We start from the raw sequence: 216,171 nt of genomic DNA, 5'->3' as shown, positions 1-216,171 counted from the left end.
ACTTGTACGTGAAACACAGTTTATTCTTGTATTATTACTTATTTATTAATTATTATATTTGAAAGTGGATACAACTGCAAATTAATTTTGCTCACCCTGTATATTTACTCAACAACTCTTTAACGAAACCTGTATGAACCAGACAGACGCTGTTATGCTGGGACAGATTTAATAATGAGTTAAGACAAAGTCCCTACCTTCACACAGGCTAGTGTGTGATGACCATACTGTCACTATTCCACGTATGATAATGAGCTCCAAGGCAAACAGACTGACTCAACGGGAGCCAGAAAAGGTGGAAATAATACATTACGTGTGCTAAGGTGTGTGTCTTCAAGTAGATGAAAGATATACAAAGGAAACAAGGAATTCAGCGTTGGCATTCTTCCTACGTTATCCTCCAAACACCACTGGTATTTGCAATCATGAGGGTGTAAAAAACCCGGAACTAGAGGAAGCCGAGGAGGGGTAATGGAAATACAGAGAAGCTAGTGACTGAGACCTGCCAGTACGTCATTCTCCTAAAGCATTAGCTTGATAGTTTCCCAAGATAAATATTTGTCCTAGCATTCTCACTAATGAGAGAATCTCTTTACGCTATGGCAAAGACATTGTGTCTTGTGGATTTTCTAGGTATTTAATTCAGGCAAAGCAAAGCGCAAGTCCACTAATTTATGACTGAGCTGATAAGCGGAGTGAGCAGGAAAGAGAAGGCGAGAGACCAGACGTCTAAGCACATAGCTGTCTCTTCCAAGTCTCTCACCTCCCCGGTCCCACCCTCTCTTGTGTTGGCCTCTTGTTCCCCACTGAACCTTAATTCTTCAGTAAATCTCACTCATAATCCTGTCATCTGCCACTCCCTTGGCTGACAGTAACAGCACTCCCTTAGTCCTTCCCTTTCGAATCTTCTAACCCTCTTGCCAGGCGTTTCTCTACCTAATCATTCATTTAATGACGTTTTTAAGGCTTCCTGTGTGTGAATTGCTATGGTGGGTTCTTTGAAAGTGAAGGCACAACAAGGTGACTATGGCACAGTCCCTGACATCAACTTTGAAGTGATACAAGGAAGGAAATGGCATGCACACGCTGAAGTGTGCTAAGTGCTAAACAGGAAATAGAGACAAAACTCTGTGGAAGGAATGTTCAGGGGGAAATGTTTACTCTCAAACTAGGAGGTGAGGGAGGAGAGCTAGGGAACTCTCTGTTCCCTGGGCCTAAAGTGATGGACACGACTCGGCCGCGGTCAAATTGGGGGAAAGAGCACTTTAGACAGAGGTGAGAATGGGACAAATCATGGAAGTGAGAACAGATACCCAGAAAAGGAATCCAGGAGCCTATCTGCAAGAACCTTGAATGCCAACCTGAGGGCTGGGGACTTTATTCATGAAAAAGTGTGGAACCTCTGTGCGTTCCAGAGCTGGGTGCTGCCATTATCAGAGGTGAAGTTCACAATTATCGAGCAGCTGTGTGTTAAAGCGATGCCTGCTTCCAGACCTGCCTTGCTTCCTTCAGTGTCCCCTGCCTTCTATCCTTTGTCCACTGGTTCCTCTCTTTCTGAGTAAGACATGGGTCTGACAGCCCAAGGGCGACAACCTTTACACACAGACTGAACAACGGTGGTTTGAGGTAACCACCTGCCTGTAGATAACACCGGACACTAGAATTCCAAGCTATAAACTGTAAAAAAAGCAGCCAACAGAAGAAGCTAATCTGGCTCCTTGGAAGACGATGGAATTTGCTGGAAAAACTAGAAATGGAGACATTATTGTTGATAGTCATGATCAATGAGATTGTTGTGTAATTTAAACTTTTTTCAAGCACAGTCCACTAATGCATTCATTTGGAGGACATTGTTTACATGCTCATCTTTTAAGTGTTTCTTTCATGAAAAAGCCTAATCTGAGTAGATTTTTAAACTAAAATTCTTTAGCTGGTTCTGGGCCCAGAGTTAAATTGTATTTTAAAATATCTGGTGGGGTGGGGATGGGGATCAGAGAGCTGAAGTGGAAAATGAAAGGCTATTTTAGTATTAAAGTGATAAACTGCTAAGCAAATGGAGGTGTCTTTTATTCCTTTAAAAAAAGACAAATACAATTTATGCACATTAATGGATATTTATGGAAAGGAATTAGAAAAGCAACTTTGGTTTAAAATATTTCAAGCCTCATTCCAATCATTCTTTTTAAGGACTGACTCAGAATGAATATGTATTAAGAAATATTTATTGACTAGATACCATCTCATTCCAGAATGATCTAAAGCTACTTACAAAGAGAGACACAATACAGAAAGAACCCATTAGTCAGAGCAAGTGAGAATAAGAGAGAAAAAGAGAAGGAAAGAGAGGATACAGCTAATACAAAACTGCATGTACATGAACATGTGTACCTGAGTTACACGTTCATAGGACACGTGTATTTCCTTGTACCTGATGCATGGCCAGATACTTGATTATTCTGACTATATTGTTTATAGTGAAAAAAAATCCCACAAACTCTGAATATTCATGCAATCCATCTTTTTTCCTGTTATTCATACCCAACTCCCTTCTGAAGAATCACCCTCATTCACATGTGAGGTCTTTGAGCTTCCAAGTAGAATTGACTCCTGCAATATGTAAATCTCAGGCCTGACCTATCAGAGCATAGCATTCCACGCACCAAAATAATTGGTCCAGGGGAAACAATCAGAGCCAATGAGACTTTGCTGGACTTACACAGGAAAGAATCTCAATTCTTCTCTACTGGGCTGGAGCCTGTGAAGCTCTATCATCTATCTTACCATAACAAAGCATATCATTTAAGAATGAAGTTGTACACAAGTGAAGCAAAGAAACAAAATAGGCCTTGGAATCATCATTTGAACCCTGATCTAGACACATCTGTAGCCATCTCTTCATCTGGACCTTTCAGTTTTGGTAACCATTAAATGCTGTTTTTACTTAAGCTTTTTTGAGGTGGGTATTTGATTACTTGCAAAAGATGTTATCCTACCTAAGATTTTTTAACTTTTTATTATTTATTTTTAGAGAGAGGGGGAAGGGAGGAAGAAAAACGGGGAGAGAAACATTGATGCCCAAGAGAAACATCGATTGATAGCCTCTGGCACGCGCCTCAGCCAGGGACCAGGCCCACAGCCCAGGCATGTGCCCTGACCAGGAATCAAACCAGTGACCTTTCACTTTGTGGGACATTGCCCAACCCACTGAGCCACACTGGTCAGGGCTCTCCTGCCTTATGTTAACAGAAACACCCTTTAGCAGAGCACACTAAACACTTCGGGATCTAGCCTCTGTTTACTTTTATGGTCCTATCTCCAAAAGCCACCCCCATGCAACCTATAATCCAAGCAAACACAGATAACTGCTTTTCTAGGACCCCTTGCTCTCCTGTGCCTCAGACCCTTCAAACGTGCTGTTTCACCTGTTCGTAACGCCATCGCGGTCCTTGTCTGCCTGACTAGCTCATCTTCTAAGGATCGACTTAAAAGCTACTTTCTGTTTGCCTGCCCTGTGCCTGATGGGAATCACAGGTGACCTTGTGCGTGCGTCTTCCTTCCTATCTGGGCTTTGGTGTATAGTCCCAGTAGTAATAGTGAACACTTACTGAGTGCTCTTCCAAGTGCCTCACGGGTAGTAGCTCACTTTGATCTTCTATTTATTCCCATTTTGCAGATGAGAAAACTGAGAGACAGAGTGTTAAGTAAACAATAAGTGTCAAAGAAGACCTATGGAGTATGGCTTCAGAGCCCACCATACTGGGGCCTTATCCTATTCCACGCTTATGTCACAGTAGTGCCATCATTGTATTGCTCAGATTTCTACATGTGTCCACCTGATGGGGGTTTTGTTCTATGTATCTTTAAATTCCAGGACTGTACACAATGCCTGCTATGATATATGTTCAATAAAAATGTGATGAATTAATCAGTCACAAGTTCTTTTCAGTCACAATTTTTACATTTGGAAGAAGAAAGAGAGACCACAATAGAAAAGCCCTGTGCATTCAAGAATTTTTAGATGACAACAGCCAGAATACAACTCCAGCTGTCTCAAGAAAGAGGGCATTCACTGAAATAACATAAAATTCTAGAGCCAGGTCTGGGTGCTCATCCATGGTCACCAGGATTTTAAGTAAAACCAAATAATCTAAATATAGATAAATTATCCCAACCCTCCCTTGAATAGGGAAGGAAATAAGTCTTGCGTTGACATCATTTTATTGAATGTTTATTAGTCCAGAACTCTCAACCCAATGAGTTAGCCACAGGATGAAGTCATTCAGAGCCAACCCATTTGTGGGATGGCAGAGGCGTTTATGAGCACGTGATGCAGAAGACGGACTCCCAGGCTTTGCTCCAGTGTCATCGCAGAGGTGGCAGGATTTATTAAAGTAAAGGCTTGCCCCGTCTGGTCAGAATTCCAAGAAATGATCTGAAAGCACTGGCAGGAGAAAAATCATAAATGCTGAGGCATTGCATAGACGCTCTTACATCACAAAAGTGCCAACTTTTACAAGACCGCTTATAAGATGCCGCCTGGATGGAAATAAACCACAAGAAAGAGCCAAATCTCTGTGATCCACCCCTTTGCAGGCTTCAGATAACATTCTATGCACTGCAGAGCATCCTCGTTGTTATTGAAATTACTCTGCAACAAGAACAGGCAGTTGCAAGGATTGTCTACAGAAACATCCAGGCCTTACTGTTGCCGTTCGTGTTTAGCTAGATATTGAGGAGACCAAAAGAGAATTAGACATTGAGCTTTATAAACTGGGGAGCGTGAGCCCACTTGCTCAGCCAGGAAGCTGCAGCTTCACACTCCAGGGGATCACAGCATTGCCCCACTAAGGGGATGGACATTCCTCCGTTTCTCCTCTAGTAGCGGATTGTTGATTGTTGGATCGGGGGGTGGGGGGTGGGGGGCTCTGGGGGAGGTGTTTGACCGTAGAGGCCTATCAGTGTAACTAAGGGTAGACCTGACAGAGGTCCACAAAAGCTTGGGAGGTTATAACGCCAGGGGGAACAAAGAAACTCGGTAACCCACCCTTGCCCCGTTCATTCACGCGTTCTCTCTCTCACCTGAGAACACTTGCAACCACGTGGGTCTAGCAGCCACGTGGGCCCACAGCAGACCACGTGGGATACAGAGGATTAAGCTTTAATATGAAACAGAGACTCTAGAAACTGGTCTCTGTTTTGGCCTTGCTGAAGACACAGTTGGATTTTTTCCGTGGCGGGATGGATGGAGATGGGGAATTGAAAACCCAGGGGTAGGCTTCCACCCAAATAAGCCTTTTGTTGTTGTTGTTGTTTTATGTATATTTTATTGATTTTGCTGTTACAGCTGTCCCAATATTCCCCCTTGGCTCCCCTCTGCCCAGTACCCCCTTCCCTCCAGCAATCCCACCCCCCTTAGTTCATGTCCATGGATCATGAATACAAGTTCTTTGGCTTCACCCTTTCCTGTATTATCTTAACTTCCCCTTGTCTATTTTGTTCCTACCAGTAATGCTTCTTAATCCCTGCACATTTTCTCCCTTCTCCCCGTTCTCCCTCCCAGCTGATAACCCTCCAAATTATCTCTATACCTATGACTCTGTTCCTGTTCTGGTTGTCTGCTTAGTTGTTTTTTTAGATTCAGTTGTTGATAGTTGTGAGTTTGTAGTCATTTTAATGTTCATCATTTTATCTTCTTCTTTTTCTTAAATGTGTCCCTTTAACATTTCATATAAGAATGGCTTGGTGATGATGAACTCCTTTAGCTTCACCTTGTCTGGGAAGCACTTCATCTGCCCTTCCATTCTAAATGATAGCTCTGCTGGATAGAGTAATCTAGGTTGCAGTTCCTTGCTTTTCATCACTTGAATACTCCTTGCCAGTCCCTTCTTGCCTGCAAAGTTTCTTTTGAGAAATCAGCTAAAACTCTTATGGGAACTCCTTTGTAGGTAACTCTGCTTTTCTCTTGCTGCTTTTAAGATTCTCTTTATCTTTAACCTCCAGCATTTTAATTATGATGTGTCTTGGTGTGGTCCTCTTTGGGTCCAACCTTTTTGGGACTCTCTGTGCTTCCTGGACTTGTATTTCTATTTTCTTCACCAAGTTAGGGAAGTTTTCCTTCCTTATTTTTTCACACAAGTTTTCAATTTTTTGCTCTTCCTTTTCTCCTTCTGGCACCACTATGATTTGAATGTTGATACATTTAAAGTTTTCCCAGAGATTCCTAAGCCTCTCCTCATTTTTTTTCATTCTTGTTTCTTGTTTTTTTTTCTGGTTGAATGTTTATTTCTTCCTCTTGTTCCAAAGTATTGATTTGAATCCTGGCCTCCTTCCCATTACTTTTGGTTCCCTGTATATTGTTATTTATTTCACTTTGTATAACCTTCAGTTCTTCCTTTATTTTGTGGCCATACTCAATCACTTCTCTGAGCATCCTTATCAGTGTTTTGAACTCTGCATCTGATAGATGGTTATCTCCATTTTATTTAAGTATTTTTTCTGGGGGTTTCTTTTGTTCTTTCATTTGGGCCACATTTCTTGCCTCCTCACTTTGGCAGCCTCCCTGCATTTGTTTCTGTATTAGGTAGAGCTGCTTTGACTTCCTGTCTTTGTAGCGTGGCCTATGCAGCAAAGGCACCTGTAAATTGTGTGGGGCAGAGACTTACGTAATTGCCAGGGCAGGACCACCCTCTTCACCACTTTGTGGCTCTGTGTGTGGTGGGGGCTTGGAGAGAGGACAACGTTGCTGCCTGGCTTCTGTCAATTTGCCTGGCTCTTGTCCCATTTCCAGTCACTTCGCCCACTTCCTGTATGTGATTGGTGCCCTTCCAGCTGCTGCCCTGCTGTTTTCGTTCATTCTAAGACCAGGCAGCCCTTTAAGCAGCAAAAATCTGGCAGTTTCTTCTGGTTCCCCAACCCCCCACTTGTTTATACAGCCAGAGGTAATGGAGGCTTATCTTCCTGGTGCCGAAACCCTGGACTGTGCAGTCTGGCCTGGGGCCACTCGATCCCAGTTTATCCCTCCAGATTTTTATCTACCACGTGTGAATGTGGGACTATCTGTTCTGTCGCCAGCACCACCAGTTGTTTGAGCCTCACCACCCCTCTGCCCTGTCTCCATGACTCTGCCTCTCCTACCTGTCTGGATGAATGTGACTTATTTAAATCCTTGCTTGTTGAACATCCATGTAGCTCAACTTTCTGACATTTCCGATTGTTATTTGTTTTTGAGATCTCGTTGAAATTCTTTTTATGGATGCACAAGGAGACAAAGTGTGTCTATCTATGCCTCCATCTAGACCGGAAGTCTCTGCCCGAATAAACCTTGCCACGTCACAGTCTCCTCTGCATGGGTCCATGAAATGCTTTTCTCACGATCCTATGGATAAGCTTGATTTCTACCAGCAACACTACTACATTCAGAAATCAAATGAAAGCACAGCTACCAGAGGTATTGTTCCAGATAATCGGACTATTAGCAAAATAACTCAGTGGATGGTAGGTGAGATGTTCAGGGCCCAGGATATGCATACATTGGTATATCAAGATGTGCACACAAGAATTCCTTACCCACTTGACTCCCCTTAGGCATAAAATTCAGATTAAGTCCAGGACATTGAATCAAATTTGAATTTCAGTAGCACAAGAAATCATTTTTTAGTATAAGGATGTTCCAAGTATTTAACCAAGTGCCTTATGTTCTTATTTGCTAACTGTGGCAACTCTACTCCCCAAGAATTCACCTGCAAAGTCATAATATGAATTCAAGTGACCTTCGTAAGGGCTGCCTGTGTAATGCCCTGTGGGAGGAGAAGGAGCTTTTGTTATGAGAATGCATTCTTAGCTTCCTGAAACAGCTTCAAAGAGGCACATTTAACTGAATCAGAATGACATAAGAAAACCTGAGTGGAAAGTCGGAGACTTAAAGTCTAATCCCAGGAATTCCAGTTACCAGCCGTGTGTGACTTTGGGACGAGACACTTAAGTCCTGTAAGTCTGTTTCCACATTACATTTGTGGTGGAAAGTACAGGGCTGTCTTTCTCTCTCAGCACTCAAGGCAGACGTTGCTAATGGATCTGGCATTTCCTCCCCGCTCTGCCCAGGGGCAGCCCTGGGATTCTCCCCAACAAAGGTTCCAGGCCCCGGACAAAGCCCCACCCTTGAGATGAAATCGCCCCTGAATTAAGTGAGCCTGACATTTCCCTTCCAACGCTGATGGAAGTTTGAAATCCTTTGTGTTCCATTTCAACTCTAACAGGCAAGACCTTACCTAGCTTCACACCCTTCATTAAAGCAAAATAGCACAACTTTTTAAAATGTACATAAGATCATCCTATTTTGTAAAAGATATAAACAAATGTTCACAAAACCCCTGGCTGGTCCCACCTGCTGTGGCCCTTCACACGCCAGCCTCTCCCAAGAGTGACACAAAGGCTGGAGTTTCTAGATTTGCCATCTCACCAGTAAGAGAAATTAATGCCCCTCTCACTCCATTGGAAGCAGTCATTGAAAGATCGAGATAAGTCACTGACAATTTAGAGCCAAAAACACAGTGGTTCTTATTTTTCAGGATGGCTGGAGCTCAGGGACACACAAAAATGATGCCTTCCCTTCCCACATGCATGAGAGACAGCTGATCTGAAAACCTATTTCCCCCTTTAATTCTCAGTAGCTGCGTGGGAGCAAACCCACCACTCGCTCTGCTGACGGGCCTGCTCCACCAAATCCTTTTCAATTTCCCCTCCGTCTGGCCACGCAGACATCAATACGGTCAGGTCTGTTCAACGCGATGGGGGCTGTATGTTTTGTTCCTTCTGTCTCACACTGCGATTGTTAGTAAACTCTGCACTGAGTGTTTAGTAAAAGGAGTTTGGGGATGTCAAGACCGAGGCTCTAATATGTCAAAAGGAAAACTGTTTCCCTGGGAACGTTTCTTCCTTCACACAACAAGGTAAGAAAATGCTAATTTCGCTTTTGCTTCGGGAGTCACTGTGATGGCAGAAGGGCAGGCGGCCAGCTTCCCTTTAAGGTACTGACCTCTAGCGGCCAAAAGCAATAACTACTCTGCTAGAGAACAAATTTTCTAACAAAATTCTCCTGTGAGCCTGGAGAAGCTTTTCACCTTTCTCCGCCCACTTCATGTTTCAGGAGAGGAAAGAGAGTCACACAAAATGAGGAACTTCTCAGTGGTCGTGAAGATAGAACTTGAGCCTGAGACTGGTTTGTTCCTTCGATCATTCAATACAAATTTATTGAGTGTTTACTATGTATGAGGGGTTTCTCTGAGTAATGAGAGCCCGCTGGGAAAGTCAAAATGATGCGTCAGTGCTCATGATAAACGCTGGGAGGACAAAAGAAGGAGGGAGTCTTGCAAGTGATTATGGATCCTTCTCTAGTGTTCGTGGAGATGTGAATCAGGAGACAGCCCTGGAGGTGCCCAGCGTATTTCTCTGTCTCAGAGAACAGGTGAGTGAGCACACCTCCGAATCCCTTGGTAAAGGAACCCAGGTTGGTTGTGAAAGGGAAGGGTCTTCACACGGCAAGTGGCAAAACTCGCTCCACTATTGTTTCTGGAATTCACTTGCCTTTTGAGGATATAATAATCTCCGCTAATACCATCACTCTGCCCCCTGAAATTCTTCTTCTTCTTCCCTTTCTGCCCCAGGCACGGGTATAAACCTTTCTGGTAATTCCACACAGCACAGATGAGACTATGTGGGAACATTTATAAGATTGTATTGGCGTCCCAGAAGAAAGACAGAGGAATGATATTCGCTACTGAAAACTGACAACTAGATACAATGGCACTGGGGACCCAAAGGCTCCAGTGCCCTCTTGTGAGGGTGGCCAGGCTCCTGGAGGATTGATCCTGTCCAGCCCTGGGTAGGCAGCAGATGGCCCCGTGAAACTCAAGTACGTCAAAGCCCCTCAGAGTCCAAGCCCAGGACAGCAGCGTGGTGCATAGTGACAAGTGTCCCTGCATCCTCCGGTCTAAATTCCATCCTTCAAATAACAAGAACACAAGCTGCTACCAAGTCACAGATGGCTTTTACTCCAGAAATCTATCTGCTAGACAGTTCTCTGGATTCTGTCATGCATCCTCCCCCACCCCCCTCAAAAAAATAAATACATAAAAACGCAACAACAAAAACAACAAAAATCAACAGTGATTGAAATCAGAGGCAAATCCAAAAAAGTTCTATTTATCCCCTGGTTCCCCTGAGAATGTTAGAAATCTAGCTCCGCAATTTAACAGAAATCAGGAAGCGACTGTAGATGTTCTTGGGTACTCTCTAAACCAGTTTATCACCTGTAACAGGATAAGGGCCTAAATACACCCCCACGGGTCCCCAAGAATTCTGCATCAAGAACAAAGCACAGTTGCCCTACAAGGAGCTGGGTCTGCAGCCAGCAAAGACAGGGGCATTCTTAACCTGGAATCAGCAGGCAGATCATTTCTAAATCAAGTCTAGCAAACTGTCTGTGTTTCCTAAGTATCTTTAGCACTGGAAGGAAATGCAGTATACAATTCATGGCATCACAAGACACAGGAAAAGAACAGATGTTATTTTCAGAGTGCCCAGTGAACCTTTTTTGTGGTTGTTATCAAGAGATGCTGTTGGCTGCAGCTGTGTCCAGTAAACCCAGCAGGTCTTCTTGGATAAGATCTTGTTTTGGTGAAGGGTCACCTGAGCAACTCTTCTTGATGATGCAAATGAAAGACTAGGGGACACCCACTGCCCTGGGCAATGGGGGTGTGACAGGATTTTCTGTGACATGACCAGTGCTACCCTTTCCAGTGTCTCTTGTAGCCTGTGACACCTCTGAATAAACTGGCACAATGGAACTTCCTGGGGAAAAAAGGAATTCAGACACTGGCCTCTTTTCTGCTGAACCTGAATAGCATTAGCACCTCGCTGATGAACTTGGACGGTCCTAACTGAGTTGGTCAGCCAGGAGGGATACTGGACATCGTGCAGGGGAATACAAGGTGGGTTCGGGGCGCGGGGTTGTGTGGACCCGTGACTGTGATAGAAATCAGAACTTAGATGGCTTGGGGAGGTGGGAGGGGGGCGTGTAGTGACTGGTTTAGGTGTAGCTTGTGATTGAAGTCGGAAACCTTCCCCGATGCCAACAACAGTGACGGGTCATATTGGTGTAACCCATGTTGGAGACACCGGGGTTTCTCAACCCCCACACTGCTGACATTCTAGGCCAGATAATTTTTTTCATTAGGGGGTGAAGTGCATGAGGCCCTGCCCTGTGCATTGTAGGAGGTTTCGCGGCCTCCCTCATCTCTGACCACCGCATGCCAGTCGCATGTCCTTCCAAATTGTCACAACCAATTATGTCACCAAACTTTGCTAAATGTCCCCCAAGAGGGCGAAATGGACACTGGCTTAGAAGGACAGGAATAAGCTGAAGAGGGTAACCCTAGAATCTCAAATGCAAGGAGTCTGGTGTGAGTATTGGGACTCTCAGACCCATCATGGCACCCAAGGCAAAAATGCTCAGCTTTCTTGGGAGACTTTTCTGCTGTGACCAGCTGGACACCTGTCCCTCTCCAGTGGCATTTGGATGCAGAACAACCTTTGGAACTTACTAAACCTCTCAAGATTCATGAATAACTGTACATGAAAATGAGCCTTCAAGGAAGAGGCACTAGGCGGCCTGCCCATAAAAGCAAGCACATTTTCAAGCAAGTAGTAGCAAAATGGAAGTACTGTGGTGCTATCGGTACCCTAAGCAGGTGAAGCGGGTCACACCGCTGTGACGCTCCGAAGGAAAGTAGCTGGAGGGAAGAGAATGTCCAGTTTGAGGAAGAATAACCATTTTAGCAAGAAAAATACGAGAATCCAATACTCATCCTAGAGCACTACTTTTTTCTACGTAAGAGAATCTCCAGTTATTTCAAATGATGGCAGGAGTCTCTAAATTAAATGACTCTTACGGCATTTTATTTCCAATAGCTCAGACAGCTCTCCTCGGAAGAGAAAATGCTGTGAAATGAGGCAAATGCGAACACGGTTGTTGCAAATGAAAACAGGTTGAAAATTACAGCCCTGGAGGAAGAAACGTAAATGCCTTAATATCTATAAAAATAGGCTACATGACCAATATATCTGAGTCAATAAGTGTTTCTCTCCATTTACTATAGAAACAAGAGGTTCACATTTGCTGGAGTTCCAATTGCATTTCAGGGGAAGATGTATCTAATTCAGTAAATTAGAAAATATAAATCAAATATCGAAGAGCGTGGTTTTATAAAATTTATAATTCAAAGGTGATTGTTCTGCTTCCAAGTAAAGCCTTATTTTAGTGATGTGTTTTTCCTTTGATAGGTTTTTCTTTCACGGAGAATGAATCAGCTACAATCAAAACTATTATAAAATCCAAAGAACCAAATAAGGACCATTCATCTAATGCTGAAATTGTGCGCCACGTGGTCAGGTGTGAAAAGCATATTTTTACCCTTTATTGACCTAAATAATATACCATTGCAGCTTTCCTCTGAAGAGAATATAGCCTCAAAGTCTCATCTCAGGTCCTAGGATTTTTCCATGTTTATTCCAGTGTCTTAATCTATGAAAGAGGCTTCAAATGCATCATGCTTTCATGTCATTACCCTTGAAGGCATCACATGCATTAGCCTATTTTTTTTTAGGTATACATGCAAAAATTATAGGCATCAAAGTCCTGTGTAAAAAACATCATGACTATATTTTATTCATTCATTCATTCATTCATTCATATATTTATTACTTTACTTAAAATGTGACTCTTACAGTTACTGTTGGCTGTATAATGCAAATGACCTCAAAATGCAGGGGCTTAAAACAATCTTATTATTATGCACGAGGACTACGTGAGTCAGGAATTTGAACAGAGCGTGCACAGCTGGCTGACTGATCTCTTCTGGGCACGATCTGTGGCCTCAGCCAATAAAACTTGAACCCTGGGTGGTGCTCCAGTGTTTAGGGGCTGGAATAATCCAAAAGTTTGTTTGCGCACATGCCTAGAGCCATGGCCGGGACTGACCGGAAGACCAGGACCGCCTAGCAGAGCGTGTACCCCTGGCCTTCCTGTGTGGCCTGGCTCCTTCACAGTGTAGCGGACTCAGGGTAGTTGAACTTCTTAAATGGCGGCTTAAGACCCTACGAACAAACAGTTTTGAAAACAGCATAGAAGCCACATCATCTGTGGTGACAGCCTCAGAAATCAGCAGCAGGTCAGCATTGCTTTCACCAGACTCTGTTGGTCAATGTCGTTATAGGTCCCCACCTGCAGGTGGGAGGGATGTCAGAAAATGCGGAGGTTTTGTTATAAAAACCACCGCAGGGGCATGCCAAGACCAAGAGTTAAAGCACGGGGCTTTTCTTATTGGGAATAATAAAAAGCTATAACTACAGGTATGTCAGAGTTTAAAAATAATAAGGAATATTTTGAAAACCCTTATATCAATCAATTCAGAAACAAAGAAGAAGGACAATTTTCTAAACATATATAATACGCTAAAACAGAAGTGAGAAATTTAAAACCCAAAGAGGCATATCAGCGTTAAAGAGATCGAGTCATTGGTCAAACATCGGGGACACACACACGACACACCATTCTCCAAAGAAGGTCTGCAGCGGGCTGCCCAGCGCCGTGAATTAGGGTGCTCACTGCCCACAGGGATATGCAAATGAAAACCACAGTGCTGGGCCACTTCCTACCTACTAGGATGACTATCATCAAAAACGGCAGTAACGCGTGTTGGCAAAAATGGGCAGAAATTAGAAGAGTTGTACTGGATTGTTGGGATGTAAAATGGCTTAGTTGCTGCGGAAGACAGTTTGACAGTTTCTCGGAAAGGCGAACCTAGCATTACCCTGCCACCCAACAATCCCACTCCTAGGTGCATACCTAAAAGAATTGAAAACAGGGACTTAAACCAGACGCTTGTACGGGACTGTTTACTAAAGCGTTAGTCACAAGAGCCAAAAGGTGGAAATGACCTAAGTGGCCTTGAAGAGGTCAGCGGATAAGCAAAGGTGGCCTATGCGTACAGGGGAATATTATTCAGCCTTCAAAATAAACATTGGACAGACATGGGATACAAAATGGATAAACAGGAAAAGCTTTATGCTAAGTGAATTAAGGCAAACACAGAAGGACAAGTATTGTATGATTCCCCTTACAGGAAATAACTCGAATAAGCGAATTTATAGAGACAGGAAGTGGATGGGAGGCTACCCGCAGCTGGGCTGGGGTCCCAGAGGGCGGCCTGCAGAGTTCTTGTTTAATGGGTGCAGAGTTTTTGTCTGCGGTGACGACAAAGTTATGGAACCAGGCAGTGCTGCTGGCCGTACAACATTGTGAATGCAACTCATGTCACTGACTTGTACCCTGGAAATGCTTTACATTTGAAAGTTGCTAAGAGAGTAGATATTAAATGTTGTCAGCACAAAAACAAAATTGTAACTGTGTGAGGTGACAGATGTTAACTAAACTTATTGTGGTGATCGTTTTGCAATATATACACATATCAAATCATTACGTTGTGCACGTAAAACTAGCACAAGGTTATGTGTCAATTCTATCTGAAAACCTGGATAAAATGGCTAAAAACAGCAAATTTTTTGTTATATATGTTTCACCACAATGAAAAAAAATCTCACCAGATCCAAACAGTTTTACTTTTTTCCTTTCTATTAAGTTTATTGGGGTGACACTGCTTAACAAAATTACACAGGTTTCAGGGGCACAGTTCTACCACACCTCACCTGGACACTGTATTGTGTGTTCACCACCCCAGGTCTCCTTCCATCACCATTTATCTCTCCCCCCAGCAATCACCACGCTCTTGTCCATGTTCGTCCATGAGTTTTTTCTTTCTTTTCTGTTTTGCTCAGTCCCTTCACTCCCCACCAGAAACATCCCTGACAGCTGTCAGCCTGCTCCCTATCTTTGAGTCTGTCCCTATTTTGCTTGTTAGTTCATTAGATTCCACACGTGAGTGAAATCACATGGTACTTGGCTTTCTCTGACTGGCTTATTTTAGTTAGCATGATGTTCTCCAGGTCCATCCCTACTGTCACAAAGGGTAAGATTTCCTTCTTTTTTTATGGCCAGGTAGTATTCCACAAACGGTTATATAGACAAGTTCACAGAACAGATAATGTGTGTGTGCGCGCACATGTGTGTGTGTGTGTGTGTGACAGAGACAGAGATAGAGGGAAAGAGACAGAGAGGAAAAGAAAGAGAGATTAGTCTGCTTTTTTTGAGATTAGAAATATCCTTTATACTAAAATAAAACAAGAGCAATTAAAAAGGAAAAGGCAATAGTACAATCTCCATTATGAACATAAAAGCAAAAAATCTAGATACTAATAACTAAGGCTAGTAATTATTTTTAAAAACTTTGACCAGAAATGCAAGAAAAGTTTGACATCAAAAAACCTGTTGCTCTGGCTGGTGTGGCTCAGTGGATTGAATGCCAATCTGAGAACCAAAGGGTCACCGGTTCAATTCCCAGTCAAGGCACATGCCTGAGTTGTGGGCCAGGTCCCCAGTTGAGAGCATGGAAGAGGCAACCCTCTCTCTAAAAATAAATAAATAATATCCTTTAAAAAAGCCTGTTAATGTAATTCACATTAAAATATTTTTTAAATACTATTTGATTATCTCAAAAGATGCAAGAGGGGAAAAAACCTTGTGATATGCAATTCAACTCTTGTTCTAGATTAAAAACTCTTTGACCAGCTAGGAACACTTAACTTATAAGAATTTTGCATTTTGATTTAAAACAAATCTGCTAGATTTATTTATTTTGCTTGCATAAGAATTTTTGCAAGAAATGATGGTTTTGAATTATGTTTTTTAATAATTTGAGGATATTATGAGACGTATAATTTTTATGAACTTGTTTAGTTAAATATTAAAAGATGAGGGAAGTTATAATCAGAAGTTTAATTAGCACAAGAGTGGTATACCAATTTTACCTCTATGACAGCTGATCACTTCAAATGAATGATCTCTTACAATAAATATCTGCTATAGACTGAACTGTGTGCCCCCAAAACTCACAGGTTGCTGCCCTGACCCTCGATGTCACTATATTTGGAGATAGAAATTTTAGGAGGTACTTGCTGTTAAATGAGGTCCTAAGAGTGGAGTGCTAATCCCAACTGAGGATGTCCATTAGGAAGACAGAGTTGTCTCTCCATCCAAATGCATCAAGGAAAGGCCCTGTGAGGACCCAGCAAGACAGTGGCCATCTGCAAGTCCTCACCAAAAATTGAATCAACTGGCAGCTTGACCTTGGATTTCCCAGCTTCCCGAACTGTGAGAAAATCAATCCATATGGTTTAAGCCACCCAGTCAATGGTATTTTATTAAAACTATCTGAGCTAAGACAACATTCACCTTTTTTTTTTCCATTTAATAAACTTTCCAGCATTTGCTGCCTGTAGGACTTGATAAACATTAACTTAATAAACCTCGTAGCAACCCTCTTCGTAGTTACTATTATGCTCATTTTACAGATGAAGAAATTGGAATCTAAGGAAGTCAAGGAAGTGGACCAAGAGCCCTCAAATTTAAGATCCGTCATTCAACTTCTCCCTCTCCGCGCCCCTCCTGGGACTCCACAGATCTCCTCGATTTCTTCCCCATGACTCGCACCCGCTCTTTCCCATTTCCAATCTCTCTGTGCCACATTTTCAATTTTTACAATCTCTTCTTTACATCATTGGTTCTCTTTCCGGCTCTCTCATCAGAAATTTAACCCATGCTTTGCTTCAAAAAAAAAAAATTCTAACTTTATTATTCATTTCTAAAAGTTCTAGCTGGTTCTTTTTCACAGTTGCCTGATCTTTCTGATGGTATCTCACTCTTCTTATATTTCAAAGCCTGCTTTTAAGTTCTTTTATGGTCATTGCCTTTTTTACATTCTCCCTCTGATCATTGTATCATCAGACGTTCTTGGGTATCTAAGCGCCCCCCAGTTGTCTGCAGACTCTTTTATTTCCTCCTGTGCAGTCTGATTGTGGCCCGTGAGCTCATCTCCCGCAAGTCTCTCTGCGGCCACCCTGAACTGGCCACTTGAGGGTGTGTCTCTCCAGAAAAGTTCTGTGTCTGCTCTTGCCCGGCACCCCACAAGGATATAGTAACCCAAGTCTACTTTTTAAAAGAGAGTGCGTACTCAGCACTCTCCTCTATGGCAGCGAGACGTGGACCACCTACGCAAGGCACGAAAGGAAACTCAACAGCTTCCACATGAGGTGCCTGCGACGCGTCCTGCATGTCGCCTGGCAGGATAAGGTCCCCAACACCGAGGTGCTGAAGCGAGCCAACATGAGCAGTTTGCATGCAGTTCTTAGTGAGAGACGCCTCAGGTGGCTCGGCCATGTCAAAAGAATGGATGCAGGCCGTATCCCCAAAGACCTCCTCTACGGCGAGCTAGCAGAAGGCAAGAGGATGACAGGGCGCCCAAAACTGTGGTTCAAAGACATCTGCAAAAAGGACATGACACAATGCTCCATCAATCTCAACACATGGGAAGTTCAAGCAGATGACCGCCTAGCCTGGAGGCTCGCGGTCAGGCAAGGTACGTCAATGCGCAGAGGCTGCGCGCAACGAGGAGGCGGCCCAGAAAAGATCGAGGCGGAAGCAGCGTCAGCAGCAGCAACAACGGCCATCTGCCTTCACCTGTACCAAGTGCGGCAGGGATTGTCACTCCCGAATCGGACTGCACAGCCATTCTCGGCGGTGCAGATAGACTCTCAAGAAGCTACGCCATCGTCTCTCGAGACGGACGGCTGCCGATGATGATGATGACTTTTTAAAATGTGTCACATGGGGAGTTTCTAAAGGATATAAATAGCATACGTAAGGCAGGTGAACAGCATAGTGCAAGCCAATGGTTGTGAATTCCCTGGAGAATATTTTTCTCACCACCCATGGAGCACAAACGGAGAAGGACGGGTGTTCCTGCTGCCTCCTTGTGCCAGCTTTCAATCTAAAGACTTACTCTTTCACTTCTGGGAGTTTTTCTTATATTACCCCTTTGATAAATTCTGCCTTTTTCTTTTTGTTCTTGGTTCTCTCTATAATTACAAGTGTGGGACTTCTTAACCTGGGATCCTCTCATTTGCTCTGGAACGCTTTTTTGTAAGGGTGATGTGCTAGTTTCTTTCACTGGAGGATCCAGACATGGCAGTTTCAGGGACCTGCTCTTTATGGCGTTCGGTTTCTCCAGGTAAACTTTTGGCTGCCTCGGTTCTGTGAGAAGGAAAGCAGCCTGTCCACGCCTCCACCTGGTATTCAGCTTTCAGCCCCAAAACGCACCCGCCCTCTGCCGTATCCTCAGAACTCGAGACCAGAGTGTTCATGGCTCCACTTCCCTGGAAGCCTCCAATGTCCTCTGAGGGGCAGAAGAACAGCGGGTGAGGAGGACTGGCGTTATTGCTCAGGTGCCGGGAGTGAGGGGGCGTCCTGAGGATCTAGCCCCTCTCCATGCAGACCTTCAGACCTTCTTGCATGTCAGCCCCATTGCCCTCCCACTCCCCTTGGTGTCCGACTGTATTAGTTTCCTGAGGCTGCTGTAACAAAGTACATACACCGAGCAGCTTAAAACCACAGAAATGCAGTGACTCACAATCCCGGCGATTAGAAGTAAGAAATCAAGGCATTGGCAGGTTGGTCCTGTCCCAGGGCAGGGTCGCTCCCGTGCTTGTCCCCAGCTCCCAGTAACCGCAGGCGCGCCTTGACCTGTGGGTGCCGTCCTCCCATGTGTGTACACCGTCTTCCCTTCACGTGCGTCTCTGTGCACAGATTCCCCTTTGGGTTATGAGAACACAGTTGTATTGGATTAGGGCCCAGCCCAGTGACCTCGTCTTAAACTGGCTCCCTTGTCAAGACCCTGTCTCTAAAGAAGGTCACTCTTTGAGGTGCTGAGGGTCAGGACTCTGATATGTCTGTTTTAGAAGGACAGGTTCAGCCCCTCACACCACTGAGGCAAATCGTGGGCCTCTCTGAAGTTCTGCAGAGTGAGCAGCTCATTTCCTTATTCTCGTGCCTACCTGTCTGCCCTCCACACACACACAGAGACACATGTGTATACATGGACACAGAGAGATAAACACACATGCGGAAATACACACAGATACACAGAAGCAGAGAGGCATGCACAGACAGACAACACACACAGACACAGAGACACACGCACCCCAGCAGACTGGGCGTGTGACTTGCTTTGGTCCGTCCATCCCGTCCTCTCCCATCAGCCCTGCCTCCGCTCCCACTCTCTCTGCTCTTTTGAGCCATAACATTTCTATCCACGTTCAGTCATTTCAGGGGATTCAGAGATAAACAGAGATCAGTTGTGTACATTTGCTCGCCCACATTCAACTGGGAAACACTCCAGAACAACACTCACTGGCGCCCGGAGCACCTCCAGGGTGCCTTTGCTACAGAGAAGACATCCTCGCCCTGAAATGATGGCCTGTAGGATTCAAAACCGCCCGCCTCTGAGCGTGGCCTGTCTTTACCAGAACCGCCCAGTGACCCCATGACATGGCAGCTCTTAAAGCTTGACCTAATTTCTGCCCAGCTCCTCCCCCAAGCTAATTTCCCTTTGTCCTTGTCCTGCAGGTTGGGTTCCGCTGCTCAGCGCATTTGTGTTCCCGGCTAGAAGTAAGGTGTCACTTTAAAAGAAAAAAAAGCTACCAAGTGACCTTCCTTAGGAACGGGTTGCTAAGTGGGTGTTTTGCCGGAGACTTGGCTGCAGCTTCCCAGAGAGCTGCCCTGGGACCGCCCCCAGCGTTCAGCCTTTTCCTTTGAGCTCAGAGAAGATTCCACAGTAAGACGGGTCTCTCTCCACTTCCCCTTCATCCCAGAAAGCGGAATCTGCCACGTACCTTTGTAAAGTCTCTTAAGGTAAATCAGTTCCTCCTCCTGGAGCAGGGCTGATGGGGTCCTGCGCTCAGTCCCCCGCCTTGGAGTTCAGCCCCTCCCCTCGGGCCCTGAGCAGACTGAACAAATTGTCAAGTTAGGGGTTCTCATCATTTTTATCCTTGTGCTAGTTTCTGGCATTGAAACCTACAGCATTATTCAGGCTGGGCTGATTGGAGCTGCCGCCTGGAGTCGTTAGGTCAGCTCATCGCAGCCCCTGGGTGAGTTCCTCCTGGACAGTCGCTCTGCTTCCTGGGACGTCCAGGGCAGCCTGTTGCCTTCCAGTGTCCCACGAACGTGGGCTGCATGGGGCACTTCTGGGCCTTTCAGCCCAAGTGAGTTCAAAGGGCTAAGTAGGGGTGATTGCAACCCTCCTTTTCCTCGGCACTGGAGCAGGGCCTGTGACAGAGGGTGAGGATCACCGTGAAAAGCTAATGAAGCCTAATGGGAAATACATGTACGATATGTTATTAATTTCTAATATAACTTCTGCAGATCAACTCAGCACCAGAATGCGGTGCCTCTGTATCTGTCTCCGAGACCTCATTCACAGAGTCATCCATTCAGACATTTATTGAATATTAACCAGGCAATGTGCTGGAATTTAAAGTGCACGAAAAAGAATCAGACCAGGTCAGAAGCTCCGAGTTGACTAGGCCTGTAAACAGATAATAGTGCAATGAGCTAAGTGTCTTGAGAGATTTATAAAGAAGACTAAAGAGCTGAGAGCCCAGTGGGAGCATCCGGGGAGGGCCTGGGGGCCCTCGTTCACCCTGTCAGTGCACAGGGCCTGTATCTCATAGCGGCGCTCAGATATTTATCTGCGCTCTCTGAAGGTGACAGATGTGACACCACGCTGATTAAATGACTCTCTAACGCTGTTTGGGCGGAATACCTTGTAGAATTGGGGAGTGGATTCCAAAGGATGCGTGTGGCCCCTGCCCGGGGCCCCAGGACCCAGCTCTGAGGGGATGAAACAGGAAAGCTAAGCGCCGTGCTCAGGGAGAAACGGTTCGCGTGTGTGAGGGTGAGGAAGGCTTCAGAAGCCCTGTCAACGGAGACAGAAAGGGGACTGCCTGGCGTTCGCTCGCGTTTTACCGCCCACATTCCACTCAGTAACACTTCTGAAATAATCGCCCCCCGCGGTGGGAACCACGGCCACGTGTCTGCAGACAGAGAGGTGAAGGCGTCGCTCCAAGAGTGCGCGGCTGATGCACAGAGCTGGAGTTTGAGCCCGGGTCCATGTCATTTTTTGCAAAGCCCTCACTCTGCTGAGCGCACGCTTTCACTGTCCTGGAGAAGGACGCGCGTATGGCATTCATTGTCTGAGCAGCCGAGGCTGAGATGCAGGCAGCGCTGCCCTTTCCGTATTAACTTCATTCCTTCGTCCCTACAGCCTGTCGGATGTATGACTTTGGTCCTTGGAGGATGGTCCATTTGTCTAGATGAAGGTATCAGTCCTTTCCTTCAAAAGGTGTGTTTGTTTTCTGTAGGGAGTTAAATAATTCATTAACCTAACGTAGCCAAAGCCCTTCCTGGGGCAACGCTCCTCAGTTTTCAGTTATATTTCCAGAAACATGAGCTCTCGGAAGAGTTACTGATGTCACTGAAAAAATAAGGATAAATGGGGAGGCAGACAGAGAGGGAGAGGAGCGCGAGGGAGGACTCCGGAGGAGTCTTGTAGTCCAATTCCGAATGGGACGTTTCACAACCGTGATCTTGCGCAAATCGTGGAACCTGTCAAAGGTGACCCTCGGAGGAAACCTCGCTGTCCTTACATGTAAACTGAGGCAGGTACTGCTCAGCTCGGCGTGTTGTCGTGAGACCCAGGGATAACAGGTATCTAGAGAGAGCGCAGAACATGTCTGCAGTAAATCACGGCTCTTGTCTTGGTGTTGCCAACAGAAATGTATTAAGAAGCCCTCAGTGCCTATGCTGACAAGCTGCAGATTAAAGTTGGGCAATATTGATTTATCTTTTCTTAGCAAGAGCGTTCATAAAAATAAATAAATAAACTTTGATGTCATTTGATTTCCGTAGAAACTCATTCAAAGGTAATGATCAGGAAAGAATGAGAAGACAAAATCAACCCCATTACATTGTTCATTTTCCATTTCTTTCTTTCATCCATGGCGTTTTTTCATTTATTGAAAAATCTCTTTTTTAGTCCCTAAACTATTTCACAGTTCCTTTGTTCTAGTTGGTAATGTTCAGAGCTGTTTATCAGAGCGCCGTTGTGTCCTTCGGAATTTTATTTTTATCATCCGCGCCCCTGTGCTCTCTGGATTACCTCCTCCCCCGTTTATTTTCTTAGCTGCTTTCATTATTCTCCTTCCCGGGTTTTCTGCAGCCTGTGAGGAGGTCTGGACGGGAGGCAGTAGAAATCCAGCTGCTTTATTTCTGCTTAACATGCTAGTTCCCCGTTAGGGCCAATGAAACCTGGAACACCTTAGATGAGCGGCTCGAATGACCAGGTCCCGGGTAAGATTCGACTTCCAGGGGTATCGGAGAGGACCTATGAACTGTCCGCCCTCATAGTTCTCCCCGTGTGCTCATGTGTTCCTCATAGCGGCCCACAGAGGCCAAGGGAGCTTTGACGGGCTCCAGAGAGTGGCCGCGGAGACGCAGCCAATAGAGATTGAGTCATTCATTTGATAAATATTTAATGAGTGTCTACTGTGAGCCATAGTCCTGGGCTCTGGGGATGTTCCTGTCCTCCCATAGCTGATATTCTAACAGGGAATGGGCAATCGCAGATAAAGATGTACGTCTACTGGTGATAAATGCTATGGGAAAATTGATCATTGTAAGGTAGTGAGTTCCAGGAGGAGGACAGTGGGAGGTTGTCATTGTATTGGGAGTGTTCATGGAAGACCTCTCTGATAAAATGAAATTTGAACAGAGTCCTGGAGGAACTGAACAAGGGAGAGAGCCACACAGATGTCTCGGGAAAGAGAACCCTAGGCAGAGAGAACAGCTAGTACGAAGACCTGAGGGCCAGAGGATCTGAGCACAGATCAGGTCAGGCTGAACAGGCTATTGAAAACGTTTTGGATTTTAGCCTGTAGAGAAAGGTAAGCTTTTGGAAACTTTTGTGTGGAGGAATGACATACTCTCACTTAAATTTTTAAAAAGTCACTCTGATTTCAACGTAGAAAATAGACTGTAGGTACATCAGGTGGGAATCGGAGAAGTTAGGGGGTCCCAGCGTGAGGCCATGTGAAAGATATCAGGGGTCCACCGAAGTGGTAACAGTGGAGGTAGGAGTGAGAGGTGGTTGTATTCTCAGTATAATTGGAAGGCAAAGCTGGCCGGATTTCTGATGAGATGGACGTGGTGTGTCCTGTGAGAGTCGGGGCAGAATCAAGAATGACTCCAAGGATTCAGCTTGAGCAAAATGGAGTTCTGTTTATTGCTGCAAGGAAGGTCGCAGAACCAGCCAGTTGGGGGTCAGGACCAGGAGCTTCATTTAGGGCCCGTTGAGCCAATATCCATCTAGCACTTGGATATTTGAGTCTGGAGTTCTGGGGACACGTGTGGGCGCAGGACGTAAACTTGGAGAATATCAGTAGGTAGATGGTATTTAAAACCAAGCAACAGGATGAGACACCCCCCCCCCCCCGCCCCCGGGGAATGAGTAGAGACAAGGCTAAGGGCACTCGCACGGGGTGGCCGGGAAACAAGGAGAGACTAGCCCAGGAGTTTGAGAATCAGCAGCCTGCGCGGAGGGGGAAAACCAGGAAAGAACATGCCCCGCGAGCCATGTGAAGGCACTATTTCAAGGAAAAGGAAGTGATGGGTCCCTTGAATTACTACATGCCTCTCTGTCGGGTCAAATAAGGTGAGGATGGAGGACATCATTAGAGGAGGTGGCACAGAGGTCACAGGCAAGAGCAGTTTCAGGAGATGCTGAGCTCCAAACGCTGATTGAAAAGAGAGGGTGTGAGTTTTTCTGCAGAGGATTGAAAAGTTGAGCGATAACTAGGAAGAAATAGGAAGTCCAGGGAGGTTTTTTAAAGAAAGGGGTCAGTTACAGCCCCTTGTACGCTGGTAGCAATGAGCCAAGAGAGCAGGAAGAAATGATTGTCCAGGTGAAAAGGAGGAACTGTCCTGATCAAGGACCTGGAGGAGGGGAGGCGATGGGCCCAGGTGAGAGCCAGGACAGGTCACAGGGGCAAGTGGAAGCAGAGGAGGTGACCTGATTCAGTGGGAAGGGCGAGGAGATGCGGAAACCCTCTTTGGTCTCATCTCTTTGCTTAATGAAATGAGAACCAAGGTCAAGGGTAGATAGGAGAAGCGGGAAGGCGGAGGTTTGAGGAGAGAGAAGAGGCTGTGAAATATCCTCCCAGAGCTGGATTGTCTGACTCCAAAGGCAGGACTCTTTCCTGGCTCCCACCTCCTCCACAGTAAAGCCGGGCTCATAGGCAGGCTGATGGGAGCAAAGGGTCCGGCATCCCTCCTATTTCCCAAGAGTTCATTCCCACCAGTCCTGGATCTGCAAGAACGTATTCCGTGTGAATGGGACGTCCACTCAGTCAAGGCACTTCGCTACCCGTGGGGGTCAGCTTCGCATTTATCCACAGTAAGAAAGGGGTGCCACTGATGTCAGAAGGCCTGACTTCTTTGTTCTTCGTCTGTCAGGGAGGAGCCATTGCAGCCAGAACGGACGCCAAGGAAGAAAAAGTGAAAATAATCTCAGAGGTGAGCGGTTGCTTGGATACCCTCTAAGGCTGTGTCTGCGTGGGCAATGCACTCACATCACACGTGTCTGTGCATGAGAAAGCCAGGCTGGCAGCACGCATGAATTGCACGGCCACTGCACGCTGAGGGCGCTGCACGCAGAGGGCACTGTGTCAGGCACTGCAGGGGTTTGCCTCGACCTGTCACCTCGTGGTGAATGCTGACACACAGCAGCTCAAAGGCACCTCCTGCTACGGGGGCCAGCTCTGCGCAAGCCCACAGGTTTCTAAGGAAATTCAGAAGGAAGGCAGCAATCCGATTATAACCACCGATCCGACCCTCTGTCTCGTGGAGCCCTGTAGTCTCTAACGCGTTGTGCACAGACGTCATTAAACACTGTCTAGAACAGAGAAGGAACGCTGTCTCCAGTTTGGAGACCGCAGACCTCCAAATAGAAGGCATTATGCTGCTCAATCCTTGCTTCTGTCTTGGCTCCAGCGCTCACTGGCTGGAGACCACAGGGACAGACATGCAGGCAATACGCTCTGTTCAATAGCATTTCAAAAATGTAAAGAAATACATTACCTAGAGAGAACCACATCGCTTTACATTTGCTTATTCCTTCGCGCAGCAAATATTTATAGTTCCTCAGGCCCCTGGGGGCACAGCAGAAATTAAAACCCTGTGCCCTCATGGAGTTTACGTGCTATCTAATTTGAAGTTTTACTGGACAGCTTTTCATTGATGAAGGATCAAATCATGATTGGAAAGCAGAAAAAGAACCTGGGTGTCTCCTGAGCCCATTCTAAGCCAATAGGAACTTAGACTTGCCTTAGGAACCCTACTTGCCTCCCTCGGTCATATCGACCTTGTGTATCTGATCTCAGTGGGTGAGTTGGTGAGCTTAGGGCACTGCCTCCCTGGTGGGCCCCTGAAGGACAAGGTGCAAGTGAGCTTGCACACCGAGGCTGGGCCGGAGAGAAGAGTCCTGTGGACTGAGGAAAAGCCCACACCACGCCCGTTCCCCGGATGGCCTCCTCTGTAACGGAAGCGCATGTCTTCTCTAACCCAGACAGTCAAAGGCATGAGGTATAATTGGAGCCTAGCCCAGCAACCAACATTACATTTTCTTGAACTCTTATATCATTAAAATCCATGCTTTGTGCTCCAAGTTTGTTTCTGTATACAAATTTTAAAATTCCCAACTTTAGAGAAAAACTAATAAATCTGGTGTACCAGAGAGAGGTTCTGGCTTTATCTTGCAATAGTTTTACACCCAGAGGTGCTTGCTCCCCAGTCTGAAGAACTTTAGCACTAGACAAGTTGAAAGCTTGAAATTTGAGAGCATTTGGCTTTAACATTTTATGAATGAAACTTTCGAAAATGCAATATGGAACAAGAAAACAAAGTTTTCCCTGTTGAAGGATTTCTCACTTTTCAAAAAGATCTGCTAAGGGTTTCTTTAAATCAAAACTTCCGTGATGATTTAACACGTATGGCCATTATTTTCTCCCTGACAGTATGACCTGGGGGGCAGAGAGGCCCGACCCTGACCCTCGAGTCCTTTCGCCTGGTTCTGAGGTCACCCTGTGTTAGGGCCCTTCATCTGGGCCAGCCCACTGGTCCTGGCAGGTTCACTTGTTAGTTGCTTTATTAGATTGTGACTTTTGAGGACAGGGAGTATCTCTGTGCCCCCCAGGCCTGGTACACACTAAGCACTTAATAAATGCTCTGAGCCCCACCATCTCATTCACAAGGTTTCCATGTGGAAGCGACTTTTCAAGGACTCATCTATTTTGAGAAGAACAGATGAGATGGCTGTTTTGATCAAGCCCACTCACACTCCGCTTCAGCGCCTGGAAGCCCCAGGACAGGACGGTGATTTTAATTTCAATGCCTATAAGTCACACCCGTGTTTCTCTCTTAAAAACTCTCCCATTGCATTTTTAACAAAGGAGGTCATTGAAAACGATGAGGCTGCAGATGCGGGCAGGAAGAAGACTTCCAAGGCTCAGAGACAAAGGAGAAAGAAACAGGTAGGGCCTACTGGGCTGTTGCTGTTAACAACCCGCCTGCACGTACAGGGGCCACACGTCCTTCCCGGGGAGAGGCACCTTATGTGCAACTGACGACCCTCACAGTGAGACCCTGGTCAGTATCGGGACCTTTTCCCTCTGCGGTTTCCCCTTCCCCTGGGAGAGAAGTTCTAGAAACGATGGAGAGAGCCGGGTCTTGGGCTGTCCTCAAAGCCCATCATTAACCAAGAGCAACGGTAGATGGCAGTGCAGGGTTACAAATCTTGGGGGCACTCCCTCCTCCCCTCTCCAACTCCCTGCCCGAATTCTGCTCCAGTCTGAGCGGGGGGCCCACTCCCGCCTCCCAGGGCTGCTGGCGGTCCCTCCCCCAGCTCTCCTCCTGGCAGGAGTGGCCCTCCTTAAGTGGAGCGTCCGTCTGTGCAAGTACAAGGTCATCTTCTCAAGGTAAACAAAAACCCCTTGGTGAGAGTCCTTGCCCTCCGTGGAAGGATGATTTGTTTGGAATACTCGAGATGCCAGCTGGGGAAGGAGGGGAGGGAAGCGCCATTTTGAGCCAGCAGCCATGAGATGGGGCCTGTGGAAGGGTGGCAGGGAAAGTGGGGAGCTGGGGAGGGCACCCGAGAACCCAAGGCGGGGAAGAAGCCCCTTCCCAGCTCCTCCTCCCCAGCACACTGCAGTTGTAACCAGCACAGCTGTGGAGCAGACTTCTGCTCCTGCAGCTGAGACGGAGCCACCCAGAGGAGGGCCCGGGGCTGCGAGGTGCCGCCCAGCCACGTGGCCAGTCTGACCACTCAGGGAGCTTTAACCCCTTCCTGCAGGGTGAGGGGTGGCTCTGCAGCCAGGGGCAGGGGGACCCGAGGAGGCGGCAGTGGCCCAGGGCAGACAAAAGAAGCTCAAGTCCTTAGCGGAAGGGCCACAGGCAGGGTGAGCAGCTGCCACCGGGGCGAGGGGGCGTGGAGTGGAGGATGGAATCCAGTATCAGGCATCGCATCATCTCAATCTCAGCAATTTAAGGAGCACGAGAGCCCTGATCACTAACAACACAGCGGCCTTTGGGGCTTTGAGGGAAATCCACAGTGATGATCCTTAACTCCAGTGACACTTCAGAATCACGTGGGGACTTCTTTGTTTAAGGAGATGCCTCAGAGTCCCCCCCAGGCCATTGAGTTCAGCCAGAACTTCTGTGCTTTGCACAGCGCCTGATACACAGCAGCCTCTCAGTGAGTGGCCTTTGTAATTTCCCTTCCTTTACAGACGAGGAAGAAGGGAAGTTAGCAGTCAAATAGCCTGCCCAGCGTCCCACAGTCCTGAGTTCAAGCCTCTGTGTGACCTTAAAGGCCGTCACCCAGCCTTGGCCTCTACTGCTGCTTTCGCTCACCTGCCCGCCCTTCTCTGCCAATTGGGGGAAGAAACCTGGGGCTCCTCTGCCCTGGGTGAGCCAGGGATGCTGAAGGGCTGCTTCCCAATGAGTTGGAGCTGGGATCCAACCATTGGGTTGTGCATTTCCTGCTTCCCTTTCCCTCCCTGTGTCTGCAGAGCTCTAGACATTATACCGAGAAGTGAAAACATGCCCTTCACTTTGGGATGCTTTGGGATTTCATGAGAAACCTCTTAGAGAAACTCAGAGGTGGCATTGCTCCCCTGGGAGCGGGGCAGGGGGAGGGGACCACAGTGGCAGAGATAGCAGGGATCACAGTTATTATGTAGATCAGAATAGTAGTAAGCTCTATTCCCTGTTCAAGTGACCCACCTCATGCTGAGACAGGGTCAGAGCCAACTGAAAGCCTGGGAGTCACAACCTCTGACCCCCGCCCACAGCTGCGCACTGCTGGCCCCGCGGACATGGTGTCTGGCAAAGCCCCTCTGGGCAGCCAGCGGGAGCCGGTGCAAGAGGATCCCAACCCGGACAGTCACCTCCTGGGCATGACCGCCCGCCGAGGCCCCCGGAGTAAGTGTCTCTCGGTTCAGTTCTCTAATAATCAGTGACGCTGAGCATTTTTCTTTCATCTGCTTGTTGACCGTTTGTATATGATGTTTGGAGAAATGTGTGTTCTCTGCCCACTTTCTAATCAAGTTATTTGTTTTGCTGTTAATGTTGTCGAGTTGTAGGGGTTCTTTCTGTGTTCTGGAGAGTGAACCCCCGTCAGACACATGCTCTGTACTGTTTTCTCCCGTTTCATAGTTGGCCTTTTCACTCGACTGACTGTGTCCTTTGACCACCAAACTTCTTAAGTTTGAAATAGCCCCTTTCGTCCGTTTTTGCTTCTGTTGCCTGTGCTTCTGGCATCATGGTCAAGAAATCATTGCCCAACTTGGTGTGATGAAGATCTGCTCTGTGCTTTCTTCTGGGAGTGTTATAACTTTAGGTCTTACGCTTAGGTTCGTACTCCATTTTGAGTTTATTTTTCTGTCTGGTGTCCGGTAAGGGACCAGCTTTATTCTTTTGCGTGTGGATAATGAGCTTCCCAATACCACGTGTCGAAGAGACTGTCCTTTTCCCACGGAGTGGTCTTGGGAGCCTTGTTGAATGAAGATCGTTCACTATGAGGGTTTATTTCATGACTCTTGGTCATGGGGGCGTGAGCAATAACCAGAGTTACCTAAGCCACGGGAGCCTCATTTATAAAATGGGAGTAATAAAAGCCTGGCTTCATGACATACCGAAAGCAGCCCTCAGAGGGTCTGGCGCCTACCCAGTAGCCTCCTCCAGCTGGAAGAAAAACTCGATGCTAAATACTAACAAAAATAATTACCTTTCTTGAGGCTGAGATGTGGCTGGCACCATGCTCAGGTCTTCACAGGCATCACATTATTCTAGTCCCAGAAGAGCCCCCACATCAGGCATTGGTGTAGAAATTAGGAATCCATGGTTCAGAGACAACCAAGAGCTATAGGTGGTGGAACTGAACGCAAACTCCAGTCTGCGGACACTGTACTATAGAAAGTCTCGTCCGACACCCACAAATCTTAACCCCGGTGAGTCTTTGAAGCTAATGATTCACAGCTGCCCACAGAAGGAACAAAGGCAATGCTACAACCAGCACTGCCCACAGTGGCTCCCAGGGTCCTCATGGGACTCTTCCTATGGGACAGAGAGGCCAGCTTCACCTTCACAAGATTGTCAGCTGGCTGTGCCTCATTTGTCCCCCGAAGAGTATCATGCAGGTGAATCACACACCTGATTTTCCCGACCTATTTGGGTTTTTGTTTGTGTATCATAGCTCCTTACCTTTCAAAAACCAGCATATGTTTCACCTCCTGTAGGAAGTTTCCCCATTGCCCCCCCACGTGGGCTAAGTAGACCTGCTCTGTGCTTTGTGGCCCCTGTGTTCATGTGAGTGTATGAAGTCTCCTTTTCATTGGTACACAGCCTCCCCTCCCTGCTGGACTAGAAGTCTTTGAGGGCAGAGACTGACTTTCGGGTCCGCTCAGCACAGCGTGGATACACGGACGGCATTCAGCAGTGCTTTCTGGGTGTACGGGTGTCTGTCTCAAGCTGGCCTTCCTGCGTTTGACTGGAGGCTGTGCTCTGGCTCAGATAGGCTCCCTCCCCACCCCACCGCTACCCCACCATCCCCTTCCAACCACGTCTGCCCACCTGGGTCCAGAACTTTGACTTCCAGACCTCTCGTGGGTCTGGCATGCCCCTCGGAGCTACCACCCAGCTCCCCACCTTGAACCTGTAACCCTCTCCACACTGTAGCATTCCTACAGGGCTGCGAGCATTGTCAAGGTCAGACAGTGTCCAGACACTCAGACACACAGCACCCCTGGTTATAATGCCTGCCCCCCTGCACCAGCCACATGCCCACAGGTACCACCTCCCTGAGTAACAGCAGCACAAATCTCTGCAGGAAACACTTTGGCTTCTAATTTTCTATTCAAACATATACATAGTCAGGACATTCCAAACAAAGAAATCACTTCATTGACCAGGCACTAGTTCCAAATCAAATAAACATGTAGACCAAAAGTACACACATTCCCCCGTGGTTCCAACTCACACCCCCTCTTCAGGGAGTAACTATCAAATGTTAAGTGGTTTCTTATGAGCATGAATTTCTTCATTACTGACATCTGTTTTCCGTTCATCTGTGTTAGTTAGTGTCTCTGATTAAAGCACCTCAGAGGCAATTTCTCAGTATTGATTGAAAAGGAAACTCCAAACCTGGTGAAATTTGATGCAAATGAAAGGAAATAGATCATTTAGCTTAGGCATACTTTCTAAAAGCCTTCGGGACCTGGAGAGACTGATCCAGGAAACAACTGTCAAAGGGACAGGGTAAGACAGATAGGAGAACTGCCTGGGGGAGCAGGGTCTGGGGTGTTCTCAGAACCCTGTGGCTGCAGAAGAGAAAGAACATTCTAGTCAGAGGACACATCGTAGAGAACGCAGGAATGCCAGAAAGTTCCCCTACGGTGGAGATACTAGTTCACATGGTGCTAGGAGACAGGTATTAGTAAATAGTACACTCTATTCTATAATATTTTTTATTTTCTGAATATTATGATGCTTGACATCTTAAGGAAAATAAAAAACCTTTCTAGTTGGGGCGAGAGTAGCTCATTCTTAGAGATGGCGAAGGGCCCTGACTGGAGCTTGTCTGATATGCAAACTAACCCATCCAGACCCCAGGATCCTGACCTGGCCCGAGCTCCTCAGCAAGCAATAGTCCTCTGTCTGAATCATCCCGGGGCCAGGTACCAGGAGACTGGAGACCACCCCGTAGATCAGAGTCCACCCAACTATTCAAACTGGCCAGCCCTAGACTGTCCTCTCTGCCCTGCCCTGTCTTCCCTCAGCAACCCCAACAGAGGCCGGGGCCTAAGCTCTGTGCTCCCTGACCTTCTGCTTCCTGTCCACCTGCGTGTTCCCATGTGGCCCTGTGTGGTCCGCCCTGTGGGAGGATCTAGGACCTGGGAGGATAATGAACTTCGTGTCCCAGGGCTCTCCTCTGGGGCTGCACCTGACTGAGCACCCCATAAAAGAACACGAGAATACACAGCACACACATTTTTATTAATGATAAGGAAAGGCATTTTCCAAAAAGAACTCCTTCACAGCAAAACTCCCCCGAAGTCATCTGTCCCCATTTTTGTCTACAATCTTGAAGGTACTGCAATCTGACGCACATCCCCGCTCCCCATCAAAATTGTTCTTGTCGAGGTCACCCGTCAATGCACGTCTGCTCAACTCAGTAATCAGTTCTCATTACCGTACGCTCAGCAGCACCTGCTGAGCTCCCCACTCCCAGCCTCCCCTGCACTCTTCTTCTGGACTCGACTCTCCTGGTTTGACGTCTCCCCTCACTGCTGTACCTCACGTCCTGGCTGGTCTGTGATCAATTTTGAGACACATGTTACTCAGCTGAAACCAAGCTTCCGATCTCCTTCTCCCGACCGCAACCTGTTCTTCCTGTAATTGTCCCCATCTCACTAAATGGCCATGTTAGTTTTCCTATTGCTTGGGTCAAAAACTTGGAGTCATTTTTAATTTCTGCCTTTTTACCTGCCCACATCTATCCATGAGTCCTGTTTGCTCTATCTTTAGGATAGACCTAAAATGGGACCATTTCTCACTACCTCCACCACATCCTGATCCAAGCCACCTTGACCTCACCTAGAGTATTGCAATACTCAGGTGTCCTTGCTTCCATTGTTGACCTCCATTCTCAGCCCGAAAGCCAAGTGCTCTTATGAAAACAAAGTCAGGTCACTCTGTCCAAATCCTCTAGGGGCTCTCAGCTGACTTGGAGTTAAAGCCAGATTCTATAGGGTGACCTACACCTACACGGCACGTCTCCTCCTTATCTCTGAGACCGAATAACCTAGCATTCCAACCCCCAGCCTCTGTGTTCCCCCGTTCTGCTCTGGTCTCACGTCTGTCTCGGTCTTGGCATCTGTAGCTAAAATGCTTGTCCCCAAGTCCTCCATGTGTCTCATTTTCTGCACTTGTTCCGATGTCACCCGGAAGCCCTTGCCCTTGCTCAGCCACTCAACTTTAAACTACAACACACCCTCCCTCCCGGCCCTCCTTATGCTCGATCCTGCTTTATTGGTCTTCATACTGCCTCCTACCATCTGACATGCTAAATATACTACTTGTTTATGGTCCATCCTCCGCACAAGCAAGTACAGTCCATGAAGGTGAGGACATTTGCTTGCTTTGTTCACTGTTCTCTCTCTCAGGCCACGTACACATAACAGGTGCTTAGTAAATATTTGTTGGTTGAATTCTTGAAAAGGGGAGAAGAGATTCTCTAATCTAGCACTTCCAAAGTCGGGTTGTGTAGAATATTGATATTCTGTCAGAGATGAACTCTTACTAGAATATTCCAACTTCAAGAGTTTTACGTATCATTTCCCCTCTTGGAAATTTATGAAGTTTGTTCTGAGGTCACTTGCTGTGACCCTGCTGTCTCACTCAGTTCAGGCCCGCCTCGTGTTTTCCTGTCGGCCCGAGGCCTCGTGCAAGCCCCAGCCCTGGCAGGACCAAGGCTGTCGCCGTCCGTCCCCAAGAAGCCAAGACCCGTACTAACTACATTAGATGGTCGGCTGTCAGCATTATTTCATGTTTGCTTATGCAAAGTTCTAAATTTGCAAAATCAAATAACATTCTCTTGTTAGTTTTTAATCTAATCCTCCCTTTGGGAAAAAAAAATGTTGGTTTAAAATCATTTTCTTGTGTTTTTTTAGGCTTACCTCCAATCCCTTCAGCTTCCAGGACAGGCTTTGCAGAATTTTCCATGAGGGAGCGCATGCGGGAGAAATTACAGGCCGCACGGGTGAGCGGACCCCGTGGCCACTTTGTTCAGCCCCGACGGCAGCTCCTGGGGCCCTGTCTCTAGCTCGCTTCATGTGTTCACAGCTGTGCGGCTCTGAGCACTCTGAAATGTCTTTCACATTCTAAGTGTGAATGTGGCATTTAACATTGGCGCAGATAAAAATTATGTTGAAGAAGCATTTAGTATCATTTCTCTAAACCACCTCCTTTGCTCTCCTGCCTTGAAGAGGTAAAGTGTGTATCTTTTACGGGCTGGTGACTGTGGTTTTCGTTGTGTTACTGGCTTGACGTAGCAGTAATTTTCTGTTTGATTTTTCAGTCCAAAGCAGAAAGTGCGTTGCTGCAGGAACTCCCCACCCCTCGGCCCAGGCGTTTACGAAGCCCCAGTGAGAAAGAACTGGAGACTGAATTTGGCACGGAGGTGAGTGGCAGGCCACCATCTCTGCTTTATGATCAAAGACGGTGAAACAGAATATATAATTTCTAGCAAAAGTCCTAGGACAGAGCTAGGCACAAAGGAGGTGTTAAATACCTATTAATAATCATAGTAGCTACTATTTATAGAGTACTACTCAGTGCCAGACACTTGGCCAAGTCTTGTCCCCTTGTAATCACACGTCATCACCCCACCATCCTTAGGGGGTAGGTGCTATTTTTTTTCATTGCATTTGACAGATGAGCAAACTGAGGTTCAGAGCAGCTGCAGACCTTTCCCCAGGTCGCAGAGCATGTAGGCAAAAGAGCCAGGATTTGATCCCTCCTGGTCTATCTCATGGGTCAGAGTTGCTGGATCCATGGATCTTGCTGAGAAACAGAGAGAGGGAGAGAAAAGCAGGGCCGGGGGGTGGGGGGGAATCGGGGGGCCTTGAATGTTACGCTAAGGAGCCTCGATTGTTTTCTACATGCTATGGAAAGCTTCTGATGATAGGATGGGGACATGGTCTGAATGCACTGGGGCGACTGTTGTTCGAATCTGAGGTGTTGGTGGGCATGGCAGTGTGCTGTCCTAGAGAGGTCTGTAGAGGAAGGGACCAGGCCTGGAGAAACGGGTTTAGGAAGCGTTTCTACTGAGGTGAGTGTGAAGGTTTGAGAATGCCTTTGTTTCCCGGGGGAAAGAAGACGGGATGAGGAGGGTCTTGGCGCTTGGAGAAAAACTTACAGTCAAGGCCTTCGAGGCGGAGAGGAAGCCAGTAAAAGAAAGACGTGTAAGGAACATGGATGAAGGACGAGCAGGTTAGAGGGTAGAAGAAGGAACGGAAGGAACAGCAGCACATGGCTCACTGAAGTGTCTGCAAGTCTGAGCCAACTGTTTGGTGCTGGTGATGACGATAGTGTCGGCTGTTTTTTGCCACTGAGACAAAGACGCACAGGCTTTGGGAGTGTTTCTGCGGTTTAACAGCTGACCTCTTAGATGAAGCTTTCCTTTTTCGATGAGGAGATGTTATAAAAATTTAATCTTTATCCATCCCAAACAAGCCAAAGATTGCATGGTCGTAAGGAAAGTTGCAGCCGTGCTCATGTGCTGTGGCCCATGGTCCTTTAGTAGAACACGCAGTGGGGCCAATAAAATGGTTTGATGACAGTTCGCTACTGCATTCTATTCAGCAGACTTTTTTTTTATTCTCTTTTATCTTCTCTTGTAAGAGCCACAGTTTTAAGATATTAGAAAATTTAGAAAAACTACCTAAAATCCCATCAGCTCAGGACAAGACACTTCAATTATTTTGGTAGGTATGTGAGTCTCAACGTCTGGTCAAGTAGGTTAAGTGATAAGAAGACCTGATCTCTTATATCTGGTCGTGTCTTTACCTTCTGATTGATAATCAGCTCTCACCTGTCCATGGGCCATGCACATGATATCCCAAATAAAGCTGGAAGTTTTAGAAGTAAAAATATACTCCCGTGGCTTACAAGGTATTTATTTCTCCTTGTGAACAAGACCCCGACTTACATGACTGTTATATTCCCTAATCCCTAAGATCCATTCCATGGATTTGAGTCAAACATCAACTAACTGCCTTGTCTTTAGAGCAGATCTCAGGTTCCTAAGAGAACATCTCACTCACAAACATGTTTCTTCACCCATACGACAAGGTCTGTCCAGAAAGTATCCAGCCATGCAATGTGAAGAATAGACATTTATTGAAGAAAATATAAGATATAAGAAACGTTGTACATAAGATAGTGATGCCTCAGTCCTCTGCAGAGTAGATACCTTGGGACCTCACGCAGTTCTCCCACTTAGCATATCAGGCCAGTGTAGACAGAAGATTTTGATTCCAGTGGGGACAGCAGGTCCCAAGGCCCAGAAGAAGGACAGGCCATGTGCCCTTAAGAGTGTATGTCAGACTTATTTACAATCAGACATCATTGATACTTTTCTTCATAGACTGTTTGGAAAGGATCCTCTGTAAAGGATAATCTACTTACCTGTAGGAGAAACACTTTTCATTTTAGAGTTCATTGAGTACAAAATTTTATATGTCTTTGGTCCTGAGAGACAGAGCTGAGTAAGACAATATTCATCAATCTTAACCTTCGAATACATTTGACTTCTGTCAGAATTTCATTTCTTAGGGATGGTGACCTGCATCAATTGAGAGTTAATGCTTATTTCATAACATCCTTAGTTTCTTGACTTAAATGGTGTATGTATCATTTTTTACTCATCTAGCCAAGTAGCAGGGTACAAAGGACTCCCCAAGAAGATGACTCCCAAAGTTACGCAAGAGTAAAGTTCCGTGATTCTGTACGAAAAATCAAGTCTAAACCCCCGGTAAGAAATCCTGTCTTTCTAAATCATGCTTGTTTTAAATCGTGCATACTTTCAATCATGCTTTTTGTTAGTTTGTTGATGTTTTTCAAAAAAAAAAAAAAAAACCAGTGAGAGATGATGATATACAAGGCCTGGCTCTTACTGCCACGGAGGATGCAAGGAAAAGTTTGAGAAATAATTCCTACATTCAAAATCCTGGACTCACGCTCTGGAGAGATTAGGATAAGGCCCGATTTGGGGTAGGAAAATTCAGGGAAAGGCAGCTCTGAAGTTGCACCAGCTTTCAATATAAAAAAAAGGGGGGGGAATACTAACTCAAGAGGAACACACACAAAAAGGGTCTTAAAACAGAAAGGTTAACAAATCTTGCATTGCTCATCACTAAAATTATTTCAGCATTGGCCTATAAAACAAGGAATTCCCTTTTTGGCATTTGAATCATCCTTTCTAAAGCTTTTATTGCTCTAAATAATATATTTATGTGCTTGTGGGAGGGTAAATAATTGCTGGTTTGTAAAAAGTAACTCATTAAAGACACTTGTTAATGGGGGCCACCAGCTGCCTGTTGCAGTTCTTACAGCTCACTACCCGCCATCTTGTTCCTTCGACAAAGGTCATAGGCTTCCGGGGCCTAGGATGTGACTGAGGCCATTAGCACCAAGCCCGCTGTCTGTCAGCGAACTGGGCAGCAGGGCTCCTTTCAGCTTCTAAAACCTGAAACCCTATTGCTCTCCACTTCTCCTTAGGCGCCGCCTGGCTTCCCTTGTGCCGAAGAAGCCTATAACTTCTTCACTTTCAGCTTTGAACCTGAACCAGAGGAATCGGGGGGGAAACCAAAAGTAAAAGGCAGAGATGGAGCTAACCAAGAGGAGGAGGAAGGAGAGGAGGAAGAGCCACCTGTTCAAGGAGTTAAGAAAATGGTATTTAATGTTGTGAAAATGGTATTTAATGTTGTGATGGTAACGCGGGGAGGGGGGATGATGTTAATGACGATGGTGATGATAATGATGATGATGATTATAATAATGATGACAGTGATGGTGATGATGGTGATGATGATGGTGATGATGGTGATGTCCTAGCCAAGAAGAAAGTGGTTGAAGGCACACCTGCCACCACCACACAGAACACCTCACCCACATCTTAATTGAAAGCAAAGGGGTGCTAGGTTCACATTACTTTCAGTAGCCTTTGCTTTCACCCCACAATTTGAGTAGTGAGGGCCTTGAAATACATCTGTCCACCTTTCTTCTGTGGAGAAAAAAACTCAGAACAATGTGGCTTGCAGATTTTTCTTGCTAAACTCCACAAAATGATTAGCATTCAATCCACATGCAAACTGTTGACCTTCCCAAGGCAAACGAAAGCTCCCTCTCTCCTCCCCACAACCTTACAGGCAAGCAGCTCCTTCTGAAATCATGACACTTCCCTCCGAAGGCCACTTCTCTTTCCTTTTGCACGTTCTCCCATGAAATCTGTATTTTGAGAACCACCCTTTGAAATCCCTGGTACTTCGAAGCCCCTTCCACATGGTCCAGGCTCGGACCTGCCCAGACCCTTTTTTAGTGTTTTCGTACTCAGCATAGAGTTAGTCTTTCTGGTGGACGTTTTAGAGCAGCGAGAGGCCCTTTCAGTAGCTTCCTTTTTCTGTCTTGGAAGATTTGCCTCCATCTCTGAGCCTCGGCTCATCGCAAAGCAGAGATGGGGCAGGAGCAAGAAAAACCACACGCTGATATTAGGGGGATTTTTCTCTTTTTCCTCTCTTGAGGTGTTTGGCTTTCTCTGTCCTCAAGCTTGGCTCCCACGTCGATCTACATTTCCACTCTTACCGTTTTGTCCATTTGGGGAGGCGGGTCACTGGGCGGCCACCAGTATCTCAGTACCCGCAAGTCTCCGCAGGATTTTAGGGGGTGTTGCTCAGAAAGGACACCAGGCTTACATTTGAAAAAGAAGGAGGTGGACGTAAGAGGGACAAGAAGAAGAAAGAGAAAGAGAAGACATCAAAGGAGAAAATGTTCGGAAAATCCTCAATTAAACAAAATTAACACGCTTCGGCTAATATTTAGCATTACAGGTCTGTGCTTAAAATGTTTACATGTGTTATTTAATTCTGTCCTCGCAAAACCTGAAGAGGTCATCTCTGTTAATGGTCCCATTTTGCAGCTGAGACACTGATGATCAGAGGCGTAGATAAGCCCCCTGAAGTCACCAGGCCGCACGGGTGGAGCTGGGGTTCCAGCCTGAGCAGAGCGCGGACCCTGCGCCCCGTGCCTTTGCCTGGGGTGCGTGTTGTGTAGAAGCAGAAACTGCCACACGACTTCTGAACTCCCGTGCTTTAAATAAATGTCAATAAATAAACACCCTCCAAAGGAGGCCAGAGGTGCTGAGGTTAGCACATCCCTTCTGAATTCAGCCCATTCTGATTTTGACATTTTCCAAGTACAGGGAATCATGAAAAACAAAGAAAATTTTCTTGGTATATAGGAAAGGCCATGTAGTCTTAGGCTTTAGTTTAGAAAAGGATAAAGGGAAAGAGAAGGTAATTTTACTGTAGGATATGTTGTTTGATGAATTTCATACTGATTTTTTTTTTTTTTCTGTGTAAACTAATTGTCTTAGCGTGATTTTTTCATTGCCATTTTTTAACGTAACACAGGATGAGGAGGAGCTGCTTCACGGCAGAGATGCTGAGGATTTCCTGCTGGGCGTGGGTCCTGCCACTGAAGAGCTCGTGGCTGTCAGACCTGCAGACTATGAAGGCGCCCGTGTTCGGCTGCAGAAGGAGAGACAACTCCTGTTCGTACCCAGCAGGCTGACAGGTGCGGGCTCCTTCCCTCCTCCTGCTCACCGTCACGTCCCTTCCAGGGAAGTAGGGCTGGTGTCTGCGGACACCCAGTGTCCATCACTGATCCCAATTTCTCATCTGATTTAATAATCAAAAAGCATCTTCACACACACACGCACACACACAAATGTAGAACATGGAAAAATGTCCACTGAACAATCCCTTACTGACAGAAGAGCAGAAGGAACCCCAGGATGCTGTGGGAGCCCCTCCAGCCCATCAGTGAGCCGCTCTCGGAGCTCTGAAGTGCAGGCTGTGAAAAGGAGCAGCTCTGCTTCAGCCTCTGCTCACACTCAGGGCGCCTAGACCACGTCCACAGCCGGACGTGTGGGTTTGTATTTTACCTGCACTGACCGACGCTCCAACGCCAGCTAGGTGTGCTACAGTTAGATCCTGACCGACCTCCCGGGGACGAGCGCAGACCCCACAGTTAGGGGTGCCGTGCCATGCAGCGTGCCCCCAGGTTACACACGCTCATCCTCAACTTGGCTACCGATCAGGGGTCCCCATGACCCCCTCCCTCATCGGGTTTGATGATTTGACATAACAGTGCCTGGAACTCAGAGAAATACTGACTTTTACTGGCTTATTATATAGTAGAGGGTATGATAGAGTACGCAGGTGAAGAGATGCTCAGGGGCAGGGTGTGTGGGAAGGTCACGGAGCTTCCATGTCCACCCCGGGCACCCCACCCTCCCAGCACCGCCAGCCGCTCACCAACCCGGAAGCTCTCCAAACCCCTGCAGTTAGAATTTTTGTGCAGATTTCATGCTGTACACATGCTTGATTAGATCCATGCCGTTGGTGATTAATTCATTCCGTCTCTAGTCCCTCTGTCCCTCTTTTTTCCCAGAGGCGGGAGTGGCCACAGAAGGTGGTCAAAGTACCAACCCTCTCCTCACCTGGCTGGTTCCTCTGCCACCAGCACTTCCTGAGACTGTTCAGGAGTCATCTCCTTCGCATCTAAAAGGATGGACAGTTATCACTTTGGAGGTTCCGAGGGCTGAGCGGCTGTGTGCTGGGAAGCAGGCTGTGTAGGTTCCCTGAGGCGGGGACTGGGCCGGGGGACTGGAGCAGACCGTTGGATAAACGCCTCATCACTGCTCCTGGCTTGCTTTCTGCCCTGGGTCTCCCCTTGCTCTTGTCTACACTGGAATTTTCTTTCCTCCCGATGCACCTGGGGGATGTCCCCAGTTCTAGCAGCTCACACTTGAAATGGTAGGCCAGCCTGAGTCCCTTCGGAATCCCCGTCGGTCCGGGAAGGGGCGCTTACCTCACTTGAAAATTGAATTTCTTTCCATTTTTCATGTTCTGTCTGAGTTCCAGTTAAATGCTGAGCCAAGAAAAAATTATCGTGGTGTTTCGATAGGTAGTTTTGAGTCACCTGTGTTCCAAGTATGGGAATTTGTTGGACATCTGAAGTTTCCTTTTAAAGAGCAAAGCAGATTTCTTCCAATTGGAAGAAAGTTCCTTTTACTGAGCATGCCCTTTGACCCACATGCCCTGGGAGGCCATTGGCAGCCTGGAGGTCTATTGTAATAGGATTTTGGTGCCCTTTGTTTAGGCTAAAATCTTCCTTTCATTTTTTTAACATCAGTCATGAAGCCCATTTGTTAATTTTTAAATTTCTTCACCTTTTAATTACAGTTGAAATTCAAGATTATATTAGTTTCAGCTGTATTTCAATTTTTTTTAAAGATTTTATTTATTTATTTTTAGAAAGAAGGGAAGGGAGGGAGAAAAAGAGGAAGAGAAGCATCAATATGTGGTTGTCTCTCGTGCACCCCAAACTGGGAACCAAGCCCACACCCCAGGCCTGTGCCCTGGCTGGGAATCAAACCAGTGACCCTCTGGTTTGCAGGCCGGCATTCAGTCCACTGAGCCCCACCAGCCAGAGCCAGGTGTCTTTTTAAAATGAAAAATCTGCTGGGGACACTCCCAGCCAAGGATTCCTGGTGACCCCGCTCATTGCTCCTTCTGCTGATGGGCAGCGGAGCTGGTGTTTTGGTTTGAATGCCAGGCTCCTCGGTCTGCACACTGGTGACTTGGGTATCAGATTATTTCATCACTCTGCAACGTGATGATGCGAATGGACACATTCATCTTGCCCTTAGTTCTGCTTCTAGAAATTCATTTGGAAAAAACGTGCATTTTCCAAGAACAGAAATGTGATCTCTGGGGACTGCTGCAGGTCCCCAGATCGCAGTTGGAAGCGTGAGGGCGGCACTGACATCGCTGTGTCTGTGAACCGTCTAGTGCCCACGTACAAGAAGCTCCCTGAGAACGTGCAGCCCAGGTTCCCGGAGGACGAAGGCCTGTACATCGGTGCCAGGCCGGAGGTGCCGCGCGCCTCGCAGAACACCGTGGAGAACAGACTCCTCACGCAGGACCCTGTAAGCACGCGCCCCTGCCCCAGCGCGCCAGGTGTCGCCTGCTTGAGTGACACAGAGCTTCTGTCTCCTGTTGGCGTAGTCACCACACCATGGACCTCACTTCTCCTTGAGGGCGTCCACACACAGCCGTCCTCCTTTGTTTAAAGTTGCCTCCCAGCGACGTGTTTAGTGATCCCCAAAAACAGTGCAGACTCTTGGGGCTCAAACCCATCTTCTGCCAGCAGATTTGGACTTCCACTAAATGAGGTGTTGGTGGCTTCTCCCAAGTCGCAGAAATGTTTAATGGTCCAAAGATAAAATGTTCTCAATTGTTTTTCTTCCGTGCTTTTTTTCCCTGAAGTTTTTAAATGAATAGAACATAAAAATTTCCACAGCAATCATGTAAGCTTTTTCTTAAGCTTTTTTTTTCCTGCCAGGGAGGAGGTTGAGGACTAACTCTTAATTTAATTATCGGTGGCATTAGTGAAGACTCAATTTCTAATGGAAACAGAGTCTTTAGAAGATCGATTGGGGATGGGGGAGCTGCGTGAGATGTGTGTGCTCACATAGAGTTTCCCTGCACACCTTGTATATGTTGTAAGCCATCTCTGTCCAGTTAGAAGAACACGGCCTTTCCTCTGCTTGGTCCCCAGGACAGAAAGTGGTTCGGAGATGACGGCAGGATCCTAGCCCTGCCGAACCCCGTCAAGCCGTTTTTTTCAAGGCCACCAACGTTGACACAGGAGCAGGACGTGAAGGCAGAACTTGAAACGCTGTATAAAAAGGTAAACCCTCCTCCCCGTTTGTCATACTTTGCTTGAGAGTGCTTTTCTTCTTCAGTCGCTTGGAGTGCTGAATTTGTAACATTCGACTTTGATTTATTCTTTAAATAATTCACTATCTTACACATAAAGAACACACAGCAGGCATGTTGACAAGCCATCCACTATGTTCCCCTAACCCTTCTTAAACAAGGAGAGAGTGTACCAGGTAAGGATGGCTGAGTCAGCATCTTTATTTGCATAGCCAGGTTAGTTGCCCTTGTTTTTCTGCTGTTCTTTCTGTCATCTTACGTACGCTGCAGGATTACTACCCACTTGTTGTCTCTTTATCATAGAGCCGGAGGTCTTCTGTCCTTGCAAATCTTTTTTATTGTATTTTCCCTAAGCTGTGGTACCTTGCCACCTGACTTGAGTCCCAGCACTAAACTCCTCTGGAGGGTGAACTTGGCCCTGGATTTCTCTGTCACAGTTTCCTCATCAGTAAAGTCAGCAGAATAATAGCATCCATCTCCTAGAACTGCTGTGCAGATTGGTTGAGGTAATTCACATAAGTGCTAAGAACCGAGTTCAGTAAGTGCTGCCCAGTGTTGAATAGACAGTTACCTGTCCTCATGTGTCAGTATATTGCTCTTGCACTCCTGAAGCGCTGAGCGAGTCTCCCCTCCTTCAGAAACCTGTGTTATTATAGATCCGTAACATTTCAGCACTGATGAAGTAGGACAGAAGGAGGGGATACAATGGTCATTCTCCAAAGCGGTGATGAGCAGAGAAGACAGAGGCTCACGTCAGAGAATCTGCACGGAGCTGCTGTTCTGTTAACAAGCTTGTGGCTTTGGGCGGGTCCCTGAGCTTCTCGGGACCTGTTTCCCTTGTTGAAAACTGATAATAATCCTCCCTCACTCGTAGGATTATTCTGAGTATTGAGATACTGTATATGTATACCCCTTTTTTAAGTTGTGAATTTTTATAAAATACTGTTAATTATAGACAAGTGTCGATGAGTCGCCACTTTGTGCAGAAGTGAGGTCCTGGGGGTAGATTACAAAACAGGCATAAATCTGAGTCCCCGTCCGTGAGGGGGTTTATCATCGATTTGCTCGCATGACAAAGACACATGATATAATTAGTGATCAGGATATATCAACTGATACATCTATCTAATAATCCATCAGTCTGTCTGTCTCTTCATCTATGCATCCATTCCAACATACGACACAGATATAATGAAGCACTAAGTTACGGGTTAAAATTATGAAATAGAAGGACAATTCCTGTGAAGAGTGAAGTATTGGAGCCAATTAATCTCATCCGTCCCCTTAAGAAGTTCTGAACTAATTGGAAATGCACAGGATTCCGAGAGGGATGCAGACAGGAGTGCACTCAGGGAACACAGGATGGTTGAATGCCACTCGGAATCAAGGCCAGGTAGTCTTCCTGCCCCATCTGCCAGGAGCTATGTTCCCCATCTGGACGCAAGCTGAGCAGCTAGAGAGCTGCCCCGTGGGCTCAGACGTGGAGTGCCGAGAACACGGGGCCAGTGAGCAGGCTCCCCAGCAGAGACCTAAGAGGGGTCAGCCAGAGGCCGCTAGTTACTTTGGGCATCTTGGGATCCCCCTGACTTGCCAGTCGGACACATTCTTCTTCCTCTCTAGCCCATAGAGAGGACAGAGCGGGAGAGAAGCCCAGAGGGTTCCCTCCCAATACTTTAGAGAGGGGACATCTTCCTCTATTGTGGGCAGAAATAAGAAAGTGGAGGGAGAAAACAGTCCCTCTAAGAGGGCTGGTCGTCCAGCATCACAGAGCAGAGGACGCTAGGGAAGTGAGAAATGCAAAGGGGCTGGCGTCTTCCAAGGCCCCTCTTTAGAGAGCAGGCCTTGAACAGAACGGAGTGCGAAAGACGCGTTAGAGTGTATAAGAAGGAAGTACAGGGGTTAAGCTTGAGGGAGGCAGTCTTGCATCTCTCTCCAGGTTTCTCCCGAACAAGTTACCTATTACGTTTACTCTGGACTTGTATATCTCAGTCCCTTTTTAAAATGTGGTTACGAAATATTCCAGTGAGTCCAAATGCAATGCATTTCTTTTAGAATTAATATTTTATGATTTTATTTATTTACTAAATTTTACCTTTTGCTACATTTATCCAGGTCTGTCTGATGTCAAAAACTCATGGTTTTTTTTTGGAGTTTTGATGTGATACAGAAGCAGAGAATAAATAGGCAGAGATTGTTCCATTCACAATCTTTAATCCATCTTCTCTCTCCCTCCTTTGCACCCCTGAGAGGGACTCAAGGTCAAAGACTGGGTCTTATTGTTCTTCTAACCCCCGCACTCAGCAGGAAGCCTGACACTGCAGTCGAAGTGTGAACCGCGTATCAGGAAATAGATTTCACCGAGCTGACCATACCCAGGAGAAATTCCTTCTTATCTATTACTCTTCTCAGCCATCTCTCCTGCAAATCGTTATCTTCCCAGCAGGGCCTGGCTTAGTCCCAGCATCCACGTGACGGCAAACCAGTGTGCTAGGTCAGGAGTTGGGAACTCCTTGGGCACTTAGCAGAGCCTTGGTGAATTTATACCTCAGAGCTCTCAGGTCTAATGCTCACCAAACCCAGCAGGATCGACGGAAGCCCCGCCCCTATCAGAGTCAAGCCTGGTTGTTCTTTGGTTAAAAATACTAGACTGCCAATTCTAATGATAGATTGTATGCTCTCCCGTTAGATCACTTCAGGGTTTTATTTGGAAGGGAGCTGGTATTCAGCCCTGCTTCTTTGAACATTTTTCTAAATTTCAGAGGGACAAAAAGCAGTTTTTTTTTCCTGCTGTTCCTAAATTGAGGTCCCTTTTTAGAGACCATTAAAGATAAAGAAATGCAGAAAGAAATTACATATTGTGCAAAGGACAAAAACTGCGAACGAGAAAGGATGAAATGTAATACTTCCTTAGAAGGAACTAATTCCGAAATAAGAAAATAAAAACGGGACGCGGCAGGTAAAAGACAAACAACAGAAAATTCAGTTTGTCTAATCATGACAGCACAGTGAGGTTAGGGTTGTTGAAAGCGGTCCGAACAGCCTCTCTCCCTCTTCCTTCCATTCCTTCCATCTGGCTCGCTCTCCTTCCCATTGTGTCCTCTCCGTGTTTCACTTAAAGTCCGCTCAGCACAACCGTGTTCTAAATTGCACTGAACTCTGGGAATACAGTGGCAGGAACATCCCAACTTGGCCATAGAGAGACTCTGTCATGTGGGGAGACGAAAATATCAAGTCTTAAAGTTGCTGTGATTAGAGGTCACCATGCCGTTTCTGGGGGGGGTGTAGGGGCCTCCTCTTTCTGAAACTGCTTACAGATTTGGGGATCTGGAGGTAAATCATTAAATCGAAGGAGGGCCTTTAGGAGCAAGGGCCTCCGGGGCTGGGACCAGGGACTCAGCACTAGCAGGTCCCTATCACTCTCTCTTCTCTCTGGTTCTCCTTGAAGTTGACTGGTTTCATTCCCTCCGATTGCAGGGAGGCCACAATTCTCCATGTGGTAGGGAGCATGAGCCTTCATAAGCTCAGCTTAGCAACTCCAGAGGAAAAGCGTCTTATTTTCCCCCAAGGTTCACGTTACTAATACCAATGACAAACGGGTCAGTTGTAAGTCAGACATATGCCCTGGAGACATGGCCAGGAGATGGCGGATGAGAAAGAGTCCCAGGAAAAACCAGAACAACGGCTGTAGAATCTACTGCAGGCTCTGGGCTGGGCTCAGACTCTGCTGCTACTATTTTCCCAGGGCAAATATGAAAACTTGTATTTTAATCACACCAATGATTATTCTTTTTCTGCACAACTTGAATATTCTTCTCCATTGACATGCATCTCTGCACGTGCTGAGAACGTCAGAAGATGATTCATATGTACCATCTCTGATAGCTTGGGTTTTCAGTTTTCAATTAAAGACTGAGGAATTGAATCGATTTCAAAATTAAAATAATATGCCCTAGAAATGGTAGTTATTCTTGGGAGAAATCATAGCTCTGTTTTCATGATAGTTCTCAATACATGTGTACAGATAGAACAAAAAGACCAGGGGGTCTTTCTCCTTATTGGAAGAGAGTTGGGGTCTTTGGAGCAGTCTTACCCAATGACTACCAAGAGTCCTGGGAGCTATTTTTCCTTGGTTGAGCTGAGCTTAAGGCAGAGACCACCAGTAATTGTGCGAACATGGACTAATGCAGATTTGGGGAAGGAGAGACAGGACAGCTGCCCCGTGTAACATTCCAAGTAAGTGAAGCCACGCTGCCAACGTTACTTACTCACCAAGGAGAGCACAAGATGGAACCTGAGCGCCCCACCCGAAGTGACCTCATTACCCCACGGGGACAGGAAAGGCAAGGCAAGCCCCAGCAAGCGCAAAGCCACGAGGAAGGGATGATGTGTAGCTGTACCTGTCTTCGTGAGGTGGGAGTTTTTTAAGGGCTCCAGGTAGTCTGGGTGATCATAGAGCACGTAGCGACCACATGTAGATTAAAAATTTCTAACATGAATGCAGGTTATAACCGAATGCTTTTACCAGAATAAAAGAGAAAAAATGGCCCTTCGTGTTGCCATCTAAAGTGTAAGGATTTTAATGACCAGAAATATAACTTTCATAAAATACAAGATATTGGTAGAATATTATCCATGTCGGGTGGTCTTTCTGTCCCATAAATCTAAATGGAGATTCTATTCAGCGTATTTCGGAAGGGACTGGACACGGTCGGTCCTTTCCTGTCCCAGTCTGGCATGTTTGTAAACACATCCCAGTTTACAAGGACATTCTTTTAAACAAAAAATCTCTGCTGGTCTTCTCATTAAAGACAGACTCAATGCTATTTTACAGGATAAAACTTGTTGTTTACTTAAAATAAATGCAGTTGAAGTCTTGCAGAAAATCCAAAGTCCTAAATATACATTAATAGCCTACTAATCTGGGGGGAAGGAAAAAGTATGAAATTAAATAGCTAAAAAAATATAAACTCATATATTCTTACTAGTACATAGCAGCCAACGACACAAATCAGGACACATTTACTGATAAATAAGGACTCACCTGTATATGCTTTGCTGTAAATGCAAATACCAGTGCTGTTTTGATGACTGATAGTAACTGGAAAGCAGATCGCACTGTATAACCAATGTGAGTACACTTCTGTACATATTTACATGTATATACATACATATATGCATATATGCACATACACACACATAATCTGGATCTCCCTTCTCAGTTCTTAGTCTGATAGGGGAGAATGTTGGAATCTTATGATTATAGGATTCTGGGGTCCCCTCTTCCATGTTTCCCAGCCTCCCTCTACCCATCCCAGGTCTTACCCTTCTGGCCTCGTGGGACAAAGACCAGATCTCGGTCCTTAAGGCTGTCCTGCCTCCAACGCCCTGGCGCGGTTGGAAACTCTGTCCCGCAGACGTTTGGTGACCATGGTGAAGAAACAGATTTATCCAGGACACTGTGTTTTGTCTGAGGGGGATGGGAGGTGGCTAACCTCTCTAGTGGAGAAAAGCAGAGAACTTCTGTCTCCCGTGCCTTTTACTGAGGAAGGGATTCAGGAGATACAAGGTCAAGACTTAGGAATCATCAATAAGCTTTCAGATGCTTGGATTACAGTTGACAGTTACTAATTACAGATGTCAATATAGAGAATACAGTGACCAGTCTGTGTCAGGGTCTAGTAAACACCCCAATGCCATGCTGACATCAGGTGTTAGGCTTTATACATTTTTAGCTATAGCCTGTTTATAGTTAACTAAGGTATAAGAAAAGTGGAGCAAGCTCTAAAGCATAATATGCATTTTTAAAATCCAATTCCCCATGGGAACCCTCTGAGTGGCCTTCAGTCCTGTCTGCCTCACAGACTTCCAATTTTCCGCTGAGACTCAGAGGCCTTCCTGGGGTGGGGGGCCTGGCTCATGGCTTGGGCTACAATTCCCAAAACCCCAAGGAGCGGTCCCCTACAAGTCCTCCCTATGACTTGGCTGCGTGAAGACAGGCCCATGACACTGAAGACAGCCATCCATTTCTGTGGAATAAATGAGACGCTATGTGGAATAAATGAGTGCTATATCTCAAGTGAGTGCTATGACGCCTAGTAATCTACAAAGTGCTAGCTGAATCTTTGCCCTCAGCCTCCCATTTCTGCAGAGGAAGAAACTGACTCAGGGCTGCTTAGAGACCTCACTGAGGCTCCAGAGCAAGTTCAAGTTGGAGCCAGAGCTAGAATTCAAAGCTTCTGGCCTCTCTTAAGCCTCTTTCCAATGCCATGAAGAGGGATTAAATGAAGAGATTAGTAAACATTACCCACAATTTATGAAGGATAGATGCTTCAATTCTCACTAGAGTTTGTACAACTTTCATTTAACCTCATAACTTATAAATAATACATTTGCATCACATAATCTTATATTATCATTTTCCAGATAACATCAGTAGCTTCCAAAAGCTCCATTCTGCAAAATGGGATGATCAAGTGATGTGTCTCAAAGCCCACAATCCTGATCAATTGATATCCACATAAAAATGAAGGCACAAAACCAGAAAGGTCTCTCCACCTTGGACTTCCCAACCTCAAAACCTAGATTCCCACAAAAGCAGTAGTGATCAAGGTGGCATATCTCGAAGATTTTATGAAATAAAAAATACCAGATTTATCTGACACACTATACACCAAGCCATCCAGGAAAGTCCCAGGGGAAATTTCCATTCCTGTTTTTCACACACTTAGCTGTTCCACCTCTCTCTTCCACATGAAGAGTATAACTATGATCCCAGGAATGATCAGTTTGGACCAGAATCTGTGCTTCTCTCATTAAAAGAACATCAAGGTCACCAGCTACAAAAGAAACAGGATAGTCTGCAGGACAAAGATTAGCTTCTCACTCTTATCTTTCCTTTTACCTCGTGAGTATTTAGAAAAGAAGAGGCCCCCAAAACCTCCAGGGAACAGGGGACAGAGCATCATTCTCCTGGCTTGACCTGGGAGGAGGTATTTTGCATCTGACTGGCTTCCCACTGCTTATTATAGTATGTAATTACCTAGTAAGCGCTGTCACCAACTGCATTCCCCATACCCTCTGCTCTCTTTGGCAGGCGGTCAGTTACGTGCACAGAAGTCAACATGTGATCGGATCTGGAGACCCTCCTGGAAATTTCCAACTGGACATTGATATTTCAGGGTTAATCTTCACTCATCATCCCTGTTTTAGCCGAGAGCATGTTTTGGCAGCCAAGCTGGCTCAGTTATATGACCAATATCTTGCAAGACGCCAGAGAAGCAAAGCGACATTTCTTACTGATAAGGTACCCTCTTCCACACCTGTTATTGGAGGGGCTGGTTCTTCTGATGAACCCCCAACAGCAGAAATGCTGCCGGCAGCAAACGCTCCTGTGCCTCTTTCACATGGGCCCTCTTTCTAGGACGTGGGATATGTTGGCACACCCTAGAGGCACAAAAGAGGATATGATGGATGTACTTGAACGTGTGCAGATTCAGTGGCGCACACTGGGCTTAAAGAAAAAGATTTGTGCAAACCGTGCAAGCAGCCTCACCTACCAGGAGTGGGTCTTGGATGGAAGACACTTGGCTGTGTCTTGTTTACGTGATCTCAGATGCTGAGACTATTCAAGGCTTGAGACTCTCTCTGTCCCCACAGACATTCTCATTTTTGTATGTACTCTCCCATCATGTGGTTCCTAAACACAAGTCAGTTGTTTCAGCTGATGCTCAGACACATGACTGTCTGTTTCAGATTGGTTTCCAACGTCAAACTACCCCGTGGAATTTCATGGATAATTTTGACCATAGGCAGTGTTAGTCTTATACCCTGCCATTACAACTTACTGCCCCCAAAAGGAGATGACTCCATGATACCTCCTTTTATGAGTCTACTATTTTATGACCACTTCACATCACAAGAATATCACTATATGTCCAGCACCCAGAAAGGTCCACTGTTAGCCTTGAAAGAAACCTTGCTCCTGAGACATGCGCATAAAAGTAACTTTTCTCACGAGCAGCTTGGTTATCTGGGCCCCAGAACAAGGATGGACATGCAGTGTTCTTTAGTATTCCTTTTTTCTTTTAGAATAGAAGGAATAGCTCTTTGTCAAAGTTCATTCTGGTGAAAGCCTGGGGACAGTTGGAGGCTTGGACATCCACTCCCATAATGGGTCCCCTGGGTCATTTTGCGGCTGGGTCATCTTATCGGTGGGTCCAGGCACTTAACTTGCAATAGGGAGGACAGTGTCTAACTCAAGGCTTGTATCCATGTCTTTTTAAGCTCCAAGCTCTACGAAATGCTGTTCAGACAGGCCTTGACCCAGCAAAAACTCCGAAGTCTGTTGATATAAGCCAAAAAGCTATCAATGAGTATAAATCTGAAATTCGGTGAGTGAAGTCTCTAATTGTCACGTCTGTTTGTTTGTTTTTTCCTGTTTGATGTAAACTGGTTGGGAGTTTATTTTTTCAGAGTTTTTCTGAATACACTGAGCACATATGAAATTAAGTCAAAAGAAGCAGTGAGAGATATCCATCATGTTAACACCAAATCTGAAGGCCAGTAGAAAGGATGAGGGTATAGGATGTTGTAACCCCCACACCCCGCTGGTGTAAACAAATGTTGCTACAACCGCCACTTAAGGAAACAGCCTGGCCGCAGACAAGCAAGATGCTGAAATGCCCATCAGCTAGACCCAGCACTTCCGCTTCGGACGTGTGCGCTTAGAGGGGCCCCGTGCACCATTTACAAAATAATAAACTAGAAATAACATCATAGCAATGAACACATCTCATTGAGTCTTACACTGAACATCTATAGCACAGTTGAAATCGCTGGGTTAGATCTGCATGTGTTGATATGGATCAAATAAAGTTGAATTTAAAATCCAGTGTAAGAGCATGGTTGCTGTGTGATACCAAAACCTACGGAAGAGCTGAAACAGTACTCATTTGTCCTAGGCACACACGTGCAACACATATGGACAGAAGAGACACCTGCTAGCTAGTAAATGATAGAACCAGGACTTAAAACCTGGGCAGGCTGGTTCCAACAAGTGCGTCCCTAGCCGTGTGCTTTACTGCTCCTCAAGAGGATGCTTCTTATTCTAGTTCATAGCTTTCCTGCTTTTTCAAGGTCTTCAGAGAGGCCTGAATCTGGGCCACCCAACTACTAACTTGCTATCATCTTCAACTTTCTCCCTTTTCCACAGCCACCAGTTGAGAGATTAGACACCTAGTCCTCTGCGCTTTTCTGTGCCATCCCACAGACTCAGTCATCGCAAGTACAACCTCCAGACTCGGGCCTTCCTCCTGCAGTTCAGGAGGGGCTCATTCGTGAAACACTGCCTCCAGCTGCTCAAGACACTCTCTTAGACAAACCTCACATTGTACGTCATAGTCATTTATCTCTGTGTGTGTCTCCCGAGCTGAATCCCTGAGGACAGAGACATCTTCTGTCTCCCAGACACTTTCAAATCCCCTGGCATGATATCTGGTACTTGCCCAAGAAAATAATAAACTGTCTCATTTATCAATGAATGACATAATAGAGTACATTGGGGTTCTGGATTAGGCTATCATTCACAGAGAGGGCTTAAATTAAGGCGTTAGATCATCACCAAGCACTTTAAATAATGGAAATGGAAATGGAAGGCTTTCCCAGCAATGCATCTTCAAATGAGGCCAAAAATACTGTTGCTACAGCTAGCTCTGAAAACGCGCCAGGGTATGCGGTAACATTACTTCATCTCCGAGAGGGAAAACTGTGACTTGTGTTAACGCGGACTTGAGTATATTTGTTGTTAACTGGACAGCAACATACCCCACTATGTTCACAATAATTTCGTCCGTGAGAACTGTGTTCACCGGGCCCTTTGTTTTTATAGCGTCCATGGTGGCCATTTGTTCAAGGACACTTGGAATTAGTAATAATTCTAAAAGGTAATGTAGTTAAGCTGAAGTCAAACTCACCTAGCGAAAACAAAATCATGTAACCTCTCAGAACAAGTCCACATCCTATTGCCTTCAAATTTGCATTGGTATTTTTGGTTTCCTAGTGTTTAAGAAAGATTGTAGCTCTTACATTAAATATGTAAATCATTATAGCGGTATTAGTATTTTTTTTTTTAATTTGCAAGCACACCTAAATAACTTTTTAGTATTTGTATATACCCACATATTATATCTTGCAGGCAAACAAGAAAACTCCGTGATGCTGAGCAAGAAAAAGATCGAACGTTGCTTAAGGCCATCATAAAAGTTTGGAAAGAAATGAAGTCCCTTCGAGAGTTCCAGAAGTTTACAAATACGCCCTTGAAACTTGTTTTGAGAAAGTAGGCTTTTTTCAGAAATTGTTTTATTGGGTTATATCATGCATAGAGAAAAATGTATAAAGCATAGATACAGTTTTCAAATAATTACAAAAAAATACTTAAAAATGAATAAGCATGTAACCACTCCCCAGGTTAAAAAATAGAACATTACCAGTACCCCATGTTTCAACCCCCACTCTATCCCCCTCACCCCAGAAATAACCATTTTTCTGGACTTTCGTGATCAGTGTTTTCTTGCTTTTATTTATAGGTTTGCTATCTATGTACAATCCCCAGAAACATACATTCTTTGACTTTTCCATGAATGAAAGTATATTGTGTGTATTCTTCAGGAAATACACATTATTGTTTTTTTCCTTAATATTATGTGAGATTCATCTACTTTATGGCACATAGCTGTAGTTTATTTGCTTTATAATTCTTCATTATATGAATATTACAAAATTCATCCATTTTACTGTTGGTAGACATGTGAGTTGATTCCATTTTTCAACTGTTATAAATAGCACTTCCGTAGGCATTTTTGTGTCCCTGTCTTTTAGGGTATATGTGTCTAACTTTTCCTGAGGTTTACCCGGCAGTGAAATTGTTGAGTCTTAAGGAGGCACTTGGCCAAGTATCTGCATGCTGCATCAGACATTTTTCCAGAGTGACTGAGCTGGTCTACACTCTGACCGATGATCTGAAGGCCCATACCACCCACGTCACCTGTATCGCCTGGTCTTTCAAACAGGAACATTGTGCCAGTCTGAAGACGGCATGTTCTAATTCTTACTTCCCATACATGAACTTGCCATCTTGATTTCCTCTTCGATGAAGTGTTTGTTCAAGGCTTGTGTCGATTTTTGAACTGGATTGTTTGTCTTTATATCTTTTTCATAATTTGTAGGAGTTCAGAACATACCCAGTTCACAAGACCTGTGCAGATGGTGTGGGCTGCATGCAGGTGGCCTCTCCCATCGGAACTTGTCTTTTTAACTCTCTTTTTGCTGCTTTTTGATGAATAGAAATTCTTAATTAAAAAAAAGAAATTACTCTTTTATGACTGGTGCTTTTTGCATCTGCTGAAGAAACCCTCCCCCGTGTCATTTAGATAGTCTACATGGTCTATATATTGTCTCCTGCAATCCTTCCCATCCATCTCTAACCCACTTGGAATTAACCTGGGCAGGGTGTGAAGAAAGTGTACTTTCATAGCATTTATGCTGATTACGCCTCAGTCACTAGGCCTGGCTACATGATTAAGAGCTCAGCAAACACAGCAAAACCATGTTCTGATATGAATTCAGGAGCATCTCTGTTGGTGTCGGTCCCTTCCTGACTGTTTCTTCTGAATATGGTGGTGTGCCTGCCCACCAACATGAAAAGTGACAAGTGTGGGCAATGAGCTGATGCTTTGCTTTGAAAACAGCCGTGTGTTAGCCAAAGAGAGCTGTAAATCGTGGTTTGGGGGCATTGTAATCATCATAATACTGAGAAAACGTCCCACAGTTTCCAGGACAAATGTAAGTCTCAGCTCTATGAGGTCAGGGACCTTGTCACCATTAGATATGTGGTCCCCAACAGAGCACCTGCCACTTAATGTCTGCTCATGTAATATTAGTTAATAGAAAACAAGTTCAAATCCGTTCTCCCACAGAAACCATGGATGTTGCCCAGAAACTCACGTGTTTCCACTTCTAAATTCCATGTCCCCGGCTACCCTCCAACCTTAAAGCAAAACATAAATATGTACAAGATTGTCTTTTTCTTCCTTTTTTTCCTTCTTTCCTTCCATTCTTCCTTACCTCCTTCCAAGTTTAGGATAAACTAAAATTTATAGGGAATTTACTCTGCGGGTAAACTCCAGGTTGCAAATCTTCTTTCTGTGACACTGAAGACCCCTTCCTCTATTCATTGCTGATTCCTAAATTCTTTTGGAGGGCCCTTGTCCTCATTCTTGGTTCATATAGCCACCTCGGGATGCGGCATAATTTTTTTTTCCTGCACAAGTATTCTAATTCCCACCAGCATGCTCATGTTTCTGAATAACAAGGAACAAAGCGAATGCTTTCTTGTATAACAGAAATGGAACTAAATGTTTGAGCCAGATTTCTCCAGTGTTCATAAATATCAGATGCCACTATGCTCCCAAAGTGGTTTCTGAGGTAGAATCCTAGACATCTGTATGCATCTGTGCTAATGGTTAAACTACCGGGCCACGCAGGTACATAGCCCACATTTGTCCGCTCTAGGCACTTGACTGAGTTTATTTAAAAGAGATGAGAGACCTGCAGAGGCCAGACCACATTGACCTGACCTGACCACACCAGGAGATAAGCACAGGCCATGCGTTGCCACAGCTCCAAGGGCTGGGGGAATGTGCTGGGTGCCATGTGCTGGGTGTGATGGTATGTTGGCCATCCTCCTCCTAAGGAGTCATGTTGCCCATTAACATATAAAGGGTTCTGCAAAGATGAGCGAGGGACCTCTCACCTTCGTTTAACTTCAGGTTGATTTGGCCCCAGAACCTTTCATAGGGCATCTCACAGAATTATTGTTCTACAGAACACATCTTGGGAAACTCTGCTTTGGGTTGAGCTGAACTCCTGAGAGAGTGTCAGCAGAATCATGAAAGAAAAACTCAAATCATCAATCCAGAGTCAAAAAGTAGTTTCAGGGACTCAGTGGTGACATGATGAAGTGGGTCCTCAGAGCCCTGAAGAGTAAAAGAACTACAGTGAAATTTCTTCTGCTGTAGGTTGAGAATTTATGGCCACTGTGTCAATATGGCACCTGGGTCATTTAACTCAGAGTGGCACTGTTGCTTATTGATAGATAAATTGGACTCATATTCCAGCTCTTCCACCACCAACTGTGTGTTCTTGGGCAAGTTGCTTAACCTCTCTGTGCCTCGGTCTCCCCCTGTATAAAATGCAGATGAGTATCTGCATCACGAGGTGGTGAGCTAACATGTACTGAGCTTTTTAGAAGAATACCTGCCACAAACCAAGCCCAAGACCGATATTTGCTCTTAGTATTACTCTATTGCCTAATTTCAAGAAATAACCAAGGTACTATAAATTATTTTAAAGGGAAAAAGTGGACCAGAAAGCAGATGAGGAAGCATATGAAGCAGAAATTCAAGCCGAAGTAAGTGAATTGTTGGAAGAACACTCGGAAGAGTACGAACAGAAGATGGAGGAATACAGAACCGCGTATCAGCAGTGGAAAGCTTGGAAGAAAGCCCAGGTTTGTACACAGCAGCTCAGCCTTGAACTGGGCTGACCTTGGGGAGGGTTAGGATCTGGAGGGTACCCAGTGAGACAGAAGGAGGGACACTGGGCAAGCAGACTGGTGTCCCCTGCTGGCTCTGCTCTGTCTCCCTGTCCTCTTGCTAAGGGACAAAAGAATGAGTGAATAAGATGGCCAATGAATGCATGTCTGTAAGAAGCCATGGAGCTAGCTGAAACCGGAGCCAGTTTTTTTTCCATAGATGGCTCTCTGTTATCACTCTAGTTATTTGAGTGAAGAAACAAGTAATAACAGTAATTGCTCAAGCATCTTACATGCATTATCCCCTTGAATGTAGGGCACTGATGCTTCCAGGTCTCCATTAGAGACCTACATAACTTTGTACACATGACCTGCAAAATAGAATCCAAGGGCAATAAGGCATATGAGCGTGACCTGCAATGCCAGTTCTGCTCACAGCCTTACTTTGAATTCAAGATGTGCCCTTGGCCTTGAGAACTTTTATTAATGATCAAATGAGTAGCTCATGTTTTTTAAGGGCCACGCACTGTGATAAGTGCTTTGCAGGCATTACCTCATTTCATCAGCCCTGGAAGGAGTTTCCTATGATTGTCCTCATCTTGTAGCTGAGGTGACGGAGGCACGGAGGGGTCAGGTGACTTTAGTAAGCCGCCTGAGTGCACACAGCTGGTTGGGGTGGAGCTGGGTTTGTATCCAGGCCTGTCTGGTGCTGAAGGCTGTGCTCTTGCAGGAAATTCCAGCAGCTCTGTTTGACACAAGGTTGCCTCTTACCCAACAGAGGGCCAAGAAAAAGAAAAAGAAGCAAGCAGTCAAAGAACATCCTGATGAGGACATGGAGGAGCCTCTTCCTGGGGAGGGTCCTGTGAGACCCGTCCCTCCAGAGCCTGCCAGTCGGGAGGTGCTGGAGCAGCAGGTACGGGAGAGAGCAGCCCGGAGCAGGAGGAGGCCTGGGGAGCCAACGCTGGTCCCAGAGCTGAGCCTGGCGGGGAGCGTGACACCCAACGACCAGTGTCCCAGGTGAGGCTGACATGTGACACCCAGCCTTACTCAGGCACATGCATACACATACTCACGCACCGTGTGGGGTTTGCATCTCCTGTGCCGCTCCCGAGCAGCACCATACAATCAGGAGCATCATTTACTCTCTGTAAGTGTATATTTGGTTAAAACAAGTGAAATTCCTGATGTTTGTCCATATATTGGTGATTCCATGTGGTTACCTATCTAATTAATTAAGGCACCCATGCTGGCTGCAGAGGAGGCCAGTATGTGAAGCTGCCTGTAGGGAGTACATGTCACGATTGCTGCATGCAAGGCTTTTGATTTGGAGCCTTTATCTTGAAGTTCAGTCTGTGTTTTCTTTCCAGGGGTAGCACACACACACCCCCACACACACTGCTGAGGCACAGACACCCAGGTCTTTCCTCAGCCTTTGACTTCAGCTTGTAGACCTTCCCAAAGGAACTGTGCATAGTCAAGTTGAGCCATCTGAAGCCTACCCTCCCAAGCTGGTAGAATACATTTCTGGTCGTTGGTATGTGACACCTAAAACAGAAATAATCAGAGGCTTCACTTTGAGGACTTCCGGCCAAGACAGAGGCATAGGTAGACATGCTCTTTATCTCCTCAGGCAAGCATAGAAAGAATTACACCTAGATCGCAAAACAAATAACACCCAGAACTGTCATAAAATTGAGCTGTGTGGAAGTCCAACAACTGAGGTTTTAAAGAAGCTACATTCGTCTAGATGGGTAGGAGGGGCAGAGTCATGGAGACAGGCAAAAAGGCCTGGAGATGCGGTGTGAGGGGGAAAGGCAGCAGTGAATGGACAGTCCCATATTCACATGTGGTAGATAAAAATCTAGAAGGATACCTTGGGAGCAAGTGATCCCAGACACAGGCCAGTCACACAGCCCAGGATTCCAGCGCCAGGAAGATAAATCCCCATAACTTCTGGCTGTAAAAATCAGTGAGGATTGGGGCAGCGGAAGAAACTGCCAGATTTTCACTGCTTAAAGGGCCTGCATGTTCTTAGAATGCACGCAAACCCAAGGGCAGCAGCTGGAAGGGCACCAATCACATACAGGAAGTGGGTGAAGTGACTGGAAATGGTGTGAGTGCCAGGCAAACCTCCAGAAGTCAGGCAGCAGCATTGTCTCCTCTCGGAGCCACAAAGTGGTGAAGAAGGTTGCCCCACCCTGGTGATTACCTAAGACTTCACCCCGCATAATGTACAGGTGCTTTTTCTACAGTAGGCCATGCTACTAAGATAGGGAATCAAAGCAGCTCTACCTAATACATAGAAACAAACACAGGGAGGCTACTAAATTGAGGAGACAAAGAAATATGACCCAAATGAAAGACCAGAACAAAACCCAGAAAAAGAACGAAACTAAATGGAGATAGCCAACCTATCAGATGCTGAGTTCAAAGTTCCGGTGATCAGGATGCTCAAAGAACTCACTGAGTTTGGCAACAACATAAAAGAAGAAACAAAGTTTACACTAAGTGAAATAAAGAAAAATCTACAGGGAACCATCACTTGCAAGGAGGAAGCTGGGATTCATATAAACAATTCGGAACATGAAGAAATACACGTTCAACCGGAACATCAAGAAGGAAAAAGAATTCAAAAAAACAAGAATAGTATAAGGATCCTCTGGGACATCTCCAAACATACCAACAACTGAATCATAAGGATGCCAGAAGAAGAAGAGGAAGAGCAAGAAATCGCTCATTATTTGAAAAAGTAATGAAAGAAAACTTCTCTAATTTGGCAAACAAAATAGACATACAAGCCCAGAAAGCATAAAGAGTCCCAAACAAGTTGGACCCAAAGAGGACCACACCAAGACACATTAAAATGCCAAAGGTTAAAGATAAAGAGGGGATCTTAAAAGTAGAGTTATCTACAAAGGGGTTCCCATAAGACTGTCAGCTGATCTCTCAAAAGAAACTTTGAAGGCAAGAAGGGACTGGCAAGAAGTATTCAAGTGATGAAAAGCAAGGACCTACAACCAAGACTACTCTGTCCAGCAAAGCTATCACTTAGAATGGAAGGACAGAGAAAGTGCTTCCCAGACAAGGTAAAGCTAAAGGAGTTCATCATCACCAAGCCATTATTATATGAAATGTTAAAGGGACTTATTTAAGAAAAACAAGAAGATCAAAATGATGAACGTTAAGATGACAACAAATTCACAACCATCAACAACTGAATACAAAAACAAAAAACAAAAAAAAAACCTAAGCAAACGACCATAACAGGAACAGAATCAGAGGTATGGGGATCATTTGGAGGTTATCAGCTGGGAGGGAGAAGGGGGAGAATGGAGAAAAGGTGCAGGGATTAAGAAGCATAATCGGTAGGAACAAAATAGACAGGGGAAGTTAAAAATAGTATAGGAAAGGGTGAAGCCTAAGAACTTACATGCATGACCCAGGGACATGAACTAGGGCTGGAAGGAAGGGTGGTACTGGGTGGAGAGGAACAAAGGGGGAAAAATGGGAACAACTATAATAGCATAATCAATAAAATATATTTTAAAAAGAAGCTTGACTTTATGTATATAAATCTATGCATGTAAGAAATTCCTGAACCAAATGTATATATTCAGCCTCTTTTAAAAATTATATTTAATTTAATGTTTTTTAATTTCCTACTTATTTCTTTGCTACGTCTTGGAGAGATGGGTCTCAAAGTGTGACCCCAGGATGAGCAGCATCAGTATCACTGGAGCACTTGCTAGATATGCAAATTCTCGGGTCCTACTGAGACCTGCTAAAGCAGAAACTCTGGGTCAGGGCCCAGAAAACTATGGTTTCACAGGCTTTCTGTGGATTCTGATGCATGTCACAGCATATTGTAATCTAGTAAAGGGAACCCATTAAAATAATTGATACCACAAGATCCAAGCTAAATTCTCCAGTAATTAATGACCTATCAGGATCACAGGGAATTGCCAATGTTCCACTGTACAAAGTGAGAATTTAGTCGTCAGTCATCTTCAGAGATAATTAGGAAACAGTGGTTAATTGAGATGTCAGTTTCAGATTTCTTACAACCTCCTTCGTTTCAAACTTCTGTTACTATATTAATCATTTATTTTTACATTTTTAGCTTCTTATGCATTTTTGTGTGTTCTCTCAACTTCATAGCATCCAAATATACACAAACTGTTCCCCAATCCTGAATTAGCTATTTTGAAGCCACACATGGTACCCCATATAATTTTGCAATGAGTATTTAAAATGTATGATTACACAGCATGTACTTTCCCAGTTTCATTGAAAAATAATTGGCATATGTCACTGTGTCAGTTTAAGGTGCACAGCATAATGAGTTGTCTTATATATATTCTGAAATGATGGCCACAAGAGGTGCAGCTAACATCCATCATCTCATACAGATACAATAAAAAGGAAAAAAAGGAAAAAAAATTCTCCTTGTGATAAGACCTCTTGGGGTTGACTCTCCAACCAACATTGCTATATCTCATAGAGCCGTACACCACGTGCTTTCTAATGGGAACCTTTGGGATTGATTTGACAACCCTTTATGCTGAGTCCCCTTTTGACTGAGAATGTATTCCTCCTTCCTAAGTTTCTGAGTTTTTCATTGGGACTTGGGACAATAACCCAGGGTACCCCAAGCCAGTGATTATAATGAACCCTATTCATCAGGACATCAGGTAAGGAAGGAAGCCATGCAGAAGAAGTGGGGAGGGGGCTGGGTTAGGTCTGTTTGTAGCGTGAAGTTACTGGGACTTAAAACAACTCTCTGAATGGAGTCTTTGGTGTCTTGGATACTTCTTGAAATTTGGTCTTAAGTGTCCTTTATAGAAAAAAATGCTCAAGTCATTTGAATAATTTCATGACTGGGATGAGCTTAAATTACAGAGATGTAAAAAGTTAGAACTACCACCCAATTTCTATCTGGGGTGATGAAATGTTCTGCAGGTGGTAGAGATGGTTACATAAAATTGTGAAGGTGCCAAATGCCACTGAGCTGCACACTTAAAATAGTGAAAATGCTGAGTGTTATGTGTATGTCACCAAAATATTAAGAAGCAAAACTACTACCCCAAAAACTTGAGTGTGCTTTGAGTTTTTATACTCTAAACTTTTTCTTTCTTTAGCAAGCTCGAGTTGCTAATGACTGGACCAATAACTGGAGTTTTTGATGTGCATCTCTGCACCTACACGCAATAAAACTAAAGGCCGCTCCTGGAGGTTTTGGATTTTGTTTTTTAACTTCCTTGTTTTTAGAATAACACATTTTACGGGATACCTTTTCTTGGGATTCAAATGACCTTTAAAAATAAGAGGCATTTTTCAGTCCCCTGCATCCAGAGAGCAGTTGTTCACCATCGGAAAGCAGTTTAAAAAAGAAAAAAAAAAAAAGCTTGAATCATAGAGAAGCATACTTGACCTAATTGCTACATTATACTATTATATTTTTAGGATAAAACGTCCTACCCAAATATAAATTGCTGTTACCCCTTATGGTTTGAATTCTCTGCATTTAACAAGTCGTATGTTTCTGTGTACTTAAAACTTTGGGGTGCAAAGGTCAGGCATGTTTGAAAATAATTAAGGAAACTTGTGCAGCGAAGCTTGGACCACAGTTCTTAAACCCCTGTGGCCTTTTCAGGGCCTCCTACCCTGTATCAGAATACTTTATTGTATTCCGCTCTGAAAGAATGAGTGATTTTGCTTTGGCGGCGGCTAACGTGACTGGCAGAGCCACCTCCAGCGTATCTGGTTCTGTCCACCGCCCACGTGTCAGGCGTCTAACACAAGCCTCGTCTGCCGACGGTCTCATTCTGCAGGGCGGAGGTCTTACGAAGGGAAGATGTCAAGAGGCGCTCAGTGTATTTAAAGGTGATCTTCAATGACAAGGAGGTGTCCAGGACTGAAGGTCGGCCGCTCGGGGCAGACTTCCGAGTTCACTTTGGACAAATTTTCAATTTGCAAATAGTCAACTGGCCAGAGAGTCTAACACTGCAGGTAAGCATTTTAATTACAGTCACCATCCCAAGGACATGGTGATCGTCGCAGGGAAGAGACGGTTTGAAATCTCCCACGGGCTAGGCCGGTGTCCTGATGGATTCTCTAGGGCAACAGAAAGTCAGCCTCCTCCCAGACATGTCAGTCCATGAGGTCTTGGCAGAAGGAGGTCTATTCCCCGAATTTGCCTCCTCAAAATGTTGACGGAGTAACTCTGGCCACTGTACTCAAGGGTGTGTCTTGAGAAGAGTGGGAGGCTAAGGGAGAGTGGGGATAGGGAAGATCTTGGGCCCGTTCATCGGAGTACCTCAGTCTCACCCTGTCGGAGGACTCTGGCATAATGCACCAGAGAAGTCAGTTATGCTATAATCACAGATGGTTATGACGGGGGGAGGGGGGGTGTGGGTTTTAGGAGTCCCCCCAAACAATAAATCTCCCTAATAGCTTAAATCCCACCATCAGCAATATATTTATTTCTTTTTTAGTTTCCTAGGGCTACCTTATGCAGAAACAAAAATGTGGTGGCTTAAAATAGCAGATAGTTACTCTCACGGCTCTGGAGACCCCAGAGCCTGAAATCCAGGTGTCAGGGCGGCCATCCTCCCTCCAGAAGCTCTCGAGCAGAATTCTTCCTGCCCCTTCCAGCCTCTGGTGGCCCTTGGAGTTCCTTGGCTTATGATGAAATAACTCTACTCTCTGCCTGTTTTCGCGTGGCCTTCTCTGTATCTCAGTGTGTCCTTTCTGTCCCTTACGGAGACTGTTTTGTTGGACTTCTGGTGCACCTTATTCTAATATGAGTTCCTCTTGATCCTTAACTGATCCCATCTGTAAAAACGCTATTTCTAAATAAGGTCACAGGCTGTGGTCCCAGGTGGGGAGCTATTTTTTAGAGGACACTCTTCATCCCGCAGTGCTGTCTCAGACTTGCTGCCTTCATGGTGAATCCTCTCCTACAGTGCCATCAGGATTCACTTTTGTGATACTAACAGGACTGTTCACTAGGGGCGCAGGCATGCAGTGCACATGCCTCTGCTTGCCATCCACTGCCCACACAGAATCTCTCGTCTTTATCTGCCACTGACGTAGAAGCTCCTCATTCCCGTCCTCACCAGAAACTACTGCTGGATCATGTCCTGGACGCGTCCTCAGAATCCTTCTCAACACAGTGGTCCAGGCCTGCTGATTGCAATTAACATTAAGTCTGGAGGTACAATGGCAGCTGTGAACTTATTAAAATATTTAAATACTTCTGTACCAAATGGAGATAGCTCTTGACCTGATCCCCCCCACCCCCCAAAATGCCATCCTGGCTGCATAGACCTTACCCCAAGACCCCTGGGTCTTCCCACTATGGACCAATTAGAGTCTTGTCTGAACAAGGCTTATGCCTCCAGGATCCAGTTCCCATAGGCAACTGAAATTTCTTCTTATTGGTTAGCTCTTGGCCCTGGGTATTAGTCAGCATTTTGAATACCTAACCCTGCCTAGACCTCTGGATAGTTAAAAACCTTCTAGAACTGGTAGAAGTCTAAGACAACTGAAATACGGGGTCCTTTCAACAGTGGGAGGGGAGCATAGCAGACATGCTCGGGATGCAGTAGAGGTGCCAAAAGGGTCAGTGCTGGACACCCAAGGTCAACCACCTTGCATTGGGATTGTCCCAGAAACTGTGATGATTTTGTCCTGTGCTTGGCACTCGTGACCTGGGGCTGGCAAAGGCAGGGTGGGGGATCCTCACTTACAGAGCTCTGAGCACCAAGACTCAAGCCAGATGCCTTGGCCGTACACAGCTGAAAAATCTTTTCTTTGAAATTTTAGAACTTGGCTTACTCTAGTCACTCATATAATTTCTTAAAACCCCATCTAATTTTTAAGAAAATGACTATGTATCCTGGAATTTGAAAATCAGAACTTAATCTGCTGCTAAACTTAAATTTAACAATATGAATGAGAGGAGAAAACATTTTGTTCCAGTAAAGGGTGGTATGAGAAAGGGGATTAAATCTGGAAGTTTGGTGAAAAACGGACTTTTCCTGGGGACTGAAAATTCCCTTTCTGAATATCATTTGTGGGAAGATAATCTATCCATTTCTACTTGCCCCCTCTGGGTCTACCACCCCGTATGCAGGCAGAGTGAAATGCGGTGACCATACCTGAAGGTGAGAGTGAAAGTCACCTGATTCTGCACCGGGACGGTGAGCTGGGCCACCTCTGGGCAGGTGACCGGTGGGCATACGCAGTGCCAACGCCCCCGCTCTCAGCTCTCAGGCCCCTGACTCCATCCCAGCCTCCCTGGCGCCTGGACCACCCAGGGCTCCTCCTCCTCTGTCCTCTTAGCAAAGCATGTCTGAGGGGCTGTGGGTCCTGCTGACGAACTTTGATCTCATCGCCACCCCCTTTGAGCCACTTAAACTATGACACAAATGGATCAAAAGGCACGATCCCCTTTCAGATAGGTCGACATGAGAATATCTAGTATTCCCTGTGTCATTAACATCTGATTAAGAGCGGCCCTTCTTGGCCAGGGATTCCCTGCAGGCGAGGAGCTGGGTGGCAGTGTCCTTCTGTTTGGATGGTGAGAGGCCTCTGGAACCCTTCAAATTCAAAAGCCCCAGGGGAACAATTGTACTCTGCTGGCTCTGAAGCCCCTCACCTTGACACTTCATAAATGGACCCTCTTGCCCTGGCCTTGAATACATGTGCTTAACCTTCAGTTTAAATTAAGACTGATGCAGCGCATGAAAAATTGTTTGCATGAAGGATAAAACTTGATGGAGAAAGTAAACAAACACAATCTTCAGGTGACCCTTAGCTGTCACTTGCCTTTAATAAGGAGGGGTCTCCGGAGGCCCCGATATGCGTCTCTCCCAGTTTTCATCCACAGCAGAGCAACGATCTCAGTTATTCCGAGTTGGCCCCCTGGATTCAGATCTGCCCTTAACTGGCCCTCCCCGTTGCCCCCTGCAGAGGAGAAGCTGATGGGAGAAGACCAAGAGGAACATAAGAAGACCAGACAGAGAGCTAGCATGAGGGGGGGGGGGGCACAAATAAGGCAGCAGGTAGGAAGGAGGCGTCCCACTGGACGGAGGACAAAAGGCAGGAGAGAAGGCCTCCCCTGCCGGCAGGTACCCGCCCAGCCGTGCCTCTGTTGATCAGACCACCTGGGCAGTCATTCTGGGCAGTTCTGAATCTTCTGAAAGGAAAAATTGCCTCCACCTTCCACTAGTTCACCAATATTTTATTTCATAGGTATTCTAAAATATAGGAGAATCCTCCTATACAATCTCCCATGTACTGTCTTGAATATTAGCTTGCTGTGGATGTTACAATCAAGATAATTTTTTTAAGTAGTGTGAAAGAATAATTCACTAAAATAGTATGAAATGAATTTTTTAAATAAGCAAAACTTTATTTTATAATACCAAGAATGTACTTGGAGGCAATTAGCTTAGTCCTACCCAAAGAGCTGAATTATGTAAACTTCTTTTAAAAATTACATATGAAAGGAGTCTTGGTTAAGTTCTTAAGCTATCTATAAATACGTAGTAACTGATCAAATCCCATGGCATAATGGGAGAATTTCTTATGACTGAATCACAGTTGCAGATGAAATTAATTTAGGGGATATTTTATGTCAGGTCTCTAAGAACAGCCCTATGCCATTTGAAAATTTTACATATAATTGCAACGTTTTGAATTAGGGAAGCTTCAAGAATTATTGGCAACTTTAAGAAGGTAAGAAAAATTGCCTTAAATGCATCTGCTTATGCCAATATATTCCTAACTTTAGAACCTAATTGTTTCAGAAAAAGTTCTGAGATTCTCAAAACAATAATGCATCAGCTGGCGAGCCAACAGGCAAGGCATGAATGTTTGCTCTTTGCTTGTTAAGAGCCAACCGAGTGTCCATCACCGAGCCAGGCGGGTGGGGGAGAACTGGAATCCTCGTGTGGAAAAGGAGGCCACACAGCCCTCTCTCCGGGACCTTTACACACAGCCAGGAGATAAGAGAGAGAGAAGCACAAAAATATACCACTCAGCCGTGTGCAGGCATACAGGACCCTGCAAGAGAACAGCGGGGAACGCGATGTTTGATTTCTTGTGTGTTTTGCACCATGAGGCTCGTTGCTTCCCAGCCAGGCTGAAGATAAGGATGTCAAAGCAGCCCTTCAAACCAAAGACCAGTCCAGCACGAAAAGCCAGGAGTGAGGGCAGGGGTTGGACCTGGCGGTGGAAATGGGAAGAAAGGATTAAGCAGAGCAATATTGCAGCCCGGAAAGCACTTGACGAGACTTGACACATTGACTTGAGAGTAATAAGGAAGAGAGTCAAAGTTGGCCCCGAGGGGAGGGAGAGGTTGGACCTCAGGGGGCAGGGAAGTTGGATCGAGACCTTCCAGAAAGGCCTTGAAATCTCAGCTTTGAGGACTTTCCAAAATAAATGCTTGGCCTTCTACAAAAATGAAGTTTGATTTAGAAATGAAAACGCTGTGATTACCTCCATCTCTTTGTTTACCGGTCACATCGACAACATGGTCACCCCTTATTGATCTCCCTGGCTCCCCCACATGGCAGAATCCAGCTGGGAGGCTTTCACAGCTTTGCACGTTATCATTTTTGCTTACGAATCAGTCCCATTGAGCTTTCATATTCCCGGCATACGGCCTGAGATAGGGAAAGTTTCTTTTTAATTGAGTTGGCTCCTACTTGAGTTTCCCTTCCCAGGGCCTCCCCTGATTTCTCTGGCTCGAGGGCGGTATTACACTATTGGAGAGGAGACGCGTTCTTGTTCACTCTGGCCAGCTGCCTTTTGTGGTTGCTCTTGGCCCTTTATGGACACAAAGCCAGGATACATGTTTTATTGTTTCACACACACCTTATCTATGCACATAATTGGATGAGTCAGGTTGTGGAGAGCTGTTTGTCAGAGCCAAGGGGAGTACATGCCAGGAACCCCCAGAGTGTGCAGAGCAGAGGACCCAGGTGGCCAAGAGCAGGTGTGGGGCCATGGCTGCTGTAGGGGAATGGATCGCCCAGGGCAAGGTGGGGACAGGTGCTGTCATCCAAATGGGAGAAGGGAGGGCTTGGAGTGCACAGGGCCCCGTGAGAATGGGGGAAACCTTCAGGAAATAACATTTACCAAACGTCTACTTCAGAACCACGTTCTTTGTGTATGCTATCTCATGGTACCCTGCAGAAAAGCACTGGTATTTTTATTCTCCCAAATTTAAAGATGAGAAAACCGAGCTTTTGAGATATTGAGTAACTTAACATGAAGAAAGTCAATGGCAGGGCGGAATTCAAACCCTGTCCTGTTTGACTCTAAATCTCAGGATCATTTCACCATGGTGATTAGATATAATGGTAAAGAGCAAAGACCATAATTTGACATATCTCTGCACTCTGAGAACTGATTACTGTGGCGAAAGTCCTGGAAATGAGCTTAGGCACCACTCTGCACTGTGCGGTGTTGGTATTTAATAATATTTACTATAAGATAATAGTTGCTGGACGATTACACTATGCTAGGCACTAGGTTTCATATATGAACTCATTGAATCTTCACGACATCCCATGTAGCTGCATTATTGTCCCCATTACACTGCCATGTGGAGAAGTTAAGGAACGAGCTGAGGTCACACAGGCAAACCATGGCCGAGCCTGGGCGCAGACCCCAGAGCCTGTTCTCTTACCCACCTCCCTGTGTTGCAACCACCTGTAGTTCGTACATTCAGCCCCCAAAGTGTTTTTTACTGAGCAAACGCACTGTGCAAAACACTGTGAGAAACAGGAAGACGAATCAGATGTGAGATGTGGTCCCTGGCACGGCCATTCGACTACAGTGGGGACATGGCAAGAGGACCTGGGAATGCCTGTTCAGGTCGTTTGATTGTTTGTTTCTATGGTGTTAAGTTGTATGCGTTTCTTCTATATGTTGGCTATCAACCCCTTATAGGATATAACATTTGTTAATACAGTGATCCCTCACTTATCGCAGGTATTACGTTCTAGACCCCCCTCCGTGATAGGTGAGAATCCGCGAAATAGGAACCTTACATTTATTTTAGTATTTACTGTACAGTACCGCAAAATTCTGCGATATAGCAAAAAATCCATGATAAATAATTAAATACAATATTTTTTTTAATCCCTCAATACAGTGAGGCCGCAATAAGTGAACTGCGGTATAGAGAGGGGCCACTGTATCTTCCCACCTGGTAGGTGTTCTATTGCTGTTTTTGTGTGGCTGTTTCTCTTCCTTGATTTCAGGTGTACGAAACAGTTGGGCACAGTGGGACCACCTTGCTCGCAGAAGTGTTCCTGCCTATTCCTGAAAGTACCGTCGTCAGTGGCAGGGCTCCCATCGAAGAGGCGGAGTTTAGCAGTAACCAGCATGTGACCCTGGACCATGAGGGGGTCGGAAGTGGTATGGGCAGACAATTATCCTCGATGGCTCAGTCTCACTGTCAGACTGGAACATAGCTTTCAGTCAACCAGATAATGCTCAGATTGCTCTCAGAGATTCAGATAGAAACAATAATGATACCCAGTTTTTTTGCAAAGTTATTTTTACTGGTGGTCAGTAAATTCATATAATTATGCAAGTACAAAGCAGGGGGAATTAAGGACCACTAGAATGCCTTTGATACTTTAATCCTACTTCTAGGAATCTTTCCTCCAAAAATAACCCAAAATGAGGACAAAGTTTTGTACATTAAAAAAGTGTACATCATGGTATTATTTTAAGGCTGAAAAGTTCGAAATAACTTAAATAATTATAATAAGGAGATTATTGATTAATATTCTCTCTTATCTTCTTCTACAATTTTGGTTAGAGAAATGATGGGTCATCTCACTCTTTCCACTATGTTTCTTGTACTTGATATCTTTTTCTTTCACTGCTACATTCTGTGTAATTTCTTTACATCCCTCTTCCAAGTCATGAATTTACTCTTTGGCTGGGCCTAATCAATGCAACTTGTGTTTCTTATTTCAATTATTGTATTTTTTCACCTCTAGATTTCTATTTAGTTCTTTTCCAATCAGTCCAGTCAGTTGTGATCATTTTTTGACCTTTTCTTAGACTCCGTCATTTTTTTAATTCATAAAACATATTAAACCCTTTTTTTTTTTTAAATTGAAACATTCTGTATGTGATCATTCTAACACTTACCTGCTTTTTGGTCTGATGCTGTTGCCTTTGGTTCATGGTGGCTGTTTCCTAAGGTGTCTGGTGATTTTTTATTGTTAGGTCTCATCTGGAGATCTGCAAGAATTCTTTGAGGCCCAAATTTAGTCACTAGTCTAGAAGTCTGAAGACCTAGGCTTCCGTTCCAGCTCTGACACTGACAAGCTGTGTGACCCTAATTGTCATGCAGCCGCTTTGAACATCATCTTCCTCATTCATAAAATACATCTAATATCATACTACCTCCTTTAGAGCCCTGTAGGGTAATTTTGAAGGTCAAGATGGGATGTTTAACATTTAGGAAAAATCTTTGAGAAACACAGAGATGCTGTTACAGTGTAATAGGGGAATGGTTTTTTGTTACTAATATCAACTGGACATCCAGAGTGTGATGTTGCTATATTTAGTGCTTGGCAGTCTCTCCTTCCTTTGGCTAATTAAACATACTACCGGGAGAGTTTTTATCATTCATTTTCATTCAGTGAGGGTCACATCATTGAGGCCACACAGCTTAGCAATAGCAAACATTTACTGAGTGGTCACTGTTTGCCAGGCACTGAGTGCTTGGCCGGCAGGACCTCACTGAACCAACTGTTCTTCCCTCCAGGAGCACACCCCCCTCAGGGCTCTTACACTGTTGCTTCTGCCAAGCAACGCTCTGTCCCAAGATTTCAACATGTCTCCTTGGCCCACATTCTTCGAGTCTTTATTTGAAAGTCCCACCCTGACCAGTGTGGCTCAGTGGGTTGGACATTGTCCCTCAAAGGAAAGGGTCACCAATTGGATCTCCAGTCAGGGCATATGACTGGCTTGCAGGGTCAGTCCTGTCGGGGCACGTACAAGAGGCGACCGATGGATGTTTCTGTCTCACATCGACGTTTCTCTCCCTCTCTTTCTCCCTCCATTCCCCTCTCTCTAAAAGTAAATAAATAAAATCTTAAAAAAAAATAAAGTCCCCTTTCTGGAGTCTCCCCTAGCCACCCCATCTGAAAGTTCAACCTCTTCCCACACTCCAAAACACATACTTTCTGTATACTTTCCCTAATTGATGTTTCTCTTTTGTACCTATCACTCTGTAACATTCTATGCATTGCATTGAACTTACGAATCTTATTTATTGCCCATCTTTCCTACTCAAATATATAAACTCCATGATATCAAGGATTCTTATCAGTTTGGTTTCTTTACTGCTATCATCAGTGCCTAGCGTAGTGCCTGGCATGCGATAGGAGCTCACATAAGGATCTACTGAGTGAATGAATAAATGAATGTCTCCACACTAATCCTTTGAATGAGATACTGTTATTATCCTTATATTACACATTAAGGAACTAAGGCTCAGAGCAGCTGAGTGATGTGTCTGTGGTCACACAGCTGTGCAGTGTCAGACCCAGCATATGCACACAGATGGGTCCCACTCCGTGGGCGTCATCCATCATAATGGCCACACTCTGTTGTCAAGAGACAGAGCCAGGTGGTGATTCTGAGCATCACCACCTGCAGAGGCTGCATTATGTGACCCCCACCCCCGCCACCCCCATCCACATGTTCCATTGTCTACTGTCGGCTTTCCCACCGGCACCGGGCTCACTCCCTCTGTCTAAACAGCTTCCTGTTGGACGTGGTGTTTCCCCAGGTGTGCCCTTCTCATTTGAAGCCGATGGGAGCAATCAGCTGATTCTGATGACCTCGGGGAAAGTGTCCAACAGTGTGGCATGGGCCGTTGGAGAAAACGGGATACCTTTAATCCCTCCATTGTCACAGCACAGCGTTGGATTCAGGAGGTAATGCGTGGCTGGAAGAAACCAATGCACAGTGTCAGCCGTAGCGTCACTAATATCCAATGGGGAGAAAAAGTTTGCAAATCCCGTTCTTTCTTTTGACTGTCCTGTGCCGATACTTTCAGGGGGGTTTGTTGTTCTTAAGGTAAAAATTAAAATATTAATGGCCTAACGAATATTTGGGGTTTGCCTGTGTCAGGAACAGCTAAAAGCGCTCTCATTTAATCTTGACAAGAACTCTGTGAAGTATTCCCCCTGTCTTACAGATGGGGGAGTAAGCAGCACGTGGCTGTAAAGGCTCATGGCTAATGATGATTGGGGTGGAACCTTCTGGTTATATGAATGTCCCTGTGCTCATTCCCTTCTTTGATTGCTAGATTCTTAGCTTTCTCCTCACGATGGAAGGCAGAGACCCTTAGGCAGGCCCCTTCTTTGTGGGTGATGCCTGTCCAGGCAGCCTGGACGGTGGGAGCCATAGGTCATGGGTTCCAGTCTTGCCTGTCATTCTTCAATAGATTTGTCTTGAATTGATTATTTTACCATCCTAGGCCTCAGCTGCCTCATCTATAAAATAAGAGGACATAGTCTGATTATCACTAAGACACTTTCCAAGTTACAGTCATTTTCAACACACAGAAAAATAGAACAGGCTTGTTTTTCCCCCTGTATGCCCCCTGCACCCCAACACCAACCAGCATTCATGTGATAGAAACAACCAGGACATGAAGCTCTTCACTTTCTCAGTGAGGAGGCTGACAGCCATTTCTAGTGGAGGCTTGCTTGTGCCTTTAGCACAAGCATTTTGCATTTATTTCATTGGGTTTCACTCCAGGGAAATTCTTGGGGATTAAAGCTCCCACTCAAGAGAGTTAGCGAGAAATGCCGCACTGTTATCAGTGACGCCACGGCTCAGCTGTGCTGACGACCCCTGGCCTCCCCAGAATGCCGTGTGTCCACGGTCGGTGCTTATGTTAGTTGCATGTGGGGGGGTCAGCTACAAGTGGTTCCCCAGGTGCTGGAATGTGAGCCTTCGGGGCACCTGCACCAGCTTCGGAGGCTCCTTTTCACTGGCCTGGACCCTGCGACTCGGGGACCATACACTGGGCAGTCGAAAGAACAGTCACGTTTCCACCCCTCCCCCTTCTGTTCTTCTTCCAGTCTCACTGAGATATAATGGAACTATAACACTGTATGAGTTTAAAATGTATAACACAACGATTTGATACATGTATATACTGTCAAATGATTACCACAGTAACTAGTTAACAGCCTACCACCACACACAGTTACAAGTATTTTTCCTTGTGCTGAGAATTTGTAAGATTTACTCTCTTAGCAACTTTCAAATATACGATAGGGTATTGTTCATTATTGTCACCATGCTGTTTATTCTATCCCCAGGACTTACTTAAAACTGGAAATGTGTAATTCTTGACTACCTTTGGCCATTTGCCCTACTTCCTGCCTCTGGCAACTACTAGTTTGTTCTCTGCTCCTATAATTTTTTTTTTTAATACTCCACAGTACCTCTCTGTCTCTGTCTGCCTGCCTTATTGCAGTTAGCGTAATGCCCTCAGGTTTCATCCACGCTCACAGATGGCAGGATTTCCCGTTTACGGAGGAGCAGTGTTCCTTTGTATGTGTCTGCCACATTTCCTTTATCCAGTCATCTGCCAGGGGACACTTAGATCGTTGGCTATTGTAGATAATGCTGCATTGCCAACGGGGGTGCAGATACCTCTTTGGGATAGTAATTTCCTTTCCTTCATATATATTACCCAGAAGTGGGATGGCTGGATCACATGGAAATTCTACTTCTAGTTTCTTGAAGAATCTCCGTGCTGTTCCCTGCAGTGGCTGCACCAGTCTGCACTCCCGCCAGGAGTGCACGAGGGTTCTTTTTTCCCTGCATTCCTGCCAGCGCACATTATCTCTTCTTTTTTTGATAATAAGCATCCTAACGGTTGTGAGGTGATGTCTCACTGTGGGTTTGATTTGCATTTCCCTGATAATGAGTGATGTTGAGCACTTTTTCATGTGCCTGTCATCTGCTTGAATATCTTCTTTAGAAAAAATGTCTGTTTAGTTCCTTTGTCCATTTTTTAATTATTCGGGTTTTTGTTTTTTGTTCTTTTTTGTTTTTACTGTTGAGTTGTATGAGTTGCTTATATATTTTAGATATTTACCCCTTATCAGATGTGTAGTATGCAAATATTTTCTCCTATCACTCATACTTACTTACTGTCCTTATAACATATTTAATAGCAATCTTCAGGTAAAGGAAAATAGCAGAACTCCATCCTTATTATCCGATTTCCTGTCATGGAGAATAATCGTTTCATTAAACAAGATGTCCCTGGGGTTTTGTGGCCCTGGTGCAAACCGCTCTGTGGTAACGTCCATCTCATGGAATGAACTTCTTTTCAGCGCTCTGAAAAGAGCAGATGCCATCTCATCTATTGGCACCTCAGGACTGACGGACATGAAAAAGTTGGCCCAGTGGGCAGCAGAATCCAAGCTCGATCCGAACGACCCCAACAACGCCCCTCTGATGCAGCTGATCTCGGTAATGCGGCGGGGGAACCGAGCACACACGCGCTTTGTTGACGGGGGTGCTGACGACAGGAACGCCTCGGCCGTTTCTCTCGTTCTGTGTCTGTCGTAGTGCTGACAGCATGACTGCTGAGTGCACGACAGGTGTAAGTTCCAGCCCCGCCCCTTCCTGCCTGTGCGATCCAGGTGGGCACTCCCGCGCCTGAGCCCTGAGATGCCCTCACAGTGCTGCTGCTGCCGCCGGGGGAAATGCGTTTTTGTGGAGTTGCAAGAAAGGAATTTCAAAGGGCACATATGTGGGAGAAGTTTTAGTGTCGTGGAAACATTTATTGGGATGAAGAGAAATAGTTACACACGCACGCACGCACACCACACACACCACCCAAGGATGTAGGGGGTGGGCAGGCTCCAGCAGCATCGGCTCTGAGATTCTTAAAAACCCTCCCTGTATTTTCTTGGTGTTCAGGAGTGAGCAGGCTTTCTTTCCAACTATCGAACCTACTTCCTGTCTTATTATCTACCCTAACCAATCCCTTTCCTGGACCTTCCATGTTTCTATCCATGCCCTTATGCAAACCCAGTCTTTTCCCAGACTAGACTCTGCCCTTTATGTCGCTGTCTTGGCTTCTACTGCGCATGCCTCAGTAGAGGAAACTCCTTGGCTGTTCTTATCCCTCCCTTAGTAATCCCAGCTAATGACCAGTGACTGATTCTTTCCGCCCACTTTGGGGATTAGGTCTCCTCAGAGGATGCAGCTGCCCCTGGGGAGCCTGTGAATGCTGTGGCTTCCTAGTGAATCAGGTTTATTGTCTGGTTGAGCTCCCTAATTTATTCGGCTTAATGTTTGATTCCCTTTGCTCCCTTCCTTAACTAACTAGCTTCCTACACTAACACTATCACAACAAATGAGCAGCTGTGTATCAATACTTCGCTGGGCACGTAATTGGCGTGCAAAAAATATTAGCTGTTGTCATTGTAATTCTTACCTCAAACTTCTGTAAAACCCTAAAGAAAGGTTTAATGTCCCCTTCTAGAGAGAGGAAATAGAGTTGAGACTTCCACAAGGTTACACAGTGAATAAGGACTCAGATCCAAGTTCATCCGACTTCAGAGTATGTGTCCTTTTCATCACATCCTGAAGGCTTGATGGGGCATTTTAAGAAATGGTGGTTTCGTTTGTATTCTTATTTAATGATTACTTTGATTATTATTTAGGTTTCATTTAAGTATTTATGAGATAAGTTGCTTGTATCTATCATAACATTTAAAATTCTTCAATGAATTTATAAATAAAATGGGTCATTAGTCAGTAAATGATTTTTTTGGTATCAAATACAAATGTTTTTACTCCCAAGATCATAATTCCCACAAAAACATCATAAACAAGTATATGATACAGAAAGTGACTCTGGCAACACATCCTATGATCGTGTTTATCAGTATAAGTTCATCAGCAGAATGACTATAACTAGGATGAAAATTTTTATTTCTCCCCCAATATTTCTAAGACAAGTCCTGAAACAAGCTTCTGGCTTTTGTTTTTATAAACTCTCCTGCAACATGATACTTTCAGTGTGGATACAACAAACATTAAAAGGAACAGATCTTTTTACCTCCCTAAAGGGTAGTCTATTCCATGTAAAGTTTTCAAGTCATGACTTGATTCCAGTCTTTAAATCAGAAGTAATACAGTATACGTGCCACCTTTATAACGGTCTGTCTTCCCGCGGAAGGCCAGCACGCGAGGATGCCTTTCTGACGGGGCCAGGCCCTTCACGGCAGGATTGCCTTTGCTTCACAAAACGGCAGCACAGCTCTGCTGCCTGGCTTTCCTCCTTCCCCGGAGGGGGTCACAGCTGGAGAAGCACCCAGCAGAGGAGCTGGCTGACACCTGGGCAGAGTGAAACCTACACCTGCTCAGCCTTCATAGTGCTGAAACCATCCTTCCTGTGCCACTGTGCAGACGCATGGGAGGGGGGCCACCAGACCTGTCTCTGGCTCCCTCTTCTCAATGACCAAGGCCGTGAAGTGCTGTTCAGAAACAGGAGGGCGTGGCCATGGAGCGAGGTGACGGTGATCAGCCGACCCTGGTGTGTTTATCTTCATATGTGCATAAGAATAGGAACATGTTATGTTGTAAAATAAATTTAAGACATGACGAGGGTAAAGGGGGTCAAATATAGGGTGAGGGAGGAGGACCAGCCTTTGGGTAGTGAGCACACAAAGCAATATGCAGATGATGTATTGTGGAATTGTACCCCTGAAACTTATGGAATGTCACCCAATAAGTTTAATTTAAAAATATATATTTAAAACACATATATTAGATTTTATATACACTGTGCTGATGAGTAATCTTATTTGCAGTAGGCGTCTAATAGTGCACTAATATAAATCTCTCATTTTTCAGCCTGTGTATTTTCATAACACCCAGTAGGGGAGCACGCAAACCGAAAGGAACCTTGTAATTTTTATTTCTTTGGAAAAATGATTTGTGGTACTTTTTATAGCTACTGAATGAATATATTAGCATGTTCCTTGTTACTATTCCATTTTAATATACTTTGTCTTTCAGTGAAATGCAGGCCGTTTCAAGGCTCTCAATCTAAAGCAGTTACGCTTCCGTTCCCGAAAGCTCGGGGCCGGGTTTCTCTAGATGGAATCCGCCCGTTGTCCAGAGGTTTGTATTTTCTGTTTTGTGCAGGTTGCCGCCAGTGGTGAATCTTACGTCCCTGATTTCTTTCGACTGGAACAACTGCAGCAGGAATTTAATTTTGTGTCAGATGAGGAATTAAATAGATCCAAACGATTCAAGCTTTTGCATCTTAGAAGCCAAGAGGTGCCAGAATTCCGAAATTATAAGCAAATTCCAGCATATGACCGAGAAATTATGGAAAAGGTGTTCCAGGTGAGAAATGGCTGTAATAAATGCCACGGTGCTACTTGGTCAGCTTTTCTGCGTGAAGTTTGTTGTTGATGATATATTCTCAGTAGCAATACTAGTTTCTCTTTTACAGCACTTTAAGTGAGCTTTTCATTATTTTTCTTGAATTCAATGTTTAAATTGCCTCGTATCTCAATATAGTGAACGACATAAACTAAGAAAAATTAGAATTGTATGGTTGAGAAATATCTCAGGTGTTAATATGGCAAATTATCCTGCCTTGGTCAAGAGTTCAACACCATTTTAATCCAATAAGCTAAGCACAAAGTTAGTGGTGAGCGCTGTGAGAAAACTGATGGGTAGGATTTGAGTAGCCTTGGGGTGGGAGGGGCAGAAAGAAAGTGGGGAACAGGCTGGTACCCTGGGCAAGGGCAGCAGGATGCAGAGTCTGCGTGGGCCAGCAGCCGTCGGAGGGCTGTGGGGGTGGGACCTTTGAGGGCTTACAGGTTAACAGGCCTGGGTCGGTGGGGCAGGCCAATGAATCCAGACAGGTGAGTTTGTATTTGATGAGGTAAATGAAGAGCCATTAGAAATTAGTACCAGTATGACTTTTCATGCAGAAGCTGTTCTTGGAGAATAGTTTGGGTTACTTGGTTCTTGTTTGTATTGTTCGGACTTGTGATTGTGATAAAAACCCAGTTTGAACTAGCTCAGGCACCAAGGGGAGTCTATTGAATAGCTAAAGATGTGTGAATGTCAGGAAGTCCACCTGCGCCTCAGTGACACCTGGATGCAGGGCCTGAATGACCTTCCCATCCTGTCTGGACTCCCCTTGCTATGGTGGCTTCCTTTTCCCCCATTACAGACAGATTTTCTCTACTTGGCCATTTGGTCTCCATCATCCAAGTTCACATCCTGTAGTTTCAGCCAGAAAGCCAGAAGGGAGAAGTGTGTCCTTTTTCTTTTCTTTTTTTAAATAGATGTTATAAGGAGGGCAGGAGGGAGGGAGGGAGAAAGGAAGGGAGGGAAGGGGAGAGAGAAAAGAAAGGAGACAGAGAAACAGAGCCATCAATCTGTTGTTCCACTTACTGATGTATCTATCATTGGTTGGTTCTTGTATGTGCTCTGACCAGGGATCAAACCTGCAAACTCGGCATATCAGAATGACCCTCTAACCAACTGAGCTACCCTGCCAGGGCAGAGAGGTGTGTCCTTTTGTCCCAAGTTTAAAAATCTTGAGTCACTCAGTGTGCGGTAGAGACCACCCTGAGCATTCACTGTGGCCAGGAGAAGGTGGCAGCTCCCTGGGACCCACAGGGAATTTTATTGATGGAAAAGGAGAGGAAAATGCTGTGGCCTAAGCAGACAAAGCCAAAGCACCCACGACCTTCCTCCAAGTTGGTGACCAAGCCAACTGCACCCAGATGTCATCTTCTGTTTTGTAAGTTCTTTACTTAAAGTAGGAAAAGGCAAAAAATTAAGCACAGGCTTTGGCTAAGCTGCTGGGTGAGCTTAGCGTCTTGAACTACAGGAACTGTTATACATGTGGCCTCTATTTCTTCCCTCACGAACACTGCAAAGTATAATTACAGATTTCTCTTCCACTTATGAGGCGTCCACCAACTGACTCCGAATCCTGGATACCAAATCAAAGACGAATTCTGAACCAAACATTCACAGAAAGTTGGAAGAAACACTTAGAACCATAATTTATGAACTTAAACCACATGTGATAAATCCCCTAATCTCAAGAAGGGCGTGAGACTGTATTAAGACTTTAAAATCATAAAATTATTCCCTTTTAACTTTTAGGACTATGAGAAACGGTTGCGAGACCGACATGTAATTGAGACCAAGGACCACGTGGACAGGCATAGGGCCGTAGTAGCCAAGTACCTCCAGCAGGTAAGGAAACTCGTTTTCAATGAGTCCTTACAGGGGAGAACGGCTCACATCCTGAGGGAGGAGAGGGGGGAAGTCTGTTCTTTTAAAGAACCATGTGACAGTTAACCCCTGAAGGCATATCTTCTCAAAATTACAGATATCAAACGAGCAGTTCTCTTTGTCCTTTGAACCAATGAAAACATTAGGATGTATCTCAGTTTACTGTCAGCGGTTCTCGTAAGTGGGGTATGGTTACAGAGACTCGGTGTTTGAGCGTCTGCATCATGCTCTCTTTGTAATAAAACAGAAGTTGGTAAATGACATGCCGACTGCCCTATTCACTAGCAAGTTAAAATGCCTTTCTGTCTTCCCTCTCCCCCTCCCTCCTTCCCTTCCTTCCTTCCTTTAGTACATTTAACTTATAAGAAATGCCACAGTGGCTATGGTAAATTTTTCCCATCCAGTTGATTTGCCCTGTGGCACATGTATAAGAAACCAATTTAGGACATTTAAGAGGTCCTCTGTGTAGAGGAGAATTACGAGATAAACCAGTCTGAACTGGGAAGAACGTAAGAAGCACTTGTGAATAGCATGCGCTTCGAGACTGGTCCTGTCTCTCATTCGTTCTCTCCTTCAGCGAGCGTTTACTCTGGGGGTCGAGAGCTCTCCCGGGCCCTGAGCATGAAGCAGTGAGCAGAGCAGAAACGCCTCTGCCTCGGGAGCTTTCCCTAGTGAGCAAAGCTCGATGATTGACAGTAGGAAGAGGTCAGTGCTGCAGAGACGCAGGCAGGTAGCCGGTGGGGGCTGCATCGGGGCGAAGACCCGGAGAAGTTTAGGGAGTGAACGACGGAGCTCATGAAACAGGAACATGTTACCTAAAACGTCTTTCTTTCCCCAGGTTAGAGAATCAGTGTTAAACCGTTTCCTAATTGCAAAACACCATTTTCTTCTTACGGATTTGGTTGTCGAAGAAGAAATTCCTAATATCAGGTAAAACAAACCTGCTACTTCTAAAAATTATTTTTATTGCCTTAGATTAAAACCTTCATGTAAATACAAGGTATCTGTCACCGCATGGTGCGCACTTGGGCCACGAGTACTGCTGGGAAGCAGTAAGACTTGATGAAGGCCTCGTGACTACGTCAGGAGCAGGGTCTCTGTTAGAACAGCTTACGTGATGTCATCACACACCAGCCACCTCTCACCCCTCCCTTCTGCCCTGTCAGCTTTGCCAGCCTTTGCCATTTCCTCATTGCGATCAAAGTTTGACAGCATTTCCCTCTGCATCTCCCTCCTGCTCTCCTCCTCTCCCAGTGCTGGACTTGGGACTTGCCCTTCCTCTCCCATTGCAGGCACTGGGGGTGGCTGAGAACTACCAGCCCACGAAGGTCTGGGTGGCAGGGGAGGCCTGGTCCCAGACCCGCAGCTGGGAGGACAGAGCTGCTGTGTTTGGTGAGGCGCAGGGGCCGCCGGGGGAAACGGGCATTGACATAGACGTTGGAAATTGACCGTATCTGTTTGATTGTCTTCCTATTGCTTAGAACAATCTTCCAATTGTCTCAGCTCGGGGTGAATGCAGGAGGGTGGAGGATAAAGTTCCCCATTGGTGGTCTCGTGCAGTCTGTTAATCTCATGATCTTTCTGCAATTGAATCTCCTGGTCTACCCTAAAAAGGTTATTTCTTATGTGTGTACTTCCTCTCCGCCATCTAGTTGGAAGGAGACAAAACATTGTGCTGTCTTCAGCAGCCCCTGACCTTGACTTTGTCTCCATCCACGTACGGAAGAGAGGCTGTGCCCATGTAAATTCACACACACCCCTTCTCCCTGCTCCAGGCCCAGAGTCTAGTCATTGAATGTTTTATGCAGTCATGAAAATTACACTTAGAATAGATGGTGATTTTTCATGCTGTTTTCCCTTTTTTTTTTTCTTTCTTTTTCTTTTTTTTTATGCTTTACTTTCTGCATTAAGTTCTGAAGGCTCGGGGTATGTTCTTTCTTCTTTTAATTTCGATTTGTTCTTGGCTTTAAACTAATATGTTTCTGTATTTAATGGTCCCAGGAGCAGCCTCCTCTGGGGGAGGGAGGCGGCGTTACCAAAGATGGGGATGGGTCAGGTTAGGACCCCCTGGCAAAGGTATCTCTCTCGGGTCCCAAGTCTGGGTTGGGTAGGTGCCCTGGTAGAGTGCTGGAGACGATGGGCTGTAATTTGTGACAACGTGGTTGGACACAGAGGGCATCATGCTAAGTGAAATAAGATGGGGAAAGAGGAATACCACGTGGAATCTAAAAAGCCAAGCTCACAAGAACAGGAAGTGGAATGGTAGTTACCAGAGGCTGTCAGGTAAGGGGACTGGGGAGGGGTAATTTAAGGGTACAGATTTGTAACTAGTAGGTAAAGAAACCCTAGAGATCAAATGCAAGCATGGCAATTATGGTCATCAATACTGTATTATAAACTTTAAAGGTACTAAGAGACTAGATGTTAAATTTGTCACCACAAAAAAAAAAAAAAAAATGATAATCATTTGACATGCCGGAAGTGTCAGCTAATGTCACGGTGGTGATCATACTATAGGAATACGTCAAACAAGCATATTGACCACCTTAAATTTATACAATGTCATATTCAGTTATGTCTCAATAAAAATTAATTTAAAATAATACAGTGTAGATAATCACACACACAAAAAGAGATTTGCAAAAATGTAAAATAGTGTCGCTCTTCACACATTTTGTTTTGGAGAGGAGAATTAGCCTTCCTAGTTTTACGTTACGTTAACATGCAATGGACTTACTCTTGTTTTAAGTGAGTTGATAAATAAATATATGTAAATAACAAAAAAGAAGAAGTTAGAGTGACCTGAGTCAAACCTCAGTTCCTCCTCCCCTATTTAGGACCCTTCAGCAAATCACATCACCGCTCAGGGCCTCCAGTTTCTTCATCTGAAAAAATGGGGTAAACACTATACCTGCGAGAATTAGAAATATTATATGTAAGGCACCCAGCACTCTGCTTGATCCACGGAAGTGCTGATGAATGCTCGCTCTTCTGTGCTCTGTGGGACGGCAGACCCTGGGAAGGAATGGGAACAGCAGCTCCCAGAAGCCCCGGGGAGCCGCCACCTCCCCAGCCGGCAGGTTGGCAGGTGCCTCTTGGACAGAGGTCTCCAAGGGAGCCTGAGGCCAGCTCTGCTCAGCTGGCTTTGTTCTGTGCTGTTTGGCCTGGCCAGTCATGTCAGCTTCCAGGTACAAAGTCACATCTGTGTTTCTGTTTAGTCTCTGGGCCAGAATTTAATTATTTGCTCCAAGGTCCTCTCTCATTTTCTCCCATGAGTCACTGACCGTGTTGCGATCATCTTCCAGGAAGTGTTTATTGGACATGATCTCGGGGAGAGATAGGAAGACATGAAATCCTCCTGCTTCTCCTCGCCCTCACTTCCTGATTTCACCTCCTTCTCTTCCTCTAGCATAATCACTAACATAGTCATCATCGTCATCACCCCAATGTGTGCCATTTCATTTCTACTAAGTATTAGCCCAGTGCCAGGATGCTTGGATGCACCTCCTCACTTAATCCTCTTAACAACCCAAGGGGTAGCTATGAGCCCCATTTTACAGATGACAAAACAGAGGCTTAAAACAGTGAAGTCATTTGCTCAAGGTCAAAGGGCAGAGCCAGGATTCACACCCAGTCTTGTCGAATGCCAGAGAGCGAGGTATCCCAGGCAGTGCCTAGAAAGGCAGTGAACATCAACTGCAGGAGAATGGGGCAGGAGAAAAAGGGCTAGGGGGCTCGCGAGAGGGTCCCTCTTCTAGCTGATGAGCCTGGGCCTCGGGCAGGGGAGGTCCTGCCCAGAGGGCAGGTAAACCTGCAACCGAATGGGCAGATGAGGAGGGAGGTAGTGGGAGGCACTGCAGGTGCAGGGGTGGGCAAAGGCAGCAAGTAGAAGAGACAGGGCCCGTTGGAAGGGCTTCGGGGTAAGCAAGGCAGAAAGCAAGGTGGGAAATGCTGGGAGGGGCCAGAACACCCTTTTCTTTCTCTGCTCAGCAGCAGCTAAAATAAATGCTAATAAGTCATACAGGAGGATTGCTCCCATCTTAGGAGAATTTCTTGTCGATTTCCACCCTCTTTAAAAAGACAGAGATTTTTAAGGGGCCTGTAAGGCACCTTGGGGCAGAGCTTGAGAAGTTATCTCGTGACTTTCCAGATCTTTCTTTTCCTCGGAGTCCTAATCCTGTTCTGTAATCGTTAGTATTTTGGGCCTAAGCCTGTTCAAGCTGGCAGAACAAAAGCGACCGCTGAGGCCAAGAAGAAAAGGTCGGAAGAAGGTGACAGCCCAAAACCTGTCCGACGGAGACATAAAGCTGCTGGTGAACATTATCCGAGCTTATGACATTCCAGTGAGGAAGCCAACGGCAAGGTGAGAGCCCTCCGGACAGCCCTGGGACGGGCTGCGCAGGATCTCGGCCACGTCCTTCACTTCTTTATAGCATGTCCACTCCAGTTTTTAACATAGTGCTATTCTGTGGGGGCGGGGTGTTCTTGCCGAAGCCAAGGTCCCACTGGTTGCGAGTCATAGAACCAACTCAGTCAGCTTGGGCCACAGAAGGGATTACTGGGACTCTCTCATGGAACTCAGGACAGGAGGTATAGCGGAGCTACATGATGGACTGTAAAGATTAAGGTAGTTCTTCTGAGGCCCCATCCTCTGTCTTGCATGCTTCCCTCTGTGGATTTGCTTCCTTCTTCTATGTGATGGAAGTGGTTCATCCAGCCAGGGTACCACCCACCAAGCATCAGCTTCTCAAGGGAGAATCTGAGGGTCTTAACGTGGGTCAGGTGTTGATCCATGGTCCAGTCACCCACAGCCAGAGCGACAGGGTCTCCAAGATCAGCCCAGAAGATGGGAAGCAGTTCTCAGAGAATGGGGGTGAGCTCAGCAGAAACCCAAGAGGTGTCTGCCCTAGATTCTGAGACACACATGCTACAAGCATAAAAATGTGACTTCCTTCCTATCTGCTCAGAGAAATGTTACACTGACCACGTTTCACTACACGGTGGGCAGTGTGGATCCTCAGCCACAGGTGAGGGAGCCTCAGTTACTTATCCCCTTAGAGAACAGAGATGGAAGAACGAAGAATGAGAACTTCCTTCCGCTAGTGTCCTTGCCAGTATAACAAGAGAAGCTATCATTTATTGTGCGTTCACCATATTCTAGGCACTACGCTAGGCACTTTCATATTTATCATTTCATCAGCTTCTCCCTGCCATCACCAACTCCATTTCACAAAAGGGGAAACGGAAGTAAAGGGAGTGTAAGTGGCTTGTCCAAGGTCACGCAGCCCTGGATGAGTGCCATTCTAGCTGTGGCATCTTCTTTCCTCTCCAAGTTCTTTTCTGTAAATTTACTATCCCCTCCTCCCACCCATTATTTTTCCTTATTTTTTTAACGAATTCTTTGACCCAGTACAGAACACCTGATCATCACCAGCTGTTCCCAATTTTATTGCTTATAAGTGTCAATTCAAGCTCTTGCATCAAAGCTCACTTATAGAGTTAAAAGCTCTTTGTTTGTTTTTAATATACATATACATATATATATATGTGTGTGTGTGTGTGTGTGTGTGTGTGTGTGTGTTTGCCTTATTTTTGGTCTCTATTGATATTTTTAAGTGTTAAACAATTTAATTCAACTAATTACAAGGAAGCATAGTGGATCCTATGTTACACATTTTAGTGTAGGTTCATCAAGGCAGCTCATACATCAACCCTTGAACTAAGCCTGTCCAAATCTTATCCCCTACCCTTGCATCCAACCAACAAGACTTTTTCAACTCTCTCTCTCTGTACTCCTATGGCCCATGCTCATCCCTCTACTCTAACATGTATCCCACTATTTTGTGATGATCTGTTTACATGGCTGCCATCTATTCTAGGCGGAGCTGAAGAGTATCTTACTTGTCTTTGCAGACCCAATGTCTAACATAGGGCCCAAAGTGTAGTAGGTACTTACCAAATATTTGTATAATAATGTAATTGATGGTGTTCCAAAGAGAAGAAGGTTTTCTCTGGTAGCTGTTCTATTAAAATATTCCACTTGTCTCATTGTTTATTTGAAATGCTTACCTGTGAAAAGGCAAGACGGTCTTACACTTTGTCCAATAATAAGTGTAGAATATTTATAAAACCACAAAGTTCAGAAAAAATATCCAAGTGAGTTGCTAGAAAGAGGGGGAGATGCCTAGGAGAGGCTCTCTGGAGATGACCTTCATTTCTTCCTTTAAGAAGAGCAGCTCTTAGAAAGAGGACAAGACCCATGGATTCTTACTCAAGCTAAGCATCTCTGACCTCCCTGCCACAACCAGCAAACTTGGGAGGCCCAGAGAGATGTTTACCTGGGATTTGTAGCTCAAGGTTCCTGGAAAATGCAGGTTCAGAGAAAATACAGGAGGAGAGAAATGAAATAGAAACAAAGAAGGCTGGTCAGGAAGTTCAGGATTCCGCTCCTTGAGAGGGATTGAGGCTCATTTCTGGGAAAAAAGGCATGTTCTCACTCAGACACCCTCTGAGAGAGGAGAGAGAAGAGGACCCTTTCCCCTGTTCTTAGCCGTCTGGGGACCACCAGAGCATGCTAAAAGCCTTCTGAAGTGTCAGCGAGTTTAGAAAGAATGTCACCACAGCCACCAGAACCGTACATCTCTGAAAAAAACATCTGCTCAATATAGAATTAGACTTTCCCTGTCATTTATGTTTTCATGCGTTTTCCCTCCTAGCAAATTCCAGCAGCCGTCAAGATCTTCAAGGGCTTTGAGTGAAAAGTGTGCTCCTTCCCCGACCACACACAGCCCAACCCATAGCGCTGACTACCCCCTCGGCCAGGTGAGACACCCAGATGCTGCGTCTCTGCTTAGAGTCTCACCCCTTATGCTTTTAAGAATCGCCTAGAAACTTCCTGGTCTGTTTTCTGCTTCATTTTTGGAAGCATACTATTTAATAAACATATTCTCCCTCTGCTAAGAGCAAAATAATTCAACTCACTGTCCTAGACTCTCAGACTTTGCTTTTGATTTTAAGGTTTTGGTACGCCCTTTTGTGGAAGTTTCTTTCCAGCGCACGGTTTGTCACACAACGACAGCGGAAGGACCAAACCCCAGCTGGAATGAGGAACTGGAGCTTCCGTTTAGGTGAGTGCATGTTCCTCTTTAAAGCACTACAGGATATTTTGAAGAAATGTGAAGGGAACAGAGGCTCAGGGGGCAATGGCCCCGGTGAAAGCTTGTGCAGCTGTGCGCTGAAGCAAGGACCAGGAGTCCAGACACCAAGTCCCGTGTTTTTCCTCTCGCGCTGCACTGAGGCCAACCAAGAATGAAGTGACATGTGTCCAACTTGTGAAGCTCAGGTTCACTGTCATCGGGACCCTGTACCCCTCCCCAGCCTCTGGCTACTGAGAGCCCAAGCTTCCCGTTCCCTTCCCCCACAGCCCCTGCACTGCTTCTCCTTTCTTCCCTGTCTCCCCAACTCCGGACGCTTTAAGTAAATTTGAAACTCCCTCATGCTCATAAATTATGTTGTTCCCTTTTACCAGAAATACAGAGGCATTTAAATAAGAAGGAAAGCTTACCCTTTGTGACAGCATGGATGGACCTGGAGAGGATTATGCTGAGGGAAATAAGCCAGGCATTTGTGATTTCACTGATACGTGGCATCTGGGGAACAGCAGAAACTAACAAACGAAAGAGAAACAGACTCGCAGACACAGAGAACGGACTGACAGCTGTCAGAGGAGAGTGGGTTGGGGAGCTGGGTGGAAAGGATGAAGGGATTAAGCAAAGGAGAAAACAGACACAGACAGCAGGATGGTGCTAGCATTTTTTTTTTTTTAAGATTTTATTTCTTTCTTTTTAGAGAGGAGAAGGGAGGGAGAAAGAGAGGGAGAGAAACATCACTGTGTGGTTGCCTCTCGCACACCCCCAACTGGGGACCTGGCGTGCAACCCAGGCATGTGCCCTGACTGGGAATCGAACCAGCGACCCTTTGGTTCACAGGCCAACGTTCAATCCACTGAGCCACAATAGCCAGGGCGAAACCTGTATGATTTAATTAACCAATGTTGCCTCAATAAATTCAATTTTAAAAAAGTCAATAAATAAAATAAGACACACACATAGATATATAAAAAATTTTGATATGATTTTAGACATTTAAGACTCCTTACCTCAGAGCTTGCTACAACCTTAGAAATTATCTAGTCCAATGCTCTACTTCCGTTAAAGAAAAAAAAAAAACTGACTAAAACCCTAAGACAAAAGGTGACTTTTTCAAGGTTAACTAGTAAATGAGAGACAGAGGAAGAACTAGGACTAGTTGAGTCAGAAGGAAGAGGCAGGTACCACTACTATACATGGTACAAGCAAAAAGAATGCGGAAACTTAAAAGCACATGCTCGACAAACTCCTGCAGGAGCCCGGGCTCTAGCTCTCCCACGGAGCAGCCCGCCTGCCCTGGGCCTTGCTGGGCACAGAGCAGGTTGTCACGAGAGATGAAGCTCTTTCCTGCAGTGCGTCACTTGTCCATGGGGAAAGTGGATGGGATGCAGGCGCATTCAACCAGCCACAAGCCAATAGGGTGATGACCGGGGGAGGGCCGGCCGGAGAAGCATGTTCTGGAGCCCAGCTGCTTGGGAAGTCTGCATGCCAACACCTGGGTCTGCTGGAGACCCCACGTGCAGCCCGCCCTCTGAGCCAGCTCAGCCCTGGCCCGTGGGCTCCTCGCACAGCTCCCCAAGGGGCTGAAGGTGGGAAGTGGGGGTGCGACTCGCCAGGACAGACCAGCAGACTGAGGTCTGGTGCCCTTTCCACTTGGGTGTAGACACGATGTTATGAGGGGGATCCCTGAAAACTGGAATTTATAAAACATTGTGTATTTATTTTCACATGTTTAACTTCAGTCACCTTCAAAGTTCTCTCCATTTGATACAATACACCTATCGAAATGCTTTTCCCACTGCTCAGAGCAGTTTTTGAACTCGTCAGTTTTGATGCCTTTTAGTGCTTCTGCTGTTTTTGTTTCACCTCTTCCACATCGGCACAATGTTTCCCTTCGTGGGCTTTTTTCATCCAGGGAAATGAAAAAGTCGCTCAGGGCAAGATGGAGTGAGTTGGGTGTGGCAGGGAGGTTCATGCCGTTTTTGGTCGAAAACTGCTGAACACTCAGTGCCGTGAGGTCAGGTGCATCCATTAATCACCCATCATGAAATGGGCAAACGTGTTCAAAGAATCTTCACAAAAATTCACTGAAGCAGAACGCAGCCTCTCACAACAGCACCAGCTGGTACACTGATGCAGATGGGTTCCTAGAACACTCACCTAATGGGGGAAGCCTGTACTACAAGGAGCCCACCGCCCTCCAGAAGATAATTCCGATTTTGGGGTCCCCCCTCATATAGCATCCATCCCTGTACAAGATAAATCCCTGAACTGAAGCACTGCTTTAATCTTACATCTATACTTCTGCTTGAGTATTTTTCAGACTTGGACATTTGAATGCTCATTACTTCTAGTGTTCCCATTCTCATGGTCTCTTGGTCATGTGTGCCCACTTGCAGGGCCCCACATGGGGACTACAGCGCGACCAGTTTGCAGTCAGTGAAAGATGACGTGTTCATTAACATTTTTGACGAAGTCCAATACGACGTCTCGGAGGTGAGTTCACAGGTTTCGTAGCCTCTCTCCCCTATAGAAGACATGAACCCATTTTCCATCTTTGCTGTATTTTAAATGTCTGAGACTTGACATGTATAAAGGGGGAGAGGGAGAAGGGAAAAAGAAGTAGCTTTTTTATTTTCAATTGTGTGTCTGCTGTGTTCCAGAAATTATACCCAGTGTTTTCATACACATTTTCTTATTTAATTCTAAAATAATGCTTTGAGGTAGCTTGTTAAATATCTAATCTATTAATGACAAACGTGAGGGTCAGACTTTCCTTGGGCCACAAAACCATCAAGCATCTGAACCAGAATGTGTCTCTAGGCCCGTCTAACCTAAGCTCAAATCCTCCTGCTTTCCTAATGCAGAATTCACTCACTGAGTGTCAGGGGTTCTTAAACAATTATTACTACCCTCCCCTTCTTTAGGATGACCGGGAAAGAGGAAGTGGAATCCATACGCGTATCGAGAGACACTGGTTGGGATGTGTGAAAATTCCATTTAGCACGATCTATTTCCAAGCAAGGGTAAGCACCTTACATAGAACTCTATGGGGAGAAGGGAGCTGCTCTATCCATTTCCCGGAAGAGCTTTCTTTGTGGGTATGTATTGCCAACATGGAGCAAATCCGCATGCAAAGCCCCCCTTGGAAACATAAAAGCCACCATAAAAAACCACTGATTTTCGGTCATGTTTGCACCACTTATTAGACATCTGTCTTCCTTAGAGTTAGTTGTTCATGTGTGACCTCCAGTCTGGGAATTTTTTAAACAGTTGAATAGAAGTGAAGGAGAAGGTGGAAGCTTGTCAAAGTGACAAAGTGGAATGGACAGATGCTTGAAAGTAACTTGAAGAAAACAGGACACCGGGCAGCCCATTTAATCCAATGCATTTCATGAATGTTTCTAGCGTCCTTGTTATTTTGAACATGAAAGATGATTAGTGGAGACTCGCTCAGCTACAATACCCTTCTTCAGAATTCAGCAATTTTCCTAAAGGAATCCATTAGATTAACAGCTCCTGAGTGACCCACTGCCTCCAGCCCAGGGCAGTTAAAGATTCAGAAATGGCTGTAACACACCCGTATTCAGTCCATGGCAACAGGAGGCTTGGAACCACCAGACTGGGGCTCATGTCACACAGCTAAGGAAGGAACGGGTTAGTTCCACATGCAACGAGCACATAGAGCCACACCGCCTGGGCCACCGAGTCTCCAGCAGGGCCAAGGCCAAGGCCAAAACTCGACTCTGAGAGGCTTGGATGGGTTGGAATCTCAAAGGCCATTGGGAATGGCCATCCTCCCTGGATGAAAGGGACAGTCTGTGGGCAATGCTACAGTGACAGGCTTCCAAAATAATTCATGTTTCCCTCTTTGAATAAATTTTTAAATAAAAAAAGTTTTAAGCACATCACTTTGCAACTGGAATTGCCCATGTTATGGGCCTCTGCTGAGTTTCTCCTATGGAAGGGCACTCAGAAGAAATCACTCCAAATGCCTTCTTGATAAATGAATCTCCTCGACTCTATGCAGGAAATGGCCATGCCTCCCCAGAAGGCATAGACACGGAGAATTTAAGCTCTTTCTAGACACAAACGCCACTGAAAACTGAAATGAAAATTTCAATTCTATACCTTCAGATTCCAGCCCTGAAGAGTGTTGTAGCACTAACCAGTCTTTAATAAACAGCGTTGCTTTGACTATGCAAGACTTACGAGTTCTGTGTTTCTGAAGTTCTGTGTAAGTCGCCTGCAATCCGTTCAGCCCGCATTCATGGAGTATCTGCTGTGTATACAAAACAACACCGCTGTGTACGAGGGAAGGGTGACACAGAAGGGAGGGAAATACAAGTTCTCTTTGCTGAGCGCAATTATCCGAGAGAAGATGGTGGTTAGGGTACAGCTCTAATGTATGACAGAATGTGTCAGTGTAACAGATGAGAGAAACTATGTGAGGCTGGAGGAGCTGACGAAATAATTCACGAAGGTGAGAACAATTGACCTGAAACTTGAAAAATCATTAAAATTCTGAAAAGTGGAGACGGGAGGCTGGGGCATTCCAGAAAAGAGGCTTAGCTGCTATCCCACACCTACTGAGCAGTTAACCATGCGCCAGGCATTTTTCTTAGTGTCTTACATTTATTAATGCATTCAGTGCCCACAGCTACCCCGCGAAGCAGGTACTATTGCTGTCTCCTTTTTACAAGTGTGTGAATTGAGACACTTTCGGAGTTTAGTTTAGGACGTGGACTCAGGCTACCTAGCGCTAGTATCAACTTGCGTAAGTAGTCCACAGCCTGCCAACCGGAGAAAAGAAGGTGGCAGAAAAGAGCCCTTTCTGTGAGCGCCTCGGGAGACCGGGCGAGGAAGATGGGGCGGACCTCGGATGGCAGCCCGGGCAGCCTTTACTGAATTCGTTTGGAAAATGACCAGGATGTTGACAAGCCGTCTTTCCTTCACAGATCGATGGAACGTTTAAAATAGATATCCCCCCGGTTCTCCTGGGCTACAGTAAGGAGCGAAGCGTGACGGCGGAGCGGGGCTTTGACTCTCTCCAAAGCCTGAGCGAGGGCTCCTACATCACCCTGTTCATCACCATCGAGCCTCAGCTGGCTCCCGGGGAGCCGGTCCGAGAAAAGGTAAGTCTGTCTGCCCTTCGGAATCATGTCTGATGCTGCCGAAGCACGGGAGATGCTTGCCAGGCCACGCTTCTGTAAACCTGGACCTCACAGCGTAAGCAGGGGCGTCCTTCCTCGGGCGGCGTCCACGGAGTTCTTGTTCGGTTTGAGCAGGACGGCGGGGAGAGCGCAGCAGTGCGGGTCTGTATTTCCATTGCGCCAGTAGTTACGTCCATCAGCAACGTCAACTTTTAGGCAACGCGGGACGAATATAAACACGCTCCCCTTTCAGGAGAATTTTCTCAGTGGGAAGAGGAAATACGCCCAACTAGAAGAGCAGACGCCTCTTTCTCTTGGACATCCTTTGGCAGGCACACAGACATGCGTGTGCGTGGCGGGCCTCACACCCCTGGCCGTGGGGCGCATTGCAGCGATTCAGAGGATTGTGAGGCCAGGGGACCTTCAGGCGTCACCTCACTTCGTTTCAGTGCCTTCAGGCAGAAACGGATCTGTGCACAAGCGCTTTTAAACGGCTCTAGAAAAAAGAGCGTCCTCGCTATTTGTGAGTGACTGTCCTCCGCCCCCGCCCCTTTCTCAGTCAGGAGGCGCCCTGTTAGTGTGACACGCTTGTGCCCCACCCTCATTGGGCTGGGGAGAAAATATTGACCGTGACCTCTTATTACGAGTACAGTGATCCCTCACTTATCGCGGGTATTACGTTCTAGACACCCCCCCACCCCGCGATAGGTGAAAATCCGCGAAGTAGGAACCTTACATTTATTTAGTATTTAGTGTACAGTACCGCAAAATCCCACGATTTAGCGAAAAATCCACAATAAATAATTAAACATAATATTTTTAAAACTCCCGCGATACAGTGAGGCCACGATAAGCGAACCGCGGTATAGAGAGGGACCACGTAATAACAACCACCGCCAACACATACGGAGTTCTTCCTCTGTCCTGAGCACTACGGCTGGTTGTTGACATACATTCTCTCCTCTGACACTCCCAGCTGCCTTGTAAGGGGGTCTCCCACTCAGGGATGAGGAAATGAAGCCCAACTCATCCCGGCTCACCCTGGCTCTCCCAGGCAGTAAATGGCACAGCCAACAGTTAAACGTCTGTCTGACTCTAAATTGTATATATTCCACAGATTTTTACTGAGCAGCTTCTGTGTGACAGGTGCTTTGTAGACATTGGGGATACAACAGCCTAGAAAAGCAAATAAAAATTCTTTGGAGCTTACAGTCACGTGCACGCCCAAATTGCTGATGACTAAGCTATACTGCATAGATTGTTATGCTGAGTCTTTATCCACCGTAATTAGACTCAGAGGGAGGTTTTTCTTTTTAATGTGCACATACCTCTCTTTTTGGATTACAATTTGGTTACAGGGGACATAAAGCCTTATTGGAAAAACAAACCTACTGAGATTCCAATTAATCTTACATGCTAGCCTTTGTCACTAAAGCTGTGACAAATATGTTCTCTAGAAAGCTTGTTAGAATATATGCGTTTTGAAATATTTTAGAAAAAGAAACATTCAGAGTGTTTTTGTTCCTGTGTAAACTCGAGAGCAAGCCAACAGGCACGTTTACACAGAAGAATGCCCCCAGACAAAAGAAGTTCTCGCAGTTGCTATGTATTCTTAACAGAAGAGAAAGCAGTCAGCCAGCGCCCCATCTGCAGGTGAGCTTCCGAACCCTGTGAAAGCCGCCTGTCCGGGGCTGTGGCTGAAAGGAGGAAGTCGGAGACTCCCTGCGCCTTGCCTGGTCCAGGGGCAGTGACCTCCTATCACAGAATGTTCAAGAGGCCCCCGGGGCTCTGAAACAGAGTTCCCAGGCCTTGCAGCCTTCTCTCCTCGAAGCTGATAACTAGGCTGTCCCTGTGGCCTTTGGTAGCATTTCACTGCCCCGTTGTGGCTGTAGGAAGCATTTCTCCTAGACCTCTAAAAACAAGGCCTCAGAACCCCCTAGGAGCCCAGATTCTTGGATGCTTTTTGATAAGGAAGGCATGTCCTCATGCACAGAGGGTAGGAATGTTTCTCAGGCTCCCCCTGCACATTATTCAGGGAAGAGCCGTCGTCGTCGGCAGCCGTCCGTCTCGAGAGACGATGGTGTAGCTTCTTAAGAGTCTATCTGCACCGCCGAGAATGGCTGTGCAGTCCGACTCGGGAGTGACATGGTATCTGTCTCCTCCCATGTTGAATCGACATCTTGTGATGACGCTGAAGCTACAGAGCCTGGGCAGGGTAATATGGAGGGTCTGCTGTTGCCCATGCAGCAGACCCCCCCTCTCTTCGCAGCTGAAGGGTCCAAGGGAAAGACGGAGTCGATACAGCTTGGGTTCAGGTGCGCCGCAGGAGTTGCCGGTGTTGACTACAACGTCAAACCGCCTTAGGGACTCCGGCTCCGGATTTTCTGTCGGGGTTTACTCCCTTAGCCTTTCCCCTGAAGAGGTATGCCGCAAGGCAGCGGAGGTTTTTTGGAGTCAGAGTTTTCCTTCTCTGATGTACCCTGACTGGAAGATCGAACCAGCGACACTTAGCTCGCAGGCCTAAGTGTCTTCAGGGAAGAGCAGCTCCCCTTAAAATAATAGGCACCCAGACCTGGAACTGTTTTTCCACTTACAGCAACCTCCAGGATTAGCAGATTAGTCTCTCCACCATCATTATGGTGCCATTCCATGTGATTTTTTTTAAAGGTGTTTGTTTACTCATGGAATTTTATAAAAACTCAGTAGCAAAGCTTGAAATTATTATTCTTACATCCCCTACTGTATATACTGTATTGGTAAAAAAAAAAAAAGTTTTTGAAAATATTCTTTCTGTTAATAAAGTCTTCCTCTTGTTTCTCTTTTTTTGTTCTTGCCTCTGAGAGATGAGTGAGATGCTTAAAAAGGTACCAAGTGCTTTGACGATTCGTGTTTTGACCATTCATCAGTGAGCAGTTACTAGGCTTTCATCAGCTGCGTTTGTGCTTTGCCACCTTATGGAATGTGCTGGGCCCTGACATTTGTGTGTGTGTCCCCTTAGCAGTGAACTACAGACATCTGTAGTCCCACAAAGAATGCGCAGCTTTGTCTTTTGGCCCATTTCATTATGGCAGAAGGATTCTTGTTTAGCTTGGACTCTAGGAAGCCGTAGGTCTGAATGTCACCTGCATGCTGGGAGCTACCACCTGCGTTTTCACGTTCATAACACTCATGAGCAGCTTCTTACCAAGGCAGTGTGTCTGTGACAAATATTTCTGATCAGCTGAGCTGTCACAATGTAGGTGGTAGGTATTCAAAGGAAGGATAAACCCATTCAGCTTCCTGTAAGTGTTTACATTAACGCGGAGGTTAAGGAATCAAGCCAGTAAAGAATCTTCCGAATCTCACGTTGAATCAGATTGTGAATTTGTCAGTTCTACCTTAATTGGTTTCATGCTAAATGACCCGAATTCATTTAACATGGAGGTTTTGCTTGGCACTACTTAGATTACCAGCATAGTGTGCTACTCCTTAAATTACTGGTTCACGCCATGAAATGGCATCCCAGTGACCTAAATAAGGTATTAATGACCACTGATACTTATTAACCGTTTACCTTGTACATGCTCCATGCAGAAAAGAACCAAGAATGAGTCAAACATGGGCCCTGCTCTCAAGCAGCACTGAAATCAATACAGGACATCCAGGTCCAAGTGGCACAAAAAGTTTGACACACTTTTTTCAACTTGGAAGGCCACTAGCATGATTCGAGATTGTTATTCTTTCTGGGCAATGCCTAGAGCTGCCTCTCTTTGGTGTTCCCTCAGCACATCATAAGTATCCCCATAGAAATTCCGGTCACCTGAGTGCTTATTAACATTCTCCTCTGGACTAGAAGTTCCCTGGGGGGACTGTTTCATATGCATTTAGCTGGAGTACCTACCTGGAACCTTGTAGACGCTCAGAAACATTTTTCAAATAATTGGATGAATGAATGCATTTAAAGGAAACGGGGATGAAGTGTCACTGGGTGCTTTTTTTCGTAAAATTTTTTCTAAAATTATCATTATTTCTGGCCTGGCAGTTCTACTGTAGGAGTCTGTGATACACCCCTACCAAAGCCTTATAAGCTCACCCTTTTCATTCATTTATGTTCATCATTAACGCACTGGGTAGCTACCATGTCTTGGCACCGTGCTGAGTTGTAGGTGGTTACGATGGTGATGTTAAGATTTCAATGTCAGGGGGCCATCCCATGAGAATAATAAACTGGCTTTTGGAGATGCCTCTATCCCAAATTTCTCAGGTACAGAAGTCAAATTAGAAACAGAAGCCATGGTCTAGCTCCAAGATAAGAGAAGTCAAAAACAATTAGAGTATTTGCAATTCTAGTTGAAGTCATAAAAAGCAATGTGACATTTTTCATTCACTCAGCAATACTTGTTAAACACTTACTCTGTGCTAGGTAGTATTCTTGGTACTGGAGATAAAAACTGAGATCAAAACAAGATCCCTGACTTCAGGAAACTTACTCTGTGGAGAAGACAGAGAAAAGAAACTTATCGTATATCAGTGATTTTTAAATGCTAAAAAAAAAAACAAAAGAGAGATGAGGGATATCAGAGAATGAGGGGGAAAGCTGGGTACATTTTCCTTCTCGCAAAGAAAGCCATAAAAACAACATTAAAAAATTTTCAAGCACTGCCTAGAATAAATTCTACTTAAAAATTTATTTCTCTAATGAAATTTTACTTGTGCTTGTCTTGAAATCCCTTGAAGTATAAGCAACAATGCACATATTTTTATACAGAGCAACAAAAGTCTTATAAAAGCATTTCAAGAACTGTTTGTCTTCATGCTATTTTTAGCAATAGCTTGAGGGGGGAAGGCAATTGAAATTTGTTCTGTTTCATCTGCTTTGAGTTACTTTTAAAAGTCTGGGAACTCGTAGCTCATCTCCGATCAGAGAACCACTTCAAATAACTGTTACACATTTGACGTTCCTAGCTTGGCTTGCTTTTTCCTTGAGAGCCATTCTTATTATTTATTACATCAATTATGGATTTGAGACGTTTTAATACATCCATATACACCTGTAAATTTATTGTCCATTTAATATGAGTCGCTTAAGCCCTGCATTCGAGATTTCAGACCTCTGAGCCCTTGTTCCATCTAAAATCAACATCAAAATACACAGCCTAAAACTTGCTTGGTCTCATCCATCAGAATTAGCAGATCGTAGCTTAAGTTTCATATAGGCTATTTCATTAATCCTGTACCGCTGCTTGCCTGTTGACTACTTTCTTTCCATCCTGTTTAAATAGACTTTAAGTATTTAATGAATCCATCTAATTTTAAGGGCATAAATAGAATGAAAGCTTCGGGGACACCAGGGCAGGACGGTGTCGGAAGGGGTCCCTTAACCCTGCTTCCTGGAGCGCACATGTATCCATAGCGCACGCCGACTGGGCGACCTAAACAAGCAGTACTGCGTCTCCTGCAGCCATGTATAAACTCCGTGGGGCCTTTCTTTTTTGCAGTTTGATTCTCAGGAAGATGAGAAATTGCTTCAAGCCGCGGAGAAGTTTCAAGCTGAATGTGCCTTAAAGTTTCCAAATCGCCCGTGCCTGACGACGGTGACGGATGTGAGCGGGAAGAGCGTCTTCGTCACGCGTTACCTGAAGTCTTTGAACCCTGCCCAGGAGCTGCTGCACGCTTATCCCGGCAACGCACAGGCCACGGCAGTAAGTGCTTCACAGCCAACCAGGGTTGGCCCTAAGTGTCTTAAAATTTCAATATACTGCCGTCTGAATCATCGTATTTCCTAGCGTATACTGTAAAAAGTACAGCGACATCGTTCGCGGTTAAAGTAATGATTAACACATTGTCAGAACCACGAGGCTTACGTTCTTTAGAAAAGTTTGAAGGTACCAGAGAGGACGATAATTCTTGGTTCATTCTTTCAACAATGATTGAGTGCTTCCTCTCCCCTGACACTGTGTGGGGGTGCTGGAAAGTTAATATTTGGGTGATGCGCTGCACCTTCACGGCGTCTCGCATAAACATGTCTTCGTTACGCGTTCTCCATAACTTCGCTAGGGTTGGAACCCGGGCCTCGGACTTCAGAGCTCGCGCACACCCTACTGTACCAAGGTGACTATTCCGTATTATACTTCATGTTAGAAGAAGCACCATCATCGTCATCATCATCATCGGCAGCCGTCCGTCTCGAGAGACGATGGTGTAGCTTCTTAAGAGTCTATCTGCACTGCCGAGAATGGCTGTGCAGTCCGACTCGGGAGTGACACGGTATATGTCTCCTCCCATGTTGAATCGACATCTTGCGATGACGCTGGAGTGTCCTCTCCAGTGAAGCTGAAGCTACAGAGCCTGGGCAGGGTGATATGGAGGGTCTGCTGTTGCCCATGCAGCAGACCCCCCCTCTCTTCGCAGCTGAAGGGTCCAAGGGAAAGACGGAGTCAATACAGCTTGGCTTCAGGTGCGCCGCAGGAGTTGCCGGTGTTGACTACAACGTCAAACCGCCTTAGGGACTCCGGCTCCGGATTTTCTGTCGGGGTTTACTCCCTTAGCCTTTCCCCTGAAGAGGTGTGCCGCAAGGCAGCGGAGGTTTTTTGGAGTCAGACTTTTCCTTCTCTGATGTGCCCTGACTGGAAGATCGAACCAGCGACACTTAGCTCGCAGGCCGACGCTCAATCCACTGAGCCAAACTAGCCAGGGACAAGAAGAAGCACCACTGAACTCAAATTCAGCAAAAGGGGTTTCCAGTATTTGAGTTCTGTGGGTGGATGCCATCACCACAGAGCACATCCACGCGCGCGCGCGCACCTGTCCCCACGGGCACAGCGCCGCGCGCACGCTCGTCACGACCTTCTGCAGGAGCAGAAGCCACCGACGTGACGCCGGCTACTCCTCCGGGAGCACCTAACCCCAACCGCCTTTCGAGAGTGGCCACGTTAGGGAGCAATTGCTGCCAATAAGTTAGTAATAGAGTAATTTAGGAACAGGATAATAATATACCTATTCGCAGATATAAGTATATTAAAGAAACCATGTTCCACACCTCATTTACATTTTTTATTGATCGATTTTTATTGGAAAACCATAAAGGGACTTCTCTTGTCTCTGGTGTAGCAGAAGTGCAGAAAACTTCTCTCAGTACAGAACCTTCAAGACTGATTAACAAAATATGTAAAACATTTTAAAAATCGTGGCTGAAATAGGAGGAGACAGAAAACAGCCAGAGCAAGATTCCAGACAGGCGAGGGCTTGAAAGAGTGTCTGCCCCGAGGGCGCCCCGTGATTCCTGGCGCTGGCTTTCCCTGGCCGAGGCAGCAGAGAGCACGCGGGCTGGAGCAGGGGAAAGGCCTGACTAGAGGCTCCCCTGCCATTGGGACTCCTGAAGGGGAAATACCGGCCCTGCAGGAGAGTCCTGCCTGCCTCCGCCCTGACTCTGGATGGAAGAGAACGCAGGCATAGTCTCTCAGGGAATTCCTCATCGCAAAGCTGTATTTACTCACATTTAGTGCTGGAATTTACAGGGCCGGTATGACTCCCATCCCCACCCCCACCCCCAAAACTTCAGCCAAAAATTTAATTGGAAGTATTCCCTGTTGGTAATGGCCCTAGGTCCCAGTCAGAAACAAACAAATCCTTCTAGAAGAACACCCTTTAAGCTCAGCCTCCAAAAACTTCCACAGAAAAAAGTTCCAAGCAACACGAGCAGATAAAAGCATCGGTGAAGAAGTCAGTCACTAGGAAGAAGGTAAGAGTCCGCAGAAACAACAAACTACAGAATCTGGCCACAAAGACGACAGATATTAGAATGATCCGATTCAGAATGTAAAACAGGTAAGTTTAATAAGTTTCAGAAATCTAGGGAATTGAATATATAACAAAAGACCAATCAACTATCAGAATTGGCAGACACGTGTTAAAAGCACACTTGTAGAAATAAAAGATTGTATAGTTAAAGTTAAAAATTAAACAGGTTAAGCAAACCATTCAATACAGTTCAATACAGAGTTAAGTTACATTCAGTTAAATGCAGAGAGAATTAGTGAACTGGAATACACATACCAAGAAATTACTTGGTATATAGCACAGACATAGAAAAAATATAAAGGAACAGTTAAGAGACACAGAGAATGGAGGAAAGAGGACCAAACTGTGTATAAAAGAAGAAAAGCAATATTCAAGGAGAAAGAGCTGAGAATTTTCGAGATTTGATTATTGACAGCAATCCTCTGATTCAGGAAACCCAGCAAATCCTGAGCAAGATAAATAAAAAGAAATGAATATCTAGGAATGTCAGCGGGAACTACAAAGACAAGAATGATCTGCAAAGCAGCTCACGAGAAAACAGATTATCTACAAAAGAAAGTGGTTAGACCAGTAGACTTTTCAGCTGCACAAATGAAAGCCAGGAAAGGAAGAGTATCTTCCAAAGATTGAAAGAAAATAGCCCTCACACAAATACTTTATATCCAGTGAAACTATCTTTCCTACAAACATTGGGAGAATTTACAGCCAGAAGATCCTCACTTAAGGAATTCCTTAAAAATATACTTCAAAGAGAAGGAAGACTCTCAGAAAAATTCTAGATGCAACACATAACGTTAGGTTTTGTTTTTTTAAAGGAGATTTATGAGGAAATCTAAAAAAGCATTGTTTTCATAGCAATAACAGTAGTAACGTGGGTGGAAAATCAGGATAGAATAAAAAATCCTGGAGAAAAATGCATATGTCAGGACAGGATTAGTAAAGTTGTTTTCCAATTTATCCCCTTTGCCCTCCTGCTCCTCCCTCACCCCCCTTTCCCTCAGGCAGTCGCCATGCTATTATCTGTGTCTGTTTGGGTGTGTTTGTTCGTTTGTTTTTGCTTAATCTCTTCATCTTTTTCACTACCACCACCCCCACAGCTGCCAGTCTGCTCTCTGTATCTATGTTTGTCTCTATTTTGTTTGCTAGTTGAATTTGCTCATTAGATTCCACATATAAGTGAAATCTGACCTGCTTATTTCACTTAGCGCCCAAGCTGTTGCAAAATGTAACACCCTCATACAAGTATTTTCCAAGATGAGGACAAAGATATTTAGTCACTTTTTAATTCAAGTGAAATTTTCATGTTGAAGTTTTTACATTAACCACTTAAAAAAATAAGAAAAGTGAATACTGTAACTTCCAAACTAGCAGCAAAAGAAAGGAAGAAAGAAAGAAGGAAAGAGAGAAAGAGAGAGAGAAAGAGAGAGAAGGGAGTGGGGAGAGGGAAAATATAGAGAAAAACTGCAAGAAATAAAAAAGCACAGAACAAAGTAGTGAAAATAGTCTAAATATTTACCAATAATCACAATCAAACCTCAGGGATTAGCTTTCCAGTTAAAAGACCAAGTGTTAAAATAGATTTCCAGTTTTTAGTGGAACTTGATGAGCTGATTCTAATAATTTATGTGGCGGTGCCAAGTGCCCAAAATAGCCAAGACAATCCTGAAGAGTAAGAACTCGGTGGGAAGACTTGCCGGACCATATACACCCTGACTGCTGACGTGACCATGGTAATTACGGTACAATGGCATCTACACTCGGATAACTAAGAGGAAAATAAAAGAGAACAGACACTCCAGAACAGATCCACTCCAATATGACCTACTCAAACCTGATATATGACAAAGCTGGCAGTGGAGATTAGTAACAGAGGAATGGGCTGTTACATAAATTGTACCAGGATCATTGATTTTTCACGTGAAAAAATAAAAATAAATTCCTCCTTCACATCATTCAATTGCAGAGAGATTGAAGACTTAAATATGAAAGGCATTTCTATCTACGAGTATATGACCTGAGATAGAAAGTGTTTCTTAAACAAGACAAAAAAGCACAAACTATAAAAAGAATGATAGCCCTGGCTGGTGTGGTTCAGTGGGTTAAGCGCTGGCCTGGGAACCAGGGAGTTGCCAGTTCGATTCCCAGTCAGGCCATATGCCTGGGTTGCAGGCCAGGTCCCCAGTTGGGGGCATGTGAGAGGCAACCACACATTGATGTTTCTCTCCCTCTCTTTCTCCCTCCTTTCCCCTTCTTCTAAGAATAAATAAATGAAATATTTTTTAAAAAATGATCAATTTAATCACATTAAAACCGAGAACTTGCCCTGACTGGTGTGGAGCAGTGGGTTGGACATCATCCTGCAAAAGGAAGGGTCTCTGGTTTCGATTCCTGGTAAAGGCACAGGCCCGGGGTTTGGGCCAGACACCTCATTGGGGACATATGAAAGGCAGCCAATTGATGATGCTCTTTGCACATCAATATAAATTATCAATTTAAGAATATGCAAAATAGAAATTCACAGAAGTGGAAACATAAAAGGCCATATGAAAAGATGCTCAACCTTCTTATAAATTACATAAATCTGAGTTATAACTGTAATGGTGCCCTGACCTTGGTGTCTAAGTACTATTGGCCCCTCAAGGAAGCAGGGCTCCTTGGGGAAACGTCTGTCTTCAGGACGGAGCTAGAGGAAGCACAGGGTGATCGTGACAAGTGTCGCTATACCGGAGTGAAGAAGTGGGGAGGGAAAACGGTAGGACGTTTCAGAGACAGCGGAGCCTGTTTCTTCATCTGCAGAAAATGGGTGATGACAATGACCCGGGACCGTCTCCCCAGGGCGTTTGGCAGGGATTAACCGGGCCGATGGTAATACAATGCTTGGGAAGCCCTTGGTGAGCACTCGGTGCCTTTTGTACGCAGGAAGGTTTGTGATACATGAAGCTTTCTTGCAGGAAAGGAGGCTGAGAATCCAGCTTTCGATTTATGAGAAATTATTTTGTGACAGCTAATTTTGTCTACACAGGAGCTGGTGGCTCGGTACGTGTCACTGATTCCGTTCTTGCCCGACACGGTCTCGTTCGCCGGGCTCTGTGACCTGTGGAGCACATCGGACGTAAGTAGTTCTTCCTCGCGGACTCACTTCTCAGAATGTTAGCTAAGTGGCTTGCGTAATTTTAAATTACAACATGCATTAGTCATTATAGAAATCTACTGGGCCATCTGTTGAGTAGGCTGAGCTGAATTCTGACATTTTTTTTTATTTTCTTTCTGGATCAATCTGCCCAAAGATCAACAGTTTAAAAAAATAGTTATTTGCACAAATAAATTAAAAAACAAACGCTTTAGATGTCTTAATGCTGACTTACCCTCCTAGTATTGCCTTATTGATATCTCAGTTTTATTCATTAAAAAAAATCAAAGCTACATCCTCTATCGCATTTGGAAGTTGTATATTCCTTAATTAACTTATAGACTTTTTAAGGCATGCCACGTCATTATTCATTCACTATGAGTTCCTTGGCTGCCTGCCACAGATCAGACATGGTACTAGGTTCTGGCCGTTGGCAGAAGCCTGGCCTTGGCCCTCAAGAGCTTACAGGCCATGTGCCACATGATTTCCAGCTGGACCTCTGGTAGGATGGAACAAACCCACGTCACTGGTATTCCTTCTGTTTCTGGATCTCGTGTTGTATGTACTGGGTTTGCATAAAGTTAAAATATATGTGAGAACTCCCTTTGAAGGATGGCTCTAAACCAAAAAAATTGAAGTGCACTTTAAATTTTTTGTTCCCCAACGTATTTTGGCAACATAACGTTGACAATTTTACAGATAAAAATTTTCACCACCTGGAGGCATCTATAAGATACACAAAAAATAGTCCACGTGCTTGCTCTAGAGCCTGGCGGGCTCCACCATCCCCTGGGCATTACCGCACCCCTCTGCGCCCCCACTTCTCCTCAAAGGTTTGTTCTCGGATTAAATGCAATGTGTTTAAAACACCTTTGGGGGCAGAGTGGGGGAGATATATATGAATAGGGGGAGCACACATGACTTTTCGGGCAGGGAAAATACTCTGTAAGACACTATAATGATGGATGCATGTCATTATACATTTGTCCAAACCCACAGACTGTACACCACCAAGAGTGAAACGTGATGTGAACTTTGGGTGATTATGATGTGTCAATGCAGGTTTATCAATTGTAACAAAGGTACCTGCCTATCTGGTGGGAGGTGTTGACGGGGAGGCTGTGCATGTGTTGGGGCAGGGGTTATATGGGAAATCTCTGTACCTCCTTCCCGACTTTGCTGTGAACCTACTTGCTCTAAAAGACAGACGTTAGCCCTGACCAGGTAACTCGCTTGGTTAGAGCATCATCCTGCTACTCCAAGGTTGCAGGTTCGAGCCCCTGTCAGGGCACATACGAGAAGCAACCAATGAGTGCATGAATAACTGGAACAACAAATCGATGTTCCTCTCTCCCCCCTTCCTCCCTCTCTCTAAAATCAATGAATAAAAAATTTTAAAATTACTGATAACTTTAAAAAATATACTTTAAAAAAGTGTTTGGCACATAGTAAGCTGTCATACATAAAGTCAAAATGAAATGTAAAACTTTTTAATTTGCACCCCCCCCCACAAAGTATTAATTGATTCTAAAAATCCATGTCTTCAATGTCAGAGATTGCACCATGTCCGCTAAAAGTGCTTTAAAAAAAAATTAATTAAAACATAGTATTAAAAGTTTGGGAACGATTTTAAAGATAGGTCATATACTTTAAGGCACTAATTTTAACACCGACTTTTAAAAAATCCTGTACAGCTAACCCGGAATGAAGCCATCGGCCACTGTAACATAACATAATTCTTTTCTTTTTGTCAGAAATTTCTGGACCTCCTGGCAGGAGATGAAGAAGAACACGCAGTCTTACTCTGTAATTACTTTCTCTCCCTGGGTAAAAAGGCCTGGCTGGTGATGGGCAATGCTATTCCCGAGGTAAGACCCGTGGGTGGCCTCACAGCATTGTTATGCTCCAGATCATGAACAGGACTGATTTTAATAACTATGTTTTGAGTTGTAAGGCAGTGGCCCAGAGATTCCATAAGAGCAGGGAGAACCAGCGATAAGACAGGAAATGGTTTTCAGTGGTACCCGAGTACCGTCGTCGTCGTCGGCAGCCGTCCGTCTCGAGAGACGATGGTGTAGCTTCTTAAGAGTCTATCTGCACCGCCGAGAATGGCTGTGCAGTCCGACTCGGGAGTGACACGGTATCTGTCTCCTCCCGTGTTGAATCGACATCTTGTGATGACGCTGGAGTGTCCTCTCCAGTGAAGCTGAAGCTACAGAGCCTGGGCAGGGTGATATGGAGGGTCTGCTGTTGCCCATGCAGCAGACCCACCCAAGTACCAAACCCTGCACATTTCAGATGGTTTTTCAGCAAATCTGAACCGTTTCTCACACACAGCCCCATCTAGCTCTGTCCATTTAGTATGAGCCTTCTCCTGCCCACGGTACTAAGAACTGTGGTTCCCTCGGTGATCTGGTGTTATTCAGCGAAGGAGGGGAGGGGATCAGAAGTATGGAAAGGTCAGCGATCTCTCCTTCCTCTCCTGATTCTACAGGCCCCTGCTACTAACCCACCAGCCAAGGGAACAAGGCAGACGACCACAGGGGCAAAGAGTGTTAACAGCTCTATTGCATCATTGTTTTCTTAGAAGGAAGACTTAGCAACTATTAGAATTTGCTTCTCTGGCCCACTGCAAATATCCCTACATTTGGGGCGCCTCGTTGTAGTTCTGGGTACAAGTTTAGAAAATTCACGTGGACTGGAGCAGCTTATCCCAAAAGTGTTTTAAAAAGAGGCTCCAGGGCTCTAGGAATCCTCTAGGAATTAAATAGCACAGGCTGCTGCTAGGCAGGCAGCATCTTATCTGAATCCTAATTCATTCTCCGCCAGTGTCATCCAGATAGCCTGGTACAAGGAAAGGAACACGGGGCTAGGAAGCCAAAGAGCCTGGGTTCCAGGCCCCGCCCACTCCTCCTGAGCTCTGTGACTCTAAGCAAGTCATTTTACAACTCTGAGCGTGCAGTGAAACCACACACGAGCAAAAATGAATAAATGCTCATTGTAAAAAAGGATCCAAGACCACAGACGTATTCCAGGCAGAAAGTTAAGTCCCTCTTCAGGCTCCAGCCCCCAATCCCAGGTGTAGTCACTGTTAACAGTTTGATATGTATCTTGTCAAATTATCTTCTATGCATTGACATAATCATAGGTGTATATCAAGTATAACTGACTATGTTAGAAACAGGCAGTATTCAAACGTAATCAGCCTTCTAAATACTTGAAAGGCAGCGTTGCTCTTTTTAAAAAGGAAAATGCAGCACTTGTTTCCATAAATAACGGTTCTCCAGCCAACCCGAAGCTACTGTATGTTGGTTGCACAACACAGCTACTGCCCCCTTGGTTCACTGAACCGCGCCAGTAGCAGATGCAAGAATTCTGCAAAAGTAAACATTGATTGTATTTCTTAAATCCAGCGCAACCTAGAACTTCAAACTCATTTTTACCGTTAGCCATGGATTTTAGATTTTAGGAGTCTAGCTAAAAGGGTCAATTATTTCTACAAAGTACCCTTGACCTTAATTGCATAATTAGTTGGAAGCTCTTTTAATGGCTCTTCTCCTCCAGGGCCCCACTGCCTACGTGCTAACGCGAGAGCAAAGTCACTACTTAATATGGAATCCCTGCAGTGGACATTTTTATGGACAATTTGATACATTCTGTCCGTTAAAAAGTGTGGGCTGTTTAATAGGTCCCGATAATGTAAGTATTGACATCTCCTCTTAAATAAATATGTATCCAAAACTTTTATGTAAATATATAACCACTTAAAGTAATGTAGTGTCCAGCACAGTTACACAATTGTCCTAAATAATCAAGCTTTGGTTGAACTTGTCACCTGACTTGTAAAGAAGCAGAATGACGTTAAAGATTCACAGGATCTGAGTTTGTGTCCTGGCTCCATCCTTGGTTTTCTCTTCCAAAACAGAGTTTACAATGCCCAACTCTTAGCACTTTGAGTTATCACCTGAGAAAACTGAGTTTTGTCCTTTCTTTTTTTTAAAGAGAGATTCCCGGGTACCAGCAAGTGATTCTGGCTGCACCCAGTCTGGGGAGCCATTTAATTATGAAAGGTACTGGATAAAGCAGGGAGCTGCCTCTCCATACATAGCTGCACATGTGCACACACATATGTACTAATTGAGTCTTGTCTTTTTTAGATTTGGTTTAATGTTCAACGACATGATTCCCCACTAAGGATAAATTTTGACATCACCAAGCCCAAGCTTTGGAAATCTTTCTTTTCAAGAAGCCTTCCATACCCTGGCCTTTCCAGTGTCCAGGTACAATTCTATTAATAACAATTAAATGCAGACAAAGAAAGGAAATAATTTGAAGTCACTGTACGGGGTAGCCAGATATTTTTTGACCCTTAATTCTACTCCTAAGTATTTTGTTTAAAATAAAAATTATTTTTCAAACTTAGCTGAGCCTGATTCACAATAAGAAATAACCATCACACCAGGAACCGGTAAACACACACGTGAAAGAAAACATTTTGACATAAGAAGTTCAGGGACATAAAAGATATCACAAAATATATTCTATATAATTTTTTAAATTCTGATGTCAACTCACTAAATTAATTTCATAGCATGATCTACTCATAAAATTAATATACAGGGGACCTGGCAGTAGATTTCAAGTAGTAAGCCTAAAAATTGTTTACTACCACTGCTCTTTGAGAGCTAGATAGATAGGTATATACTGGGTGTGTAACATAAAATATATTTTTCACTGTGATCAAACTTAAAAAAAGAAAGATTAAAAAAACACTGTCCTAGAGAAATCCTCCCATGTGTACAAGGTGACATATACAAGATTTTTCATAGGAACAATGTTTGTAATAGCCTAAGAATTGGAACAGACTAGGGATAAGTTACAGGACATAACAGAGTATTCTATAGTTGCCACACAAACAAATCGATATTAATTTTAGTAGCACTCTAAAGATGTTTGCTATTATTTCTAAATATAGTGTTAAGAGCGAAAAAGCAATATTCTTCATATAAAATTATTGCATAAGTGTAGAAAACATACAGTATATTGTTTAGGAATATATGTCTGTAGTAAAGTTATAAACACATTTTATTAAGTGGCCTGTCTCCACTGACTATAATAAATACCATGGGAGCAGGGATTTTTATTCACTGCTGTATGCCCATCACATATGAAAATGTCTGTCTGACACACAGTAGGTACTTTATGCATGTTGAATGAAAGTGCTAGAAAACGAGTTCAGGTCATGGTTACTTCTGTGAGGAGAGAGAAGGGAAACTGAGGAAGAACTACAAGCATCACGTAATTTATCTGTGATGTTTTACTTAAGATGGGCCGTAGGTACATTGGCATGGATTACATCATTCCCTATATCTAATTGAATGTCTAAGATTTCATAAATTAAGAAGGTTTAGAAATGGATTTGTAGCTATTCAAATTGGGTGCAAATGATTTCTAGAATTGCTGAACTACCCTCCTCTTTTGCAGCCAGAAGAGCTGATGTACCAGGGCACAGATGAAGCGGCGGCAGCTGAGCTACAAGACAGGTCATGTGATACATTAAGTCACGTGTGCTCTGTCACTAGGAGTGTAATTCCAAACTGGACAATCCGCAGCCTGGAGCAACGTGAAATAATTTGGGCAATTAAATTTTAATTCATGTTTACAGACCCTAAGCACAGATGTGATCTCTAAATCCCATGGCTCAGAAGGAGATTTTAGCATCAGCATAGTGGGGGACAAGCAAGAACTCCAGCAGTGCCAGGCAGGTCTCCAAAAAGTCTGCCTCGGATTAGAGTTCAACATCACGTTTTTAGGCGTCTTGTTCAGACGTATAATCTTCAGCTTACACATGCCTCGTCGTCCAATTAGTGGTTTACTGAGCTTTAACTAGTGTATAAAGCTAGAACAGAGAGTCTGTACCTGTTTGCGTCCCTATAATAATCCTTAAAGCCCTGCGATACAGAACCTATTCTCCCAGTTTGACAAATGTGGAGGCTGAGGCTCAGCGCGGGCCACGCACCTGCTAAGTGTTAAGGGAGGCGCCGAGCCCCGCCAGCGCCGGCTGCAGAGCCAATGTGCCTCTTCTTCTGCATCAGGCTCTGGGAAGAGCGTCACGTCAAATTACACAAGACTAAGCATGGCCCGGGTTAAGGTATTCCTACTGGGAAACACCGATTCACTCTCAACTTCAAATTCAAATAAAGCTTTATTTGGGATTCCCACCTAGCTAAACTATTCTTTCTCTCTTCTAAGAGCTTCAGGATACTATTGATTAGACTCACATCATCTGTTTCTCCCATACTGATGAGAAGTGCCAGGCAATTCTTGCTCAGACCACCTTGAAACCCAACACAAAGATACTTATTTTGTGCCAAAAAAGAAGGGGATCGTAGAGATACTGAGCAGCAGGAGGCTGGCTGGGCCCCCACATGTGTTTGGTTAGAGATGCACACGAGGCTTTAGAAATGGCAGGGCCTCAATTAAAGTCCCAGCTCCCCTGCCCTCCCCAAGTCATTTATCCTAGCTCAAAACTGGGACAATATTCCCCGACCTCGAGGGTTATTGTTCGGGTTAAATAAAAATGCATAAAAAGCACTAGCGCAGTATCTGGTGAATAAGGGTTCAGTAAGGGGTCCCTATTTCCTTTCATTCTGTGTTTCCACTTCACATCCTTTGGACCAAATACCCATCATATTAACTGTAAAGTAAGATCATCAGAACTTAAGCTGCAACGATGATGGATATTTTAAAGCAGTTTTAGGGCAATTCAGAAAAATAATCTTCACGAATAGAAGGCACGTGGGGAAGCAATCAACGCGCGGCACTCGCAGCCTGTTTGAAGCTGTCGGCACAAACCCCACCCCGTGCGCCTGGGTCTCATTTGTCTGCATGTACGTCACGGACGCACAAAGCGAGGAAACACTTCATGATCAGACACCTTTCGCTGACTGCGCTGAATTCAGCTCTCCCCGTTATTCAGTGCTCCGTCTTGTGTGTGCGGCTTCAAGCACCTGTTCCGGCCCTTCGGCCCACCTGTCCCCTCTGCGCAGGGGTCTGTTTCCCATCCCCACCACATCCAGCTTTAAGGGCCAGGGCCACTCGTGTTCATTTCTGAAGCCTCAGGGATTAGCCCGTTATCAGGCCCCAACTGTGCCTAATGAAGGGCAATGCCACGGAGAAAAGTGTGGTCATGTACTTAAGCCCCGGAGTCCCCACTGCATGCATGCTGGGTTTCTAAGGGAAAAGTCAAATCAGCTAAATAGATAAGATAGATAGATGGATGGATGGATGGATGGATGGATAGATGGATAGATAGATAGATAGATAGATAAATAGATAGATAAAAGTTGATTTTTTTGTATTAACAGGGTTGAGAAAATACTAAAAGAAAAAATCATGGCCTGGAGGCCACGGCAGCTGACGCGGTGGAACAGGTACTGCACGTCCACGCTGCGCCACTTCCTGCCTCTGTTAGAGGCCCGGCGGGGAGAGGACGTGGAAGACGATCACAGGGCCGAGCTGCTGAAGCAGCTGGGGGACTACAGGGTAAGCACACGCGCCTCTCAAGTGAGCCTGCGGGCCGACTTCCTTGTTTCGAATGGCGAATTGCTCCAGAATGGGTTTTTGGCATAAAAATTCCTACATGGGCCCATCAGGAATGAGTGGATAAAAAAAGCTGCGGTGCATTTACATAATGAAATACTACTCAGCTGTAAGAAAAGGAAATCTCACTTCTGCAATAGCATGGATGGACCTACAGGTTATTACCCTGAGTGAAAAAAGTCAGAGAGAGACCAATACCATATGATTTCACGTAGAATCTAGTGACCTAAATAGAAAGATTCATAGACACAGAGAACAGACTGACAGCTGTCAGAGGGGAAGGGGCTTGGGGGGTTGAGTGAAAAAGGTGAAGGGATTAAGCAGTAGAAATTGGTAGTTCCAGCCCTGGCTGGGGCAGCTCAGTGGATTGAGTGTCGGCCTGAGAACCAAAGGGTCGCCAGTTCGATTCCCAGTCAGGGCACAGGCCTGGATTGAAGGCCAGGTCCCCAGTTGGGGGCCTTTGGAAGGCAACCACACATGGATATTTCTCTCCCTCTCCTTCTCCCTCCTTTCTCCTCTCTAAAAATTCGTTTAAAAGAAAAAAAGAATTGGTAGTTGCAGAATAGCCACAGGTAATGGGGGCTACAGAGTGGGGAATATGGGTAATTATATTGAGATGACGGGGTACGGGGCCAAGGTGGGTGCTTGTGGTGGCAGGGGGTGGCAGGGGGCACCAGTCTGTGAAATTCTGGCCACGTTTGCTGTGCATCTGGAGCTGGTGCAGAATGGTATAAAATGTAGACTGTAACTGAAAATTAAAAATTAAAAGAAGTCCTACATTGCTCTACAGAGTATATGGATGAAGTAACACAGAGTAAAAATTGTGATTAAAAGTTCAAATCTTGCCCTGGCTGGGTGGCTCAGTTGGTTGGAGCATTGTCCTGTAACTGAAAGGTTGAGGGTTCAATTCCAGGTCCTGGTGCATTAAGGAAGGCAACTAATTGGTGCTTCTTTCTCTCATCTCTCTCTCTCTTTCTCTCTCCCTCTCCCTCTCTCTCTCTCTCTCTCTCCCCCTCTCTCTTCTTTTATCTAAAAGCAAGGAAAAGTGTCCTTGGGTGAACATTAAAAATTTTTTTTAAGTTCAAAGCTCAGTAATTAACATATCATTAAATAGCAAAACACCTCTTTAAAATGAAAATAAAAATTAATGATCCTATGGAAAATAACATAAAATACATTGTATTAAAATGAACCCACCTAGCTAATTCATGTTAGACTCAACTGCGCATAAGGGTGAAACCAACCACTTCCAATCAGGTTTTTTTAAAGGATATGATTTTATACTAATTACTTTCATTGCTCACCCTGGCTGGTTTGGCTCAGTGGATTGAGCGTCGGCCTGCGAGCTAAGTGTCGCTGGTTCGATCTTCCAGTCAGGGCACATCAGAGAAGGAAAACTCTGACTCCAAAAAACCTCCGCTGCCTTGCGGCATACCTCTTCAGGGGAAAGGCTAAGGGAGTAAACCCCGACAGAAAATCCGGAGCCGGAGTCCCTAAGGCGGTTTGACGTTGTAGTCAACACCGGCAACTCCTGCGGCGCACCTGAAGCCAAGCTGTATTGACTCCGTCTTTCCCTTGGACCCTTCAGCTGCGAAGAGAGGGGGGGTCTGCTGCATGGGCAACAGCAGACCCTCCATATCACCCTGCCCAGGCTCTGTAGCTTCAGCTTCACTGGAGAGGACACTCCAGCGTCATCGCAAGATGTCGATTCAACACGGGAGGAGACAGATACCGTGTCACTCCCGAGTCGGACTGCACAGCCATTCTCGGCGGTGCAGATAGACTCTTGGGAAGCTACACCATCGTCTCTCCAGACGGACGGCTGCCGACGACGACGAATTCTATCCACTGACTTAAACATATCCTTTTAAGGTCAGGTTTTCAGCCAGGATGTTCTCAAGTGACAGAAAACTTAGTTCCAACAGCCTTGAGCAGTGAAAATAAGCTATTGGCTTATTCAGTAAAAGTTAGCGGTGAGCACCTCTCGCCCTCGTCCATGTGATGGCAGCCCCCGCGAGCTGGCTCTTCGCGCGATCCTGGGCAGAAGGCTGCGACAGTCCCAGGCGGGACTCTACTGCACAGGCACGCGTGCCGCCGGAGCAGGAGGGGTCTCGAGTGCTGCGTTCCTAGTTGAGTTTCCTGAAACTCACTTTGATCACATGCCCATCCCTGTCATCAATATGGCCAGGAGGGGGTAGGATGCAATTGCTAGCTTCATCCAGGCCCCCAAAGTTACATGGGTTACTGTGCAAACTAGGGGCTATCAGGAAGAGGGAAGGGAACAGCGGAGGCTGAGTAACAGGGGTCCTACGCCAAGTCACTATGCTAGCAACTGACGACGACCAAAAACAAAAACAAAAAATTTAGCCTCACTCCATTTTCTGTATTGCTAACATACAGCTGAACAGAAAAACAGAACTAAATAACTCTTGAGATCCAGAAAGACTTCGTATTAAGAATTAAAATGTCTTTTTTTTTTTTCCCCCTTCAGTTCTCCGGATTTCCCCTTCACCTGCCCTATTCAGAACTGAAGCCTCTGATTGAAGCTGTGTACAGCACTGGGGTACATAACATAGATGTCCCCAACGTAGAATTTGCTCTAGCTGTGTACATCCACCCGTACCCCAGAAATGTTTTGTCTGTTTGGATCTATGTTGCCTCCCTCATACGTAACAGGTAACTTTTCCATTGTACACTTTTTATATCATGTAGAACTATAATTAGGACATGAGAATATTTTTAAGTGATATTGCTCAATTGCATCACAAGAAAATATTTGCAAATAAAGTTTTCAAACTGGGCCAAAGAAGTGTTTTTATTTAGAAGTCTGCCTTGTCTCTGCCACTTAGACCCTACAATTCAGTCTCTCCAGTCCCCTTCCTACGTGGAAGCCCTTCTTCTCTGCCTGTACAGCAGACCATCAACCATACTTTCAAGATCCAGCAAAACTACTTTTCTGAGGGGAAGAGGAACAACTTTGCAATATAAAATTTTTAATACTGAATGTCATAGACCATATTCTACAGAAATACTAAGCAAGTACACACGTACATACACATATACAAACTCACCTACACCCGTTGACTGAAGTACTCCAGTATTTTAGGAGAAAAGGGGAAATACATTTATTCAGAAAAAGTTTAAAAAATTGAGACATTGCTACAGACTGAAAGACTGTTGACCCCACCCCCAAATTCCTATTGGGAAGTGGTCATTTCAATCAATACCTTTGTAAACCGTATTTGGAGATGAGGCCTTTGGGAGGGAAGTGGGTCATGAGAGTAGAGCCCCTAAGATGGGTAAGTGCCCCCGTAAGAGACAGGAGAGAGCTGGCTTCCTCCCTAGGCCACGTGTGGATATGACATGGAGACTGGCTCTCTGCAACCCGGAGTGAGAGCCCTCACCAGAAACCAGACTGGCCAGCATCTTGCCCCTGGATGTCCCAGCCTCCAGAACTGTGAGAAATGAATGTGTTGCCTGGGCCACTCAGTCCGTGGGTTGTCAGAGCAGCCCAAACTGACTAAGACACATAGTATCGTACCAAGCTACTGAAGAGGATCTAACCGTGTGCTGACGTGAACATACACACAACATCGGAAGGCAAAGTAGGATTTCTCAACAGGCGCCCTGACACTCTGGGCCATGGAGTATGTCCTGGGGGGCGGTGGGGGTGGGGGTCCATCCTGTGCATTGTAAGATGTTCGGCAGCATCCAGGGCCTGCCTCCTCCCACCGGACTCGTTACATCCTTCCCCTCTGCCACGTGGTGACAACCAAAGATGTTTCCAGATGTTGCCTGATGTCCTTTGTGCCATAAAGTGCCTCCAGTTGAGAACAACTGATGTACCTGGAATAGGATCTCACTTGAAAACAAAACAAGGACAGAGGGACCAAATTAGGGAAAACCTTGAACTTTCAGCCATACTCCCCTGTGCCTTTTATATGCCTCTGGTACCTCTCCTGTGAACCCTTAAAGGGACAGTTCGAGGGTTGCCCCTTAACAGTCATTATCATTGTAACGACATACAGACAGAATGGCATCGTGGTGAAGAACATGAACTCTATAGAGAAATCACAGTTCTGCCCCTTAAGAGCTGGGGATTTGTGGACGAGTTACTTAACCTGCTACTTATGTGCCCCATGTAAAGACCGTGATGAGTACATTACCTGCTTCATCACATCGCTGTCATGATTCAACAAGCCGGTCCATGTGAAGGACAGCAGGCCCTTGAACAACACACGGCACCAACGCCCCAAGAGAAGTTTGCATGTAACTTCTGACTCCCAGGAAGCTTGGTTATCCCTCAGTACCCACGGGGGGCTGCTTCCAGGAGCCCCACCCCCCAAATGCCAAAGTCCACATATGTTCAAGCCCCCATGTAAAACAGCGTAGATCAATGTATACAGTTGGCCTTCTGCATCCAGACTCCCAACTGAGAGGTACTGATTGAAAAAAAAAAACCCATGGATAAGTGAAGCCACAGGGTTGAAACCCAAGTTTCCATGGCCCACTGTACCTAGGACACTGCCCAGCACTGAACGCCGGACATCTGTCAGGAATTACAAGGCATTTGACATTAACTGTCACCCTTTATTCTAAGAATGAACAGTTTCAATAGTTAATGAAACCAATCACAGAACCAAAGATAAATTTAAACCAAGAATATAGTGTATCATTAAATAGTAACCATCTCCTTAGGTTAATAATGAAACTGCGATAATGTATAGAAGTGTAGATTATGCCCTCTCCCCAAGCAATTGGAGGGAAGGCGGGCAGTAGAAAAAGTTTCCACGTGACAAGTGCTGACGGCGAAGTCCGTTTGGGTCAAGCCTACCACGTCCTATTTAACAGTTTGCTAACACCAAGCAGCACAGGGCAGAGCAAAAGGGAGGCACCTCAATTACCTGGAACCCTGGGGAAATGAGCTGCTCAAATTAATTAATTTAAAAGGATAACATTTAGAGCCACGTCCTGAAACACCATTTAATCGTTTTTTTACACAAGTATTATCATAATTTTCCACCCAACATATTATGCTGTCTTCTGATTCTACGGGAGGTAAGAGTTGAATCTTCCCTTGATGACCCAGAGCACGGTCCTAGATGAGTCATTTTCCCACGCAGCTCACGTAACTACAGGTAAGACGAAGCACAGGACTGGATGGCACTCGCCGCAAAGTTGTTCTTGTAGCAGTTTTCCTGAAATAGCCCCTTATGTCAACTTTTCAAATAAACTTTATTAAACATTTAGATAAATAAAATTACAGTAACTACAAAAGACTCAACCTTACAAAAGACTTCAGACCCTGTAACTAACTGTTCAGGAAGCTCGGGTTCCCTTTCAAGTTCTCCTAGGGAATCGAGAAGGAGTTCTTCCCTTCACGCTTAGGCCAGACTTTCAAGGGCAAGGCAAGGCTCAGCAGACCCACAAAAGACGTAAGTGACTATTAAGTCGAAGAGCTGTAACTCAAAGAATAAGGTGGTCTGCTTACACAGTTGCCCTGCAAGCCACGAAGGGGCTGCCTTCATTTATTTTGCAAATGTTAACAGAGTGGAATCAAAATGAGAGAACCCTTAGAGAAAGGTAAGATCTCAGAGTCATTAGATACCTGTCTTTTGGAGGGGATCTTCCCTTAGAGTGTGTAATTCAAAAGTTACTGAAATAAGCATGTGTGCCTTGTCCTTACCTATGTGCCCATCAAATGATCCTTCTTCACCTTTGGACAAGTCTAAAGGTCACATGTTCTCTCTGCGTGAACTGAAACACGTCACCCTATAATTGGCATCTCTCCTACTCCTATCCTCAATAAAACAAACAAACAATACCTGGGACAAGTAACAAGGCCGCAAGACTGCTTCCTCTTCACAGCCATGCATGTATTTTGATGGCTTGCCGCCCGCTACTCTCTTCTTCATGACATAAAATTATACACAGCATTGAATAAAACTGACTCAATGTGCACCTTTCTGAATAGCAGGCCTCCACTCCCATTACCTTTTGACACAGCAACGAAGCTTACAAAGTCAGATTCTGGCTACTGCACAATTAAGTTCAAAAAGACAATTCAGCTCAACAAAGTTAGGTACCTGTCTAAAACTATTTATCAAGGTCATGACTTCACAGGAGCTAAAATATTTAGTCCTATTTCACACTAAAGTAAACCTGCATTGAGATTTATAATAAAATCAAAACACAAAAGAAATTACTTGGTAAAGTCCTCAAAGTAGATTTTATTTATACATTTCTTCAAATGACTGTGGAATTTTAAAAAATCCTTCTCAAATTTGACAATTTAGGGGCCGCGGCAGGAACTGGGGGTTCTATGAAGGAGCAAACACAAATAAACTGGTGCCTTGCCAGCCCACTGAGCTACCACCAAGAAGCCAATTTATTCTATAATTGTAAAGAATCTTATACGTGGGTATGTTTGAATTGGCCCTCTGAGAATTTTCAAATAAAGGAAACATTATGGGAAAGAGATTGGTTTCCAAAATGTGCAGTCTCTGAAAATAAAACTTCAGAAATGTATGTTTGAAAAGACCTGCAAAGCCTGGTACAGTGTTTCTATAGAAAGAGAACCAGTAACCCCCACTGACTTTAAAACTCAAAATGATCTAAAAAATACTTTAAATGGCAAGGCATTAGTGACATTATTTTCAAAGCATTCAATTAAAAAGAAAGCTGATAGAACTGCCCTTACTTTTATGAAAGGACCTACTCCGTCTCTAAAAACAAAAATATGATTTGCAAGAGAAACAGCACTGGACAACCCACTGGTAAATTAAGAGTTCTGAGGCCGAAAAGAATGGGGCCAAAACAAGTCACACTCAAAAAAGGGACGGTTAACACAAGAAATGTGCCACAAGTAAAGTGCATGAAAGGAAGCCTGCTCAGCTAAATGAAGTAGACAAAAGCCAGAGGCCAAGGGTCATTCGCCAGAGCGGCAGCAGGCTCGGAAACCACACTGCAGATTCTGGCATCCGCTGGCGGTGTCGGCATGCGGACCTGCGTGAAAACAGACACGTGTGAAAGGAGGAATGTCTCAGGGAGTCGCATTCACATAACCTTGCCTAGGAAAGAACTTAAAACACCGACTTTTTTTTTTTTTTTTACCAGTAATGCATTTATAACATAGAAGTAAAATCTCACAATGGGTGTATAAAACATTATTCAGGCACAAACACTGCCAATAGCTTGACTTTAACTAACGCATCCTTCATGGTCCAAAAGCTAAATGAAAGAAGGGAAATAATATTTTGGCAACATTCTTACAAAATAAAACTCTAAAAAGAGAAGGTGATAACCATAGGCAAGACTGCCAGGCTAACTTAACACATTTCTTATACTATGAACATCCTTCTCAGAAATATAATTAAGGCAAAAACAGCCTTATCTGTAATAGAGCAGCTAAAGAATCCAACACTGAGCAATTATATACAATAAACATTATATTTGACATTTTAAAAATTATATAGACATAGACTTAACATGTTTGTCGTATTTTTATGTAACATCTGCAGCCAAAATCAATCATATGGTAGCTTAAGTGAAATTATCTTCTAGAATTAAGTATACAGTGAGGATTAACTAAATAAACACATCTAAGACATAATAAAAAATGTGATTCAATTACAAAGAAGAGTAATAACATTTGTGAAATAGCCTGCATTTTATCCCAGTCACCTTATGCTACCCAGACACTAGATAAAAGACCATTAGGGAACATAGCTGTGAATTAAAAAATGTCAAAAAGAGAGATATCATGGCACTTATTCAAATGTTAATTTCCCTTAATGAATCAGTTTTCATAAAGGGAGATAAATGTGAAAGGGGATATTTTAACAATATTGAAGCCTTTCGGTATATCTGCAGCATGAACAAATAAAGAACAGTGTAATAGTTCTTTACTCATCAATCAGAACCAAAAAACTTGCAACTGTGATATGTAAGAATAATACAAAAAGTACATAAAATGTAATTTTATTACAGACTATGTCAAATGGGTTATAACTGAAAAATTGCAGTACTCTGGATTGACATGTAGCTTAACCAGAAACATTTTAAATTAGCTTCGCTTTGTTTTTTAAACAGCGATCCACTGCAAAAGGCCACTATGGTGATACCAGCTGAATGCTCAGGGCACACTGACTGCCCTTGCACCCCTGAAATGGCAGGTACGAAAGACAAGAGCAAATTTCTTAGGATGCTCAATGAAGCACAACGTTCATGTATTCACTACAGAGATGATCATGTATCTTAAGTACGAAAGAAACGAATGAACTTTACAAACACATGTAGAACGACAACAGCTTATCACTTCCTTCACCTCACGTCTAACTTTGGATGGACGTGGTGCCCGGGACGCGGGAGCAGGTGTGGGAATGGGCGATGGGGCACGAAAGCGGACATGGCCTTGTAACCGCTGAAGCCGGTGATGCTCAAACATTCTTTATGTCAGTCCATGTTTATATGTTTAAATTTTCCCACAATTAAAAGTCTGAAGTTATTTCAAATATAGAACCGAATTACCACAAGCCCATTTTTTTATTTAACCAAAATTAAATCTATTCTTTAAATGATTAGTTAAATGTGTCAAATATTTCAAATTCACAAAGTAGCATTTTTGTTAAGATTATTTTCCCTTAAAATGAGACACAAGGTTACTCATCTTAACCAAAATCAAAATAAAATTTCTTAGTACATATTATCAGGTATTGATTACAAATAGCCTGATAAGAAATCCTATGGTCTGAAACCCTTCCCCTACTATCAACCTCTGACCTGGTTTCCCCTTTGAATACATTTTCAACACCACCCACTCTCCGCGCTACCTGCTCTTGTCTTGCTCCACCCCCACCCCCACCCCCACTCGGGTCCCCGCTGTGCCCACCCAGCCTCCCAGGGCCTCTCCTCACGACCCACTCCCCCGCAACTGTCCTGCCCGAACACCGAGCGATGAAATGCTTGAATGGTGGTTTTTACGAAACCGTATCTGATTATTATTTTCTAAGTATGTAATTCTATTCCAAATATTTAAAAAATTATAAATAAAAGGAACAAGACGTCGAGACGTCATATGATTCTCCAAACTAAAACTCCCTAAAATCCTTCAAAATGTCTTTATCGTGACTTCAACAGTGACCTAGGAAAAAAATCATGAACAATGACTGAAAGCAATAAAAAGGAGGTCCCGGTTTTCAAGGGAGAAAATAAAAGGCAGCCTTCAACGGAGGGTTAAGGAAGCTACTCTACGGAGCTCTATCTTGCCAAATACCACACAGCTGTTCACCACCCATCCCAAAGGACAGAGGGCCCAGCATCGCTGGCCCCCTGGGACCCCCCGTGCACTCGGAGGCTAAGGGACTGGAGCAGGGGTAACGGTGAAAGGAACAGCGTGGACCCTGCATGAGCCAGACAGCGGCCCGGTGCTGCTGTCGGCTTCCCCTTATTTATCCCCAAACAAGGTTTAGCTCACAGTGATAGAAAGTGTGCCCCTCCCTCTAACACCCACTGGGAGTCTAAGTGAAGAGAGTAAACAGAGCGTGAGCGGTTTCAAGTGTGAAGGCGGAAGCCCGTGGGTACAAACAGTCACTGCAATAGTATGAGAACTGCAGTCTCCTCGGGCCCATCAGCGACAGAGCGGGTGTCTGACCCTAACAGGCCGTCAGAGCGACACCACCCATGAAGAGCCTGTGCGCCCGCTGACGGCCTGGGGCAAGGCAGACGTGAAGACAGCCCTGTCCTTGCTTGGGTTTGCCTCGGGCTGTAGGAAATGGGAGAATAACAATGTCCAAAGCCTAGAAATGACAAGCAACGTTAACAGGAGGGCCTTTACGCAGCACAGAAGGGCCGCCCAGAAAAGGGAATAGATGGACAACAGAGAAAGGGGTGCAGCACTGGGGGAAAAAAGACTAAGACATGTTATGTCAGCGTAGTTATTGACCCAAATTCTTATCATTGAATGTTTTTCCTTGATCGAGCATCTTACTCACGCTGTGCATCTGCACTTACCTTCACTTACCTTTCATTCCTCTTTAACTTAAATTAGAAACATAAGAGAGCAAATCATCTGAGTCTGTCACCTCCGCAACTATTAGCTCATCTATCTTAATTCATAAATCATACACATACTGAAATGAAAATCAATACAAAAAGTCTATTTGCTATCATCGCTCAAATGTACTTATGAGCTCCAACACTATGCAATTCCATTTAACACTCCTTAAATGACATTTTATGGCCGAGAAGCCTTCTTGTATATTTAAATCACATCTTATCAAATAACAAACTTAAATGGCACCAGGAATCATTCAGAAAAATCAAAAATGGCATTTTATTACGTCAATGTTTAGTACAGTGTCTACCTCACAGCAGATATTGTTTAAATACTGTATGGCTTACTAAGTTATCTTCTGCAAAATCTCTGCTAGTGCTCAGGAAACAATCACTCTGCGTTACCTTATCACTCACTTCCTATTTAGATAATGAATAATGTTCATCAGTACTTACTTCTTTTCGTTAGTGACCTGGTAGTTAACTATGTAAACTTTCTGACAAAATACACTTTCAGTTAAATGTTACTCTCAAATACTTAAAACATAATTTGTCACCTAAGTACGCTGCTTGTTCTCCGAAGACTACGTACAAAGCATAATCATCATTAAAGCACCCCCCCCTCAGCAGTCACCCCTCTACTGCACAAGCTGCGCGATCTGCAGTGGCATCTTGCACAACGGGGAGCAACGCAGCTTTATTCTAACACTTTCTAGCCCGTCCGTGCCTGTTTGAGGAAACGATTATATCAGAGTGACTGCTGGAACTCTGGAACACAAATTAACATGTGACCCTACAAACTTTAAAGGGCTCCCACTTCCCCCACATCATGCTTTAAGAAGCTGTAAAAGGAGACCTTAACATTGGATTATATAAGCACTGTGAATCTCCTTTCACATGTTTCAAAGTCAGGTATCTTCATTAAAATTCATTTATTAAAAATTACCTCTCACTTATCAAAAGCCCTAAAATTCAACAAAAGGAGTGTAGCAGCAGCTCCTTCGGAGCACTTTAAAATCTATATACTCAAAACCAGTTAAGATGAAAGAAACTCTAACATCCTAACAAAGTGCAAAATATTTTAAGTATTTTACTTTATCCCATTATGTAAATTATTTCAAAAAGTGAAGAAATTACACATGCAGAACAAGTAGGCAGAACACAAAAATGAACTGAGATCAATCTCCTCCACCCCATAACATCTATATACCCCAAAATAAATAAAACGAATCAGGTTGTGAGATTTATTCCCACAGCATAACCTGTGCTGAAATCACTTGGGGAAATTCAAGTGCGACATACCTGTTTTTCTTATAAAAACAGTTGCTTACTGATTACTTCTCATTATACGGCCGATAAGCCTTAGAAGTACAAACTGCACCTACAATGACACAGCTGTACATGAAAAACAAAGCCCCCTTCGCAAGCTCACTGCATCCGCACAAGGAGCAGATGCCGCACTAGAGCCATCATGCTTTTTGCACACTTAGCAGGCTGCAACTAAAATTTCAGACATTCACTTCACCGCTCCTTGATTATACGCTACTGGGAACAAAGAGCAAAGAAATGCTGCAACTTAGTGCTGCCATTTCAGGACATCGAAGCTCATCTCCTGCATCACCAATGTGGTTCCAGAAACAAGAGAGCTGCTATCCCCTGTCTCTTCATATATATTGTAAGAAAAAGCTAATCTCTGAGAAAGCACATTTGCTAACTTCTCTGCCTACTGGCATGCCATCGAAGAAGAGACCACCCCTCTAGTCTTCCTGGCTCTGTCCACTGCTCTGCCTGAGAAAAACTCAGATGATCTTCCCATCGCCTGAAGGTGAGTCAGGCTCAAAGGCAACAGAACACAGTGCAAAAAGACAGGCGCGTGGTAGAATCTGAACCATCTAAATTTTTTTTCCAGTTATAAATACAGACAGTTGACTTGCTTACTAATAACTGAGAGCAGCTTTCTGTGCTTCTGGGAATTTTAGTCACTACCAGTGATTATCAAATGTTCAAATTGGCCCTGAATATACTTTGCAAAAGCATACAGAACAGACCCACTGCAGGGCAGGGATAGGCCTAAAAATCAAAACAAAGCAAAACAAAAATCAAGAAATGTTCACCTGATGGCCGTTAAAAGTAGGTTCAGGAATCGATCTTCCAAACACTGTCAGACTTTTAGTCGTGCCTACAGCACCTCAGGCGCTCACCGCCCTCCCCAATCTTCCGTGACTTCCTGGCACCAGACCTGGGGCCCCAGAGGAGCTCACACCGCCCAAGCCCTCTTTTTTTCTGCTGCATTTTATCGAGGTCCTACTAAAACCTGAGTCTATCCTGCCTAAGAAATCAATATATCTAGCACAGCAATACATCTACGTTGTTAAGGAGTGCTATAGCATTCTACAGGAATTTCCCAAAACTTAATAAGACTTTTAGTATTTCTACAATAACTTGCCATTTTGGAATGACTGAACTATTTACATATCTCGAAAACCTGGCAGAATGAATATTTGAAATATCCATTAAAAAGTTATTTTTAGGGAATCTAATTAATATAAAAAATGTGATTTTTAAGTTTTATTAAATATAAAGGGCTAAATCTGAAAATACTTGGAAATCTAGAAAACTAAATAGAAACCCTAATACTCTGAATTGTTAAAAATTTTAAAAGTCAATTCCTTCAAAATTATCTCACTGTTGAGAGGCATTACCGTTAATGTTGTCACAGTAGTAAAAGTATTCATCATTTAGAGAAGGACAGGCTGAAACCAAATCCTGCAGGCCCGCGCCCGTGACCGTGAGACAGCCGGAGAGGTTGAGGTGCTCCAAGTACGGCAGCCCTCCGCCCAGAGTCAAAGCCCTGCAAGAGAGGCAGTTCAGCAATTAGAACATATAGATCTCTGAAATCTTATCTGTTCTAAGGGGCCATGAATAGACCTTTAAATTTGGTAGTAAGAAAATGCAACAGTTTCCATAAAGTATAATAACCTAATCTGTAGGCAATGATACATTTAACTGTGTAAGAACAGTGTTTGTATATAATTAAAATTAAGTTGGTTGACAAACTAGGGTTTTTTTAAGTTCTGTTAACTGTATCCTCAAGATAATAACTAAGAAAATAACTTAAAAATACAGAAAAGGGGGGGAAAAAGAGAATCAAATGGTACATTAGCTATAACTTTAAATGTAAATCAAACATTCATATTAAAAGGCAGAGATCAGCAGACTGGATTAAAACCCACGACGCATCTATACACTATCTGTCACGGACCTCACTCTGTGTGCAAAGACAAAAAGTGGTTAAAAGGAAAAGCATGAGAAAACATATTCCACACGACAAGTACCCAAAAGAGAGTCAGTGCAGCTACACCACTGTCAAGCAACAGACACTGAAAATTTTTAAAAAGGTTACATGAGACAAAGAAGGATATTACACACTGAAAAAAGGTTCACTCCACCAAGAGGACAGAACAATTATAAACGTACACACACCTAACAACAGAGCCCCAAATACATATGAAACAAAAATTGACAGAATTGAAGGGAAACAGTTCTACAAAAATAGTTGGAGACGTCAATACCCCACTTTCAATAACGGAGAGAACTATCCCTTATTAGGTCAACAGGGAAGCCAAAGTAGGTGTACAGTTGTGAGTATGCAAAACAGTTTATTCTCCTATTATTATTTATTAATTGTTGTAGTCTTTATTTGGTCTTTGAAAAGGCCAACAACACTGACAAACACTTTGCTACACTGCCTAAGAAAAAAAAGAAGGCTCAAATTACCGAAGTCAAAAATGAGAGTTGGGACATTACTACCTATTTTACAGAAATAGGAAGGATTATAAAATGGTACCATAAATAACTGTATGTAACAAACTACATAACCTGCAGGAAATGGACAAATTCTCTAAAGACACCAAACTGACTAAAAAATAAATAAAATTAAAACAGACCTATGTAACAAGTAAGGAGATTTAATTAGTAATTGAAAACCTCCCAACTAAGAAGCCAAAATAAGATGGCTTCATTGGTGAATACTACTAAACATTTAAAGAATTAATAATAATCTTATAGTGTCGGATGGGTACTAATTTTATTGGGGTAATCACTTTGATCACTTTGTAATAAATGTCTAATCGCTACGTTGTATACCTGAAACTAATATAAAATGCCAACTGTAATTGAAAAATTAAAATAATTTTTAAAATCTTTCTCAACTCTTCCAAAACACTAGAGGAAGAAGACTTCATACTCATTCTTTAAGGCCAGTATTACCCTGATACAAAAGCTAGACAAAGGTACAAGAAAAAGAAACTACAGGCCAAATCCCTTATAAATACAGATGCAAAAATCCTCAACAAATACTAGGAAACTGAATCCAGGAGCGTATTAAAAGGATTACACACCATGACCAAATGGGTTTTATCCCGGGAATGCAAGTGTGGTTCAATACATGAAACTCAATCAACTTAATACACCGTAATACACCAGGTTACTAGAATAACGGTAGGGAGAAACACATAATGATCTCAACTGATGCAGAAAAAGTATTTAACAAAATCAGACACCTTTTCATGATAAAAGCACTCAGTAAATTGACAGCAAAGAACTTCCTCAACATGATAAAGGCCATATATGAAAAACCCACATTTAACATCCTCAATGGTGAAAGACTAAAAGCTATTCCCCTAAGATTAAGAACAAGATAAAGACGCTCACTAAGGATGCTTCCATTTAAATAGTACTGGAAGTTCTAGCCAGAGCAGTTAGACTAGAAAAATCAATCAATCAATAGCATCAAGGTTGGAAAGGGATAAATGAAATTATCTGCATATGACAAGATCTTATATGTAGAAAAAACACTAAAGAATTCACAAGAACATTAGAGATTACAAATAAATTCAGTAAAGTAGCAGGATACAAAATCAACTTGCAAACATTTCTATGTACTAGCAATAAGCAATCTGAAAAGAAAATTATTTTTAAAAATTCTATTTACAATAGTATCAAAAAGATTTAAATACTTAAGAATGAGTTTAACCAAGAAGGCAAAAGACTTAAACACTGAAAACTACAACACATTGCTAAAAAGATTAAAGAAATAAAAACAAGGACTCAAATACCTGCATGCCAATGTTCACAGCAAGCATTATTCACAGCAGCTAAAAGGCAGAAACTAACCAAGTGTCCATCCATGATGAACAAAACATGGTAATATTTTTCAGCTATGAAAAGGACTGAAGTTCTAATACTAAGACACGCTACCGCATAGATGAACCCTGAATACACTGACGTTAAGTGAAACAAACCAGACACGACGACAAGTATTATGTGTTTCTACTTACATGATGTATCTGTGATGTGCAATGCAAAGAACATAGAGAGAAAGCAAAACCGAAGTTACCAGAGGCTGGGGGGAGAATAAGGGGTTATTGCTTGATATAGAGTTTCTGCTTTAAGTGATAAAAAAGTTGTGGAAATAGTGGTGGAAGTCCTACAACACTGTGACTGTACTTAATGCCACTCAACTGTACACTTAGAAATGGTTAAAATGGTAACCTTTGTGATAGTCATATTTTACCATGATTTTTAAAAGACGCATATAAACCCTAAAGCAAACACTAAATAAATGAGGTACTAGCAAATAGAGACAAAACAGATACTAAAAAGTACTACATTCAAAAGAAGTCAGGAAGCGATAAAACAAGAATAAAGAAGAGACGGAACAAGAGAAGAACACACAGTAAGATGGTGGGCATAAATTTAACCACAGCAATTATTCCATTAAAGGTAAAGGGCTTACAAAGATCAATTAAATAACAGAGAATGTTCAACTAGATTATCAAAAGAAAGAAAAAAAAAATTAAGACCCAACTATATATGTTGCTGCAAAAAATTAAAGAGCAGCTGCCTTGGGCTCAAGGAGAGAGAGAGCAGTTTCTACCGAAACAGCAACGGCGATGCAAGGCGGCCAGAAAAGGTCGGTCATCTACGGGAAGACGCTATTTTCACTGAACGACAGCCAAGGTTTATGTTATTTCGTTCCTATGAAAAGCTTAGAACGTTACATTAGCACTGCCCACACACCACACTATCTGTTCCTTACGGCTTCGATTTAGTTTGAAACTCTGATCTCCAACCGACCCTGTACGACACCCTTAACACGCCCCATTTAACAAACTTGCCAAAACGCGTCCTATTCCGCTCTGAGCGCACATGAGGCAGAACGCAGGCCACACTGAGCGCTCCCAACCAGCGCCTGCTCCCGTCAGCTGCGCTGAGTGCCCACGGGAACTGCACTTCTCTCTAACCTGTCGACACCAGTTGTACTTAGTGTTATAATTGGTTAATTGAAATACTTTTTAAACCAACATATAAATGCAAAAAAGTTGTTTCTGAATATTAAACTTGTATTTTCTATTTCCTTAGTTTCTTTCCACAGAAAACGCACACAAAATTCCCTCTAACTTCATTCCAATTTCTACTCATAAAATGCTTCCTTTCAAGGCCTTTCCTATCAACTACAAAGGAACGTGCTTAGTATTTTCTAGCCTGTAACCCTACTTTTCTTCAGAACATTTGGTTTGATATTATATTTATTATCTATTTCTACCAATAGATCGTAAGTGCTAGGAAAGCAGGAAATTTGTCTGGCTCCCTAGTAGTTGAAGCGGAGCGAGTCATATAGTAGGTGCTCAGTAAATATCTAAATGAGTAAGAAATAGGTTCCCTTGACATACTTGGTTAAAAGAGACCATTTGCACTCAAACTGCAGGCTTTTTTGGTTAGCTACCAGTCCAAATAATACCACCTAAGATAGATCCTGTGTTTCTCCCATCCAAGATGAATTTTGCCCTGAACTGAAACTCTGCCATAGCCTTACCTCCCACTGTTCCCCAATACTTATCTTTCAGTACAACAAACCCGGATACCGAGTCTTCTCTAAACATTCCCCACTAAATTCAACTTAATATCCTAAAGATCATACTTAAAAGAAAAAAGAGACTATTAGCCTCTATGCTGGGTGAATTCTCACTGTTTAACATGCCTGACACCCCCATTATTAAAGAGAATGAGGAAAATTCAAGTCTATTAGAAGGGAAAACAGAAAACACGTCATCAATTTCCAAAGGCTCCCATCAAAGAAAATCAAGCAATGAGTGCACATTATTAATGCCGAGAACAACCACACAAGGTAACCTCGCAGCAGGGACAGGAGCACTTTCCTGTGCGCTCCAGTGACCCCCACCCCTTGGCATTGTCTCTTCTCCCACAGTCGTCGACAAAAACCCTTCATCTTCTTCAAGATTCAGCTCAGTGTCATCTCTTCACTAAATTTTCTGATCATCGACTCCCCACAAAATCTCTTAAAGCACGTACACAAATAGGAGCCAGCAGCAGAATAAGGTGTGCGTGTTTTCTTCTTCCATTACAAGTCCTTGAGGGTAAAACTTCTCGTTCAGGTTTATATCCACTGAGGCACCACAGGAAATGTGTTGTAGGCGTTTGCTAAGTGTTTATTAAACTTCTAAATTTACGTTCTCCCACATATCACAAAGTATGCCGAAGTTATATTGTTCCAACACTTTAAAGTAGGACAGATCTTGGTTAACTCTTTAGGTTAAGTAAATCAGTTTAAAAGGCATAACGCTTAGATTCAAAATTTTATATTCCATTTGAGAATGAGAACATGCCCACTTCCTAACACTCTGCAACTGATCACTCACCTGAGACCGTGGTCTGTGACCTGGTAACACCCAGACAGACTGAGAAAGAGAAGTACACGTCCAGTCTCTTGATCCGATTTCTCACTCCCAGAGAAGATTAAGTCTCTTTCCCTAAGCAGTCGAGTCCTTGATGCTTTTCTACAGAACGCAGAAGGCTCCGGGAGCGCCGACATAGTTCTCAGAGCTGTCCCTGTACAACAGAACGCGTGACCGCAGTACGCAATGGCCGGAGAAGCGCAGTGCTGCTGCCAGCAGACGCTAGTCCTTAGTCCGACAATGTCCTTGCTGTAACAACCAGAGGAGGAACAACTCAGGTTGGACGCTGTTTCCACTACACACAGACTTTCAACATTTCTGTGTCTCCACTCTACAGCGTCTTCAATATCGGCCAGATCTTCAGCATCTAACATCCACACATAAGGAGAAGGGAAATTCTCAGAAGAAACAGGCTTAGTCCAGAGGTGTTCATTATCTAGTTCTTCTCCAATGCTCTTGCTAGTCAAGTCCTGCAAAGAAGCATACCGCTTGGTGGACTGCATGGGAATGTCCTCATTTTCCCATGCAGTCGAAGTAATTTTGCTGGGAGAAGTTTTCAAAAGGCCACTCTGATGAGATGTCAGAATTCCAAGAGCTCTAGAAATCTTCTCTAGAGCCACATCTGTGATTTTTTCACATCCAGACAGATCAAGATGCCGAAGACTCTGGCAGCACCCAAGCCACGACCAACTATAATTAGAGGTAACAACAGGATTAGTGGACATTGTTAAATTCTTCAAAAGTGTTTATTTGGCTATATGTAAGCAGATGAAAAATACAAGACAGACTTTAAATCTAATGTGACCAAACATTTACTGAATAAACATTGTCAGGTACTATTTTATATGCTAGAGATACAAAAAATTATAGGAAAGGAGAAGACTTAGTTTATTTTACTGAAAAGTAAGCAGGAGAGGAAAGGCTGTACACACATGAGGAACTACAGAACAATTCTATGGATGCGTAGTCAGAAATCATATTTAAATATGCAAACAGAACTAACCTGTCAAATGCAGAATCTGAAATGTCAGTTTGGGTAAGATCCAGATGCTCCAGATTAGGACAAAGTTCTAAAATCTGCCTAACCTAAAGGGGAAAAAAGTCACTGTGAAGATCTAGACTTTTAACTAGACAAGAGACAGATAACTTTTAGTGACAGACAGAATCCAGGGGTGTAAAAATCGCTTCTAATCTGCATTGCCAATATATATTCTGGGCTCAAACCCCAGAAAATCTGTCTTAGTAATTATAACACTAGACCCAGGAAATTTACATTTTTAAGGAATACCTAACGGATTTTTTGATGCAGGACAGCACAAGATACATTTTTATAAAACAGATTTAATCTCATCTGCCCATCTTAGTATGCCTCACATATTATAAAGAATCACATAGAACAGGACCTCATCCCTTAACATCTTTAAAACTGAATGAGCTGTTCAACCTCTCCTGGTCTTTGTATCCTTTTCTATAATGTATAGACAATTATATCTATGTACGAAGATTACTCTGAGAACTGGAATGAAAGAATATGAAAGTCAGCAGTGTATGCCCACCCATGGGAAGGAACTCTCATGGGTAAAGTCTTTTTTTTTCCTTAATTAAACTCAGGAATAAGCAAACCAAATGTAGATCATTGCTAGTTTTCGTTACTACCCACGCTGGTGCCAGCTGATACATACCATTTTGCTGGAAACTGCAGAGCTGTATGCTAATACTAGAGTCTTTACAGAAGTACCAACATATGGCAGAACATTATGAATTAAGCCGTGGAGTAAACGTTTTTCCATTTGTGCAATGCTGATAGCAATCGATTCCTCTGCAGACTCTTCTGTAAAATGAATTCAAAAGTCTAAGAACTTGATACACTGATTAGAATGGGTCTATGCAAGGAACCACCAAATCATTAAATATGAAATACTTTTCGCTGTCCTTAAACTCCCTTATATATACAAAGCAAGTTAAATGGATAAGGTCTCACTCTCCAGGATTTATTATTTAACAGGTCTGGCTTAAGCTAAAAAAAAAATAAAAAAGAAAAAAGAAGCAAAAGAAGAAAAAAAAAAGGTTTACAGTGAGAATAAAGGGAAGGTTTTGTTCATCTACTTCGAGGTTGAAGGCGATTTTCATAACAAGGTAGGCTGCAGAGGAAAAGAAAAAGTAACTCTAGTTTCCAGCACTAAAAATAGTTTTAGAACTTTGAATACTTGAAGAATATTAGTTCTTCAAGAGAACACAGAACATCAAAAGAAAACTGAACCATAATAAAAGCATCCTTCAATATCTTGCCTAAATAAAAGGGACATGGTGCTGGAAGAGATGTGAGACCACTGAGTCAGCCTGGTCATAATGAATCAAGCAAAGGGAAGTACATTAGGGTTTTTTAAGTTAAAAATGAACAAGGCTTTTGCTTTTTGCTTAATAATTTCTGTAGAGCGTAGATGTTTACAACAGGATGCACTAATGTAACAAACACAACAAAAACTACAAACTTCAATTTGATATAAGAAAAAAACACAGTACACTAAGAAGAATGAAGTAATAATTTTATCACCCTTTGCAGGGCCCTATTGTTCTTATGCTTACCTGAAAACCTAACTTAAATATAAAACAGTTTAAGTGAGTAAGGTAAGGAAGTCTTATTTAAAATAATAATAATAATAATAATGTAGCTGACAAAAGGAATATAAGTAGAAAGAACAATTTTGAATTTGTAACTAATATTCCATGTTTACAAATATTATCCTAAATTCCTCCTTTAGCCAGATATATATATATATATATATATATATGTATAAAATATAGGGATAAAAATGTCTTTTAGTTAGCCCTATTTATTCTACTATAACTTTTTTCCCAAGGGATTTTTCTTTCTGTGCCCCTCCCATCTATGTGTGTATTGTTTGCTATGAAATCTTTAAAAAATAATTAAACATCCTATGAAGAACTTCGCCATGAAACTAAGATGAAAAAGCGCCAACGAAGACAGCAGATCTGAAGCTCCGTCTCAGATCCACTCATCTGGACAGACAGATTACCTTAGAAAGGCCTTCACCTCGCGGCCTTAACTTTTTCCTTTCAATACAAAAGAAAACAATAGCCTTCACTCTGGCTATCTTCAGGGGTTGAGGCAAACAGTTTGGCAAAGCCTTTAAAACACAACATTATGAGTTAATTTTCTAACATGGGTAAATCAAGTCTTCCCTAAGACTTTTTATTTTAATCTATGCAAATTATTTTAATAGTTACTTCAAGACAGCCCATGAACAACACAAAAAGTAAGCTCACGGACTGATGGCAGGACTGCACGAAGGAGGCCCGCACAATCCTGGATGTCTTTAAAATCGCATCCTCTTTCCTTCCCGGCACTCCTGGCCTGCTTTATTTTCCTCCCCAGCACTGGACAGTATCTAACGCAGTGTGTATGCTGCCTGCCTTTGTTACCCTCTCCAAACTTCAAGCTAAACAAGGCCGGAGAGCTCCACCCCGCTTTGCTCACCACGAACCCCACGCTCGGAATGTGCCTGCGACAGGGTAAGCCCAACACGGACTCTAACTGGAAGAGACCTCTTTCTTCCTTATGCAGCTCCTTCTCAGTGTTCAAAATTGTACCAGAACGTGGCACCTTCGTTTCATAAAAATAAACTGGATGCTGAAAGAATCGTTTTTACATTTATAACTTTTACTTTCCACATGTTTAGTTCTTTTGCCAGACCAGTTTACGATTTAGGTGGGTAACTTATAAATAAAAATTTCCTACAGGTTCAGTTTTACCAAGTAGAAGAATATCTTATCTTTTAATTTTTTTCACTACTTCATCATCTTTTAGTAATTATCATCTGGTTAATATCTAAGACAAACTTTATATTCTCCTCCTTTCCTTTCTGTACCTCTATAAAAATGCATTTTTCATTATGCACTTTAAATTAAGAATCGCTTATTCTAAACTCTCACCCATGAGTACCTTAAGGGTAGAGATAAATCTTACTCAGCCATGAATTCTTCCACAGTGCTAACAGATTACTTCTCGTTTCTGGCACCTGAGGCAAGCGGTATGACTTTTCCCAAATGAATAAACAGAGTCAACAGCTTCAGGCTCTTGCCTCTGGGCCAAAGATGACTCAATAAATACTATGGAACTGATCAAATGAGCATATTTTAAAAAAGCACATCGTAAACTGCAAAGCACTATAACGAATGTACAATATTTCAGTAAGAAAAACAGATGTCATCTGATTAAGTATTTAAATATAAAAACATATGGAAAAAAATACATTTTAAATTTGCTGATTATTCCTTCAAATTTTAAAAAGTAGTATTTAGAAAACACAGCATAATAAATCTAAGCACCTACGTATTTCTTGTTTAATGTAATATTATTAAAGCACCATATAATAACTTTATTTCCAGACATAGCTTACCAGATTCATCTATATCGGCATCTTCGTCCCATTCCTGAAAAGCACGACTTTCATCTCTTCTGTTTCTCACCCATTCCTCATCAGGTTCAGTATCAAGTTCAGTTGCAGGGCCATTATACCAGTCACCTATTCAACAAATAAACAAGAGGAACAAAATAAGATTACACTAGCTACCATCACAAAAAAATAACCTATTTATAATAAAAATCTCTGCACACACAAAATAGTTGAGCCCTAAGCAATGATTAGCTATTGTTAGAAATATTCAATTATGGTTAAAAAATTACACTTAAATAAGCAAAGAATTCAATTTCAGAGATACTAATAAGAATGATGGAAAATAATTTTCAGTAATCTTCCTGGCAATTTTAGAAATCACTGAATACAATCAAACTCTGTCCCCTACAGTGGCTTCACACTGGCTTGGACAGTATTCCCATCGCAATGACAGCTCATAAACAAAAGGAAGCCAGACTTTCTGCTGAACAGTGAATTAGTCGGCCATTCAGAAGTAGGTAGAAACAGAAGTCAGATTGAAAGGTTAAGGTAAGGCTGCTAAACCACAAACTTAAAAGATCCTGAAGAATATACTGCAACTATATAGGATTTGTGAAATGAGAGACAATGCTGAATTAACTGACTGAACTCCCGACATCACATCTAAACTAAGGTTCCTCAGCCTCGACACCACTGCTACTCCGGGCTGGGGGGTTCTGGGGTGTGGGGGCCTGCCCTATGCACGGCAGGGTGTTAGCGGCAACCCTGGCCTCTACCTGCTGAGGACTGGTAGGTACTCTCTCAGACGCGGCAAACAAAAACGTCTCCACAGACATTTCAGAATGTCCCCTGGACGGGTGTAAAATCAATTCTGAGTGAGAGCCACTGGAAACAAATACTTTAGATAAATAAAAACCATTTTCATTGGAACTTTTAAAGTATATTGAAACAGAAAAAGAAACTTATTAAGATCCACTTAACTTCACAGAAGTCTATCACAGCATTTTAACATTTGATTTTTATATTAAAAAGTACCTACATTATGTATTAATACCTAATTATTCATAATCAAAAAGTTTAACCAAAAAAGGATCTGAAATATCCATATTTGTCTTGTTTGACTTTCATATGCTACTACTAAAAGAAAAAAATTATTCCACATAAAAATAACAATTCTAATCATTTGGTTCATTTAAATCTATCCACTACTCCAAATGGCTTCACTAAAAAAATGTTAAATATCTGAAAGTGCTACACATTAATGTAAAAAGTAAAACTTTAAAAATCAGATTCATAATTATGTGAGAAACACATATTTCCATGTCAAGGTGACAGATAATAGAAAACTTAGAATAACTTAATGTGAATTTTGAGGATATACTCACCTAGAAGAAATTATTTTAATTCAGTGACAAAAAATATATATATGCAATTTTTCCTGTGACTGCATTATATGCTAATGAAAAGAAAATTTTCTTTAATTGTTCACCTGTAAAAAAGTAATTTACCACATAAAATTACCAGAAAATTTTGATTTACTGAATGAGGGATTGCTAATCACCAAAAAATAAAATAAAGTATGCTAAAGTCAAAAACAAATTCAGTTATTTTGTGCCACTAAAAAGGAGCCTTAATGGCACTTCATCTTCATATTTTATATAATTACTTTCTTCTATATCTTTTAAATACTTAAATAATCTTATTATTTAACACTGTCCTGACATCCTATTAATTTTACTTCTAACTTTTGGTTATGGAAAGTCCCAAATACAGTCAAAAGTAGGAAGAAATAGCACTTAAAAAGTAGCATAATGAATACCCATGTACTTAGCACCTACCTTCAAAAAGGATCAACATATTGGCAATTATTTGGCATTCCCTCTCCAACTATTTTTTTCCTGATTATTTTAAAGGAAACTGCACACATCACATAATTCACCCATAAATACTTCATTCAGCTTTGCTAGCTTCTCAAAAATGCATATAAAGAACACACTCTAACCATGAAATCTACTTTTTAGTCAGCCTGTCAGTTTCCCTTTCCTGGCCCTGCCTATTAATGTCTGTGAGGATTCATCTAAAAAAACCAACCAAAAACAAAAAATACCAAATGACATGTTTCTAACACAAACTGAACGTCCCATTCACCTACCTCTGGCCCAGTGAACAGGGTACAGATGTTTCCAGAGCGACCCGGTCTTCGCCAGCTGGGCCCACTTGCTGCTGACTTGACTGCACCGGCATAACTCCTGAGGGTTCAGGTAACTGAAAATCGCCAGCATTACCTCAGGAGGAAGATGCGCTATCCCTGTGGATCGGTCTGACACTTCTGCTTCTGAAAGAAAAAGGAAAACTTCAGCATTAAAGGCTCTAGGGGCAAATGCAGTTAAGAAATTACAATTACATTTCTAGAAAGAAAACCCAGTGCCTGAAGTCCACTCCTTCCTGCTAGCAAGACGGGGAAAGGAAATAAGGTGGATCAGAGGTAACATGGGGCTGGTAAACTTGTTAAGAATCTGCAGGGTTAAACCATCATGGCCCAAATCGTACTTCACCAGTGGGAGCTCCAATAAACACAGATTCGACTTCCTCTTACCAAGGCGTCACAGGAAAAACAGTACTCACTCTGTAGCATAAGCATCATTTGAAAAGGAACCCAACAGGTTATACAGCTTTAAACCAACAAGCGTGGAGTCGGCCAGATGATGAGATCCCCCAGGCATTTTTAAGGACAGACACCAATCTCACCGCGTTATCCATTCACGCGTTATGACTCCTGTCAGTACCTTCCCAGTGTGCCCTCTTTTCACATTTCATTTAAGAGGCCTGTGAAATCTGAATTCTTTAACCTATAGGTACCCTAAGCTGCTCATACATACGTTACTTATCAGCCCGTTGAAACAATATAATGTAAATATTTCTAATGCTGGCACACGTTAGCAGGAATCTTCTTTCATCAACTACTGTAGAAAGTAGTCCATGGATATCTGATTTCCTATAATGTATTATTTCAGTAGCAATTTTCTAGAAAAATGCAAATGAGGTAAGCAATAAAGAATATATAAAAGACTAATTGGTAAAATACTATGAAGAATCTGAGGACTTTGTATGTCTGATTTATCTTCACAAAATATAGAAATGCTATGATCAAATTACTCGAACCTAACCTTTTCCGAATGCAAATATTTGAAAAATAATGCAGCTACAGTTTCCTTTGAAGGAATGGGAAAATTAAACGTAGTAAGTGTGATGCTTTTAAATCCCAGCTCACACTACAATTACACCAGACACAGCAGGTCTTGGCTTGGTGTCTACGGCACAAGCTGAATTTCATAGTGAAGCCCACACGCTTTATGGGTTTAATTACAGCTTAACCTACAAGAATGTTTTTGTTTCAACATGCACCTCACCTACATTGTCAAATAAAAAGAAGAGAAAAGAACTAATTTCAAAAATTTTAAGCTATTTTAACAGCACTGCCATTGTTATTGCCCATGTAGAAGAACCAAAGGAATTTTTACTAACCTAAGAATGCCAATTTTTTTAATGATGTTCTGAAAGGCAAAGCTATCAAAGACAAATAATAAACATGAGGAAGTAGTCTAAGAAAAGAAGTAAGCATATTTCACTTGCATTTCTCATTTGTTTTCTCAAAGCAACTGTGCAAAGGAAAACCATGTCTCTCATGCCCCGTCCCCGTGTACCGCTGGCTGTCCGCTGACAGAATGACACGTGGGAAAGGACAGAGATAAAACTGTAAGCATAAATAATCTGAGAAACTGATGCAAAAAAACCAGGAAAGAAAAAAGCAGCCACTGTGGCCAATGGAACTCAAAAGGATGAATGCGACTGCGGAAGTGCTCTCTATACATGGGGTTTACGATAATTCTGATAGGCCAAATATTATTATTCTATGTGTACAGAAATTCCTTTAAGAAATACTACACTTCATGTGGCCAAGTGTATGAGCGTTAAGTTATCAGACAACACTAAAGTCTAAGAAACTACTGTCTTCAATTAAATTTATACTTGAAAATAAATGGCTTAAATTATTCCTCAAACAGAATCTAGAGTTCATATCAACAAAAACACAAATGGCCTTGAAACTAATAAATTATTCACTTTCTAAACATATGAATCTCACCTTTATCTGACTTTTCATCCACCGAATATTTAAAAAATTTTTGTCGCTCCTCAGCTTGGTTCCACAGGCTCAGACCTCTAAGGAGTTCCGCAGTGTCCTTTTGAGAGCAATGTTGTGCGATCACTTTCTTTTTAATATCCTTCAGCTCTTCGTAGGTAAAATATTCCATTAACATGGGCTGAAAAACCTGAATGAGACAGAACGGTCATGAGGAAAGATGCTTCATTCGTTTTCTTTTTACTCCACCCCTTTTAAATTACTGATGGCTACAGCGTAGTACTATGACCAGCTATTTCAAAGAGAGAAAATTTTTGGTTGCTACCACACAAAGTTAATGTATCCAAATACTATAGAGAAGAAAATCACCGAAAAAGATCATTCTCTCTGAGAATTCTCTGGCTAAGTCAACCCCTAAATAATTTCAAAGCACCAGAACCACAGGGTCTTCCTACACAGAGCTTGTCAAACCCTCTTAACCATCCTCTGGCGGTGAGACAGTTGGGTCAGTTAACTGCCTTCTGCGCCCGCAGTGAACGGCCTCCACCCAAACAGGGCCTCCAAGTCCCGTAGGGATGGAACCAGCCGACCAGAGCCACAAGTCAGACCTCTCCTGAGACTGTCAACTATTCGGTATTACATAGGAAATTTCTCCTTCAAAACAGATGCTTAGTCCCACCTGCTTATTTATACTTAGAATCTTTAGAGGTGAAGTTTTTTTAAAAATGGTTCCACAGATAATTCTGATGCACATTACAAGTGAGGAAACCCTGCTCTGATAGGTGGTTCCGATGCTGGTTGCTTATAACAATAATGTGGGGAGCCTTTAAAATATACCCATACCAATAACTCCCACCTGGCTGAGCTGGTCTGGAAAGGGCTTAGAAGTGTTTCTTTTTTTTTTAAATACCAATCTGATTATAAGGTAAAGCTATAGTTGAGAATAACTCTAACAGCTCATTCACAGCTTAACAAGAATCCAGTTCTTTATAAAACATTTTCTCTATTCCTTACACTGATATTCATTCCACTTTCTCTTTCTTTTTTTTTAAAAGTGAGAGTAAGTTTATGAAAGCTTGGGATCAGTCAGCCAAAGGAAGGCCACCAGGAGACAAGATCGGGGCTGAGCCCGTGGTGAGCTGCCGATGGCCGCTGCTTCCCTGGGTGCAGGTCTCATTGGGACCCTCGGAGCTTTAGATGGAAGAAGCGAGGTACACACCTGAGGAAAGGTGAGCGTGGGTGTACTCAGAGAAGAGCACACCCATCCCCCTTTAAGAAAGAAAATATTCTGTCCATCCGTTCAGTGATATCCTCATACACGTGCACTAGGCATAAGACTGATAAGTTTAACACCATCATTTAATTACTAAAATCCACTTCTAAAATAAAAATATTAAAAATTATTTAAACATATGAAAATAGAGAAGTTTAAAGAATCCTCTAAAGTTCTGAAAATGCATTAGGGTGGCATAAAAAGTTATAAACATTCAGTATAGTGCTATCTGCATAATAAGAAAATACTGAATAAGTGAATTAAATCATTCATTCAATGAAAAGCAACAACCTGAGGTAAAAAAAAAAAAAATTATTGCATTTTTTACCTTGGGTTTTTCTTCATTTTCTAAAATGAACTGGAGGCTTATTTTCCTATGTGTTATTTTGAAGAATCAAAGGCAAAATAATATTTTTTAAATTTATTTCAAATTATAAGAGAAAGTTTATGTGGGAAGTCACAGAGGTAGCAGAAGTGAGCCGGCTGGGCTCAGCAAAGAGGTCACAGAGGCAGGAGAAGGGCCCCTGGCTTAGGGCTGAGAAAAGCAAAGGTAATGTGCCTGGGGGCGGGGAGGGGAGGGGCAGCGGAAAGGCACAGGTGTGCTCAGAAAGCGTACCCCAAATAGCGTAGTTTTAAATTTTATAAATCAAAATCACAAGGAGGAAAAATGATGCTTACCTCCTCTTCCTCTTTCATGTGAGGCAGAAAATCTCTTGTAAAAGCCTCCAATCTTTCTTTCAGCTGTTTCTCATAATTTAACTGCTCATATTCATTCTAAAAACAAAGGAAAAGTATTCTAAGAAGTTCTGCTTCATTAACTCACATTGTACCTGATTCTAAGAAGTGAGTTTAAAATGTAACATAAAACCTTAAAAAAAAGAAACAAAAGACAAATAGCAAAGTGGTCTCTGTACTCTTCTTAGTATAAAGGATGTCTTAAGGACACCTTAACTATGAGTTCCTTTAGTAATGGGATCTCATACTTCTTTTTTAAAATGCTGTAAAAAGTCTAAAAAAAACCAAGTGTTTGCTCAAAACCCCTAATGATTTCTAATGTATATATTTATAAAATGTCTGTGTGTCAGTTTTCTTAATATCCCCAAGAAGGCCCTAGGAGCCTAGTGGACTCTATCATTACAGAATTACTTCAGGGCAGTGATTCTGACCTGGCGTGCAAGAGGCCCACTGGTGAGCTGCAAGAAAGAATGTTTAAAATGTGAAACCCTGACTATTTAGCCTGGGGCACTGACCACTTCACTTTTCCCTCAGACTGTCAAAATAAAAAATGACTACGGCTAAAACAACAATAGCTATCCAGTGTAAATGAATCAAAATTATACCTAATTTTTTGTCAGATAAACAAAAAATATATTTTTTGGTGTGCTGCAGAGTTTTAGTAATTAGGTTATGTGTGCCGTGAGATGAAAAAGGCTGAAAATCGTCGCTTCAGAGTCATCTAGTTTATCTCCCACTAAGCAATTCAGAAGACCTGTTGCGTTAGCCTGCAGAAGACCATATACATTTCTAAAGACAAAGTATCAACTTCTAAAGGCAAAGAGTTCACTGCCATCTTGAAGTAAACCATTCTAAGTCCAGACAGCTGCTAAAAAGTTCTTCCTCATATGAATTCAAATCGAATCTCCCTATAACTTATCCATCATTTCTGTATCAGCCCTCGAGACTTAAAATATTTGGAAAATTTAGAATATAATGAACTTTTAAAATGTGGGAATATTTTATCCCTGCAGAGTCCTCTCTAATCTTTTGCAACTAATTTATTCAGCGGCTTCCTCATATTCTAGCCAATGTCCTCTTCTCTTAGAAGCGCCCACATTATCCACAGGCATACCAAGGGCGTCCATTTCCTACCACATGCCAAGGTTACCAAATTTGCTTTTCCAAACCAAATTATCCTTCTGATCTTTTACGCCTCCTATTCGCTAATACATGCCCACCGGGACTGCACAAGCAGCGCAAACCCAACCTGTCCATAAGGGATCTTCTTTTCCCCAACTGTCTTCTACCCCCTTTCTCTTTCTCCTTTCCTGCTCCCTTTCTATGCAAGCAATACAGCCTGTCAATTCTATTTATCCTAAAAAATTCTCAAGTCAGTCTCTTCCCCTCTATCTCCACTCCACTAGTCACTACTTTAGTTCAGACCTAATCATTTTATAGAATTGGTAATATAGAATCTTAATATACCGTAGGGGGCAAAAGGAGGCTGACAGTTGTTCACACAGAAAATAATACAATAATTAATAAATAATAATACAAGAATAAACTGGTTCCTGTACTCACAACTATGAACCTCCTTTTGCCCCACCCTGTATAAAATTCAACGAGAATAAAAGAGTATTCAATAAAAAATGACCCTCCCCTCACCGCCAGCCAGCACCCTAGGCTACCGGCCCACCCCCCACCTCCCCAACAGGCAGCTACGTCATGCTCTTCCACAGACAACACAGTAACTTGTTATAAGTCCTCCTGCTTGGGCCTTTTCTCCCCCTCAAGTCGTCCTCTCCCTGCTGCAGAACAGCCCTTCGAGGTGGGACACCGTTCTCCACGGGACAGGTGCATGGTGGTCTGACAGAGTTGGAACTTAGGTCTGTGCTTCACCAAGCCAGCAGGGAGATAAACAAAGACCAAATTTTAAATATCCTGTAATTCATAAATATAATCAATAGAAAAATCTCTATCCTTCTCCTAAACTACACTCGAAAGTATCTTTATGTTAACAATTAAAAATGATCCTGTTTCTCGCCCTGGCCCATTGGAAGAGTATCGTCCAATACGCCACGACTGCAGGGTTCAATCTGGTCAGGGCACACACGAGAATTAACCGACGGACATACCAGTAAGTGGAACAACGATGTCTCTCTCTCTCTTTCTCTCTCTCTCCCCCCCCACTCCCCTTCCTCTAAAATAAATAAATTAAAAAAGCATTATCCTGTTTAACAAACTCTGTGCCCTAAAATATGAAAAGAAAATACAGTAAATATTTTAGCTAACAGTCTATTTTAAAATAAGTACAATTTTTAAAAAGTGTTTATTCATTCTGTATAACGATTTTACCTTTAGTCACCAGCAACAGCACTTATTATCTTTAAGAGTCCAGCAAATACTATAAGTAAAAATGTTACGATAATTAAAATTTCAACTTCAAAAACAAGTTAAAGATTTAGAGAGTGGCATTCATTATAAACTATTATACGCAGCAATAAAGACGAAACAGGCCCAGATTTCACCAAACCTGAGGTTCCGCTGAGCCCTCTTCTCTACTCGGCCCGACCTTGCACTTTGTCCTTGGCACCCGTTGTGCAGTTTTAGCAAAAACCACCCGGAGTCGATCTGCTCTTCCGAAGAAATGGCCCAACTCTCAGAACCTCATCACCCTCGGTATCTATTCGTCCTTGAGATCTTATCACCCTGGTGTGTCTTCAGGAAAAATCCTGTCCGTCCAGCTAGAACCTCCCTCTAGCCTTGAAGTCACTCTCAGTAATTTTCCTGCCCCCACCCTGCTCCTTAACTAACTGTAAACCCCCGCTTGTCCCTGTTATTCAGAGCTCAACCCCACTGCAGCAACCCCTTGAATACAGTCTTCCTTACTGTCATGTCCAAATTCTTCTTTAACAGAGCATCATTTACTATAAAATGCTGACGGGTTTTGCCAATGACATACCAGAAGACAAGCTGCGATACTGAACACCCAGTTTTACAACTCACCTTAACATTCTTCAGTCCCTTTTCAAAGAGGCTAAGCATCTCGGAGAGTTTATTGTCAGAATGCACATTATAAATAGTCTGGCTGCGTTGCTGAAGCAAACCAATAATGTACTCATTTTCAATCTGCTCATGCATTTTGAACTCCTTAAAAGTAGCATACAGAGACTGCAGAAGAGCGCGGAAATCATTGTTGTTGGAAAAGTTGGTTTTAGAAAGCTGAATAAAAAGTTAAAAACAAAGGCATAATAAATACATGTATTCACCAATAAAAAATATTTAAATGCATTCCTATTCAATTTGTACACTGCAAAATACCTCTCTTGTATTGTACTTGGTTAAATTAAAGTACTTGGTTAAATTTAAGGTTTCTTTAAATAAAAGGGATTAGACTAGACTCCTTTCAAATCTAAAATTCCATCAGTCTAAATGTATGCTGAATACGATACTCCACAGTTATATGTAAACATTAAAATAGTTGTATAAGCACGGCCCAGGAAATATAGCCGATAATACTGTAATAACGATGTAAAAATAGCTGGTAGAAAGTGCTTTTTTCTTTGTTTAAAATGTTCTTCACACTGTTATATTACTTCTACAATTTAATTCAAAAATATTCTATTATAGTTTGTTTAAACTTTAATACCAAGATGGGTCTGCTCTATTCAGAAAATAATTATAAAATATTGAGCTATTCGAACATTAATAGATAATTTCAGAGGAACGTACTTTTTAACAGAATACTGGGATAAACACTTAGCAGCTTATATTAGGAATGACGTACTTTCCTGGAGTGAAGGCATTACAATAGTACAATGTGGAACCCCAGGGCATAGGAAGGTAAATGCACTTGAAGGACAGACACAAATCAATGAAAACATAAAGAAACAAATACACGGCCATCTTTAAATTCTACTGTCCAACAGAGAAGATGACAATCCTGACATAATTTTAATTTTTTACATTTAAATGGTATATTAAATTTCCGTGTTTCAGGCATATATATTACCAACTTGATTCAAATTAAAGTTCAAATATTCAAACCTTCCACTGCCCCCGTTGCCATATTAAACCTAATTTAAATTATATCAATTTCGGTTTCAAAATTCACTTTAAAGAGGAAAACCCGATAAGGTTAGAAACAACAGACAGTAAATGGATGGGGAGAAGCTACTAACACCATACTTCCTAGACTCGCTGTGCGAAGTCTGACCTAGACGTCCTCAAACGGACCACAGTCCAGGCTGTCTGTCTGTTCTCAGCAGGAATAGTAGGCTCTTGATTCGAAGCATCAGAAAAAAAATGACTAAGGCAAAACAATTCCACTACACACAACAGAATTAATTTAGTTTCTGTAAAAGGCAGTATGGAGCAGGTATTGAGTCATTTGGAGAAAAGCAGACCTATGGTCAGGTTCTCTAAGATCCCCGTCCTACCATTTATTTAGACGTGTAACCGTATATAAGTTAATTTCCTCCCTCTGTGTGTTAGTGTCTTCTTGGTGTTAAACAGGAAGAATAACAATACCTGTACTTCACACGGGAGCTGTGAGATTAAAATGAATTAATCCTTAGTAAATGTTAGCTATCAGTTTGAAAGTTAATCATTCAGTTTTATAAATTCTTGCATTTTTTACTCTAATCAGATATCTAATGAGCAGCAATCATGAGCCAGCACTGTTTCTGATACTTGGGATGCATCAGTTAACAAAAATGATATCTCAGCCTTGATAGAGCTTACATTCTATTATGTAAGTGAAGGGAAATAAGACAATGAGTAGTACCCACAATAAATACGTAAATTATCTAGAACAGGGGTATCTTAAGTTGTTGCACAAAAGTAGCCATACAAATGAGTGTGGCTGTATTGCAAAAGAACTTTATTTATGAGTACTGAAATTTGATTTTCATATAATTTTTATATCCTAAAATACTGGATTGGCCAAAAAGTCCATTTAGCTTTTTCCATTAAATAGAAGACACATTCTCATTGTCACCAATAACTATTGACTTGGACATTTTGAGTATGCCGGCTGTCTCCCACTATTGGCTTCTCGTGGGTAGAGGCCAGGGGTGCTGCTAAACATCTCCCAATGCATAAGATAGCCCCCAGGAAAGAACTGTATATTTCACAATATCATCTAACAGAACTGTTTCAAATGAAGTTAAAGACAACTAAGCACTACTAGAGCCATCGTACAAAAAAAAAAAAAAAAGAAAAAACTAAACAACTTTTTAGCCAATCCAATATTATTCTTTTAATTTTTTTCTCACTTTAGCTCCTAAAATCATACAAAACAACACAGAATTATTTGGTTAAACCAATGTAGATGTATTTTTTAAAAATAGATTTTTACCCCAAGAAATGCCACATAAGATCACAACAAAATTCACTAGTGTTTAATTTCAGCAAATACTATTCTGTCACTTTATTTTTTTAAAAATTAAAAATCAGTCAGTAGAAATGAATCAAAAGAAAGCATTAACAGTGGCTCTAATTTTTTTAAAAACAAAAGCATGGCAAAAGTAAATGTCTGAGGCCCTGGCCGAGTAGCTCCCTTGATCAGAGTGTGGTCCCCATAAGTCAAGGTTGTGGGTTCAATCCCATGTCAGGACACACACAAGAATCAACCAATGAATGCATAAATAAGTGGAACAACATATCAATGTCTGTCTGTCTCTCTTCCCCTCCCCATTCCCTCCCTTCTTGTTTCTCTAAACACAATAAATAATTTGTTTTTTAAAATGTCCTTGCATGAGTTAAGGAAAATAACATCTTAAAAGACATGCAGAAAAATCTGCATACATTCTCACTGGACTATTAGAAAATCTTTCAGATTTAATGACCAGCTTAGGTAAAGCCCAGGTCCATGGTACGGACTGAAAAACCAAATCAGACACGTAAGAGGACGCCATGTTACATGTGGAGTCGGTGCAGCACAGTGGTTACTCTGGAGCCAGATCACTGAGGCGTGAGTCTATCTCCGCCAGCAAAAGCCATTAAAAATGCTCTGCACCTCGGTTTCTTCATCTGTAAAATAAGGCTAATAATATTAAACTAACACATGCAACCCAAGCATGTGCCCTGACCGAGAATCAAACCAGCGACCTTTCGCTCTGTAGGACGAGGCTCAATCAGCTTAGTTAGCTACACTGGTCAGGGCAAGCATGTTTTTAACCTGATACTAAAGTCAGTAAATTCAGCAGAGCATATACAATTTAACTTTTAAAAATCTGTTCATATGAGTTGTTTTTTAAAATTTTGCTTGTCTCTACAAAGTTATTCAAGTGTATAGACTTGATTGAGAAAAAATAAATCCATACACTAATAACATCTGGGACATACTGAGGCCTATGATGTGCTAAGTATTATACAGTAATAAGTATTTTTAGATGTTATTCTTACAATAATCCTAGAAAGTAGGTATTATAATTCTTATTTTTTTAAATATTTTTTATTGTTTTTCTATTACAGTTGTCCCTCTTTTTCCCCCACTGCTTCCCCCTACCCCCCACCCCTTCTCCCACAATCCCCACCCTGTTGTCCGTGTCCATGGGTCATTTATACTAGTTCCTTAACTAGACCCTTCCCCTTCTTACCCCCCTTCTCTCCCTACCCCCTCCCCGCTATAATTCTTAATTTATAGGTGAAAAAACCTGAGGCTGAGAAAATAACTTACCCAAAACCAAACAAGTAGTAGGCATCAGAACAGAGATCAAATCTCTAAAACCTATGTTCTTTCCACAAGACACAATGTTAGTCCCAATCATAAAGCTGTCTTTTCAGATCCAGCAGAGTAAACTGTCAAAGTGTCAGTTCTAAAGCAATAGCTCTCCCAAGGGAGTTGATTTTGGCACACACACACACACACACACACACACACACACACACACACACACACGCCCCCGAAACGAATGCGCAAGGTCTAGGGACATTTTTGAATGTCACTTCTGCAGAAGTGCTACTGACATCTAGTGGGTACCAGTCAGGAATCTGGCTAAACACCCTGAAAGTGCACAGGACAGCCCCTACAACAAAGAATCGTCTGACCCAAAATGTCAGTAATGCTGCTCTAAAGAAGTGCTTTTCAAACATGTTTAACCATGACCATTTGTTAGTATGAAATACAGTGACACACACACACACACCACAGACACTTCACACAAATTTTAGCCAACAGTATTTTCCTCTCTAACTGTGGAGTTTTTTAATGCTGTTTCTGACTCACAAAATTGATTTAATGACCCACAAATGGGTCATTGGACATACTTTGAAAAACAATGTTGTAAGGTAAGATACAAAAGTTCCTAAGTGACCTATAAACTTGTATAATCTGATGTCTAGTAAATTCAACGAAAAAATAAAAACCTATGTAAAACAGAATATACATAATCAACAAATAGTAGCAACCAGTAACATGATATCTCCCATATTTAAAAATGGTGGCTAACTTTCTGTCTCAGGCCCTCTACAACCTAAAAGCTTACAGCATGCCTTCAAACTGATTTGAAAAGTTGTGTGTCACTTAAATACTAGATAATAAGTTCAAAAACAGGTATGAAAACAGACTAACAAAACCCAAACACTATCATTACCCCAAGTAAGTGTTTACTTTTTGTCTACTCAGACAACGCTTTCATTTAATCAAGGGACTTTACCCTTAATGAAGGAAACCAACCATCTCTGGTCAAACTAACTCTACAGACAGAATAACCTGTGATCCTCAGGGAAAATGTTTTGCATAAAATCATATAGCTAGTAGTAAGCAGCAGAACCAGTAAGGCAATGCAAAAAACATGGGCTTCAGAAAGGGGAAAATCCTAAGATTAAAATTCAGGCTCCCCTAATTACTAGTTGAGTGAGTTGGGTAAGTTACTTAACCACTAAGTCTGTTTCTTCATCTTTAAATAAGGGATAATATTTGTCTCACAGGGCTCTTGTGAGGATTTAAAGTAATAACATACGCATGTAGTAAGAGCTCATTAAATTCCCTTTTCCTTCCTCTCCTAGCTCTCAAATTCAACATTCTCTCAAATAAACCAGTCTTCTTAATGTCAGTCAATAACAGTTTTTACAGGTATGCAAAGAAATAGAAAAATGAAGAAAACTAAATGAACTCTTTATAAAGCTATACTTGTTCAATTTTTAAAAAATAAGCCCTGACCAGCATGGCTCAGTTGGTTGAGCATCAACCTGCAAAGTGAAGGATCACAGGTTTGATTCCCGGTCAGGGTACATCATGCCTGGGTTGCCGGCCAGTGCTGGATGGGATGTGTGCGAGACTCAACCAAACAATGTTTCTCTCTCTTTCTCCCTCCCTTTTCCTCTCTCCAAAAATAAACAAAATCTTTAAAAAAATAATAATAATAATAACAATTTGTTCTGCCCAGCCAGGTGGCTCAGTTGATTGGAGCATCAACCCCTACACCACAGGATTGAGGGTTCGATCCCTGGTCAGGGCACATGCCTGGGTTGCAGGTTCGATCTCCGGTCGGGGCTCGTACGGAAGGCAACTGATGGATGTTTTTCTCTCACGTGGATGTTTTTCTCTCTCTCCCTTTCACTCTCCCTTCTCTCTAAAAGCAATGAAAAAATGTCCTGGGTTGAAGATTTAAAAAAACAAAAAAAAAAAAAAAAAAAACTGGTTCTCATTTTGTAAAGTTTTACTATAGGCTTTTTGGGTTGGATATCCCTGGTCTATGCAACCAAAAGACAGTAAAGGCAAAACGTGGGGTAGTAACTGAATAAACAAATAGTCCTTTAAGACTGTCCAGCCTTGCTTGCCCTGACCAGTGTGACTCAACTGGTTGGGCGTCACCCCCCAAAGCAAAAGGTCACCAGTTCGTTTCCTGGTCAGGGCACACGCCTAGGTTGCCAGTTTGGTCCTGGTCGGCCACGTGTGAAGGCAACCAATCAATGTTTCTCTCCCTCTGTCTTCCTCCAGTCCCCTCTCAAATAAATAAATAAACAAATAAATGATTTTTTAAAAGACTATTTAGCCATTATAAAATACTTATTTTTCCACACTAGCTCCCAAAGAATGTCCTAGGACAGAGTTACATTAGCTATTAGTATCAAGAAGAAATCCAGATATATCATAGAATTCTTACGCAGTTTTGTTTTCCCCTAAATTACCTTGGTCTACAGGTCAGAAAAATTGGACTATTAATCTTCCTGAATATATACAGCCATCTCATTAACTACATCTAATTAGTTCAGAATTAGTGATGATTTTCACTTACGCTATGTCAAACCAAAAATGCTTTCTAGTTATTGCAAGGGGAACATATGATTACTAAAAAGAACCTTAGTTGAGTCAGATATTGTTTTTAAAAATGGCACTGTATTTCCAAAATTTGTTCTAGTGTTCTCAATCACCAGGTAATGACACACAAAATTAGTAATTAACTTTTTCGAAATTGTAATATAAGGCTGGTTAGTTTAGTACATAATTAATTTTGTGATTCTTAATTATTTTAGTAGAGTATCAAGCATATGGAAATCTAATGGAAGCCACACACCTTCTAGGAAAATGTGCACAAGCACAAAAACGCCCAGAGCAATTTCAGGTGGTCCCCCAGACCACCTCTCCCCAAATCTGAAATGGAGAGAAGACTCCAGATTCCATTAGTCCTCAGTAGCTCTCCTTTTTTGATTTTGAGAAAGTAAAAAACCTCCCCATTTTTTTTTTCTTTGCTGCCATTAAAGGATACTGCCAGAGTAAGTTCAAAAGCCAGGGGAGCTAAAAAAAACTACCGTGAGCAAACTCAAAAATTCAGGGTTACTCAGCTGAACTAACGGCTTACCCATCCTTGATGCTTCGACTGGGTAAGCAGTCCTCGCCCTTGGCTGCACCCGGGACCCACCCCGGAGCTTTCAATGACAGCAGCACGGGCCCCTTCCCGATGGGGACGCGTTCTGAGAAATCCATCACGCAGCGATTTCGCTGTTCCGTGCGCGCCGCCCGGGGAGCTCACTCGCGGCTCGGCCCCGCCGACGACAGCCCCCTGCACACCTGGGCTGGACGCTGGCGCCTGTCGCTTCTAGGCTGCGAGCCTGGGCGGCCCGTTGCTACCCAGAAGGTGACTTCATGCACCAGAGAAAATAATGCCATCAAGAGACACAGGGCAAGACATGACATACTGGTTTCCAGCCAACGTTCTTTATACGCAGAGAAACTACACTCCAAAGTAACAACAGTGCAGTACAGCAAATACATCGACGAGGGACCGAGTCATTTAATGTCCCTATCATGGACTCCGTCCGGTACAGAGCCGCATGTGTTAAACTTTTACTCCACTGGCAACAACAGAGGAGGTCTGTTTGCACCAGCATCACCGCAAACGCATGAGTAATGTATTGGGGACAATGGCTCCAATGTCACCAGGCCACAGGAATTTTTCAGGTCCATTACAATCTTACGGCACCAAGGTCATACCTGTGGTTCCTCCCAGGCTGAAAAGTCATGTGGCTGCGTGACTGTACCTGATGCCTGCCCCCACCTCCGGCCACCCCCAGAGATCTTGATTTTAGGGGTGCGGGGGTCAGGATTTTTAACAGTTTCGGGGGTGATGCTAAGGAGCAGCCGAGGTTGAGAAGCCCGGCCCTAGAACACCTTGGTGTTTAAACCTGTATCTAAATCAGGTTTTGTTTTGTTTTGCTTTTAATTCCCAAACGAAGGGCGGGAAAGAATGGCTGTAGGTGCACTTTTAATTCACTGCTGGTTTGGAGCGTGGCCTGGCCACGAGCCCTCTGGACATCCTCCGCCCACGTCCGGGCCACGGGAACCCCTCTTCTCTCTAACGGCGGCTCTGCTCACCGCTATGGTGGCTGTGCTGAAACAATAATTGTTTAACTGTATTTTGTTCGGGTCATTTCTGCACGGAACAGAACTGCCCGGAGTTTTCAGAACAGAGCCGCACGGGCTTTCCCCAGCGTCAGCGGACAAAAACGTGGAATCTTACTATTGTTTTCAAACCATCGGGAAAAGGCCCGGAACCATCCCCACAAACGTGCCGGCTCGGCTCCGGCTGCACCAGTTCGGAGTCCAAAAGGGTCCTCCGGGTTACCCCAACTTTCCCCGGGGCCCCTTGAACCCGGGCCCACGCAGAGAATTCCAGCGGAGAAGAGCTGTCTCGGAACAACATCTACAAGGCGTAAATGCTCGAGACAATCAAAGTTGCCAGAAGGGGGGAAACAAAAACAGAAACGCGAACGAAGAGGGAAGGCTGGCCAGCTCCTGAGCCGGTGAACACGGTTTTTCTCCCGGATCAGACCGGCGATCGGCTGCGGCTGAGAACGGCCTCGGGGCGGTTGGGAGAGGCTTCCCGTGCAGCCAGGAAGCAGCTCGAGGCTCCGAAGATGGATGGATGGGGTTTCGGCAAAGAACCCGGGAGCCCCCGAAGCAGCCGCGCGGAGGGCGGGGGGCGGAGGGCGGGGGCCGCGGGGAGGCGGGCACAGCCGCGGGGACGGCCGGCCCCCCGCTGATGGGAAGCCCACCGCCGGTGGCAGATGGGCCCGAGCCCCCGGAGGTCGGCGGGGAGCCAAGGTGCCCCTCTCCCGAGGGCGCACGAGGCCCGGCGCGGCCCCGGGAAGCCGCCCCCCCACCCCCGGCCAGGAGGGCCGCGCCGCCGGCCCCGAGGGCACGTCGGGGGCCGCGGGGCGCGCGGGGGCGCGGGCCCCCGGGGAGGATGCGGGGCAGCGAGCGCGGCGCTGACAGCTACGCAGGCGGCGATGGTCGCGGCGCGGCCCCGGGAGCTGCGGCCCCGCGCAGGCCAGGCCGCCCGGGGAGCCGGTCCGCAACTCCGCTCCGCCTGCGCCGCCCAGAGCGAGAGGCCCCGCGCCCCGTTACCTTGTCGCAGTAGAGCCCCACCAGCTGCTTCATCCGCCAGTGCGGGGCGGTGAACACGTCCACTTCTTCTGGGAAGGGCGCCATCGCCGCAGCCGCAGCCTCCGCCTCAGCAGCCGCGGCCGCCGCCTCTCCATAGACACCCTCGCCGCCGGGCAGAGGCGGCGCGCCCCCCTGCGCATGCGCCCGCCCCGTCGGCGCGCGCGGCCGGGCTGCCGGGCCGGTCGGGACGCGGGGGCGCGCGGGCCGCCGTCGCCATGCGGTCCCCGCGCCCACGTGACCGGCTGTGCGGCGGGCGCGGGCCTCCACCTCCCGTCTCCGCGCTGTGGCTTCCTTACCCCCTTCTCGTGCCGCAGAGAGAAGCCGAGGCTTCCTTTCCGTTTTGCAACATGAAACAAGGCGGGGTGTCGTTTGAGCGGCGCTCTGGGCGCTTCTCTCGCCGCTCAGCCCCCCGGCCCTCGAGACCAAGGCAGCGAGCACAATGGGCTCGGGCGGGCGGGGCGCTCAGCCTGGGCGCCGCGGGCCCCGACTCCCCGTGTGCCAGGGGCACTGCGCGGTGTGTGCCTCGGGCCCTGCTGGGCAGCCCTCTGCCTCCCCAGTGATTGGTGAACCGGGCCTGTGGGCCCCGGGGGCTTGCCACCCGCAGGGGAGAAGGTGGTGCGTGGCCAGGCGGACCCTGGGGACCCCCGCAGGCAGCTCAGGGCAGGCGCCTGGGTCTCTGTCTGGGTCGGGGGCCAGGGCAGAGACCAAAGGCCTGGGCATCTCCTTCCATCTCCTCTGGGGCCGGAGGCAAGAGCCGTGGCATTCTGGAGAATTTCCCAAGGTGGGAAAAAATTCTGGGCATCGAGGAGGCAGGAGGGCGCCTCAAGCACGGGAATGGCAGGCCTGGTGTGGCAGGAAGGCCGTGGGTGGCGGGGGACGGTGACTAATCAGGGAAGCAGCAGCGGCTCCGGAAGAGGAGATTTAAGGAGATCACCGCGGAGAGAACTCTCCCTCCCCCACAGGTCACGGGGGCCCGACCCCAGCCCCCAGGGAGCCCGTTAGGGGCGCCATTGACCCCGATCAACCTTCCACTGGTCGGCAGGAAGATTAAGGAACACAAGAAACGGAAGAAAACAGGGAAGCCTGAGAACCTGGCAGGATTGATTGGTGAGGACAGAGTGAAGAAAGAAAATGGAGTCACCGCGATCCAGCTGCCGGCTTCCTGAAAGCCAGCGGGCTGTGGCAGGACACAACTTGGACCAATCCGGGGGATAAGAACGCAGGACCGATTCGTCCCAAGAATGAACTTGTTAGTATAAGAACTCAGAGCGCCACGTTTTTTGTGTTTGTTTTTCCCTTCTTAGGAACACTCGAGTCTTATCTAGTTGTGTGTCCCGTTTACAAACCCTAGGAGTCTTGAATACATCTTTGCCCTTTATTTCTAGCCAGAGCCTCCTGACTGCTAGGCTGACGATGGCCATAAACTCCAGGGGGGACAAGAACCGGATATGTTCTGTTCACATCTTACAGGCCTATTGTCAGTCTCAGTTTCATGACACCATCAGGGTTTGATAAATAATCTGGTTTTGCCAGATACTACTTGCATGAACCTTGGTAAACTCCATGACTACTCCAGACCTCAGTTCCCTCCTACATAAAATACAGGTGATGCTGCTGGGGACTAACCCTGAAGAGGGCCCCACACCATGCTGGCACCCTGACCTTGGCCTCTGAACATCAAGGACTATGAAAAATAAATTTCAGTTCTCTATAACCACCCCCCGCCCCCCAGGCCAGGGCATTTTTATTGTAGCAGTCTGAGCTAAGACAATTACCTACCTCATAGGACTTGTGCGGATTAAGAGAATGCACATATTTGAGCTGCTTATAATAGTACCTGGGACATATAAGTACTGCCTGTAAGCTATGATTATTAAGTAAAACAACTCTGTGAGGTAGGGCTGTCGGAAACTTAGTCCTGAAGGCATGCTGGTAGTTGTCTAGGGTCCCACAAATCGGTACATGAATCATCTGGCCATGTGAATCCGGGTTGGACAATACCCTTCCAGGCACTGTGTTAGTTATGTGAGATGCAGAGGTGATGACTTATGCAGTCTGTCCTAAAAACACAAGAATAATGCTTAAGTAATAGCATGTAGGTAAAGTTCTTGATTTCTTTCTCTCTTTCTCATCGTCTCCTTTGTCCTTTCTTTTTATGGGCTCTGCCTCTATATATTTTTAATATTCCCCAGAATGCATTTTCCAATTTCCCCTCCATTTCTTTCTTTCATCCTGATTTTTCACTCCAGCTGTCTTGAAATGTAGCCTCACACCTTGGGTGAAGCAGTTATACAGGAAAACCAAGTGCGATCATGGAAACGTGGACTTGGTTTTATCCTCAGCACTTAGAACAGTGCCCATCATACAGTTACTACTCAGTATCTGTTGTAGAGACAGAAGGAACGAGGGAAGTTCATGGCATCTTGTAATTACCTAATTTTAACCGACGTGCAACACCGTGCCTTATTTCCCAGTGCCTGTCTGTGCCGGGGCTCTGTGTGCCCTCTCGAACCAGGCACAGGAAATAGGTGTTGAACAGCAACAACAAAATTCATCCACACAGTTTCACCGTGACCCAGAATTTGAAGCTCTGTAGTCAACTGAACAGTCATAACAGCCACTTTGGACTCTGGCCATTTCAGGGAATTTGTTTAAGATGACAAAATGAAAGAAAGGACGTGATAGTAAGCCCTGTGGGTCATTCTTCTCTTTGAAAGAAGCTGTTAACATCAGCTCCGTATGCTGAGTAATGTAGCAATTAATAACCTGATGTAACAACATAAATGATTGATTTACATTAAACTTTAGCCCAGAAAGAAGACATTGATCGTTTTAGTATCATTATTGTAGGTATTGCAACTGCAGCAGATCAGGAACTTATTAAGGCCAAGGTTGTCGGTTTAATCACCTCTCTGATTCTTCTGGTATTCGACAGGAGAGAAATTCCAACCAACCACCTTGCAATCGGCCACCACAAGGAGACTGGATAAGGCGTAAGAACAAAGCAGTGAAAATGCACACTGTATAGTGCCTGGAGGATCTGTGGTTCCGTCTTTCACCTTCTCATTCTCCTTGAAAAAACTGCATGCCACGGGGGAAAACGAAGGATGCCAACTCATTCCCTGGTGACCTAAAAGTATTATGACACTAGGCCTCTTCTCTAGTGTTTCCCAACCCCGGTTTGAGGGCTGCAGAAAGACCGCTGGTTCGGAAAGTCTGCTCTCAGGCACGTAACTGTTTATTTAATGAGGGTGTGGCACGGCACTTTCCCCGATAGGGGGCTCGTTGTGAAAACAAGCAGTGAAAGAATGTTGCTGTATTCTAAAACAGCTAGAATTCCAGCCGTGTCTCCTCCCAGGGCTGGTCCTCCTCGTCAGACAAAGTAGCCGATCAACAACTGTTACAGAATTAACAGGAGAGTTTCTAGTAAGGATGATGGCATTACTGTATTGAAAGAAAAGACAGGCACTGAGTTGTAATGCAAAGCCAAATGCTACTTCCTGTTTGTTTGTTTTCCTTTAGCTTACTGTACTTTATATGAAATGTCTATAGGCCTGCAGTTTGCCCTAAACCCTTACTTTTTTTTTCATTGAAATAGTGAAAATATAATAAAAGCTTTCACACAATGATCAAAAATATTGAAAACAATGTTTTGGAAACAAATCACTAGAATACTAGATATTAGATAAGTAAATTATATCACATTAATTCAATGAACAAATATGCATCTGTTACAAAGTGTGCGATAACTATGTTTGCAGTGAAACCAAGATTTACTTAATTTAAAAAAATGTAGAAACAGTTTGTTAAGGATGCTCTCACGTGTGTTAAAATAGACATACAGTGGTACCTGGGGACTCATCGTTAGCGCATTCCCACAAGTGGTAAGCAAGCAATGAACCATGAAGTTATTTTCTCTTGTGCTGGGCGGCGTCGTGACTCACACAAGTTCAAGCACAGGCAACAAGTGGCGTGCAAGGGCCGAGTGCTGAAACATTGTTTCCTCATCCACATGCAACGTGCACCAGTTTTGACGAGTTCTGAGCCAATGAGTATCCAGGTACGAGTGCGTTTCTAGAATAATTCAGCCGAAACTTGCGAGCAGGGGCTCTGGGATGAAGAGCCATTAAATGCTTTTTAAAACTGTACCCTTCACTATGGTTTTAGTATTTTACGATGTTCACTTACTGCTCTTACAGTTATAAAAATTCATTGATAAGAATGCATTTGAAAAGAACTTAGGCAGTAACTGTCAAATCTTTACAGGTGCTATTAAAGGAAAACATGTTTGATTCTATGTACTCAGTAGAAACAGAGCTAATTGCAAGTAGAACCATTTTATGTTTATCCCCAAATGGTATTCTGACCTGAGTTGTACATCTGCTTTGCCTCTGGCTTTTCCACTGACAGTGCCGTTTAGTCCACATCCACTTTCCCCTTGGGACCAGAAGCGCCTTTGAGGGTTTTTAATGACATCGGGGAGATGGGCATGGTAGAATGTAAACTGAAAAAATCAGGATCAAAATGGTTCATACACTATAACCCCCACTAAGTTTACAAAAATGCGTAAGGCGGGCTGGAAATAACAAAGCCTTTATAAGTCTCCTTTGAATGATATTTTTCTTTTCTTTCCAGTGTTTTAAATGAGCGTATTTTACTTCTCATGTCAGAAATATAGAAATGCATGTATTACAAACAATCCGATGACAACCACATTTGATACATTTCAAAGGGGCTAAAAGAGAGTATGCGTGTATTAAAATGTTGACAGTGGTTGTCTCTGGTGGTGGGACTGTGGCTGATTTGGGTGAAGGGAGAGCTACTGTTTTCTCAATGTTTTAACAAAAATGTTCCTGAAATTGTGTAGCTGAAAAACAAATTTAGTTTTTTTTAAAGATTCCCATGTTACTAACATAAACCACCATATGATCTACAACGCCAGCGCTACCTCCAGTCTCATGCGGGCTCATCCTACCATGCAGACACATAAAGAAAGTCCTAGGATGCTTCCTGTACCTGTGCCTAAGTATCTTTGCCTTCGTCCCAGCCACACGGTCCCATCCTTCTAGCACAGGACTTGCTCAGCTTGTCCCTAGGAGGCCATTCCAGTGAGTTCTTGGTGGCCCTGAGACCACCAAGCTCCTGGGGCACTTCCCACAGGACACACACCCAGGACCTTCTTCACCGTGGCTAGGCCTCCCTCTCCAGCCAAGGGTTCTACCAGCTCTTTTAAAAATCCACATCGCTGCTGCAAAGTTGGGGGGCGGCATCTACAGCATTGGGCATTTCCCTGTTCGGTGTCTGTCGTAATCACAATGAGTCTCTGTGTCCCTTCCCAAAACTTCAAGTGTGCATTTGGGGAGCACGTGCTTCCCCTTTTTGACTGACAGGACAGGCCATCATATCGGAGTACAGGTGCTACTTACTGTGCCCTTTCAAAGTGTGATGCTCTTGCCCCTAGACATGGCTCCTTGATGCCTCATACATGAGAAAATGAAATGCTTGGACATATACAAAGGCAAAGAATACCAAAGAGCCAAGACAAGGAAAAGGCATAAAAGACATAGGAGAGAGGATAAGACAGAAATAAAAAGATGAGGAAAAGCAGAGTGGGGGATGACTAAAGGAAAGAAAAGATAGAGGTGGAAATAGAAGAAAACAACAATTAAAATGCATTAAGGCCTTCTCATGCACCAGGCACTATTAATGCTTTACATGAATTATCATGTGTAATCCTCGCAACTACTATACATGGAAAGTTCTTTTTTTCTCACTTGGCAAAAAAGAAAACGGTGTTTAGAGAGAGTTAATGACTTGTCCAAGGTTTAGAGTCAGTTAATAGAAAATCAGGGAGAGAGAAATCTATGTCTTTCTCAGCCTAGAGCATGTACTTAACCCTACACTGAAAGACAATTCTCTGTCATTAATTTCTATCGACAAACTACAGTAGTCCCTCTCTATATTGTGGTTCACTTATTGCGGCCTCACTGTATCGCGGGATTTTAAAAAATATATTTAATTATTTATCAAAGATTTTCGCTATATCACGGGATTTTGCGGTACTGTGTGCATATGTTGTTAAAGTTACGTAGGTTTAAGAGTGTAGAATGTGTTTAAGAACATAAGTAGTGTTTATAAAAGTGTGGGAAAGGTTAATAAGGGACTGGGAACGGTTTATAAGTGTGTGGGAAGGATTTATAAAGCCTTAAAATATATATAAATACTAAAATAAATGTAAGGTTTCTACTTCGTGGATTTTCACCTATCGCAGGGGGTCTAGAACATCATACCCGTGATAAGTGAGGGAATGCTGTAAATACTTACTATGTGCTATTAACTTCTGAACTGTAATCAAAGGTGACTGAGAAGAATGTGAGTGACACCCCAAACTACAGAAGTGTTCAAATATAGAGTAGTCCCATTCCTTAGATTACCTTTTGAAGGGAGGTAGTTTAGATAATACCAAGACCATAGTTTACTTCAATACAAATACAAAGATATAATGTGTAAAGTGGTTTATAATGTTTCTTTGCAAAACTTCTAAACAGAGGAGAGCCTTTTACTTCCTAAACATACCTGTGTGTTACTTACCCTGTTCTTAATAAATATTGCCAAGTCGATACTATGTCCTTGACTTCCAGTCAAAGGCGCCATTGTGGACTGCCGTGCGCAGAAGGAGGTATTACAGAGTCCACGTATGTGGCCTGAGGGAAAGGTGCCTCGTCCCAAAGACAACCCGACTCAGCTGTTCACACCACGTATCAAGGAAAACTATCACAGGTTGGAACAGAAATGAATGATAAGCTTCCTGTAAAGTGTTCGGGCTGACATTCACTGTAATGATAAAATCTGACAGGTGGTTGCCTAGTTCCTGCCTACAGAAAGGGAACAAAAGTATTCAGGGAAGTGCAGCTTTGTTTCCAACCTCCCAGCCCCTGACAGTGAATGGAAAAAAAACCAAAACCAAAAACTCAGAAACCCAAACACAGTACAAAAAAACTATCGCCAGCTCCATCAGTTAAATCCCAGGAATATTTTAAATGCTGAGAGCTACGTAGGCAAGAAGAAACAGGAGTATCTTACATGTCCTTGATTCCCATTAATTGACCCACAACTTTTTGAGGGGTGGGGGTAGGGGAAGGGGAACCTCCTGGTTACGTAAAACATTGACCTGAGTTCTAATTCCGACTTGGCCACCACCCACCTTCCCAGGGGACCTTGGACAAGTCACTTGCGCACTCTGGGGCTTCAGTTTCCTCATTTGTGCCCACTTGGCACAGATGAGGTCTGGGCGCCTCTGAGAGTGATAAGGGGTGATAAATACTTAAGGCATATTAATCTACAACACATGTAAGAAGCACTGTCCCAGGCCACTGCTTACCTATTACGGGAAATCAGTCACCAGCCCTCCAGATAAGTCCATCAGGAGGTACTTGACCTTTAACGAACCATACATTTCTTTGTGTAACTAGTTTAACTACGACCTGTTCCACACACTGTTCCTAACATGTCTCTATCAAGGTGATTACTTGGATGCTACAGATCTTTTCCCTCGTGCGCAAGAGTGTATTAAAACATTGACATATGCTCGTAATGGAACTGTTTGAAAAGTATTGTGTAGCAGTAGAGACAGTGGAGCAAAGTGGTTGGAGTGTAGACGCGGCTTACTCCTCTATAAAGTGAGATAGTAAGTGTCTACCTTGCGGGCTGTCCTGACAGAGGAAGCACTAACTATTAGCCCTCATTTCTACCTGTGAAATGAGGAGATGGGGCAAGATGCTCTCTCTGGTCTCCCCCAGTTCTCAGTTTCTGAGACCCTACTCATAGCTCCTTGGAAGCTGTGTCTTGAGGCTAATTCCACCAATGAACTGGAGAAGGGAGGACCTCAGAGTTAGATTAGGCTGGTATGTGACAAGAAACAATGTATCACTGGCTGAAATAGGATAGAGGCTTTTTTTCTTCTTTGTCTGATATCGGTTATCTAGTGCTGCATAACGAATTACACCAAAATTTAGGGGCTTGAAACATTCATTGTTTCACAGTTTCTGGGGATTGAGAATTCTGGAGAGACTTAGCTGAGTCTCACCAGCTCAGGATTTTTCCTGAGGCTACCGTCAAGCTGCCATCTAGCCCCATAAAGTGAAAGAGTCAGACGTATTGATCAAGTCTGCAGGATGAGCAGTGAATAAGAGATGGTCTTGATATATGAACTCAGTGCAGATGTCCAATTTGAGTCAGCTTTAGAATGGGTTGAACTAAAAGGAGTGTTATTATTTGTGGAGAAATACAGACTGCCACATGTTTAATCTTGCCAGTCTCTTTCTGAACATTCCTGAAAGATGATATACCTTCCTGTACATGCAGCATAATACTTCTATATGCCTCTCCAAAAGTAAGGGTAAGTTATGCATTGATGATACCTATCAGTTATTGCCACCGAAAGACTAACTAGGTACCAAATTATCTCACAACATCACAAAGTAGGCTGTGTCAACCCGGCTTCACAGATGAGCAAACCAAAGCCCTGAGAAGCACAAGTAGGATTTAAAGCCAGATCTCTCCTTTTCACTGCACTGCAATGCTCCTTCCCGCTTGTACAGCTGTCAGACTTGACCTGCCACTAAACACAAGTCCTGCCATGTAGGCTAGCTGGGAGCTTTGTCCATGCAAGGGGCTCCGGAGTGGGAAACCGCACGTAGCCAAACAGGAGGCAGAGGACATACTGCTTCAAGGTTCTTAGCTAAGTGCGTCTCTCAGCTAAATTAATGATAAAAGTCAAAACTAAGAATTAAGAGGCAATAAACTGTATGGACTGACAATGCAAGTGCACTAAGACTTCCCCCAGAGAGCACAGAGGCCAAGGATACCTGAACTAGCCCCATCCCTTACAGTGTTCTTCAAAATATGGTCCTCAGGGAACCCGATTAAAGTCACAGCCAGTCCTTTTAAAGATACGATTTCTGAGACTCACCTTTGGAAATTTAATTCAATAAATTTGGGGGCAAGGTCTCAGAATCTATACATGATTCTTATGTTAAAGTTTGACAAATACTATTCTGGTTACTAATTATGCTTCCATAACGAAAATTGTTTTTGCAACCTTGGTAAATTGGTTGTAGAATTCATGGAACTCATGGCATCGTATGTAAAACACAATGACGCAATACACTAAAGATAATACAGCTAAATTTGGATGCTAGATTACTAGAGATTGTATAAACTTCAGAACTAAACAGACCAGAGCTGAAATCTCTCCTCTGCTGCTTAGTCATCATGCTACTATGTGAAACTTCTTGAACATGTCTGTGTCTCGGTTTCCACTGCTGTAAAATACTAATTATGATACTTTTGATGAGTTAATGGGGAGACTGAAGATAATAATTTGCCTGGCACATAGTAACCATTCAATAAGTGATAGGGGTTTTTTTTTTATCATTAATTATCTAACACTATAAAATAGGATACCATATCTTAATAGACTCTAGTATTAAGAGATATAAGGGGTCAGAGGTTACAAATGCTTCAAGCTATTATAGTGGGTCAGCACACCAACTCTGGAATCAGACTGTCTGGGTTCAAATTCCAGCCGGCCTACTTTCCCATTTACTGCCAACAGAGTAAGTCGGAACTTCCTGCACCTTCTAGGAATGAGGCCTTTGTCAACATTGTTAAGCCACGAATCTGTTCACTATTCTGCTAAAGAAATTGGGGAATGCAAACAATAGTACGTATCTGACAGGATTATATGAAACTTAAATGAGATGATACAGGCAAGAAGTGTATGACAAAGCCCAGAACATAACTGAAGTGCTTCAGAGAAGAAACCTGCTCCTTCCCATTACTCAGCAAACAGTGTGTGACAGAAACTCCAGATTCAAGATGTCTAAAAGGGAACTCACCATTGTTCTTGGACCTCTGCGTTCTCCAAGCTTGTAACCTCACCTGATTTTTATCACTGTCCCTCTATTCTAGCTAGTTTCCCTAGCTAAAAGAATGACGGCAAACAAGCTTGAGTACAAGGCACTACTCTAAGTACTTTTTGGTATTAAATTATATCAATTCACAATGACTGTGGGGAATGTCAGTACTAGCATCATCCCTACTTTACAGATGAAGAAACTGAGATGAGGAAGATATATAATTTGCCCAAGGCTGTCCCATGAATAGCAGAGCCAAGATTCAAATCCAGGCAGGCTAGCCCCAGAGTCTGTATCTTTTAATGTAAATGATGCTGCTGAAGATTTTGGAGTTATTTTAGTAGAGTTCACTCTCCGTCACTTAAATATCTAATAAGATACATAGTCGTCTTAAACATGTCCAATCTGCTGCTTCTTCACTACTGATACTAATATTGACCTAATTTAGGCCATACTTAACTTCTGCTTGAATTGCTGGTCTCCTTGATTTTAACTTCTCATTCAATCCTCTGCCAAACCAACTAGTAAGAAATGTTTCTAAAACATAGATGATAAATGACTCTCCTTCAGTTAAAAACTTTTTCAATGAGGCATCTAGTACATCCCCTTAGCTTACAGTGAATGCACTGTATGTTATTTTCAGTGACATGAATGTGTTTTTTCCCCACTACAGTGGGCCCTTTTTGAAAGTAGGGACACTGTTTGGTTCATCTTTATATAACCCATATTTCCCCAGGCCCCACCAAGCCCCAATACACCTGAGGTCACAATATCATTAGTCTGCGAATCTCGTGATCATTCAGCGGGTGCAGAACTTGTAACTTCAGCAAAACTTCTGAGTCCCCAGGGATGTTTCTCACCTGCTCCGTAACCAGTTCACTCCCTCTGGAGCTGTGCTGCTGCCCCAGACAACAGGTGAGCCACTGTGTCTCTTCCATTCTTCCCCTGGGTCCTGTGTTCTCAGACCACCATCATGATGACCTGTCTTGCGTAAGCTGTCTTGGTAAATTTGGCAAAAGTTTTATGGGCCCACCTTACCAGTATGCTGGATGTATCTAAAATTATCTGAACTCCAGAGTGTGCTGCAGCTGTGCGCGCCAAGCTGTCTGCTTCCTGCTCCCACTCTCCTTGCCAAGTCCATTGCCTAGCGGGGAGCGGTGGGTACACTAGAGCCTCAATATAGGTTTTGTATTTTTTATCTTATGTATTTATTTTAGAGAGAGGAGAAGGGAAGGAGAAAGAGAGGGAGAGAGATATCGGTGTGTGGTTGCCTCTCACGTGCCCCCAACTGGGGACCTGGGCTGCAGCCCAGGCCTGTGCCCTGGCTGGGAACTGGATGGACAACCCTTTGGTTGAATCCACTGAGCCCCACCAGCCAGGGCTCAATACATAGTTTTAAACATGTAATAAAAAACAAAATTTTATGCCATTTCATCGGAACTGAAGTGTGCCAGAGGAAAGGAATACAAACTTAGGGTGAGGCTACCAGCTTTCCTGACATTGAAGGAAAAACCAACCCAAACCCATGGGATCTCAGCTGACATGGATTTAGCTGTTGCTAGGAGCCTGCTGACGACCGCACACACACCTATGTTCTGTCAAGGAGCCTCTGAAGAAATCTGGGTCACAGTGAGCTGTCCCAGACATGCGCCACACCCTGGGAATGAAGCAAGAGGAAGGCGAGTCACTTTCCTCGTGGCGGATTGCCGACAGATTGCCTCAGATTCTGTCAACACATGCTTTTTTTCCTTTAAGTACAAGTTCCATTTCATTTTTTCCCGAAGAACTTCCCTTCAATCCGTAAGGAGCTAGCTCCTTGCACGGACTTTGGTGCAGGGCGTGGGGCCGCTCCCGCAGTTCGGTCCTTCCCGGCCGCACCAGAACGATTCCCGACCGCCTTGCTGGGGATGGCGCAACGCAGTTTCACAGCCGGTTGGGAAACATTAGGGGGCCACGATGCTCACTTCGGAAACGCCCCTAACGGCTGCGGCCCTGCTCGGAATGACGAGCTCCTCCACGGCCTGGCCCCTGGGCACGCACCGGGCACAGTCAGAGCAGCGAGCGGGGTGTGCGCGGCTGTGGCCTTTTGGGGCACGACTGTCGTTCCTTCTTTTCTTGGTCATCTTGGAAGCGAGGACCCGAGAGAGGGCAGGGCTTCCGGCCCGTCTCTCTTATAGATTATTGACACATTATTAAAAAAAATAAAAACATTTAGTTATCTGTCTTGTTTATGTAATGCAAATCTTTTAGGCTGATTTGACTTTTCAGGTTTTTAATGGGTATTCGTTGTTCTTTTGATGAAACTCAGCCTGTTAGGCTATGTGATATTAATGGAGAAAATAAATAAATTAGGGTTTTGAACACTGGTAGTGTTTTAAGTTTACTGGTATTAAATAAGCTTCATTTCAAAAGAAATTACTGTACTAGATGTTGAATACTTTCTAGTTTAATGTGAATCTTGTAAATCATATTAGGATTGCAAATTGCAGCTATCAATCCTGAAAACTTCATCTCCTCCTTAATGATTTGAATCATGGTCTAGTGCAAGGACACTTAATGTTACAGCACTTGCGTTCTAGCCTTAGATTCCCTCACGAGAAACTCCGTAATCATGGGCGAGCTCTTTAACCTTTACGGCAATGTATGAGAAAACATATGTAAAAGTTCCTAGCACAACACTTGGCATATTGTATAGGCATTCAATATTGGTTAAAATGGAAGCTTTCACACATATTAAACAAAGTATATTTTTATGTGTTACCTGCTAAATAGCTATACACTCCTATTTGACACATAGATCTGGAAAGACTCATCATGACATTCAAATGACACTAAGCAAAATCTCATAGTGCCTCTAAACACAAATCAAATGCATGGTATGGCGCTTCTGTGTAAACAGGTCACAAGCTAATCGTGGTTGGGAACCAGCAAATGTTTTTGGTAGAAAATGCCAGAGCAACTTACTCAAAGTCGGAGCAAGGACAGTGCCTGCTGCCACAAACACCATGATCAACTGTGGCCACGCTTCATTAGTGATAAATAAAACAGAAATTGGCTAGGATATTTTGATTTCTGTCTTCTCATTTGGCACACTGTGAAACAGAAATCTCAGCTAATTAAGTAAAAACTGTACAGAGTGACAGCCCAGCAGTAGCTCATTTTTTTCACTATTGCCAAACATGTAGAAGCAATACTTACCACAAGTCTATAGAGATTTCAAAAGCCAGTTTGACTAGAGCAAGTACATAGCACTGTGAGGTTGTTGGGTACATGTCGCAAGATCAGGCAGTACAGGACATGTTACGTTGTGGAAACATAATTTCACACCAAACTTAATTAGATACATTTATAATAGATACTATACTGCTGAGGAATATTAATTTTAAAAATGTTTTATGATGAAAAATTTCAAACACAAGAACAGAGACAATGGTATAATGAATACCATCATGCACCCAATACCTGGCTTCTATAATCATCAACTAACATAAATATAACAAGTTTGCCATCCAAAGGTATTCTACTGATTTCACTGACGTATTGAAAAACACAGTCAAAGTTATTTTTACTAAATATTCAACACTACTTGGTCAACTATTTTCTTCTAGTTGAAAAGCAATTATTATTTGGCAAACATTTCCAGAGACAGTATCCAACTAAAAACGTCACATGTTTAACTGATATTTTTAGCATTCCTGATGAACTACTTTTACAACTCCAGGGATTTATTTAAACATCAAACATTTTCAAGGGTTCCAGAAGGCATTACTCTCATGGCAGTAATCACCCTAGCTATCGCATGCTCTCCAAATTTTCACAACATGTGGAAGAGAACATTAAGACATCTTGAAAGAAATAAAATTAAAGACATTGTTTCACCTCACATTTTTGATACAAACTTTTAGGAAAGCTTTATAGAAGTGTAAATGGCCGACAACAAACTACACATATTTGAAATGTAGAATTTGATGTTCTGACAAAGGCATAAAAACAAGAAATGATAACCTGAATCAAGATATCGCCACCATTTCGAGTCTCACGGTGCCCTTGGTAAGCCTCCTTCCTGCTGTTCGCCCCCTCTCCCTCTCTGTACCCCAGGTAATTACTGATCTTTCTGTCTCTATAAGTGAGTTTCATTTTCTAGGATTTTATATATAAGTGGAATCACATGGAACATACCTTTTGTTTGCCTTAGCGTAAGTTTTTTGAAATTCATCTACATTATAGTATTGTTTATTTCTTTTTATAGTTGACCTGTATTTTATTATATGTGTTCTATTGTATACCAATTTATCTATTCACTCGTTGATGGACCTTTTATTTCTAATTTTGGTTATTACAGAAATAATAGAGCTACCACAAACACTCGTATAAGAGTCTTTGCGTGGACAAATATTTTCCTTTCTCTTGGGTAAATAATATATGAGTAGAATGGCTGCATCATATGACAGAGGAATGTTAACTTTGCAAGAAACTGCCGAAGTACTTTCCAAGTGGTTGTATAATTTTACATTCTTTATCCCTGGCAATATTCTTTGTTCTGAAATCTACTTTGTTTAACCATAGTTGCTTCAGCTTTCTTTTGATTGGTGTTGCCATATCTCTTTGTCCACTCTTTTATTTTTCACCTATCTGTGTCTTCTAAGTGGCTTATACTTGGGTCTTGCTCTTTTATCTAATCCAACTTTCTGCATTTCACTTGGGTACAGTTAGTGGTTCCCAACTGGAAGTGGGTTTGTCCTGCAAGAAGCCTTTGACCTTTCGCAAAGATGTTTCGGTCTTTTTTAAAGTAACCTCCTAAAAACGTAAAGGTTGTTCTTATACTGCAGACTGTGAAATACCAGGTTGCAGACCGTAGATTGCTGGCATCTGCCTGAAAGACTGGCTTCAACATTCCTTGAATTATATTTCTGCTACTAATGAATTTTCAACTTTTGTCTGAAAAAGCATTTTGTCTCTTTTTGAAAGATATTTTCTCTGGGCATAGAATTTTACATGGTCAGGATCCTTTCTAGTACACTAAACGTTTGTCTATTGACTGATCAATTGAATTCTTTTCTAAAAGAAATGTCATTCTCCTCTTTGCAACTGGCCCCAACTTATTGGGAAATAGGGCCCTTCTCCCCCCGGTCTCATTTAACCTTTTGTCTTTATCGCTGGTATTCAGCAATTGGTTGCAGTGTACCTTGGTTTCTTCATGCTTCTTGTTCTTGGGGTTCATTGATTTTAGATCTGTGGGTTTATAGTTTCCATTAAATTTAAACACTTTTTGGCTTTTTCTTCACACTTCTTCCCCCGCCCCTCAGTCTCCTATTATAGGCATATTAATTAGACTGCTTAAAGTTACGTACCGCGCTCACTGGCAGTCTTTTTTCCTATGCATGATTTTGGGTAGCTTTTATTAATGTCTTCAAACTCATGAATCTTTTCTGCAATGTCAAACCTGTAATTTAATACCACCGCGCTTTATATTTCACACATTGTAATTTTCATCTCTAGAGTTTGGTGTGTATCTTCCATGTCTCTACTTAACTTTTTAAACATATGCAATAGTCGTACTATATGCATATTCTACAATTTCAATTGTCTCCTCATAGTGGTCCTGTTTTCCTACCTATTTGCATCTTTGGTAAGCTCTGATTGGATGCCAGACATTGAGAATTTTACCTTTTTTTTTTTTTTTGGTACTAACTATTTTTGTATTCCTGTAAATCTTTGTTCTGGGACAGTCACTTGGAAACAATGTGATGCTTTCAGGTCTTGCTTTAAACACAAGGTAAGACAGAACAGTGCTCAACCTAAGTCTCATACTCCCCTCAACTGAGACAGGACGCTCCCGTATATGCTCCCTCATGCGAACGATGTGTTCCAGCCTTGTCTTGTGGGAACAACCATTATTGCCAGCCCTTTCTGAGCTGGACTCTATTCGATCTAATAGTTTTGGGTGGATCTTTCCTTGACATCAGATCATTTCCTCACCTGCATGTCCTGATCAGTACTCACCTGATAACTCAGGGGAGATTCTTTGCAGACTTCCGGAGTCCTCTGTGCGGTTCTCCCCCCTGTAGTGCTCTTGCTGCAGATTCTGGCCGCGGAGGTGTGACCAGTCTGTGTCAGCAGATCAGGGACCCCACCAGGCTCTCCCTGTGCTGTGGCCTGGAAACCCTCAGGGCAGTGAGTTGAAGCAATCATAGAATTCGCCTTGTTTGTTCCCTCTCGCTCGGAGTTCACATTCTTAATTTCAGGTTCTTCATTGCCTGATGCCCAGTATCTTCAAAAACACTGTTTCATATATTTTGTCTATTTTTTAAATTGTTACTGGCTGTCTCAAGTTTTAACCATTACATCCCTGAAAAAGTATTGATGCATTCAAGAAAAATACCTGGATAGGTTCATTTGCTTTCTAAAACTCTGAATCAAAAATTGAATTATTATTGGTAATTAAAGAATATGAATTACAGCTTACTTTCCATAAACAATAATGATCATGAGACAGACATTAAATTTATCCTTCTTTTGGATGAAATAAGACTTCCCATTACACAGCAGAATGCAGCACTAATTATCAGTACTTTTAATAGTCAATCCAATTAAAAACAGAGGAAACAAGGATAATAGTGTATCACACATGTGAGAATTGCCCTTGTGTATTCCAGACTGGAACAAATTTATGGACAGTCAGCACACTAACCAGATTACATATTCCTTGATTTTTATTTGTATTGTGTTTGTTTGGGATTAGTTTTCTATGTTCCATTTAAATAGCAGTAAAATTTGTGATCACTTTTTCTTACAAAGGTATATAGTTTTATGAAACTTTTATTTCAGTCATAAAAACGCCCTTTTTCCCAACAGCGGATTCATTTCTACTGTTAGAAAATGATCAAGGTAAAAGCTTTTAAAGATAATTTGACATATGCCTACATTGTTTTTGCAAACTCCCCTCAGCGCGCTGGCAGTGAGCCTGCCACTACAGACTACTTTTACACATCAAACAGATAAAGCAACTCTTAAGATATTTCAGTGAAGTGTAACCAAGCTTGTAGATTTCTTTGCATCACTGATTTTACAGCATCTGTTCGGTTATGTAAGTTGCAGAGGAAGGTAACCTCCCTCCAGTTTTCACTTCCTGTATTTTGTTACATAATTCATTGTCTTCAAATTAATATTGATTTAGTTGATATTTATAAGTAAGAACTAAAATGGGAAACAAAGCATACCAGTATATAAATGAGGTGAACAATACCACAAATAAAAATTAGTTAGGATTAAATAACCAATAACTATTGTAGCCTATAAAGATTTTCTTGCTCTGGCCAGGTAGTTCAATTGATTAGAGCTACCAGCTTGTCTTCCTGATATGCCAAGGTTGGGAGTTCAATCCTTGGTCAGGGAACATACAAGAATCAACCAATAAATGCATAATAAGTGGAACAACAAATTGATTTCTCTCTCTCTCTCACTCAAAACAGTAAAGTAAAATAATTCAAGATTTTTTTCATTCTTTCTATTCTGGATTTACCAGGCATCAGGCTTAGGTCCTATCTAAGGCTCCTCTCCATTACTTTCAAACTGAAGTGTTAGCACATTGCGTATGGGTGGCGAGAATTCTCATCATTTCTAAAAGGCATTTAAATTCCCCGGCAGGCAGCGTGTTAGCAATCGCAGTGGCAGTGCAAACCACAGAACTACTCAAGGGTGTTGAAAGTTTACTATGTACAATATCTTACCTTCTGACTCACAAAAGCTAGTTGAACAGGCTGATATGCCATCCTGACCACCTCTTCTGTGATGCACAAATACCTTCAGATAACGGCACATACCCCTGAGGCAAAAAATTTAAAGTAGTCAAGGTGAAAAAGAGGCCTACTTCCATTTAATTAGGTGTCTGGCCTTTGGCAAATATTGCAATGTCTGGGCCTTGTTTCCCCACCCGTAAAAACAGAAAGGTTGGAGGTGATAAGACCACAGAGTACAGCTTACAGGAATTATATTGTTGCTTTATAATCCTTAATTCATATGTATTAGGACACTGTTTCAAAATATTATTGAAGCCTTTCACTTTCTGATATGAATGTAATCATGTTTATAAACCACACATAAGAACTATTTTTGCCCCACCCTCAAAATATCAAATTTTAACTTAATTATTTACAGCTAAAGGGAGAGTCTGTTATATATTAAAAGAGACACATAAAAAATCAATCAAATAAATGTATAGACACAGTTTAGGTCCTCATTCAAAGAAACAAGTATGTGAAAAGCCTTTTTTTTTTTGAGAAAATTTAAAAAATCCAAATACTGGCTATTAGATGAAATATTATGATAATCAGACTTTAAAATAATCCTGGCTGGGAGTGGATTGGGGTGCATGAAATGTTTCTGTGGCAGGAAGGGAGGGGAAGAGAATAGAAAAATTGGCCAAATAGTAATCATGGTTGTAGCTAGGTGTTGGTTGTTGGATTCATTTTACTATTCTCTACTTTGAATATTTTCATAGTAAAAAGAAAAGTATGACTTTCAAATCTATTACCTGATATATCACTAGTCCTGTTTCCTAGGCAGAAGACCTGGGTTCTGGGAATTCAGGCCAGATTTTAGTGAGCCCCCAATAAACCTGCTGCCCCTACAGTAACTGCTGTACCAGTGACTGCCTGTGTCCTTCAAAGGTATCCCGATCTGCAGACAGGAATTAAGCAACTTCTCTGTTCTCAGAATCTACTCCTGCTCCTAATCAGCTCTCTCACTGGACCATCTGCAGGGGGTCCCTCCATCCCCCACTCCCTGCTTTGCAAGAACCAACCATTTTAGACTGAGGTCAGGTCACTAGGCTTGCCAGACTCTGATACCCGCCCCCACCCTGCGCTCTGTTTCTGCCTGGGGCTACAGTCACTCCAGACTCAGCCTGCCTGCTTGGGCTTCCCAAATAAAGGCTTCGAACTGGCTTACATGTCTCTTCCTTTCTTCCTCGCATGAATCTAACACTGTTGAAGAAATGGAATTCTGAGCTAAGTAGAAACTTAAGAAAACAAACAAGCAAAAAAGACACACACACACACAAGTCACGAAAGGCCCAATTATCCACGTGATGCAAACTGTATTAAAAAAATCAACCACCCTGACCTGTGTGGCTTGGTTGGGCGTTATTCTGCAAACTGAAAGGTCACCAGTTGACCCCCAGTCAGGGCACTTGCATAGATTATGGGCTCGATCCCTGGTCACTGTGCATACGAGAACCAATTGATGTTTCTCTCCCTCTCTTCTCCTCTCTAAAAAGTAAATAAATTTTAAAATCCAATGAAACCTATAAAATCAGCACAACCAATTATCAACTCGCCATACATCTTTCCATTTGAAACCCCTTCCAAAGTACCCCCCCAAACCCCTATTCTGTATTAGAAATGGTTTCTTAAAAGTCTCATTAGTTTTATTTTTATTGAGTTACCTTGAAATGAATTATATTTTAATCTTGGGGGTAAAAACAGAAACCTGAAATGTCAGCGTTCTTGCTGCCTGTCACTACCAGAACCAATAAGTAGAGACAAGGACTTAATTTTTATGGACGTTTTATTCAGATGTTGACAATCTGAGGAGATGGTGGGTTATGTACCCTAAAAACCATCTTAACATGTCATCTAAAGCTGACCTTTTCATAAGGAGAAGAAAAGGATAGGTAAAGGGTTTGGGGAAAGGTTAATCAGATAAGAGTTACAGTCCAGTGGAGATTCTCCTTGTATTTCTTTATCTACTGATCAACAATTCTTTATCTGTGGGTCACCTCCCTCCCTGAACCAGAATGGCTGTTACACTCTCCGGATTGTTTGCAGACCCCCTGGGGCACAGAGGTTGAATTGCTTGTCAACCTCCTGCTGTCATGTTGGCCAAGTAATCCAGTTCCTGGAACAGCTTTCCACGTGCATTGATCACTAAAGCCTATCAACTATGACTAAAGCTAAAATCATTAACTCTCAGGATCCCTTATCAAAACCATTTCCTATACTTATATACGGTTAGTCCACTCTATTCTCACATCTGACAGGTTCAGGACCATGCACATATTGACTGTTAAATAAAGTAAAACATTCATTAAAAAATGAGAAAAATTTTTTTATTCTGAGATTGGGAATAATTTCTTAAGTAAGATAGAAAAGAGGCCCTGGCTGGTGAGGCTCAGTTGTGTTTGGGCTTCATCCCACAAACCAAAAGTTGCAGGTTCGGTTTCCCATCGGGGCTCATGTCTGGGTTATGGGTTTGGTTCCCAGTCAGGGCACATGTGAGAGGCAACTGATCAATGTTTCTCTCCCTCTCTTTCTCCCTCCCTTCTCCTCTTTCTGAAATCAATAAAAGAAAAAATAATAACAAGAAGAAAAAGGGTAATTTTTACTTTTATTTAACGCCTATCTATCAGTAAGAAAAAAAGGAGCACAAGAGAAAAGTGCACAAAGATATAGCAGCATTTTACTGATACAGAAAGAAGAAACACGAAGATATACAACTCTTAGTTATCAAGAAAATACAATTAACATGACAATAAGATTCCATTCTTTTCTACCAGGTCTGGGCAAGGATGTAGAATACAACTGTCCATACACTGCCAGTAGGATTGTAAATTGGTCCAACTATTTTAGGAAAATATAGGCATTGCTAATTAAACCGAACATGCGCAAACCCTGCCATCTAGCAATTGTAACTGTATTTTTTTGCTAAGGTGGCAGTAACGAAAATACTCTAGATTGAGTTGCTGAAACAACTGCAATTTCTTTTCTTAGTTTTGGAGACTGGAAGTCTACAATCAGGGTGTCCTCAGGCTGGGTTTCTTCTGAGGCTTGCAGCTGCCCCCCTGCAGTGTCCCCACATGGCCTTTCCTCTCTTCATACCTGCGTCCCGTGTCTTGATGTCCTAATTTCTCCTTATAAGGACACCAGTCAGATTGGATCAGCCTCCCCAAACTGAAAAGGCCTCATTTTAACTTAATTACCCCTTTAAAAGCCCTGTTTCCAAATGTAATCACATTCTGAGGTATTGGGAGTTATTGCTTCAACATACAAATCTGGGGAACAGTCCAGTCCACAACGCTGCCTCTAGGCATATTAGCCACATATACTTTGCACATGTTTGAAGATGCTGATAACAGTTTAGTTTATAATAGTAAATATAAAGAATAATTAAAATTTGCTGTACTTCTAAAACAAAATACTATTCAGTTATGAAAAGGAATAAACTATAGCTACATGCATAAATTTGAGTTACTCTAAGAAACAGTGTTAAATGGAAAAAAATAGAGAATTTTTATGAGTTTATTTGTGCAAAAACTGATGACAGAGGCCAGGGAGCAAGGTCTCAAGTGCCTGGAGATAACAGTTCTGCAGTTTCTTTTACCCACTTGAAATTAAGGAGAGGAGGTAAGGAAGAACACAAGAAGGTGGTAGAAAACAAGGTAGGAATTGAATTACCAAGTAGTTAAGATTACTGCTTCCCTAAGGGTTCTGAAAAAAGGTATTTCAAAGGTATATTAACCTAGATGCACAGAAAGAATAGACAAGGATTGCTTAGGGCAAAGGTAAGCCTTTGCTAAAGAAGTTATATGCCTGGGGCATGACTACCCACCTAGACCTGCCCAGTTAGGAATACATATACTATCTGTCTACCCTGTGAAGTTAACTTTCCATAAAACCTTTTTTTTTTTTTTCCGTCTGCAAAGGTACGAAAAAATAAAAAATACAGTGCATATTTTTGGGATACATCTAGGTAGCCTTATAATAAAGTAAACCATGTGAGCATTCTATTTCTTCATTAGATGTTGGGTATATGTGTTAATTTTATTATTCTTTTATGGTATAAGAAAATATATGTGATCATTGCCCGTTTCCTGTTACAAAGCTCCTGAACCCTTGAAATTTCCTGATAGGGGTGTCTTATGTTATTCATGACTTCTTTTCAACCACACCTACGTTTGTTTATGCTAACGAGGCAACTACTGGCAAGGTGAGGGAACCCTACACAGCTTCCAGACACAGGGCAGTCACCAGAAAAACCAGCTAGGTGATATAGGGTAGGGACTCTCAGACCCATCCACTGATTTCCAGGGAGAGGAGAGGGACCACAGATTTTAGTTCAAATAGCCAATGATTTAATCAACCAGCCAACTCAATGAAACTTCATAAAAAGACCCCCAATCACCAGGCTCAACAGGCTTCCAGGTTGGTGAAAACAATGTGCTGAGAGGGTGGCACACACAGACAAGCCATGTACAGCCCTGCGCTCCTTGTCCCCTGGACTTTCCATTTGGCTGATCCTCAGTTGTATCCTTTATAATAAAACTATGATAGTAAGCATAGCACGTTCTTGAATTGTCAGTTACTTCAAAATATTATTGCCCCTGAGGAAGAGGACGGGTAGTCACGGGAACCCCCACATTTGTAGTCAGCTGGGCAGAAGTACAGGTAGCTTGCAGATGGAATAGGTAGGTGGCAGCTAAAAAGCAGAAGAACGAAAGGAAGAAAGGAAGAGGGAAAAAAACAGAAAGGAAGGAAAGAAGGAAAAGAAAGTTTAGTGGTAACAGGAATATCCAGGATACACTATTAAGTGAAAAAAGCAAAGTGCTGACAAGTGCAGGAATGCGGAAGGACGAACGGAAGGAAACAGGAACGGATGTTTGCATTTGCTTGTATTTGCAGGAAGACCGGAAGGATAAACAAGAAACTGATTCGAGGTGGTCGCCAGGAGACCACGAGGACCAGCACCGGCTGGGGATCAGGGTGCAGTGAGTCTTCTCGGCGCACTGTTTTGTGTGATTTGGATACAGTTCTTTTTACATAGTTTCATGTAGCTCAAAGTTATGCAGCTTGACTGAGCCATGCAGAATAAATACTGGCTAGTCAAATAGTACTAAAATTCTTTGTGTCATCTTGTTAGTAAAAGTGGTAGCTTGAGGCAAAGAAATGAGGACAAAGTCGCCTGAAGGACTGAGTTACCACGAAAATCTCTTATCTAGTTTTCTCTATTTCTTAAACTAAGTTATAATAAAAGGCAATCAATATAAACCAACCTGGAAAAAGGGCTGGCTTGTAATAAGGGTTGCTTGCTTGCCCCGACTTACTCAATAATTAAGAAATGCGTTCTGTTAAAATTATTACAGGACAGAAACAAATATACATATTTAGGACATACTTGAAGTCTACTTAATGAAATGCAGATGGACGCATGTTGAACAGCAGTGAACTGCCACCCCAAAGAGAAACAGGACTATGATCATTAACTACGGTTCTCTAAATAAGCAAACACGTTAAAATATTCACTCTACAAACTCCCTATACTTTCTTACAATGGCCGTCAAACTACTTCGGGGGCGCGCACAGCCGTGTCAGCCGGAGCCCGCAGCACGTGCGGCGGCAGGAGCCGGGCGCGGGCCCCGGGGGTGGGGGGGTGGGGAGGGGACCCGCTGACAGCGCGGTAGGCGCGGCCCGGCGCCGCCACGAGCTTCGCTGGTTCTGGTGCGGCTGTGGCGTCCGCAGAGACGGCTCCTTAATCGGTAGCCGCCGGTGCGACTCAGCGAGGACGAGCCCTGCCTGCTCGGCTGCAGCGCGACCGACAGGCCACCAGCAGAGTCCCCAGCTCCCCCGGCTCCCGGCAGCCCAGCTGGGGTTAGCGCCAGTTTTCAAAGTCCCTACGCGAGAGCGGGAGGAGCTGCGACACCGACGCCAGCGCGTCGGAAACGCGAGAGCGCGGACCCGCCCCTGGCTTTGCGCCTGCGCAGAGAACCGCGACCGCCCACTTCCGGCTGCAAGCGGGATATCCGCGCATGCGGAGGTGAGGCCGGAAGTGGTGTTAGGGAGGCCGGGGGCACACGCAGAGTCGGCGCTCCGCGGAGGGAACGTGCGGCGTGCGGCCCTGGGCCGAAGGTGAGAAGCAGAAAGGCAACGCCCGAGGGGGAGCGGCCGGAATCCGCTAGCGGGAGACGTTCAGATTTTGCTCCAAGGACGGATTGACGTCTGCTGGGGGAAGAGGGCAGCCGGACGGGACGGGAGGGCAGGCATTGTAGGGTCGGCTGGGGGGTCAGCTTCAAGGTCACAGGAGGCGTGGCTGGCTCCCCGGGGGATCGGAGGGGACAGCCCGGAACCTGCTGGGAACGGGGTTCCGTTCTCGCCTGCCGGAAGCGCGTACCTGGAAGCCCCCTCTGCAGGCCTGTGTGCTGGTGGGTGTGTGCGATAACAGCGCGGCAACACGGGGCGCAGGAGCGATGGCAGCATCTCCGGCTCCTGGGCGCGGGAAGGATTTGCAGAGCCTTCAGGAGCGAATCAGACCTTGCACATCCTTTGGAAAAATAGAACTTTTTAGACTGACAAGGGTAGAAATAAAACTAAAGCATGTGTATTTGCCTACCAACTGGAGAAATAAATCATTATGGAAGTAATTGAAGTGCTTTGTCTGCTCCACGCTATCCCATTCTGTTCCCTCTTGCCCAAGGTAACCACTCTCCCAAGCACCTTTATGTTTCAGTTTTCAATTAAATACATATATAGCCTTGTTTTGCCTAACTTTAACAATCAGTAACGTATACAGCCTTTTGCAGCTTTCTCCTATTTCATGCTTTTTAAGATTTGTCAGTGTTCTCCATTCATTGCAACAGCCGAGCGGGCATTCCCCCGTAGGAATATATCATTATGTGTTTCCTCGCTTTGTGTCCCCAGTGCGGACCCGACTGTCAGTTGAATGGATGAATGTTCGAGCCGTGGAGCCAAATCCTGAGTAATGAATAGGATTTCAGGTGATTTAAGAAGGCAAGGACAGTACTCCAGGCGAAGGTCGGGACAGAAGCAGAAGTGTGCAAATGCATGGGGTGTTTCAAGAACTTTAATTGTGTTAGAGCTAAAATCTGGTGATGACGGAGAAATTTAGGATGAGGCTCAGCTTCCAAGGCTATTATCGGAGGAGATTACACTAGTTTAGAGTCATTAGAGGTTTTTGAATTGTGAGGACAGTGGTCAGAGCTGTATTTTCAGATGATAATATTCCTAACAATGCGGAGCTATGTCGAACAGGTAAAAACTAGTGGCAGGTACTTAAAGACCACCTATAGAGTGTCCTAACAATAACGATCATTGCATTAAACATGTGAGTTGATCATGCAGACTCACTTAAAATCCTGAAGCCATTTACTAGGCCATGGTACCCCTGTCCTAGACAACTGTCCCATACCCTCTGTCAAACTTGCAGTGTTTTCTCCTGCCTTCTGTTTGTTTAGCTGATACCTATTTCATGCTTTCATCCTCACATCTACCAGGTCTATACCCTAATAACTGCCTCTGCTATTACTTCAGGGGAATTGTGTGAAGGGAGAAGCCCTTTAAGAATACTGTTTGAGCCCTGACTGGTGTGGCTCCGTCGGTTGGGTGTCGTCCTGCAAACCAAAGGGTCGCCAGTTTGATTCCCATTCAAGGGCACATGCCTGGGTTGTGGGCCAGGTCCCAGGTTGAGGGTGTGGGAGAGGCAGCAAGCAACTGTTTCTCTCCCTCTCTTCCTCCCTCCCTTCCCTTCTCTCTAAAATATATAAATAAAATCTTTTAAAAAATCAAAATTAAGAATACTTACACTTTTTTAATACAACAGTCTGAAGTATAGCCGATTATAAACTCACAAGGAGGACTGGATTGAAATGGGAATAGTAAAAATATAAAAGAACAGAATGATTAAAAGACAAATGTTTTGTCTAAAACAATAAATAATCCATACCTATAGTAATATAAATGAGATTAGATTTTTTATGTGAGTTATTTTCAGGTAGATTTAGGTGTTAGGCTTTATACGCTAAGTTTAAATATAATTGACATTTTGTTTTTATAAGACCATTGTTTCTACTATGTAATATTATAAACAGTTTATTTTGAAATAAATATGTTTGATGGTCCTATTTTAAAAGAATATATTTTACTAGACTTTGTCTTACATACTACCAAATTGAGCACACAGAGTTCAGTAACATTTTTTCACTAAGTGATAAAAATAGAATGTACATTGTATGGCTTACTACAGGTGTTATTCATTCTCTCAAATACATTTATTGAGTACCTGCCATATGGTAAACAATATTACAGGTAGATAAAAAGATTCATTAGTTGAAAATCACTAACCTGAAACCATATCACATGACTGTATTAACGCACCTTGATACATAAGAAACTTTCCACTTCAGGCATTTGCTGGGTTAGTTTGTGCTCCTGGGTTGAGGTGTTTGCTTTCAGTGTAGGGGTTTGCTACCTAGGAACTCGCTAACCCTGGGAGCATCAGTTTCTCCTTGATTAGTGAGCAGCCAGATGCCAAAGCATCAAGAATACAGAAGATAAGAAAATGCAAGCAATTCTAGTAAAAGTATTAACACTGTTAAGATGTCGAATTCTCACAAACACTACAGTAAACGTGAGACTTGACCCCCGGCCCCCAACCCCAAGAGACATGACTGGATGCAAAGGTGTGTAGGGAAATGCGGCAAGTTAGGTCAAGGAGAGCAGGACAGTAAGTGTCTCCCAAGACGGGCACGGCCACACCGAGCGAAAGGGAAGTATTCGTCTGGCCCTCTGTGTCCATAGATTTTGTTCCCGCAGAGTCAACCAACCTGGGATTGAAATGTTAAAAAAAAAAAAAAAAAAACCCCAGAAAGTTCAAAAAAACAAAACTTGAATGTGCCATGCACCAAGCACTACACTCAATCTACATGAATGACGTGATGTGCAGGCATAGCGTCTATAGCCTATCTGCAAATGTTGGCTATATGCAGATACTACACCATTTTATAGAAAAGACTTGAGCATCCATGGATTTTGGTGTCCGAGGGGGTCCTGGACTAATCCCCCGTGGATACTGAGGTGAATGAGCTGTACTCCATCATGGCTTGCTTTTTGCAGCTTTATCAGTGTGTTTCGTACTCCTAATGCCACTTCCAGGTTTTACTGACATCATTTTTCTACTTCGTAATTTGAGTTGAGGTGGTTTGCCTTAGAGAAATAGGCCTAAGTCTATATAATAGTATGGGGAACTGCTCCTTGTGGTGCTGGGAATTGTGGCCCCAGCTGTGAGCCAGGCTTCCCCCGCCTTGGGAAGTCTCTTTAAGTCCCAACAGCACACTGGAAGGCTGTGCGGGAGACAGGACAGAAGGCCACTCAGAGGGTTTCCCATGGGAGTTGGATTTAAAGAATGCTTATTATGCTCTGGAGCTTGCTCTGCTTTTCTTATCTCTTAGTTAAGTATAAACAGCCTCTAGCAAGGAATGTATGAAACCTTGTACCTAATGCCAGTGTGGCGTCAAGATGTTTAGTAGGCCCTGATGCAGATTGGTCACTGTGCCCTCTATATTGATACTTGTAATCTGTAATTGTCTACTGTAATCCAGGCACCTAAAAGCTATTAATGATTTATGAATTTTGACCTTATATCTCCTATGTGTATCCTTCTCAATAAAAAGCATGAGGAACGGAGGTCTTCCACTTTCTCCACTAGAGGGAACGGCCACCTCCTTTCCCCCCAGACAAAATACAGTGTCCTGGACAAGTTTGTTCCTCTGTGGTCGTGAAACCTCTGCTGGACAGAGTAGTTTCCAACCGAGCCGGGGCGTTGGAGGCAGCTCCGCCTCGTAGTAGGGTGGTGAGAGGAGCTATAGGCTTTTTGCTTCAGCACCCATGACTGTAGGTATTGTAAAGGTCCCCATAGCTAACAATAATATTGCTGTGTATTGGAGTGCTTTGATGCTCTGTCTCTACCCTTTTTTTCCAGATCAAGGATGCATTCCAAGGAAGTACTAAAAATGTATCACCAGCTCCAGCATGATCGTTGACCTCACCATGGAAAACCTCACTGGAGCCTCACTGAATCAGACCATAACTGGCACTCTTAAAAACTCTCGCATCAAAAAGTATCAGGAATAACCATCTGAAATACATATCTGTCACTTCAGCGAAGTTCTGTACCAGCCAGCAGTCTAACAGATCAGCTAGTTTCTTTGGCCATCAAGCGGATAGACTCAAGCCGCCAGCACAACAGTGGAAAATATCTCTGTATCAACGTTTTGCACATTATCTATGTGCCCCATTAGTAGGCCATGAATCAGTTCTGTGAGCCACAATGAACATTTTTTTAAAATAAAGTGAAATATAAGCTATCATAGAGTGCTTTCCATAAATTTCTTGCCAGAATTGTGCATATTACAAGGAATACTAAGGTCAGTTTCAATATGTGAAAAGGCATTTGATGGAGGGGATATGATGAATAATAGAATATATTAGCTAAGAAATGGTTTTTCAGTTATTTGTCCGCTGGTGTCTTGTTTGGTTTTCATAATAACAGGGTTGGCTTGCGTTCTGGTTTTATAGTACCATGACTTGCAACTAGATGTGAAGTCTAACATGTTCCATTGAGAGTCAGTTGCAAACTGCATTTTGGGGGGAGAGATTTTATCTAGGCTATATATATATATTTGAGTTTGTGACAGTTAAAACATTTTAATCCAAATTGATTGCTTTTAAAATGGATTGTTTCTTTTTTAAAAGAAAGAGGAATAATGAAGTGAAATATGCAGAAGCATGTTCAAGTTCAACTGTTAGATCAGGAAGTGTGAACAGCGACAATATTGAGAAAAATATTGATTCTAGCTTGCAAACTTCAACTTCATTTGAGCCACATTTCAAAAAGAAAAAAGTAAGTGCAAGATGACATAATGAAGACTATTTAAAATATGGTTTTATCAAATGTGAAAAACCCTTTGAAAATGACAGACCTCAGTATGTTATTTGTAATAATATTCTTGCAAATGAAAGCTTAAAACCTTCAAAATTAAAAAGGCACCTAGAAACTCAGCATGCTGAACTGATTGATAAACACCTTGAATATTTTCAAAGAAAGAAAAAAAGATACAAAATTATCGACACAATTTCTTAGTTGTCCCACTGCTGTTGTTACAGAACCCCTGGGCTGCTCTAGTTGAAAACAAACCCACGGGCTCTTTAGTTAGGGGCCCGATTGCCCGCCGCCAAAATTATAACTCTCAATACCAGAGTTTGGTGAAAAGAAAAAGAATTGTTTATTTAACAGTTATATAGATTTAGTTATTTGCGGATTTCTGTTGTTAAGTCTTATGCTCTTTAAAATACCCACAAACACATATCCTTGCCTCCCCCACTTCCAAACCAGGCTAGTTTTAGGAAAGTCAGAGAAACTGTTTCCCTACTTTCCAAACACAGTTCAGCTTTACCAGCAGCTGCCAATCATTCAATCTGATTGGGGAGGTCCTTTCTGTGCTGTGGTGCCCTCCAGCTCTCAATGCAGGACCGCCTGGATTCTCAGCCTCCTTGCAAACTGCCTTCTTCCTGCAAACCGCGCGGATCTCCTCTCCTTCTCAAAACCGCATGGCGAGAGCCTCTTAAAGCAGCCTGGAGACCCCTTCTCCAAGCCACATGGAGAAGGCCCCTTCACCAAGCCACGTGGAGGGAGCACACGAGAGAGCGAGAGAGCGAGAGCGAGCGCGCGAGCGTGCCAGAGAGAGAGAGCGCCAGAGCGCGAGTGAGAGCCCGAGTCAGAGAGCGAGAGAGTCTCAGAGTGAGAGCACGAGCGAGAGCCAGAGAGAGTCTCAGAGTGAGAGCACAAGCGAGAGCCAGAGAGAGTCTCAGAGTGAGAGCACGAGCGAGAGCCAGAGAGAGTCTCAGAGTGAGAGCACGAGCGAGAGCCAGAGAGAGTCTGAGAGTCTGAGCTAAAATGTCTGCAGCTGCTTATATATCCCTGACTGCGTCCTCTGACGCAGTGGGCGTTGCAAACAGTTCTGACCATTCTCAGACCCTTACGTAGGCTCTGTGTGCTTTCCATACCGTCCCCTGGTTCAAGACTCCTCCCATCTGCCTGAGGCTTTGGATGCATTAAAGCCATTTGCATAAGAAAGACACTAGCCACCAGCCTCAGGCATGTGGAGGCATTCCAAAAGCTGCTTCCTTCTCCCCATCCCCCAGCTGCAAGCTCTGGGGATTTTTGGACTCCCCTGTTTCTGTAACACTGTCAGTGAGAAAGCCTTACTATCTTCATATTTAGTTGCGTACTATACAGCAAAAGAGAAAATGGCTCACACAGCTGCTGAAAACATTATTCTTCCAGCACATTTGGATATGATGCGTACAATTTTTGACGATAAATCAGCTGATGAATTAAAAACTAGACCTAGTGATAAAACAATATCTCTTCAGATTTGTACTATTGCAGGACATTTAGAAACAATGCTTATGTCTCGATTACAGTCTGGTACAGACTTTGCGATCCAGCTTGATGAAATGACTGATGCTGGAACACTTTTAGTTTGTGTCAGATACGTGTGGCAAGGTATTGTTTAAATTTAACCTCACTCCTAAGTGGATTAAACATTTTTACAGAAGTAGAAAAGTGCATTGTTGGTCAATATAAATTAAACTGGAAAAACTGCAAAGGAATTACAAGTGTTGGAACAGTGCACATAACTGGAAAACAGCGGAGTAGTTAAAAAATTGCTAGATGTTACTATTAATGGTGCTCTGTGGGTTCATTGTTTATACATTGTGAAGCTTTAGTATTCAGAGAAATTCCACAGAATCTCATGGAAGTATTGAAAAATGCAGTGAAAGTTGTTAATTGTATTAAAGAGAGCTCACTGAAGAGCCGACTTCTTGAAACATTTTGTTCAGAGATCGGAAGTAACACTGCACACTTACTGTATCACACTGAAGTTCGCTGGTTGTCTCGGGGGGAAATACTAAGCAGGGTTTATGAACTCAGGAAGGAGATTCACATTTTTTCTCATTGAAAAAAATCTCATTTGGCAAGTATTTTAGACGATGACATGTGGGTAATGAAATTGGCATATTTAACTGATATTTTTGGCATTCTTAATGAGCTAAGTTTAAAACTAGAGGGGAAAAACAGTGACATATGCCAACATGTTGAATGTATCCAAGGATTCCAAAAGACATTATTGTATGGCAGACCAGGCTTAAAAGCTATCCGCCTAGCTACTGCATGTTTCCACGATTTTTGCAACATATTGAAGAGGATGTTATCAATGAAACCAATTAGAAACAAAGTTAGAGATATTGTTGCATCTCACCTCTCTATCTCAAGCTTCTAGTCATTTCTTTCCGGAAGAGGAATTTGAAACATTAAGAGAAAACTGTTGCGTAAAAGACCCATTTGCTTTATGAAACCCAAAGTCAATAGTTGAGTTAAACTTGATGCCTGAAGGAGGGAAGGAATTGCAGCAGCTCAGTTCATCATATGCACTGAAGAATGATTATGAAACGTTGTCTGTCAGCATTTTGGATTACGATAAAGGAAGGCTTTCCTTTGCTCAGTAGAAAGAGTGTCCTACTATTACCCCCATTCACAGCAGCTAGTTTGTGCGAACTAGGGTTTCCAATCTTAACCCAGTTAAAAAAGAGAGAAAGAAGTGGGTTGAGGGGTGCAGCATTTCCCTCCTGTGCTCCAGGCTGGAATGAACTTATCAACAAGCAGCACACTCCGCACATTAAATAAATCTTGCCTGATTTTTGTAGTCGTGTTGCTTATTTTGTCGTATTTTTCTATGTTATATTTAAATCTTAATATATGTGACAACTGTTACATTTCTTTTGTTACTCTTAAATATTAAAATCACAATGTAATTTATATTCATTGAACAAAAACTGAATGAAGTTGTATTAGAGGCCAGGAACTCTTCTAGAGACATTCAGGATACAAATAGAGACAGCAAAGATCGTTCTCCAGTGGAGCTAGTGTTCTGGCAAGGGGAGACAATACATAATAAATAGGATCTATAATGTTTAGAACATAATAAGTGCTATCGGAAGAGTAATAAGAAAAGGAAGTCAGGAAGCTATTTGGGGGCCAAATCATAAAGGGCTCCATATAGGCTATTAGAGGGCCTCTGGGTTTTTATCAGTGAAATGGAAGCAAAAGGATTACCTAGAGGAGAGACATGATCTGAATTAGGTTTTAGAAGACTCACTGCTGTTTTAAGAATAGATTGAACTAAATGTTACTTCTCTAAAGAGGGCTTTCCTAACCAACTTAGTTTGGGTACGGGTACATTGTTTATTATTCTTCCCTTTCTTTGTTTTCTTTGTAGTATATAATGTGCAATATTGTCACTTATTTGATTACTGTTTCTGTCAGTCTGGCACCCTGAAATGAATGCTCCTGGGAGCACTGATCATGTCCATCTTGTATGATGCGTAGGAAGTGAGTATGCAATATACATTTGATGAAGAACAAATGAATTAATATCTAACATCTGTAACTTGAGGTCATATTCCCAGGAATAAGTGTTAAATATGTGGCAAATTTCTTTGCCTTTTCCACATTTTAAAATCTCGTTTTGTCAGATCATCTCTACAAGCACCCATAGGTGACATTGATTGATGCTGCTTTCTCATATTACTGCTAATAAGCAACATGTATTACTTAATGTTTTCCTCAAACTAATTTTACTTTCTGTCTGCCTTACTTTAGCTGTTCCCTAGCCCCATTGGGTGATGTTTATTTTGACATGGTCTGTTTCTAAAGTCATACAGATTAGCAATTCCTTTCTGTCAGTCTAGCATTATTACAATGCTTGATTTTTCAGAATTTCTATTCTTTTTGTTTGTTTCAGATGTCCATTCTATTAAAGATAATAGATTTTTCCTGCCTTTTCGGTGCTTGAAATAAATATTGGAAGGCAATTCTCTATAAGTAGCTCACATTTCTGCAGTCTGGATTCTCTGAAAGTATTTGCATCTCAGTTAAGAATATTTGTATAAGGAGACATTCCAGGATAGTGAAGCTAGAGACGTTCTTTTCCTAGAGATATCCAAGGGAAGAAAAAGCCCTGTCCTCCCTCCCCAGAGACATTTGCATGCATTCCAGGAGCAATGGATAATTTCTCTGTAGGAGAGTATGGGAAGATATACCAGCAACACCATAAAACTAGAGTTTCCTACTACATGCAGAGGTAACATCTGGTCCATACTGTGATGCTGTGGGCATTGGGGCATGGGCAATTGACTGATACACAATGCTGATCTGGCTTTTTTTTTTTTTTTTTTTTTGCTATTAGTAATTGTGTCTCTGACCTTAGTCTGCCAGTATGTTACTTATGCAAAATTCCCTTTACTGTGCAAGGCTGCATATTAGGGCTAGGGTCAGGGACTATTATTCAGCCTATCATAGTATATCCTCTGGTTCCCAAAGACTTAGGTCCCACATGAAAAATACATTCACTCATCCCAAGGTCCCCCAAAGTTCAGCCCATTATCGCATTAACTGAAGTCCACAGTCTCGGAATGTGTCTAATAACCCATGCCAGAGAAAATCCTCTGTTTGTGGAGTGGAACTAGAAAGCAAGTTCTGTGTTCCAGAAATGCAGTGGTGGGACATGTGTAGGGATAACTTACAGTCATTCCCATCTAAAAAGGCAGAAAATGAATGGCAAAAAGGAATCACCAGCCAATCAACTTTGAAGTCCACCTGGGCAAACCCCAATAACTTTCACAGCTTGGTTATAAACTCTAAAAACAAAATGAGATTCAAATAAAATGTAATAGAACCCTTCAGCCACGCTGCATGTTTATCAAGTGCCTGCCAGACACAGAGTTCATCTCTCTTCTCATTAAAAATGGAGAGCTTGGCCCTCCACGTGGAATTCTGTCAGTCCTGGCCTCCTGACTCTAAACTGATTGTCTCTATGATTGTACATCACTCGGGATGGCGATCCCAACAAGTTACCTTGCCTGGGTTTCTCCATTGGTTACATGGGGATGATGCACCTAGCGCAGAGGATGTTGTGAAAAGTAAATGAAAACGATGTTTGCAGAGTTCTGGGCGCATAGAACAGCGCAATAAATATTAGGGGTGTTTTTTGTAGTTATTTCCTGAAAACAAAACCCACTCATTGACGGGTGGAAAAGAGAGTGTCTGTCCAAGGGGTCAGAGTTTGGGGCCAGAAACATCTGCCCTCTGCTGAGTGGGCTCTTCTCTCTGGTTCTCCCACCTCCCTTCTTCTTTGGGGCTCCCACCATCCTGGCTCAGGCCAAGATTAGCCAAAGAGCACCTGTCCTGTCCCTCGTGATGTCCCACCTCAGTCCTGGAACTGAAGCAGAAAGTGGGGCAGAAGAAAACGAAGCGAGGGTGTTGTGTCTAGCTGAGAATCAGCAGGTGATGCAGTGAATTACGATCATGCCATTAACAACCTGCTGAATGAGCTGGCCCCACCCACCCACAGGCCCACAGCACCCACCCCCACACAAAGAAAGGACTCATTACTTACACGTCTCTACGTGCCAGTCCGAGGAAGGAAGTAGTCCCTTCACACCGAGGCCCAGGAAGAGTCAGAGGGCGGAGTGACAGGCACCTTATCCCGTACTTGGGGCCGAGGCCCCTAGCTTTTCAAGGGCTTAACTCGTGGTGGATATTTTAAATGGTGTCCCCAAAAAGCAAAGTGGGAACTTAATGGTGGGAATCCTAAACTCAAGTCCTTATCTAAACGTCCAGATTCTTGGTGCGAACAGGGCGGGCAAACCGAAATGCCTAGACAGCCATTAGGAAACACAAGTCGTGTCCCTGGGGCGCAGGTCAGCGGGGGTGCTCTTGGGTGCGGTAGGAAACCTTCGCGCGGCAAGAGGAAGCGAGCCCAGCGCCCGCGATGGCTGTCCGGGGGCGCGCCCTGTCCTGGATGTCGCTCCCCGCGCTGCTGCCGCTGCCGCTGCTGCTGGCGGCCGGCTCCCCGGGAGCGGTGGGGCGGGGAGGGTGCCACCCAGCACCTGCAGGGCGTCTTCCTGGGCCGCTGCGCCGAGTACCTCGCGCTGCTGAATCCCCAGCTGCGGTGAGCTCTGCAGGCAGGCGTCGGGGCGCAGCGGGGGAGAGAACTGGGAGCGGGGAGGGGACACACGTGCGTGGGGGGAGGTAAGGGAAGGGAGGTAGCAATGGGGTCTTAAAGGTCGGGGCGTAGAGGCAGTAAGGGGGCCTGATAAGAAGGGGGCGCAGTGTGGGGGGAGAGAGGGAGTGCTGCGGTCAGGGGCGCTGGGAGTCTGGAGGTGCTGGGGTCAGTGCGTGGGGGCCGAAGGTGAGGGGTGTGGTTGTGTGTGTTTCTATAGATGAAGGAGGGTGTGTGTGTGTTGGGCGGGAGGGGCAGGTCTGTCCAGAGGCGAGGATTAGGGAGAGTTGAGTTTGGATGCCAGACCCAGAAACAAGACCCAAGAAGTCACCGATGTCTAATCCAGAGGACTTTTTAAGATTTTATTTCTTTATTTTTAGAGGGGAAGGGAGGGAGAAAGAAAGGGAGAGAAGCATCACTGTGTGGTTTGTCTCTCACGTGCCCCCAACTGGGGACCTGGCCCACAGCCCAGGCATGTGCCCCGACTGGGAGTCAAACCAGCGACCCTTTGGTTTGCAGGCCGGTGCTCAATCCACTGAGCCACACCAGCCCAGGCTAAAGTTTGAGACTCTTTTGCTAGCACTGTGCTTCTTTCTGATTTTTGTCCCGTCTTTGGACCTATTCTTTCCTGTTTTCATAAAATCGCTTTCTTGTACCAGTTGTTTTATTTTTTTTATTGATTGACATGGGAAGTTCAAGCAGACGACCACCTAGCCTGGAGGCTCGCAGTCAGGCAAGGTACGTCACGCGCAGAGGCTGCGCGCAACGAGGAGGCGGTCCAGAAAAGATCGAGGCGGAAGCAGCGTCAACAGCAGCAACAACAGCCATCTGCCTTCACCTGTGACAAGTGCGGCAGGGATTGTCACTCCCGAGTCGGACTGCACAGCCATTCTCGGCGGTGCAGATAGACTCTCAAGAAGCTACGCCATCGTCTCTCGAGACGGACGGCTGCCAACAACAACAACATTTTTTTTATTAAAAAAAAAATTTCCCCCAATCATTAAAATGTATTTAAAGAGAGCTGATGCACATCAACAACAGAGAAAGAACATTTCTCACCTATTGGGCAAAAGTTCAAAAATTTACAAAACACTCCTCTGAAGAGCTTTTAGGGAAGCATTCAGTAAAGTGTTGGTGGGAGTACAAATCTATTACTCCAGTAGAAGACACCATGGCAACTCTTAATCAATGGCTCTGATCCAGTGACTTCGCCTGCGCAAAGTGTCATCTGCGCTGGTTATTGTTTTTACTAGCAAAGGTGTACAAGCAACCTAGGCACCATCGATGGAAGAATGGCACATAAACTGTTTTTCACTTCTACAAGGGAGGAGTGTATGGCAAAATGAGGAAGTTTCTAGGTACGACTGTCATGGCAGGGTCTCCAGGATATATTTTTAAGTGAAATAGGAAAACACACAATAGTTTACATCCCATATTGTATTTGAATCAGAAGGAGAATAAGAATATGAAATTGTATTTGCTTCCATTTGCATAAGTAATAAAAGATATCCAAGAAAGCAAAACTAAACCACTTTTAGTTAGTGCTAGCGAGTGGGGCTGGGGGATGGAACGTTGTGCACAGGAACAAAGGAGAGGCAAGGGGACTTCCAACGAATGCCTTTTTAAATGAAATTTATTGAGGCGACATTGGTTAATAAAATTAAATAGATTTCAAGTGTATAAGTCTTCTTCCTTTTTTGCCAGGTGTACAGTTCTATGATCCATCTTCTGTGTATGGCATTGTGCGCTCACCGTTCAAAGTCAAATTTTCTGTCACCATGCATTTGGCCCCTTTGCCCTTTACTACCCCGCCGCCCCTTCCCTCTGGTCACCACCAGACTGTTGTCTGTGTCTGTGAGTTTTTGTTTGTTTGTCTCGTTTATTCATTTGTTGCTTTCAGTTTTATATTCCACGTAGGAGTGAAGTCCTATGGTTCTTGACTTTTTCTAACTGACATTTTACGTAGTGTTGTACCCTCAAGGTCCATCCACGTGTCACAAATGGCAGGATTTCATCTTTTTTTATGGCTGAGTAGTATCCCGTTGTATGTATGCACCACAGCTTCTTTATCCAGCCCTCCAGTGAAGGGCATTCCGGTCATTTCCATTGCGTGGCCACAGTGAATAATGCTGCAATGACGTAGGCGTGCATATATCTTTGCAAATAAGTGCTTAAAAACATTTGGGTAGGTACTCAGAAGAGGGGTTGTTGGGTCATATGGTAACTGTATTATTAATTTTTTTCCATTTTTTAAAATTGTTGTTCTGTTCCAGTTGCCCCATTTTTCCCCCATGGCTCTCCCCTGCTTTGCGCCCCCCCCCGCCCCCAGTCAATCCCCACCCTGCCGTCCATGTCCACGGGTCATTTACATTAGTTCTTTGATGTACCAGTTGTTTTTGAAGAGACGCATTTCAGGCAACCCCCTACCCCCCCCAAAAAAAAGCCCAGAAAATACTATGAGGAACACCCTCGTTGCTCACCACCCAACAGGAGAAGGAAAGTTACAAATGCAATGGGAACTGTGTTTGGAAAGCTGGAACGGACTAGGCAAAGCAGCAGACGTCCTCAGCAGCTGCTGCTCACTTCTGACTTGACAAGGTCCCGCACTTTGGCCTGACCTCACCTGGCCCCAACCGCACAACAGGCCTCATTGTCTAGCTGAGGGAGCTGGGACCCTGAATGGTTTATTGGAATTGTCACCTTCTAGCTCAGTGCCTTTTCTGTGAGCCTGGGCCGAGACTGTATTCCTCAGCTTTGAAAAATGTGTGTGGAATCTCCTGAGAGACACTTCCACTGTCAGATTTCCCAATCCATCCCCTAAGTTATTTATTTTCTTCTTCTGAATTGGCATTAAGGCACAAGCCATGACAATTTCCCATCTTTTTTGTGTGCTTAGCTGGGCAGAGTTGATATAAGACCAAATGGCTTGCATAGCTCTTGGTGTACAATACATTGAGAGAAATGGCAATGTGTCACATTACTGTGTGTGTGTGTGTGTGTGTGTGTGTGTGTGTGTGTTTAATAAACTTGTGCTTTCGCACAGGGACAGGAACTGCACAGCCATCTTGGAAGCCTTTCAAGGGGTGCTGGACAAGGACCCCTGTTCGGTGTTTCCCTCTGACTACGACCTTTTTATCAACCTCTCCAGGCACTCTATTCCCAGAGACAAGGTAAGTCTGAGGCCCCATCCAACGTGGCTGTCTGTCTTTATGGAGGTGGGAGATTAGCTGTCTCCAGAGACGTACAGGGTCACTGAAACACTGAACCACAAACTCACACATTTGCACCTGTGGAGGCTGGTGGTGAGAAGGTGGCTTTATCTTCACCAGCGATCCTGCACCTCCTGCCTAGCTGGGCAGAAGAAAAATTCCTAAGTCAACAAGTCAGTGCATGAGTCAGAGGGACATCGGGACATCGCCATACTTTCCCACTGGACCTCCAGCCGGGGCCGATTATGAATAACTTCTGTCCTAAACGACCCTATGTGCCTGATCCTTGGCTAATTCACATCAAGTAGCCTCCCAGAAAACCAACTTTTCCTCTAATGGCCTTTCAGGTTATATCCATTCAGTTCCAGTTTAAGAAAACCACATTGCTCTATCCTGTCTACACTCTAAGGTCTAATATCATGGAAACAAATGGGAAAATCTGCATACAATGTTTTTGTAGAACAATACCTTGAGTTTAAAGAACATTAAAGGTCATTTTTCTTTCTCTGATATAATAATTCCTAACTTGATTTTTCATTGTAAAATCAGATAACATTGATGTTTACAAATGAACAAAACTTAACACTGATTTGTTTTTTCTTTGTAAAAACAGGTACATGGAGCCAGGAGGTTCAGAGATACAATAGACTGAAAACATGGTTTTTAAGCATATTTTGAACCTTGACACTTCCCTGACAGTAAAAGGGGAGCTACAAACTTTGTTGTCCTTTTGCAGTGATTGGAGCCCTGGTTGATGTTCCTGCTGAGCTGCTTCCATGTGCTGGGCACTGTGCTAGGGGTTGAGGGTGCACCAGGGATCAAAACAGGCCCTGCCCTCAGGGGGCTCAGTCCAGGCAGTGACTTATTGGACTACAGAGGATCTGATGAAATGAGCAAGCAGCGTATTGATATTTGCATTATTTCTATGTGAAACAGTGTAACTTTATTTTTCTAATTTTAAAAGTTTACTTTTCAATTACAGTTGACATATTATTTTATGTTAGTTTCAGATGTACAGTATAGTGGTTAGACAATCATGTACTTTCTAAAGGGATCCCTCAATATTTTCAGTACCCACCTGGAAACATACATAGTTCCTGTTCTGGTTGTTTGCTTAATTTGTTCATGTTTTTGTTTTTTTTTATTCAGTTGTTGATAGTTGTGAGTTTGTTGCCATTTTATTGTTCATAGTTTTGATCTTCTTCTTTTCCTTAAATAAGCCCCTTTATCATTTCATGTAATAATGGCTTGGTGATAATGAACTCCTTTAGCTTTGCCTTGTCTGGGTAACACTTTACCTTCTCTTCCATTCTAAATGATAGCCTTGCTGGATAGAGTAATCTTGGTTGTAGGTCCTTGCTTTTCGTCACTTTGAATACTTCTTGCCAGTCCCTTCTTGCCTTCAAAGTTTCTTTTGAGAAATCAGCTGATAGTCTTATGAGAACTCTTTGTAGGTAACCCTCTGCTTTTATCTTGCTGCTTTTAAGATTCTCTTTATCTTTAACCTTTGGGATTTTAATCATGATGTGTCTTGGTGTGGTCCTCTTTGGATCTAGCTTGTTTGGGACTCTCTGTGCTTCCTGGACTTGTATGTCTATTTCCTTCACCAAATTAGGAAAGTTTTCTTTTGTTATTTTTTAAGTAAGTTTTCAATTTCTAGTTCTTCCTCTTCTCCTTCTAGCATCCCTATGATTCAGATATTGGTACATTTAGAGATGTCCCAGGGGGTCCTGATATATCCTTGTTGGTTTTTTTATTTTGTTTTTCTGAATTCTTTTTTCTTCTTGTTATTCTGATTGAATGCTTTTTTCTTTCTTATCTTCCAAATTGTTGATTTGATTCTTGGCTTCATCCTCTCCACTGTTGGTTCCCTTAGATTTTTTTTACGTCACTTAATACAACCATCATTTCTGCTTGGGTCTTTTTTATGCTGCGGCAGTACTCAGTGATTTTGTTGAGCATTCTGATCACCAGAGTTTTGAACTCTGATAGGTTGCTTATCTCCATTTCATTTAGTTCTTTTCCTAGGGTTTTGTTCTCTTCTTTTATTTGGGCCATATTTTTGTCTCCTCAATTTGGCAGGTTCTCTGTATTTGTTTCTGTGTATTAGGTAGAGCTGCTTTGACTCCTGTCTTAGTAGCATGGCCTCTTATGTGGGGCAGAGCCTTAGGTAATCACCAGAGTGGGGAAACCTGCTTCAGCACGTTGTGGCTCTATACTGGGGGAGGGCTCCAAGAGGGGACAATTCTACCTACTGGCTTCTGGAGGTTTGCCTAAAAAGAGGTGTCTCCCAGCATTCTCCCATTTTCCAGTCACTTCAGTTTCTCCCTGTATGTGACTGGTGCCCTGCCAGCTGTTGGCCCTGGTGCTGAATCCAGAGAGTATGTGTCTGTGTAAGTCCTAAGTCTGTGTAGGCCCTTTAAGAGGAATCTCCTAAAAATCTGGCAGTTTCTTCCACCACCCAGCTTCCACTGTTTTTTGTAGCCAGAGTTGTGGGGATTTATCTTCCTGGCACTGGAACCTTGGCTGTGTGGTCTGGCCTCGGGCTGGGATTGCTCACTCCCGAGGTATCCCTCCCGATTTTTACCCACCACACGTGAATGTGGGATTGCCTGTTTCACTGCCTTGCCTCTTGTTTCTGTGTCTCTGCCCCTCCTATCAGTCTAGATGAATGTGGCTTTCTTAAGTCCTTGCTTGTCAGACTTCCATACAGCTCAGTTTTCTTTCTTTCTTTAAAAAAAAAAATTAACTTATTTTTAGAGAGAGGGTAAGAGAGGGAAAGAGAGAGAGAAATACCAATGTGTGGTTGCCTCTCACACTCCCCTAACTGGGGACCTAGCCCACAACCCAGGCATGTGCCCTGATTGGGAATTGAACCAGCAACCCTCTAGTTCACAGGCCAGTGCTCAATCCACTGAGCCACATTAACCAAGGCTCAGTTTCCCGATGGTTCTGGGTGACATTTGTTTTGTTGTCTAGCTGTAATTTTTTCTGTAGTTGTGAAAGGAGGTGAGGCATGTTTACCTATGTTTACATCTTGACTGGAAGCCTCCCAACTTGTGCTTCTTAATCCCTTCACCTTTTTTGCCCAATTCCCCAACATCCTCCCATCTGGCAACCAACAGTTTGTCCTCTGTTTCTATGAGTCTGTTTCTGATTTGTTTGCTCACGTATATTATCCTTTAGATTCCACACATTAGTAAAACCACATGGTGTTTGTCTTTCTCTAACTTATTTTCCTTAGCATAATACCTTGTCGGTCCATCTATGTTGTCTGAAATGGTAAGATTTCATCTTTTTAATGGCCAAGGAATATTTCATTGGTGTGTATCACTGATCATCCATTCATCTATTGATGAGCACTGAGTTGCTTCCACATTTTGGCTATTGTAAATAATGCTTCAGTGAATATAAGGGAGCATATGTCTTTTTGAATTGGTGTTTTGGGGTTTCTTCAGAATGTATCCTGAAGTCAAATGGCTGTGTAAAAATACTATAACTTTATAGTGGGAATATTTGCTGAATCACCTTCAAAAATTCAGGTTATGTACCCACTGAGCTACTAGCCCAAACATCAAGGTACTGGTGCTTAGACGTAGAGAAAAGCTTATTTGATTTGGCCAGAGCGCCTGGGAGAGTAAAATCTCTCAAATACAGCTCTCCCCCAAAGCACAGTCTGGAGTTTTTATGCAGCTAGGGGTTAGGGGAGGTGTAGTTCCAGGGAACTGAGAGAGAAGGCTGTGTTTCTTTTGTCACAGATAACATTCTGTGCAGCCAGACTTCTGGGTGGCAGCAACTGGCCACAGCCCCTTTGGAGACATTCTTTTCTTCTACAAGACACACTTGTGACTTCTCACCTCCCTGAAGTTATCCCCTCCTGCTTGACAAGGAGATGGCAGGCACCTCAACAACTTACAACTACATTTGTGAGAACAGAAGAGCCATTAACAAATGAACACAGGTGTAACCAAGGGTTAAATCAATTAATTCTAGTTGCCAAAAATACCAGGGGCGTTAAAATCACAAGGGGCTCAGCTACAGGGCACTATAAAGTATAATATAGAAGTAATAGAGTTGTAAGGCACCTTATACTTTAGGAAGTGCTTTTGTGACTTCACACCATCCTAAACACAGTAGTAGAAGAAGAGGAAGAGCTCATGCCCCCCATTTTCCAGATGTGGAAACTGAGGCAATAGAGATTACATGCTTTGGTCAAGATCACGTATCTAGTGTATCACAAACCCAATCCCTTGATCTTTTAACTCCAGGGATCTTCATACATACACGTGGGCACACACACTATATGGTATTACTGGGGAAATAGCTCACTAACATTTTTCACGATACCCTTGGACTAAAGGGGAAGGAGGCCCTAGCGCTTCCCGAAACCGGTAAATTAAGACCCAGGAAGGAAAAGTGCATTTGCTGAGAGGCAAGTCAGAGCTGACAGAGCAATGGGTTGCCTGAAAAAAATTTGCTTTTATTTTATTTTACATTTTCATGTTGTGTTTGCGTTTCCTTAGTCCCTGTTCTGGGAGAATAACCAGTTCCTTGTCACCAGCTATGCAGAGAACCCCCGCCGCTTTATGCCTCTGAGCCACGTTCTGTACGGCAGGGTCAGAGATCTCCTGAGCTGGTGCCGACAGGAAAACGCCTCCGGTAAGACTCCTGCACGGCTCACAGGAAAAATAAGAGTTCTTGTTTACTGTGCACTTGCCATGTGCTCTACATGTGTCCACAGGCATTTACCTCATTTGACGTGCCCCTCCCCAATGTTCTCAAGTAGGTGGTAGTAATGACAATTATAACAATAACAGATGGTACTTATCCTTTGTTAGGTCTGGTCTAAGCACTTTGCGTATGTGACGTGATTTAATCCCTGAGACAGCCCTATGGGGAGGATCTGATCCTAATTCCTACTTTGACAAACAGGAAAACCGAGGCAGAGCAAAGCGAAGAAACTTGCTCAGGGGCGCACAGTCAGTAAGCAGCAGAATGGGACAGTCTGACTGGAGGGCACATGCTCTCAAGCCTGCACCCCTCAACCTCACTATCCTCATTTTCTTGAGGGGGAAGCCGAGGCTTAGGAACGATGAATCACTTGAAGAAGGAGAAGGCAGGGTCCAGCTCTCTTCTGGCAGATCTGAAACCTGGGCACTCAAGTGCCTCTCCAGGCCTCCAGCAGATATTTTGAGATTAAAATCACAGTGAAGGTGAATGTCACAAGGACTGCCCTGACGGACTTAGTGACAACTCTCCTCATTCGTCCAAGTCCCACGCTAGGAGCTGGCAATACAGCGTCCCCACCCTCAGGGAGCTGGCAGCCTTGTGAGAGACCTGATGCAGGAAGGACTGGGGGCTAATGAGGAGCAGAGTGAGACATCAGCCTGGACCAGGCCATCCAAGAAGCTTCCTGGAGGCTCTTTGCCCTGGATCAGTCTTGAAGGATGAGCAGGATCAAGACCAGCAGGGAAAGGAGGTGGGGGGCGGTGGGGTGGGGGCGGTGTTCCCTTCTTAAAGGCTGGAGATTCTTCCTCCGTGTGTATGAGAGTCAAGTTTAAATGTTACCCCCAGATCAGTTCTGTTTCTTCTCCTCCATTCATCCATCCAACAAAATTTATGGCATGCCTGCTATGCGCCAGACCCTCCTCTTCTAGGCACTGGGAACACAGCACAGAATAAAGCAGGAAAGTAATCCCCATCCTTACACTTAGGATAGGGGGCAGATAAGACAATAGAGAAATAAATGATATAGTCTTCCATAAGACTATAAGGCCTACAGAAACAAACAAACAAGAAGGATTGGGAGTGCTGGGCTGGGGAAGAGGGGAGAGGAGGTGTCGCAACGATCACACAGGCCCAGGGAAAGCTTCACTGAGAAGCTGATCTCGGAGCAAAAGAGCATTTCCCGACAGGAAACAGCAGGTGCAAAGGCCCTGAGCTGGGAGTGTGCCTGGCGTATTTAAGCAACAGCAGAGAGGTCAGTACGTAAAGAGAAAAGTAGGCTGTGAGGCTAGAGGACCAAAGCAGGCCCAGATGGCGCTGGAATCTGCCGTGTCTCTGGCTTTCACTGTGAGAGGGGACCCTCTGCAGGGCACAGGTCAAATGGACGTGGCTGTTCTTCCAATGGGCCGGGGAGTGACCAGTGACCCGGAGGCCTCGGTTTGATTAACATGCAGAGGGTGGGGGATATAGCAGAGGCATGCGACAGAAAGAGTCCAAAGGGTGGCAGGGTAGGCTATAATACAAATAAATGTTGGTCTTTGTCCCCCAGTTCCCAGCACATAGCTCCTAAAAACTTTAGGATCTGAGAAGTGACGAAGTGCTTTCTGTATGACTATGAGATGACTGGTGGTTGGGGGCCCCTTGGTCGTTTCAGGTGGTGGGAGCTGGTCACCAGAAAGGCCAAGGCACAGTTAAAGTGTTGTAACTTTCAGCTCCACCATCTGTCCTCTGGGAACGGGAGAGGGGCTGGAGGTTGAGTTAGTCACCGATAGCCAGTGATTTATTCAATCATGCCTATGGGAAAGCTCCATAAAAACCCAAAATGAGGGGTTTGGAGAGATTCTGATTGGTGAACAGGAGGAGATGCTGGGATGGTAACGCGCCCAGATTGGTCATAGAAGCTCCATGCCCCACCCGCCATGCCTTGTCTATGTGATCCTTCCATTTGGCTGTTCCTGAGTTGTATTCTTTATAGTAAGCCAGTAATCATAGATAAGGTGTCTAACAGAGTTCTGTGAGCTGTTCTACCAAATTATGGAACCCGAGGAGGGGGCTGTGGATACCCCCCGAATGGATAGCCAGTTGGTTAGAAGGTGTCAACTTGCAGCTGGTATCTGAAGTGAGGACGATCTTGGGGGACCGAGCCCTTAACCTGTGGATGTCCACGCTAAGTCCGTAGTTAGTGTCGGAATTGGATTGCAGGACACCTTGTCTGGAGACCTGGAGAAGTGATTGCTGTCAGAAGGGTTATGAGTAAAACAGCTCAGAGAAAGTGTCCCCCCTCTCTGATCCTGTCTATGCCATCCTACCAGGGGTCTCTGTTAAAAAAGGAAGTGGAGTGCAGAGTTTAGGACCAGCAAAATAACGGTATGTTCATAACGTGGGTCCTGTGGAGCCATAAGCAATGATGATCAGACTTTGTATCTGCTGACCTCTCATGTCTGTGACATAGCAATATTTTTAATTGAAAAACCAAGTTAGTTCAAATAAAAAAAACATACATACAGACATAGATGAAAATATACACATGGAAAAAGTCAGGAAGATAGCAAACCGGAAGAGTTAACTGTGGTTCTTTCTGGGAATTTGAGGTCATACATTTTTTTTCTTATCCATATTTACTATGGTTTCTATTTTTGTAATTTAGATATATTACTGGTGAGAATGAAATATTTTTAACAAAGAGAATTCTTCAGCTAGGTAAATGATCATTAATAATGGTCACCAGCTGTGCATAATCTAAGAGCAAGAAAATATAAAATAGGGACATACAGAAATTATTCTTGGGATAAATACCACCTGAAGCCATGGCTGTCAGAAACGGAAGGAGGAGCTGTGGGAAACTTGAGAGTTAGGTTCTGGTCCTCTGGGTCATCTACCATGCAGGGAACCTCTCTGAGACTCATAGATCTTTGAGAAATTGGGACATTGGCCTGCAGAGTTGATAATGTGAACTATTTTCAAGTCTAGAGTGCGTGATTCAAAGAAGTAATTACCGCTCTCTTAAGCAATGTAAAGTAGTGATGCTCTCTTGAGTATGCAATGAGCCTTGCAGCTCCTTAAAACTGCTCCTGAGAAACACGACAGGTGGCCACATTTGCACCACCCTGAAACACATCACTTGCCCTCAGGTACATGTTTTCCTCGCTTGGTTCTCCCTGGAACAACCTGTCAATTAGCATGTTCCTTTCTTTACCAGAGTGAATAGTGAACAACTACCATATATATCTGTTGAATTATGTCCTTAAAATTAATGAAATGTAATACATTTGAACACTTATATATTTTTAGTCAAAAAAGATTTTATTTATTTATTTTTAGAGAGAGGGGAAAGGAGGGAGAAAGAAAGGGAGAGAAACATCAGTGTGTGGTTGCCTCTCACACGCCCCCAACTGAGGACCTGGCCCGCAGCCCAGGCCTGTGCCCTGACTGGGAATCAAACCAGCAACCTTTTGGTTCACAGGCCAGCATTCAGTCCACTGAGCCACATCAGCCATGGCTGTCATATTTATATTTTAAATGTTATAAAATGCCTATTTTCTAGCTAAGGACTATCACTTTTAATTTTTCTTATGTCAATATTTAAATAATTCCAAGACCAGCTCTAATTGGAGAAAGCACTTCTTCCAATAAAGCTAAGTTTCTGTGTTTTTGTTTTTTAAATCCCTTTACTAGCATTTCAGTAGAGAAACCACCCAGCTCACATGTTGTGGTGAGCCTGGTTCACTCATTAGCCACCTGCTTAGTTCTCTGCCGTCCTTACATTTGTGCCGCGCAAGATGACAGATGTCCCCATATCATGGGTTGGGTGGTCACTCACCAGGCTCCTTGCTCATTGGGTGGGCAGAACTGTGACCACTCAACCTGAGCACACTGTGCAGAACACAGGCTAAATATAGTTTGTAGTGCTAGCGAATATTTTAAATTAGTTCTCCCCAATATAATCCTCGAAGTGAAACGTGTTTGTCCGCTTCCCTCCAGGACTCGATTACCAATCCTGCCCGACAGCTGAAGACTGTGAAAACAATGCTGTGGATTCTTTCTGGAAAAGAGCTTCCATGCAGGTAATCGTGGGGTGGACAGCTGGGTGGCTGAGCACAGGTGGGACCTGTGGACACGCGACAGAGGGGTTCAGAGGCAGGACCATCGGGTCACTACTTAACTTCTCAGAGCCTCACTTCTCACCTTTGCGGCCTTCTGATTCATTCTCTCTGTGCCATGACGTTGCGTGGATTTCAGGAGCTTAATGTAGCACCTGGCACAGAGAAAATGCTTGGTGAGTGTTAGCCATAGATGAGGATGTTAAGTAGCTGTTATTACTCTTATGTCATGCTTGTTGTTAGTATTTCAAATCAATGTGATTTTGATTGCTATGTAAAATGGGGTAGCCCTGCTTTCTGGGAAGCTCTGGGCCACCTGACAACTAGGTGTGGGAGTCAGAGATATCTACAAGATTGATGTCAGTGGGAGAAACGGTGAGAGGGACTGAAGACATACTGGAGACAGACATAGAAATGGCCCCTTTAAGGTAAATCTGTTCCTCAGAGAATGTTGTCACCAGAGTTGATGATAGTTACAAGTAGCTATTAAATGCCAGTGAGTACAGCTCGCATTTTCTGTCACCAGGTTAGGACAAATATTAGAAATAAAGGGGGTAAGTCTTCATCTTGGTGCTTGACAAAGAGCTGTCTACTATTAAGTGTTCCCAATATCGACCAGGTGGCCCATGGACTTCAGGGTCCTTCCACCGATTGTTGCAAACCCTCTTCCAGGGCTAGCTGTGTCTCTTTTGGTCCCACTTCCTGCTCTGCATCCCCCGGTGTCCATCAGGTTTATTGTTAATCAGGGTGAGAGGAACTTTGGTCAAATCCTCCACCATGGCTGCAGCTGAGAGCCCTACGCAGAGAGTCTGCTCTGGACAAATGCGTTCGGTGTATTCGGTGGTCTCCTGCCAGCTCTGGTGGGTGCTCTGAATTTGCACTCAAGTGCTCCACTTTGAGTGCAGGCTCTAGGCAGTTGACAGTGGGCTGCCAGAGCCCCTCACTGAGGTCAGGGAAACTATAGTTGCGTCATCACCGGGTGCCGATCATTATGGCAACTCAGCGGTGATATCAGCATTACATGTAATTGAACCGTATATTCTACCGGGCAGATCTGCCCGACTTCAAAGTGTGTACTCCAAACCACTGCCTTATTCTTCCGCCAGTTCTGTGGTGGGAACCCTATCACTGTGCCCACATTTATGAGCCCTTAGAACGTGCTGGATAGTCTAAGCATGAGGAAGGTAGTAAAGTGTTGAGGAGAGGGTCTGAGTCATAGCAGAGGCGTATTCAGTACATTTTAATTCTATTATTTAGAATGATTTGATCTTTACAACGGCCCTATGAGGTAGGGAATCTTACTACCCTTGTTTTACAGAGAGGAAAGCAGGGCACAGGGAGGACCAGAAACATAACCACACTTTTTATTGTGATGAAACTATTTTATTTCACAAAGACACACAAGGACACTCTGTTCTTCATATTAAAAACATTAGCACAGATAACTATACTTTCTAGAAAATGGTTCTATGGACCCTCTCAAAGAAAAACGCATCCCCTTCTATGGTTTAGTGAAGTTGCTTGGAGAAAGCTCCCATCCGGACTCATTCCTAAACCGTACCATTCCACCACTGCAACTTTTGGTTCCAAGGATGGGTTATTGTCATCAGGACGTGTTCCTGCATTCTTACATACCTGATAATACACACGGGGTTGGGGGGATTCTCACTGGATGCTCCATTGGCTCCTCAGCCTCTTCTGCAGGTTCGGCAGGTCGCACAGACCGCACCTGTCTCTGTGGCCTTTCTTCAAGGCCTTCCAAGTCTTTCCCGACAAGTCCAATGAAGACGTTCTTTGTAGTGAGGTCCTGTTCTGCAGGAAGTGTCTCTCCTAACGCGTGCAGAACACGCCGAACCACTTTGTTCAGATTGCACGTCATAAACTCAGACACATGTCTGTCCAAATCAGTAGCAGCTAACTGAGAATGGGCTCCTGTGGACAAGGCTCTGCCGTCAATGGACAGGTTTGGAAAATATGAGGACCGGTATCATCATAACCGGCAATAAACAGCCCAGCGCCACATGGTCTTTGGCCATATCTTTGCATGGGTATCTGGGTCTTGCCTTCAACTGGAGCTACAAGACAAAACAGAGGAAGAGGACTGTCAACTGCAAATCTGGATCCCGAACACTCCCGGCACATAAAATTACATAACAGTCTAGCATCAGCAGTAAATGCTGCAATGAAGATACCAATATGGTTGTCAATGTGCAGAATAGTTTTCTGATGAGCTGCAGGCTCTGAGTGTGCTCTCGCCCATGCAACCCACACTGCCTGGGGTTTTGGTTTTAGACCATCTGTGGCGGAACCTTCACTGACAGCTTCTGCCGCATATTCCACTTGATGTGTCCCGCCCCGAGGACTCCAAACAGTGACATCGTTGTTACACTGGCTGGAAAACAGGCTTCCCTCATTGGACCTGGCTGTCACCTCTTGCATATAACCACACGTATTAACAGAGCTAATAAGTGGAGGAGCCAGAGGCCACATTTTAAACCACGTCATCGTACTGCCTCATCGTATCTGTATCCTTTCTTTTATAAAACATGTTTTTGTGGTCATCAGTTTAATAACTGCTCATGATCAAAAATATAAATACAATTAATCATCCATATGCTTACAACTTAAAGGCAACCCCTTCAGCACAGTGGCCTTGATATTTTGGGATTTCACCGTGATGGTTAGTACTGTTGGGAAGCAGTCTGAGACATGTATGGCACGAGGGATGCTGCTTCGCTGCAGCCTGCAGCTCCGTGGGCCGTCTCCGTGCCGGGGAATACGCCCGGCCATGTATTGCTCGTGCTGCATAACGCCCTGCCCCACCCCCGCATCTGCCCTAGTCTAGACAGTTCGTCATGGAAATGATATGCTCCAGCAGTGGTCCGCACTGGAGACTGGGGAACTTCTCTGGACCTCTCCCTCTTGGGAATTTTAGGGGGTTGACTAGTAATCCCAGACTTCTGAGCATTTATTCTTCACATAGTACAGCTTATGCTCCATCCATCGATCTTGCATTTTGCTTTGAATATAAGCACTTCTTATGATATAGCAAATCTTTTTAGATTTGTATTTAATTTTTAATTTTTTAATTATTTTTTATTTCTAAAAATATTTGTTTATTTTTAGAGAGAGGGAAAGGGAAGGAAAAAGAGAGGGAAAGAAACATCAATGTGTGGTTGCCTCTCACATGCCCCCCAGCTGGGGACCTGGCCCACAACCGAGGCATGTGCCCTGACTGGGAATCGAACTGGTCATCCTTTGATTCACAGGCTGGCGTTCAACCCACTGAGCCACACCAGCCAGAGCTAAGCTTTTGTTAATGGCTGGATAATATTTCAGATCTATGAGTACCATAATTTACTTGCTATTTTCTTGATTTTTTTTAGATAGGTTACAAGCAGTGCTGTAATATACGTCTTCGCGCACATCTTTGTACATCAGACGGTGCTTTTCACCAGATGTTTTTTTATTGGGGTGACGCTGGGTCACAAAATTATACAGGCTTCAGGTGCACAATTCTATAACACCTCACCTGTAGACTGTATTGTGCGTTCATCAACCAAGCATGCTGGCTCATCTTCTAAGCATGTGGTCTGTGCTTCTCCACCTCTTGAAGTTGCTTACATGTGACCCGCATAGGCCAATAAGGTGTGTGTAGGAGTGACTCTGTGACTTCCAGGTGGAAGAAAGCCTTTAAGAACTGCTCTGTGATTTGCTGCTTTCCCCATCTTCCTTCCTGATAACCAGTGACATCGCAGATGCAGAGACTTCATCAGCTTGGGTCCCAGAGGGATGACATGGGGGACAAAACTCCAAGGGCCCTGTGATGAACACGTAGTGTGAGCAAGAAGTTAATCTCTGCTGTTTAAGGCCACTGTGCCTGAGAGGTTGTTTGTGATGACAGCGTAATGTAGTCCATTCCAGCCAATGCGATGCTGGAATCTGATACTGTTTCCCATTATTTTTTAGGGTAGATTCCCAGGCATGGAATTACTGAGTCTGTGAGTCTTTGACACGTCAAAGCAGTTTGCTTTCCAAGATATGCCAGTTTCATCCTCTCTAGCTGTATGAAATATCAAAGTTATCACACCCTTGCAAGTATTGAGATTCGTCAGCCTAAAAAAATTGGTCACTGGGTAGCTCAGTTGGTTAGAACATTGTCCCGATACACCAAGGTTGCAGGTTGGATCCCCAGTCAAGGTACATACAAGAATTAACCAATAAATGCATGAAGAAGTGGAACAACAAATCTCTTTCTCTCTCTTTTTCTCTGAAAGGAAATAAATAAAAACATTTTAAAAATGGGCCACTTTATAGCTGAAAAAAGATGTCAATTTACTCAAAGTATTTGTTTTGTCTTGCAGTATGCAAAGGATAGTTCTGGTGTGATCCACGTCATGCTGAATGGTTCGGAGCCCGCGGGGGCCTATCCCGTAAAAGGGTGAGAATACAGCACCAACCAGTACGGCAGTGATGCTGAATGATCATATGGTTGCTTTGAATGGAGGCTTAAGAGAATGGTCTGGATCCCCAATCTCATGCTTTGCTCAGGCGGAGCAAAACAATGAAAGGTCTGGACATGAGAACTATGTTTATACATCATTAACAGATGAGGAAAGCCTGAATGAAATAAGTAAACTAAAAATTAAAGCTGAAAAGTGACTCCCAAAAGCTTAAAAACAAAAGTAATGTGTAAATCAACTAACAAGGGAATGGGGAAAGTATCATATTGCTTTAGTACTTGAAGGAGTATCTTCCTGCTTTTCAGGTTTTTTGCAGATTTTGAAGTTCCCTACTTCCAGAAGGATGAAATCACATGAATTGAAATCTGGGTTATGCATGAAATTGGGGGACCCAACCTGTAAGTTATGGTGCTTTTCATGAGGATAATCGCGCAAACACGCATTTCTTGGATGTGATATGATCGAGTCTGTTTCACATTCTCATTTTTGCAGAAACAGTAGTCTTCTCTGTTTCTAGTGTGGTGGGCAGAGAAAAGCAAAATTCTTGACTTTCTGGAAATGCCACTCGCCAGTCCTGAGCCCAGAGAGAAAACCTTCTTTACCCATCAAAATGTTAGCAGCAGTTATCCCTAGTAATGTGATATTTGGGTTTTTCCCTTTTGTTTAGTTGCATTTTCTAGTATTTTTGATTTGCATGTTCTTATTGCCATTTAAAGCATAACATAATACACTGCCAGTTGAACAGTTTGGTAGATGGCATTGTGCCGGGCGGAGGCATGTCACAGAGGTGTGTTGGTGGGCGGGACCATGGGACGTGCTATGGCTTGACCTGCAAACTTTGGACTAGGTGCTGGATGCTCAGACTAGCCCCTTTGGGTGTCACAGCTTTATTGCAAACAACACTTTGGGTCCAGAGACTTTCCCAAGTACAGTCATACCTTGATACTGGTTGGCTTCAGAGCTCATCCAACCCTGTACTCATTCCATTCTGATGAGAAAACAATGTTTCAGCCCTCGGTGCCTGCTTGGGACTCATCGCACTTGCTAGAACTTGTATGAATCACGACACCACCTGCAGGAGAAAATGCTTCATCTCTCACTGCTTGCTCAGTACTCATTGGTTTCAACGCTTGTCACAAGTTCCGGGATGAATTAATGATGAGTACCGAGGTACCTCTGTATTTCTCTAGAGAGGAGTCTACACTGGGAGCACATGATCAAAATACATTTTAATTAATCTAGCAAAAAATTCTTTCATCCTCTTATTTTATTTTGTATTTTCATGTTTTAGGGAATCCTGTGGAGAAGGCAGTGTGAAAATCCTGGAGGAGAGACTGAAGGAAATGGGTTTTCAGCACAGCTGTATTAATGATTCCCTGTAGGTGGCATATTGTAATCAGTGCATATCTTTGGTAATTTTGGAGGGTAGGGGGGTGTTGAAAGAGTTTTGCAGGAATCAGCTCTAAAGACTGAGGGACTATTCCTCCTGGGACAGGGTAGTGGACGGAGCTTGTTTATGGGTGTGAAGGGAAGATGGCCATCAGGGGAGACTGAACACAGATTCCCCAAGCCAGGTCCTGGGGAGGGCTCAGGAACCGGCAGGGGTGTGCGGGCTGGGGTGGAGGTGTGGGCCAGAACCTAGCAGAGGGCAGGCATGGGACCTGATTCCCAGGTGCAACCTGACCAAGAATCCTCATTAGAAGAACACAGAGAGGAACCCGAAAGTTGTGCGTGCGTGTGTGTGTGTGTGTGTGTGTGTGTCCTCAAGGGAGCCCCAAGTGCAATGGCAGTGGGGACTACTCAGGTGTCACCCCCAGCAAATTCCATCACTGCTTAGGGACTGGGCAGCATTTCAGCTTTTCTCAGAGGCAGCTTGCTGGTCACTGGGTGTGGCCAGCCTGAATGGCACTGGGTCTAGGGACTGAGAGGGCCTTCTGGCTGGGGTTCTGCCTGACTCCACCCACGTCTGTCCAGAGTCCTTTGTAATTAGCATGCATGTCAGGCAGAGCAGCCCTTTATGTGCGTGTCTGGTCTGCTCCTCACTTGCTCAGGGCACGGTGGGGAGCAGAAGGCGTGGTGCCTGCGTCTTTGGGGGCCACGCTGCCCGTGGGACCTGCACCCGTGGCAGGCGCCGAGGTGGAGTTGAAGATACTTACAGGTTGCTACATCTTGACTGCAGGCCAGTAGGAAAACGGTACCAGCTACCGTTCCATGAACACGTTGTGGGCCACGAACTTTATACTCTTGAAATCAGATACCATGTGAGGGCATTCCTGATTCTTGGAAATGTAGCCACATTTGGCTCAAAGCCTGAGACGGTTGGAAGCCCTGCCCTCAACTGGGAATTCCTCAGCCAGCTCTGCCAGCCTGTGTGGTCCCTCAGAGCCCGGAGCCCAGCACTTCAAGGACTTTGTGGTTTTCCCGACGTTTGAGGGCATGGCCGGGTGCCGGTTACATCCGCAGCCTTGGCCAGCGCGCCCGGGGCCTTCCGGCTGCCTCTGCTGCCCGCTGCCTTCCCCAAAGCCCTGGGGGCTGAAGAATCCTCCTCTCTGAGGAGAGCACCCTGCATGTGAGGGTCTCCCCCAGCTCATGTCTCCCCAAGAGAAGGAGCCCTCAAAGCTGTTCCCTTTCTCCCTAGCTTGTAGCTGTACATTTTACTCACCTATTATCATTGCTAATGCTTTCAGGAAGCTCAAACGTCAAATGTCGTTATCTCTCTCTTTTAAAGACAAATGAGAGCTAATACCTTTTTAAAAACATAATAATAACCTATGTACAGAAAAATTCATTCACAAACCACCTGTACTCAGTAGAATGAATTTTCAACAGGTTCGGAATACACACATGTAACCAGCACCTAGATCATGTAACAACAAAACCGGCCCCCACCCCGTGCCTCCCCTCTGCCCCCCTCTCTGTCTCTCCCTGCCCACAGTAGTGACCAGTCCCCAGACTTGTAAGATCATAGGTTAATGCTGTCTGTTTTTAAGATTTATATAAATAGCTCTTTTAATGGATGGATCAGAGAAGTCAGCTAAGTTTCGCAAGACCACCACTCAGTGACAGACAGACCTGAGTTTTGCACCCAATGTGGTGTGACCTTGAAGTGTGTTCTTCTTTTCTCTCTACTATAGGACTTTTCCTTTCTTAATGCACCAGCTCTTAGCACATTTTCAAAAAGTTAATTCTTACTTTAAAACAAGGATGGGGAAAATTGTGGCTAAAGATGTCACATTTATGGTCCCTTTGCGGTCCCTTTGCTTTGGTCCAGAAATTTCTCTTAGAAGGCTGTCTTTTTATAAGTCATTAGTCCAAGTGGGAGGCCCAGCCAGAGTCCACGCACGTCTCCTTCCTGGCTCACAGCTGTCCTTGGGGGTCTCAGCCTGCTGTTATTTCCTCAGGTGTCCTCCCCCCTAAGCTGGCCGTGGGGATGTTCCCTTGCAAGCTTGGTTCAGTTCCCCCAGCTTCCATTTCTTTGCTGCCCATGGGCTCTTTCCGTGTTAAGGTAGGGCTCTGTGTCGCTCTAGGGAGCACAGAAGAGGTAACAGAAGGTTTAAGCGACGGAAGTTAACAAATCAAACAGCAAGCTCCATGGAAGGGAGAAGTCCTGCCCCTCAAATTCAGGTGACATGGCTTCTTGCCAATTTTGGTGAGGTCCTATATTTTCATGCCCTGTCCTGCTTTCTTGTTGGTTTCTTCTTAGTTAAACTCCGTGAGTTTCGGGGGACATAACAGAATAACTACTCTCGTAAAGAAATACTGTGTTGTGTAGGCTTCACTGAGAACTCGGCATGTCCCCAGGAGGAGTCACACAGCGTGTCATAGAGGGAACAATGTATTTCCTGTTCTTCCAAAGTCCCCTCCAGTCGCCCTGCCATGAGGGGGACTCTCTTAGCCTGCCCCCTGCCTGGAGTCCAGGGCGCCACTCTCACCCCTTCTGTTCTCTGTTGTTCTCCCTGCGCTGCCAGCCGCCCTGGGACCCCACACCTTTCCCCTCCGCGGTGCAGAGCAATTTAGCTTTCTTTGCTGTGCCTGGGCATCAGCTATCACCATGTGCTTCAAGTCCAACTGCTGCCCAAAGGACATCCACACAGAAATGAGCCTTCAAGGTTCAAGTCCCGCTGCACAACTCGCTGCTGTGAGGACTTGGACAGGTCCCGTGGACAGCCTTCTCAACGATAAAGTGGGGATGATAATAGCACCTGTTCCATGTAGTTGTTGTGAGGAGCGGGCATGATTTATATAAAATATGGAGTCCTTGGTGCACAATGAGCATTTAATAAATGCTGGCTAATATTTTTTTTTAAAGCTGGGGTCTTCGAGGTCAGAGCCTTTGTATCCCCAATACCATAAATGTTTAGTTAATGAAAGCCATTTAAACAATCCCTTAAATATTATTATTTTTTCGTTCTGTAGCCCAGTGAAGCTCTTAAAGTGTGTGGACCACAGCACTCATCCTGCCTGTGCCTTAAGTGGGTAAGTAAATATCTTAACCCAACCCCATGCTTCCCCAAGATAACCAGTCCTTACTCTTTATAGAACACTGGTGCATTGCAACATGAGTTTTGCAAAGTGCCTGGCTGCGGAGTCAGGTTTGACATCTGCCCTGCACTTCTCTCAGTGTGAGCTGCTGGGCTGGTGCATGTGTGACAGACACCTGCCCGCCTGGGCCAAACACCTGCCCGCCTGAGCCTAACCCCGCCGTGAATGCTGAGCTGAGCCTGCCCCGATGCAGCAGAAATGTTAGGAATGGGGTGGCAGGGGGACCCTTTAAAATTCATTTCTTAATCCTAATATGTTTTAAAATTACATGATTTTTAAAAGGTAATATATATGCATGGGATGAAATTCATAGCTATAAAATGATTGAGAAGGAGGAAAACATTTTCCCTCTATTTCTGGTCACCCAATTTCCTTACCCAGAGGCAACCACTATTTCTTTAAAAAGAAATTTATTTCAATTACAATTTACATTCAATATTATTTTCCTACTATTGCTAGTTTTTTGTGTATCCTTCTAGAATAGTCTGTGCCTGTAACAACACACACATGCACCACACAGAAGCATATTTCTCTTATATTATACTATGCATATAAATAATAGTATGCACAGGATTCTACAACTTGATTTTTCACATAACGGTGTGTTTTGGTGCTGTTCCTGTATCTATAGATGAAGCTGCCCCGTTCTTTTTCACAGCTCTGTGGTGTTCTGTTGTGTTCAGGTATCATGACTTATTTAAGCCATTACCCGTAAGCAGACAGTTAGATTGTTTCCAATATTTAGCTGTCACCAACAATGAATAAAAGGATTTCTTTTCCTCCTACTCCATTTTCTCAAAGTAATTTCTTTTAACATTTTGGTCCATCTCTTGCCATATGTCCTCAATGCTCAACATACAGGTGTGTTACCAGACGCAGATGTTTGCTTGGTTTTGTTTTGATCTTATTTTCATTCATTTATTTGCCTTTGTTTTTGTACAAAAAGCAATCATGCTGGACATACTGTTCTGCTGTAGCTGTCGTTTCCCTTAACAATATAAGGGTGTCCTTTCAGTTCTGTTCCAGCTTCCTGAGTCAGTCTTTCAGGGGCTGCGGAGGATTTCCCACAATGGCCACCACGCCATTAATCATTCCAGTTGTAGGCTGACTTCGTTTTAGGTCGTAGCTGTGGTGGTTTTGTTAGAGACAATGCTGAGGTAGAATCCTGGGTTACACACCATGAGATCTCACATGAGGCCTTGTGTAAGCATTTGTGCGGGGCAGATCACCAGCCATCAGGGGGCTGGGTCAAAGGCTGTGTGTGGTTTAAATTTGGATGTTTCTAAAAGGCTCACCCGCGTACACTCCGGCCAAAGGTGTTAAGGTGGGTGCCTCTTTCTCCCCTCCTTTGCCACCACTGGGTTGTAGTGTGAGCCCTGACACTTGTTTGTTTTATTTTCTTTTTTGTACCGGATGTGCCTGACTTAGGCTTTGATCTCTGGGTCACCTGCTTCAAAGAGGCGTCTTCATCCATCACGGCTATCTCCCAGAAACGACGTTGCCAGGCACCGGACTGAAGAGCCAGCACCCAGCCTCTCTTTGAGCCTCCTGTATACGCATTCAGGACACTTGCTTTCCCTCTTCCCTAGCTTATAATGTTCTGTATTTCTCTTCCTGCTCTTATGTTTCATATTCATCAATAAAGAATGAGCCCCCAAAACAATAGGCCCCCACTCACCATGACCCCTGCAAAAACAGAACTCCACACTTGTGTGTATTTTCTCTCTACTCACAACCCACAACCCAGGTTGTGGCCCCAGGTGTGCTGGGTAAGTTTCAGGTTCAGAAAGCAACATTTTTTTTTTCCAGAGTTTCCTGCTGGTTATTGCCGAAGGTCATGTTGCAATCAGAGAAGAACCACCAGGGCTGGTCCAGCCAGAACATTGGTTAGTGAGAGGCTGAGGCCAACACAGAACATGTGTGTTACCTGTGTCTGAATCTGTACCTGCACCTGCATCTGTGCTTAATTTTAGGTGATCTTCTGGGTAAAACATAGTGCTTTGTGAGTTTTTCCATTTGTGTTGGCAGGAAGATTTCCCTTCCCTTCCTTTTTTGTTTAAAGTACATTTTATTGGTTATGTTGTTACAGTGGTCCCAGTATTTTTTCCCTTTGCTCCCCTCTGCCCAGTACCCCCCTTCCCTCCAGCAACTCCACCCCTCTTAGTCCATGTCCATGGGTGGTGCATGTAAGTCCTTTGGCTTCACCCTTTCCTATGTTATTCTTAACTTCCCCTATTTTGTACCAACCGATTATGCTTCTTAGTCCCTGCACCATTTCCCTGTTTCTCCTCCTTCCCCCTCCCAGCTGATAACCTTCCAAGTGGTCCCTGTACCTATGATTCTGTTCCTATTCTGGTTTGCTTAGTTGAATTTTGTTTTTATTTTTTAGATTCAGTTGTTAATAGTTGTGAGTTTGTTGCCATTTTTAAAAAATTTTAATGTTCATAATTTTGATCTTCTTTTTCTTAAGTAAGTCCCTTTGACATTTCATATAAGAATAGGTTGGTGATGATGAACTCCTTTAGCTTAACCTTGTCTGGGAAGCACTTTCTCTGCCCTTCCATTCTAAATGATAGTTTTGCTGGATAGAGTAATCTTGGTTGTAGGTCCTTGCTTTTCATCGCCTTGAATACTTCTTGCCAGTCCCTTCTTGCCTGCAAAGTTACTTTTGAGAAATCAGCTGATCATCTTACAGGCACCCCTTTGAAGGTAACTCTCTTTTTTCTGCTTTTCTCTTGCTGCCTTTAAGATTCTCTATTTATCTTGCATCTTTGGCATTTTAATTATGATGTGTCTTGGTGTGGTCCTCCTTGGGTCTAGCTTGTTTGGGACTCTCTGTGTTTCCTGGACTTGTATGTCTATTTCCTTCATTACTTTCTCACATAGGCTTTCGATTTCTTGCTCTTCCTCTTCTCCTTCTGGCATCCCTATGGTTCGGATGTTGGCACATTTAAAGCTGTCCCAGAGTTTCCTAAGCCTCTCCTCATTTGTTTCAATTCTTGTTTCCTCATTCTATACTGATTGACTGTTTTTTTCTTCCTTATGTTCCCAATCATTGATTTGAACCCCAGTTTCCTTCCCTTCACCATTGGTTTTGTGTGGATTTTCCTTTGTTTCACTTAGCTTAGCCTTCACTTCTTCCCTTATGTGTTTGCCATACTTAAGCATATCTGTCAAGCCTGTGAGCATCTTTATCACCAGTGTTTTGAACTCTACATCTGTTAGGTTGGCTATCTCCTCATCTGTGAGGTTGGCTACCTCTTTGTCACTTAGCTCTCCTACTGGAACCTTGATCTGTTCCCCCTTTTGGGTCATACTTCTCTGTCTCCTCATCTTTACAGGCTCCTGTGTTTGTTTGCCTCTGTGTCTTAGGTAGAGCTGTCACACCTGTTACATTGTAAGGGGTGGAGCCTTAGGCATTTGTCAGTACAGGGTAAACTGTTTCACCATGTTGTGGTGCTGTGGGGGGGGGGTGGTCTGAAAGGTAACGATGCCTCTTGTTCAGCACTTGCCCATTTTCCAGGCACTTCTCCCACTTCCATATGGGACTGGCACCTCTCTAGCTGCTGCCCTGGCTGTTGTTTCCAGAATGGGTGGGTCTGCAGATGTTCTAGGACCATGTGGCCCCCACAAACAAATGGACTCTGCTGAGAGACTGGCAGCCCCAACCCCCACTGGTTTACACAGTCAGAAGCAATGAGGCTTGATTTTCCCTGGCACCAGAACCTTTAGTTGTGTGTTCTAGTCTGGTGCTGGGAGCACTCCCCAGCTGTTCCTCCTGACTTTTAAAAACATGTGATTGTGCTTTCTGCCGGCCTGCCGCCATCACCGCTGCTGCCGCCACCACCGCTGCTGCCACCACTACACTGCATCCTTTCTGCCCCAGCTCCACCCCTCCTACCTGTCTGGATGAGTATTTCTTCTTTATGTCTTCTTTTGTTGGACTTCCATGCAGCTCAATTTTCTGGAACTTCTGGTCGTCTCTAGTTTTGAGGTAGTTGTACTCCTTCTTAGTTGTGGGAGGAGATGCAGTATGTCTGTATAGGCCTCCATCTTGGCCGGAAGTCCTCCCTTCCCTTTCTATCTGCTAAAATCATACTTACCCTCATGGACCCAACTCCAAATATTCCTTCTCTGCAAGGCTCTCCTGATTCTGTAGGTGGATTGAAAACTCCCTTCTCTGTGCTCCAACGACTTGGAACACAACTTGGAGACATCATTTCCCTCTTTCTAGCTACATTACACTTCATGCCAGACCATCTGTCTGCCTCTCTCTTGACATGGACATTGCATCAACTTCTACTCTGTGTGTCTTATAACAGCTTCACATAGTAGGTGCTCCATGAATGTCTGCAGGGTCCATTTGTTCATCTACCATGGGAAGAAAACTAATCATGGGTGGACATCAACTGTATGTCAGGCATTGTGCCGTGTGCATTACATAGAATGCCTCCTTCATCCTTATAACTGGTCTATTAGACAGACAGACAGATAGGTGGAGGCTGCTCATCAACCCCATATAGCTCTTCTTCCCTTCATTTAGTAACAGAACTTTTGAATTTTAGTTGGACGCATGGCTGCCAAGGATGACAAGTATACTTCCTAGCCTCCCTTTTCTCTGTGATCATGTGATATGTGCAACTTCTGACTTAAGCACTTGAAAGGAAGGAACATGCATTCCTGGAAAGGGGGGGACCCTTCCCTCCTGGTGGGTATATGGTAAAAGATGTGGCTCTGAGCCATCCCCAGCTGGACATGGCTGGATATCCCCTGGGTGGGGCTGGAGCCACCTGGACAGTTACTGAGAGAGAAATGAACACCTGTGTTATATAGCCATGGGAATTTGTGGCCATTTCAACAGCAACCAAACCTGTGTCTGTATCAATGTGGGTAGGTTCTGTTGTGTTTATTTTGACATGGAGAAATTCTGGCTCAGAGCATGTAATGAAGAACTTGTGTTAGGCCAACCAGCAGTGAGAGGGTCTGAAGCAGTTCTATCAGGTTCCAGAAGTCACTCTGGCGGCCATCATGCTCTTGTGACTGGGAGTTGGGAGGACAGATCCACCGTCACCTGCATGTGTACTGGAGCAGCTAACACTCCCGAGGTGGTCGGTGAATCAAAGGCCTCTCCCACACTCTGCTGTTCCCTTCCTGGGAGTTTGTGATGCATTATTTTGGGGTCTACTCACAGGAGATGGACCTGGCATTGTTCACCTGAAAATGAAACCCACCATCTCATTCCTGCTGCTCAAAGAACTTCAGGGTTCCTCACCACCAAGTCTAAGTTTCTAGCCTGGCCTTTCGGGGTCTCCTTCCTGGAACTTTCATTTCAGGACAGCTTTGATCTCCTTCCCTAAAGACATCTGTACTGCCCACAGTCTGGGGACACCAACCCTTTGGGCCGTGTAAGAACACTGCAGTTGGAGCCTGATGACCTTAACTATAAAACTAAAAATAATGGAAACCATCTCACAAGTTCATTGTAAAGATTGAATAAAACAATGTGTGTATAAGGTCCCAAATTCCTTTCTAGACAGGAACTAGGAAGATTCCCCAGGGCCTGGGATGAGCGCAGGATTCTGGTTCTTGAAGTTCAAGTAGGGAGCTCCTTGGTCAAAATTCTTAATTACAAGTATCACCCATCAGCCCCAGATAGTTCAGCAGACATGGGTAGTATTAAAGGATTTTAGGTTACTCACAAAACCTTCCTGAGAGAGCCAGAGAAGCAAGACTGGAGGTCACACCAAAGTCCCACCCAGAACTACTCCAAGGGAGACCTCACTGCAGCCTGTCTGGGCAGAGACAACTCAGAGAATACCTGTGATGTTCACACCTGGATGCTTCTAGAATTTCTGCCACTGCTGTCTGAGGAAGTTAGTGCCTTTGGCACCCCTGAGGCTAGAATGGATCCTGAGTGGCACCTGCCGTTTTAATCCACTGTGCTCACAGATGAACAGATGTATCCAGAAGTTAGTACATCTGGTAGGTAGAGTTTTGGCCATATGTTTGTGTTCTAACTGCAAGGGAGGTTGGAAAATTGAGTATCTGTGTTAAATTCAGACTCGTGGCTTTAAATCTCCTCAATGTGCTGGTGACATCCAAATGAATAAATGTAGTTCAGGCCTTCTACTGTATGTTCAATAGTGTAGCCAATATTCCCCTTCGGATGCCTCATAGATATTTCAAACTCCACACCCTGCAAACTGAGCTCCTGAATATAGTCACTGTGGAAGACTGAGCCATGGCATCCAAATATCCAGGTCCTAGTTCCTGAAACCAGTGACTTCACCTTATAAGTGAGGCTTTTGCGAGCGTGATTAAGCTGAAGGGTCTTGAGGTCAGAGTTTATTCTGGATTATCTAGGTGAGCCCTAAAAGTAATCATAAGTGTCCTTCTGAGAGGGTGGCTGAGGGACATGGACATAGGAGAGGAGGAGAAATCCACATGATAGTGAAAGAGAGATCAGAGCAATGTGCTTTGAAGATCAAGGGCAAAGAAACAGATTCTCCCCTCAGGAGATTCCTCAGGAGGAACAAGCACCGTGACACCTTGGCTTCAGCCTGGTGAAACTGGTTTCTGACTTCTGGCCTCCAGAGCTGCAGGAGAGTAAACTTGTTTGGTTTGGGGGCCACTAAATTTATTTCAGCAACAACAAGAAACCGACACACCCCTGAACTTGGTCTACTCATAGTCTTCCGTTTCAATTGATGATACGCCCACGTTTCCAAAAATCCCCAAACGCCCTTCCAAAAGCCTTGAGCTTTCCTTCTCTCACCCCACATCAGAAAGTCCTGCTGGGTCAGTTTACAAAACTGCTGAACAATCCAGTCCTCTGTGACCAGCCTGGTTTGAGCTGCTGTCGTCTGTCACCTGGATGATGGCCTTGAACCCTACTGAGTCTCCCTGCTTCCACCTTGCCCCGCCCCATGGCCTCTTTGAAACCCAGCTATTAGAGTTAATGTTTTATTTGTTATTAGGGACATTTTTCAAACATACATGAAGTATGTACAGTATTCCCTCACGTATCGCGGGTGTTGCATTCCAGACCAGCCCCGTGATAGGTGAAAATCCGCGAAGTAGGAACCTTACATTTGTTTTAGTATTTATATATATTTTAAGGCTTTATAAACCCTTCCCACACACTTATAAACTGTTCCCAGTCCCTTATTAACCTTTCCCAGTCCCTTTTAAACCTTTTCCACACTTTTATAAACACTACTTATGTTCTTAAAGATATTCTACACTCTTAAACCTACGTAGCTTTAACAACATACATATACAATACTGCAAAGTCCTGTGATATACCAAAAAATCCGCGATAAATAATTAAATATAATATTTGTAAAAACCCCATGACACAGCGAGGCTGCGGTAAGTGAACTGTGACTTACAGAGGGACTGCTGTATGGTCCTTTAAAAACTCAGTCGTCTCACTTGTGTGCTTGTCACAGTCCTGCAATCCTATCCACGTCGCTGAGTAGGAGCCGAACAGCCTCCCGCCTCTCCCACTCCGCCCCCCACTTCTCTGGTTTCTTTTCTGGCTCCCTTTGCTTTCACCGAGCCTCAGCCAGCGTGAGCTCCCGGGACAGGCCAGGCGCTTTCCCGCCTCGGGGACTCAGCCCCCACGGTTCCCTCTGGCTGCAAGTCCTTCCCTAGCTGCCCACGGGGCTGCCTCTCTCCCTCCTGCATTTGCTCATGTCTCACCTCCATGAGGTTACCTTGACCTCAGTATTTAAAATGACAGCCTGCACCATGAGCTCTAACTCTGTGACACCCCTCGTGTGGTTCTATTTTTCTTTTGTATGGTGTTTAATCCTCTTCTGACTTATCTGCTTATTGAGTTTCCTCTGTATTGCCCAACTCCCACCTGTTAGAACGTAAGCTCCAGGTGGGCAGGGACCTCTACCGGTTTTGTTCACGGGTGGGTGGGTCCCAAGAACCTAGAACAGAGCCTGCAGCCTGGTGGGCACTTAGGAATGAACGACTGAATGGATTGGTGACAGGTTTCTAGCCAGGGGAGGCACAGACTTGAGACAAGGAAAGATCCAAGGTGCTCAGCAGGCCCTGAGGGCTAGTGAGAAGTGCCACCTCATTCGTCTTACACATCCCACAGCAGGAGAGGTAAACTGAGGCACAGGTGCCAGAGTGGCACCCCTTTCCTGCTTCAGGAATGGCAGTGTACTGTGCAGTGGGTTTGCAAACATGAATATTACATGATCTGTATCCATATAAAGTGTACAGTCTGCTCGAGGAGACAAGGAGTAAAGCCATCAAGACGTACATTAAACCATAATGTGTCAGGCTTCCAGCCAAGTACCCGGGTGTCTCCACCTTGTTTCATCCCAACCACATTCCTGCAGGGTGGGCAATTGGACCCCCAGTGAGGCTGAGGTTCAGAGAATGTGAATCAGGCACAGAAAACAAAGGAAAACAAAACTATGTTTCTATTTGTGCATGAAAATGGGCGTAAATGATAGAAAGCATTGTGAGAAGGTGACTTCCAAATTGCTAACCGTGGTCACTTCCAGGCAAGGGAAAGAGAACTGGAAAAGATAAAAGGAGACTCTTGTTATTACTGTATTTAGTTTGGTATTATTTATTTTCTTAAAAAATGAAAATAATTGTATCTTGTATAAATCAGTTAATTATCTAAAAGCCAGACAAAACATCAATTTTCAATGCCTCAGGTTTGGGACATGAACTGAATCAGAAATGCAAAGGTAGAAACTGTCCAGCAGGAGGAGCCCTAGTAAAATTTGTGGGCTGCTGGAGATTCCTTTAGCCACAAGGGTGGCTAACTGTGCCACAGGCCTGAGCTATACAGCAGACACCCAGTGGCCTCATCAGGAAAGCTGGTGGCCTTGGCAACTGGCCGGACATGTGGTGGGTACCAACTCCTGCCGCAGCAGGGGCGGGACTAACCCTGCTCATTGCTGCATAATGAGCCCCTGGCCCACGGCTCGGCTCGGCACATAAAAGTTGCTCAATAAACATTCAATGAATGAATGATTGTTTTCTGCTGTTGACCTATTTTTTAAATCCTAGATTTGCTCCACCACTTTTTGAGGACCAAATGTGTTAAACCTTCTGAGACTTCCCAGCATGCCCTTACCCAGGCTATGCACACCAGGTAGCGTTACCTCCTGAAGCTCCTTATAATGCTTCCAGCTCCCCAGCCCTGCAGACACCAAGGCACCTGATCCAACAGTGGGTTCCTCCCTTGAAGTCAGAACACTCTGGGGGGCCAGGATGGATCAGGACACTGCGTACACATGCTGTGGGCGTGGCTGCGAACTAGGTTCAGCTGATTGGGCTAAGTAAACACACTCTGGGAAGGAAGACTGTTAGGGGAACGAAACCTAAGAGGAACTGGAACATTGTGGAATGTGCCCTGGGGTGACCACTGATGTGAACTGTAAGAGTGGGGTGAACCTCTTGGAGAAACTCTACCCAATGGGGTTCCATCAAACCAGGCGGCTTGCCATAGCCCAGATGTGCTCCCCTTTCTCACTCCTTGGGGTCTTAACACGCTGGTCTCTCTGGATTGATTTCCCTTCTTGTTCTGCCATCTGCTTGGCAGAGTTGAAGGCCCATCTTGAGCTGAATCCTCCGGCACCCTCCCCCGTCGAAGCCTGGCTGTTCTTTACTTCTCTGCTCTCCCAGCCATCTGTGAATTCCCCTAACGTGGCCCAATTCCACTGTCTGGTCATCTTTTGGGGCTGTGGCTTCTTTGAAGACTTCCCCATCTTTGCACCTCTGGCCTGGCCAGGCCTGGAGGAAGTGCACATTCCACTTGTGGTTTTAATGAGAGGATGGATACGTGAGTGAACTTCAGAGAGGAAAGCGCAGGGTGGGGAATATTTTAACTTTCTTTCCATGGGAGTTTTGGGGGTGGTCGGGGTGGTACGAGAGAAGGTTAAAAGCATTCTGTGCCATACTTTTCTGTACTTATGCTATATTTCAATAAAATCTTTGAAATGGGTGATGGATTACCAGTGTGGGAGAGGAGAGGGGAGGCAAATGGCCTAAGACCTTGGGGTACCTGGAAAGGAAGAGAGAAGGTCCCAGCTGATTTCCAATTCACAGTTAGTCTCCGGGCGGCCAGATCCTCAGGCTGATCCCACGGGAGCCCCGACCAAGGGCATCCCAGCCAAGGGTGTCCCTTGGGCCAAGCATGGAGGACGCCTTGTCCCCTGCCTTTGGGTTGCCGGGTTACCAGTCCACTTAGTCACTCACAGCACACTGGCCTCGGACTTAATGAGATGCTGCCATTTTGCGTTCTGCAGGGAAAAAAAATGGTTTCCTTCTTAAAGCATTTTTTAAAAACCTTACTTTTATCTGAATATAAAAGTAATGACAAACTGCTCCCTTGAAAACTTTAAACAATACAGAAAAATAAATATCCTGTGTTGTGTTACATGCAAAGCAGACTTTTCTGCATGTCTATTAAACACATACTCGTATTTATATGTTTAAATGTATGAGGCTATGTTTGGCGTCAGGAATGCAATTGAGAACAGAATCATTAAACTGCAGCTTTTAGGTTTTTGCACATTAAAGTGCTGATTTCAAACATAAAGTTGGCCTCCTGCTTCTGACCCATTTCCCCTCCAGCCTGACTTCTACAACGCTGTCTGAACAAGCACCCTAAGTCAGGATCCTGATTGCAAACCCCCTCCTTGCAGTAGGTCAGAATCATCAGTGCAAAATAAAACCCAGCATTCCAGATCTTACCGTTCGCCCCCAAACTGCCTTCCTAGTCTCGGTTCCCAGAGACCCTCTCTGCCTCCCAGGTGCCTTCTCCCAGTTCCCCGTTCTCAACATCAGCCTCCCTATTCTGTGCCTTTGCTCGCTTCCTCCTTGAAGCCCCACTTTGTCCGAGTTTCAGATGCATTTGCTTTTACGTCTTTCTTGAGGACAGTGCCCTTATCCCTTTGTCTCTGTGTCTGTCACAGTGCTTCACCCTGACCGACCGTGACCCAGTGGACATTTGGTACATGAAGGAATGAACACCGAATTTGCATTTAATGGAGTTCACGTGCATAAAGAACCCA

General features: G+C 44.0%; 3 protein-coding genes, 1 long non-coding RNA gene and 1 pseudogene across 7 annotated transcripts; 2 read left to right on the top strand and 3 right to left on the bottom strand.

The window, feature by feature from the left end:
* The first annotated feature begins 28,400 nt into the window (after positions 1–28,400).
* On the top strand, positions 28,401–111,794 carry CC2D2A (coiled-coil and C2 domain containing 2A). Of its 2 annotated transcripts, XM_090267059.1 has the most exons (35): positions 28,401–28,597; positions 33,346–33,434; positions 33,753–33,854; positions 36,108–36,209; positions 36,956–37,129; positions 38,866–39,028; positions 41,311–41,447; positions 42,080–42,211; positions 49,334–49,543; positions 50,524–50,630; positions 52,433–52,573; positions 55,648–55,804; positions 56,607–56,845; positions 61,660–61,837; positions 68,107–68,263; positions 70,662–70,809; positions 73,234–73,372; positions 76,064–76,267; positions 78,056–78,148; positions 79,026–79,117; positions 82,383–82,550; positions 84,904–85,009; positions 85,205–85,314; positions 87,735–87,831; positions 88,263–88,361; positions 90,294–90,470; positions 93,332–93,352; positions 95,966–96,169; positions 101,290–101,379; positions 103,152–103,265; positions 104,962–105,096; positions 105,555–105,677; positions 106,882–106,940; positions 108,765–108,942; positions 111,491–111,794. In XM_090267059.1, the coding sequence occupies exons 1-35, from the start codon at positions 28,492–28,494 to the stop codon at positions 111,677–111,679; spliced, it is 4,740 nt and encodes a 1,579-aa protein (XP_090123185.1). In that variant the 5' UTR covers positions 28,401–28,491; the 3' UTR covers positions 111,680–111,794. The 2 variants fall into 2 exon arrangements, with proteins under 2 accessions (XP_090123185.1, XP_090123186.1); XM_090267060.1 differs by lacking the exon at positions 93,332–93,352.
* LOC150020342 (uncharacterized) lies at positions 71,092–85,844 on the bottom strand. Of its 2 annotated transcripts, none has more exons than XR_016509124.1 (3): positions 85,752–85,844; positions 84,144–84,256; positions 71,092–71,370 (listed from the first exon to the last, which is right to left on the bottom strand). It is a non-coding gene; the product is annotated as an uncharacterized LOC150020342 (long non-coding RNA). The 2 variants fall into 2 exon arrangements; XR_016509125.1 differs by lacking the exon at positions 71,092–71,370 and adding an exon at positions 74,989–75,459.
* Positions 111,795–115,209: 3,415 nt separating the features above from the next.
* Positions 115,210–149,376, bottom strand: FBXL5 (F-box and leucine rich repeat protein 5). Of its 2 annotated transcripts, XM_090267056.1 has the most exons (11): positions 149,213–149,376; positions 140,365–140,580; positions 137,320–137,415; positions 135,372–135,558; positions 133,380–133,562; positions 131,231–131,356; positions 128,492–128,640; positions 127,813–127,895; positions 126,774–127,499; positions 121,755–121,903; positions 115,210–116,004 (listed from the first exon to the last, which is right to left on the bottom strand). In XM_090267056.1, exons 1-11 carry the CDS (start codon positions 149,294–149,296, stop codon positions 115,928–115,930), a joined length of 2,076 nt encoding a protein of 691 aa, XP_090123182.1. In that variant the 5' UTR covers positions 149,297–149,376; the 3' UTR covers positions 115,210–115,927. The 2 variants fall into 2 exon arrangements, with proteins under 2 accessions (XP_090123182.1, XP_090123183.1); XM_090267057.1 differs by lacking the exon at positions 126,774–127,499 and having other exon boundaries at positions 149,213–149,354.
* A 34,471-nt stretch (positions 149,377–183,847) lies between these two features.
* BST1 (bone marrow stromal cell antigen 1) lies at positions 183,848–206,779 on the top strand. The gene is given in 10 exon segments (XM_090268209.1): positions 183,848–183,933; positions 183,935–184,027; positions 187,122–187,248; positions 191,811–191,946; positions 195,994–196,076; positions 200,477–200,553; positions 200,881–200,973; positions 201,867–201,953; positions 204,992–205,051; positions 206,546–206,779. Coding segments are annotated over 10 exon segments (849 nt in total). The 3' UTR covers positions 206,553–206,779.
* On the bottom strand, positions 197,740–198,617 carry LOC150020339 (proteasome subunit alpha type-1 pseudogene; annotated as a pseudogene).
* Positions 206,780–216,171: the final 9,392 nt, after the last annotated feature.

Source organism: Furipterus horrens, unplaced genomic scaffold (assembly GCF_987537825.1).
Source record: "Furipterus horrens unplaced genomic scaffold, mFurHor1.1.pri manual_scaffold_2, whole genome shotgun sequence".
NCBI lineage: Eukaryota > Metazoa > Chordata > Mammalia > Chiroptera > Furipteridae > Furipterus > Furipterus horrens.
Note: the sequence above shows the minus strand (reverse complement) of the source record. Positions and strands in the feature narration are given on the sequence as shown.

Bases quoted from the DNA above. Each gene is read 5' to 3' on its own strand.
- FBXL5 (XM_090267056.1), bottom strand. From the start codon at position 149,296: ATGGCGCCCTTCCCAGAAGAAGTGGACGTGTTCACCGCCCCGCACTGG. The intron at 137,416-140,364 runs GTGAGTTGTAAA...CTTTGTTTTTAG, and splicing joins AGGGACTGAAGAATGTTAAG to AATGAATATGAGCAGTTAAA. The intron at 135,559-137,319 runs GTAAGCATCATT...TGTCTCATTCAG, and splicing joins ACATGAAAGAGGAAGAGGAG to GTTTTTCAGCCCATGTTAAT.
- CC2D2A (XM_090267059.1), top strand. From the start codon at position 28,492: ATGGTGTCTGGCAAAGCCCCTCTGGGCAGCCAGCGGGAGCCGGTGCAA. The intron at 36,210-36,955 runs GTAAGAAATCCT...ACTTCTCCTTAG, and splicing joins AAATCAAGTCTAAACCCCCG to GCGCCGCCTGGCTTCCCTTG. The intron at 105,678-106,881 runs GTACAATTCTAT...CCTCTTTTGCAG, and splicing joins CTGGCCTTTCCAGTGTCCAG to CCAGAAGAGCTGATGTACCA.